Source organism: Hermetia illucens, chromosome 3 (assembly GCF_905115235.1).
Source record: "Hermetia illucens chromosome 3, iHerIll2.2.curated.20191125, whole genome shotgun sequence".
Classification (NCBI taxonomy): Eukaryota; Metazoa; Arthropoda; class Insecta; order Diptera; family Stratiomyidae; genus Hermetia; species Hermetia illucens.
In genome coordinates, this window is record NC_051851.1 from 73,768,512 (window position 1) to 74,021,477 (window position 252,966).

The 252,966-nt window shown below is 39.3% G+C and overlaps 5 protein-coding genes and 1 long non-coding RNA gene across 14 annotated transcripts; 3 read left to right on the top strand and 3 right to left on the bottom strand.

The window, feature by feature from the left end:
* Positions 1–13,645: 13,645 nt before the first annotated feature.
* On the top strand, positions 13,646–71,197 carry LOC119652522 (ABC transporter G family member 23). Its single transcript, XM_038056719.1, has 12 exons — positions 13,646–14,153; positions 43,863–44,021; positions 61,552–61,711; positions 64,033–64,295; positions 64,354–64,447; positions 64,556–64,917; positions 65,166–65,397; positions 65,544–65,721; positions 70,132–70,318; positions 70,389–70,477; positions 70,535–70,711; positions 70,777–71,197. Exons 2-12 carry the CDS (start codon positions 43,912–43,914, stop codon positions 71,073–71,075), a joined length of 2,151 nt encoding a protein of 716 aa, XP_037912647.1. The 5' UTR covers positions 13,646–14,153; positions 43,863–43,911; the 3' UTR covers positions 71,076–71,197.
* Positions 71,198–77,674: 6,477 nt separating this feature from the next.
* On the top strand, positions 77,675–86,540 carry LOC119651716 (serine/arginine repetitive matrix protein 2). The gene is made up of 5 exons (XM_038055438.1): positions 77,675–78,023; positions 78,212–78,891; positions 78,962–80,893; positions 85,202–85,876; positions 86,291–86,540. Exons 1-5 carry the CDS (start codon positions 77,788–77,790, stop codon positions 86,443–86,445), a joined length of 3,678 nt encoding a protein of 1,225 aa, XP_037911366.1. The 5' UTR covers positions 77,675–77,787; the 3' UTR covers positions 86,446–86,540.
* Positions 86,541–98,769: 12,229 nt separating this feature from the next.
* LOC119650718 (mitoferrin) lies at positions 98,770–161,780 on the bottom strand. The gene is made up of 6 exons (XM_038053731.1): positions 161,664–161,780; positions 108,811–108,899; positions 108,627–108,751; positions 100,573–100,808; positions 100,342–100,503; positions 98,770–100,253 (listed from the first exon to the last, which is right to left on the bottom strand). The coding sequence occupies exons 1-6, from the start codon at positions 161,778–161,780 to the stop codon at positions 99,807–99,809; spliced, it is 1,176 nt and encodes a 391-aa protein (XP_037909659.1). The 3' UTR covers positions 98,770–99,806.
* Positions 161,781–168,259: 6,479 nt separating this feature from the next.
* On the top strand, positions 168,260–194,387 carry LOC119650720. Of its 4 annotated transcripts, XR_005249358.1 has the most exons (7): positions 168,260–168,809; positions 169,168–169,252; positions 169,312–169,385; positions 185,304–185,464; positions 185,539–185,756; positions 189,109–189,253; positions 194,030–194,387. It is a non-coding gene; the product is annotated as an uncharacterized LOC119650720 (long non-coding RNA). The 4 variants fall into 4 exon arrangements; XR_005249356.1 differs by lacking the exon at positions 168,260–168,809 and having other exon boundaries at positions 169,142–169,252; XR_005249359.1 differs by lacking the exon at positions 168,260–168,809 and having other exon boundaries at positions 169,142–169,252; positions 185,330–185,464.
* On the bottom strand, positions 176,471–186,713 carry LOC119650719 (sideroflexin-1-3). 4 transcript variants are annotated; one of them, XM_038053735.1, is made up of 8 exons: positions 186,174–186,713; positions 177,860–178,188; positions 177,684–177,801; positions 177,554–177,629; positions 177,416–177,501; positions 177,227–177,354; positions 177,014–177,171; positions 176,862–176,948 (listed from the first exon to the last, which is right to left on the bottom strand). In XM_038053735.1, the coding sequence occupies exons 2-8, from the start codon at positions 178,170–178,172 to the stop codon at positions 176,862–176,864; spliced, it is 966 nt and encodes a 321-aa protein (XP_037909663.1). In that variant the 5' UTR covers positions 178,173–178,188; positions 186,174–186,713. The 4 variants fall into 4 exon arrangements, with proteins under 4 accessions (XP_037909662.1, XP_037909663.1, XP_037909661.1 ...); XM_038053733.1 differs by having other exon boundaries at positions 186,222–186,694; XM_038053736.1 differs by lacking the exon at positions 186,174–186,713 and adding an exon at positions 178,253–178,371.
* Positions 194,388–194,584: 197 nt separating the features above from the next.
* LOC119650717 (probable sodium/potassium/calcium exchanger CG1090) lies at positions 194,585–227,670 on the bottom strand. 3 transcript variants are annotated; one of them, XM_038053730.1, is made up of 8 exons: positions 227,433–227,670; positions 209,392–209,595; positions 209,085–209,334; positions 203,624–203,913; positions 202,807–203,559; positions 202,411–202,666; positions 202,158–202,346; positions 194,585–196,876 (listed from the first exon to the last, which is right to left on the bottom strand). In XM_038053730.1, the coding sequence occupies exons 1-8, from the start codon at positions 227,433–227,435 to the stop codon at positions 196,866–196,868; spliced, it is 1,956 nt and encodes a 651-aa protein (XP_037909658.1). In that variant the 5' UTR covers positions 227,436–227,670; the 3' UTR covers positions 194,585–196,865. The 3 variants fall into 3 exon arrangements, with proteins under 3 accessions (XP_037909658.1, XP_037909656.1, XP_037909657.1); XM_038053728.1 differs by lacking the exon at positions 227,433–227,670 and adding an exon at positions 226,799–227,424; XM_038053729.1 differs by lacking the exons at positions 194,585–196,876; positions 227,433–227,670 and adding an exon at positions 226,799–227,424 and having other exon boundaries at positions 202,147–202,346.
* Positions 227,671–252,966: the final 25,296 nt, after the last annotated feature.

Here is a 252,966-nt window from a genome sequence, read left to right on the forward strand (position 1 = left end):
CCGAAAAATCTGAAAAAAATCTCAGTAGTGCATCTCTACAAAATCTAGGCCTCAAAATATATCCGGTTCCGATATCTGCACAAATAAAGTTAATGATAGTATATTTCCACATTTTAGAAATTTACCCGGCACCCCCCTCATGTTCATTCCAGAAGTACAAAATTTGGCATACGTATAATGAAGAACATAATCCACAATTTGGTCAAGTTTGAAGAAAATCCAACCATTATTAACAAAGTTATAGGGGGTGAAACTTTACAATTTTTTGTGAATTTCGTGCACTCTACAACCTGCATGACGTCATCATGACATATCAATTTGTCAATACCACAACGAAGTAGGTTCGTATGAATTGGGTGGAAAAGAATTATTTTGTTTTAGTTCTTTAATCATTTGTATATGAATATCAATTATTCCAACGAGACATGTGTGTATGTAGGTATATAATATATGCGTGCTAATGAACTTTGCGGGTAGTGCCTAATTCAAATAGATTTAAGAAGTAAATCGGAAATATGGGTGCGATCAATTTATGTACGTGCATATATGTGTACAGTATTCGAAAATAGGCAGTTTGTTTGTTTAGGGTGAGCGTAACATCTACGGCTGTAATATGTACGTATGTCTCGTAATTTTGTAGCTGTATACGGGTAGAAAAACATGCGTTGAAATTTCTTAGATAAGATGAACACAAAACCTTTATACCCGAAGCACGAGCTTCCGGTATTCCGACTTGTTTGATATTAGGAGTCGTTCGGAAATTGTAGTGTAAAACACGTGATGTCACATGTCAGATTTATGTTGATCGTCGTAATAAAGCTCGTATTTATCGGTCCGAATGACTTCGCTAAAAGGACAAGAATTGAAGCCAAGGACGTAAATGTATTTCTTGAAGAAACCTAAGATTTATGGTTTAGGTATAGCAGATTAATGGTCAGTTAAGGTTTTATGACTAAACATCGCATTCTAGTTTTTAAACCAGCCCGTAGCCCAAAATCTATCCAACGAAATTCTTTGAAATTTTCACGACTTATTCACAACATATTTCTACTGTCCGCGAACTAGGATTATTGCGATTCATTCAGTATTTTTTTTTTATTCATTGAAGAAGCCGTAAAAAACACCAAAATTCAAAAAAAAGTTTAACACGGCACTAAAAATTTAGTTTTTAATATTTTTTGATAATTCTAGTTTGCGGACTGTAGTTACGTCTGTACGTTAAAATGCCTTTTACTTTTTTCTTTAAGATGATCGCAGTGCCCTCTAACGTGGCAGCAGAAAAACACCTTGTTTTTGGAGATAGATGTATAAATTGGTATGTATTTCAATAACGAACTATGCGATCGGCCTGGAAAAATTACTATGCACGCTCAAGATATTAATAAAATCACTACTGAAATTACTACGCATGCTCCAGATATTAGTAAATATATGGTGAAAAATTCGTATTTGTATCTTCATCCAGTTTGTTTCTTAATTTAATTCCATGTGTATATACGAGTATCCAATAAATATGATCCTCCCTTTACTTATTGAGAATTCGATTTCAATTAGCTATTTCACAAACGACTCTTTGCCTGAGGCATACATGACATCTGTTGGCCTTTCAATTGCCAAAATTTAGTAGGAGCCCTCGATATCATATAATAAAATGAAGAACGCCTAACTTACAGGTTGACTTTAAAACGTGCATAGTTACTGGAAGAGGCTATGAGTTTGGAACCTGAAACATGCGCTCTCTGTACGCAACTGGTATTCTTAGAGAACTCATGGAATAGGCCTAAAACAATAAGATGAATATCTTAGTGTTCCAGGAAACGAAATTGCTAGACAATAAGCAGAAGAAATTGCTGTAGACGTGCTACAAGATGCTGACGAATATAATTGAGCGACGACTGAGAGAGTATACAGACAACATCATCGGGGAATACCAATGTGGCTTCAGATCCGGACGATCGTCAACGGACCAGATATTCGCAGTTAAGTAGGTGCTTGAAAAGTGAATCAAATGTTCGTCGACTTCTCTGAGTGATACGACAGTGTAAATTGTAATGCTCTATATAGAGTAATGATCAAGCTAACAATCCCTCTGAAGCTACTCCTGCTAATGAAAGCCACAATGATTAACGACGATGGCCAGGTAAAAATCCAAAATGAGCTAACAGAAATCTGTCATATAGTGTCAGGACTTAAGCAAGGGAATGGTCTCGCCCCTACCATATTTAAGGTCTTCTTCTTTTTCTTCAGCTTTCACAGCTGGTTACAACCGGGATCAGCTTGTTGTGATCGGTTTCGCAATTTGGTTCCATCATATGCCTAATCTGGATGCAATCGCGAGACTTTCAAATCCCCATACAGCGTATCAGGCCACCGTTGTTTGGTCGCTTACCATCGATCTCGATGCTCAGACCAATCTTGGCGAGTGAATTCTCGTTAGCACGAATTATGTGACCATACGCCTCCCTCGCAATTTTGCCACGATTGGTGCAACTCCATATTCTCTTTAACTTGCTGTTTGGATAAGTTGTCAGGGAGGTGGTCCCAGTTTATACCAGAGGTACGTTACCGGTAAAATCCGCGCAATTGGTGGCTTACGCAGGCGACATGGATATTTTTGCCCGATCGATGCTTCGTGCGATGGAAATGTTCAAGCAGTTCGAGTCAGTAGCGAGTGAAGTGGGGTTCAGGGTCAATGAATCCGAAACGAAATACATGCCCCAAACTCGAAAGGCGTCTGCTAGTATGCAGATAATTGCAATGAGTGAGCATAATTTCAAACTGGTGGACCAGTTTGTCTACTTAGGAGCCCTACTCTCGAAGGACGGAAACGAAAAAGATATTAATTCGTCCCGTGCTGCTGTATCGAGAACATGGACGTAAACTGTCGCCCAAATGACGGAGGAGCAGATCAATATCTTCGGCAGAAAAGTCCTCTAAAAGTTTTTAGGAGCCGTAAAGGTGAATCAGATATAATCATGATTTATTTGAATTATTTGACGACCTAATAGCAGTGACACTAGTCAAAATCCGGACTCAGTGGACGCAGATTGAAGATTAATTCTAAGATTTTCGAACTGGAGGATGCGGTCTTTGGATCGAAATAATTGGAGGTGTTGCATACGGGAGACCAAGGATCCATTTAGACTGTAGTGTCACGAAGGAAGAAGTAGCAGAAACATGGCAATCTCATCGATGCTCACCGATGGACACCACCGACAGCGTTCACGCTGGTTTGATGAAGAATGTCATCGGGCCAGAAGCGACGATAAAACAAGTCGGCAAGATGATATATTTCTTGTGTGAAGGTTTTGTATATTTCTTGTGTAAGTATATTTGAGTGCAGAACTGTTCCATTTATACGTAGCCAGTAATGTATCTGCATTTCGCATGTGAAACTACTCATTTTAGTTTGATAGTGTTTTAGGTTGCAGTAAATTTACACAGAACGGACAACTTTGACCTACTGTAAATTTAATTTAATAAATGTAATAGTACGATTTTGACGATTTCGAAGATATTATCTTTCATGCTATATCCTATATTACAAATTTTCATGACGTTAGCATAAATTTAATTATATAATTTAATATACTATTATTAACTTAATTTGAGTAGATATCAGTATGAAATTTATTTTGAGGCCTGGAAACCGTATAGAGCCAGCTTCATGATATTTTCCAGATTATTCGGTTAGAATGTATCTGAGAATTGTTCCGTTAAAGAAATGATCACTCTCCTGTCCCCGCACTCCCCGTCGTTCAAAACTAAGGCCGGCTTCGGAAAGCACTAATCAAAACCTTTCATTTGATATCCTACATGACATGACATCTCATAAAAAAAAAGCATTTATGAGGACTCCCTTAGCCTCAACGTAGAAGGATGTAACTTACTGTATGTAATGACGTTCATAGTTTCCATCTTCCCACTAAATTTCCTGTCAATCGGTATAGCCGTTTTTGGGAAATGTGCGTGTGACAGACAGACAGATGGGCGGACAGGCAGATAGACATTGAACCGATTTTTGTTTTACATAAAAACTTAAATAGCGTAAATACATAGATGAAGAGACAGAATTTAAGCTTAACGAAAAGAATCACAACAGCATCCCAGGTCAGAAATTTTGTTGACTTTATTTTATACACGCAGAAAATTTCCTTTATTCAATTTATTATTTATTATATCATAGAAATCGTTGCACTCGCCGAATCCACAACGCGCGGGCCTCATTGTAATACCTTTTGTATAGTATTTGTCAAACAAAAAAAAATCACTTACTCAACTACCCGTCTTACAAACGCTGCACAATAGATACATAGGTGTACGAAACCCTGAATTTAACATTTACTTATTAAGGGGTTATTCTAGTGTTAATTTTTTTCTTTTGCATATTTCGATAGATACTACGTTTGAGAATAACTGTGTAAAATATTATGGTGATATCTACTTTCGCGTTTCGAACGATTCCTCAGAACATGTCTTTTTTGCCCCGCGTTTGGTAGTATAAAGAAAAATCAATAATAATAAACAGAGTTAATCCATTTTTTTACAAACTTATACCATACTTAAGAATACATGGATCTAAAATTCACCGTTAAATGACTATTGAAATGGAGCCTCGTCGACACCTGGGCACATGTTCGAAACACTGAGAGCCAGGTGATTACACATAAAAAGGGAGAATTTGGGGCGTCAAGCAATGGAGTCAAAGTGAACGTTGGCGAACTGCGAGGACTACAACTAACAAAGGCCACTGCTAAAAAAACAGGGACAAGCTAAAGTACGTCTGAGATCAGTATATCAGATGCCAGGAAGGAGACAAGCTTCAGTAGTGCAGGTGCTAAACGATACTTGCGTTACCTGAAAGAATGCCTGAAACCAAAAGGACCCTTAATAAGCCTCACGATAACCCTAAACCATCATCATTGGAGACAAGAAAGCGGAGAGCAGTGGAGCCCACATGAGGAAATGCTACCAAAAAACTTAAACCTGAACCCAAGAGAAGTGAAACTCAGGTGAACTCCTTCTGATCGGGGGAGATGACTGATCTGTGGATACAATCACACCTCAACTATAAATTTGGCAACATACCTGTGCATGTGTTCAGTAAGAAGAAGAAACTGGACGATCTAGAGGTGGTTCTTTTAAGGCTTAGAATGGATAAAGATTTGTAGGAAAATGCCATATACAAGGATAAAAGTGACATTCCCACAATGGATCAAAGCTCTACACACTAACGGAGCCAATGGCTTGCGAAAAACCAAGAGCTTGCATTATTCTTAAAAGTAATTTAAAATATATTTGACTTTGAGAGTTTTCACGGGAGACCTCTTGGCTTTCTAAGCCTCACCGGGGAGGGGGGGGGGGGGGGACTCGAGACCCAGTCGAGGCATCAGGCAACTACATAGGATACCGGATCAAACCGGAGCTAGTCGCTTGATTGGTAAAGCTCTATGAAAGGAAGGCGCTACTACTTTTCCTCGACTGCGATGACTACGCCCACCACGAAGTCTGGGAAAGCAACGACACTAATCGAAGCAGTAAGTTAGAAATAGATAACGTAGGGAACATTCCAAGATTCATGATCAGCACTAGACAAGAGGTACTAGACATAGGGAATATTCTGATAAGCGGGCTGGTTAAGAATTGGAGGGCATCGGATGATCCAGCACAGAATAATCAGATTCGGCAGGGGCAGGGGCAGATCAGGGAAGCAAAATAGAACAGCTTCAGGGAATTCCGTGAAGAGATTGCACAAGCCACAGAAGCAACCAGGTGATACAAAGCTATACCTAAAGGCAGGGCAATATCTTCTCTCTGTCTGTCTGAAGAAAAAATGGATCATTTACCGAGAATGAGGACAGGGTATATCTGCTTCTAGGAACACTTTTCCCGGGGTTCAATGAACAAAAGGCGAAGAAAAAGAAATTAGCAAAAGAGGTATGCTCGGAAGTTCAGGTAAAGTTGGCAGTGGGAACCTTTAAACAACTGAAAGCACCCGTAGTACATATCATCTTCCCAGCACTACCCCAAAGAGGCGTAGAAACCATCTTAGAGTATCTGCTAAGGGCAGTAGCAAGGGCATGGAGGCGTGCAAAAGTGGGTAAAAAGGATCCTTTTCACCCTAAATCTTTGAGACCAATTTTCCTAATATCATTTTTACTCAAAACGGTGGAAAAGGTCATAGGCAACTAACGTTCTAATGCGTAATCTTCTACATCAGTGTCAACACGCTCACCGGGCAGAACAGTCAACCGAAACTGCTCTCTATCAGTTGATGGATGTACTCGTATTACGAGATGTCATAGAAACAAAAGAAACAGCACTGCGTGCGATTTTGGACATCGAAGGAGCGTCCGATAACACATCGCACACACCCAGAGACACAAGGTGCCCTAATCCGCAAGAGAGGGGGAAACACCCTTGCTTTCTGGATGGACAGAATGTTGGTAGACAAATAGAAGTACCGACAGGAGCAAATTCTTTTGTCATGAATACTACTCAAGGTTGTCCACAGGGTAGGGTGCTATCATCCCTTATATATGTATGGTAGTGGATGAACTTCTAGGAGAGCTAATAAACACTGGAATACAAGGCCAGGATTACGCTCACGACATTGTTTGAATCTGTATGGGCAAGTATGTGATATAATTCAAACTGGGTTAAGAGGAAGTAGTGCCTGGTGCAATAAGGCGGGGCTGCATATCAATCCAGCCAAAGCGACCATATTGCCATTCCCTGCGAAGCGTAAGCTTAATTACCTGAAAGTCATTAAGTTACATAACATGTAGATGAAACGAGGAAGAGGATTTACACTCGACCAAAAATTACTCATGTTGGAAACACTTGTCGAAAAGCTACGAGGGCTCTGATGACTTGTAGGCCGATGGTAAGAAATGGTAGGATTGCACTAGGTAGGTATTACTTTGGATATACACTGCAAAGCCTATGATCACCTATGGAGGGGTAATCTGGGCAGAAAGAAATAAAGTCAGCACAACAAAAAGGGGGTTGCACAAACTTCAAAGACTGGCTTGCGTGTGTATCAGTGGAACAATGAAGACATGCCCAACGCCATCCCTAAAGGTCCTTCTTGGATTAACTCGTTTCCATCTGTACATGCAGATGCAGACAAGGAGGGTAACCTTTAGAAAATTCCGAATTATCAATGAGGCAGTATTGCATATTACTCATACCAAGGGATAATAATATAACGACGTTTTACTTCGATAAGAAGTTTGAAACACGTTGGAGTAAGAAGACAAGAGCAGAGCATTGCTATTCTGACCGACAGCCAAATGGCGATTAAGGCACTTATGTCCAACCAGGTGAACTCAAAACTGGTATGAGGTGTGTTCGCGATGTTTCTAGCAAAAAGATTTTAGAAATTGAAACTGAACACCGTCTCCGTCATCAGTAGTGATTTTTTATTCGACATATGTCGACATTTCGGGAACAATCTGCTCCCTTTTCAGTGCCGGGTGTATGAAGTGCTTTGAGTGACCGACTACACTCTGCTCGTACAATAAGGTCTGCATACTCTGGGTTTCAGTCCATATTGAGGCAGCGGACGAACTGGCTAGGAAGGAGGAAAGAACGCCCCTAAATGGACCAGGACCCTTCTGTGGAATCGGAAACGGGTTCGTAGCTATGACATTAAAAAATATATACGAACGGCTGGCGAAACTATACTGGGCTAATCTACCAGGAAGGGAGCAGTCCAGATTGCTTACGGGGGGATACGAAACTAAGCGCACAAAGGTCTGTTTAAACCTCACCAAGAAGAAGCTCCGCATCATAGTGGGAGAGCTTACTAGTCACTGCCGACTCAACAAACCTATAACTGGGGAAATATTTTACAAAGTAGGTTGCCCTCAAAATGGTTAAGAATGAGTATCAGTGTACCATACGCTTAGTGGAGACGGTTACTAGTCACTACTTTTGTACTGCTTCAACTACTTGGCGTCGTTAATCGATTCTGTTGAAACTATACTCCATCGATAATGCTAGTAAGAATATATTCCTCCACCCTAGACCGTTCCAAGCTCGTTTGAGAGTGGATGCGGGAAGAGTCACTAAAATCTGACTGACTGTGTAACATCTAAGTGTTTCAGTGATTAGGTAGGGTAAATTTCACTCGGATAAATACTGTTTACTATGACGATGTAAAGCCGAGATGTTTGAGGCGCCAGCTTTGTGATCTCGCCTTCCTGCCAAATCCTCGGTCATGCTTAGAGTCATGGATGTTGGTACCTGTCTAAAGGGTAGTATATAGTACAAAGGTCCTACTAAAGGCCCGAGTTCTGGAACTATGGTTCCCTCCTTTTTTTTAAAAAAAAACCGTCAGGAAGTCGGTGCCCCACTTAGGTGGTCACTAGGAGGCTTTAGAATGCATACAATCTTCCCTGCTTGTAAACACATCCTTTTCAATCGCGTGTGGATGGTGAGATGTTTATGGTTCTCTGTAACTTCCATCCACTTCTTATTGACGACAAACTGTTCGAGTATAGAATCGGCCATGAGGTCAGATGGGTTTTAAGTGGTCGGTAACGTACATCCAATCATGATCAGCAGTAGATTTAGGGGTTGTCTACTGGATGTGCGAAACATGAGGTTCACAGACATTGTCTTTTAGCGAGATTATCACACATTTCTACGAATCGGAAGAAATAGCGCATGGTGAGAGCACTATGCTCCATTTAGGGAATATTTACACACATACATATTTAAAAACTTTAAACTCTAATATCTGTTTGAAGATTAAAGTGCTCCTCCAGGATGCATCAAAGACCAGATACAAAACAGAAGTGGCAAAACACACACCCGACCCCAAGAAAGGATGAGAGTCTTATTGCTGCTCTCTTTTCCACCAAGGTTAGGAAAGAGAATATGCTCCTTGGCAAGTAGTTGGAAAAGGTAAACCACATAGTTGGGAGCCAACAGCAACGCCACCTTGATGTTGTTTATGCACTATGCGCATACCTTAGTGTTGGATATTTGCGCTAGTCAAATGACTGAGCTGTAATTGTTGCTCAAAATGTGTAAGGTTCAGGTGAAGCCAATAGTGCCGCCAGGAAGAAAGTCTCTACAGAGCACTCAAATGCTTGGAGCTTTCTTTTGCTTTTGTTATAAGCGCTTCACGCCAACTATTTCTTCGACTTTATTGAAAATACTATTTAACTGTGTCGTGTTAAATCCAGGTGATAGTTGAGTGTTTTTCTTTCAAAAGAATATTGTTCTATCGAGGTATGAATAAATGAATAGCTTGTCTGTTTAGTCAATATGCATTCTTAGTGGGGACCTAAATTTCCCCAATGATTCAAAGGGTGTTAATTTTATCGAGGCAGGAGGATTCGGAGCGCAAAGCACGCTCCCCGCTAATAAACTTTCAGGTTGCTCTTTGATGCGTTCCAGGATTATTTAATTTATTATTTTTACAATAACAAGGGAACACACAAATACGTTTCCAATTGTTGCCCTAAAGGCGGGTACTCTTCTTCGGAATCTTGACGGTCATCACTTTTTCACTAACTGCGAAAGATCTGAGATTGCAAGAGTTTTCGATAAGTGAGAGTAGCAATTCAATATAAACGGCAGGAGTTGCAGTAAACAGTTCCGCGGGCAAATGGGCGTCTTTGCTTCATTTGAATGCCTTGGTGTCAAAGATGATTTTACTTTTGCTTGGAGGAGCAGTTCGTATCTGCATTGTACGGGGGCTTGCCATACCATGCACGAGGGATGTTATCAGATATTATTGTTTTTAATGCCCTTTTGTGATGACACTACATACAAGCCGAGCTTCAAGGAGAATTTTTCTATGAACTTTCCAATATTACGACACAGTATTCTTTACTGACGACACAAAGATAGTCTGGGGAGTTGGTACCGGGTTTTTTTTTCCGATATGCACAGCCAAGTCGCCAAGTCAAATAATTCTACCGGAGTTGCTAGTATATTTCAAGCAGAGGCACTGGTGATACTATATGTCTGGGGCACTGATGATACTAGATGTCTGGGGCATGATCGGAACCTCAAGCGTAAGATAATCATCCTGATTGACAACCAAGCGGCCATTAAGGCTTTATACTCAATGGCTTATAATTCAGGCTGGTGGGATAGTGCAGGGATGCGCTAAACAACTTGGGCGCGCCTTTAAAGTCATCCTTCCCCGTGTTTCGGATTATAGGAACATAGGTGGACGTTAATGGGCTGACGGAGCTTCTCTCTTGGCAGCCGCTTGATGGGCGTAATCTTCACTTGACCTTCGACGGTTCAAGTTCAAAGTTGGTCATTTCTTCAATTTTCTGTTAACATGCCTGATAAGAACATCGAAAGGATTCCTACCACCTACAACCTTTTCCATGTTGCGGTATGCAGCTTTGAAATCGTTGCTATTTGCGGCAGTTTGTGCTTCCCTCTCCAACGCAATGATGCGACTCCTTTTGACACAGTGACGGAGATCCAGCGTGCCATGGTCACCTCTTCTCGCTGCTATCCGGTGGCCTCTCAGCCTTTTATGTTCATTCATTTGACGCTACGTTTTCACAGTCAGTTAATTCTTATGATGATGGTGGTCCAGTTTTCATCAATGTTCTCTCTCTCAACGTTCTGTCAGAAACAGTTTCCAAGATTATGAGGGCACACAACCTCAGTTCGACATCGAATTCGCGTCTACTACCGCTAGGCTTGCCAGAATCTAAAAACGTAGTGCCATAAGAGGGAGAGGAGTTTTTTGCAGAGTGCCACAATCTAACTTCGCTTCAATCCAGAATATTCATCCAATATCGTCAGAATTTTCGCTCAAGTTAAAGAAGAGCGTGCACATTATTTGGTTAAGATATTTAATGATAGCAACTTGTTGGTAAACCCTGATATGTGCCTTTTTTAGGCAGTTAGCTGATACGGCAGAGCATGCTGTTGTAAAAGGACTTTTTTGCAAAATTTTGTATCCGCAATATGAAAAATCGAAAAGGGGCAGAAAGTGTGGAAAAGAAGGCGATCTCATTAAAGATTGTATGGGAGATGCACGATGCATGTTGTGGAAAGTAAGTGGACGACAAGTGCAAGTAATGGCAAGTATCCAGCATGTACGATGGAGCTGAATCGCATGGCTAAATGTGATAGATGCAACGTGGTGGTAATTTGCGAACCGACGGTGCTGCTACATCGCTGAAGGATACGCATGGCAAAGTTGCGATTTGGGTATGTAGAAGACAAGACATGGTCAAAATCAATGGCGTCAATATCTACAGCTGTTACTCTCCTCCTAGTGCAACAATAGAAATTTTACCGCGTGTTCCTTAGAGTGTGGACGTCGAGTGATGAATACCAAGTGTCAAATAGCCATCGAAAACTTTCCGTAGCTAAACATTGTACTTGGCAGCGTTGACTGCGTGCCTGCTTTCTGATATGGAGGATTAGGTTTGATAATCGATCTAATCGTAATCCATCGCCAAATTATTATTAGGTAATCTCAATGTTAGGATGATCTTGTTTGCGAGCAGCAAGACTTTACCAAACGGACTGGAAGAAATCGGAACATTAAGAGCTGAATAACGAGATCTTAGTAGTAGTTTCAAGGGGGCATACGTTGAGGTTGCGCAGAAGGTTGTGTTGAACAAGATTTGTGGACAAAAATTACCTCAACTGCTAGCCATTGGCTCTTCTTCAAAATAATTAAAACCCCTTTTACCACAACAAAAGGGAATTTGAGGCCGCAAAATGGTTCGAAATGATCCCCGGGGGTTACCAAGGAGGAATTATCAAAAATCTGCGAACGTATTGTGGATAACAAGACTTCAGAATTGGACGAGACCCCGAACAAAGCAATCAAGTTGCCTGCTAAGATCAGGGGCAAATGGTTTGAAGCTCATTTGAATCGTGCTTGGGGAAGGATTATTTTCCGCTCTACAGAAGTCTGTTTTACTACCGAAGCCCCAAAAACCGCCTAGAGCGCCTGTTCTACGTTCGATTCGATAGCAATTGCTGAGATTCTCGCTCGGGGGCAGTGCCGGTTGATAAGTACTTCGCGATAGTAATTCTAGATATCAGTTCGATCGATTGGCGTTAAACGAGGAACACTTTGTATAAATTGAGTGCCCCTGGTTACTTAGCTCAATTAATCGACAGATGACTAGCCACAAGAATACATTGTGACAGCAGGTGTTCCTCAAGGTTGCGTAGTGGGATCCTCCTGCTGTGGAACATTTTTTATAATTGAGTGCTGGTCCTTCACGTGCTGAAGAAAGCAACGTTGATTGATTTTGGAGGCGGCCTGACGGTGATGGTAGTAGCGAAGCACCTCGAGTGCATGAGACTTTTTGGATTGCCATCAAACCATGGTTACGAATGGTTAAATTGGGCCTAACGAACGAAAAAAAGCTTCCGCCTTATTGCCAATCGCAAGAAAAACAATATTGTAAAAATCTGGATTTGGGGATAGTAATCGATAAAAAGTTGAGTTTTAAGGGGCACTTTGACTACATTTAATACATTTCTAGTAAAAATGAGGGTGGTGAAATCTAACCTAGTATCCTGAACAGAAAAAATGGAAGTTTGGTGTACAGTGCCTGTAGGATAAATAACAGGTAAGGCAGTTTGTGTAATTGCGGAAATGATTCCCATAAAAGACTTTTATTGGAAACCGTAGTAACGGTGAGATGTAGTTGAGGGGTGGGTCGAGCGAGGGCACGGGGGAATGAATTACTACCTGACACAGTTCCTCCTACGAAACATAGTGGTTATAGGATGTATTGGTAACGCTTCGGATTAGATAAATCTCCCGACCGTCCCGAAAACAAAGTAATTATCGGACCCTATAATCTCGTCGAGGAAATGCTGCTTGCATTAATGACGGGATCGAAACAGAGATAGAATGGCATTGCAGCCTCTTTTTGGTTACATACGGCTTGTTGGGGGTATGCTGTCGACTAAGTACTATTCGCATTAGAAAAATTTGGTTCCTCTTGAAGCGATCGGGATTACCATAGTTCGAGGGCTAAGGGACAAAGTGACTTAGTAAATATGGTTTCAGTGAAAATGTATTTGGTTGTGGTGTGTATGAGTAAATGTGAGAAATGTAATATTTATGTAACATACTAAATAATGCTCCAGTGTAGTCGGTAGGAGACATTTCTCGAATCGATAGATTGCTGACCCCTTTGGTCACAAACCAGGCCATAAACTGTGGTTGGGAATGTTCATTGCTAGCATATTGTTGTTTTTAGTAAGGTATCAGAAGATCGTAAGCTTTATGGTTGTGCGGAATCTAAAAAAAAACCTAAAAGTCTGTATTAATCACTAGAAGCAAAAAGTGAGTCATGCGGTCCCTCCAAATCAATCAATTGTCTTCGGAATGCATTCAAAGTTAAGAAGCGCAAATCAATCTAGGCTTGGCATGGTATGCTTTTTACGGTACTTGAGAAATAGGTGGACAACTCTAGTATCTTTTTGCATATGCCTGTAGATACTTTAATGTTATATTGAGGTATATTGCCTACAATATTAGCTGATCAAAACAAAACTCGTACAGGTGGAATGTAATCAAACTACTATGATCGCGGAGCGTGCATATATGCGAGACTTCACATGGCCACCTTAGACTCCGGCGACAATATCTAGCTGAAGCAGCATACGCTCAGTATCTTTTACTAACGGGGAAAAGGCGCAGAGGAAAATTCAATGGAGGTGGTCGAAAAATACGTAACCGACTTGTGAAATGAAGACCACGGCAAACCATTTTCGTATTTCACCTCGGTCAGTACGGTCTCATATTTTCTTCCTTCTCGCTACTCAGATCCACCTTGTTGCAGTTTTGATCGAAAAGAAAAAGTTCAAACAAGAAATGTATCTACGGCAATAGACAATAGTGTGTCGTTATGGCGAAACTTATATTGTGCAATGTTCATATTTTATAACGCATATGTAATAAATCTTTCTTAAAATCAATTAAATTTGTGTTACGTGGAGTTTCTAGTGAACCTTTAGTGAAATTTTAGTGGTTTTTAGTGATTTTTGGAAGAAATTGTAGTAACACTTGAATTGCAGTGAAGGTGAAAAGAGTGGTCGTAATTAGTCTTTTAATTGGGTTGCATAACATAAATTGTTTTAAGACCGAAAAAAAGTTGCAGAAAGGAGGAACTCTTCCGTTTTTTCGGGTGGGTAGAAATATGCAAATTATCCATTAATTTTATAATTAGCCACCACGAGCGGACAATTGTTGTGCAAAGCTATTTTTGAATGTTGTATTGTTTGTGTATGCAAATTTTATTGAGGCAGCTCATTCCTTCGGGGGTACTAAGAGTCAATCAACACATTTTTTTTCGCGATACCAAATATGGGGGTAGTTGCGAATTACATATATGGCGAGCCCGTGACTTTGCATTGGATTGTCCAAATAACAAATTATGAGAAATAATAATGAGGATATTGCCGCTTTGTTACCAGAAATGAAAGATAAAAGAAGCTATCGATGCGACACACGCTCTCAGGAATGGCTACTTTCAATATGTAATTCCTTGAAAAGCTAACTTGGAAACACATTACCCAAAGATACTTTGATTGTTTGCTGATGTTACGTTAATCATCTGCCATTCGATACTTGGGTACGTTAAACTTGCATAACATTTCCATAGAGCTGCCGTGCAAGATGGTTAGATAAACAAATTATTTTCCCGGCAAGCCACCAGCCAATTTCAGGTTGCATGTTGAAGATCCGCGGATGCCGACGTCATCAGAAACAATATCTGATGCGCTCAAATAGAGCTCATATGTGGAAAATCGATATTTGCACGCTATAAACAAAAAGTCGCTATGATAAGTAAACATTTGAGTTGTGAAATGACTGTTGAACAGGAATCCATCACTTTACCTGTGGAAGGTGCCTGAGTTGCATCAGTTCATACTTCCAACGTTTCGGGGGCCTACGCTGGCATGGTGCGTACCCCGAAAAACGTGCGTGCATGCTCAGTAAGCCAACAATGTAATATTATTAAATAATCGTGATTGAAAAATGAATGTATGTATGTAGGTCTGGTAGTGATTCGGAAAAAATATATGTTAACCGTGTTTTGCTTTGTGCTACATTTTTTATTATCTAATTCAGTTACTATTAGTCGTAAAAAATGTTAATTTCTTTGGTAATTATTTCAACATCGAGAGGGAAATATGCAGCGAGGAAGTAAATGGTCAGATAGTCATAAGTCGTTTGTTGGGTTTCTGTTTTCTTAATTTGAACGCAATCTCATGGTTTAATTGAGTATCAGATTGCAGCATTCAAGTGTATTATGTTACCTGAAATTGACTAAATTGAAGCTAGATTCGAGTCGAGATAATTTCGAATTGGCCACTTTGGGAAGATCATGGGAACATCTTCAAGGGACTTATAATACTGTGGTTCTATGACTATTACATTAACGACAAAATAATCATGGTTGGAACCTTGGGGCTCCAATGATTGTGTTCTAGTTTTGCCAATGAAATCTTAACATTGAGCAATCAGAGGAGACAAGGTAATTTCTGTAAATAAATCTCTCTTACACGTATGTATATTTTCTGTTACATACTCCTCCATCGGAATTACCTAGGTCTCCTTATCACTGCCTCTATAGAGCTGTCAGTACAATTTCACTCATATTTCTTACTTTAGAAAAAAAGGCAAAAAGTTGACTGACGGTTTCGTCCAGGGCAGAGGCAACTCATCAGACGCTGCCTCACCTCTGCCCTGGGAGCAGCGTGACCGAAAGTGACGATCGATGGAAAATGCTCCACTTAAATATAATCGCAAACACGTAAAGGGTACGAATTATATTTTAGATTGGCTTGGCAATCACTGTTTCATTAATGAAAGGCTATAACGGGATTTTATTCAGCAAAAATCGTACTTCGAGAATCAGTTAAGAAAAAGATACTCTCAAAAAAGCAGCAATTGATTCCCAAAATACTGTATTTGATGAAAAAATCACTTTGTAACCAAAAATGGAAAAAATTCTTCAATTTTATCCCTTTCATTTCTCCTCTCCTCTTCTACGATTGTTGAAATATCCGTGGGAAAGCATCATTTATGCAGTAAATAAACCGCGTCCAGTGCTACATCATACGGACATCTAGATTAATCCGAATTATGCAACAATCCAAACTATTCGAACAATTTCAATAACAGCAAGGATGCTCTGAGTATTTACGGGGGTTGGTAGTTTTGTCTTTGTGCTTCTTGCAAGCCTTTACTTCAGTCACTCAGCTCTTGATTCCAATATATGTTCATATGTAGTTTCATGCCGCTACTGGAAGTTATTTTTCATAACGCTACTTTAAGTGAGTTGATACTAGGCTGTGATGTTCATAAATTTGGTAGAAACTAAAGACTTCTGAATAAAAGAAAAGACGGGCAAGGACTGCAGGCTCTTTTCCAGTGTGACGGACTGAACAGTTTTTAGATTTAGATTATCATGTTGCGGTGACAATTTATAAGCCTGATTACTTGTTCATTGTAGCAATACTCAAATTCTTCAACTATTGCACTATCAAGTCAACGATGCAGAAATGCAAATGAACACCTAAGAGGTGCTTTCCTATATGTTCGTACATTCCTCACCAATTTACAGGCCAATAAGTTACAGTTCCAAGACAGTAGTGATTATCCTTAAATTTAAGTTGTTGGTTTTTCGCATCTATGTTAAGCTTGTAGATGAGCTTTTTGCTAGCTACATTCCCAAGTAGGGATATTCCAATGTTGTTGATTTTCACTTGTGGATAGTTTGCTCTTTGCAAAGTCAAAGTTTTCTCTACACATTTGACTCATTCATTTCATCTTCCATATGTTTAGATAGATTTATACTTTTCTTAGATTCCATTCTAGTGGAAAGTCAACTATTTCTGTGTCTACAAATGCACTTACGATATTACTTAAATTGCTGTAGTAGTTAGTTTGCCCTGCTTCTTTTTCTTCTTCCTCAGCGTTTGTCCTCTTCAGAAGCGAGGTTGGCGCTGTTTTGCTTTGTCGAAGGCCTGATCTGAATGCAGCCGAGAGGCTTTCAAATCACCATCAAGCGTACTAAATCACCATTGTTTCGGTCTAGCAGAGAAATATACTGTATATATAAAATACAGTAAAAGTTCCAGTATAATCTAATGAGGCTGTTCTGCATGATTATCCTTGCATTCCACAAGGAATCTGCGTTTCGTCGAGTATGACATTGTGAATCGGGTTTAAAGTATCGCTCCATTACATATTATTTAATTAAGTGATAATTTCACGATCCTTTTTGCACACATCCAACGGGATGGATAGACTCCTGCTTCCTCGCCGACTTCATTGCCGCTCGCATCCTTTCATGGTTGTCAGTGTCGGGCGAACCGCATGTGGTCTTAGTTGTGGGCATGTCTGCCGAAGTGGGCTTATTGTTCGGTGCTGTTAATCATTATTAACAATTCAAAAATTCAGTGTGCTATGGAGGCATTACATGCGATTTGCATCATTTAAACGATCCATATTATTGTTTTCTATCAGTGAAGCCTTTTGAGCAACGTTGAACTTCTACGATGTCTAATTTATAATTACAGTCTTCTTCCAGTCTTTAGTTCTTATCCGACGCATACAGCCGAAACATATTTCGTTACCAGCAATAACTTGTCGTCCTTTTGTATTCAATCACTATTGGATTTTGACTTATTTTTACCTTTACCTCTACCTAATGGTAATTTGACCTTTTTAGAAAGGACGTGGGACTTATTAACGCCGAATCTAAGCTCAAACAATAAATCGCTATTTTGAATACCTGCGACCTTTTCTTACCAGCAATGTTAACTACGAGACCACTTGTGTTATAGCTTTTGATGTTGACTGCCTTTTCCTGGCACAGTTTGCTTCCTTTTGTGAGTCAAGCTTAATAGTATTTACGACTGCTTTTGCCGAGTTTGTCCTTTCAATATTGATGGGTTCCAGCCTCCGCTTAGTTTCATTTTTCGCTGTTGGTGATGTTAATATGTGTTAGCGCTTCTCTTATGGCTCCTGATTAGCGACCTTGCTAATAGATAGCTCACGGGAGATCGCAGTACTCTACGATGTTGGCCTAATATGCTTACCTCGAGTTGATTTTTGTAATATTCTATTTTTTGAGTTATTTGCGTATTGTTTAAAGTCCTACCTACAAAAACACTTTTGTTTCCATTTTTCTTTGTATCTGTTTATTCTTCTGTCTGTCACTCTTCTCCACCACCAGATGCATGCATATTTGAGAAGTTCGCGGCATGATTTGATAGCATAACTGTAGATGTCATTTGCAGTGGAAATTTCTCAGCGTTTATCCTGGGACTCATGCTATCCTTTAGTCGCAGTCTCTTACCGGCTGTCTAAATGTCCTTCTACTGGTTTGCATTATAACCTTTGTTTCGTCTACATTCATTGTAAGTTCAGCTTCCTTCACTGTCATCACAAGACCTAGTTAGGTTTCGTTTAACACTAAGAAAAGATCTGTTCAAGCAAGTAGTATCATCAGGCGAGAATGCTGTTGAAGTTTTCTGATTGCACACTCAAGTGCAAAATTGAAAAGCTTGAAGGTTGACCGTCCTCCGTTGCCTCTGTTTGAGTGAAAAATATTTCAGTTAGCGTCACCTGAACACACAAATGACCTTTTTGTTAGTCTTGTCGTTAGCCGCGCCATAGACCACCCCCATGATCTCTTACGTACCCATTGACAAGTCGAATTTCTCAAAATTGCCGAATTGAAAGTTTTCTTCAAAATAAACTCCTTTGGAAGGTACAGGCTTTAGCTAGCATTCATGTTCACTCCTTAGTGGAGTATAGGGCATCCCATTCCCTTGATTCTCCAATGAGACTGTGCTTGAGTTTCATTGTCATCATACTTATCGCCGTGGACACGCTCGCTGTGCCGTGAAGCAAATACAGAACGAACACACACATTTATGATGACTGGGATCCGAACCCAGAGGAATGAAATTGAGAAGCTGACGCTTTACCCCTCAACCCAACCATCGCATCTTAATTAGTTAGTAGCTCAAAGCTCAATTCTTATCTTTCCTCCTTTTTCGTATTGTAAGTTCATCTCGAGGACCTTCTAAGCTAGTATTTTTTCCTTTCGGTTATCTACTTAGCTCCGTATTAAGCCAGATCTAGTCCGGCCTCCGGTTGTTGTGCCGCCAAGTAGCCTAAAGTATCAGATCTTTCATCAGAATTCGTTTTCTGGGTTTCTTCAGAGCGTAATCGTGGTGTTACTGTGACCTGAGATATTTTGCTTCCATTGGTACTTCCTAGGGAATTTTCATGTTCACTGGGTGAGTTTGAAGAAGGGATAATTCGTCCGCTAAAGATTAGTATCTGCAAGCGTAATAAAAGACTAGTGTAAAGTAAAAATCACCTTCTTGAAAATCTTCTTGGAAAACTTTGTTACGGTGTTTGAGGATACAGTCTCCTCTCTTATAATATTACTTCATTTTCAACTGTTGTTGATCCATTGTATCCACAATTTTGATTTCAATTCCCCTAATTTTGTTTGCTTTCGTTTTGTTATTTCATTGTCTCGTTTTCATGCAATCTACTACGGTCAATATTTGAGCCAATGCGTTTTTTCCGTTGTAGGTAATGACGTTATCCCAAACTTGAGAGTGCCGTGGTGAGGCACGATAAAAAGCAGCTAACCAAAAGAGTAGTATAGCCTAGCCTGCAACTATTGATTGTTTTCGTGTACTTTTGATAAACTAATTTTTAGTTTCTGTTTATATAACCACCATAAACCAACTATTTTATCTCCACTCACACATCTGTAAGCAAGTTCTTAGCTTCCTAGACTGTGGGCAATATTAAATAATAGTTAAGCCGTCGCTTTCCTCACCATATACTAGATTTGCTAATATCCCACAAGGATCCGTTTTTTCATGACCATCTTCCTACTTATTACACTGACTACTCCAAACCTCATGCATACGCCCTACTCAGTCAAAATCTTACAATTTGCCGATAACCTCATCATAAAGATCACTAGGAAAGATACAGTAGAGGGAAAAGCTTGCCTAAACGCACATTTAAATGAGCTTTGCATTACGACATACAATTGTCTTTCATGCAAAATGAAAATGACTTTGAAGATAGTATGCAACTTCCAGAAAGTGTCTGTGAAAATTCACACTTTTTCTATCCTTACAATAAACTAGTGGGTAGGTATAAATTCCAGCCTTTCAAACACCTCCCCAAGTCAGGGATGCACCAAAGCGTACGAAAAACCCCTTTAGGTTTCTTTATTTCAAACTTCAGTCCGTCTCCGACAAATAGAAATATTGCTTTTCAAAAGCATCGGATCTTTCGCCATAGTGCCAACATATTCAAAACTACGATAATGAGGAATACGCATGTCATGGAGCATAGGACACCCATACAGTATCTTCCTCCTTTATGTTATTGTTACTTTTTAGGTTTTGTGTGAAAGAAAACCTTATTAGAATCGATTCAATGTTTGTCTTTCCGTGTGTCTGTCACACCCGATTTATTCGGAAACCGCTGAACCTATTGTCCCGAAATTCAGTGAAAACATGTCTACTCTGAGTTCCTTTATATCCCACGGCATCATTTTGCGCTAGATTTAAGGAGGGAGCTCCCCATACATGCGAAAGGGGGTGTTAACTTTGTTCACAGAATATGATAATGTGGAGTATCAAATGAAAATATTTTTCGAAACTGATTTTATTTCTGATACTGAGTGTGAGGGCTTAAGAATTTATCCCACCAAAAGTTTGAAAAAAAATCACAATGGTGTGTCTATTTGAAATCTAGGCCTCAAAATACATCCCATTTCGATGTCATGTTCATATTATCGAAGAGAATTACCTCCGCTCGCGTCGTTTACTCCGCTGGACTAAGAAAATATATACCTTGAACAAAATGCTTCTGGACATAGTTCCTATGCTTCCAATTTTAGTCAGGATAGAAATCTTGAATAATTCTTATAAAAATAACCATGAACACTGGCGTTTCCCTATGAATCTAGTTGTCAGTCACTATCCTAAAGGACAGTACAAACCCTAGATAGCTGCAAAGATATGGGACATATACCTATCAATCCACAGCGGTGTCTGTAACTGTGTAATTCTCTCAAGAAACTTTTCCATTCTTTCTCGTTCCTTGATCACGTAGACTCCTTCCATGGTTTTTCTTAAGACCACCAAGATCATCCCTTCTCCACCATTTGTCCACATAACTAAGTAGAGTTCCCAAAGTGCCAACCTTGGCATTCAGATCACCTATGACATTCACAATGTCACCTCATAAGAGGCATTATGATGCTTCTCAATCTGAATCGGAATCTGTAATCCAAGACCTCCCAGGTATAGAGAGCGTACCTTGTGGCAGCTGTTGGCATCAATTTGACACCAATTTTTATCCACTAATAGTGAGGTTTCCAGTAAGAAGGAGAAGAGTGCTGCTCACTTCGCCTAGGATCAAAATATCCAGCCCATATTACCGGAGTTATCACTCAAGTCAGAGAAAGAGGGCGTTCTGGAGGACTCTATACCATTGTCGAGAAGCGTAGGCACATTCCAGAAACCAATCTTTAACAGTTTTCAATAGCCAAAAGTCCTTATCCGAGGCATTGCTGACATTTCGGTAGCAACAAAGCTTTGAAATTTGCAAATTGCTAGACCACAAATTTTTATCCCTTTTTGTCGCATTTTACGAGAATCAGGATATACATTGAGTATATTCTTAAAATGCAGCTCATTGGACCATTAATATGACGCGAAAAGCTTGCTTGTGTTCTCCTCCGCCGTCGAAAGTAACCGGTATTTACCCGTTGCGTATATTTCCATAGATGCGGAGATAGGATTTGATAGTAGAGCTATCGATGTTACTTACAAATGGCATTCCACCATTATTGTGTTTAGTCCATATTTGAATGCATTAATAGTATTGAATATGCCTTTGTTATGACTGTTGGCTGCTTCGTTCTAAATAGAGCCGGCGGTTTCACCAGAAGCCAAAATACATCTGCAATAGCAAGATGAATACAAAGCCTAGCAAAAACATTTATGACCAAAGCTCAAGATCGAGAGACTGACCCCCAACCAAATAGCGAATTGCAACGTCGTCTTTCCTATGCTATTAGTAATTTGAAAGTGCTGATTCTGTACACTTTCATAAGGTTAAGGTTCTGCGTCAGCATTATTCTATGAGAAAAAGTTTGATGAAAAATTGAACTGAATGATAATGTGATGTTACTAGAACTAGATAGAGTGGAAGTGGAACTCAGACTTAACCCCGTTTTTTTACAGTTCTGCTAGGGGGTGGCATTAGCCAATTGTTCACCACTTTTGGCGCAGGTGTAATGCCCAGCCTGGTGATCCGGGTTTTCTCTCAGAACACCAAAGTACCTTTCCAATTATTATATCTAAATATTACTAACAGCTACATTTATTAAATACTAATATTCAATTTTGACCTTTCATTGTTAATTCATCGTCAATTTGATGTTTCTTTGAGTGACAACTTATTTCGCTCACCCAAGCCGCGGCGCCTCTGTAGATACGCAGCTACGCTCGTGGTCTTTCTTCAATACCTAGAAACATTTTCCCGTGCTTCAATTAATTGTAACACCACCGATGTTTGTATGTCCCTTTTTAGTTGTTAATTCATTGAAGTGGGAAAGTCATTGCTCTCCTATCAAAATACCAAGGAAATTGATAGCAGTTGATTCGTAATTAATCAGATCCATAGAAGTAAGACTGTTTGCACCAAGGAATAAAAGGTAGTTGGATGGCACGAAACTTTAGCCGAATCCCAGTCCACCATTCAAACGTAAAGTCTTCTTCGATTATTTTCCTTATAAATTATTCATAAGAGGAGGTCAAAAAATTATACATGTAAACTCACATATAAGCAGCATATGTTCGAAATTTCTTGGTAACATTTTTATTAACCTTCACCAAAGAAAGAAAGTTTATATGTAGTAATATCTAATTACAGCGCCAACAAATAAGTAACAATCATTTTTGTTAGCTACTTAATTGACCGACAAAAATCTTAAACATTTACTTTTTCGTTGCGACTACTTTGCTACGTCTGCAGTGGATAGCGTGCATTCTGGCCACATACGTACCTATTGACCGAAATAACGATTTTCGCTTGCAAACGATTTTTAAGTTCAAAATTTGCGTTATGAGTGGTGCCATAAATAAACATTATAAATTACTCATATGTGTGTGGCTGGACAAGCAATTTGTGAACCCATAAGATATTATGATAGTTAAGATTGTATAGTTTCGGACATCTTGGCTGCACTTGACTTCGTTTCAGTCTATGCTTTAAGTTTCTAGTATAAAGCCCGCGTAGTTAACTGGCAAAATCTGAAACTAAGTGAGTATTAATGATCTCCGCACAGTTGAAATGACATAGTATTCGCGAGCTTAAGATTGTATCTTTAGGTTTCCAATGCCTAGATATTTTCCAACGCTCTGTTTTTTTCTTTGTGAACAAATGGTTGCCCTTGGACCAGTTTGAGAGGATTTTGTAGTGTGATGCAGTCACTGACCAACCAAGCTTCCGCTATACAAAGTCAATGTTAATTTCAATACCAATTTTCAAATTGCTCTTATGCAACCCAAATTAGGGCTATCTCGATAGGTTTCGAATAAGTGACTTGTAAAAGTAACAAGTGGTTTTGTTTTCATTATCAAGGGAAGTAACCGTTTTCCTATTCCGGACACTCCAAAATACGAATTACATTAACAATAATGGGAGGGATTACTCCCGGGCCGTTTGTGCTTGCCAGTTTTACCGTGATTCATTACTGCCCATAAATATTCTTGGGGTCATGTTTTCCGTTTACTAATTTCTTTGACCGTTCTCTGAAAAAAAAAGAAAATGGAAGCTGTGGTGTTGGATGTTAACTCAACTAATTTTTTCATCCAGAGAACTATCGACATGGGGGCAAATTATTATGGGGCAAATTACGGTTCTATAGCTTATTCCCTTCCTGCTGCTTCCTAGAGCTACATATTGTATCCCGCAAAACTTGGGACTTAACCATTTGCAGAAAAAAAGACTTTCTATCCATCATTTTCAGTTGTTCTCTCTTCTGTGCTCCAGATTTTCATACTCAGTCGGGCATTCAAGGTAAAAAGGGAAGTCATGAACACTGTGCACTTCTACCTCTACACACCCACGTTCCAACTCTTTTATATATATGGTTGCCATTTACCCCTTGGTGGGGTATAGCGCCACAAGTTCGCTACTGTTCTGCTCCAAGTTCCAATGTTCCAAAATGATCTGTAGGGTATTGATGTGGTCAATATAGGAGGATCAGAGCGGAAACCCGCCTGCTCTTTGTTGATCACACTTTCGAAATGTTTTTCGGTGCGTTTCAGGATTATTTTAGCTATTATTTTGCGACGGCATGGAGCACGTAGGTACGCCTTCAATTGTCACACTCAAGACGGGTCCCCTTCTTTGGCATCTTGACGATTGTCCCCTCTTTCCACGCTCTGGGAAAAGTCTCGGATCCCTAAGATTTCCGTACGCGGCGAAGTAGCATATCTGCAGGAACTACAGGCGCAGCGATAATTTAATATGCAGGAAGGCCGAGTAGTCCAGCGACTTTACTCTGTTTAACTGTATTGGTGGCCGAAATAATTTCTCTTTTGCTTGGAAAGACGTTTCTTATGTTACGGTGATTGAACATTTTATCCACAAGGGAGCGGACCTCATCGGATATGATACGGTTAAAAACCGTAGTGAACTGTTCTTTTCACCTCTTCAGTTGTTCTGCACCGTGGATGAGAAGCCGCACTTCTGAAATTATTGCATTCTGCAGCATCATCATATCCCGGCATCCAACAGAAAAGCATTTTTGATGAGGGCCAATGCTTATCGATATTCTCAGGCAGGTCACTTTGTATATTTGCCGCCCGATCAACAAGACAACTCTCTCATTGTCGACCGACAACTGGATCATACAAACTTGGGGGTCGTAGCTCTACGACCCTGCTAGAACTGACGGACGTAGTGAAGATAAGTAGTTGGTAACTTTATTTAAGGCCGATGAAAACGCCTTTCTTGTTACGCATATCCCCAGTGACAAGGGAGATAACTCCTAAATCTACTGCTGAGCGTAAAGTGGTCAATATGATCATTCATACAGCGTGGGCTAGTTGAAACCCAACTAAACTTATGGCAACTTCTGTGCTCGAACAATATGCTACCAATACTATTATGGGGGATAGCAACATTAATAATATACGCGAAGCGACCCATTTTGTCAGCTAACAGTACCTCAGGCTTGCTATGTGGAATATGGCAATCAGTTAGAACTTGCCGGTCCCAATACCTGCTGTAAGCAGAACTATCAAGTACTGCTGCGGCGAGTCGACTTGGTAATGATGTTGTACTCCCATGTTAACCACGCCCCTATCTCCGATGTTCATCCGCTCAACGGCAGAGTTTGGATGATGCATTCGGAATTGGGACATAATTGTTCGTATCCGCTGCTGGACGTTTTCAAGATCGATCTTCGTCCACGGCAATATTCCGAATGCATAAGCCAATCAAGGGATAGCGAATACATTCAATGCGCTTATTTTATTCTTCCCCGAGAGATGCGATTTCAGCACCAGCTTTTTATAAGCTCGAGTGGCGACCACATCGTCCTGAATACCACACATGAACTCCTCCGTCTTAGCAAAGAGACAATTCACGTGTTTACCGTGCATTGCCTTCGACTTCCATTTATTGATCCGCTCTTGGTCCGACTTCACCCCACTCAGAGGACTGAAAGATCATCCGAATCGCCTGCTCTTTTCTGTAAAAATAAGCGCGCAATTATTATTATTAAAGATGTTCGGCGTGAGGCCAGTCACTATCCGAGGCGTTGTTAACGCTTCGGTAGCGGTAAATTTTCGAAATTTGCAGGTTTCTAGCTCATAGGGAAGACCTAAAGTGTACTCTTGAGCCCCAACTTATAAGGCAACATCAATTATTCAACATTCGAATTATCGAAAATTCAAATTACGGAAGTTGGAAGTAGGCAGAAAGGCAGAAAGCGTGTAACATACAACATACAACCACTTCTAATATGATAGTTTACGTTGTCATGAGCTCCGATAAAACTTCATATCCATAATGTAGCTTCAGAACCTAATGGTTGTGGTTCTTCTTCGGTTATGGTTTTCTCGTCTGAAGACTGATTGTCATTAGCGGTCCTTTGTCTTTTCACATCTTCCAAAATATGCGCATCTGAAAGATCTTCTCTTTTTCTCTCCTTATATTGCACGAATCGCATATCCCTAATCCTCTAAAGTTAGCGTTCTATAATTTGATCATTTTGGCCTCATTATAAACGCACAACCCACGAATTTTTAAGCGGAATTGAACTTTTGAACCAAAAATCTCGTGAGAGTCCGATTTTTTGAATTTTTTGCGAAGCTTTTCGTCGAAATCCGATCAAATCAAATTCAAAGTTGAAATATTTTCTAAAATACTTCACATTATCTAAAAAGACTTCGAATTATGCGCGACTGTTTAACAACCTTACTATAGAAACAGCAACAGAAAAGCTGGAATTATTTAAGTTCGAATTATCAAGGCTCCACTATAGTAAATTGTCATTATGCAGAACGGGTAGGAAGTCACCAACTATATTAATATCAGTTATTATCTATATTAGTATCTTGAATTGTGATATCTTTCTCCATGACCAACGAAAAAGAGAATGGAATAAATATTCTCGCATGTTCTCTGAAATTGAAAAAATACAATCCGACGATTCCACTATACAGTAATTTTTGGCTATCTAAGGGACATTGATATGTGGAGTAAGTTTAGATTACGGAACTAGGTAGAATCACAGCTTGATGCAATTAGACCTTTTAAATTAGAAATATTGTATTTCTATCTATCTTTTAAATTAGAAATATTGTTTATATCATTCTATGAAATACTGAATACTTATAATACTTATAATATATAGCTGCCTTCCGAAGGTAGAAGGTGCGCGGATTCCTCGGTGGAGGGGACTGAATATCAAATACAGAACCGCCTCCTTTTCTTTTCCGAATTAGCTGCATATGATCGAAACCACATATGATCCGTGGAGGATATTCACTTTTCGGAATGACTTTTAAATTTTAATTTTCCCATTCGTCTGAGTGAATCCATGCAACTTTTCCTTTCAGACCGCGTTTAATAATGGTTGCCTTCACATGAAAAGATGTCTTTGATACATGCTCCCGCTAGTGCCGCTTGTGAAAACAGCTATACCTAGCCTTAGCAGTGCTCACAGTGTGCCCTCTTGCGTTGGTTATAGTTTTCAGACCTTGAGAATTGCCTGAGCTCCAACAATAAGCTTTCTCTTTCATTGACGTACTGAGAAAGTAGTTTTTTTTCAAAAGGGGCTCCTGTGTTATTAGTGATTATCTAAGTTCCATTTCGTCAATGGATTTGATGTACCTCTCGGAGATCACGACTTGGGCTTTCAGTACTAATGCGTACATTCTCTAGTCTATCTTCAACATATTTCAAAATGAAGTGTTTGGAAGTGTTTCCATGCACTTTACGAAATCAATATAACTGTGGTTCGAAAGCATAATATCAATTGATACTTGACACCGTTATAACGATCACTTCTCCTTTGATCGTATTTGCGAAAATGGATTCAACGACAGAATGAGGATCTACAGTCACCAGTCACTACAAGATCTGCTAATATAGCCCTCTTGTACTCTTAACATATTGGATAGTTCCTATGAATGTTCCTCTAAACACTTCACCACATCAGACAGTCTTCCCCCTTGTCTTGTAGAGACAGTGTACCTCATTTGTTACAGTGAGTCCTTGAGGGTTTTACGTGAGCATCTGTCTGGAAGACTTAATAATACGGTCTTCTTAAGACACGGATTGATTTTGTGACCACAATCAGAGCCTCGCTGAGACAAGCACCAACGGTACCAGTCTATACAAAGTGCATGACTTAGCATTCATACTGGTGGATGCAAGACCTACCTAAATTTTTACCGAACTGATGAGTACGGCACCCGTGTTAAAAGGCAACACCACGCCGAGGCCTGAAGGTCTCTTATTGCTTGAGCATAACTCCCACTAGGGGCCCAACCGCAAACAACCGAGCTGTATTCACATACAACGGGAGTTCACTCGAAGTATGAGAGTCCAGAGGCTATCCCGGTTCCCATGGTACCAGTATACCCCAGGTAAGGTTTCGTGACTAAATTCCCACTTCAGATGCCTTTGGAGCATGCGCCTACTGCATCACGGCCGGCAAGCCAAAGTGAGTAGAGCGTCTCCCGGTGCCACCACTATAGAGGTTTTCCTCGGCCACTTGGTTTTGGTTCAGCCGACAGGGTTGTCGCCCCATCTTCCTCACCGCCACCTCTGAGCACCTCTCATTTGTTACAAGATCTAAGGGAATCATTCTCGCGATGACTGCCTGAATGAATACTGTCCTGTATGCGCTACACATCCTCAGCACGATTGGCCGGTATAACATACCCATTCTTCTCTAGCTTACCATTTCCAATATTAGGCATCACCTTTGCTAGAAATAAACTAGCCTTTGCTGTCTTTTCTCGCGCATAGCGGCACCCAGACCCCTTGAAGCTCAACTTGGCATTGATTAGTACCCCCAACAAATAATGCGCCAGGAGACGAATCTCCTGTGTGTAGACTTCTTGGGTTGAGTTTCATTTGTATCAAACTTATTTAGCCCCATGATTCAACTACCTTCTATGTGCCGCACACCTAGAAAGTCGTCCACTCACTATTTCTGTTTGTACATCATGCATCGTGGATCCCTAATGCAAAATTTTGATAAGATGGCAATCTTCTCCACACTTCCTGTACTTAGTTTAACTGCTGGTTCCTCCCTTGGAAATAATGATTATCTCTGGATGAATCATCTTTTGCTGCCCACCTTTGCCCGTTGCTCGGGTGTATGAAATGCAGATTCTTCCTCTTTTGTCAAAGTTCCCCAGAACTATCGCCGGCTCAGCTTTCTTCTTTTTCTTCTTTGTTTGTTCTTCCTCTTTCTAGTAACGGGTTCACTAATTCCGCCGCTACTCCGTTTGCCCGCATTCTCACTTACCTTTACCACGTGTCGCTTGGTCATTTTTTTCCTCTACTGCTTTAATATAGAACAACTGGATTCTCCTCGATGAAGTCACAGAGTTCATTTTTACGTTCTCCCAGTGAAAGAAACACTGTTCTAATTTGCTGCCTTCTACACTCGTCTTTTGGAACAGCAGCGTTCATGTCAATCCGGGGACTTTCCGTATTCCGGTGTGGACCTCACTATAATGTTTGCATTTTGTATCATTAGATGCCAAAGTAACCAAGTTTCTCACTAGTGAGTTATTGTGATCAATAGATATCGACGGTCGGAGCTCACGAGTGCTAAGTTTCCGAAGCCTTGCAGCGTAAAAAACCTTTCTCCTCCTCCATATTTGGTTTGATTTCTGGTTACCCTTCTCCTGATTTGTACATGTGCATATCTATACCGCATTCCTCGTTCCCTTATCCGCACGAAACGACACGCCAGATAGGAAATTTGCCATTTCGTTGATAAACAATAAATCAACATGCCGGAAGTTGAACCCACAATTTTCACACTAAAAACTCATGAAGTTGACGAGGTGTTGATTTGACTATTGAACACTGAAGTGGCTGCCATTAAAAACCTATACCCGAGTAACGTCGTCAGAGCTTTCTTTGTTGGGATTGTCAGAAGACTGTTTTGGGTTACCCTTAGTTGCATATGCCCCGGACGATCTCTTCTTCATAGCCTTAGTACAACTTCAGGGACATAGTTTCACCCGTTTCCCTACAGTTGCTTTGACTGAAGATGCTTTTTAAGGTTTTGTGTAAAACAAAACCTTATTAAAATCGATTTTCTGTCTGTCTCTCCGTCATACGCATTTTCCTCGGAGATGGTTATAGCGATTCACACAAAATTAGGTAAAAAGGTGGGAACTGTGGACGCATACAGTGAGTTACATAATTCTACATCGAGTTTAAGGGGGAGTTCCCATACCGGCAAAAGGGGGGGGGGTGTAAATTGTTTTTTCATCAAATATAATCATGTGGGATTTCAAAAGGTATCGGTTAGTACTTTCCGAATCCGGTCTTAGTTTTGTCATTTGTTGAAAAGTTGCGGGGGGGGGGGGTCGAAAGTGATCATTTCTTTAATGAACCCATTTTCAAAAACCACCCACCCGAAAAATCAATAGGCTGCCACTATATCTGTCCAAATAAAGTTAATAATAGTATATTACTATAAGTTTTACTAATTGGCGGCATAACCCATCTTAAGTTCATTCTAGCAGCACGAAATGTTGTAAGGGTATAACCTAAAGCATGATCCTACTAAATTTTGTTGAAATCGCACTATTATTAACAAGGCGATTCTTTCCAAATTTAAGACTATGAATGTCAATATCATCCGAAAGTGGATATTATCAAGTGATATAAGCATATATTAAGTGCTAGGTACATATGGAGCAAATGCACACTCAAATGCCTTTATAAAAGAAATACACAAAACCTTTCATACTTGAAGCGTCTTGTTTGAGGTTTCCCGACTTGCTTTCTTCTGAGAGTAGTTGCTTACCCGTGGGTAAGAACCACTGCGATATTGTCACTGAAACGTTCATCAATCTCAGTGGTAGAGAAAATGTTCAGACCAGCTGCCAACAGGTTGAATGGACTTAGTATTAGCGGAAGTGCGTATGTGCATATATTTTAGAGCATATATTCATATGCGAGTCTCCCGCGCCTAAAAACGGGACAAATTGTACCAACTGGTCCTCCAGGTTGGGGGTTGGGTAGGGCTGACAACCCTACACGGAAAACAACCGTTACGAAGCCACAACAGGAGCCTCGGATAGGATGGATATTAAAACGACGGACCCGGCAACGACAAAGGAACAACGATTTGCGCATTTTCTCATGGAACGTGCGCTCCCTGTACAGAGATGAAGCTGATAAGGAGCTAGCCGATACCCTGTCCCAATATAGGGCTGATGTAACAGCGTTGCAAGAGATGCGATGGACAGGGACCGGTTTCCTGGAGAAGAGCCACTACACCATATATTATAGCGGCCATCCAGTAAACCATGTGCTCGGAGTAGGTTTCTTAGTCAGCCAAAAAATGAAACCTGCTGTTATCGGCTTTGAAAGTATAAGCGAACGGCTATGCACTCTGCGCTTGCGAGGCAAGTTTAGAAATATAAGCCTCATAAACGTTCACGCCCCTACAGAGGAGACTGCAGAGTCGGAGAAGGATACCTTCTACGAGGCAGTAGAAAGAACCCTCGAAGCCTGTCCCAGATATGATATCAAAATCATACTTGGGGATTTTAACAGCCAAGTAGGGAAGGAGCCCGTATTCAGGCGATACGTTGGCTCCCATAGCTTACACGAAAAAACAAATGATAACGGACTGCGGACTATTCAATTAGCAGGGTCACACGAAATGGTTGTTGGAAGTACCTGGTTTGCGCGGAAAGCGGTCCACAAACATACGTGGGCCTCTCCAGACGGGACCACTTTCAACCAAATTGACCACGTGTTGATCGAACGCCGCCACCTCTCAGCCTTGATGAATGTCAGAACATATAGGGGGGCCAATATAGACTCGGATCACTATCTCGTTGGCATGGTGCTCCGAGCTCGAATAACAATACCACCTAGAATCCCCGCTGACAATCAGGTGAGAGTGAACACTGAAGCCATCCACAACACAACCCTCCGCGACACCTATAAGAGGGAAATGGATGCCGCAATAACCGCAGTCAATAGAGGACCTGGAGATGAAGCATCAACTAATGATCTTCACAACCACCTGAAGAACGTTATCATGGATACGGCCACAAATATACTTGGCCCCAGCCGCAAAAGGAGTCGGAACGGCTGGTTTGACGATGAATGTAAGCTAGCAACGGAACGGAAGAATGCCGCATACCGAGTAATGTTGCATTCTCAAAGAACGCGGGCACGCGCAGAGACTTATCACGAACTCCGTCGAGCGGAGAAGCGACTTCACAGACGGAAAAAGGAAGCCTGGGAGAACCAACAAGTCTGCGAACTAGAAAAGTACAGGGAGCAACCGCACCAGGCGCGGAAGTTTTACCAACAAGTCAGCAGGATGAAGCCTTATACACCTCGATGCTCATCCTGCCGAGACAAAGAGGGAAATCTGATTTCCGACAGAATGGGCATATTAGAGCGATGGGTTGAGTACTTTGATGAGCTACTGAACAACCAGAACATCGGCGAGTTGGAGGTCCCGCCAACTGAAGACGACGGACAAATACTGCCACCACCAAGTTTAGGAGAAACAGTCCGTGCAATTCATCGGCTAAAAAATCATAAGTCGCCAGGAGCCGATGGAATTACAGCCGAATTGGTTAAATATGGAGGCGACCAGTTACACCAAGTGGTTCATCAACTTGTGCTCAAGGTATGGGACAGCGAATCAATGCCTGACGACTGGCAGCGAGGCATAATCTGTCTCATACATAAAAAGGGAGATATCACACAGTGCAGCAATTATAGAGGTATCACGTTGCTGAGTACCATCTATAAGATATTCTCCACTATCTTGCTAGGCCGGATAGCCCCATACGCCCAGAACATCATTGGCCCATACCAAAGAGGCTTCACTCCAGGCAAATCAGCAACAGATCAGATTTTCTCTCTGCGGCAGGCGATGGAAAAACTGTTGGAATATGGACAACAGTTGCACCATCTTTTCATCGACTTTAAAGCCGCCTATGATAGCATAGCCAGGGTAAAACTGTACACGGCCATGAGGGAATTCGGTATCCCGACGAAATTAATAAGACTGACTAGGCTGACCCTGACCAATGTGCGAGGCCAGATAAAAGCAGCAGGATCACTCTCAAGACCATTTGACATCAACAACGGTCTACGACAAGGGGATGCGCTATCATGCGTCCTCTTTAACCTGGCCCTCGAGAAGGTGATCCGTGATGCTGAGGTGAATGCAAGAGGTACGATCCTCTTCAAGTCCACCCAACTACTGGCCTATGCTGACGATATCGACATCATGGGAAGAACCACCCGAGACGTTCAAACTGCCTTCATCCAGATCGAGCAGGCGGCGCGAGATCTTGGGCTGCACATCAATGAAGGCAAGACAAAATACATGGTGGCAACGTCAGCACCGAAGACGAATCAACCAACAACATCAAACCGCACTGGTCAAACACAAGCACGAACAAGAATAAGGATAGGGGAATACAACTTTGAGACCGTTGACAATTTCTCCTATCTAGGGTAGAAAATCACAACCGATAACAACTACGATGATGAAATCCGCGCACGGTTGTTGTCAGCCAACAGAGCCTACTTCAGCTTACAAAGACTGTTCCGCTCGAAACGTCTCACCATAGGGTCAAAGCTCTTACTGTACAAGACTATGATCTTGCCAGTCCTCATGTATTCCTCGGAAACTTGGGTTCTTAGCAAGAAAAATTGCGAACTCTTGGCCGCGTTCGAGAGAAGAATCCTCCGAAGAATTTTTGGCCCCCTACATGAGGATGGACGATTCCGTAGCCTACACAATGACGAAATCTATGAGCGATACCATGACCGTCCGGTTGTGGATAAAATCCGGCTCAATAGGTTACGGTGGGCGGGTCACTTAATCCGTATGGATGAAGATGATCCCACCCGGAAAGTCTATAAGGGCAATATCTATGGTAGGAAAAGAAGACGAGGCAGACCCTGCCTAAGATGGAGCGATGGCGTGGGCCAGGACGCCAGACAGATTTTAGGGATATCGAATTGGTGGACCTCGGCGCAAAACCGGGATGTCTGGAGTTCCTTATTAAGGCAGGCCTAGACCGGATACCGGTTGTTGCGCCGTTGATGATGATGATGATATATTCATATGTACTTTAATATTATCTCCTTGGCAGTAAAGTGCTCTTACCGCAATCACGTCTTGTGTATTTCGATTGAAGTCTTACGGATACTATATTCGGCTGCAATCTGAGTACATTACCACCTCGGGTCTAGTGCCATTGATTTGTATAAAGTCAGCAATAAGCAACCTCGAAAATATCGACCGAGTCACACAGTCCTCCTTACGATGTATGAATTATTTTGTTCGGAAGCATGGAAGTGCACTTAACATATTCTTTATGGCAAATTACGTTATAGTTTGATTAAAGCGTTTGAATTTGGCACACCAGACCAAAACGACCGATGTTAATAAGCGATGAAGTCCACTCTCAAAGAATGGGCTTCCCTAAACCCACAACATTGTTGGTATTAGCTATGGAAAATCCAAGTAGTTGCATTGCACACCCTCAAAGTTATATCTCTATCTATAAGTACACAGCAAGTCATTGAATCATTGAGAAATATTTAGGTTAGAGTAACCGCTGTTTCAGGGCATAGATCCAAATATTCTTGTCAGAGGGGTATGGTTTGAATAGGATACTACTAATGTCGACATAGAAATAGCAAATACATCTATGTCGATTATCCATCTTCACTTCCGCAGGAGTACATTGGCTAGTGTAGTAAATTTTTGAGGAGATACTCCCCCAACTTTGTATTATTCGGATTTGAAGAATACAAAGAACTCATTTGGAAGTACGGCTAGGGAAGCAGCAAGTTTGGGGAGACTGGAGGTGATAGATAGGATAGAGTTGACTAAAATGCAAACAATTGTAATAATTTAGTTATTCTTCGACTTGGATTTTTTCAAAATTATTATTTCCTAATGAATACAGCAAGGTAAATATTTTTTAATGGATTCTAATGCCTTTGTGATTCCGTAAAACTTTCCTTCCATTCGAAAGACCAATTATTATTTGTTACTATGCCATATTCAGAACAAATTCGGGATCTCGTTAAAATCTATCAGTGTTTCAACATATACTCATTACTAAGTTGCTTAAATTTTAGTTTTGAATAATTTGAAGTTGAAGCCGTCATCTGATCTGGACATCTTTCGAATCCAGATTTACACTTGTTATACAAGCCAGACTGTTAAAATAAGAGTGACTTCATGCAGGCTTTTTCTTAAATTTAAAAACTCAACTATGCGTACCGAAGCCCTTCAAACTAAACTAAAAATAGATTCTTATATAATATTTGCATAAATCTCCTCCTAAATGGGATTCCAGTAAATGAGTAAGCATACATTGTACCCATTCCGTCTGAACTGTCTGAGATACATATGCCAAGCTCCAAGACTTCCAGACCTTAACATTTCCCTACTTTATGAAGAAGACTTTAGGTGCCACGCCAGGTCGGAGTCGCGAGTTTGCATAGCGCGGCTTCAACATAAGACACGTAAGAAATGAGCGCAATGTTTACCAGCTTCGCCGATTACTTAACTTGGCACGGAGCCACGCTATTGTCTTACATAAGATTGTTTCAGGGTTTAGCGTTGTGTTGTGCTTTTTGCTTGATTATTCTTCTTCTCTTGGCTCTGAACTCTCCACAGGTGAAAAGCAAAGCTGTCCATATTTGGGCTATCTTCGGATAAAATTTTTGTTATATTTGGAATTTTAAGGCTGCCCTCCCAACGTCAATGCCATAAATGATTTTAGTTTGTTAAGCGGAATTCACATGTCTCGAGGTTAATTTCTCTTGATTTTCCCCGCTAACTTGGAATTGGGCAAGACAACTAACCGGCATAATGATGGACGAACGAAATGATAAAAAGTTATAATAAATCGTAATTAGTATGTCTTGGTTGCGGTCTTAACGAAATTCAGGTTGTGTTGTAACACAAACTGCACATTTCGTGCCACTCGGATGATGTGTTAATCAACTTTAGCCAGTTTTTATGATTCACTGCAAGTCAAGGTGGATCGAATTCGGTTGCACTGTATCGCGTTGAAACCGCACAATTTGAAATGACATAACTTTCAACTGTTTAGCTTTGAAAAGCAATTAGCAATAAATGGAAGACTAGCGATGACATTCAAGCTATTAAAGCATTAGCTCCAAAACCACGCTTCCCACCAAGACAAATACCAATTGTAAGGACTCCCAAAAACAACATGAAACTGAAACTGAAATTCTTAATTCTTCTTCTTCTCCTTAATTCTTCTTAGTCTATATTACTAGAAAACCGTCTGAGGGTAGAGGTTAGTCATTGAGTGTATGTATTAGCAAATAAGCACAGAAATGGCAAGGACATTGAGGAATGCGTTAGAAAAAATCGATGTAAGTTCATGAAAGATATGTTACTCTTTCCTAAGGAATGTCAGGCGAAGTGAACAAAGCGTTACAAGGAAAACTGAGAAATTATTCTAGTTTCTTTTCATTGAATAAATAGTGCACCTCGTTAGATATAAGATATATGGGACAACATGATATGATATCCTAGATGCGCTATTAGGCGATATGTACTGCCATAATATAAGATTACTTAATGGGGGATATTTGAGTTGATGTTCGGCCGCCTGATGCTATCAAACCGTACACTACTCTTATTTACTTGTCATCTTGGGGATTGCCCATATTCTATTGCGAGTTCCTTTACTTCGAGACCGGTACCTTCGGACATAATAGAGTTGGCAAAATGATACCCAACCTATAGCCTACGAGAGAGGCGTCTTCGATGGTGCATGGTTATCTCATTCGCGCTTACGAGAACTCATTTGTAACATTGCTCTGATCATTGAAGTGGATTGGAAACGATCAAAAAGCCGTCCGAAATACCAATGCCTTGATACGCTAGATGGTGATTGGAGAAACCTTCGACTCCACTCAGATCAGGTCTTTGGCGGAGCAAAATGGCTTAACCGATCAAGAGGAACCGACGCCTTTTCTGAGCGGGACAAAAGCTGAAGAAGAGAAGAAGATCAGTGAGATTTGAACAACGACCTTCCACTTCGGAAGGCTACAACTTCAACCCTTTAACTATAATCTAAATTAGAGAATTTAGGCAAGTTAAACATAGGATATTTTTGTCGATAATAACGAAAATGCATACTTCTAGTGCTTTGCTGGCAAACTGGGTCCCAATTCAATATCATCGTTTTGAAGATTTTGTAATATGGTCGACTCTTGATAATTTGAAGTTCGCGGGATCATGAAAAAATTCGATTTAGCAAGAAAGTCAAATTACTGAGAATCGTAGAAAAGGTAACATTTACATGTAAAAAATATGTATTTAAAAATTGTAAGAATTTTTACATAACTATGTTTTATTTAAAAAGGTCAATGATTTTTGTTTGCTCCAAACTACCGAGGTTTGCGATATCCAAAACTTTCGCCAGAGCAAATGGAGCATCAAATATTTCGGCCCCAACTACCACCTACAAAGAAAAAGATGCACATATGTATGCATACATATTCACTAGGATGTTTTCCTGCAAAGCTACTATACCTAGAGAGAAAATTGACGGAGCTTTTCCTGGGATGTACAGGTTTGCTTCAGCGCTACAAGTTGTAGTTCCCGATATTCATCGTTGTCAGTTTGATCTTCATCACATGCCTGTGGAGTGTTTTCTGAGGCCAGGATCTCAGTATAAGGCAGGACTCCCCATACTGCTATGGCGTCGTCAACTCAAACATAATCTTCAAAAGGAATATTCCCTAATATTAAAAATTTATGTTGGGGGATGCCTTAGAAAAGCGTCTAGGTTTTCCGGTTTTTCCTATGACGAATGACTTCAACTTTTGTGAACCTTCCATGTTCACAGTCAATAAAAGCGTCGACCTTTTCTTACTATGTTTGCCACGATGGCGTTTCTCATGTTTAAAAGTGAATGTTTTATCCGATATATTTGAAAAATAGACCAAATTTTGCAAGGTTTTATAATTTTCGATTAAATGAGTCAATTCTCCACGCCAATCAGAATCCACTCCTGCATCAATGCTTGCGTTTTCGCCACACAATTTATTGAAATAGATACCATTTATATTCTTAAAATTGGTCAGCCACCCCTCACTGCTCATGAAATTGGAAATATTGAGTTCCTTTGCAAATGCCTTTTCTTTTAAAATTAAACCGCCCACAGGAATATTTTCAATTCTACATTACTTCAGCCATGTAACCAAACACTCTTCTAAACGTGGAAACTCGTCTTTGGTGGTCCGCTTTCTTCATCCAATGGCTGCCGCATCTTTTCTTTATTTTTTAAAATGGTGGACAAAGTATTTAAAGTAATCTTAAAATGCCACTTCCGTTTTTTTTCGAACCACTTTTAACCGCCTGGATTGATTGAAAGGCATTTGAATTTTTTTCTTTTCGTTCATATTTTACACACCCGTAGAACATTCTAAAGATACGTCAGTTTATATGTGTCCACAGCATTGCCCGATCTATGCGGTTCATCTTTGCAGTTTCGAAGTTGAGCACAAAAACGAGCGCAAACAACTATAGCAAACCGGGATTTAAATCCCATTTTATTAGAATTGAGAGGCTTAGATTCAACTAACTCGGTTATCATACATACAGTGCGTTGCTTAATCGAATACTGTTACGATCGATTATTGACAACATGTTTGCAGTAAAACATGTTGTATTTCACTTGGAAGATCTTAATAATACACTGCACTTTTGCACTTTATGCAATTTAATACGGTAAGCTAGATGAGCTAGCACTAGAAAAAACCTTTTTTTTAAATATTTTGAAGCATATCGCTTTACTTTTATTACTGCTTTTAAGCATCGGGGCATGGAACAAACTAGATTTGTGCAGAATTCTGGCGAAATATTTTTCCACTCCCATTTAATGGCTTCCTTCAACTCCTCTACGTTTTTAAGGTTTTGTGTTTACACAAATTATTAAAATTAAAGATATTTAAATCACTCAATTGTGGGAAGGTCATTGGGTGGTTGTGCCTGTTTCATTGGTCAACAAAAAACTCTATTTTATTTAGATTCAGTCTGAAACCGTGTTGCATGAGGCGATCATTTCATCTTTGAGTTCAGTTTTCAGCCAGAAAGCGGTTTTGATAAACCCGCCACACTTCAAACTTTATTTTTCGGATCGTGGTAGAACAATTTAACCCAGCTCATTTGTTCTTCTGGTGCTAGTTGTTGTCATGGAGCACACCAGATGAGATCGTGTCGTACATGATCAAACGCCTTCTCTAGATCCAGAAATGCAATGTAAAGCTTGTATTGCATGAGTAGTTCCGCAGTTCTTGACAATTCCGGCTTGATTTATTATTATTTCTTTTTCCATATTGGAACAGTAATGCTTTCCTGCCAGTCAGATGGTGTTCTACCCTCCTCAATAATCCGATTGAAGACCTCACTAAGCCATGAAGCTGGGTCCAGTTCTTTGCTTTCAAGTCCTGTTGCTTTCCCCAACTCCATTCATTTTATTGCTTCTTCGACTTCAGTGGCGCTGACAGATGGAATTGCTCCAAATGTGAGCAGTGCTTGTGGAAGCGGAGGATGAACACTTTATAATAAATATATATGTATGCAATCAATATACATACATACAAACTCCGCCATGCTATTAACATAGTAGGCTGGTCCCAAGCCCAGGTAAAGGAGGAGGGTTTGACGCAACGTACTCTGTACTACCCTCAGTAAAACAAAAATAAAATGCTGAGATCAGGGAAAGAGATAAATAGAGTATAGTTGGAGTTATCCTACTATGCTAAATCCTACCTGATCTCTCTTGGTGACAGGCCCCGCGACAGGTCGACCAAGAAAATGCATAGAATGTCCTTACAAACATGATGATCGGATTGAGTCACAAGCCTCGGAGAAATGCTAGGGCGTTCACCTCAGTCGACGCGGCAGGACGGGCCCCGGTCCTGTCGAGAAATGGGCAAGGGTTCTTGACGCATGGACGGCGTCAGGACGTAAACAAGTTAGTCCGCACACAACGAACAAAACAAATACGTGTCTGCACGCTAAATGTTGGTACCCTAACTGGAAAGACGGAGGAACTCGCAAGAGCCCTTCGGAAAAGGTGCATTGACATCTGCGCTCTGCAAGAAACCCGATGGTCTGGTGCCAAAAGCTGCGACATTGAACGCGAACGCGGTAAAAATGGCTACAAACTTCTCTATTTTGGTAACCCACACACTCAATATGGTGTTGGCATTGCCATCTCAGAGGGTTTGCGTGATGCCATTAAAGAAGTCGAACGATTTGATGATCGGCTGATGAAGCTCACCATTATACCAGCTGATCGCACTATTCACTTCTTCATCGCGTATGCACCACAGACAGGTCGACCTGATGCCGAGAAAGATGCCTTCTGGCAACTTCTCGATGAAAAGACTTATCACGTGCCCGCTGACGATTACATAATCATTGCCGGCGACCTTAATGGTCATGTGGGTGAAAAGGCAGACGGTAACAGGTGCCATGGGGGAAAGGGGTTCGGAGCGCGCAACGAAGGTGGCGAGCGTATAATCGACTTTGCGGACACCCATGACCTTGTACTTATGAATACATGGTTCATCAAACGATTGTCTCATCTTCCCACATTTTATAGTGGGAACAATAAAACGCAAATCGACTATATTCTCATAAGACGTCAACATTTTACCACTGTCACTGATTGCAAAGTCGTTCCCTATGAGACCATCGCACCTCAACATCGGCCGTTGATTGCTGTCCTGCGAATTAAGCCACCGATAAAACGGCGTGAGGAACGCACTGGCCCGCCGCGCATTAAATGGTGGCGATTTGGTGAGAAGAACGAAGAAACGGTCTCACTCATACGATTGCCAACCATTACGAATGTGGAAGAATCATGGAACCAAATGAAAGACACGATCCACAAAGCGGCCTCTGCAACCCTCGGGGTCACCAAGCCGGGTAAGCGGTACATCAACCGAGATACTTGGCTTTGGAATGATGATGTTGAAATTAAGGTCCGTGAAAAGAAACGCCTCTACCACAAATTTCTCGACGATAAAACGCCTGCTAATTGGCAAATTTATAAGAATGCCAACCGGGAAGCAAAGAAAGCGGTCGCTGTCACCCGAGCGAACCATTTCAAAAATCTTTACGATAAACTGGATACTCGAGATGGCGAGAGAGATCTGTATCGACTTGCTAAAAGCCGTAATGAACGCACACAGGATATCGAACACTTCTGTTGTGTTAATGACAAGAACGGTACTTTGCTTACCAACCGTCGAGCCGCAACGGATAGATGGCGAGAATACTTCGAACAGATTTCAACTGAAGAATTTGCTCATCCTCCACTTCCACAATCATTGCCGACATTTGGAGCAGTTCCACCAGTCAGCGCAACTGAAGTCGAGGAGGCAATAAAACAAATGAAATCGGGGAAAGCAACAGGACCTGACGACATCGCATCTGAGCTCTGGAAAGCGAAGAGCTGGGACCCAACACTGTGGCTCAGTGAATTCTTTAACCGGGTTATTCAGGAAGGAAGAACACCATCTGACTGGCAAGAAAGTACCACTGTTGCAATATGGAAAAAGAAAGGTAGCCCAGCAGAATGTTCAAATTACCGTCCGATCCGGTTACTTTCCCATACCATGAAGATTTTTGAACGCATTCTTGACAACCGTATTCGCGAAATCGTTGAAATAACCGTGAATCAAGCCGGATTTGTCACGAACTGCGGAACTACTGACGCAATACACTCTGCGCGGTTACTTATGGAGAAACACCGTGAGAAGCATCGCCCTCTTTACATTGCCTTTCTGGATCTAGAGAAAGCGTTTGACCGTGTACCACACGAACTCATCTGGTATGCTTTATGACAACACTTCGTGCCAGAAGAACTCGTGCGCTGGGTTCAATTGCTCTACCACGATCCGAAAAGTAAAGTTCGAAGTATGGCGGGTGTATCAAAACCGCTTCGTGTCTCTGTTGGTGTTCATCAAGGAAGTGCCCTCTCACCACTCCTCTTTGTCCTTGTTATGGACACCGTCACACGGGATATCCAACGTCCAGCGCCCTACACACTGCTTTATGCAGATGATGTTTTCCTAGCATCTGATAGCAAAAATGATCTCGAGCAACTTGTTCAAAAATGGAATGATCGCCTCATGCAACCTGGATGAAGTGGCGTTCCACAACTGGTGTCCTTTGTGATCGACGTATCAACGAACATCTCAAATCTAAAATTTACTGCAATGTCGTCCGTCCAGTCGCTCTCTATGGTTTTGAGTGTTGGCCGACCATAAAAGGCAATGAACGGCGTCTTGCCGTAATGGAGACGAACATGCTACGTTGGACTAGTGGCGTCACACGTTTAGATCACATCCGAAATGAGGATATCCGCGATCGTTATGGGCTTGCACCGATCGTGGAAAAGTTGCGAGAGAGGCATCTTCGATGGTATGGTCACGCAATTCGTGCAAACGAGAATTCACTTGCCAAGATTGGTCTGAACATCGAAGTCGATGGTAAACGACCAAAAGGCAGACCTAAGCAACGGTGGCTTGATACGCTGGATGGGGATTTGAAAGCCTCGAGATTGCACTCAGATCAGGCATTCGATAGAGCCAAATGGCGAAGCCAATCACAACGAGCCGACCCCACTTGTGAACGGGACAAAGGCTGAAGAAAAAGAAGAAGAAGAATATACATACATACATACATACATGTGTGTGTTAACTGACTATAAACGACAATGAACGGCGTCTCGTGGTAATGGAGACCAAGATGTTACGTTAGATCAGTGGCATAACACTCCACGATCACACCTGATCGATATGGGGTTACACGGATCGTGGGAAAATTGCGAGAGAGACGTCTTTGATAGTTTGGTTACGTAATTCGCGCTAATGACAAGATTGGTCTGAAAATCGAAGTCGATGGGAAATAACCAGAAGGCCAAATCAACGGTGGCTTGATAGGCTTGATGGTAATTTAAAGCGTCGCGACTGCATCCAGATCAGGCCTTTGACAGAATAAAATGGCGCAACCGATTAAGACTAGCCGACATCCCCCACTCCCCTTCTGAACGGGTCAAAAACTGAAGGATAGGAAGACGATAAGCACGTGTCGAGTTTTACCATTTACTTGCCGCCGGCGCTAGATACAAAGCAATTATTCTTATCCGATCTTATTTACAGTAGACTGTCTACACTACGCTTTCGCGTCACTTAATTGTATTACTTCCGACTCTCATCGAAGATGTTCTGCTTTGTCTTTACTAAACTTAAAGAATCATATGATCAGTCCTCTCAATTGGATGTAATCCAATATAAAGAACTTTCCTCTTGCCTTTAAAATAAACATTCAATTGAAGGTGGTGTTAGCTTGCAGTGTTCACTACCATATACCTCTGTCTTCAAAGACACAAGGAAAATTAATTCACTCCATTACAGATTTCGTGTAATGCATTTGGAATTTAAAGATAATTGTTTGTCTCTGTTGTTATGCCGCGACATCAATAACGTTCCTAACTTGGGTGTCACAAGGCAAGTTCATTAACTCGTACCCCACAATTTAGATTATGCATTCGTCTCTAGACTTTTCCAAATCGGCCTTCGTCCAAGCGATCCGCCAATATATTCTGAATGCGCATGCCAATGAAAGGATAGCGAATATATGCATATATTCAGAGCATTTTTTTTTATTCTTTCGTGGTTCCAGTACCAGTTCCTTTTAATTTATCAACTGCAGCATGGGTTCCTTGTTGAACTGCTAGATATTCAGTCTACCTGGGTCATAAATTCTATGCCACCAATGCTATGCTTAAAATAAGTGTTTGATTCAACAGTTAGCCAAACCAAATTACATCCAAATATCACGAATATCATCATATTAGATATTCATTCACACATTTTCAATTATTTACATCTTTTCCATTGTCAAAAGTTTCTTAAACTTTGTTTCATAACAACTATCAAATAATTATTGTTCAACATTCTCATTAATTTCCACGCATCACTTTCATTACAGACCATTTATGCTGACCTAGATTCGAAATATCTCTTTCAAAACCGGCATAATGACTGCAGTTGAAGTACGAAATGGCTACAAATTTTATGGACGTGCAAAAGATCCTAACAAGAAAATTATACTCAATTATTTAAACATGAATGTTGCACACGGATCAATGTGAGTATTGTCAATATTTTTCGTACTTATTTCTAAGTTGTGTTGTATTAACATTCAATATCAATATTGTCTCATATTGTGACAAGTTGAAACTATATGTAGCTCAATAGTGAATGAGAACAGTCGCTAATTAGATGATATAAAACACATAAAAAGATACTATATTCGCAAACAAGTTATCGAACAATAGATGCTGCAAAACGTATTAATCGAGACATCTGTGACATAATATGTAAATTATTTCCATGGCTTAGAAGCACTTTTAAATATTTATTTTATTTAGTTCATATTTTTTGTTTTGTTAATCAAAACAGAAGAGATAGCGAAGGTTGTTCATCACTTAATATGAGATATTACCTTCTTACTTTTTATGCGATTAAGGTTTTGTTAAATAACACACTCCAGGTGATGTCTCGTGTTTCAAAGACTTGAGAGCATGATGCATACAGGCAACACCTTGTAATAAAGCCCTGTATAGTAGTGCAGTTCCCAGACTATAGCAATGAAGGAACTCCTACTAAATTTCACATTAATTTGTTTCACAAGATGAGGAGGCTTAATAAAATAAGATATTGGAATCTTCGGGAGGTTTTGAAGAAATCTTCAGAGATGAACAAACCGGGAAACCGGAAGTAGGAAACTTCAAATGTAAAAAACTTTGTGTTTTCTTATGTGAGGAAGTCTGAATTCACGATTTCATTTATACGTAGTTGAAAATTAATTTTTGCATTTTTCAAGATCTTTTAATCAATATCTCGTTCTAAAAAGTACTATATTGATATAGTCCATTTCCATTAGTATTTGGCTTCTCACTGTGAAGCATTACTTTGCAAATCCATACATATGTAGAAGTTTTTTTTTAAACTCATATCTGGGAAAGTGGGGAAAGTAGTTACTTCATATATGGGTTTTGTACTATATGTCAACTGTTCACGTTGAATATCACATCAGTATCACATTTCTAAGCCACAGAACGAAAATGATAACTTTGCCCAACTACACATAATTTTTTAATAATAGTGTGATTTCCACAGAACTTTCAAGTATTACACCGTATACTATTATATATTCAGCTGCATCATTTCGTAGTCTTAGGATGAACTTATTGGAGCTTTAAGGGGTTTACCTAATTAAATATTTAATTAAAGTGCTTGGTTAAATTTTGTACAAGTGTGCCACAACATAACAAAATTCTTATTAGAAAAAAACAAGTCGGGAAACCTGAAGCTGAACGCTTTAAGTATGAAAGGTTTTGTATATTGCTTACCATACATAAGCACATTTGAGTGGGCATTCCACCCATTTGTACCTAACTCGTAACGTTTATGCATTTAGTTTGTCAGACCATTAACTTTAGTATGACACTAGACACTACCATTCAAAGTCTTAGAATGAAAAAAACTTGCACAAAAGTGACAACTTTGAGCTATTATTGCGAACTCTTGGCCGCGTTCGAGAGAAGAATCCTCCCCTACATGAGGATGGACGATTCCGTAGCCTACACAATGACGAAACCTATGAGCGATACCATGACCGTCCGGTTGTGGATAAAATCCGGCTCAATAGGTTACGGGGGGCGGGTCACTTAAACCGTATGGATAAGGATGATCCCACCCAAAAAGTCTATAAGGGCAATAACTATGGTAGAAAAAGAAGACGAGGCAGACCCTGCCTAAGATGGAGCGACAGCTTTTAGAGATATCGCATTGGTGGACCTCGGCGCAAAACCGGGATGTCTGGAGTTCCTTATTAAGGCAGGCCTAGACCGGATATGGGTTGTTGCGCCGTTGATGATGATGAGTAATAGTATGACTTCCACCAAAGTTAGCAGTATCATGGCCTATAGTATAGCCTATATTACATCAAAAATTCTGAGATAAACTTAGGGGCTTCCCAGTCAATTTCTAAAAAATATACATATTATATAATAAATATAGTAATATACTGTTTCCAGATATTTGGGTTGGGTAGTTTCCGAAAACGGATCATTGAAATAACTGCCCCTTTTCGATAATTTTTTAATGATGATTTGTTTTACACAAATCCTTGAAAACGCATTTCTGTAAAATGGGTCCAGCAAAACAACCCCTCCCACCATATTCCCATAATATTAGTGAACACGGGAAAGCGACAGCTGGAGGCCTCATGTTCAAAGGTTTTCTGTTTTTCTTATCTAAGGACTTTTCGATGTACGTTCCACAATTTGTACTAAATATTGAAAATATACCTTCGTGTATTTCCCAATTCAACGACAGTAAAATTGAACATCCATGTCTACACAACTAAATTACGCCGAAATATATCCGCCGAAATATATCAATGATTTCACTTTGTACGAAAAAAAAAACATTTATATGTATCCATCCAAATCGAATACAACCACGCAATGGCACGTATTTCATATATAGAAAGATCAGAATTGGATATCTATTACCGTACACCAAGAATGCATATACAGAAAATTCAAGCCCCAGCGCATTCTTTGAAATTTTATTCTCACGGAAAATCATTGCGCATCTTCGATCAACATGGGAGTTACGTGACAAAAATTCCGCACATGAGGGCTGGAGTTAGTACCATCTATACGATGCAATGCATTGGTATGCGCCCACATGGTCACGAGCGCATGGCTGCGGGTTGCAGTCGCCCATACGATCGACATCGGCCTGGCTTCGTCTACTCCACCGCCCAATAACAACACCATCCCCTATATGTATCCTTCCTCCACCCATTCACGCAAAACAATAATCTCGCCGCATAAACTACAAAATAAGAGGGGTTTTTCCTGACTTTCCCCTCTATAGCATAAGTCTTAGGATAACTTAGTATTACCTTAATTTAAGTCCAGTAATATACGAAATGTTAGTCTCTAGGAAAAGTTTTATACTGTTAGAGATAAGTTTAGTATTAAGTTTAGCCATAAGCTATGCACAAACCAAATATGATCAATAAATTGAATGTGTTAACAAAAAAGCGGGTTGCAGCGCGAGCTGCTCTCCTAGAAAGTGTGAGGGAAATAAGTTAATGCATCTTTCGCATGAATCCGTTTCCTGCTAGGATAGGATGGGGAAACAAGCACAAGAAACCATGCAAGCAATATCGGCATACCAACACAATACAATACAATACATTAACCACATGGGTTACCGGCCACTTACCTAGGTCGTCCCTATCTGAAAAGTACACAATGAGGTTCCATCCCCCTTGTTCGCTGGATTTGCTCCTCCTGTATATAGTCTTTTTGCCGTGTACTTTGTACATACAGCTGTGGACATAGAAATAGCTGCATAGTAAAATCTTATACAAACCTATCCTTTATTTTCTTTAGAAAAAATCAAATATGTATCCAATTCGTGTGACATAGTGAAAACCTAAAAAAATATTATCATTATTGGTAAATTATGACTATTTGGTAAATTTTGAATGTTTTGCAAAAAATTTTAGGTCTGGACTTCGGGCTGGCCATATTCAATATTTTCTAGTTAGTTTTCAGCTAGCTTTGGCGGATACCTAAGGCCTTTGTGTCGCGGGAATACCGAATTGACTAGCACGGACTGAGAAGCGTATGACTCTATTGTGATTTTTAATTATACGTGCTATTTCTATCTTTTCTTAATAATGTTTGCTTCCTTTGACACCAATAATGGTCCTACGCTATGTCAAGAAAAGGCTCCCTAAACCTTGGCACTGCGACCATCATGTTTAACTGTTTTCTCAAATTCTTCATTGTTTCTGCATTTTTTGATAATCTTATTTCTGATTTGGGGGAAATACGGGGAGGGCTAGAGCCCTAGACCGGATACCGGTTGTTGCGCCGTTGGTGATGATGACGGGGGAGTGAGAACTTAAAATCTGTGCTCCAAAAAGTGAAACTGATCTCGGTTTCGGAACCTATCCAAGCAAAAAATCTGAAAACCGTGATGTATCTACACGAAATCTTTGCTTCAAAATGCATTCCATTCCGATAACTGCTTATACAAAGTTAATGAAAGCATATGACTTTATTTTACAAATTTACCCGGAAACTACCCTTAAATTCATTCTAGAAGTACACAATCACATCAGGATAAGTGATACTATTATATTAGATATAATTCTGAAAAGTTGAAAGTAAATCCAACCATTATTAACAAAGTTATTGAAGGTCAAAATTTGAATTTATATTTTGAATTTTGAGCTAAAAAAGCTGTGTACGAGTCGAAAAAGTGCATAGATAGTTTCTCACATAAGATGAGCGCAAATCCTTCATACCCAAACAGTCGAGTTTCCGGTATTCCGACATTTATTTGGGTCGTTATTTTGCATGACGACTCAAAAAGATCACCTTTACTCTTTCTGACTTTTGCTTGGTTCTAGCGAATGGTGGTTTTTCGAAGCAAAAGCTTGTAATTTTTTTCTACTTTAAGTTTGAGATTGAATCTTAGCATTATACATCATTTTTCGGAAAATCTTCAATGTTTTAGTTGTCTTCATTTGGGTTGTAACTTTCCTGCATACGTCTCATCTAATGTTTCCTTTTGATTGAACAGTGAACTCCTCGACCTATATTAAATATTTAACTGCTTTTCAGCGATACTTAAGTGAAAGGAAAAAACTAACGAAGCCAATAATTTCACACACCTACGCACTGAGATCAACTGCAAATAAATATTTTTCTGTTCAGCGAACTTAGAAACAATCTCGAGAATCTTAGTTACCAACAACTTTACTTTCATAACACTATTTCTTTTACCCTTACGAGAAGTGAAGAATATCGTCATGCTGCTCTCAGGTCAGAGGTGAAGCAGCTTCTGATGAGTTGTCTCTGCTCTAGACAAAACCGCAAGAGGTCTATTTTTGTAAACTTTGGCGCTAGTCAAGAATAGAGGGGTCCGTGGACCAGAAGCCGAGAAAGAAAGTTTCTTTCCAATCGATCCAGGTCGCCATCAAGCATTCCCTCATATCCTTAAACAACATTTTGATCAGTCTTGACCGGCTTAGGCTTAAACTTACTGGGTCGTTTTTGGTATCAATATAATTCGTGCCCATGACGTGTTGCGCATTATATATAAGGGGCAAACAACACCTAGTAATCACCTCGGTTACATCGTATATTTTTGTTTAAAACTGAAGGACTATCATTTTTACTAGTAAGTGTACTATTTCTTTGTTCATAGCTACATGTACATATAAATCTCGAGTAATTGAGGCTAATTTACAAATAACTGGAAAAAAGCTAAAAAGTTAAAAGTAAGACTTTGCCAAATAGCCCTCAACCTTGACCTACTACAACTTTGTTAGCAATAGTAGGATTTCCATCAAATTGTCAAAAACATAATATAACAAGAATGAACTTAAGGAGCATTTGCTGACAAATTTCTAAAATATAGCAATATACCATTACTAACTTAATTTGAGCAAATATCTAAATTCGATGTATTTTGAGGTCAACATTTTATATATATCCTGATTTTTTCAAGATTTTCGGTTGGATAGTTTCTAAGAACGAGACCTATACCGTTTTTTGCACCCTCACTCCTCTATATTTCACTCAATATCACAACTAAGATTCGTTTCGAAAAATACTAATTGAACCGTTTCATTGGTACCCAACGTGACCATACTCTGTGGGAAAAAATTGCATACCACTTACGCATATTCTTTAAACTAAACATAATAAGTTCATTAGTTTCCAAATAAATTGGGGGTGACAGACAGACAGATGGAAATGGCGAAAAATTATGGGCTGGAAAGAGACCGGTGGCCGACTAAGGAGGCCATCGCATTTGTCGAAGAGGGACGGCAGCAGGAGATACTCCAAGAACAGGGAATTGACCCATTCAAGTGAAGTTCCTCAATTCGTTTATCCCCTTCAATGTCAAAGGCGGCAAAACATATAACTGAGGAAAACACGTTAAATGCTAAGGGTAAGGGAATGTTTAAAAATGTAACCCGCCCAGTGCTCGTAGGGAACAGCGTCCTAAGACAGTGGAATTACCTTTCACCTTTACCTTGGAACAAAAATAGTTGAACCGTCAGAATTTATGGAGAACAGGCATAACCAAACTATCAAAAACCTGGTGACAGCCATTAGGGTCCTCTAGAATAGATCGCAGGAGAAGGAAAAAGGGAAAACCGAAACCTGCCTTGCCAACAATGTGATAAACCATCCAAGTGACAACTAACCGTCGGAAAAAAGATTTCCGACCCTGCGTCCCATATCGTTCGACGAGTCGATAATCAAGACAAAATCAGCGGCAAAGTACCTCGGGCTGACTTTTGACTTAAAGATGAGCTTTGTTGAGCAAATCGAAGCAGCAGTGAACAAGGCTGCAGCTGGAGTTTCGGCGTTAAGTATATTAATGGCAAATATTGGAGGTCTTACGTCTAGCAGGTGACGTCTCCTGATGAGTTCGGTTAGATACACTACTGTGATTTTTTTAAGATTTTTCGGTTGGATGGGTTCTGAGAACCTGTTACACTTGTTGAGGATCATATTTTAAACCATCACTCTCCTACGCTTCACCCAATAACAAATATAGGACTAGTTTCGACAAGTAGTAATTGATCCCTTTAATTTGAGACCCGTATGGCCACATTCTCCAAAAGAACATGTTGTACCCTCCATTTACATGTATGCCCCCCCCTTAAACTTAACACAAAATAGGGCCACTTCTTATATGTAAAGGCAGCAACAGACCACATACTCTGACCAATTTTCGTGATAATCGGTCTAGCCGTTTCCGAATAAATCGGAAAATTGAAAACAATTACATTTGAAAATTTGTACACAATTTGTTACAAACAAATTCTAATATGCGGGTTTTATGTTAATAAGATCCTTCAATAATCTAGCTTTGGCAAATCATTTGCCTGATAGCTTTCGAATTTAACTGAGTTTATGATGCAAAGTTTACAGCATGCATGTTTTGGAGGTGGCCCTGAATGCTTTTTGACCCCGTCATTACTATGATGTTTTATAAATGTATTAAGAACATCAGAATTACGTGATTTTTTCCCCCTTTTACCGATTGACCGAACCTCCATATTCACATAATATATAAACAAAAACGCTGTTTTTCCAACTTCGCAGAGAGGCTTACTTCGCCCAAATCTATATATGTAAATCATAGGGATGTGTCTTTTTAAGATAGCAATAACACAATAACAAGAAATTGAAAGCCACTCCACCTCAATGAAATATACAAACCAGACAAAAAACATTAAACAATAATAGGCGTATAATTGTGGAGGCCAATTTAAAAAAAAAACCCTTAACTCTTCAAATCAGCATCGAGTATTTCCTGAAATAATAAAATAATTTTGCTTTACGCTCCAGTAAAATAGTTCATTAAGTACGTTCTTCAAAAAAACACAATTAGTTAAGATATTTTAAAAAATACGACGAATAGTTTTGGCTAGCCGTATGTATTTTGTATATTTGTATTTTGTGGACTAGATTCAAAGGCGGCATTCTAAGTCGGGTAGGATATGCCAAACGGGAGAAGTTCCTTTTGAAAGAAGAGGGATCGGGTGAAATGAGATGATGGCCAGATATTATGGAAGCACGATTGCAGATATCTGAGAAGTGTCTATAGAAACGCAGCTTCTCATCGAAGGTTATACCGAAGTGTTGTATGAAGTTCCAGCCTCGCCACTTCGAGTATAAAGGTTTTGTGCTCATTTTGTGTGAGACACTATATATGCACATTTTTCAACCAATAAACAACTAAAATTCAAAATATTCCTTGATATGTCTACCAACTCCAATTCTGCCTTTCATATATATGATAATGCCGTCATACACGCTTCCAAGTATAATAAATTCAAGCGAAATCCAAAACTTTTACCTTCTATAACTTTTTTAATAACAGGTGAATTGCCTTCAAACTTTCAGAATTATGTCTAACATCATCACTTATACCCAGTATCAGAAATAAGATCATTTTCGAAAAATACTAATTGAAACCTTTCATTTGATACCACACATGACAATATTAGGCGAAAAAGGCGGGCGATTTCGCATATATATGGGGAGCCCCTTGGAACTCAACAGAAAATGATCCAACTAGTTGCATCTGTAGCGGTTCACAAACCACATACTCTTGTGGTTTATTCGTTTATATTTAATTATGTTAAAAAATGTCTATTGTTTATTTTAATTTAATTTAATTTTTTGCTACTTTTTATAATCATCATCATCAACGGCGCAACAATCGGTATCCGGTCCTGGCCTGCCTTAATAAGGAACTGCAGACATCCCGGTTTTGCGCCGAGGTCCACCAATTCGATATCCCTAAAAGCTGTCTGGCGTCCTTACCTATGCCATCGTTCCATCTTAGGCAGGGTCTGCCTCGTCTTCTTCTTCTACCATAGATATTGCCCTTATAGACTTTCCGGGCGGGATCATCCTCATCCATACGGATTAAGTGACCCGCCCATCGTAACCTATTGAACCGGATTTTATCCACAACCGAACGGTCATGGTATCGCTCATAGATTTCGTCATTGTGTAGGCTACGGAATCGTCCATCCTCATGTAGGGGGCCAAAAATTCTTCGGAAGATTCTTCTCTCGAACGCGGCCAAGAGTTCGCAATTTTTCTTGCTAAGAACCCAAGTACATGAGGACTGGCAAGATCATAGTCTTGTCCAGTAAGAGCTTTGACTCTATGGTGCGTTTCGAGCGGAACAGTCTTTGTAAGCTGAAATAGGCTCTGTTGGCTGACAACAACCGTGCGCGAATTTCATCATCATAGCTGTTATCGGTTGTGATTTTCGACCCTAGATAGGAGAATTTGTCAACGGTCTCAAAGTTGTATTTTCCTATCTTCATTTTTCCTATTCGACCAGGGCGGTTTGATACTGTTGGTTGATTCGTCTTCGGTGCTGGCGTTGCCACCATATATTTTGTCTTGCCTTCATTGATGTGCAGCCGAAGATCTCGCGCCGCCTGCTCGATCTGGATGAAGACAGTTTGTACGTCTCGGGTGGTTCTTCCCATGATACTATAATGCCAAATTAAAATAATTCTATGCGAGGAGTCTTTCTTCTCATCAGCTCGTTTCTGTACTCAACCTGGCTTGGTAAGTCAAAACGGACGCGTTGCGCACCTCTCGCTCTGATTGCGTTTTCTTGCTGAACAAAGGGCTTTATTCGAGCCAATGAGATCCGTTTAATCGTGCCCCCAACGTTTAAGCATATCAAGGATGTTCTAATTAGGACATGCGTACAGGATTCGAGATCCCCGTGCACGCGAGCGGAGGTCTTTACATGGTTGGCGGCCTGCCCACCGCGCGAACCTATCGCTGATTGTGAGGCAATACATGAAACCGTGCGAGTCTCGCGAAGGGCCAATGATGTTGAAGGGGATTGTGTGGAAACGCTTAGTGAAACAAGGAACAGCTTCACCTCTCTCCTCACATGCTTTGTAGTTTTGCACTTCTGACATGCGATGCACTGTCTGGCCTATGAATGCCTGGGTACGCCAGATAGTGGCCGGCGTAAAATACTTCCTTTCAGAAATTGGCCTGAATATATGGTCTTGGTCCCTTGTCTGAAGTCTCGCAGTATATACTGGATATTGAGCTGAAGAAAGGAAACTCCCTAAATGCGTATTTGGAGTTGGTCCTCAAGCTCTGAAGCACTGCGTTGTCTTTCTGCACCTCCGCGATTGTCAGAAAACCGACGGTGGCGGGGATCTTGACCTCTCTAACACATGACAAAGCGTCAGCAACCACGTTATCTTTTCCAGACACGTGTTGAATGTCGGAAGTGAACTGGCTGATAAAGCTCAAGTGCCGAAGTTCGCGAGGGTACCATTTGTCGGTTTTTTTTTCAAAGCAAAAAATGAGTAGCTTATGGTCCGGGAATAATTGCAAGATTCGCGGCTAATAACTCATCATAGGTGCTGTAGTTCCGTTGAGCGGGATTCAGCTGGTTGAAGAAGCTCAACGGCTGCCAGATTTGGTTCACTTTTTGGTGAGGAGCAGCACCTACGGCAATGTCTGAAGCATCGACGATTACGTGCATCTTGTTGAGGGAATGCCAGAAGTATAGCATTCACCAGCCTTTGCTTGTGGTCTTAAACGCCTGAAAAGATCAGAAGGGAGTCTTTGGTTTTCGGCCCAGACAAGAAGGCGTTAAGGATCGATTGATGGTCAGCGGCTTTGAGCAAGAAACGGCGATAGAAGTTTAACATGTCTAAGAACCGTTTTTGAAACAGGAAGCTCGAAATCGCTTTCGCCTTGACTGGATCCGGTTGAACGCCTTCAACCGTAATCAGGTGGCTAAGGAATCTCACCTGCGATTGCAGCGTTACGAAGTAGATCGGTCTCAAAGACATGTTGAAAAATTCACTTGAGGTGTTCTAAATGCTTGGACTCAGAGGAAGACGCGACCAGAAAATCATTCAAATATACGAAACAGAAGTGGAAGTTTTGCAGCACAGAGTGAATGAATCTCTGAATGGTTTGCGCCGTGATTCACAGTCCAAAAGTCATCCTAATGAACTCGAAGAGTCCGAAAGGTGTGCATATTGCCATTTTCGGAATACTTCGGAAACTACAGGGATCTGATGGTATTCCTTGACTAGGTCCAAGTTCGAAAAAATACGGCAGTTTGCGATAGAATGGGCAATATCATGAATGAGTGGGATGGGGCATCGATCTGGAATTGCCTGAGCATTTAGACGTCTGTAGTAACAAGGTATCCACTCCCCGTTGGATTTAGGGAGTATGTGAAGTGCTGTCTGCTGAAGGTTTGCAAATGCCCTGCTTAAGAAGTTGTTCGAACTCTTTTCGTCCAACTGTGAGCTTCTGCGGTGGTAATGGTCGCACCTTACAAAAAAAATGGGGAGCTAATAGTATTGATGTGATATTGAACATCATGCTTAATGGACTCGGAGAGCTACTCTCGGTAGTAATGCTGCGATATTTTTGAAGAAGTGCGCGTGGGCCGGCAACGTCTTCAAAAACGATGGAAGGAGTGATGAGTGAGCAGGATGAGATTTCTCCTGATAACCTAAGGGAAGTTGTGGGGTCAATGAGGCATCTATTATATATATCCACTAGCAATCCATAGTGGCACAGGAAATCTGCGTCTAATATGGGTGTGCTGATATCCGCGATAATGAAGCGTCAAGAAAACGCTCGTCGGATTCCTAAACTCAAGTCTACCTGCTTGTAGCCATATGTGCGGATCGACAAAGAATTTGTTCCCGCGAGTTTCAATGATTGCGGTATAAAATTATGATGATGACCGAAACTCCAGAGCCTTTATCGACCAGGTAGTTGCGCCGGTTCAAGTGGTCATTGATTGTCAGATGACGTGGTGCTGCATTTTGGGTAGCAGCCGCCATAACTCCCAGCAAACCTGATTTTTTTTATGAGAAATTACAAGGATTGGTACATTTGTTAGCCTTTTCAGCGAACCGGTACTTGCCGACGCTCCCGACGGCCTACTAACCGATCACTAATTTCGGGAGGCGGATCTGGACCTTGATCCAGTCCAATTCAGAAACAGTGGCTGTTAATATTGCACCTTTTGCAGCTGAGCCACCTGATTTGAGTTGTCGCGAGACGCCTCACCAACCATGGGTCGCACGTGGACCTCATAGACGTTGTCCGTGGTGGCTGCTAACGTATCCAGAGCTACTCTTTTAGCCGAGTATAAGAGCCGTCCTCGAGAACGTCGGAGACAAGCTTGACCGTCTCCTGGTTTTGCCCGACCAGCGCGTAATTGAAACGAACGGTATCCGCTATGACGCGGCCAAAGTGATTTGGGCGCCGAGTTGGAGGAACCATTCTGCCGGGTTCCTACGCTAAAACGATGGCACTCGTATGGCCACGGTAGTTACCGAGGGACCTGACTCTATTCCGGAGTACATCGTTTAGCCGAAGTGAACAACCCAGAAGAGAAAGAGCAGACAAGTGGAACGAGCACAGAAACAAGCAGAAAGAACAGAGGAGAAGAAAAACGATCCTGTGCCGTCTATTGCAGCGTTCTCTTTTTACTTTACACAGAGAATAATAATAATTTAACCAATTCAATAATATATAAATAATAAAGGAGAAAGGAGAAAAAATGTAGGTTGTTGCTAAGAATTTCTGTTGTTGAAGGTGGCTGGTATTGCTGTTGTGGTGGTGATGGATTTTGATGTTGCTAGATGATGGTGACGGCCAACAGGATATCAGTTCCTGAGCCAATAACTCCTAAGAAATCAGATAGCACACCGATTACAAACCATCGAAATCAGCTACAATATCCATCGATGAGCTCGCTCGACTACTCAAACACCTTGTCCGCTCCTGTGTACAGGTGGGCGGTACACAACAGTTCCTTCTCTATTCACAAATAAATTATGGGAATCCGCCACGGATTGGCTAGCAACGGAACGATGCAAGCATGCAATGCAACTTCTTCCCCAAATTTTGCATTGCTTTTGATTGACCACTAATTGAATTTTGCCGGTATCAAGCTGAATTTGCGCCGATCCACAGATGATCGCCACTTACTTTGGAACTGCTGGTGAATTTCCTTGAAGCCTGGCGACGACGACGTTCTGTCGTCGATAACAAAGCGTCGTGCTGCTTTTTTACGGGGTCAACAATTGTGGTTTATTCGTTTATATTTAATTTATTCAAACATTTCAATTTTTTATTTTAATTATTTACTTTTAATCAATTTATTTATTATTACTACTTTTTATAATTCCAAATTAAAATAATTCTATGCGAGGAGTCTTCCTCCTCCTCTGCTCGTTTCTGTACTCGAACTAACTTGACACCGAAAAACAATTTTCGCTGTGAAAAATCGTTTTTCGATGTTATGGCCACTGCGATTAGCACTTGCTTACGTCCGACAGGCAAGTTTCTCATTTCGCCACATTCTCACCAAATTTCGTGACGATAGCTCCAGCCTCCAGCCATTTAGGAGTAAATCTCGTGTAACAGATGGACACACAGACGGACGGACAGATATTGAACCGATTTGAAGACCTTGAATCACAAAGATTAACAAAGTCAAATGTCATTTGTAATAAAGTTGAGGTACTCAACTAAGGAAGAGGTAAGGAGGGGTATTGCACTCAGCCGGAGGACGGAGACCCGATAAAGTTCCTAATGAAAACTTTCGTCGGTATACTAAACAGATAAACATGGACATGTCGATGAGAAGGCGGGAATGGCAGTAGATAGATCACACATCACGAGGATGGTATCATGTATAAGGGCGACTTGGAAAGAATGATGTGGCTAGTAGAAATATGTGCACGAACTGAAGGGCTTTATAATTTTGAGCATATGGTATATTTAGCATTTAGTCTTCCGAAATATCATTAGATTTGTCCTCGATAATATAAAGTGCACTTCGCTAAAGGTTGGAATAAATATATACAACAATATTTGCAACATATTGAACACTTTTCTCTTAGCCTTATACCTTAATGATCCCATGTGACTGGCTAACATTTATGAAGATCTAAGATAATAGTTTATTTTATGTATTCACGGAACTAATGAATTTTCTTTTTAATATCTTTTCATGATTTAATATCACTTGGGTACACGCAATGTCATAAATCTTCAAGAAATGTCTAATATCAGAAAATTGTTGAAAAGTACTATGGCATTATTTCCTTTTTATTGACTAATAAATATGAAGAATGTAATCATTTTAAATGAGTTCTCATATTACAGTTTTTATCACATCCCATGCACATTCTTATAGCCTGTTTATGTAAGCAGATTCTGTGACCCTTGGCCAATTTGCTTATAAATTTCTTTATTTTAACAAAGTAATAATATTTCTCCGATTTTCCTATTACACAGTTATTAATTATCATATTCTGGATATACATACACTACTCCTTATTGCAAAGATAAACCCTAAAGACAGTAAAATAGTTATCGTTCCTGCTGATTTTAGTTTTTTCAAATAATTACAACTTGCTTTTTGTAGGAGGAGAAGTTTCGTTTTTATTACCCAAAGGCAATGTCATGCCTGGTTAAGAAAATTGTTCGAAGTTCGAAAAATATCTACGCCTGTCAAGAAATAGTTGGAAAGAAATATCAATGCATTACGTAATATATGCCCGCCATTGTCGCCTTTTCGTTGGAAAGTGGACGTACATTTCAGTCACTGTAACCTAATGCTGTATAAAGCAAATTCAAAAATAGATATTTGCAGATTTCCGAACAGACCATTGCTATTATAGCCAGTAGAATGTGCTTAACGAAGACCTGAGCGCTGAAACTGCAGTTCCCCCTTTAAAAGAAGAAAAAGCCGGAGTCTGTGCCGAAATATAGCTGGTTTTGTATCTTTACCGTTGGAACTTCAAATTCAGATAACGTTTTGCACAGTACCGAACGATCGATACTGTCGTATGCCTGTTTAAAGTCGGCGGAAATTGGATAGATGATCAACTTTATATTTCCAGCGTTTCTGCAGTATCCATCTCATTGATAATTTCTTATCGATAATGGGCTTTCCACTCTGAAATCCTCCCTAATTTTCACTAGCAATATTTTTTGAGGATGGTTTGAGCCTTTTTTCGATTTTTTGTTGAGTTTTAATACTGAAGTTTAGTCACTCCTATACTCCTTGCTTTGAGTAGCTACAGAGGTATTCTATCTGCTCTTTTATATTGCGTATATTCGCAAACACGTCCTTCATCCACGGTCTTAGGACTCCCTGAATCCTTCAACAAAAGATTTGCTTCGGCCAAGGTTAGGCCTATAAGGGCAATATCTATGGTAGAAAAAGAAGCCGAGGCAAACCAGCTTTTAGAAATATCGGATTGGTGGACCTCGGCGAAAAACTGGGGTGTCTGGAATTCCTTATTAAGGCAGGCTTAGACCGGATTTCGGTTGTTGCGGCGTTGATGACGATGAAAGTTAGGCCTAAACAACGCGGTTTTCACTAATTCATAATTCTCGGCACACTTTCCAGGTAGAATATTTGCTATTATATAAAGTTAGCTAAGCTTGGACGATAATGAACATCTAATTAGATCAAAGACAATACGATATCAAATTAATTTAGAAAATTTCTAGAAGTGCGCAATAAAACAGAAGCTTATATAAAGCCAAGGAAATCAAAGAGATCGTCGCATCATCATCAGAAAGTTTTCAGAAGCATTTGTAATTATATTATTTATATAAAAACCACCACTGTGGGGCTGTTGTTTGCCAAACGTTGAAAATACATTATATACCATTACTATTAGTGGATTAATTGCTAGTTAATTAGTCTTACATGATGACGTAGTCTTGACTTTGCCGTTGACTTTTTTTTTACTGAGGCATTCGTCCTTTTTTAAGGTTTTGTGTAAACACAAAACCTTATTAAAATCGGTTTATCGTCTGTCTGTCTGTCTGTCTGTCCGTCTGTCTGTCTGTCTGTCTGTCTGTCCGTCACACGCATTTTTCTCGGAAACGGTTACAGCGATTGACACCCAATTTGGTAAAAAGGTGGGAACTGTGAACGCTCACGCATACAGTGAGTTATATCCTCTTACGCCGAATTTAAGGGGGGGTCCCCATACATGCAAAAGGGGGGTGTAATTTTTTTTTTCATCAAATATAGTCAAGTGGGGTATCAAATTAAAGGTATCGGTTAGTACTTTTCGAAAACGGTCTTAGTTTTGACATTTGTTGGAAAGATGGGGAGTGCGGTGAGTCGAAAGTGATCATTTCTTTGACGGACCCATTCTCAGAAACTACTCAACCGGATAGCTGAGTGGTTAGAGCGCAAAGCTGTCGTATGGAAAATCTTACTGGTAGCAGTGGAATTTGTATCGTCATTTGATACCATTTGATTCAGTTGTGAATGAGTACCTGAGTCAAATCGCGCAATGCTGACCACATTGCCTCCTATAGGGTAATGTAATCCTATAGTGTACTGCTACGGTCTTGAATGAAGTGCTCCAACATACTTCAAGGTCCTGATCCAATATGGATTGTTGCGCCAACGGTTATTATTATTATTACTCAACCGAAAAATCTAGAAAAAAAATCAAGAGGTTGCCACTATATGGTGCCTAGACTCCGAAATACCCTCCAGAGGGAAATCTGTTCAAATAAAGTTAATACTATTTTTAGTAAATGACTGTAAAACCACCAAGTTCATTCTAGCACCACGACAGTGTAGGGTATAACATAGAGCATGATCCTACTAAGTTTGTTGGAAATTACACTATTATTAACATTATAATAGGTCAAAATTGTCGCTTCTGTGCAAATTCAAGATGTTGAATGTCAGTACCACGCGAAAGTGGTGGATATTCTTACATAATATATGCATATATTACGTGCTAGATACTAATGGGACACATGTCCACTGAAATGCTTTATAAAAGAAATACACAAAACCTTTCATACCTGAGGTGTTAGATGTGATTTGATTCTAATGGGAGTCAGCTTTCCGATTTGTCTTATTTAAATTTCAACCTTTCGCATTGGCGCAGACGGTCTTTTGTGGACTGTTATTTAAATTGTATTTTCTTTCTTTGTTAACCTTTTTGCTATACACATCCCTAAGATTATAAATTCGATAGAGGCAATTTTTTGGCCCTTAAGGGTATGTGCATTCTTTTTATCAATGTTAAATTTTACCTTTCTGTTTTTATTTATTAATTTCATCTCCAACTAGGTAAGACTATGGCCCATTTTCATTTCAATCGTAGGAAGAATATCCTTCGGAATCTTAGTTAGAGCAAAAGAGAAAAAATCCTTGCCCGGGGTGAAAATTATCCACCACCATTAGTGTTGTACCAAAACCGTCTTCACTCTGGGTAGCTTTCAACAAAAGGAACCAGATAACTATGAATATTAGTCGTTATGGACTCTCAATTTGGTTTCAGCGCATTGAATTTGATGCATTTCTAACATTCACACATTTTCAGCCAAGCCGATATCTAACTTTATGGTTTCAATAGAGACATCGCTTCCCATGAAGGGAAGGGCTAATCTGAAGATTTTCCAAGCGATCAATTACCCAGAGCAATTATTATTTGTTTCAGCTCTTTCCCCACAATGTATGGGACAGTATAAGGATAGCTCGCCTGAACTTTTGCTAGTCTTAGGTACCAACAGAAACTTCTACTAATTTCACTATGTTTGGAAGATCTCCTGCGCAGTTTAGACTCAGTACAACTAAGCAAACGTACCCAACCATATCTTTACCGCGAGCCTACAGGATTGGGTTCGTGTTCTGTAACCAAAAGTTTGTTTTCCCATATTCTGTTGCGTCCCTTACTTCGCTATACAATTAACTTGAAATTTATGTAGGTTTCTTTATTGATATATTCTTTCTTCTAAAGCAGTCCTACCTCCCCCTGGACAAGTTTTCAGTTTGATGGTGACCCTAACGAAGGTTATTCACTTCGCACCAATGGTTAGAAAAGTCCATTCAGTCCAGTCATTCAATATTAAAGTTCTAGTCATAGTATAATCTATATTAACTACAAAATGTGTTCAAAGATAATTATAAGTATTTTTAATTGTAACAAGTTGCATCAAAAAACTAACCAAAATCATTTTCTTTTCTTCTAGTTATGGGTTACTTGGAGCATCTGGCTGTGGTAAAACAACACTTCTATCATGTCTCGTAGGACAGCGTCAATTAAGCAGCGGTCAAATTCGTGTGCTAGGCATGAAACCTGGAAATCCTGGGAGTGGTGTACCTGGACCCAGAATAGGATATATGCCACAAGTATGTATAGTAAATTTCAAAGTAACATGTTTGAGCCTTTATATAGAAAAGTTCCGCTAAACGCTACTATCAACTCATCCTGAAAATGTGTCGTGTTAGCCTTGAAATCTTTTTGCAATCATTACTATATTTTACAATCAACTTCGCTGAAATCTTTCCATAACGCACTTACTTATCCCTTTTATTTGATATTCCACGTTCCCTCCTCCCTCTCCTGGGGTCTGTAAACCGAGCACCACTAGTTTTTAGGAGAGGACATAGAGAGGCATATCTAAAACAAAGAGCATCGAATTTGCAATAAAGGAAAAGTCTGCATTGTGTGGGTTGTCTGACATCTCATAGACCAGATCCCTTTGAAGAGATGATTTTTCGAAAGCATGCTGAAATTTTACTGATTAATCTGAACGATGTAGAAATTGTGGCTCACACGTTGGGGAGTGTTACAAGAGCCGTGCATTCTATGTGATGAAAAGGATAAGGATAATACATGAACCCCATGTTAATTTTAGCAATGATGTATATGGGTAGCTGTTTTGATAGCCACGCAGGAATGCATGAGGCAGTTGGTAAGTGGTTTCGAATAGTCAAAAATAGGTTGCACGTATGTCTATCGTCTATCTCAGATAGCCTGGTCTCGAATGCAACAGGACGGACATCAAAGGTCGTTTCAAATGACTTAAATGCCTAATCCAAACCGTCGTATAAGCAATTTTTTTAGTGACATTTTATGAGAAAAAAAAGTTCTAAAATTATAATTGTGTGTATTTTATAAGCTGTACTTATATAGCTCACGAAAAAATGTTGTCATGCTTAGAAATGGTGATCCAAGGAAGATTTGCTCCCCGCCATGTAGGACCGTCAAACAATTTTGTTTTGTATATTTGCTCCGGATAAGAGGAGGTAACAAGTCAACATAGACTGCAGGATCTGCAATAAAACATTTTGCGAGAAAACAGCCAAACCTGGCTGCTTACTCCGTTTGAGGGCATTGATGGTAGAGATGGCGGCCCAATACGGATCCATATTCTCAGATGGACTATTGAATAATTCTTTCACTGTCAAAAGAAGGCGGGATAATGCAAGCGGCCAGTATTAAACTTGCGAATTCAAAGCTCTACTAGTCTTTGACAAACAACGGGCGCAACAAGGAAATGAAGGCAAAACACCATCAGCTGGTGGTCTTGTTTAAGGGCGATTTTAGTACTCTTATTGATGTGCACATACAGGAGATAACCCCTAAGTCTCCTGGTGGTCGTAGTGTGTTCGATCTGATTGCTCATACGCTGCCGATCGGTTGCACCCAACTACTTTGTGCCAAGCATTGTGCTCGAACAATATGCTGTCAATAATGATACGGCGAAAGCTGCAGAAATCCACAAATCTTTCACTGATACCGTTAGAGTCACGAAAATCCTGTCTATCTATCATACATCCGAAAAATACGTTGCCAGAGCCAACCATGGCATTCAGATTACTCTCACGGTTGCAATATCACCTTTAAGGAACTTCTCCTGGACTGCATTCAGTTGCTCATTGAAAAATCCTTCCTGTGTTTCCATTGGAGCGTGGAATTGCATAATTGTGATACTCCTTACCTTGAACAAAAATTCCGCAGTCAGAGGAAACCGGCTTGCAGGTTGCGTTTGCCATAAGCATTAACTCCACGTCGTTTTGACGCTTGCATCCGGCAGAGTACCCAGAGTACAATAGCACCATGGTGCAAGAAGGAAGTGATGTTCAGAATCACACCATGGAACCTCACTTAACCCTAGAATGTCCAGCTTGTAGCGGTGGAACTCTCGTTAAATTTGGAGAAAATGAGCATTCTGGGGTCCCTTAATACTGTTTGCCGATGTCTTTACACATATTCCAAAGTTTCACTAGCAAGAAAAAGGATCGAAATTTGGAAGTTGCTAATCTAAAGATGACTATCCCTTTGAATCGTTCCTTATGGTAAGCGAATATTTTGTGTGAATTCTTAATTCCCAACTCAAAAGGGAGCCAAGCTCCCAGTAGGCCAAAATATGCGCTAAATTAATAGTGGGCACTTGTGAAAAACAGACTGTATGCGCACCCCATACTCCACAAAGGCGTCAATGGGAGACATATAACAAATCCTGTTGGTAGTTGCTAAGTAAATTTTTGAAGGTTTCTTCCTTTTCTTCCTTCTCTTCTGTTAATTCCAAAGCAAACAGATGTTTAAGAAAGATAGGTTCAGCGATTTTACTCCCGCACTATTTCATTCAAGTTCTCATTCAAAGAGATATTAAATCAAAAGGGGACACATGATAAATCTTAATTTCTACTCATTAATTTTTCAGGAAATCGCTCTTGTGGAAGAAATGACTGTAAAAGAGACAATTTTCTACTTTGGTCGTATATATGGGCTAGATGATGACGAGGTTCAAGACAGATATAAAATACTGCGAGACCTTCTTGAACTACCTCCTTCAGGCCAACTAGTTCGTAAATGCAGTGGTGGGCAGAAGAGACGAGTTTCGTTTGCCTGTGCAATGGTACATGAACCGGAGCTTCTTATCCTGGATGAACCCACGGTTGGATTGGATCCCATACTTAGAGAAAAGTTGAATATTCTCACTCAAAGAGCAAACTGAATGTGATTAAAATCCTTCATTTTTCAGAATTTGGCAGTTTTTAATCGAAAAAACAAAGAATAGTAAATTGGCTGTGATCATAACAACACATTATATTGAGGAGGCTCGGCAAGCAGATTGTGTAAGTTTGAAAGAAACGTTTTTTGTTAGTAATACCAACGTGTAAGAAGTTATTAGGATTATTTAGTTGTGTACCACATTTACGGAACGACCCAAATCATTTTTCTAGATCGGTCTGATGAGAAATGGCATTTTACTTGCTGAAGACACTCCAACAAATATCATGATCCGATTTGAAAGTAACTCCATTGAAGATGCTTTTCTTCTTTTGAGTCAACGGCAGGGAACATCAGAGGAGGCTGATCGTAGGACATTCATCAGAGAAAAACTGTCAGCAATTGCTTCACCTGACCTAAAGGAAAAAAATGATGACGTCATCATCCCTGAGATAGAAAGAAAGGACTCTATTAGGAGGAGCAAGTGCTCACAGGATCGAAAAGTCGAACTACGAAATAAAATCTTTTTCACATCGAAAAGTCGAATGAAAGCTTTACTAACGAAAAACTTGGTCCAATTAACGAGGCAACCATCGTAAGTTTTGGTTATACGGGACACATGTTGCGTTGTTATTCTGTTCTTTGGATAACCTATTATTTTTCATTCCTATTCAAATCGCAAATCCAATTGCATTTATTCCTCTTCATATTTAATTACACATTGTTGTTGAGTTTTAACCTCGATGGTAACTACCCGTATTCAAAAAGGAATGGAGTAACAACAACGCAGAGTCGCCCATGAAGTCCAATCAAAATATCAATTAATTGAATTTCTTTCAACAGTGGCATTATCTTTATGTTTTTATTTCCTATTCTGCAACTATCATGTTTCTACCTAGCCATTGGTAACGATCCAAAAGATTTGAATTTGGGTGTAGTCAATTACGAAATTGACGACCCCAAATATTGCTTTAATGAATCTCTAGTCACTGCTTTGAGCGCTGAGGATACGTGTAATTTCCATAAAATCTCGTGTCGATATATAAATGGTTTCGATTCAACACTTGCGAAAAAGGTGAGTCAATGTTGCGAACTTTTTGGCCATAATTAACTAATTTATATTTACAAGAAATATCTTGAATGTGCTATAGCCAATCTGGCAGTTGGTTAGCATTCCATTTCCGGAATGTTTATTGAGAATACAATTTCAACTCGTTGTAGGTCTATTACAAAACAACCGAGGAAGCTCTCTTAGCGGCGAAACGAACGGATGTTATTGGTTATATTGAATTTGCAAGGAATTTCTCTGAATCAATGCAAAGAATAATCGATGATGGTCGCTTCACAGATGAGGAGTCGTTTATGAGTAGTGAGCTGAAAGTTCGAATTGATATGTCGAGTAAGTATTTTTAGGATTTTACCAAAAACCTTTGTATGTAAGTCACTACCATTAGACGTTGTTGCATCACGCAGTTCGTTTGAGAATACGCCGGAAAACTTCGGAAACCGTTTTATTTACTAATTTCAATCTTTTGAATATCTCAGCAACCTAAGAACTTCATCCTGATTTCATCCTTTAGAAGTGACGCGACGCTAGCCTGGGCTTGCAGTACTCGAAAGTTTCAGGTCGTCCACTTCGTTACTCTCCTCAAATTCTTCATATGTTGGCATACGCCATCGTATCATCAACGGCAAGACCTACTTCCTTGTTTCTTACCATATGTAGATATTATTCAATCACGATATCACTTATAGATTTCGTCGTTATATGGGCGTCAAAATAATCCATTTTTACATGGGAGACCCACGATTTTGTGGAGGATGTTCCCAAAGGCGACTTAATGATCCCAGTTTCGTTTACTTCCGTTGACTTACTGATCCAATCTTCCAAAGATGTGTGGCATGGTCTTCTGCTATCAAAGCTTTAATAGAGAGATGCATTTTGAGCGGAAGGATTTTGATAGTTAGGCTTTGTTGACTACTGAAAACCGAACGTAGATTTCTTTGATCATGTTGTTATCGGCTGCGGATTTTTTACCCCAGATAGGAGCATGATTTAACTTGTGCGAAGCTATATCTTCTTATCTGCGTATTGGTGACAGATCCCATAATAGGCCGACTAAGAAAATGCATCCAATGTCGTTAAAAAAAAGCGATCGCCTTGTGCCATAGGCCTCAAAGAAATGCTAGGGCGTTCACTTCGGTCGATGCAGCAAGCCCCGGTCAGGACGTAAGTAAGTTGGTTTGAGCAAAACAAATACTTCTCTACACGCTAAATATTGACACCCTCACTGGAAAGACCGAGGAACTCGCAAGAGCTCTTCGGAAAAGACGCATTGATATCTGCGCTCTATTAGAAAAGCTAATAGACATAGAACGAGAACGCGGTAAAAATGGCTGTAAATTTTTCTATTTTGGTAGCCCATACACTCAATACGGTATTGGCACTGCCATCTCAGAGAGTCTCCGTAATTCCACTAAAGAAGTCAAACGATTTGAGAACTGGCTAATGAAGCTCCCCATTATATCAGTTGATCAAACTATTCACTTCTTCGTCGCGTACGCACCACAGACAGGACGACCCGATGCCGAGGAAGCTATCGTCTGGCAACTTCTCGATGCCCTGTAACGTAACTGCTGATGACTATATCATCATTGCAGGCAACTTTAATGGCCATGCGAGTTAAAAAGCAGACAGGAACAGGTGTCATGAAGGAAATGGGTTTGGAGCGCGCAATGAGGGTGGTGAGCGTATAATCAATTTTGCGAACACTCATGACCTTGCACCTGTAAATACATGGCTCATCAGACGATTGTCTCATATTCCTACATTTTATAGTGAGAATAGTAAAACGCAAATCGACTATATTCCCATAAGACGCCGACATTTTACCAAAGTCATTGACTGCAAAGCCGCCCCTATGAAACCATTGCACCTCAACATCGGTCATTGATTGCTATCGTGTGAATCAACGACAAATTTTTAATGTGACCTCATAAATGCGCTTTCCTTTCCACATGCCAATCTTCTGTTGGACTCGATTCAGATTCGATATGGGATTCTCAATTCTCTGCTTTTGAAGTTCAAAGGGAAAAAATACAAATTGCCATAACGGTAGCGTGATGTAATTGGCTTGACATCGCATCGCGTGACAGATAATAGTTTGTTGCGTCATTTGCAATATGGCGGGGCTTTTCGTTTTCGGGCTGCTGCTTTTGAATGTAATTGATTTGAATGGATTCGTTTTATTATCATAGAACTGCGGAAGGCACTATTTGCGTTGCAAGAACTAATTATTAATGTCACTTGGATTAGTTCCGTAGCTTCCATTCATAAAGAATAAATTTAAGTCAGAGGTATGTGTACTCTTAGTGGCATTTAATTTTATGAATTTCATAACATAAAATATAGGAAGATGCATACGCTAATTGCAGAAACTTGAAGATTATGTGCAATGGTGCGATTTTATGCGACTTATGTGCATATTTTATGTTATGAAAATCATACATAGAAATACATTGCCATGCCTATCACATGCACAGCATTGGCGATGGTGATAATAATAAAACTGAGGCACGGTCTCATTGAAAATCAAAATAGGAAAAAATAAAAACATGAAACAAGTCGAGAGCTGGACGTTTCGAGTGTAAAAGTTTTGTGTTCATCTTGAGTGAAAACAAAAAATAAAATATTCCTTGATATAGTTACTTGCAAACTTCAACTCCGCCATTCATATGAGTTCATTTACGACGATGACGTCATACACGTCTTAGAGTACGATAAATTCACGTCGAATACATAATTTTGACCCTCTATAACTGTATGGTTAATAATAATTGGATTTTTCTCAAACTTTCCCAAATTGTGTATTATATTATTACCAAATTTTGTACTTCTAGGATGAACTTAAAGGTTTTTTTGTTTGGGGTAAATTTCTAAGATATACTATATTTACTTCAATTGAGCAGATATCGAAATGGGGTGTATTTTGAGGTCCAGATTTCGTATAGATGTACGATTCTGATTTTTTTTTCAGATTTTTCGGTTGGATAGTTTTTGAGGACGAGACCTGTTACACTTTTTGGGGCATACATTTTGAACCCTCACTCCCCTACCTTTCACCCAGTATCAAAAATAAGATCAGTTTCGAAAAGTACTAATCGAGTCCTTTTATTTGACAGACTATATTCTGTTAAAGAGAACTTTGCATCCCCCTTTCGCATTTATAGGGAATCCTCCCTTAAAACCACTGCAAAATGATGCCACTCATTGCATGTAAAGAAGTTCACAGATTACACGTTCACAGTCGTACACCGCCAGACATTGAATCGATTGAAATGTTTCACAAAAACCTTAAAAAGAGACAATACTTCACTAAAGAATGAGCGTATAACTAACTAGCATTGAATCTTCATTATTTGGTCTTGGGCTTCTGGTAATGTAGGAGAGGATAGAGATTTGCAAGTTCTGTTTATGTTTTAGATAAGAAAAACTAGTGGTGTTGCAAATGTAGATGACCTGTTTAACTGTTTTTCAACTGGGAATGCAAATGCAAATTCAGACAGACATATCCTTTTTAAAGGGTTAAATACAACGGAATGTGACGATAGTTGACCTTTGAAAAGCTGGAATCCAGTACTCTTTCGGAAGTTGGTATTGCATACTATGAAGATTTTTGTACGCATTCTTGGCAATCAAATTTTGTGATATAAGTTTTATTACCGTGAACCAAGCCAGGTTTATGAGGAATTTTGGAACTACTGAAACAATACACGCTGCGCTATTTGTCATGTAGGAACCCCGTGAAGAGCATCGCCTTCTTGGATCTAGAAAAAGGCGTGCCACTTAAGCTCATTTGAGATTCACTGCGACTACACTTACTTTCTACTGCCACACGGGATTAACCTCCAGGGTGTTACATACTGCTTTATGCCAATGATAGTTTCGTAACGTCTCACAAAAACTCGGTTTCGATGAAACAGGCACTATCACTATCACTGAACCTGCCGGAATATAATGATTTAAGTATAATCTCTCCGATCGATGCTCTCTGCCAACGGTGAACTGCGTCGTGAAATTCGTATAGCAATGGCATCAGCGGAACCCTGAATGAAATAACTGGCGAACTCTGCAACTGATGCATCAATGGATATCTCGAATTCAAAATAAAACTTTGAATTGTTCAGTCTGCTTTAAAAAAATGTGTACCGCATTGTGGTAATGGAGACGCTAAGTCAGTGACATAACATCTATGGATCATGTCCCACATAAGGCGGTCCATATAAGGTCGCATCCGTCGTGGAGAAATTACGAGAAAGGTGGCCTCGACGGTATGATCATGTAATCCGCACTAACGAAAACGATAGGAAGCGTTTGAAGTAGGAAAAAAAAATTAGTTTATAAAAGTTTAGGGTCCTTCTTTGCGCAACTTGGGTGAATGGTTTCCGAATTGCTTGAGTGTATTGATCAAACCGTGTGAATTATGATTTCATTCGAAATCCATCGATTTTTGACCGAGACCGAAAACAAAGGATGCCGAGTGCAAAATTCAAATTAATGTACTGCAAAGCGCGGATGTATTGTTGTAGGCTTATCACTTGTAGAACACTAAGTGTGATGAAACCAAATTTAGTCTCATCAAAAGTTGAACGGCCAAAAAAGCAATACAAAAGAGGATAAGATGTAGATTACCTACGCTCCGCAAATACCTAACAAAATATCCGCAATATGAAAAAATTCTTTAAACTAAATTAAGCTAGTACAAATTATTTATATTTATTTACAAACTATTTAAAATCTTTTCTATAGATCAACAGATCGCCTTTTTCGTGGAACGTCGATTGCGGGAGGTCTACCAACAATTCATTGAAGGCTTGATGGTGGATTGTAAGCTACCTAAAAATTTGGGCAACATACCAGTTCAATTCCGAGATCCTATTTTCGGCTCGTTCCATGAGGAGTACAGGGAATTCATTGCACCAGGAGTTGTCATGACGTAAAACATAATCAAATACAAGAAAAACTTCCAAACCTCTAATAAAATTTACCTTTATCTCTTCGTACAGAATTATTTTCTTCTTAGCTACCCTTATAACGGCCGCAGTTTTTATAACAGAACGATCAGATGGAATCTGGGACCGGACTTTAGTAGCAGGTTAGTAAGAAACTATCAATTCCTGGAATTCTTTGCTGACTTATCCTTTTGATTCAGGTATTTCGACTTTTGAAATGTTGGTGGCACACATCTTTCTACAATCAGGGATCATGTTCTTTCAATGTTTGGAAGTTATATTCTACATAGCTCTTGTTTTCGACGTTACAAACCACGGTGATAACCTCTCCGTTATTATTCTTCTTACGTTAACTGGATTTTCAGGAATGCTTTTTGGTAAGTTCCATCATGTCCAGAACCCAAAAATTACCTCTTTTATACACGCTCATATTATTCCGCAGGTCTTTTAATATCTGTCTACTGTAAGACCCATACTATGGCGAATTTCGTAGCAACCGGGGCTTTCTATCCAATGATCATGTTATGTGGACTCCTGTGGCCCATTGAAGGAATGCCAGGAATCTTACGCGATGTAGCTTTACTATTCCCATTCACAATACCCACAGTATCAGTGCGAAATATTCTCTCGAAAGGATGGTCCATCACAAACTACCAAGTGTACAATGGTTTCTTGATAATGTTATTGTGGATAACGTTATTGTTTATATGTTGTATAATCGGTTTGAGGCGAAAAGGTTAAATTTGATTGTATTATACCTAACGATAGCTTTTAGTAGATTTAGACTAAGAGGGTATTATAATTTATACGTTTTTATGTTGTGATCTTTTATTGTTTTAATATAAAAGAACTATCAAAAATTATTCGTTGTTTTTCACTCGGTAGCAACATCATCAGGTTCGTATACTACAAAATCCTTTGCCCCCATCGCTGAATAGAAGCAGTGCAATTAAAGAAACGGAAAGGGGTTTCTAAAAAGATAGGAAAAATATTGAATGCCAAGCTCTATACCTCTTGCAGAAAAAGTGGGTAAGTAAAAGTAACCGTAGTATCGAGTTATTAAGCACAGAAGGAACATCGTACTGTCCCTAGGGACGTCTATTCATGCGCCGTTGCCAGGCTTTTGTGAGCCCCTCCTTCTTCTCAGACGCTGGAGATTTTTCTCTGGTGAATATTCACGGCGCATATCAAGTGGGCTTGTGTGACATGGGGTCAAGCGTTTTTTCTTGACCGTGGAAGGCTATGTAAAGTTAGTAATCTTTCTCAAGATATTTTTTCCTGAACAACCAAATTGAACCACAGTTAGTGACAAATCTCACTCGGTAGATAGTAATTTAAACGCTATCGCGAATGCATTTATCAAATTCATAATGGAGCAGGTGCGATTGACGAATGTGAATTCGAATCAATAGTGCTCGACTCTAGCAATCTCTCGTGAGTTTGCAGAACTAAGTTGCAATATCGGCAGGCCCTGCCGTTTTCCCTGACTTCATTCATTTGGCAGCCTATTCAGCTTCTGTGACGTTGATAGATGGAATTGCTCCGAACGTTCGTAGTGCATGCGAAAAAATGGATGCAGAAACTCCTCCGTTCTTCCCGAAGTATTTCCTAATATCTATCTGTCAGGGCTCGCCGGTCAGTAAGCAAGTTAACTTTTTTTGGCATTAACACAGACGAAATGACAATATTCTCGTTCCGTTGTTCCCTTGTGTTTCGAGTAGTGGATACAAATCTTAGTGGCCGACAAAAATTCCCAGTTGAAATAATTAAATAAATTTTCAGCCGTAAGCATAAGTGATTATGTTTTAACGGATTGTTTAAAGTATTCCCTAATATACTAATTTAAGGCTTCTCTCCTTCCCAAAATCAGCCCTACTTAGCACCTTTTGGCTATTCGTCTAGGTTTCTTTTATGTCTTCAGTGGAGATCTTCTGACGGGTTGGAGTTCTTCTACATGCACTGCCTTATATGAAGAGTTTTCTCTCCCCTCGTCAAAGAAACAGTTTGTTGTATTTCACAAAAGTTTACTTGTCCATTCCATTCGCCTCTTCCTGCTCATATGTAGTTAAAGTAGGCCTCCACCACACAAAATCACTTTCCGTATGCCTCATGGCTGTATGACTGGCCTTAATGAGTTGTGAACATAGATTCGTGGAGGTGGTCAATAAACCAACCTGAATTGACTTTGTCATCCATGTTGCAAGACAACTGAGGTGATCCAATCAATGTCTATGCACTGGGTTCCAATCCCGGCTGTTATGGTTATTTATCTTCTCCTTTGTAAAAGTCTAATTGAAAATAAAATGAAGACAAATAAATAATGATAACACTCAAAAGACTATTACACAAATGTATCGACTAAAGCAGAACTAAAGCTTTTAGAAGTATCCATTCACACGCACTTACTTCGACCTACATTGGCTTGACATGGTTTCAGCAGTTAGAGTAGTGGTAGTATTTTTCGCCCTGTCGAAAAGGCGGAAATTAATCTTACTACCAAGAAACCTTTAACCAGCTGGCATACCTACTTTGCATCGTTCTATCTATTTTAAAAGTTTTGTGTAAAACATTCACGCAAAAGAGGTGCACATTTTTTTCACCGAATATAGTCATGTGGGGTATCAAATAGAAAGACTCGCTGATTAGTTTTCCTAACTAGCGTTAGCTCTGACGTTTGATGCAAAAGGGCGGAGTGCGTGGGCTGAAAGTCATCATTTCATTCACGGGCCCATTCTCAGAATCACGAGGCCTAGGGCCTCAAAATACCCTTCATACCGATAACAGCCTTAATAAGGTTAATAAGAGTGTGATATCATATTTATTATAAGTATACTTTTTCAATTGCCCAGGAACACCCCTTAGGTTTATTTTAGAATCATTAGCGGTAATGATATACTATAGAGCATATTCTAAGATTGGTGGAAATCGCACTGTTACTAACAATAATAATAATCGTTGGCACAACAATCCATATTGGATCAGGGCCTTGAAGTGTGTTAGAGCACTTCATTCAAGACCGTAACGGTACACTACAGAGCACTGTAGGAGGCAATGTGGTCAGCATTACGCTCGCCCGAGATTATTACCCTGATTTGACTCAGGTACTCATTCACAGCTGAGTCGACTGATATCCGACGTCAAATCACGATACAAATCCCACTGCCGCCAGCGAGATTTGAACCGCGACCTTCCGTACGACAGCCTTGTGCTCTAACCACTCAGCTATCCGGACACTGTTACTAACAAACTTATGATAAATCAAAGTCATCATTTTTGTGTAAATTTATTACATTCTATCATAGAAAAAATGTTGGCGAGGGTGATATATTCGTCAAGCCAATTCTACGGTCGTTGCGATAGCGAAAGTCGTGAATCCAGCTCGGGATGCAATGGTCTTCAGCAAGTCCTGTTTGGTGGCTGGCTGAGAACATTAAATTCGGCCAACTAGAATTGGGACCACCATTCCAACATGAAATCATCATTATGAATGGTCAAACCAAACCTGGCAGAGGAAAGGTCCGAGCCGATCTTCATCATCAATCGCAGGAAAAGAATTAATTATAATACACGATTATCTCCAACTCAATAATTAAATACTTGGGAACGATGATCGATGCTAGGCTTAATTTCAAAATCAACTTGGATTATGTACGGGAAAACTTACATTTTGCAGGGAAAAGGCAGCAAGGACTAGCTCATATTTAGTAAGGCTAATATTAACAAGTAGGAAATCTCACCTTGCTATATGAGGCTCTTATCTGGACGGAAGTATTGCCCAGCGTTTTGAACCACACATATTTCCTAACTCACTACATTCACACAAAAAATCTGAACAAAGCCGTCCAACCTTATGCTGATTTTTTGTTTTGAGAAATAAGAACGTTGAATATTAAGAACGTTATGAATATTACACACAACTCCACAATTTGATCGAGGAGATACTGAAATCCAACCAGAAAAGGATCACAATAAACGCCACTATAGTGGTGATACCAAAAAAGCTCCAAGAACAGGATGGGGACGACTACAATGAATGTTCCGGTCTACACCAGCAAGTCCCTTCTCCACTTGGCGGAATCGCGATAAATCGATGCATGTGCCAGCGCTTTTTGAGAATGCTGCATTGCCCGGTATGCACGATTCTTCCGTCCTTCAGGACATTTGATAGCTGCGATTATTGCTTGCCCTTGTAGGGCAAATTTATTATGGATCCCTCGTTGTTTATTTTTACCTCATTTTCAAAGGGCATTTGAACATACCTTTTAAGTTCCTATTGTTTTTCTTTTCTGGCTGATGTTCGTTTTACAATGGAAATTTTATAAGCTTGATTCGTCTTTGCAATGGTTTCCTTACAATCATTATAAAACGCAAAGTTCAAAAATGAATTCGTCCTTCTTTTCATTTTTTAACTTTGGGTGTTAACATAAAAAGAGGAGTCCGTGGACCATAAAGAGTGGGAGAAAGTTGCTCTCCATTTGGCCCGGTACGACATTAAATGGATGCGAGCTTAGGATTCCTCAATTCCCAAAAAGAAATTGTCTAGCTCCGGCCAAGCTTTGGTCCGAACTATGGACGGATTTACACTGAATATAATTCGTATTCTTGTTGTCTTTTACCAATTATAAAAAGGAGCGTACAACACCTGCGAGCCGCTTGGGTCACGCTGCTCCCAGGTACGAAACCGTAGCCGTCTTCGACCCTCTCAAATACATTAGAGATTCAAAAAAGTTAACTTGTTTGTTTTTAAGGCTTGTCAACTGTTACGCCAATATAACTTTCCTGGTTGCTTTTGAGGTTCGAATATTCCAAATTGAAATTAAATTTTGAAAGTTCAAATTCGAATCTTCGAACTTCTGCCATGGAAGGGAAATATATCGGTGTGGTGCCCTGTTTACTTTGCCGCGCTACATGGCTTGGGAATTGAAAAGAAGAGAGGAAGAAGGTTGTGAAGTACAGTGTGTACCGGGACGTTGGAGTTTTTCACATCGAAACTTGTAAAGATGGAAGTCGTTTTTCGCCCGGAAAAAAGATCAGAATTCATTTAAATGTGTAAAGTGGATTTCAAGTTTTATGAGTGCTTGAAAAGGCACCCGTTTACAATTGGCGAACATTTTTCGCGAAGTGAAAAACGTAAGTCTATCGTTTGAGAGGATGACGGACATTTTATATTATAGTAACGAAGAGACATCAAAACGTGCAAAAAGTTGCCAAACAATTCGGAGAATTGGTCGATACGGACCGAATTGCAGGCGTTCCTTCTTACAAAAATCGAAGAAGGTGGTAGCTGGGCAAGATGAGGAGGCTGCAATGTTAGCGGAGACAATCTCATACATCGAGTCCACCGCGACTTTAACCACTTTCAACAGGGAAAGCACCATTTTGACGACAATGTCCAAGTTACCCGAACGTTTAATGAAAAAACTTGAATATTTCGAGTAACGAATTTTACACTAACTGTAAGGTAATCATTACGGAATCGGAAGTTATTTAGAGAAGTAATTTAGAGTGTAATAGAGGGAATTTTAACATGTTAGCTTTCAGGACACATTCTGTCTATCCGGCTGTTCCTGCGGATTTTCGGCGTAAATTTATTAATAATTAATTCTAGTTGTGTAGTTTATTATGATAATCATTCTTGTATATCTAAGAATTTAAGCTTAATTTCCGCGAAAGAATGGGACTTTGTTCCTTATATATTTTATTTTCCTATTGTCCCGAAAGACGTACTTTTAGCTCCTTTTGAATTGAAATCATCGGTGGTATTTTAACTTTTAACTTTTTGGAGTTTCTTATGTTAGTCGAACCCCAGTTTACTTTGTGAGTGTCAACTTTTGTGAATCTCTACTGTATTAAATGAAGGATTAAAATGTAGACATCGAAAAAGAGATCGGACTCATAATCAAAACCGGTCTAAACAAAAAATTTGAAAAAGAAATCAGTGGTATGACTTCACACTAAGAGGGTCCTCAAAATTCTAGGCTCAAGCCCGGAACCTAGAACGATGCGGTCTAGGTATAGGTGATGAGCATATGATCTGATCTATTATGCATTTTAATTGGAGAACGAATTATGAACATAATGTAAAAGTTAATTACCATCAGCTCAGCAAGAGCGAAATAAGGAAGACCAGGATTTGTATCTCATGAAGCTACTACAGGACAACTGGGTTTCTGATATCCGCTCGAAGAAAGCCTTGTGTAATTTTTTTCTTCAAATGCGGCCTCGTGTGACGTCTAATAAAAAAAAACCTTGATGAGTACCTTCTGCCGAAGGTATTATATATTCAATATTGAAAAGAAAGAAAGGGGAATGAAGGATCAAAATGTATATACTTACGAGATAAGACTCATGCTCAAAAATTATCTAAACAGAACTTCTGAAAAAGATGCACTAAATCTGAGAAAAGGCATCTATATAAAGTCTAAGCATTAAAATACAAACCATATAGTTCTTTGCTCAGATAATACTGGATATCTTTGTATGATAAATTTAGTGGAAACCCCTGTTACATTATGAGTATATCATTTTGCAGAAGCACCAACTATAATGTAAGTTATAATACTGAATTTCATACAAAACCTATTATAAAAAAAACATGTTGCGGTAGGTTAAAACTATGCTTTCGTGCAGTACCGTCAGAATCAATGTAGACAGCATTGAGATCGTCCGAGATTATTCCCTTGATTTGACTCAAGTACTCATTCACAGCTGAGTCGACTGGGTACTCGCCGCCAGATCACGATACAAATTCCATTACCACCAGAAAGATTTGAACGGCGACCTTCCCTAAGACAGCCTTGTTCTCTAACCACTAAGCTATCCAGACACAAAAGTACCAAATATAAAATAAGCAAATAGTCAATTTGTTTATTGAAAAGTGAATTGAACAAAATCTTAATAAGTATTATAAAACAAGTTGATTTGCTTATATTATATAATTTACTGTTACAGAATTCTGAGTTTTCTGTGGCTCCATTAATTAATCCTTTCTATGTAATATGTCGCTTTAAATTAACGATCTAAAAATTGTTTTGGCACTTAAGCACAATAATGATGGAATGAATGAAAAGAAATTGAAAAATTTGGATAAAAGGAACTATTGCCGTCATCCGTATGCAGTTGCAAGAGAAAAATTCGCTAGACAAACGAGAAATCCCTTTCATGAATCAACCGATGTTGCAAAGTAGTTTTGTAAAAAAATTCTAACATTCATATTCTTGTTTAACGAATCTCTTTATATATTTTCTAGCAGTTTGAACTGCAATAAAAGGGAAACTTAATTTCACTATGGTAACGCTGTCTCCTTGACATTTACAAATGACAACTACGTAAAAAGTCAATTGCTGATTACAGACCAAACGTCAGTTTGGTCGTGCAGATGCCGTGCATTACGAAGTAAATAACTTTCAGTTTGCAATCTTTTAGTAGTGAATTTCATCGGAAATTTCGCGAAATGCACGCCGGCGTCGATCTTATACTCGTTGACAAAATTGTCAATGAGGTAAAATCACAGGGAGTTTTTGACCAGTTCCGGAAAGATTCAATGGCCGACGTTGATACCAAGCCCGCCTACCAGAACCTACGGCAGCGTGTGGAAACATCGGTTGGGAAATTCCTTGCGGATCAAAAGTGGAAAAGTGATTTGAACAAATTCCAGTTACGGGAAAAATTGAGGAAATACATTGTGGAGTAAGTGGTTTTATGCTTATCAAATAACAACGCAATTAGTGCAACCCCTAGTGTGGGAGGGGAGCCTTTCGTCCTTATTTGAGATTAAACAATTCACTTTGCTTTTCAAAACGCAGCAGCATTATGCTAAAACGAGTGAATTAGAGAGTGAAGCAAGTTTCGCTAACTTTTTTCGTCCCTTATTGCAGAGCTGGATTTCTGGACACCGGCGTAGAGCGGATTGTCGACCAAGTAGTAAACCCGAAAATCTCGACAGTCTTCCAGCCAAAGATCGAAGATATCGCCTACAAGTACTTAGGCATCGAGAAACCGCATACCTCACCGCAAACACAGTGCCTAAATGGCAGCCTTGACATCAAAACTGATTTGTTACCTACAGACTTGGAGGCAGTCAGTCCTGATTCGGATAAGACAAAGTCCGAGTCAAAGGAGGACATCTTCAATGAATCAAACGAAGACAAAAACGAGGAGTTTGAGTCACCTCCATTTGAACCAATCGAAAGCGTTGTGGTGTCGACTTCCCTAAAAAAGGACGACAGTGACAACTCGCATTTGTCTGGAATCAGTGGACTCACTTCACAAGACTCCGTTTCGAGCGAACACAAAGCGGAAAGTCCCGTCGCAAAATTCGCTGTGAGTGCAGATACGCAGCCTGAGTCGGAACTTTCAGAAGTTTCAAGCAACAGCAGGCTCTCGATTGTCACGAACGAAGATAACAGCCAGAATGAGAAGCCAATGGTGAAGAAACCCGCGGATGTCGATATCTCCGAGGAAGCTCAAATGCCTAAGTTCAGCGAGAACTCGGAAGAGGCAAACACACAGCATGATTTGCATTTCGATATAAAACGAGAGGACATCAAATTTGAAGGTGAGGTTACATGTTTTCTGTGTAGATTATAACCGGAATCCTCGAAATCCGCTCGTTGATTGATTTACAGGTACCGAACGGAAGGTTGACGGCAACTTATTCAGTTTCTCTCATCGTGACGTAATGGACATTAAACGTGAGGACGATCAACTCGAACTTGACATCAAATCTGAATGTAAAATTGATCCCCATTTTAAATCGGAGGAAGCATGTGCTAAATCCCAGCACGATTCGCAAATTAAAACCGAAGACGCATTGGGCGATTCCATTTCAACCAAGCATTCCTTAACGAACGAAGATGACAAGCGCGGATCTGCTGCGGTAGATATGAGCCTTTCGGAAAACGACTCATCTGGCGGTTCGAATTCAACGGGCTCCAGATCGAGGAACAAGCATTCGTTGGACTTGCATTCTAATGGAAGTCGAAGCGGATCATTTCGGCCCAGGCCACCATCTCCACCTAACGATTGTATGCTGCAAAAACCACCTTCACCAAACTATTATATGCTGCCGGCTCCACCACCACCGCCGACTCCCCCTCCACCTCCTCCGCCAGGGGATGATTTATATATGCATCCTCCATTGCCGCCATCAGAGCCTCAACTGTCATCTAAACCACCGTCTCCTCCTCGTATGCCACCGCTCCCATCAACACCACCTCCTCCACCGGGAGAGGAACCTCCATTACCCGGTATACCACTACGAAAGCAATCTCCCCCAAATATACAGCCGGCTTCACCACCGCTTCCTCCTCCAAAAGAAGAATATCCGATAATGAGACATCAGCCGTCCTCGCCTGAAAGAACGTATCAGCATGATTCGAAGGCGCTTGCTTCGTTTTCTAGTAAGGGGGCCGCAATGGTGAGAACACCTCCGTCTTCTCCGCCAGAAACAACTGGCACCAAGGAATTCGACTATACATCACCTGAACAGAAAAGTAATTCAGCATCAGGGCCATTCTCCTCGACCCCTTTATCTCCATCTCTCCAACAAAGAACTGGCTCCCCCAAACATTTTCGTTATGAACGAGAATCTGACATTCGATCGAAATACGAGGCTGCCGCAACTCCGAGCAAATCCGGATTACACCGACCTCCGTCACCGAAATACAAACCTCCTTCTCCACCGTCTCCTCCGAGGCAGAAGATTGGTTCTCCACAATATACGCAGAGGTATGATTACCGCCCTCCTTCTCCAAAGCAGCAACATTCTGCATCGCCCAATCAGCTTTCTCAGTTAGAGGACGTGTCGTCTCCATTGAATGAGGACTACGCTAACTCACCTTCACCGCCGCCATATGAAGAGCTTCGTCCTAACTCACCTACATCCTTCGATCTGAAGTCAATTTCATCCAAAGAGACAAGTTTCTCGCTCTCTGAAACATCTCAGAACGAAACTATGTCTAAGCCACCATCTCCATTCTCTCCGAAAGACAAAGTCAATTCTTCAAAAGATCAGGAGGCAACAAAACAATCAGCGTCACCACAAAGCAAGTCGAAGACAGACCAACCTTTAAAGCCCCCATCCACCCCACCGCAATCTAAATCCAGCTCAAAGAGCGAAAATCGAAGTTCGAAAAGTTCCAGTCATCACTCCCATCATCATAAATCATCCAAATCGTCGAAAGACGACAAAAGTTCCAGTAAAAGTCATTCCCATAGATCTTCTAGTTCGTCATCTCGCAATCACACTTCGTCATCATCTCATCGATCAGCAGATGAAAAAAAACGTTCCAGTTCATCTTCATCGTCAAGCAAGCACAAATCGAAATCTGATAGTCGTGATAAGGAGCGAGATAAGGATAAGAATCGGAAAAAGGACGACCATTCTTCCGCGCGACACAAAGAACGTAGAAGGAAGTCAACGGATTCTAACGATGGAGACAGTCATAGGCATGGCTCGAAACATGGAAGCAGTCGTCACGGACATGAAAGATCATCTCACAGTACAACTAAAGAGTCAACTTCTAATTCAAATTCATCAGGAAATTTTTCATCGAACAGTGAGTAATCACTTTTTATTTAGTTTTTATATTTTAAAAGCTCGCTTAATGTTTTTCTGAATTTTCTCATATCGGGGAAGGGCAAACTTTTATTTTTATCTCTATTTCTCATCCTTTATACAGTTCCGCTTGGGAGATTTTTAATTCCCAGTCCTGACATTTTTTTATTCGATTGTCAATCTCCTCGCTCTCTAATTTCCGCTACTAAAACGGTTACTGATATCAGAAGGGCAAGGAGAACGAAATCTAGCCGGATCCCTCCTCCACCCTACAACCAAAGATCTCTTTGAGGTCCCTAAAGAGTTGTTTATCTAGTCCTTACAGCCTGAATTTAGCTAGAACCAAGCAATCGTAAAAGAAGTGCCTACGGGTTTCCCCTTCCTCTCCACAACTTCGACAATACAAATTGTAGACTGGCAGCATGATTCCCTTTAGGCCAGTGTCTCGGGTAAAATGCCATGATCCCGTACGTGGTTGCACGAGTCTGACCCAAAACTCTCGCTAGTTTTCATGTAGATGGGACAGATTCTCCTTGATAAAGTGAGGGGCTATCAAAGAGTGCGATTGAATTCCACCGTTCCCAGTCACCAAAAGGCGCGTCTCTTCACTGCTCCGCTTGGAGAATATCTGTACTGAGTACTAGGCCTTAATGACAATTTGGCTTCGGCCAGGTTGACTATGTTACAATTCGTCGGATTATGTCCCAGTCATTAAATGGTCCCCAGTATTGCCAGTATCTCCGCTTAGAATACATTGGCGTAACCTAGCAGATCATACAACTGGGCGGCAAACAATACTGTGTCGTAACCTCGCGACACATCATAAATCTCGACTGGTGTGTGGCGTAGTCTGTTGATAATGCCCATAGTTCCCGTGGTACTTCATCTAAGATGTTTTTTTGTTCTAAGAGTTTTGTTGTTCAGCATCCTTGCTCACTGAGTCTGAACTCACTGCGCAATACAGGGTATTTAATATGAAGGTCCAAGGGGAGGAGGTATAGTAGTTCATTAGGGCATCAGTCTGCCAAGACTGCAGAGCCCCAGTAACACCTGTAAATATGGTTGAATTTATGCGAAGTCCAAATCTTGCAGCTCACAGACACACCTTTCCCAATGCGTATTTTATAATGTTGATAATGGAGGGAAAGATTATCACTATCAATCAAAGCGCTGGAGAGGTGGTGCCACAATGGCGTATCTCTCTGCTCATAGCTCTTTTCAATCGGCCATCTCCGAGATCAGATTTGATTATCTTAAGCATCTTAGCATGGATACTAGCCATTGCATATGACCTCCTTGATGGCTTTAGTGCTCCCGTTGTTGAATAGTCTGTCTATATTCAGAAAGTAATGCTGCTTGTAGTGTAGCAACTGTTCAAGACTGCTAATTATCTCGTGAAGAGCGGTCCTTGCGGTTTTGCCTTCAAGATAGTCACGCTTAGATTTGGAGAGGGCGACCGGTCCACCGCCGTCATTATCCAGGACTCGCTTTAGAGTCTCCAACACTAAATAGGCGAGGCTGATTGGCCAAAAGTCCTTCGCGGACTCATAGCTGCGCCTGCGCACTTTTGATCTGAAAACTACACCTCGTGTTCCTTGGATTGAAACACATGCTGAACGAATTACAGCTCGATTATACCATCTAAAGAACAATAAAAAATTTGAAATTAAATCTAGAAGCTGAAGGTCGGCTAATTTTAATTAATCGATTAAGTCGTCCAGACAGGTTAAAGCCTCAAGGACTTAACTGTGCAATTTGACGCTATTCCTTCTTTGATTTTTGGTGCTGGCATTGGCTACACGAACGTCATTTTGCCTTCATTAATGTGCAGCATGCGACCCCGCGTCTTTTCCCGCACACCCATCTAGGTAAAGACGTATATCTCGGGTTGTTCTTCCTATAATGTCAATTGCGGCAGGAGGGTGGACTTGCAAAGGATGGGGCCCAACGCATTTACGTCAGCATTGCGAACCACTTTTTCCAGGGGCAGATCAAAAAGGATTGGACATTCTCTTAGAACGTTGTTGATAGTGCTGCTTTTATCTGACCTCGCACTTTGGTTAGGGCCAGCCTAGTCAATCCAATTTGTTTGTGATATTGAATTCTCCCATAGTTTTACCCCGACTAAGCTACCACATATGGTACTAAGCAATAGTGTTGTCGGAAGCGGAGAAATTATGATACCAGAAATACTAAATGATAAGGTAGGTATCAGTGGCCGCTCCGAATTAGCGCTTTGGTGCGCCGTTTTGATGCCACAAACTCCTAAGACCGTGACTGTTGTTATGGGAGCAGAGTCCAGCCGGCTCGGATCTTCAGAGCCAGCCCTTAACATTCCCTTCCTGCTCCGCAGCTTCGGCAATGCGAGTTGTAGGGTATGCCGAGCCTAGCGGCATGGTCCCCTATGGGGTAGTGCCCCGTGCAGATCGCCGTAATCTTGAATGCATTTGCACGCGTCTGGCACAGGAGCTCTCGTGATCAGGCTATGTTATAAGCGGGCCAAATTCTCCTTGATTTGGCACAGCTTGTAAGCCTTCGTTATCTCAGGCCCGCGGCTGCTAGGTAGTGCGAGTAGACTCCGCCCCCGACAGCCACCAGCGGAACATCGACTGTATTCGCCAAGGGACTGCCAAGAGCAGAGCCTTGCCTGGCCAATCCGTCAGTCCGCTCATTCCCCTCTATGTTCCTATGCCCGGAAACCCAGAGGAGAGTGACCTTGAGCGTGCCGCCCAAATGGTTGAGCGCGTTCTCTGCACTGCCCCACCAGCCGGGAAGATGTCGTCGTTGAGTACAAGGCCTTGATGGCCGCTTGGCTGTCGGTCAGAATGGCTATGTTACGCTTGGGGCTCGAATCACGCTCCAGCCAATGACAGACTTCCAATATCGCCAGTACTTCTGCCTGGAATACACTGGCGAAAGCTGGGAGACCATACGACTTGGATACACCGTGTGTATTCGAGAAAATACTAAATGGTACTTTTATATGAGCGTAGACAGATAATGGCTCGTTGCCAGTCATCAGGCATTGATTCATTCTCCCACACTTTGAACATCAGTTGATGAACCACATGGTCAAGTTGCCGCCTCCATATTTGGATTGTTTTTTTTCATGGTTAAGGGTGCCGAAATTTTTCATCTTCATTTGACGGGACCTCCAACTTGCCGATATTTTGGTTGTTGATCAACTAATCAAAGTGATCAATCCATCGCTCCAATATACCCATACCCCCTTTGTCTCGGCTGGATGAGCATCGAGGTTTATAAGGCACCTGGTGCAGTTGCTATGTATACTTCCCGAGTTCAGTCCTGTTGGTTTTCCCAAGCTTAATTTTTCTGTCTGTGAACTCGTTTCTCTACTTGACGGAGTTCGTGATAGGTCTCTGAGCGTGCCTGCGTTATTTGAGATTGCAGAATTATCCGGTATACAGCATTCTTCCGTTCCGCAGCTAGCTTACATTCATCAAGGCTGAGAGGTGGGGGCATTCGATTAACACGTGGTCAATTTAGTTGAAGAGGTCCACGTTTGTTCTGTCTCGCAAACACAGAGTGCTTAGTTGTTTGCTTATGTAGCCAATAACAGCAGGTTTCATTTTGCGGCTGACATGCTTTACTGGTGTAATGGCTCTTATCCAGAAAAGCTATTAATGTCCCGCGCATCTCTTCTAACGGTGTGACATCAGGCTTATATTGGGACAGAGTATCGACTAGTTGCTTGGCAGTTCGTTTTCGTTGCCGGGCCCACATTTGCAGAATGCGTCCACACCGAGACCCCTTTCGTGACTTCGTATCCTTGGCTTTCCGTATAGGGTTGTCAGCAGTGGCCAACCCCCAACCCGGAGGACCAGTTGATACAACTTTTCCCGTTTCGCCGTGGTACTTATACTACCTTTGACTGCCATAACTTTCAAAAACTTTCTTATTTTAATCAGCTCGTGTATTTTTATATATTACAATGATCGAAACTCGACCCCTCTCACTGATGTGGTATTAGTTTCATATTTAGATGAACTCTATGCCATATAAGCGATTCTCCTGCCAAGTGCCCTTTTCAAGTGCGTGACGATGGGTTTTCTAAACCACTGCCACTTAAAACATATTAGCAGTTCGCCCTTGAAATTTTATTACGTTATTCTACATGCTATAAGCTATATTTACACTAGGATAGCTCCTTAACTTTTTACAGTGCCCCTCGCTCCATCTGATGGTCGAAGCGCAGCGGTGACAGAGCTGTAATTCCCACAATTTTGCTATAGACACTCTGTAGGTTTTATTCAATAAAACTATTTTAATCATTTTTTTCGATTTCTAGGTAATTCCTGCAACGATCCTGCTCAAGGTCACTCCTCAGCGATATCTCGTTCTAAAACAAGCAAAGACTCACATCGTAGTTCTGGCAAAGATGAAGATTTGAGATTTTTCATAATTTCTGAAGAAGAAAGACGAAATACAGAAGCTCTATTATCTAAATTAAACGCCACAATTGGAACCAATTCAACTCCAGCATATTTACTGGACTGCGATGAAGACGTGCAAGACGCAGTCAAACATCTAACCGAAAATGTGATCAATGTCCAAGACGACAAGTCTATTCGCGACGTTTCCAAGTACACAGTTACTTACCTCAATTCCGATTTGTCTACCCCGAAGCCAGCTCAAATGTATTTTCAAGACAAAATCATGAAAACATCCAATGGCAAATGGCCAATAATGAACAATGTCTCACGCAAACGCAAAGCTAACAGTCCTTCTAGGACGGTTTATAAAATGCTGACTCCATCGAATGATAAGCGGCGTAATGAAACTTGTCTCATTATTGACTGCATCGAGTATGATAAGCCTCACAAGATGTCCTGCCTTACCGAAGACCGCGTCAACGTCTCGCCAACTTCTTCGGATATAAGCGTTAGTTCCAAGGAAAATGAATGTATTGATACGAAAATGAAGAACATATCGCAGAATACCAAGAATGGAAAAATGATTAAAGGTATGTGTGAATATGAAAGATATAGGCAGATAAAATATCAAAATTTTGAATAAAGTGTTGTAGTTTTCCACCCTTATTAAGTAACAGCTGCAAGAAAAGTAGCAATCAACAGTGTCCGGATAGTTCAAGTGGTTAGAACGCTGGGCTATCGTAGCGGAAGGTCGTGGTTCAAATCTTATTGGCGGCAAAAGGATTTGTTATCGTGACTGGATGTCGGATACTAGCCGACTTAGCCCTGAGTCAAATCAGGCTAATAATCTCGGGCGTGCGCAGTGCTGACCACATTGCCTCCTACAGTGTATTGTAGTGTTTCGTTATGGTCTTGAATGAAGTGCTCTAGCACACTTCAAGGCCCTGATCCAATTAGATTGTTGCGCCAGCGATTATTATTATAATGTTTTTTTTATTTTACAGCTGAAGGTATTGTAAGGATTGAAAAATCTAACAACAATAATGGATTCAAAATAAAAAATCAACGATACTCAAGCGAAGATTTATATAAACCGAGACCGTTACTAAGTCAACGTCCAAGAAGGCGAGAACTTCTGGGAGATGCAGATCCTGCATAATCACCGATTTACTAAGAAACAATAGTAGCGTTATCAATAGCTGTAGATGTTACCTTAGATACACCTATTTTTAATAAACTGATAGATTTACCACACATATATGCGCTTTTATTATCAGTAATGTCAGTAATGATGGATGGTTAGAGCACTAGGCTGTCTCAATGGAAGGTCGCTGTTAAAATCTCACTGATGGCATAGTGATTTGTATCGTGGCTGGGTGTCAAATGCTAATTAACTTAGCTTTGGATAAGTACCCAGTCAAATCAGGGTAACAATCCCGGGAGAACAGAATGCTATCCGCATTGGTCTCTAGTTTCCCGTTGCGGTTTTGAAATTAAGGCCTTTAACACGCTCCAAGCCCTAGATCAAAACTGGCCATTTGATTTGTAATGACGAATGTAACGAATCATCATCGCAACTTATCTTCAAGTTATTGGGTTATCATTTAACATAGTTATGTGGGGTTTGCGCTGTTAATCCGGTGGGCGACATCTACTTCAGTGCCACACTATCTAAATAGACAAATTGTTCATGGCATTTCATGCTGTGTCCATCAATGAAAAGAGGAAGAGTATGAACCTATTAGATTAGATTGATAACAAATCTGAGTTTTGTTAATATATCTATCTTAACTCCGATTTACCTTAAAGCCATCAATTCATTTATTTATTGTTTATATTATATTTATTGTTTCCGGGTGGCTTAGTGGTTAAAACGCTGGGTTGTCAAAGCGGAAGATCGCGGTTTAATTTTCTTTGATGGCAGAAGAATTTTTGTTATGACGGGATGTCGGATACCAGTCGACTCAGTTGTGAATGATAATCTGAGTCAAATCAGGGTAATAATTACGGGCGAGGGCAATGCTGTCCACATTGCCTCCTACAGTGTACTACATGATGGTCTTGAACGAAGTGTTCTAACAAGCTTCAACGCCCTGATACTATTAGATTGTTCATCTCCAAAATATGATGGTTGTGATCATTTGGGATATAGCGAATCAACTAAAGACAGGATTATCATCAGTAGTAAAAATGTACTCAGAACTTTTCCGGAAGCTCACCATCAATTGTTCTGCTTTGATCCATTCATCTGGAAATTATGACTTTATCAGTAAAGAACTCGTTATACATATTTTCTTAACGTAATGAACTAATATAAGGGAGCAAATGCCAACTTGTAACCACTTCGGTCAGGATGCTCTTAGGGAAGAGGTGAGACACCGTCTGACGATTTGCCTCTACCCTGGACGAAACCGCAAGTCATATGTTCTACAACTACTGGCCCAAGGATGAGGGTTCCGTGAACCACAACTGGTCCGGTCCGCCATTAAGTGGATAGTGGACTTAGAAATCCCTCGATTCTCAAACAAAATTTTAGTTTAGCTTCGGCCGGCTTAGGCCCGAATTTTGCAAGGCGGTTTTGTCTCCATTATAATTTATACACATGTCGTGTTTTTTAATTAATATGAGGGAGCAAATGTCAACTTGTAACCACTTCGGTCAGGCTCCTCCCAGGGCAGATGTGAGGCAGCGTCTGATTAGTTGCCTCTGCCCTGGACGAAACCGCAAGTCATTTATAGACCTTTTCACCTCAATTATGGAAAATAAACCATCCTGTAGAATTTCTTTACATTTGGACTCAGTTGCATGACTATCCACCATCATTATTTTTCCACTTTCGTGTCCTGTTAGGCATCCACAGACCATGACATACGGGGAATATTTTATGGTTGGTGTCGTGTTTTGCTCACTATGAGGAAACATCGCACAGTAGACTCATTTCTCTTTAATTTTGAGCTTTATCTAGACCGATAAAGATACCACTTAAGTGGTTGCCATTCACCCCTTGGTGGAGTTGAGCGCATCAGCCACACCTACGCGCCATCGTTCGCGGTTACCTGAAATGTCCTTTAGCACCCACAACTTCCCAAGCCGCCCACACTCCTACTGCTCTGCGCCAAGTGCCCTAGGGGTGACCCACTTGTCGGCCACCTTTGGGGTGTGGATTCCACTGCATGATGTAGCGCGCAACGCAATTGTCGCCCCTCCTTAATGTGTGATCTATCCACCGCCACTTTCGTCTTCCGAGCGTTGTGCGTACGAGTGGCAGACCTGTCCGCCGACCAAGTTCTTCGTTTGTGATAGTGTCAGGCCAAGGTACTCTGATGATATGACGCAGAAAGATATTGCCGAAAGCTAGGAACTTTTGGGTAACAGTGGATTTCACTTTCCGTTTGCTACTCGCATATAGCAACACAGAAAGAACACTAGCATAGAACAGTATGAACTTGATCTTGGTGCTGAGATAACTGCATTTCCAGATTTTAGACAGTGCCGCGAAAGCGGATCTAGCGTTGTTATTGTGTCGAGCAACCTGCAGTTCTGTGCCACCGTCGCACACTCTAAGAAAATCACAATCTGGTGGGTTTTTGATTTTTTTTGGTCCGGAATCCATAAGTTTGTTTGAGTTATAATTAATGTTTACAAATACATTATGTAAGTATATTATTCATTCGGGCAGGGGTAGCATTAGGCATTAGGCTAGCAAGATTTTTCTCGTGGAAAATTTCCGATAGTATCCATTAATTTTTTTTCTGGGCGCTTAGGTGTCTTCAGATAATTAGCTAATTAGAAGAATACACGACGACATCACATCTTTCGCATGAAACAGAACTTAATGCAAACTTAAAGGTATACTGTATCAAGAATATTCTTGAAGGTATATGTAGTTTCATGGTATCTTTCGTGTAAAGATGAAAAGCATTTGAATCAATCATAAACCTGGATTCGAGGGTTTTTCAAATTATATGGGATGGGTGTACCGAGAACTTGCCTCAAAATTAAACCAGGCTTATTCATCTCCAATGGATTTGCTCAATATGTATAACAACTTTATGGAGAACATGATCTACATAACCCTTTAAAAAGGGGGGCCGGATCATTCCATGGTATAGTATTCCCTTTTTCAGCATTTGAATAGATACCATCGCCTATTGAGAAATTGATTTTCTTTTTCGGTTATATGAAGGTAACCAATATTTAACCAGTTTGTTTGCCTTTTGACGAATTATATTGTATTATTATATGGATGAATTAGGTAGAGTGGACTAAAAAGTAACCTTAGGGAATTGTTTGACGCTGACTCAGACATTTGTTTGACTAATCTTTGTCTGATGCGTGGGGCAGACAGATATTTATTTGATGCAGAAAAATAATTTACTTGCAACAGACATTTGCCTATCTGATATCTTCTGCCGACAGACACGACATTTGCCTAGCAGAAGCACAGATGTTTATCTGAAACAGTAATTTATACGGGAGAGGCATTTGTCTGACATTGATACAGATATTTGTCTGTCTGATGTATGAAACATACACAGACAGCCGTCTGTTGTTGATGTAGCAGGAGGCATTTCCCCACGCCAAACATAAGTTAATAATAGTGTTTACAATATGTATAGCTTGCAAATACACTAGGCAATATTGTATCGGGTCGTGACATTTCCAATGGGTGTTACCCAATCTGTCGTGTCGTATGGTTCCCGGTGGGTGTTAACAAAACTATCCTACAAGGAACGTGACGGCTTTGAGAAGGAAATCTCTTCGGTTCAGATATTCAAAGCCAGTTCGTAGCGTACCCGAATGAAAGCAGCCTACCTTCTCCCACACACTTTACAATCAGAGATTTCCTTCTTTCCTACAAGAAAATTTGAAGTCTGCATAATTAAGTTAATCATTTTTAAGGTTTTGTGTAAGACAAAACCTTATTAAAATCGATTCAAGGCCTGTCTGTATGTCACACGCACTTTTCTCCAAAACGGTTAAACCGATCCAAACGAAATTTGGTGGACAGATGGGAACTATGAAATCCCACCCATACAGTGAGTGACATAAATTTAGGTGGAGTTTAAAGGGGGCTCCCCATACATGCAAAGGGCGGATTCAAAAAAATATTTCACCGGACATAGTTGTGTAGGGTATCAAATGAGGTCAAGGTCTCGATTTGTATTTTCCGAAACTGACATTAGTTTTGGTGTGAATTAAAAAGTGCGTGAGTAAGAAGTCACAATGTATGCACTTAAAGTGAGACAGGACTCATTTTCGGAAACTACCCAACTCAAAAATCCGAAAAAAATCACGGTGGTGCGGTTAGGTGAAATCTAGGCCTCAAAATATGTCCCATTCCGATATCTGTTCAAATAGCTTACTAATAGCATATTACTAACTTTTAGAAATTTACTGAAAAATCCCCCTTAAATTCATCCTAGGACTTCCAAATATTTAAATCGCTCAGTTCTAGCAATGTCAGTAACCTGCCCAGAACTGAGCGATTTAAATATCTCGGGTCAATGCTATCAGCCAATGGAGAACTACGTTATGCTCCTCACATAAGAAAACACAAAACCTTTTATACCTGAAGCGTCAAGCTTCCGGTTTCCCGACTTGTTTTTCTTAAAATGAAATTATTAGACATTCTGACCCAGTATTCAATTCAAAGCAGTTGCATCTTGCATCAGATAAGACTATCCGAAATAACTCTCTGCAAGACAGGATTCATTTGGATTTGTTAGGAGTAAGAATTGGAAATTATTTGGTGCTTCCCATCTTTAAAAGAAATCATATAATAATCTATAAAAAATGCCATCTTTTTGAGCTTTTGTAAATAATTTTTACAGTTTGTTTTTCAATATTGTATCCTCATCTAACAGCCAATAGTCCTGCCTGGCTTTACCACGAAATCTAAAATTAAATCTCGAAACTGAATGAATCTAGTAAATACTATCGGTTTCTAGGAAAGTAGGTTATATATTTAAAAAAAAAAAGAATGCAAAGATGATATTCTAATGAATACTGTTGAACATATTTGAGACCAGTAAATGTGAAATTCTTTATTTTCCTTTTTTAAATTTCCATAATTTTTACATCTTGCATATAATACAAATTTTACATTTCCAGATCGTACTTTCTTAAAACTCTTCAAAGAACTTATTTACATGGGTACCATGTACGCTCATCCTACATATTGACTTGGATGTCCTTCTGAATATATGTTTGTAATGTAAGAGTGACAGGAAGCTTGTTTTCATAATACCAACGGAAAAGTAAAAGTCTACCTATTCTGAAACTGTCAATTAACCAACGAATACTTTTGTACTTAGGTATATAAAATTAACTCTTAGTGGTATAAAATTTTAGCTCTGAACTATTTAGCAATATAATCTCGTAAATGGAAATAATTTACTTCTGAATACAATTTTCAACAGTTGATAATCAAGTACAGGAAGTAGAGCGGAAACATTTGCATGTAAATTATGAGAACATAAGTTTATAATCTTACAGAATAATACCAGGCACTTTTCAAAACCTTGAAGGTGATCAATTATGTAGTACGAGTAAGTATAAATTTATTGTCAAACGAAATTCTCGTTCTTTATTAATTCTTATAAATTTGAAGTTAAAATACAATTGACTTGAACATTTCAATTTTGTTCTATTGGAAAATGAAATGAGAAAAGGATTTTGTTGCAACTAGAAGATTTATTAAGGAAGCGATAAGAGTAGTGTATTATCTTGTTATTTTGTATATGATGATCTCCTATATTTTGAGCAATATGAGTTGATATTTATCTAGCAACAGTCAAATAAGTCTCAAATCTTGATGGAAAAAATATAGTTTTAATCGGCCAAATAATCACATAATTAATTAGCTAAATGTGTTCACAAAAACGGACTATGTAATTCGCGTTACAGTTGTAAGAATAATGCGTGATATATTTGACTTTGGTTGTGTACCTCATAGCATATAGGTTCAATACATCCCCTATTTGCTCCAGTCAATTGATGCTCGATACGCATATACCAGAGAAGTCCATCCAACCGCATCACAATATCCAATTCAGGTTTAGATTGTTAAGAAAAAAAGTCGAATGAAGTTAACATTGATGACCACTGCAATGATATTGGGAACTGGTTTTCTTACTCCTTCCTTTCTTCCATAACGCGTGCTTTAATAGGTGTTTGAAGGCCGATGACATTCCTTTACGTTATCACCATGTTATGCAGCCTTTTGAACTATGAGATAAACTCATAATCTTTCTAAATTTCGAAATGGGTTTCAAATAATGCAATTTTCAGTTGAAAAACATCGGCAACCTACTGCAGCTATAAACGTTCCATTATGACACAGTTATTACGCTTGTGATTTTTTGCTATCCAGAACACTCACCGGCGTATTTACATAGTATGTTGTAACACTTTGTAGTGCATTTGAGATTGAAATTGGCATAAATTCAGTGAATTTTCGAGTGGATATTTATTGAGCAAAAGTATATTTTTGATCGCACTGTTGTTATCCTGCCGATTCTCTACAAGGAACAATTTTAGAAAAAAAAGTCGACGAAGACAAATATTGTGCCATTTCTTCCTATCGTGGTCTGAGCTTTAAAGTTCTGCGGGAGTTCCAAGCGCACAGGCGGCGGCCAAATATTACTAGCGTTCTAGTTTTGCTACAAATATTGTGCGTGAAAAATGTTCTTTCTTAGATCAACTTCTGATGAAAAAGCACTGCTTTTGAGGAGCCTGGTGGCTTCCAAGAAACCACCATGTGCCCCCAGTTAACAGAAAGTGAGAAGATAAAAGAGATACTGTTTTTGCCGAATTACATAAACGTGAGAGACGATTGATTCTTTATTTTCGTATGTCAATAGCTTCAGTGAATTGTATAGTTTAATGTTAGATGATATACAAAAGTAAGATGCCAACTGGAGAAAGGCGATTCCTGCAATATAAATACTGACAGGGGGAATCTAGGGAGAATTCTTGCAGGTCTTGCTTAATTCTTTTATTTCTATCTCTAAGGAATTCCTCCGTAACCCATGTGACGGTCTTCCTCAAACCATATATTAGTGTCTGGGTATACGAGGAGTTCCTGTGTAAACCATGTAGCTTAGCGGGGAACGCGCGCTGTTTTCCTGTGAATAAAACGTTAGAATGCAAGAGTTCTCATTAACCTTCGGTTAAATGCATTGCTACATAGGGAAGCACATAGTACAAAGACCGCAGAACGCTTTCTGTGTGCGCCGGCTCTTAATCAATTTCATAAGCGCGTAAGACGGAATTCGACTGAAAAGTATCGAAGAACGTATGATGTACTTTTCACTGATGAAAAAAAATAATTTACATAAGCCTGGTGACTTTCAATTCCACTGTCATAGCAAACAACTTCAATATGAGATTAGAATATATCGGCCATCAGGTAAGGGCTGTGTTATAATTTGAGCTGGATTTGCGTTTAACGACAAAAGTGGGTTGGGTTTCAACATAAGAGAATTTGGGAAAGTATTGCGAACTTCTGGAGATCTTGATGATTGAACGCACAGAAAAATTATGAGGCAATGAGTTTTCTCGAAAAACATCCAAAAATCTACGCAGTGCAGACCTTGGCCTAATTAGATAATATGTGGAAACACAATAAAAAAGGTGTGGGATCTCATACTGGAAGACGAACTTGAAAAGTTCGTTAACCTTGCGGTCAAGCGCATAATTAAAAAAATTATCCTTTAGGAAAATTCTTACAATGTCAAATTAACGCTGTGGGTAGTAATTCTTCTTAAAAAAAAACAAAAGAATTTTCGGAACCGCCTGTAGTGAGATGTTAACAGAAATCTAATAAAATGGTTTGCATATCAAAGGAGCCGTCGCAGAGCAAACTTTGCGCTGGAAAGTCGAACAATTTGCTTTACTAAATAATAATAAAGAATTTAGGGAGTTAGGTTGTCCTATTCAGCAGTTTCCTGGCACTTGGAAAGGTAAAGAAGTATTTGATCACTTCTGCACTTTTCCAACTTATTGCAAGCGCTCGAAAACTGCCGAAACTGCTTCGTGAATATTGGCCAAAAAATTAAATGATTTACAGTATGAGGCCGTCATTTACCGTATTCGACCGACCTCCTGCCACTATCTCTTTTTTAAACATTTGTAACACTCTTTAGCGCAAAAACAATTTAGCAATGATGCAGCAGTCAAAATTGCATCCGAGAAATATCTTCATCCTATAAAATTCAACTTCTACGAAACTGTCATGTTCATGTATCTCGTTGGGGGAAGTGTCGCGAATCCCACTAGCTTATTTTGTCTAATAAAACTGATTTCCATGTTGTTTCAATTGGCTAAAATGTTACTGCCTAATCCAATAGTTTATCTACCACAATCTTATACAGAGGAATCCCGATAATTCATATTTTCGCCTAGTTCGTACAAATTTGCCGATCCCGAGAGACAATTTTCTTTATTTTGGACTCCCGATAATTGGTAATTCTGATAGTTCGTACCAAATCGTGAGTTTCTTGAGCATATCAATTATCGGGATTCTACTGCAGTAGAATCAAATTGCAAGACCTCAATCTGTTTGAGGACATTGATTTCGATCTTGTATTGACTGAAATTCCAATAGATATTGACACACTAGAAGTACAATCAGCAGGATAAGGCCTTTAAAGTCAATACAAATCGTGACAAGATTTTTGAAAATAATCGAGCTCAAGGAAGGTTGTACCTTAGAAGTAATCTCTTATGATAAATGGCTATCTGCAAAATCAAAAACTAAAATAACTATTAAAAGAATAGTTGTGCAATTAAAGGAAAGAATCCTTTTCAATTTTCTTTATTCTTGGAAACTACCTAATCAAAAATATGAAAAACTTTAATGTGATTCATATATAATAAATCTAGGCCTCAAAACATGTTCCATTCCGAAATCTGCTCAAATAAATTTACAGTATATTACCGACTTTTTGAAATTAACTGGAAAGCCTCCCCCCTCCGTCTTCTAATTTCATCCTAGGATTACCAAAACTTGCAGCAGCAAAGAGAACAATATCACTGCTAACTTTCGTGGAAAGTTATAGCAATTCAGACTTATCAATTCATTGCATCTTAAGCCATGCAAATAAGATCCTGGCGTCATAATTAACGAACATGATTCGACATTCGAGTGAAATATTAAATTTCCATTTCTGAAGAATCTACTTCTCCCCAGCCTTCATTTTGTACCTGTTCCAGGTAAACTTTTCACGTATGCTAATAATGTTGAGCTCCTAGTGTGAAGCATATGAAGTTGACTATTATCAATATAGTACTTTCCGGATCAAATTATTTGCATAAATGGCTCTTTTAAAAATAAAGGACATTTGAAGTTTCAACTATGTACACGCGGAACTGTCATGCATTTATCGTTTTTCACATAGGGATAAACAAAACCAAGAAGACTATACACAGGAGGTGAAACTGCCTAGGCAAGCCTTCACGTAGAAAATATAACGTCCGGTGGGAGTGGCTTTTTAGCAGGATCGCAGTTGCGTTCTGCGCATCATCATTGATATTAATTCCCGTTTGTGTGGTGGTGTTAGTGCATCTGGCCGGGTTTGATATAGAAATTTTCCAGTTTGGTGCCAAAATCAATCGTAGAAGGCGGCGGACGATCCGAATAATATTGCAATGACATTTTATAAATTTCCTATTATATGTATGTATGTATGTATGTATTGATTGTTTGTAGCTGCTTGCTAGTTACAGGGATTCGTACACACAGAAGCGCTATAAAAACACAACTCACAAAACATTGACAGTTGTGCAGAACGTACTGCGATCTTGACTCAGCCTCAAACCAGATGATTCATTTTTTTCCTTGCACAAAACCTTTTATACCTGAAATGTCTCGCTTCCGGTTTCCCGACTTGCTTGATATTACAATTTGTATCGAAAGGCAGACGTTATGGCACTATGGTGGCCTTTGTTTCTCCTTTCCTGTATTGCCTTTTATGATTTCAGATGCCCTATAAGCAGTTACGAACGAAAAGATTCGCTCATTTTCAGAAAACGTAAGTTGGATAGTTATTGAAGTGCACCACTTATTGTAACGATAAAGCTGCATTGATTCCATTAATATGCTCAAAAAACACCTTTTGTCATTTTTGAATCGCGATATATCCTTGCATTGCACTTTTCAGCAATTTTTTAAAATATGTATGCCTCTTGTTCGTTCATCTGTGGAATATGGTATAGAGCCCCCAAATAGCCTATTTCGCATTATTTTTTCCTTTGTCTATAAGAATCTGATGCGGGGTACTGGTATTATTATTATTCAAAGATATTTCTCTAGTAATACAAAGGAATGTTATGCTCGGTGTAGGACCGTAGAGAGAAAATCTAAACCCTAGGTGAAAATTATTTGGAAATTGTTAGCCTTTTAAAAAAAATCAACTTTGTTAGGTTTTACTTGTGCATACGGACCCTCATTCATAACCACATGTGGATAATGTTGATAATATCTTGGATTACTCCTTGTGAAATGACAGTATCTGCCTTTCGCCGCGATTGTGTATAGTTCACGGACCCCATTTATCACATCGACGCCCGCTCTTGACCTAACTTGACCTCTCCATTCGGAAACAGTTTCAGATGCTAAATCAGCGTAAATATTTTAAATTCTACTCTAAAAAATTCAAATTTCACAAGAACCACGGCCTGATAACTATTCTCAAGACTGCATTTTGGTCATGAAGTGCTTGAGAGGCGAAAATCAAGAAATTTTTTTTCCCAGATGAACCCACTTTCAATTGAATGAAGATGTCAACAGGTAGAATTGCAGGTAGTGCTGTAACATCAACAAGAAACTGATGCACGAAAAATAATTATGTATGAATACGTCCAAGGATGAAATTATCAAGGAGTAATTATCGTTGGTCTACATTTTCTTGTAAATTAAACGAGCTATGATATTTCATTACTGCGAATACACATCAATGCACTAAGATGCCCTACGATTGTTTGTCCCGTCATTACAGGGTTCTAAGCTTAAAAATCGGATCATAGATGTATTGCACCTCCAAAAGGTTTACAGCAATAATTCGTAAAATTTTTGTTAAGGAAATAATAGTCAAAATATGGTATTACCTGGCCAATTCGCAGCCTGGACTTGTACCCAATAGAATTCTTGCCATCAGCCCAATATTAAATAAGTATTTCCAAGAAAATATGCGTTATGGAATACAAAACATTTCACCACACGCTTGCCGGTCGGTCTTGAAATACTATTTTCAGTCAAAGTTAGTCTCAAAATAAGCAAAGGTCACACTTAAATAATGTCACAGTGAAAAAATGAAATTCCAGTTTGCAAAAAAGGTTCTCTACTCACAAATATTTTTAAGGTTTTGTGTACGTGTACGTGCAAAAGGGGGGTGTAAATATTTTTTTTATCAAATGTAGTCATGTGGGGTATCAAATTAAAAGTTTCGATTAGTACTTTTCAAAGCCGGTCTTCGTTTTGACATTTGTTGGAAAAGTGCGGGAGGTTGAAAGTGATCATTTCTTCAAGGGAGCCATTCTCAGAACAAAAAGAGACTGAAATTTAATGAAAAGTAATTCGTAATCAGTGTGTGACGACTACTATGCAGTCTGAGCAGCAAAACACAAACATTAAAAAAGAAGGAAGAGTATGGGGAAGTGTACAAAGATCCTTAAGTGCACAGAATGGTAATTTCTGCATACCTTCATCATTTACACTACGATTGCCGATGATTTAGAACTCAGATTCAATTCCCATACACCTTATCAATTGGGGATTTGCCGGTACACATTTGATTACATCTTCTTACTTTTGTACTATTTTATTCGATTTCATTGACCAATTCCTAGGGAGTTATAAATAAAAATATTTATTAATTGATAAGTAATGCAGTAATATGAAAAAAACTTCCAGTATAAAGACTCCTGGAAGCTAATTGAAGTTATTTAATCAATCATAATCAATTCCTCCACTCGATATTGTATTCAGCTACCAACGGAAAATTCTCGAAATCGGAAGGCATCAAAGAGTATGCAGCGAAATATATCGGAAGATTTACATTCAGTAAATAGAAACATATAATTATGTGTTGAGTCTTAACAATGGTTTCGAACTCTATAATATATTCAATCGGAAATTATGAAATGAATTAAGAATTATTCATTTACTGAAGATGATGTGATGCTTCTATTATGGAATGGATCCACAGTACACCCGTAAGAGTTCACATTTAAAGTGAGTGGAAGTGGAAACTTGATATGACATGACAACTAGATAATCAAATTATACATTACAGCCGAAAACTATTACGTTGCTAAATAGCTTCTCTACTCCATCCAAATATCCTTCGGGATCAATTTACAATCCTAATCCTCGAATACCAAAGGGGCTTAACTGTTTTTTTTCGATTTTGAAAGCACTCCACATTATTTAAATACTAATCTCATACAAAGCCCTTATCAACTGAATAATACACTTTTATTCACTTGATTAAATCTATTTATGTGATCTTGTTCTTGTTTATATTCCTTCTTTAATACAATTTAAAAGTTCTTCTTTCATTTTCTTGTGTAAAAATATATATAGTATCATATAATTATTTCACCTGTCCAGTAGGCTTTCTCTAATGACTTGATTTCGGATGCCTCCTCATCTCTCCCAACGCATCCTTTTCACTTTTTTCTTTTCATATGAAAATAAAATCATAAAAGGAAGTAATAAAATCTCTACAGAAAATAACACTTGGTTGATTTTTTATTATCATAGTACAACTAACATATAATATAACAACATTGTTAAACGAATAACTAAACATTTTTGCTTCTTTCAATTTTCCTCAAAATGTTCTCTTCTCTCGATAAAATACAACAATTTATGGATTTGGACAAATATCCTTTGACTGATACATGTACGAGTGTGAAGTGGAAGGAAAGAATGTTACCGTCAATGCGATCGTGTGCAAAATGTATCCATACACAGAATTCAATTCGTTTGACGATCAATAAATCAAAGAATCGCTTAGTCAACGGCGTAATCAAAAGTACTGAGAATGGGCAGTATCCAATAGTTACGTGCAAGAAGATATTTTTGTGCTTGTCCAAGCTCAGCTTGACAAGATCTTTTATTGTGTTTCTCCCTCATTATCACATTCATTCATTACGTGGGCACAAAATTGGAAGTTCAATGCTGGCTTATTTGATTCAAGGACTTTTCAATTAGGTCGAAATAACTTAAAAATGTTCTGTTGATATTCAAGACATCATTTTAATTTTGCAAAGGATGGATTCTACGACTTTGGCTATCCTAATTTCTAATTCGTTAAAACGAAAAGTTTAAATATTTGTAAATACAGCGATTTTGTTGAAACTTCACCGAGTTGGCATTGAATTCGTCAAAGTGTGACCTCTGTCCATCACATGAATATCCAACATGCACTCAAAATACAGTTGATAAAAGAAATATTGTTCAAATCCACATTGCATTACACTGAATGCATATAAATATACAATTCAATGCTTTTAGGGACTACTAAAACCTCGATCGTAATTTCGCTTAACATCGTTGTGCACTGTATTTAAATTTAATGCATTGATTCCCGACACTGCACTGAGTTCACAGACAGCTTTGATGGGGGCTGCTTCCCGCACACCACTGGGGATCTCTGCTTGAGTTTCGGCTGCTTTTAGGTTGCTTGCTGGCAAAACGTATCTTACACCACTTATTCTATTATTGTTAATCATATCATCGCTACGCAATTTCTCCACGGATAATGCTGACTTGGTGTCTTTGGGCTGTAATGAGCTTATCCCGGATATTGAAGATTTATAATCTTCGTTACTCCTACCGCAAAGTGTGAATTTGAAGAATTCGTAGGTTGACCAGCAAATCGCTGTTGCAGGCATTGCATATAGTACCCGAGCACCTAAGCCTTTGAAGAATCCTAATGGTCCAGCCATCCTGTAAATCTATATTTCGAAGAAACACAATGGTCAATTCTCTTTTTTCACTTGAACAAATTTATGCCAAATAATGGGTAGCCACTATTCAATTTACCTGTCTTATTGCTTCCGACATGCCCCGTGTAAAACCTGTTTCCTGAGTATTTAGCAATGTTTTCACCACATCCAGTGGTGTAGTGAATGCAGAAGCAGTCGCGCCCGCTGCAGCACCAGCCATCATATGCACCAGTGGGTCATATTTCCTTTCTTTATTCAACTAGATCCGAAAAATCGAAAGATTCGTTTATATTTACTCCTGTGAAAAAACGACGAAAATTGAACTTACCATATTTTGGAAAAATTCATAGGTTGTAAAGTGAATTGCCTGGTACGGCAGATTCATGATCAACTGTGTAGAGTATGAGCGATAGAAAGCCGCAAAGCCTTCATTCCTATAGATTCCTCGTGTACATTGTAAAACTGACCTATATGATGAGTTGTACATCTGCAATCGCTGTTTTATCACTTCAGCTGGATTCGATATGGCATCGTGTATGAGAGTAGCAGCAACTGCTGACACAACTGAAATTTAATAATATTCGTATAATATTAAGTCAGGACTATTATAAAATGAAGAACATCTAGTAAATAGGCCTCGAAGTTTTGATAAACGTAAGTTCATTATTGCTGTCATATGCGTCTGGGAGGTGATTTTTGATAATCGCATAGTAGGAAAGTGGTGTGTGAAAGGATGAAAACTCACGGGGCAGATCTCTTATGAACGATCATAAACAAAAAGAGTTGTTACTTTAAATTTACTTGTTTGCTCTTAAAATATTATAATAAGCTTTGCCATATATAACATGTCATTCAGTAGGGCATTCAATCCCCTCCGTTATTGATAATTTCATGGTATCTCAACTGACAAATTTCGACTAATTTTCCCACATAGTCCGGTGTAACTAATCGCCATATTCTTTACAGCCGACAAATGATATCGTTTGTTGTTTTAAAATTTCTCTAAATTGAGATCTGTTCACTGAGATGACCAGCGTTTCTACTGATTTTTTTCGTTTCCCATTACGCAAATAGTTGACTACGATGTCAACAACTAGAATATGTACTAACTTCTGCAAGCGTTTTGCAGTTGTTCACTTTCATTTCGTTTTATTCTCCTCCCATTTACTACTTGCGGTCAAAGGGTAGTATAGGTCCCAGGGCGAAACGTGGATTGTACCCACGCTGCAGCATAAAACCTGGGGAACGTCTGCTGAACCAACACCAATAGCTTTACTATCAAACCCTATCTCCACCTCCACGTGGTGATCGCTGGGAGTTCTTTCTTTATGAAAAACTGCCGACGGACAAGAATGAAGGCGAGTCTCCCGCGCCTAAAAACGAGATAAAACGTATCAACTGGTCCTCCAGGTTCGATTTGGGTAGGGCTGACAACCCTACACGGAAAACCAATGTTACGAAGCCACAACAGGAACCTCGAACAGGATGGATTTCAAAACGACGAACCCGGCAACGACAACGGATAAACGATTAGCGCATTTTCTCATGGAACGTGCGCTCCCTGTACAGACCGAATCTTGCTGAGCAGCTAGTCCCCATATAAGGCTGATGTAACAGCGTTGCAAGAGATGCGATGGTCAGGGACCGGTTTCCTGGAGAAGAGCCACTACACCATATATTATAGCGGCCATCCAGTAAGCCATGTGCTCGAAGTAGGTTTCTTAGTCAGTCAAAAAATGAAACCTGTTGTTATTGGCTTTGAAAATATAAACGAAATATAAGCAAATTTAGAAATATAAGCCTCAGAAAGTTCACGCCCCTACAGAGGAGACTGCAGAGTCGGAGAAGGATACCTTCTGCGAGGCAGTTGAGCGGACCCTCGAAGCCTGTCCCAAGTATGATATCAAAATCATACTTGGAGATTCCAACAGTCAAGTAGGGACGGAGCCCGTATTCAAGCGGTACGTCGGCTCCCATAGCTTACATGGGGATACCAATGATAACGGACTGCGGATTATTCAGTTAGCAGTATCGCACGATGCCGCAATAACCAGTCAGCAGAGATCCTGGAGATGAAGCATCAACAACTGATCTGAACCACCTGAAGAACGTTATCATTGATACGGCCACAAACATACTTGGCCCCAGCCGCAAAAAAAGTTGGAACGGCTGGTTTGACGATGAATGTAAGCTAGCTACGGAACGGAAGAATGCCGCATACCGAGTAATGTTGCATTCTCAAAGAACGCGGGCACGCGCGGAGACTTATCACGAACTCCGGCGAGCGGAGAAGCACAGACGGAAAAAGGTAGCCTGGGAGAATCAACAAGTCTGTGAACTAGAAAAGTACAGGGAGCAACCGCACCAGGCGCGGAAGTTTTACCAACAAATCAGCAGGATGAAGCCTTATAAACATCGATGCTCATCCTGCCGAGACAAAGAGGGAAATCTGATTTCCGGCTGAATGGACATATTGGAGCAATGGGTTAAGTATTTTGATGAGCTACTGAACAACCAGAACATCGGTGAGTTGGAGGTCCCGCCAACTGAAAACGACGGACAAATACTGCCACCACCAAGTATAGAAAAAAACAGTCAGTGCAGTTCATCGGCTTAAAAATCATAAGTCGCCAGGAGCTGATGGAATTACAGCCGAGACGGCCAAACCAACCAAGTGGTTCATCAAATTGTGCTCAAGGTGTGGGACAGCAAATCAATGCCTGACGATGGACAAAGAGGCATTATGTGTCTCATACATAAAAAGGGAGATATCACACAGTGCAGCAATTATAGAGGTATCACGTTGCTGAGTACCATCTATAAGATATTCTCCGCTATGTTGCTAGGCCGGATAGCCCCATACGCCCAGAACATCATTGGCCCATACCAAAGACGCTTCACTCCGGGCAAATCAGCAACATATCAGATTTTCTCTCTGTGGCAAACGATGGAAAAACTGTTGGAATATGGACACCAGTTGCACCATCTATTCATCGACTCTAACACGTGTACGACTGTACGCGGCCATGAGAGAATTCGGTATCCCGACGAAATTGATAAGACTGACTAGGCTGACCCTGAACAATGTGCGAGGCCAAATAAAAGCAGCAGGATCACTCTCAAGACCATTCGATATCAACAACGGTCTACGAAAAGGGGATGCCCTATCATGCGTCCTCTTTAACCTGGCCCTCGAGAATGTGATCCGTGATGCTGAGGTAAATGCAAGAGATACGATCCTCTTTAAATCCACCCAACTGCTGGTCTATGCTGACGATATCGACATCATGGGAAAAACGACCCGAGACGTACAAACTGCCTTCATCCAAATTGAGCAGGCGGCGCGAAATCTTGGGCTGCACATCAATGAAGGTAAGACAAAATATATGGTGGCAACATCAGCACCGAAAACCAACCAACCAACAACATTAAATCGCACTGGTCAAACGGGAAGAATAAAGATAGGCGACTACAACTTTGAGAAAATTGATAATTTCTCCTATCTAGGGTCGAAAGTCATAACCAATAACAGCTACGATGATGAAATCCGTGCACAGAGCCTATTTCAGCTTACAAAAACTGTTTCGCTCGAAACGTCTCACCATAGGCTCAAAGCTCTTACTGTACAAGACAATGATCTTGCCAATCCTCATGTATTCCTCGGAGACTTGGGTTCTTAGTAAGAAGATTTGCCGCGTTCGAGAAAAGAATCCTCCGAATAATTCCATAGTCTACATAACGACGAAATCTATGAGCGATATCATGACCGTCAGGTTGTGGATAAAATCCGGCTCAATAGGCTACGATGGGCGGGTCACTTAATCCGTATGGATGAGGATCATCCAGCCCGGAAAGTCAATAAGGGCTCTATGCTAGAAAAAGAAGACGAGGCAGACCTTCAGTGCAGATAGCGAGTGGGTGGGGCAGCAGCGAATTTCTGTTCCACTACAGCAAATATTGTAGATACAATTAACAAGGGCAATTAATCTAGACCAATTAATGTTATCATTATTCGATGTCTGATAGTGAATGAGTATACATGAAAATTAAATTCGTCAATGTAATTTTAATCTATATTGCGAATAAATTAGCATTAAGCTTCAAAAGATATTTTCAGAACGATTTAACATAAACAAAACAACAGTGAAACTGGTGAAAAACCGACCGGGAAACAATCCCCGCTAAAAGTATTAAGCATTGGCAACGTCAGCAGACGTGTCAAGAGCAAAATTCAGAAAATTAACTGCAACTATGCCATTTTCAATGACACGCCCGTAGTTGGAATTCTGCACACACTCAAGCAGAAACTTTCCGTCCTATGCAGTCGATTGCGACGATATGACAAAATTCACTCCAGACGTCTTCAGAATGCAACGTGTGCGAGGAACCAGCGTAGTTTTTTTTTTAGATCACTCAACAAATCGCAACATCGATGATGCTAGCAAAAGAATATTAGGGTGCATGTTGATTATTAACCGCCCAGCACGCTGAGTGGATGGCATGAATTTTGCGAAAGTAAATGAAGGGGAGGTGCGATGAGCCATAATTAGCTCGAAGAGTTGGAGAGGCCCTGGTCTGGTTCGGGTGCAGAATTTCTGGTATAAAAAGTTCACCAGTGTATAAGGTCGGTTGATACATAGCATAGACCAGGTCATTAGTTGACCTGAGGAATTCCCACGATTTGCCACTGCGGGGATTACCTACCTTGTCCCACAAAATGACAAGGGGCAAGACCCCGAAGACACAAGACCGATCAGTTGCTTACCAAGCAAAATTCATAACTTCCATTATTAGCGAAAGAGTTACTGTGCACCTTGAGACCAAGAACATTCTGTCCGAGGACAAAGGCAAGCGGGTTGGATCAAGGAGTTGCAAAGAGCAACTCATTGTCGGCTCGGTAGTTGGAGGATAGGTAACTAGAGGCCAAAGAAATCTCTTTCGTTGCCATATCGATTACGCCAATGCTTTGGACATGTCTGACGTCTTTACGGCATTGATCCCAAACTCATAAAGTTTTTGGCGACAGTCATGGAAAGGTGGCATATTATCTCGTCAGTGCGTTCATCTGAGCGTACTTGCATCTCATAGCCCAACCGCATATGAAGAGGCATCTTTCATGCATATTCGTTGAGTCCTGTTTGGTTTTGTGTGGCGTTGAACCTCCTTTCATAGTCACTAAATGATGCTAGAGCGTATGGTTTCGCAATAAAATATGGCCTACGTTCTAAGTTTGAGCTGATGCACTTCATGTACTTAAATGACATCAAGTTGTATGTTGGTACTGATAACTATCTTAGAAGTCTGTTGCGAATAGTAGACATGTTCAGCGTTGATATTCGGATGGAGATTGGATTAGACAAGTGCCGAATCCAAGCCACGCGCAAAGGTCATCATGAGCTTCACGGGCATAACATTGGCAACCTCCACCTCCAAGCTACGACCGAGGCAAACTTTTACAAATACCTAACAATTCTGGTGAACTTGGTGATCTAAAAAAAAACATTGCTGTCCAAATTCGGTGACGCGTGATGCTGGTGCTGAAATTGCATCTCTCAGGGAAGAATGAAATAAGCGCACTAAATATTATATATTCGGTATCCCTTCAATGGCATATGGATTCAGAATATTGTCGTGGAAGACATGGCGCCACTGATCAGAAAATCAAAAAATTAAGATATCACCAATCACATTCACGGAGCTACACGAGACAATATTCGCGTTACTACACAAGTAAGTTGAAAGTTTAAAAAATTAAATCTAAAATTGATCATTCCTGTATTTAACAATCAAATAATATCTCTACAGAGCTAATCGACTATTTTCTGTCATTTTCGAACATTTCCAGCCTGGAACTACTATATTAACGCCAGTGTCCCCAAATCTCTTTATAAATGCTAGTAGACGGGGTTGGCAGGGGCATAGAGATGCTAAGTCGAAATTCAGGTGGAAGCAAATAAACGCACTAACCCATGAGATCATCAGGAATAGCCGATGAATATGATGTTGAGTGAATTAATATGAAATAACAAATAACTTCGTTATCCTACCAAGCCAAAGGAGCTAAGAGATATAATTGATGTAAGTCAAAATTCTCGACTGAATTTAATATGTCTCTTTTCTCTTCCGTGGCATAACAACCGTTGACGGTATATAGGTTAAAGACGACGGCAATTTTGGGTCAAGTTCCATCTGCATGAAGCTGCTCTTAGACAATAGTCAACTTGGATGACCATTTTTAGCTACTCAACTGACTTATTCATTATAGGATGTAATAATACTCTCCTGTCTTAATCCATTGGCAGAACAAAGTGAAACCAAGACGGACGAAACGATAGTGCGAAAAACAACTCACACGGTGGCAAGAGAATGTAAACAATAGCGCAAGTTTTAACTGGATAAACCGAGGGACAGTGAGGTATCAATTCAATCGGAAATTTATGAAAAATTGTGATAATGCTTTATATATTTAGTCTTCGAAATGATATTACAAGTCAGTATCTGCTCGTATAAGGTTTTCTATTATCTAGAATTCAAATAATACTCGTGAAAGCAGCGTCTAGTCTCATTTTTAAGGTTTTGTGGGGTATCAAATTAAAGGTCTCGATTAGTACTTTTCAAAGCCGATCTTAGTTTTGACATTCGTTGGAAGGGTGGGGAGCGCGGGGGGTTGAAAGTGATCACTTCTTTAAGGGGGCCATTCTCAGAAACTACCAAACCGAAAAATCTGAAAAAAAATCAGGAGGCTGCCACTATATGGTGCTTGGGCTCCGCAATACCTTCCATGCCGATATCTGTTTGTATAAAGTTAATAATAGTATATTACTACAATTTTGTGTAGTTGGTTGGAAACCCCCCTTAAGTTCATCTTAGTACCATGCAATTTTGCAGTGATATAGGCTATAATATAGAGCATGATCTTACCAAGTTTGGTGGAAATCGCGCTATTACTAACAAAGTTATAATACCTCAAATTTGTTGCTTCTTTGAAAATTGAAGACTATGAATGTCAACATCACCCGAAAGTGGATACTCTCACATAATATATGAATATATCACGTGCTACGTACTAAGAAATACACAAAACCTTTCGTACCTGAAGCGTCCAGCTTCCGGTTTCCCGACTTGTTATAACTTAAAAATAAAAAAGATGAGTCTTATATTTTTCGTTTTTTCGTGACGTTTCAATGATAAATGGGTCTTTTTTAAGGTTTTGTGTAAAATAAAATACATTTGGCGTTTGTCGCACGCGGTCCTTTCAAAATCATTTATTGGTGGGAGTTCTGGAACTATGGACCCCCGCGCATGAGGTAAATCGTATCTTTTTAAGTTAAGAGGTTTGGTATACACACAAAGGTGGGTACAAAAATCTTTATTTCCAAATGTAGCCATTTAGAGTATCAAATGAAAAGTATCGTCACAAATTTTAGTTCTGACGTTCATTGCAAATGAGTAGGACAGAAGAAAGGGATTAACAAGTGCCCACTTAAAACTCCAGGCGATACTATTCAAATTGTTGTTGTTTTGTTTGAGGAAGGCCTAAGTTATGTAACAAAAGAAAAAGCTCGCAAGTCAATTAAGCGATTAATTGATTAGAAGTAATCACTTCTTGGCATAAGATTAAAAGAGAGCGAGAGAGGAATTTCTCATTATATAATATTGTTTTCAATTTCTCTCTTTAGTAACGAAGCTAGAAATCTCTTGAATGATTCGAATTCGTTAGATATTGTAAGATATTTTAGTTCATAAATAAATTCAATTGCACAAAAGGATTAATATCATTTCATCCTGAGGTTAATCTAACGATCACTCTCTTTGGTTTTGGTTTGATTTCCGCAAAAATAGTTGAATGTACAAATAATGAGGAAATATATAATACATATTAAACGATGAAAAACTATATGAGACGAAATTGGTATGTACTCTTTAAAAAGAAATTCCGAGGGTATATTTTCAGCTTAAACTTCGTAGGTAGTCAAAATTATCCATGTTCATTTTTACTGGAATGTTTCTGTATTATAGAAATAGCGAGATAAGGTCGACTTTTCACCCAATATACTTTACCAATTGAGCAATCATGACTTTATTCGAACACATTGAGCAAAGAATTACTTTGTTTTCGCGACTAGTGAATACTAAATATAGAAATGTTGTAATATTTATCTTATCTCGCAGAAAACAAGATGATGGTCGCATTTTTCGTCGGGAAACAGACAGAAGGGTATTTCATAAGAACTCACTCTCATGAACAAAACAATCAATCTAGACAGGAAAGTCATAAGTACGTGACTAGAACGTGTTATTTATCGTACATGAGCAAACATGTATAATCTAAATATGTACGTAAGGGTCGATTAACGCAATTAATGTATGACTTTTACTTACTGTAATTGATTTGATTGTGTTTTGTAAATTTTGCCAAGGATTCCTTTGTGAATTCATATGCTCCAAAATATAAAGCATGTGCTGGTCCAGCTCCCGCAATAACAGCCGATACACCACGTATAGGTCTTTATTGAAGAAATAAATAAGTTTATAAAATATATAGAAATGGTTGTAAGATAATTACCTTAATAGGCCCTCTGTCTTTATCATATTCCTAAGTGTATAGGAAATACCGTAGCCTGATGTCCGTGGTGATAAACTTTGCATCCTGGTCTGGAATTAGAAAATAAAGATTTTAAATACGATTAGGAATACGGTCGATGTTTTAGATTTGAAAAAAAGACTGCAAGCTTTTTAGATACCTCCATTCATAATTGTTCTGAACAAAGAAAATTTTCTCACACACTGAATTTCCTTCAATGTACACGATTAATTCAAGAAAGCCTCTACCCTAAGAACACTTGACGCTTTTAATGCTCCAATTCGCCATTATATCTTATAGGCGGATCAAAAATTCATTTTCTAAGATTAACCCATTTCAGTCAGAAGAAATATATGTCATTAAGAGAAATTTATTTAATTACATGATCATATCGAATTCAAGCAATGGAAACCGAAATTATCCAAACCAGGGTATAATCGCCGAATTTCGAACATTTTCATTTGTAGAACTGGCAGTTACTACTTTCTTGCAAAGAACATGACAAAATGAAAACGAACGTTTTCATGGCGAATGAGGAAGCGAATCACTATCCATTTTTTTGGAAAAATTGTCTTTAGGATCTAATAATTTAATTTGGAATTTTTTTGGATATGAGATGAAACTACAAGTGAAGGGATGTGACTTCATCAAAATGGGCGTTCTCCCACATGTGTTCGGCATATCTGTATTCGTAAATACGCATACGAATAAATTCGTACGATGATTTACTACGAATACAAATATATCCGTATTCAAATTCGAATAAGTGAATATTTTCGTATTTATACAAGTGAATACGAATACGGCTGTGAATACATTTGTCTAATGCAGATGCAGACATTTGTCTGCCTAATGTGTGGGGCAGACACAACCATTTACCTGACAAAGCACAAAAGAAGAAAAATATGTATTTGCTTTCAAGTGCTTTCTCTTCATTAAGTCCGACTCCTCCTACGCACAACAAGATCAGATGTTCATTAGGGCGCTAATATTCGCTACCTTTTCGGAAAAAAATACGTACTTTCATTTGGCAATATTAATCCAACAGAATTCGTATTGACACTCGCAAATACGAACACGTTTGTATTCAGTTTTGAACGTAAGAATACAGCCGATTGGTATTCACAAATACGAAAATATTCACTTATTCGAATACGAATATTTTCGTATTCATAGAAAGTCATCGTTCAAATTGATTCGTATTTACAAATACAAATATGCCTAATAATAGATTGGCAATTGGGTTGCATAGCCGGGATCTGCGACCTCTCCGTAAGGGAGGAACTAGTTTCAGTACTGTTTTTTTTTTGTGGGAGACAATTTCTACCAAATTTAGTCTTGCTGCTCCCATAAGAGATAATGAAACCGGAAGGACACCACAATCAGAGCTCCGCCATGACTAGCACAGCAATACTGGTTTATACTGAGCGTATGTTCAGCATTCATACCAGTAGATGCGAGGCCTATCCAACACCTCTACCGCAACCAAAGGCTACGGGGCCCGAGTTGTACGCCGCAATTTCACACTTCAGACCACAAGGATCGAGAGCATATGCTCCAGGAGAATCCCGGTTCCCACGGTACCAGATATCCTCCGGTGAGGCTTCGTGACAAGCACCATTTCAGATAACCCCCTTGCAAACTCGGCTCGGATCGCCCTCCTCAAGTACGTGGGCACATGGCACTTTCCAATCATTGGTGCACGATATTATCAGGTAATGAACAAAGAAGCCGAATAAATCCGCAACAGTTAACTCAAAAATTCCAGAGCAAACTAGCTGAAAGACACCTACTAGTTGATATCAGAAAACCTGATGAGCTGAGATATATTCTTCGCTGTTTTATTTAAGGTATTGGAATTGCTTCACTCTAATTCGTTTGAAAGAGGCCTAATATGAGGTAAGATAGCAATTACTAATATAGTTACTAAAAACCTAAAAATTCTATCGGTAAGATTGGACTGCTAAAAAGTATTCCTTTTTGGCATATGTTAATTTGGTACCCGCTTCGCTACTAGCTATTCAAGTAGGGCAACGAAGATCCAATTTGACTTCATGTAAGACTTTATTCCCAACTCAAAACAAAGTCTTGAGCTATAACATTAAAGAACCAAATTTCGTATCGATTTTCGATGTATCTTGTAACTGTAACTTGAAACATTTCTCCTACCTTTCTTTCAAGGAAAATGAATTCAAAATGTTCAATTAAGTTATTATATAAACGAATATCTTCGAAGTATGGCTTAAACTTTGCATGCTACGAATTTTATAAAATGCACTCATTCCAAATAATTACTTTTTCTCGTGAAAAAATATTAACCACAATGAAACATTATCTACGTTGATGATATTATCTATCTAAACCACTGCATAGATAATGTATTGAATTCAGAACGGCAAAAATTTATAGAAGCTAATGTGCTAATAAATTTCGTATTACGTGAACGAGGGGTCATTTTTTACTGTAAGAAAATATCAGTCATCATTCTAATTGCTGGTCATTACAATCAATTAACTCTTGCGATTAGGTGAGGACTTCACGCAAGGAAAAATATAACCAATATTGAAAGTAACTTTGTTGCCATACTGTGTACGAAGGAAAAGTATTGAAAATGCTCAGAACTTTTTGAATTTAGTTTCAATCAGAAAATTAGAATCATTTCTTCCTTCTATTGGAATATTAGCTACGAAAAATTACTTTTTGTTGTAGCAGGTGTTGTAGCAGGTGACACGGGGAAAAGAGGTTTGGAGCCCACAATGAGAGTTTCGAACCTATAGTCAATTTTGCGGACACCCATGAACTCGTACTTGTGAATACATGGTTCATCAAACAATTGTCCCATCTTCCTACATTTTATAGTGGGAACAGTAAAACGCAAATCAACTATATCTTCATAGGGCGCCGGCATTTTTAGCATACCGTCACTGACTGAAAAGCCGTTCCCCATGAGACCATTGCGTCTCAACATCGGTCGTTGATTGCTGTCTTATAAATCAAGCCACCGATAAATCAGTATGAAGAACGCATAAGCCCGTCGCAAATCAAATGGTGGCGATTTTGTAAGAAAAAGGAAGAAATCATCTAACTCGCGAGTACCAACCATTACCACTGTTGATCAATCGTGATACCAAGTTAAAACGGATAGTTGAGTGCTTAGAGCACAAGGCTATCGTACGCAAGGTCGCGGTTCAAATCTCACTAGTGGCAGTGACGTCGGATACCAGTCGACTCAGCTATGAATGCCAAATCAGGGTAATAATCTTCGGCGAGCTGATCACAAGGTACTGTAATCCTGTAGTGTACAATTACGGGCTTGAATGAAGTGCTCTAACACAACGATTATTATTGAGTTAGATCCAGCAACTCTCGGGGTTACCAAACCAGGTAAACGATTTATCAAAGCCGATACTTGGTTTTGAAATGGCGATGTCCAAATGAAATTCCGTGAAAAGAAACGCCTCTACCACAAGTTTCTCGACGATAAGACGCTGGCAAATTTGCAAATTTACCAGAATCTCAATCGGGAAGCAAAGAAGGCGGTTGTTGTTACATGAGCGGTCCATTACAAACATCTTTACGATAAATTGGACACTCGGGTCGACGAGAGACAGAACAGATTTCAACGGAATTCGTTCATCTTCCACTTCCACAAGCACTGCCGGCACTTGGAGCAATTTCACCTGGTACTGGTGCTCTGAGGCGACGGCGAGGAAGTTGGGGCAGCAGCCCTGTCGTCCAGACCAAAACAAAGTGGCACTGTACTCACTGTAATTTGCTGGCTGTGATCCAATAGGGGAATGATCCAAAGGCCTAACTAGAGCGATCGGTCCCGGATCTGCACTGGGATCCATTTGCAGTGGCAATAGGTCATGAAACCTTACGAGGGGTATACTAGTACTATGCGAACCGTGATAGCCCTCTGAATTCACAAGTCTTGGGAGAATTCCTGGCTTATGTGCGTTCAGCTCGGTTACAGCGATTTTCGGACTCCAAGTGGAAGTTCCATGGGGATTGTAGTTACGCGAAAAGAGACCTTCGGGCCTCAAACGTAGCGTTGCCTTTCAACACTGGTGCCCTACTCCTTAGTTCGGTGCCTTTACATTGCATTTCTGGATCTGGTATGCTCTGCGGCAACAACTAACACCAGAAGAATTTGCCGTTTCTCACGGAGAAACACCATGAGAAGCATGCCCTTTACATTGCATTTCTGGATCTGGTTTGCTCTGCGGCAACAACTAATACCAGAAGAATTTAAGTGCTGGGTTAAATTGCTCTACCACGATCTGGAAAGTAAAGTTCGAATATCAAAATCGCTTCTTGTCTCCTTCGGTGTTCATCAAAGGAGCGTCCTCTCACCATTCCTTTTTGTTCTTGTTGTGGACACCGTCACACTGGACTTCCGACATACAGCGCAAGAAAGAGAAAGAATTGGCATGTAGTTAAAAATGTATAGTAATGGATTAATCTAAAATCTCAAAACCATCTGAAGCATAATCAAAAATAAAAAAAAAGATTGGTCACGCCAGGAACTATACGAAATAGATACGATAATACGACCATCTAGCGCCCGTACTGACCTAATTTAAGTTCTATTATTGTGTATGGTTGCTATTGATTCCCCTCCAAATTTAAGCGCTATGGTATAGTAATATTATAATAGTATATCTGCTTGGGTGCATATTTTCTAGTCTTCAGCAAGTTTGTATCAAATTTTGCGAGACGAAAATATGATTTCCATGGCTGAATCTGGTCGAACATTCACTAAGCAAGTTATTACTCGAGAGGTGGGTACATGACTAGGACGCGAAATCCAGATATCAGGCGACGAATTTTCAATCCAAAAGACTTTCCGAATCCATACTTACTCTGGACGAAACGGTAGTTGACGTTTCTAAAAATTTAGTGCATTCTTCTTTAGCTAATAAGCTTCTTTTAGCTAATATCGGCTGTAGATTCCATTCTGAGGCCTAGTTTAAAAGGGAAGCACTATAAGAGCTCGTAAAGATATTAAAGTTAACCTCCTGTGTAATTTGCTCCCTTCTTCAGTACAACTGCTACCGACTTTAAATATACCTGAAGCGGTTTAATATTCATGTAGTTGGTTCGAGCAAGGAATCGGCACTAATACAAAGATTACGGAGCAAACAGCCGAATCAAACGGTTTCTACCGGATTACATGCAATGACTACACAAAAGCGAATATCGGATAAACGAAGCGACTTATCAACACACGATTCAATGAACGCATAAGAGAAGCATTTAAAGGTCATTCGAGCAGTCCATATAGCCAACAAAAAACATAGCGTCGACATCGGTACCCTGCTACGACAATTAGTGCTTCCTGTTCATTCCTTCGTGGAGTGTAGGGCATCCGCACAATCAGATTGTTCTTCAATTTTGTTATCATCACACTTCACGCTGTCCAAGTGATAAGTTCACAAGAGTGAGACAAACACCAGACGAACACAGACACCCATGGCGACTGCGATTCGAACCAAGAGTAGCGAGATTGGGAGGCTGTCGCTCTACCCCCTCAACCATCGGCCCCTACGAAGGAAGAACACTCTAGACTCCTACGAACGTTTAGGTACTACAGGAAGACCTTGTCAAACTACTGATCAGAAAATTGCCCATCAAGGTTAGTTAGGGATCTAGTAGGCAGACCACAATGATAGTTTAAGCATTTGTAGTTAGGGAGTAAGTAATTAATAGTAAATGATTTTAGCAATAATAAGACCTTAGAAATAGTCTAAGGAGTCAGTAGTCGTGGCATTGACAAAGGAAACAAGTCGCTGCCGAAATGAATGTATTTACGCAAAAAATAAAATTAATTGTAGTACGAGAGCACTGGTTTTTTATTAAAACTAAACTACAAGAGATCAAAACAATTATAGAGAGATATTTCGGTTATAAGTGTTCTATAATAAATTGAATAGTTTTCATTATATAAATTGACGAATAATGGGCTGAAGTACCAAAGTAGCGAGCACTTGTCGATTACGACTTCTGAATGATTTAAAAATTCAACCCATTTCGGCTTGTTTGATAGCTCTGCCCTCGTGGTTAATAATAGTCAACTTGGATTATAATTTTGAACATCTCAAACTCCTGGATTGGTTACAAATGTGCACATAAAATCAAGTTTTCCATACAATATGTGTACGTTCGACCTTCTAAACAAAAGTCAAATCTAAACCGGCCGCAGAAGTGAATCCAATTCAGCTATACCTGCATTAGAAAGAATCAACCAGTGCTCAGAGTCTTAAAAAAAATGAAAATCAGCAATCTCAAGCGGATGGGAGTTAGTAGGAAGCCCAAACGAAATAGAATTACAGCCAACGAAAAAAAATTATTCTTAGTAAGTTTGGAACGGTACGATTTAGAAATTACGGAGGGCAATATTGAATGCAACGTTCAATATGAATGTTTGGCCATGAGTTACAGTTTTAACTTTGAGCTATAAACGACTATCCTCTACCTCGACGGGCTTTTTAATTCAAACTAAAAGGCAGAAACATAATGATCGCCTAAGTGGTTTTAGTTTCCCATTTTATTCTAATCCATTGCGTTGGTAATACATAAGGCCTTATCTTCCGAATTTCTGCCATCAAACTACTTAGAACTAGCGTTAGAATTTAACAATATCGAAAAAAAATCCAAAGAAATGAGTGTTTTGCAAGTCTAATATTTTTGAAAGCCTCAAGCTATTTCTTCAAATTCGTAATTTCTCCAGAAGATAAAACAACTATTTTTCAATTTGAAAATCTACACAACTAAGCACGATATTTCGGTTCTGATTTGTTTGTGAAGTAGAAGAAGAAGTAAGAATTTGAAATAATAAACCAGTAAGCAGTGGAACAGCTAAAGAGTGAAACGAAAATGGCAGACAAACCATACCAACCACCAAACTATGGATCAAAAGTCCATAACATTGTAAGTGCAATGAACTTCAAATTCAAGATAAATAATATTGCATAAATATATTTCCAATTCATTTCGATAATTTATAAATACCCCTTGGTTTCCTACAATTGCATTTTATCTCCGTTCACCGGCATCTATTAGTAATGAAACCCTGTCAAATGTATTTAGTGAATGACTTGCAAAATCCATTCGCCACTTTTTACGATACGCCATCTAATCTGGATGAAGTGGAAGTCGACCATAGAGATAAAAAGTTAAATTTGCACACTCATGCAAGTTTTGCAAGTTTTACTCATATTAATTGATAACATCTCATTTTCTTATTTGAATATTTATTTCGATTCAGATTCTGGAAACAAGATATTGGAATCTGAATAAACGAAGATTATGTTTACATTATCATATTTCGAAATATTCAAAAGAAGGCCTGAAATTAATTTAATATTTAAGAGGAATTAAAATGACTTGCGAATTTGAAATGCGGACCTATATAGACGGGTTTGTGGTACTAAAATCCAGTGAATGATGGATTATAAGAGAAAAATATGCAATAATAACCAGCAGCAAGGATGACAAATTGGTCACCTCAAAGCTACCTAACTTACAAGTAGTTGAGGACAAAGCTAAACTTGCCAGGAGATCTTAACAAAATTTGAAATATAAAAACAAAGAACGGAAGTCGACAGCGCATAAGTGTATTTCACGCCCCAAAATGGGACGATTTCATATGTACTTGTCTAAATCGCCTATTCAATGGCTTCCCGCCTACGGTGTTCGCAGGCTTAAGCGAATCTGAAAACATTCTCCAGAGGCAGAGTGTGCAGATTCTTTATTGAAAAAAACCTTGCCAAGGTGTCTTAGTCTGAAATCTGAGGATGCCGGGCATCTGCATAAAAAGTGCAGGGCCGTCTCCTCCTCCTTCTCACAGTGGCTGGACATAGTCGAAACCACTACCCCAGTCTTTTGCATATGATTTAAGGAGCAGTGTCCCGTTAAAAACCCTACTAGGTTTCCATGTCCCACTTCTTAAGGGACAACAAAAATGCCGCTCTAGTGGCCCTAGGCTCTTTCATAAGAATTTTCGATTTTCGACATTCTTCTGCTGCCAATGAAATGGCATATATCTCCGCCTGCAATATGGTCGTCATTTTTCCGAGGGGTCGAGCCAGTTCTATAATCGGATTCTCCGAGAACACCCCTGCGCCCGATCCACCCTCCATGACTGACCCGTCGGTGAAGATTATTAAGTTTGTAATCTGAAAAGACTCATGGCCATTTGTCGACCATTCTTCTCTTTCTGTGATTACAACAGTATATGTCTTTTCAAAGGCGAATCTGGAAACCATATGATCGGTCGACATTACCGCTACCGAATGTTTTTCAAGGAATTTCCAGATAGACCGTGTGATTGGCCGCATTTCCACGCCCCAATGGTATCGAGCCTATATGCGTCGTTGGCTGCTTTCCGTTTCACCTCCAAGTGCATGGGGAGAAAATTTAGGATAGCTTCAAGTGCTGCAGTTGGCGTAGTACTCATTACTCCAGTAATACTTAGGCAATCAAGTCTTTGAATCTGCGTTAGCAGCTTCCTGCTGTTAGTAAAGTTCAGTCTTGGCCACCAGACGATGCATGCATACATCAAAATTGGTTTCATTATGGATGTATCATCATCATCAACGGCACAACAACCGGTATCCGGTCTAGGCCTGCCTTAATAAGGAACTCCAGACATCCCGGTTTTGCGCCGAGGTCCGCCAATTCGATATCCCTAAAAGCTGTCTGGCGTCCTGGCCTACGCCATCGCTCCATCTTAGGCAGGGTCTGTCTCGTCTTCTTTTTCTACCATAGATATTGCCCTTATAGACTTTCCGGGTGGGATCATCCTCATCCCTACGGATTAAGTGACCCGCCCCCCGTAACCTATTTAGCCGGATTTTATCCACAAACGGACGGTCATGGTATCGCTCATAGATTTCGTCATTGTGTAGGCTACGGAATCGTCCATCCTCATGTAGGGGGCCAAAAATTCTTCGGAAGATTCTTCTCTCGAACGCGGCTAAGAGTTCGCAATTTTTCTTGCTAAGAACCCAAGTTTCCGAGGAATACATGAGGACTGGCAAGATCATTGTCTTGTACAGTAAGAGCTTTGACCCTATGATGAGACGCTTCAAGCGGAACAGTTTTTGTAAGCTGAAATAGGCTTTGTTGGCTGACACAACCGTACGCGGATTTCATTATCGTAGCTGTTATCGGTTGTGATTTTCGACCCTAGATAGGAGAAATTGTCAACGGTTTCAAAGTTGTATTCTCCTATCCTTATTCTTTCCGTTTGACCAGTGCGGTTTGATGTTGTTGGTTGGTTCGTCTTCGGTGCTGACGTTGCCACCATATATTTTGTCTTGCCTTCATTGATGTGCAGCCCAAGCATTTTTCAAGTTGGGCGAGCAACTAGCGTTTTCAATTTTGAAACGATCATTTCTAAATTTTTAACTGCGCGTAGTTAAGCGTCAACGTACCAATCTCGTTGTCGTCATGGATGTTTGTTTCCTTCTTTATGCTGTCCCGAATCTGTAAACTCATTACTTGTGCATCATTAAATGTGATGATAGAGAAACTGAGGCAGTATCATCATTCAAAAGAATGGAAAAAAATAGAAATAACATGTCGGGAAACCGGAAGCTGCACGCTTCAGATGTGAAAGGTCTTGAACGGTGCGAAGGCCGAGATTGTCAAGACGTTATATTTCATGATGTCGACGTTGTACTCCGGGTTCGAATCCTGACTATTGTCATGTACAATCGTGCTGAGTGCTGGAAATACAGTCCCCCTTAAAAAATTAAAGGTGCACTTCTTATATAAAAACATTATATTATGTCAGGATATTCCGTAATACTGATATTCAGACTTAGAATCTGCACTGAAGCGACAATTTAAACCTTCTATAACTTTGTTAGTAATAGTGCGATTTACACCAAACTTGGTAGGATCACGCTTTATATTATAGCCTATATCACTATTATGATGCTAGAATGAACTTAAGGGCGATTTTACAGTCAATTATTAAAAATTATAATAAAGGCTTATATATTTAGCGGTATTTCGGAGTCGAGGGACCGAATAGTGGCAGCTTCGTGATTTTTTCAGTTTTTTAGGTTGGGAATGTTCTGATAATGTGTCCGTGAAAGAAGTGACCACTTTACATTTGTTTATTTATTCCATTTATTATTTTTATTTTAATTTACAAGATTCAGTTCTGTCCTCGTGTTTCACAAAAGTTAACTTCAGGGGACCTTTTTGAGTTCATTAGAAATTCCAACAACAACAATACAAGCAAGTAGCAGGAAAGCAGTATTTATACTTTGCATCACCAAAATTAGGACAAATTTTGTCAAAGAAATAGCATGATATGAAATACACTTTACCTTGTACCTTCTCTAATTATTAAAATCAGCCAATATTTAATATTTTATTATGGAAAAGCTGAACAATTTTAAGAACGATATTTTTTTTTGTACCTCAAACCATTAGGAATGGTTGGAACATATTGTCCAGGAATTCAGAGTTACATATGTAGCCCCAACCGAGAGTCGCATCCTGTAAATATGGATACCCGGGTTAAGGTATCAAATGAAAATTTATGACTAGAACTTAATTTAACATTTTTCAACTTAAGAAACAACTAAATCGAAAAATGTACAGCGCCAGGCTTGCGCACGAAAGGTCACAGTTCAAACCTCAGTGGTAAAAGTGGGATTTGTATCATAACTGGATAGCAATCGATATTGTACCGTCACGGCCTTGAATGAAGTGTTCTAATACGATTCAATGTCCAAAACCAATTGCATTGTTGCGCCAGCGATTATTATTATTTCACTTCTAAAGTTAAAGTTAAGTTTTAATATCTTTATACTTAACGCTAAGCAAGTGATGAGCAAATATAACAGCAAAACATGGCTATAGGCACAATTCGAACTAATATTGAGAAGCTGATGCTCAGTCTCGACCTGGATATCAAATTAATGGTGCAACTCTGCCGTTAATCAAATTTTCCTTTTTTTTTAAGAATTCAATGTACTGCACCAAATGTTCTTTGTAGAATGCCATCTAACAAATGTATGATAAAGAGTCGCACGTGGCTCAATTGACATCTGATTGGATGTTTGATCCGTTAGCCTATTTCCAATCCGATCGAGATAATTCATATTTTTTTCACTTTATTTGAAGGCTTGCTTGTTATCGGTGATGTTCTTCATGTTGCCTGGGTTGGAGGCGTCAAATACTGCGAATAAGCAGATGACATCTGTTTACTCTGTCAACAGTCATGGACCTTGGATAGAACTCCTATTCCATGAAAGCCTGGGGGTAGGTACAAAACTTTGCGGCGTAGAAAAGTGGAGGAGGATTGGGAACTTTCCGGGGAATCGTGCTAGCAGTTCGAGCATAACGGTCTAAGGTAAAAGGATGCCACTAATTGTTATTAACCTGGACCTAGAAAAGGGGATCCGTGATGCTGATGTAAATGCGATAGGCACCATCCTCTTCAAGTTCATCCAACTATTGGCCTATGCTGATAATATTGACATTACGGGAAAAACAACCCGAAGTGTACTATCGACCTTTATCCATCGAGAAGGCAGCACGAAGTCTTGAACTTTTAATGAAAACAACAAGATACATGGTGACAACGTCAGCACCAAAAACAAAAGAAGCAAAAGCAGCAAATAGCATTGGTCAAATCAGAGCAGAAAATAGAAAAATACAGCTCTGAGACCGTTGATAATTTTTCCCATTTAAGGTTGAAAATGGCAATCAATAATAACTACGACGATAAAACTGAGCACGGTTGTTGGCAGCCAATAGAGCTTATTGCAGCTTACAAAAACTGTTCCGCTCTCACTGTACAATACATGATCTTGCCAGTTCTCATGTATTCTTCGGAAACTTGGATTCTTAGAAAGGAAAATTGCGAGTTCTTGGTCGCGTTCGAGAAGAATATTCCGAAAAATGTTTGGTCCCTACATAAAGATGTACGATTTTATAGCCGCTAGAACAAGAAAATTTATGAGCGATACCATGGCCATCTGGTTGCAGGCTTAATCAGTTCAATAGGTTGCGGTGGTCGGGACATTTAATCCGTATGGAAGAGGATGACTCAGCCCGGAGAGTCTATAAGGGCAATATCGAAGTGGTGGATCTCGGTGCAAAGCCCGGACTTAATTAATATATTTAGTGTCTACAATACAACTGGTGCGGCGTGGTCATTTCCCTCCCGTGACACAACTGGTGCGGTGTTAATAAATTATATTTCTATCACTTGGTTTGGCATTAAATTCTAATCTGTTTACAGACTGATTAAATCAAAGTAATCGTAAAGAATTTTAAGAGAGGGTAGAGGTTTCGACGTAGCATTTATGTGATATCAGTTATTGTACATTTCTATATTTTTTAAGGTGGGTCACTAGCGAAAACGCTGATTATGATGTGAATGTGTTAAATGATAATATTACCTTGTGCGAAATAAATGGAAGGAAATGGAAATTGTCCATATTCTAGTAGTACCATAGAGTGTTTAGGGTCACGGGAGCTTTTGCAATACCATTCTTTTTCTACAGGAACGAAAGATCTAAGTGGAAATTTCCTCCATTTGCAAGTAGCGTCTAATGTATATGCATTTATCATGTCAAACTAATTATTCTATCGATGGTTATATTGATATTTAGTGTTTTGGATTGCAGTAACTTTACACAAAGTAGCGAATAGCAGCTTTTCCACATTAGATACTCTAAATAACGAACACAAATTTCCGGATTTTCAATTTAGTTTAAATAAATTAAATTAAATTAAATTAAACATAGGTTTCTAGTCCTTTGTTAGCATTGTATAGACCTATTTCATTTTATTACTTTATTTAGACTAAATTTGTGCGAAAAAATTGCAATATTATACGATACAAGCTTCAAGCTGAATAAGGGTACAAAAGCCGGAAAAGTTATTTCAAAACATTTGCGCGAAACAAATGGTGCAAGTTATATTCATAATATAGAATACCCATGTGAGTTGAAATTTGTTTAACAGGATCCGCTTTGCATACTGAAGGAACTAATGCATTGCGTAGATGTCATAGTTTCTTGAAAACGTCTTTGTTTTATATGGAGTTGAATTGCTTATTGATAATCCAATAAATGCGGATGTCTGAATATTTAAGAAACGCACTGCTCTATTTAAATAAACAACTCGGGGAAATATGTTTCAATTGTGTCTTTAGATCTGTTCAGTGCCATTTTCCTTAGATTAAATGGCGAATGGAAACAATTTCAATTTTCAGCCAAGGTCTAGAACGTAATGGTACAAAATATAATACATAAAGCTGCAATTTTATTATCTCGAAAACCGGTTTTCCGAACGAAACTACGTTCCTTCCCTCAGAAATTGTGACTGTATAACGTGAGAAGTTACACTTACCTATTGTTTTTTTTTGTCCTAGACGTCTCTCACAAAATTATGTTACAAAACAACAAACGAGAGGCTACTGTATCAACGGTATTTGAGCACATAACAATCAGTATGGAGGATATTTTGAGCTATGTAAACCATATAGGGGCAACTTCGTATTTTTTCAGATTATTCAGTTTGGTAGTTTCTGAGAATGGCCCTGGCATATAAGTGACCAATTTCCAGGTTAATCCACTTCCTCCCTTCACAACTAATGTCAAAACTTATGCCGGTTATGGGAAGTACTAATCGAAATTTGTCATTTGTAAACCCACAGGATTATATTAGGTGACAAAAAAAATTGTACACCTCTTTTACATACGAAAATGAGACCCTCCCCCCTTAAACTCAATATAGAATGATGTTACTCACCGCATACATGGGCGTTCACAGTTCCAACTTTCCGACCAAGTTTTGCGTCACTAGATATAGCCGTTTCTGAGAAAAGTCCGTGTGACAGAGAGACAATGAATCGACTTTCATAAGGTTTTGTTTCACACAAAACCATGAAAATTAAAAACTTTCCGAAAATATGTTTCAAAATTTAGTGCGTATTTTTTCGAGAAACGGTTTTAGAAATGCCATTAATTTGTTTTTTTATTTTATTTTTCGCTTAAATTAATAATTCTAAATAAAAATTATTATTCCTTGAGATGATGATAGCCTTTAATATTAGGTGGCTTTCTCGAAGCCAAGGTCTGAATCCCATCGAGCACTCCTAAGAAGAATTCGTCCTGTAGCCGGTTCTAAAATATCGAAATTGACGAATGAATACTTTAATAACTTTTGTAAAATCCATGTTGAGATAGGATTTCACACTAAATGATTTCTGTTCTTAATTTGATTTTATTTCATAACAAGCCCCTTTTGTAAAGTTTTCCCAATTTGTTGATCCTCAATGAAATTTTGGAAAAAAATATGTTTAGTTTAAAGAAGTAAATTTTCGAAAGTTAAGCAATAGCCGTTGTCTAATTTTATACCCCTAACAGGTTATATAGCTCTATTAGTATACTTTTATTGCCACCATATTCTTTCCTATACTGTTTTGTGTACAATCGGATGAGATTGGCGAAAATACACGTACATGAAATGCCGAAATACCCCAATTGTCATTAACTGGTAAATATACCATGATTTAGTTGAATGGAGTTGATCATTAGTTTTGCGAATTTAGCTACCAAGTAATAAATTTGGACACCACACACCCCTTGAATTAGCTTTGAGTGCACCAATGTATCATAGATAAAGATAGGTTTAATAGTTTGTTCTAAACTATGAATGACGATGTAATGTTTCTTCAGCTGTGAATTCTGTGGTGTTCTTATTCGTCATGAGTGCTGCGATTTATCTATTAAGGCAATTCCTGTATGGCAAATTTTTATTCCTGGACACATGTTTTGCTGTACATACATAGCTAATAAATACACTGAGGTACAACGGATAGAATTTCAAAACCGTTAAATTTTCAAATGATGCAATTAAAGAAGAAAGCTGGACATTCAGTTAAAGATCAGATGAAAAGAATTGCGCATAAAAGACATATTCAAGATGGGTTCTAAAGACATACGACTTTTTCAAACTAGTAAAATCAAGTGTGTTAACTGTGCTGTAAGGATACATATTCTTTAGTGGCGCTCTACCAAAATTCTATCGCCTTTGGAGCATTGAAGCTGAGTTATTGTGTTGCAATTGACAGCATATTTGCGGCACTGGTGACTGACGTTGTAATTATTGCGTTTTAAAAGATTAGAAAATTGAATGTATTGATAACGATTATTATGTATATTTGTTAAGAATAAGGCCAAGGGAATTTCCACTTTTAAACAATTCAGTGAGCAACTTTTTATTTGCATTCAAAAAATAAAATGTATTTATATCTATTCCAATGGCAGATAATACACGAGAAAACTGGTGTTGAGTAGCTTTGGGCAGGTAGAACTGCTATGGCATGATAACATTGCACAGTTGCGAAGCAAGATTAGAAGCTTTCAACAGTCAAAGGAAAGATTTTCGTTTCGTTCAACTGCGGATATTAGGTAACCAGCATCTAGTGCATATTCTATGAATATATAATATCAACTGCAAAAGTACATTTTCTCTTCAAGATATATCATAGCATGCTGTTTAAGGAATTTATTTTCCAGCTTTGAGCAAAATAAGCCTCAGCATTTTGGTATTAGTTATCTATTCTAAAATCACTAATACTCTATAATTAAATATCCTGATAAAAATATATGGAATGTTTTTTCAGCAAACTATTATGATATCAAAGTTTGATTAAATTCCAACCCCCTTCCGTCTTTATTTCCTTCGGCTCAAGATAAAATTTGTCAAAATTTATACCTTCAATAAATCATTGGGATAATTAGTGACGCCAAAACTATTTTTCACTTACATAAACCGTTTTTCATAGAATAAGTTTTAACAAAAAAAGTGTGCCACTGTGGGAGTAATTCAGATACATATAAAAGTGAAAAAATATTCACTCTCCATGCGGCAAAATAACAGTTTTTATTTAGCACTCAGCATTTAACGTATTATAATGGAGCAAAATTAAAATAAACACTCGTTTTTGAGAGTCAGACGGTATTGTCAAGCAAACAGATTGAAATCAAAATATTAAAACGTGATGTGCCGCACAAGTATTGTTAATCAGATACTGAATAAACAATTGACCTAGATAAGAACCACTTGAATTTTTATCTTATCAGCAACAGTAGTGCATTGGTAATGTTGGCAAGGTTGATAAATTTGCAAATATAAATTATTGTGACGGATGACCAGGCCTCCTAATGAAATGCAAATATGCTTCAAGCAGTTACACCATTTGTGAAAAGTAGGAGAAATGGCAAGTCATCAACTACTGATAACAACGTACGTGGCAAATCTAGCGTTTTTAGAGATTAAAAAGGAAATTTCGTTGTAAGACCACATGCAATGATAATCTTATCGCATAAGAACCTTTGCATCTTGAAACTTAATTTCAGTCTGACATCTTATCTAAATTAATAAGTGTACTATACTTCTTTATTGGATTTATTCATTCTTTTATATATTTATATATATTTTGAAAGTAGAGTATGTTGGGAGTATACTGTAAAAATGTTAGGCCGAAATTCTAAATATTTACGAAGTTTCAGCAAATAGAAGAGCATGCTCCATGTTGACGTACCTACAAAATAAAAATTTCAAACGCGTTTCTCTAAAAACCACATTTTTTCAATTGGCGAGAAACAGAACTAAAATTCTGTTGATCCGTTCAGTTTGAAATATTTACATATCAGTAGTTCTGGTCCGAACCACCATTATGTAGTTTCGTTAATAATTTCTTATTTTTATTCTTCATTTTCTGTGAAAAATAAGTCCAATTTTTTAAGGTTTTACTTTTCAAGTTCGCCCTTTTAATGTATAGTAGGATATATAGCCTACTATATATTACATATTGAAAGAGATTTGTCCATTTTGCACTGCTCCAGTTTAGCCAAGTGGTTGATTTTGATTAAAAAGGACAATGCAAGATCACATCATTGGTGACTCGGAAAAACCTAAAAGAACTTTGTCGGGAAGTTTTGAACCATCCATAGTAAAGTCGTGAGATTGCACCGCCAGACTACTACTTATTCTGTTCTCTTCGATACTCTCAAAAGGCAAATAAGTCCGAAAATGAGAGTTTGTTGCGTCAGTTATGATTATTTCCGTATTTGCGCACAGCTGATATTGACATTATATGATACTTGGTGCGCAATAAATTCACAGGCAAGGGACAATTCTGACATATTATAGCTTTCATAGTAATTGCAGCATTTTCTTCTCAATATCGTGGTTTATGTTTTTGTGAAATTTTGTAGTGTTAGGAAGTATTGAAGGGAAGTTTCCCAATAAATTTCAACAATCTTATATATAAAAATCAATTGCTGTTCGTTAGCCTCGCTAAAATTCGAGAACGGCTGAACGGATTTATCTTATCTTGGTTTTGAAATGTCCGTGGAGGTCTAGGGAAGGTTTAAAAGGTGAGAAAAATGCGAATAATTGCCGGTAAAACCCTAATAACAGCACTTTTCTTCTTCCCATATAAACGTTTTTTTCTAAATAAAATTTAGAGTCAATTTGAACTTTATTGATATTCAATAAAGTTCAATCACTCACTGTGTTCATCGGACCTCATATTACAGCTATGAAACGGACAAATTTTTTAACGCAACTAGAAATATTTGACAACCAAGTGACAATCTTTTATTTCTAAAAAGACAAAAGACATCAAATGTTTCACAGCTCAGAACATGTTGTATTGGAAAATAGAATTTCTGTTTTTAGTATTTTTGTTTCTCACCGTTTAAACCTTCTCTGAATTTCCATAAATATTTCAAGACCAAACTAGACTACCGAGACCTAGACTAGATATTTAGTTTTGTTACAAATTAAATTTCTGAACTCAACGATAATATTTGACATTAGATTTGACAACCAACTAATATGTCAATCCATCCTGTTGCACTTTAGAACACGGACAGAAGTATTACGATATTGCGTTACGATATCTATGAGTGCGCGAGAACTTTCGTCACTTTGGCGATCCTTGGTGATAGTGACATTCCAGGCAATGTGCTCTTTTTTTAAGGTTTTGTGTAAACACAAAACCTTATTAAAATTGGTTTACTGTCTGTCTACCTGTCTGTCCGTCTGTGTGTCTGTCCGTCACACGCATTTTTCTCGGAGACGGTTATAGCGATTGACACCAAGTTTGGTAGACAGGTGGGAACTGTGAACGCTCACGCATACAATGAATTACATCCTTTTACGTCGAATTTAAGGTGGGGGGGGGGGGGGGGGGGGGGGGTCCCCATACATGCAAAAGGGGGCTGTACATTTTTTTTTCATCAAATATAGTCATGTGGGGTATCGATTAGTACTTTTCAAAGCCAATCTTAGTTTTGACATTCGTTGGAAGGGTGGGGAGCGCGGGGGGTTGAAAGTGATCACTTCTTTAAGGGGGCCATTCTCAGAAACTACCAAACCGAAAAATCTGAAAAAAAAATCAGGAGGCTGCCACTATATGGTGCCTGGGCTCCGAAATACCTTCCATGCCGATATCTGTTTAAATAAAATTAATAATAGTATATTACTACCATTTTTTGTAATTGGTTAGAAACCTCATCCTACTACCATGAAATTTTGCAGCGATATAGGCTGTAATATAGATCTTACCAAGTTTGGTGGAAATTTCACTATTACTAACAAAGTTATAATACCTCAAATTTGTTGCTTCTTTGAAAATTGAAGACTATGAATGTCAATATCACCCGAAAGTGGATACTCTCTCATAATATGTGGATATATTACGTGCTACGTACTAAGAAATACACAAAACCTTTCGTACCTGAAGCGTCCAGCTTCCGGTTTCCCGACTTGTTTGATATTTTGTGATTGTGACACTTTACTACTACGTGAGAAGACGACTTAGGTCGTCGCAGTCAATCAAATGTGCGAAGAGCTACCTCACGTGCTAACCGCACTGATGACCAGAGAGAGATAGATCAAGAAAATAGTCGTATTGCTATGTCAGAATTGCGTTATTTATTGAGTGATAATGAAGTAGATAGGTTTAGAATGCAACAATGAGTTCGTGCACATCAAACACAACAACAGCAATCACGACATAATGAAATTGATCGAATCCGCAGACGGAATGCTTCACAATATTAAATACGGATTCGTTTTGTTTGTTTTAAAATTATTTTATACAAAAGTTTAGGTCTTTTATTTATCGATTGAGGCAGTACGAAGTCTGTCGCGTCAGCTAGTATAATAATATATTACTATTACTTTTATTTGAGGAGATATTGAAATAGGGTGAATTTTGAAGCTTAGATTTTATATAAAGGCATCATCATACTTTTTGTAGACCTTATTAAAACCGGTTCAATGTCTGTCTGTCACAAGGGGCCTTTCTCAGAAGCTGAAGCTGCCTCTGTACCGTGTCCAGGCTCGAAAATAGTCCCATATAGATATCTATTCAAATTAAGTTAATAATAGTATATTACTATTTTTGGAAAATTGGCTAGAAACCCTTTTAAGGGGGTCATCCCGTGTGTGGGCCGTTTTTTGCCTTTTTTTAGAATTTTTTTTGTGAAGAACTGGATAAAGATATAAATACGAATTTTTCACCATAAATTTATTAATATCTTGAGCAGTAATTTTTCCACCCAGATCTCATAGTTGGTTATTGAAATACAGGGCAATTTATACACTTATCTCCAAAAAAGGTGTTTTTCTGCCACCACGCTGTGATCATATTAAAGAAAAAAAGTAAACGGCATTTTAACGTTCAAACTTAACTACAGTCTGCAAACTAGGGTTATTAAAAAATATTAAAAGCTAAATTTTTGGTGCGGTGTTAATTTTTTTTTTTGTAAATTTTGGTGTTTTTCACGACTTCTTCAATGAATAAAAAAAACTACTGAACAAATCGCAATTATCCTAGTTTGCGGACCGTAAAAATATGTTCTGAATAAGTCCTGAAAATTTCAAAGAATTTCGTTGGATAGATTTTGGGTTATGGTGGCAGCCGATTTTCAACATGCAGTTTCGAGAAAAACGCATTTAAAAAGTAGAATGCGATTTTTAACCATAAAACCTTAACTGACCATTAATCTGCTATACCTAATCCAAAAACCTTAGGTTTCTTCAAGAAAAACATGTTCAGCCTTGGCTTCAATTTTTGTTCTTTTAGGTCAGTCAACATTCAAGTTCATCGCAATAGATATAGCGTTTTCGAGAAAACTGTGTGCCAGACAGTAAACTGATTTTAATAAGGTAGTCTACCATAGTGTACGTAGGGTATAATCGTGGTCCAGACGATAGAGGCAACCATACAGAAAAAAAAGCTTCAAATTTTTGGTTTTGGATTTATGCTTTCCACCACCCACCTACCTTTTTCTAGCAGAGCCCACTTTGATCGGAGAAACAAATACAAACTACTAATAAATTCGTTAATTAAAAGATTTCCCAAAATTTAAGACGCATCAAAATGTTTAAATTTTTTATTTCAGATTACTGCCAATTGAGACGTGCTTCCTATCAGTCACCCACCTTTCTTTAGAGGAGCCAACTTTCACTTTTACGGGGACATGCAATCAATTATTAAAGACCACATAATAACAGAGAAAAAAATCGAAAAAATTACATTTTTTATTGCCAAAAAAAAATCTATAAAAAGGTTAAAATATCGAACGTCACAAAGGAAAATCCGTTCTAAATAATGTTGTTTATAATCCAGGGCCAAAGAATATATTGAATGTCTGAAATAATAAGAACTAACAAGTTGTTAGCACTGATGAAGGCAACAAGTGGTTCCCGAAATATCGGTATTTGCAAGAATAAATATCTCATCAGATAATTAATTGTTGGAAACACCGCATAATTTCACTCAGTTATATTGAATGGTCGGTTTCATTGTCAAACATTTTATTTTTTTTTTTTGTTTTTTATCTTCTTCTGTAACGTAAAGCCTTTCTTACGTGTTTTTCGATAGAATTCAAAGTTATTTTTTGTTACTTCAAGCAAACAAAATTAATTGAAATATTGTCCACTTTGATCGATGACCTACCACTATCATGTGAGCCGAGTCACAGTTACTCTTTCATTGAACTTCTGTGGTTTTCGATAAAAAAAAATCCAGCACACTTTTCAAAGTTACCTTTCAATTATTTTTTTTTTAGGTTTTTGTGTAAAACCCTAACCTTATTAAAATCATTTTACTGTCTGTCATATACTTTTCTCGAAAACGCTAACCCTATTGCGATGAACTTGAATCAACAAATGTATGTACTCTGTGAAATCCTACGCAGCCAATGGTGTGTTTTTGTGTGGAGCCAAAAAGGGTGATCCCATGCAAGCGAAGAGGGGGTGTAATTTTTTCCCCCAAATATACTGATGTGGAGTATTTAAATGAAATATTTCTGAAAAAAAGAAACAAGTCGAAATTCTGAACTCAACGCTTCAGGTATGAAATATTTATCTCTTATGTAAGCGTATTTGAATGCCGAGCTATACCATTTGTAAGTTGCCCATAACGTACTCGTATAAGTATATTTAACATGTCAGATTAATCAATTTGGTGTGATATTGATATTTAGTATTTTGGGTTGCAGTAAACTTACACGAAAGAGACAACTTCGAGATACTGTAACTTTATCAGTAATAGTACGATTTTGATCAAACTTGGAATATCATGCTAGTCTATATTTCTGTAAATTTCTATGATTCTAGGATGAACTTAAGGGTTTCTAGCCAATTTCTCGAAAACAGTAATATACTATTATTAACTTAATTTGAGTAGATATTGATATGGGACTATTTTCAAGCCTGGACACAGTACACTACATGTGTAGGTGTTCACAGCTTCCACTTTCCCACCAAATCTTGTGTCAATCGAAATGGTCGTTTCTGAGAAAGACGTGTGTAACAGACAGACATTGAATCGATTTTAATAAGGTCTTGTTGTACAATCGTTAAAAAGTATGATGATTCCTGTATCTAAAATCTAAGCTTCAAAATACACCCCATTTCGACATCTTAAGATAGCATATATTACTATATTGTTAAAATTTACTAGGAACCCTCCCTTCAATTCTTCCTAGCATTACACAATTTAACAAAAGCATAAACCACGACATTGAGAGGAGGATCCCGCAATTACTAACAAAGCTATAATATGTTAGAATTGTCCTTTGCGTATGAATTTATTGCATACTAAGACATTATATAATGTCAATATCATATTAAAGTGAATAATTTGACATATTAAATTTATGTACAATATGATTGACTAGTTGAAGCAACAAGCTTCCATTTTTGGACCTGTTTGGCTTTAGAGAGTGTCGAAAAGAACAGAATAAGTGGTAGTCTGGTGGAGCAATCTCAGAAATTTCCTATGGATGGATCAGAACTTCCCGGCAAAGTTCTTTTAGATTTTTCCGAGTCACCAAAGATTAATATGTCCTTGCATTGTTCTTCTTAATCATATCGTCTATCTCTTTAGCTGCGGCTAGTAGAGATTAGAATCAACCACTTTTCTAAACTGGAGTAGTGCAAAAATGGCAATTCTCTTTCAATCCCGGCAGTAGCAGAACATCATCTTCTCGTCCATCAATCATGCTTTCATTTGACGTTATTATACTTGATCCATTTTCAGTAGTGAAAATTCATTTCAGCAATTGCCGGTTTTTGAATTGCTTCAGAAGTTTCTTTCACGTGATATATCCATTTTAAAATTTCAAAAGTTTTTATTAACTTTGGAAAAATGACACATTTTCTCCCATGAAAGGTCCTTCCAATAAGTATTCATTCGTTACTCTAAAAATTTCTCAATTTTCTCCTAACCTAATACTATCGCAACAGAATACCTTTGCCTTGCAAAGTTTTTGTAGTACTTAAAGAAAAATCTTCCATCTACTGCATCCAACAACATAAAGCCGAAATTTGTACCAACGACCAGCGTCTTATCATTTCACTCCAATCAAATTACTCATCGCTCAATTGAAAAGCCAGCAAGAATCAGCAAACCAGAACGGACTCTCTGATTACTTATTGGTGAGGGCGAAATTTTGGTTTCCTTTAATCAGAAACCATTACACGAAACAGAGCAACTAAAAAGGAACAATAGTTTTATGAAAGGCTTAAGCGTAGCGTACCTGTAGAAGATAACAGCGAGGATTTTACCTTAAAAAGCTGTTCAAGGATTTTATATAATGGGTCCTCAGTAAATATCAACTGCTTACCAATATTATTCAAACGTAGAACGTGAAGCAATATAACAATTCCTACGTGAATTTGATGCACCTGGAAAACTGATGCGCAAGTGGATAATATAAGAAACAGGAGCCTATGTAAGATGCTGAATGAATTAAAACAATTTTTCCAACTACGAAATTTAGACACAAATAAAAAGCTCATCAATACGGCGTGTTGACGTATGGGAATTACAAGGACAAAATCCAGCATCGAATAGCGATGGCAAACTATATGTTGATAGCAAGCAGAATCGCCTTTCTGGACAAAAATGCATGGCAAGTTTCACTAATATTAATTTCTGCCAAGTAAAAAGCAGATTTTTGGTATGAAAAATAAAAAGAAAGCAAATCATAAAGGAATTAAATAAATTAAATAATATTTCTTTAAGTCCGAAATGGAAGCGAACAACCAGCAAATAGATTACGAAAATCTGTGAAAAATTAAACACTTTCAAAGAAATGTATCTCTCCCATCTGAATCTGATGTGAGTCTCATCGTCAACAGGCGTTACCATGGGTTTAACAATCTTCTAAGCCTAAAGTTTCGAGGAAGAGTTAAAGTCACAAACACTCGTTATCAGTCAGTCATAGAAACAACGCCTTGATCTCAAAAGAAAATATTCGCAATGGACTGTCGAGGATCGGGAAAAGGGGTTGTGGTCCGACGAGTCCAAAATCTACCGCTTAAGACCGAATGGTCGCGGAGATATCATAAGGGTATGAGTATGTATAATGCTCACAGGTGTAGGAACACATTACAGAACTCATTTCGAGGCTGCAAATTGATATTTTGAGAACCGAACTTCCGGCATCTCCGGAAAAGTTAAACGTGAGTACTTATGACATTGTCTTCCATCAAGTAAATCATCCTAAGCATATTGCCAAATTAACAAAAGCAAAGTTTATAATAATATTACAATTCTCGAATGGCCCATACGATCTCCACACTTCAACCCTATAGAACACCCACAGGGAGTCCTAAAGAGGACCCATACTGGAGAGGCGGGAAGTAAGGGAGAACTGTGGGCAAGTTTACCCTGCATGGCACGACATTCCCGAAAATGTGTGTAGGGATCTTGTTGATAATATTTCAACAAAAATTTAGGCTGCATTGGACACCAACATGAATACAGAAATAAATATTGATTGCAAGTTCCCAAATGGTTAAAGTAACAAAACTGATCATGCAAGGGTAGTGAAAATGAAAAGAAATGCAGTATAATTTAATTGATGTTTATGTTTAAAGAAATCAATAAAGAAAACCTATGTACCAAAAACCTTTGCCGAAACATTTACCTCTGTCAATGTTGCATAAATGAAACGGGATCGATTTTGGGAGTAACTGTACAAGGAATACTAAAATATTTTTAATGAATTTTAATTTGATGTGGCATAAAATGGCTTAATTAAATGGCATAACATGTTGTTCAATGAATTGTGTCTTGGCGCTTCATAGTTCGAATTACTAGGTACATAGCGTTCTCTAGTTTAATATTTTAAGGCACAACTTTGTTAATGAAAACAAGTAAGGAAATAGGAACCTAGACACTTCATGTATGGAAGGTTTTGTGTATTTGTTATAAATTTGAGTGAACATTTGTCTCATTTGTACTTAGCTTGTAATGTCAATGCATTAGGTAAGTTAGACTATTCACTTAAGTGAGATCCTGACATTCAGAGTCTTAGATTAAAGTAAATTTTTCACAAAAGCGACAATTTTGACCTATTATAACTTTATTAGCAATAATGGGACTTTCACCAAAAGCAGTAGTATCATGCGCCATATCATTTATTACTGCAAATATACTATGATTATTTGAGCATATATCGATTTGGAGGATATATTCAGCTTCATGATTTTTTCCTAATTTTTCGGTTAAATCATTTTCTAGCCCCGCACTTCCCCTCTTGCATCAGCTATTAGAAGTGGCGCTAACTTTATTATTATTAACTTTATTTGATCATACAGGGTGCGGCAGAATAACTTCCTGTTTTCAAAACTCAATAAAAACTATTGTATGCATCGGAAAATATTTATTTATTTTTTATAATGTAGGTACATGTCTAAAGTTTTTATTTACATTGTTTTGAAGATCAAATCTGTTAGGTGACGTCCCCCATTCTCCATACATTGCGTGAACCGATTTCTGGCGTTTGTCATGACTCTTGTTAGCATAGCAGGTGTTATGTTGGCAATTTCTTCTTGGATGTTGGTCTTCAAATCTTGTAGGGTTCTTGGACGGTTCACATAAACACTAGATTTCAAAAAACCCCATAGAAAAAAATCACAAAGGGACAGATCGGGAGAGCGTGTCGGCCATTCCAAATCGCCTCTAATTGAGATAAGGCGCTTTGGAAAGTGTTCCCTTAAAACAGCCATCGATGCTCTTGAAATGTGTGCTGTAGCACCGTCTTGTTGGAACCAAGTGTCCCCCAAATCCAAATTTTCTAGCCGTGGGAAAAAAAAATTCTGTAGCATGTCTACATACCGGTTCGATTTCACTGTCATTGTAACCTCATTTTCCTCAAAAAACCAGGGACCAATAATTCCAGCTGAGGAAATTGCACACCACACTGTGACTTTGGGTGAATGCAAAGGCTTTTGATGCAATTCTCGAGGGTTGGTGTCAGCCCAGTAGCGCATGTTTTGTTTGTTAACCGACCCACACAAATGAAAATGGGCTTCATCGCTAAAAAAAACAATAGCACCCTCGGGAACGACATCAAGAAGAAGCTCACACGCGTTCATCCGAGAATTGAAGTCACGTTCTGAAAGTTCCTGCACTATCACCATCTTATAGGGATGAAAATGAAGATCATCACGAAGAATTCTTCTCACAGAACGATCAGATAGTCCAAGGGCAGATGCGTGTTTGCGCGCAGAACGCCGTGGCGATCGCAACATTGACGCTCTCACTGCTTCAATGTTCTCAGGTGATCTAACGGGCCGAGGGACTCCAGTTCTTCCTTTTGTCGCACTTGCAGTTTGTCTGAATGTAGTGACCCATGTAACAATTGATTTGCGGTCTGGAACGGGAGCCAACGGGGCTAAATTAAAGCGATTTCGAAATGCACGCTGTGTTGCAATAACCGAACATCCGCTTGAAAAGTAAACCTCAACGGCAAAGGCACGCTCCTCACTATTCCAACGCATGATGGCGACTGAACCGTGTCGGGACAAAACTTTACAGTATCCCCTCTTGAACGAGACCACTAGCGCTCCGCTATGACATCAACTGAGTGGCGCGCATTTTAAAAAAGGAAGTTATGCTGCCGCACCCTGTATATCGGTATTGAGTATATTTTGAAGCCTAGGCACCATATAGTGGCAGTCTTTTTCGGATGGATAGTTTCTGAGAATGGGTCTGTGAAAGAAAGGAGAATCACTTTCACTTTCCCACACTCCCCACCTTCCCAACAAATATCAAAACTAAAACCGGCTCCTGAAAGTACTAACCGAGACGTTTCATTTGATATCTCCATAGGACTATATTTGGTGAAAACAAGTCGGGAAACCGGAAGCTGGGCGCTTCAGGTATGAAAGGTTTTGTTTGCTTTTTCTCTGAGTATATTTGAGTGTAGAGCTATCGCATTTGTACGTAGCTTGTTATGTATATGTATTTAACATGCCCGACTACCCACTTTATTGTGATATTGATATTTAGTTGCAGTAAATTTACACGGTAAAGTCAACTTTGAGCTACTGTAACTTTGTTACTAATAGTATGATTTTGATCAAACTTGGGGATAATATGCTTCACATTATATTTTATACTGTTACATACATTTTATAACTCTAGGATAAACTTAAGGAGGGTTTTACTCAATTTCCCCAAAAATATGGTAATATACTATTTTTAACTTAATTTGAATGGATATCGATGGTGACCTTATGGTGGTTCCGCAGGGCAGGGTGGGAGTCGGGGGTGGTTTTAGTGGGTAAGAATTCCACACGCTGGTGTGTCCAGACCAGTGTCTTTTGAAGATTTCCACCTCCTCAAAACAAAAGACGGACAAACAGACAGACAGACATTGAACCGATTTTAACAAGGTTTTGTTTTGCAAACAAAACCTTAAAAATATACGTGTCATTCAACAGTTTACAAAGTGAAGAATCCGCCAGCTATACCAAGTAAACTCACGGAGACAAAAGTTACTATTTTGGAAAGGAAGATGAAATGCTAGCTAAATATTGGTGCACTTAAATTTTTTACGATCCTTCCGGAACAGTATGGATAACATGTGTATGAAAAAATAATAACATGGTCGCTTAAACCTAGGAGGTATCTTGTCTCTGGGAAACAATATATGCTAATAAGCAGCACAAAGCACCCCATCCGGTAACATGTGATTTTGAATAAGACGGATTGATCCCACCTACACAAGAAAACTTATTTTTACTTATTCTTTCTTCTATACTACAAAATATTATTAAAAATAAAAAGAGACATACACAATCACAATTTGCTTGTCGTTGTTACATTTCAGAAATATTCTCCCCTATTTTCATGAAGTATCCCCTTCTTTTTGTCCCAGAGTAAAATTTTGTTTTTTCTTTCATGCGAGGATTTTTTGATCATATTTTGCTAAGCGAAGAAATTTTATAAGGATTAAATGCTACCTTCATTATTCTAACATAATGGTATTTTTCCGCAGTTTTTTTCCACTTCTTTATCGCTAATTTTCTGGCTTATATATCATGAATTATAATGCAGATGTCCCGATGTTCATGTTGGTCACTGTATGTATATAAAATCTTCAGAATCATTAATATAAAATATAATATATACACATATACTTTTCCCAGTGCAAATATGGTATGATGGTTATATTAGGATCCAAAGGTTCTAGATCATATGCACATATTGCCCCCATACCAGTTTTTTTATTATTACATAATGATGAGAGCCGAGTTACCACTCTTATCAATTGACTTTAGGTTTTTAATAATTTATTTATGTTAATATCTGTAATAACATCATGAGCGCGTGTTAATTTCCAAAACAAATAAGTGGTAATTTTTGATAAAGAATGAACTACCTTTTATATTGAGGCGAAATAATTTCGAGGAATACCATTTAAGACAATTAAAGATAATTTTGGGTCAGGCGAAAGTGCAAACTTTGTGTTCATTTGCTAGATGACAATATCGGGTAATATTCATTGACAGAAAAGAAAATATATTTGCCCATTTTTTCCTCAATTCCCGGATACTTTTTTTTAATTCCATTTGAAGATATGTGGTGATGAAAATCGACGAATACGTCATTAACTTGGAGATATTGAATTTTCTCGATGTATTTATTTATTACTATTTATTTTCAGTTTTACGGGTAATAATTTTTTATACAATTTTGCGTGCAATAATTTTCTTTCTGGGAAACAGTGATTAGGTTATTATTTTAATTTCTGCAGAACAGTTACAATTTATTTTTGGGTAATTATCAATGGCTTTTGTATAATATAACATTCTTCCCTTGACTTTACTTTTTGTAGAAATTAAATAATTGGAAAAAATATTATTGAATAAGGACATTCGATGAAAACGATCGCCACTAAGTGCTATGCATTTATTTTGCTCGCATCTAAAATCAAAAAGCAACTTCCAATTCACGTTATAAGTTCGAAAGTAGAATTTCTGAAATTGTTCTGATATTTGATTGATCTGGATCCTATTAATTATCGATGTTGGGTGTTTAAATCTAAGTCCTTTCATGTCTCTCTAAAACACTTTCATTTTAAGTGAGACTGTTTAGAAAATACTTTCATGTTGCGCATATTGCATAAAAAATATAGATAAAAATGCACTTTCTTCGAAGGAAAAATGCACACAAATACGTTTAATTTTGTACCCATTTGAGTGTATTTTATTACCCCATATATAGTATATATTTTTAAAATACACCAAAGTGCAATTCTACTTTTACAATATGAGGTTTCTAGCGCTCATATAATAAGGGTCAATTTACATAAATATTTTCTTAGAGTGTACTTAATAACTTTATCGGATTGGGACGGTTTTGAAGTGAATTAGTGTCACCATTATTTTTTTTTGTTGGTACGTATTATCTAAGAATGGGTCCTTAAATTATCTATAGACATTTTAAGTCTCCTCCCCTCCCCGGATATTCCTACACTTTACAACTAACGTCATATGTTATTTTTATAAAAATTAGCTAAACATCTAATTATTTTGTTTTCCCCAACATTTCAACAAAGTACCTCGGCCTCTTCAGTGGAACCCTTGCCAGGGGGTCAATAATGTGAACGATTTCCAAATCATTTGCTTAAGACAGACGCTTAAGATAGACAGTGAACCGATTTTAATAAAGTTTTCTTATACATAAAATCTTAAAATCTAAATCCACAGTTGGACAATCACGAAATGATTCTATATTCATGAAGAAAATTTCCTTTTCGTTTCGTCTTGAATCTTCAGAAAACATTGTATATATGTATGTACATTATGCTAAATCGAATGAGAGTGAGATAAAAATTCATAAAACTCATCATAACCTTCAACATTTATTATTAGAACTGGAAAAAGGTTCTCTGATGATTGCTTTCCATTACTGTTCTAGTTTCTTAGTATTTATTTGAATAATAAAAGCAGCTGATCGATTTTATTTCAGCTTTAGGTAGTAATCAATAACAGCCTTTCAGAATGAATTTCTAACTATCCAAGTGAATAGGAGGAGAGAGTAAGTCACTTTCAGTTTTCAAAATAACTAACGCATCTAGCAACTCGAGGGTAGTTTACAGAAATATTCTAAGAATTCATTTCACTATTAAGTGAAATATTTTCAGCAATTAGTTTATTCATGTATAATCCACATCGTTGGAGCAATAATGCAGATATTGAAGCTCAAACGCAAAAGCTAAAATTATCACAGCAAAGATTTGTATAAATATATGAACGATGCCGCCTAGATGCATTTGCATTATTGAGTTATTGAGTAATTTTCGTTTAATTGAATTTGAATCCAAATAATCCCCGAATAGCCAGTTCGCTTTACAAGCAACAAAATTTAAATAAAAATTACCGGGAAATGAACCACATATAAAGATAGTACGGAAATGCATTACTGGATGGTCTTTTTTTTAAATTCGAGATACAGTATAGGTAAGCAGAGCTTGGAATTAATAAAAAAAGCCCTGGTTTTCTTTAAGAACGTGAAACTTGAGCAAGAATTCGAATGCCGAAAACAGTTTTCGACGATGTGAGAAACAATGTACAGTTGTGAAATACATGCAATGAACTGGGCATTCCTTTCAAACTTCGTGAGATCTAGTATGAATAAAACGGCCCCCTTCAGAATGTCCAATATAACACTATAGAACGCACAGAAATAGTCCTATCGAATTTAATGAAAGAGTGCCAAATTCCAATGACAAACGATAATACAATCAAAGAATTACTTCTAAACAATTCGTTAAAGTCATTAGTATCCAAAGTGAAAAAAAAATCCTACAGAATCACACAAAATGTTAAAATGTTTCGAATTTTTATTTCAACTGCCACACGAAATGTTTTGCCAACTTACGTTTGCGGCCATAGACACGTACATTCCAGCTTCCAACATACCACCAAAAAATCTCCGACTCTTATACCCTATAAACTTATAATAGAATGCCCACCCTATGAACTTACATTACATGATTCATACGATTCAGGATACTGTCCGTCTAGGATTCTTAAGTTGGCCATTCAAGGGCAGGCAGATTTGTCAGTCACGCTTGAACAATGCGCACTCCATCCGGCCACCTGTAGTGCAGAAAATACCATCCACTTACCGCCAAACCGGATAATTCTGGCCATGAAAGGCCTTTGAGACGCGAATCAGCGGTATTTTTGTCTTCAAGCATTTATAATAAAAATTTTTACCAAACTGGCACTCCAGTCGCATCCCATCCACATTCCAGCCGCCGGTTAACTTCGGACTGTTCAAGCGTAACTGGCAAACCGAACTGATCGTGAATGGCGATTTTTAATCGAGTTAACTGAGTTTCAGTCAACCCCTGAACTCCTGAACTCGTTTTCTGACTTCAAATGCCGATTTGTTCATATGTATCCCTTTGCAACCTTCTATCTACTGAAGGCTTGTTTAATTGAACACCGACAAAAAAATAAAACAAAAATAATGCAGGTACCGTGAAACGGTAAATACAAACATGCATATGCATATCCCCGTATGATGTGTGCATATGTTCATCTATCTCTGCTGCAAAGTTAACCGATAATCACATTCTAATAAATTGTTTACCAAAAAGGTCGCTATTTAAGGCCGATGAATCTCGAAATCAAGTTTCTTAAACACATCGCTACCATATACGTAGAGATAAGGTCAGAAAGCGGGTTGGAGATTCTTTGACGATGTGCTATAGATCATTGTTTATCGATATTTTTAAAAATAAGTGGCAATTGGAATTCCAATTCATTTGCGACAATCCATGATGTACTGCTCCAAACCGGATCCTGCCAAATTACTTATTCGGTTCTATTGTTGGATCCGCCGTTAGAAAGCGATTTGGGAAATTTCATAAGAAAAATATCCTGTTTTAAAATAAACCTTCTACTGACATCCTATGTAAAGTATTAGACAAAAACTTCCAAAATTTAAAAAAATACACCTGTCTGAATTTGTGCTGCGCCCTTAAAAAAATAAAGTAAAATCGCATTCACCGAAAACCAATGATAATATTTTAAATACGCCGAATCAAAACAAAGATTTTGACTCCCAATTAGTACTACCTAATTTTATCTAATGGGAGCGGATTTCACTAGCCTTAGTTATTATTGTGATTGATTTTCTATTTCATGCATGAATGATAACCCAAATAACAGGCCCCGGCAAATTGTTAGAAAACAAACTGTTTGCGATAAATAATTATACTTCTCTTTTAATAAATACTTCTTTTGTTTGTTTCATTGATTGAACCACCGATAATTAACCTCTGAGAGTTATCCTTTTCATTAGCTTCTAGAAACGAACGACTTCAACGATTTACCAGAAAGCAAACGAATTGTACAAACTTCCATTATTTAATAAATAATCAAAACCCCCTCAATTTACGTGAGTAGTACTATAAAATCAATATTCATAAAATACTAATCAAGGGAATTTCTCATTGTCAGAGGCCCTTTTTTAATAACAGACCTATTCATTCAGAAGTCCTTACGTTTGTCTACCTATGCGAAACAACAGGTCATTTCTTTTCATAGTTTCAAGTTTTAATGTGAATGCAATGGATCTAATAATTTTTCAATTTACCTACGACATCTATCCTAATATTGTAACATGTATCTCAAAACACATTACAATGCATGAATGATTTGCTTTTTATATAATAATAACAAGTAAAGACGTAGTATATGATTTCTGAGAAATGTATTTCTGTCAATACCTATTTTATACCACAGAAATTCATACTTGAGTTAAAGTGTTTGCCAACGTACGGTTGTGCTTTGAAAGTCACATATAATACCGAACATCCGTACACCAATATATATATATACTCAATTCAAGTTTCCTCCACCTACTTTATGCACTTTACTCATGTGAATAATTGTATTTTTAAGTTGCAGTAATCAGGAAAGAGACTCTCTGGTGATCATGCACTCGCTTGAGTATGAAGACTCATCTCGACGCACATTTGTTAATTCTTTTAGTCCGAATGGCAGTTCTTTCCACATTGAGATGGCAGATAAATTGAATTGCTCATTCGTATGAAATACCCGCCTTCTAATGCAATTGCATCAAGCCTATATGAAATTTCCGTTAGTATTGTATGTACTAGATTCGATTTTACGGAAAAACCCACTAATTTTGATTGGCATTATTATCTATTGTCGCTCCTATTTTTTTTAATCTTTCAATATCAAATGAGTGTGCATAGTTGCAATAATGTGTTTAATAATTCTTAAAGAAATCCAAATACTCAGAGAGGAATATAAAATTCGCTGTAAAATCTCTGAAAGTGCCGCTGACTCTACGTTACAAATTCGAAGCTTTTGCATATTCAAACTGACACTTAATCAAGGAATCTGCTGTCTTTCCTGTAGATTTTAGGTAAATCTTGTATAGTCCCAATGGATAATCTCATTTCTGTGTTGATTATTAAAGTTAGTATTCGATCACAATCTTCGAAGTTTGTACCGTATTTACTAATTCCTATCTACTAAACATACTTTCTATAACAAGGATCATGATCGCTCTAGAGGGCATTCAAAAAGCCGTAATTACAATTGAAACTTCGAGTAAAAATCATGACTCTCGGAATTAACGTAAATATTTAAGGGACAAATGGATGCTAAAGTTCGTTTACCAGACTTTTACTATTACAAAGATGAGGGACTCATCACCTCCCAAACTCCCAATAACATTTCGAATATATTCAACGCAAACCAACTCGCTCCAAACATATTTTTGAACTTCAAATGCCTCGTGTCTGAGTCATCTCATTGAGTTTAACGGAGTACAAGCGTTATGAGAACGCGTCAAAGCCGTTCAGAACTTCAACAGACATGGCATTGTTTTAAAATTTCGTGAAATTTTTGGGAATGATGACATTTCTCGAAGAAGTATAAGCAACTCTGGTTTACTCTACCCGTGTAATTTTCGCCTTGGGCCCTGTTTTTCCGCATAATTTTCATCCCTGGCCCGGATTTTCTCTCTACGGGCCTGAGAGTGACGCATTATACGACCTGAACTCGCTATTAAACAGGAAAAAACCTGAAGAGGAAGAAAAAAAAGACAAGTAATACATCAAACCTAGTATTTCCAGGTGGAGTAGAAGGCATCCATACAGATTATGTTTCAGTTGACGCTCACCCGCTCAGAGCCTAGAAGCGTATTAAAGCATTTCATTGTGCTCGCCCGAGATTATTACCGTTACTCGACTCAGGTACTTGATCACAGGTAAGTCGACTGATATCCGAAATGCAGTCACGATATAAATCTCTCTACCACCAATGAGATTTAAACCACCACCTTCCGCAGCGACAGACCAACGCTCTAACCTCTGAGCCGTCCGGACTTGCACCCTTATACTTCAAAAAAATAAATAATAATAATCGTTGTGGAACAATTCAATTTGCACCTAGAGCCCATAGCGTATTCGTTTCGATACACTAAGAGGCATTGGATAACGCTGGTTTAATGTATAAATATATCTATCTGAATTAACTACACGCAAACTTCGTTAGCACGTATATATACCTACATATGTCCATGGAATAATTAATATTGATATACAGATGACGTAAAAACCTAAAATAAAATGTTTCTTTGTGACCCCCTAATCATGTGAGCTGACTTTGTTGTGGTATCGGCAAATTGATATGAAATGATGACGTCATACACGTTGTAGAATGCACAAAGTTCACAAAAAAAGGCATAACTTTGTAAATAATAGTTGGATTTTCTTTAAACTTGATCAAATTGTGCCTTATATCGTCCTTTATATAAATGCAACTTGAGGGGGGTATCCGACCAAATTTCTAAAATATGCTAATAATATACTATTATTAACTTTATTTATGCAGATATCGGAACGGCATACATTTTGGGGCCTAGATTTCGTTTAGATACACTACGGCGATTTTTTTCAGATTTTAAACTTAACACAAAATGGCGCCACTTACTGTATGTAAAAGGAACATCAGACCACACATTCTCACCAATTTTCGTGACAATCGATCCAGCCGTTTCCGAATAAATCGGGTGTGACAGACAGACCTATGGGAATTTGCCAGATCTCCCATCAGACGCGACCCCAGGTGGCGAATAGAGGCATACCTATTGATGTGTAAATATGTGTCCATGCACTTTTCTTTTCTGACTGTGCATGGGCTAGTGGTTGCTCATCTCTAGTGTGTGAACCAAAATGGCTGTGGGAAGAACACCCAGAAAATAAAACCAATATGAACGAATTGAGAAGGAGTAAAGTTACAGTGCAGGGGCTTGGAACCCCAGTATCGGCCACTTTTGGGAGTGAGTGACAACTTGGTCACGTGGCATCTAATCCTACAAGTGTTTTAGATTTGGAGAAGGAAGTGTTCAAACGAAGCATGACACTGCCAAGAACACCAATTGCAAAGGCAAAGAATGATGGGCTAAAAGGAGATAGCTGGCCAAAAAAGGCGATTTCGACACCCATCGGATCTGATCAAGAGGTACTCCATCAGCACCAAATAGATCCATTCAGGAGAAGCTCGTCAATTTTACTATCTCCTCCAATACCAAAGCCAGCAAAAGAGAAAGCTCACAGGAGCTCAACAATTGAAAAAGGTGAAAGAGTCAGTAAAAGGAGTAATCTGGCCAAGACTCACCAAGAACAAAGCCCCGAACCAGAGGAACTACCTTTTATGCAGCTTAGAACTAAAATAGTTGAGCTGTCCGAATTCATCAAGGACAAGCACAACGTGCACCAAGCCATTGAGAATATGGTGAGAGCCATCAAGGTGCTTTACACCGCAGGAAGAAGAAAGTAAGCCTAAGGGAAAGCCGGACATCCCAGCCCCAACAGTGTCACGGCCGACCCAAATGACACCAAAGCACACGGTCATCGACCTGCGATCAAGTACGTGGAAGAAAGGAGGAACCTAGAGGGAACTCTGAGTGAAGTACTATCACCGGGAAATTTTGTCCGGAGAATGGTAGCTTGCCAGGAGTACTGGGATTCGATCAATTCCATGATCGCAGTAATCCAGGATAAACTGCGAAAAGTAGCACCTAAAAATAAAAAAGTCGCACTAGAAATTCAAGCTCCGAGAAAAGTCTAGTTTTTTTAGGTAAAATGTGATAAGTCGGCAACATTCAAAGTAGAGAGGATCTAAAAAAGTTTGACTTTTATAACAAATCACGCAGTCAGCTTTCCTTATGCAATCTGGCTATGATCCAGTCAGTGGATGGCAAATTGTTGAGTTCAACCCCATACATAGCTACAAGCCATTACAGAGTAAGTGCTTCGGATCAATGATTTCACGCCATCGGCGTATTCTGTTTGAAACATCATGACATTGCTGGCATCAAAATTTTTATTAAAAGTTTTGCCTATACGTCATACACAACCTTAAGCCCCCTTAAGACTCTCCAAAACTTCCAAGTTTGTATCGTTTTGTTTTAGAAACTGATTTAAACAGTATATTTTCAATGTGTTAAGCACAATAGAAAAGTCAGTGAAGTCAAGAGAGTGGGAAGTACCGAAGTACCAAAGTACAAGGACGAAAACTTTATTCACGTTTTTTTTTCAAAACATGTTTTTTTTCTGCACTATCGAATGTGGCTTAAAAGTTAATTAAGCTATCAACTTAAAATTCTGCACAGATATTGTTTGTATGTACATACCTAAAAGTTTGTTTTAATTGTTATTAACAAGATTGTTTTTAACAATTTGTTTATAAAAAAAAGTGTATTTTTTTCTTTTTGTTTTCGTTTTTTCGTTAAAAATAAGTACATACAAAACGGAATAATGGGCCACAGCGCAAATTAAAGGAGCCAAGTTTGAATAGCTACGGTGTCGTCATTTTGTTTCTCAAAAAAAATTGTGTATTTACATTTGAACATCAATGTCAATATGTAATTTCATTCAAATCAATAAATGCTTTCAGTTTTTTTGGAAAAAATTCTGGAAAATCCCGTTGTCTGGAGGGTTTCTTCCCCCTTAAGTGTTTACTTTGAAAAAGCAAACGTGCATGTCTACACCAATTGCTAGCTTTCGGTGAATCACGCGATGTTACTTCTTGGAAACAGAATTATTCTGATTGCAAGCCAAAAGTTGTTGTATAGGTCGACAAATCAACAACTAATGACGATCTGGCTCAGTAAAATTCAATTTTTAATTGCCATGCCCATCCGAATTCACTTCTCAACAGAAAAATTGAGGAAAACATTTATAAAAATGCACTTTTTCCTCCACATGAGACTATATGTATGTAAATAACGTAGTTGAAGGGAAATAATTAAGCATCGAAAATGCAATATCACTGTCGAACGGTTTCAGAAAGTGGTATGATGTTCATGATATAAAATCCCTCATTCTGGTTTCACTGACATGCAGCTTCAATTGCGTGGCATAACAGTCGACATATGTTCTCAGTTCAAGGTTTTGTCTATGATAGATACCGCGCATGTCTGTTCCAGAATAAATGCGGAATCTTGCGTTAGAAGTTAACAAAAACAATTCAGAGAATTTTGTGCCACTTTTCGCAATGAAGAACTAGAAGTGAAAACGCAGAAAAATGGATATACACATCATCCCTGTGACGCGGGCAGTTGGGTGTTGCTTTCAGGCTTTCTTTAGGTTGGTCAAACATAGGTCCGGTTGAGCGGCAAGAGGGTTTCTGGGTGGTTTAGACTATATAAATGTATTAAAATAGTGTATGTTTCCTGTTCAATTCCTTGTGGTGTATGAGTCATCCACATAGGCTCTTTTTACTTTGTTATTTTTTCTCCTATTATATTTTCATTAAGGCTTTGTTTCATTTTTATCATCATCCACTTAATGCTGTACAAATAATAAGCCTACAATAGTGAGGCACCACAAAGCCCAACACAAACATTCATGACGAATCTGAATTTGAACCCGCACCATCAAGATCGAGAGACTAACACTCATCCAAATGGGCAACCACATCGTCGAATTTGAATTTGAATGAACTAAAAAATCATTTACTTATTTTCTCGCATTTTTGAACTAGAAAAGAGGAAATAATAAATTAAAAAATTTAGTGAAATGTAAAAAAAATTACAGCTTCATTCAGAAGAGATACCGTGGCTACCAGCTTAGTTGATAAAGTATCTGTTTTTAAATTTACATCAGTGTAATATCGAAACTAAGAGATTTATGGACAAATTTTAAACGCAGGTGGATATTCGACAAATGAGCTTCGAATAAGGGGAATTCCAAAAATTGTTGTTTACGGCATAAAAGACCTATGTTCTAGGTAGATTACCGAATTTCAGCTAACAACTCTTTGTTAGTCCTCTTCAGTGTCAAAAAAATTTCGTTTGTCGCGCACTTCAGAGTTATTTTTTGTTTTTCGAGTGTTTTTTTTTTGATATTTTAGTATTCACGATTCCAAAATTACTCAAAACGTGTGATGTTATATAATTTTGGAACCCTAAGTAAAACTATTGTTAAGTTTTCTCGTCGTCGAGCAGCAAGAACTGGTAATTCACCGTTTGAAAAAAGGACAGAGTGTCCGCAAAAAGGCTGAAATTGTCAATTTAAGGGCCTCGACAGTCCAGCACATAGTTGAGCGTTTTGTACATAAAAATTTATTGGAAAATAAGGCCTTTGGCAGGGTCCAAATAAATAATGATTCTACGGCTTAAAACACCGTAATTTTTGCGGACGAATCAAAGTTTAGTGTGTTAGAGCACTTCATTCAAGACCGTAATGCCACACTACAGTACACTGTAAGAGCATTGCTATCGCTCGAAATTATTACCCTGATTTGACTCAGGTACTCATTCACAGCTGAGTCGACTGGTATTAAACGTCCAATCACGATACAAATTTCACTGCCACCAGTGAGATTTAAACCGCAACTTTCGTACGACAACCTGACAATCTGAACAAAAAGAACCTTAAAATAACTGTAAAGCATGGGAATGGTCATGTTATAGTTTGGGCTTGAATGTGCGCAGCCGGAATTGGTAGCCTAGGTTTTATTGGAACAATGGACTAAATATATTATCTCGATATACTAAAAAAAATTACTGCAAAGTGCCGGAAAACTGAGCGTATAGGTAGGTTCCCGCTTCTACCAAGATAATGATTCGAAGCACGGAAATGTGCAAACTTGGCTGATTTGGAACTTTTTTGAAATAATTAAAACTTGCTTATGCTTTTTGCTAGTAGTATTTGTTAACCCTGCAAATACCAATATTTCATAAACCCCTTGTTCTCTTCACTAGTGCTAAAAGTCCTCTAGTCAGACAACTTTCAAAGTTCTCAAGACTTATAGCACTGATGAAGAGAACTAGTGGTTCGCGAAATATAGGTGTTTGCAAGGTTAAGAAAGCAAAAGGAAGTCTTAATTATTTGAAATAATAAACTAGGAACACAGCGATATTACACTTAAATGATTTGGAATTATTTAATGTTATACTTTTGTGGTTTTCACGTTTTCTAGCTCTTACACAGTTCTGTTTTGAAAAATTAAATCAATAATGAAATTTGTCAGACTCTTAGTTTTTAAAAAGCTTTTAATCTCCCTCATTTAATACTCTCATAAATATATTTATGTGTAATGCCATATTGGAAACAAACTTCTTGCATGTGCAAATAAACTGAAGGGAAAAATGGTATACGAAAACGTGTCATTTGGAAGTCTATGAAAGCGGGCATTTCATTTGGAATTCCCCGCTAACTGCATTGTATTTTGTCTGTCTACTGCTTGCATAAAACAGTGCGTTCAATGACATGAATGGTCAGTAGCTAAAAAATTACTTCTAGTTTATTTGCGGTTGGAAAATCATTTCGCAAATCCAAACCTCTTTTCCGGATTTTCTTCTCAATTTTTGATAACAACTCATTAAATTTTTCAGGAAGAATTCTATAATCCTATTTTTTTCTATATCTGTCTCTTCTATTAATATAAGCATTAATCCAGATACTTCCTAGGAAAACAAAGTAGAAACAAAAGTGTATTGAAAACCAACTGACATGTGTATAACAACTTCCCGAATCGTAGGTGAGAAATATGCAATTTCGGATCCACATTGGTTTGCAGGCTATTGACATATACCTGTCATTAATATGCAAGCTGGTGGAATGTGCATTCCCCACTGAGAGTTGGCAATAACCACACCCATCTTCCCGAATAGAATAGGAGAGTCTGCGATCAAAGGCTAGTATGTGGACTTCCAGATACCTTTGATGGAATGGCCTTACTTCGAACAGCGCACGAGGAAAAAATCCATGCTGAAATATTATGGAAAAAGAAAGAGTTGAATGGAATGCATAAACCACTCGAAAATTCAACTTTTCCATCAGTTCTTCAACTTCAAAATAAAAACCGAGGCGGAACTATTGACTCAGCCACCAAACATTCATTAGACGCCTATGACGAAGAATGACAATTTTCTGTCTGCTCTTGTGAATTTCTTCCCATACAAAAAGCCCCAAGTATAAATGATGATAACCATTTCGATAAAAGATCATTCAAAATAGACTAACGAAAGTCTATAAAAGTCCCCGACTCCATACCCTGAAAAATGCATACTATCCCATCGTCACGTCGGAACAACTGATTAAATTTAAAAACACAGAAAATGCATTGTAAAACAGCGACCATTACGCAGATAAAGAACCATCGGCAGAATTTTGTCTACAATTCCAAAATAACAGATTTCAGATAATGAATTTATTCACAATTGAAATATTAATCTCTAGACATTAAGATATGCAGTGAATTCATTATTTATTGTCTGGAACATCAATACCACATCAAGCAAATCTGAGTAGGCAAAGCAAGTGCTAATCTAATAACTGATATGATTCAATTAGATTCAGAAATGATTCATATATAGAAACATATAATATATACAGATGTGTATGCAATAGCCTTGCGGGCTCAGTGCACACAGTTCAACAACCGATTAGCATAATTCATAAGTCGGTAAGAACCTATCTAACAGCTCAACAGTAGAGCACTAAAGCATTACTTAAACAATATAAACGAGTAAATCAACTTGAAAAATTATTCTACAAATTTGGACCGCCTAAAATAATCGACAACTCGTATGAAGTCGTGTCGTTAAGGCATAATTTAAATTTAAACAATTTAAATGTATAATTCTAAGCTCCATGACCTATTCTACTACTTATTGAGTTCGTACGTATGATTGTTATCATAAAAACTCATAAGTTCATTTTAATATCACTTTATTGCTAAAAAAGGGGTCGTATAGAAATATTCCCAGTTTTCTTCATTTTATACTCTTCATTGGGAATCTCCGGTTCGTGGAAGCCTATCTTATCATTACTTTGGATCCGTCTATACACGATATTGAATTGACCTTGCGTTCGTCTCTCTTTTCACTATTATAATATAATTAACTCGCTTTAAACTACAATGGCATGGCAGCTTGTGTATTCATACAAGGGATTTCCATAAATATATGGAAACACAATACTCCTAGACTGTTTAATAATCTTGAACAATGACTTGCGACCAGAATGCCAATTGCTACACCGTGAATTGGTCATGTAAAAGTAGATATAGAAAAAGATTGTCAAGCACGCATACAATTAGAATATCTAGTTCTACGCCAGCAAATAATTATACGATTCAAGCTTGAACGATTTTCAATTTTTGAGTAGAAGAACTTGAATATTTATCATCTTCAGGTTCCACGTAAGCACACTAATAGTAGCCACTGGCTAACCATTGCGTAATGTTGTGTGCAACAAGTGGTATGAAAAAAGAACCTGATTATTGTGCGGACCTCTGCAATTGAAATGGATTAATTCAAAAGAAATGTGTACCGGAAAAGTCTGCCACGTGTGAAGAATGACTATAAGTTTATGAGTTTTCTAATGGAATTGCTTATATAATAGCGAAGAGCTAGCTTTGAGGAGGAACACGAAACAAAACTAAATTGGGCAAGCTTCTAAGGTAACTGAAATATCGTCTTCAGTAACAACTCCAACCAGATTCAGAAAGAATCCAAAAGACGTTGCCTCGAAGCCTGAAGATCAACGCGAACTTGTCTGCGATGTGAAATTTTATCTCGCTTTCTTCCGCCGCAGTCGTTAATTTGCGCTTTAGTGAAGTTCAGCTGTATGATAAATATTGGATTTTAGGTTCCAAGATTTTTTTGATTTCACTACTTCATCTAATTGAAGATTCTATAGCTTTATATGGCTTTGGTAGTTTCGAAATTTCTTTCTTAATCCCTCTCCCTCCTCTTTCAAAAGGGACAACCGCAAATAGACAGCCCGGGATTATACTTTTGAGAAATTCCGATTTAAGTATATGCCGCCAAAAGATCCCAATCCAAGGAAGAACCAAATTAAAACCGAATCGTATAGACTAAATTTGGCACCTCCCCATTAGGGTCAAGTTTTTTGAAAGGCTAGTGCTAAAGAGACTTAGCAAATCATTTTAGATCGAAATTTTATACCAGTTCGACGATTCGGTTTTAGTGATACATTATTCCACAACAGATGCGCGAAATTGCAAATATGAGTAAACATTTATTAAAAAGCAAACGTGTAATAAGACGTGGCGTATTGTTTGCTCCAATTGTGGAGGGATCTAATAAAAGATTTTCTCGAGATTCTCAAATCTTACCTATCTGAGCGACTAAAGTGAAATGCATAAAAACATTCTGACTGCTTCCAGTATGCCGCTGTGTTGCTTTAATATGTGAGTAATAAAGGGAGTGTGAACGCCACTACAATGGAATCTCGATAATTCGTACATCGATTATTCGTACTTCCGGCGAATTCGTACAAATTTGACAGTCCCCAGAATTAATTTTCTTTATTTTACAATTCCAATAATTGGTAATATCGATGTTTCGTCCCAAATCATCAGTCCCTTGACCATATGAATTACCGGGATTCTACTGTATTACTCGAAATGCATGTCTGAATGAATAAGAACTTCGTCGACGTACGAGACAGATACTCGTAGAGATTTTAATGAGTAGGCGGGAGCGGCAGTGGATAGGTTAGGAGAAAACGACAACTCCATTGCATGTTATGCAATATGAGAGAACCCAATATGTTAGGATAGCCGGTGAGTAGAAAATCTCGGAAAATTATGGAGTAAGTTAAAGCATGATACTAAGACCCGCTAGAGATGACAAGTATGTATGGTTCACGCACTATGCCCCATATAAGGGTATATGGCAACCATGAGTAAACCGCAAGGCATATTTATTTTTTCTAGATAGGAGGGTTTACATAATAGACAAGTTGCTGCTAGCGTCAGCTGCCCGGACAAAAAGTAGGCGTTAGCTAGAATGTAAAAATGAAATTGATTCGACCTTAAGGTTTGAAGAGTCACTCAAGATTTCCAGATGCCCAGACCATTTTCAAAGTGAACCCTACAAGGATCTTTGCAATGATGTATGAATCACGGATTAGACTGATGGAGCCGCACCATGAACGATCGATGGCCAAAACCATAAGATTACAATAGGCATGGCAGGCTGCATATATAAAAGAAGCTGCTACATCCCTCCAAATCTTACTCATGGCTTTGACAGGGTGCTCTCCAACGCCGTGGTTGCTCATGTTTAACTAAATCTCCAAAGAAGCGCAATTCGCTAGATTTTGCGCAGCTGGACATGGTACTGTTCGTTAGCCATAATATAAATATAAAGGGGTACTTTTATGAAAATTATCCCCGCAACAACAACTTGTAGTTTTCTTCCAACTAGGAAGGAGCGAGGGTTTAGAAAATTTCTGTTGAATTATGTTTAAATCACGTATCCGCACAGGGAGCTCTTTCTACAAAACAAAGCATTCCCAGCAGACAACCCAAATTCTGGTGAAATAGTGAACTGTGTAGCCTTTACTTGGATCACCAACGAGCAAAAGACGGTAGTTAAGACTTATTAGGAAAGAAAAAACAGGCATTGAAGTAGCGTAATGAAATCTGAAGTTAAGTAAAATATTGAAGGATTTGGTGCGGTGCATATGAGGAATCACGTACTACTGCCTTAATAAGGGATCGTGACGGCCATAAGAGACTTAGGAAGTATTAGTAGTATCGCCAGAAATCAAAGACGAGCTAGCGGAAATTTTTAGTAGGATGTAAGGAAAGTTTCAGATCAGGAAAAAAGCCTAATAAGTCTTTTAAGCTCGCCGTAAATACAAGACCGCAGTTGATAACCTGGGAGCTTTCTAGATTGGCTGTCAGATTTCCTTGAAGGGATCTGAGAAACGTATCAAATTCCACCAACTGGAAACTAATTGAAAATCCTCCCACGACGACTTACATTGCCAGTTATATTGTAGCTGTTGCTAAGAGCTATCCGGAGAAAGACGCCCCTTGTACGATACTGATCATGGATTTAAAGAGTATGTTGGCTCCGCAAATATTCCGCAGGGCTCTGTAATGCACCCACTATTATGGAACATCATATATTAAAACCGCTTTGTGTCTCTGTTGGTGCACAGCATCTCACCACTCCTCTTTGTTCTTGTTATGGACAATGTCACACGGGACTTCCAACGTCCAGCGCCCTTATACACTGCTTTATACAGATGAGGTTTCCGGTGGTTTGATATGCTGGATGACCATTTAAAAGCCTCACGATTATTTCCAAATCAGGCATTTGATAGAACCAAGTAGCGAAACCGATCACGACGAGCCGATCCCGCTTGTGAACGGGACAAAGGCTGAACAAAAAGAAGAAGATTTATCTACGGAATAAAGACACACAACGAAATATCTGGAGTGAAAAAGAGATTCTCCCAAAATCTTCCCCCGGACCCCGATTATCTTTCTACGAGAAATAATTCTTACAAAAATGAAAATAAAACTGCAAAAAGTTGGTGATTATATAATTAAATGAACAAGAGCACGAAACATCAAATTTAATGAATCTAAATCTATAACATTAACTCCACCAGCAACAAGTGAATCCCGAATCCAGAAGAATGAAACTGGTGCTAAATTCATAGTCTAAACAAGTTGGAAACTGGAATTCGGTGCTTCAGTTACGGAAAGGGAGTTCTCAGTAAATATAGAAATCGACAAGAGCATAAATTTGAATACCGAGATATGCAGATTCTAGATTTTCCGGTTTGGTAGTTTCCGAGAATGAGTCTATTTTTACTGTTGTAGAAATCCTTGTTACACTCACTCGATATTGAAATTTGGAGTAGTACTAACAGTGCTTCGGTGGGTTACCCTTAAACTCAAGATCATGTAACTCGCTGTATGAAAAGGGTTTGTTGGGGATTTCGTTGTTGAGGGTAAGGAATGAGAATCCCCAAATTTAAACTAGAAAAATAGAGACTTTACTCGACGAATGCAAACCGAATCCTATTTCCAACGCCAACACAATGATTCGAAAATATGAATACTACCAAAATCAATAAATCTAGACACTGAGAGATAGAAAATCCTAAAGATTCTGAGTGGATAAGCGGGGCATCTAATTTCAACATTCTTGCGAACATAAAAGGGAAAACTGAGGTCAGTTGGAATCTGTATAGGTAGCCTTATAATTCATTGGAAAAGGTAAATTTAATACAAAATTGTGGCGATAAAAACCGCGAAGATTTTTTTTAGAAAAAAAAATTTTTTGTTTAGAAGAAAAATATCAGCTATACTAAAAATATACAAGCTAAATTCCATGAGGACTAAAATAGCCACTTTGACACACACTGATCTCGGACACTGTGGTTTCGAAATAAAGCTTTTCAAATATATTACTTTTGCAATCTCAAAGGTTAATGAACTTAAAATCAAATAACTCCATAACGTTTGTGATGACAGGAGACTGGAATCTCCCACATTTGCAGGTTTTCACGTTATATTGCTGCATGATCTTCGATGGAGATTTTATGTTCTAGAATGCCAATGAGAGAAATGGAGTAGAATTGAATGAAGTATAAATTTTGCTCACATTACAATATTTGAGGACTGGACAATGGACCAAGTGTGAATTTTATTCGATCGTGAGTGCAAATATTCCACAGCGCCAATAATAGTATCAAAGACCACCAAAAAACATTCAAATCTTGCTTTTGACAACATAACAAAAATGTCCTATTCAAAAAAACAAGACAAGAGTTACACTACAAATTGTATCTTTTGGAACAACAAGGCTAACTTTCATTGAATTCATAAATGAGCGCTACTGGGATGCACAAACACGCAATCCATTATTGAAATACACAACTGCTTGGTGTGCCCTATCGTACTGAATATTTTTGTAAAGTGCCAACAACTAAGTGATAAGAGTGAAAGTTATAGATACATGGTCACAGATTATTTTTTAAGAAATTTGCCAGCACATCCATTTTATGATTTCCGCAATATTGGACTGGTCCGCTTGCCAACCGAACCTCCACAAATTGGTTGCATGTGCATTTTCCGTGAAAGCTTATCAGCCACTGATGGCGTGCGTTAGAAGAAGAAATTGATTTATTATTTGCTTCTGCGCGACGCCATTTACAATATTACTTTCTATATATCAGGAATCAGTTTTTAAGGGAAACTTGGAAGTAAGTAAAGTTTCGAACGCAAACTTAGGCCTAGAATTCATGAAAAGAAATGAAATTAGAATTAGTACAAAGGTTACAGAAAGATTTGATGTTACTTACAGTGGCGATGAACGCAAGGTTGATTGGTCAGGGAAAGCAACTTTTATAATACGCTAGAGAACATCTGCAGAAATTTAGGGTGAAATAATACAGTTGCTCTCAGGTCATTTCAGTGCGAAAACGAGAAGGATCCGTTTGCATTAAACGTAGCCAATTGTACCATCTAACATCCAATAACGGCATGTCATCTTGTAGGTGATGTAGGAAACGCGATTGCAGTTCTCCATATGGAGGATTCCAGGCGGTGATATGGTGATCCAAATAGAACATGTGGTTTTTAACAAGCGAAATCATTTGTGGTGTACGTATAAACCGATTAGCAACAAATTATGATGATGACCATTACAAAGTGACAGTACCGCTACGCCAGCGGGTCTATAATATACCATTAATTAAAGGTACTTGAAAAATTAAATGCAATACGGAGGAGGTGTCGAATCCAGCAGTAATCGAATAGCTCCACAACGGCGGACCGAGTTATTCAATGAACTACTTAACTTGCTACGAAAGGAAGTACACAGAGAAACAAGCACGAAACCAAGGAAGTAATCCACGAAAGTATATGAAAACGTGGTAGTTTGAAAAAAAACAAAGCACCTGGGGAAGACTGATTTCCAGATCTATTCCAGGAACGATATTCCTTACTCTCAAACCCACATGATAAGTTGTCGAAAATCATTAATAATAAAGAAACTGTGTGGAAACTTACTTTCCCTGATTATCAGCGTAAATTTCAGCTTGGAAATAAATGAAAACAAAACAACAAATTTTTGCTTTACGACAATCCATGAAGAAATGCAAACATAATGTTGATCTCAACATACTATTTACTGCCTTGAAATAATGAATTTGATAATGTGTGAAGAACAGTGATATTGACGGCGGTAGAAAAATTTGTATTTATATCGTCTGTTGACTCCTTTTCATCACAGTTAATTTTATGCTAGTGATAAGGCTACAGCAGCGGGACAACAAAAAAAGTACAAACATCCATGACGATAGCAATCCGATCTCGTTTAACGAGGTCAAGAGACTGACGAAAAAATTGGATAACCCAAAAATTGAAACGTTTCACTATGATAACCTTGAAAAACATTTGGACAAAGGTCGTCATTTAAAATTAGGTATCGAAAACGTTTACTATGGCGACGCTTATCAGCGGCAGCAATTTATCACACACACATGTATACTGTACGCATACTTTAAAAGCACCGAGGAAAATAACAAAATCGAACTATACAAGGATTTCATTAGAAAGATGAAATCACAGATGATGTAGATACATTATCATAATTTTTCACCATGATTTTTTGTTTAGACGATTCTAGATACTGAATACATACAGGCTGAAAAAAAGTACAGACTACTTTTCAGTTTGAAAGGATAAGTTTCCACAAAAAAATTGCTAAGTGTAATTTTTTTACCTCCTCCTAGACCAAACTTTTAACATCGTTAGTCCTTCCAACCAACATAAAATAATGCAAGTGATTCTGATTTCAAAAAATAAGAGAGGGTTGCTTGACATCAGAGTGGTAAGAAATAAAATCAACCCTAATCAGGCAATACCAAAAAAAACAAAGTTCTGATCATAAGGAATACAATCTTACTTTGGTTGAAGGCAAGTATTTACCAAGCATAAGCACGATATGTATCCGTGAAAATAAAAACAAGTCGGAAACCGAAAACTCATCACCTCAGGCATGGAAGATTTTATGGATTTTTTATGTAAGAATATTTGGATACTAAACGTTTACATTCCATACAAAACTAGTCGTGTATATGAATTCATATTGCATGTACATTCTATGTCTTTATTAACAATCGTATAATTACCACTAAACTTCCCATGACGCTCTTGATCTATATAACTGCAAAATTATCTATTTCTAATATGCATAATATTCACTTATTGATTTTATATGGGCAGATATCGAGATGGAGAAGATTTTGGTTCCCAGATCTTCTCTAGGGTCATTATTATGTTTTTTCAAATTTTGTGGTTAATTTCTGAGAATGGCCCCTTAACTTAAAAGACCTTTTTCTAACAATAAAAATGTAATCAAGTCTATTCTACAACAAGTAAAATAAGGTGTAGGATCATTTATTAAAACAAAATCGCGCAAAACACGCTCTCATAACGTGCCGGTGTCCGACAGAGTATTACATTCCAGTCTAGATTAGAAGTGAAGGCATTATATAAGCAATTATAGGCACTATAGTGGAGGCTTCCTACAAGTGAGATTATGATCACGATGAATGATCTGAATATCATAGGCATACGATAGAGAGGTATGGTCTTGTTAACCATAACAACCGCGAAATTTGTTGATTTCTGCAACTTTCACCCCTCTCGTAATCTGCGCAACACTTTTCAAGAAGGGGCTACCTCAAAGAAAGGGGTAGGGGAGATGGTTAATCGGCACTGCGCATCTAAACAGATCAATCAACCACGATCAGTTACAAATCGAAGAATATTGGTACATAACAAAAAGGCTACTGTCATCAACCTTGAAAAGGACCATCATCTGATAGTCACTTACATTTGCTTGCGTGTCGCTACTACTTCCCCTCACACAGAAAGAGAGAAACAGAGCCCGACAGATCATAGCACTCTTCCTATTTGAATGGACAGAACATCGAGGTCGTCAGTTGATGTAAGATTGATGTCGCGCGACATTTTATAATAATAATAATCGTTGGCGCGACAACTCCATTGGATATGAACCTTTAAGCTTGCTAGAGCACTTCATTCAAGACCGTAACGGTACACTGTAGGAGACTACATCCCCCCCCCCCCTCCCGCTCGTAATTATGTGGGCATTTTTTTTTCCTAAATTTAATTTTGTGTGAACATAGTTAAAAATTCAATTGCACTGCATTTTTTAAAGAGCCAATTACCCAAGTAATTTGATCTGGAAAGGACTGTATTGATAATAGTCAACCTCACACGCTTCACACTTACATTTTAATACATTACATTTACATTTTATCAGCAAATGTGAAGAAGTTCATCATCATCAACGGCGCAACAACCGGTATCCAGTCTAGGATTGCCTTAATAAGGAACTCCTGACATCCCGGTTTTGCGCCGAGGTCCACCGATTCGATATCCCTAGACGCTGTCTGACGTCCTGGCCTACGCCATCGCTCCATCTTAGGCAGGGTCTGCCTCGTCTTCTTTTTCTAAGATAGATATTGCACTTATAGACTTTCCGGCCTGGATCATCCTCATCCATACGGATTAAGTGACCCGCCCCCCGTAACCTATTGAGCCGGATTTTATCCACAACCTGACGGTCATGGTATCGCTCATAGATTTCGTCGTTACATAGGCTACGGAATCGTCCATCCTCATGTAGGGGACCAAAAATTCTTCGGAGGATGCTTCTCTCGATCGCGGCCAAGAGTTCGCAATTCTTCTTGCTAAGAACCCAAGTCTCCAAGGAATACATGAGGACTGGCAAGATCATTGTCTTGTACAGTAAGAGCTTTGACCCTATGGTGAGACGTTTTGAGCGGAACAATTTTTGTAAGTTGAAATAGGCTCTGTTGGCTGACAACAACCGTGCGCGCATTTGTCGTTGTCGTTGTGATTTTCGACCCTAGATAGGAGAAATTATCAACGGTCTCAAAGTTGTATTCTCCTATCCTCATTCTTCCTGTTTGACCAGTGCGGTTTGATGTTATTGGTTGGTTGGCTTTCGATGCTGACGTTGCTACCATATACTTTGTCTTGCCATAATTGATATGCAGCCCAAGATCTCGCCCCGATTGCCGCCTGCTCGATCTGGATGAAGGCAGTTTGTACCTCTGGGGTGGTTCTTCCCATGATGTCGATATCGTCAGCATAGGCCAGTAGTTGGGTGAACTTGAAGAGGATCGTACCTCTTGCATTTATCTCAGCATCACGGATCACTTTCTCGAGGGCCAGGTTAAAGAGGACGCATGATGGGGCATCCCGTTGTCGTAGACCGTTGTTGATGTCGAATGGTCTTGAGAGTGATCCTGCTGCTTTTATCTGGCCTCGCACATTGGTCATGGGCAGCCTAGTCAGTCTTATCAATTTCATCGGGATACCGAATTCTCTCATGGCCGTGTACAGTTTTACCCTGGCTATGTTATCATAGGCGGCTTTAAAATCGATGAATAGATGGTGCAACTGTTGTCCATATTCCAACAGTTTTTCCATCGCTTGCCGCAGAGAGAAAATGTGATCTGCTGCTGATTTGCCTGGAGTGAAGAAGTTCACCTAAAACTTAAGGTGCAGTAAATTCGTGGGCTGATAAGTTTCAACCGCTATAACTTTGACACTACGGCCCGGATTTCTATGAAACTTTACAGTGTTATGCCCCATACTATTCTCTATGTTTCAAAAATGTGGTACTCCTGCGATGAACGAGTTTACTTGAGCAGATATCGGAATGGTACATATTTTCAGGCTTACATTTCATATAGGCGATTTTTAAATTAGGCAATTTCCAAAAATGAATCCTGTCTAACTTTAAGTTTGCATATTTTAACCCTCCACTCACCCAATCTACATTGAAACTACAATCTGCTTCTAAAAGAACTTATTGAGACCTTTAATTCGACATTAGATTTACAGCCCCATTAAACTCAACATAAATTTATGCCCCTGTGTTGGGATTTTATAGTTCCAATTCTTCGCCAAATTTTAAGTTTCAATCGGTGCAGCTGTCATGGAGAAAAGTACATGTGACCGATAGACAGACTGTAAACCGATTTTAATAAAGTTGTTTTACATAAAACCTCAAAAAGTGGTAAAGCGCACAGTGATTTAAATGGTTTTCAAATATTCAGTGATGTTTTTTCCGGAGGTATATATAATATTTAATTAGCAAAGCTAATCTGAAAAATCAGGAACGCAGGGTAATAAACGGATCGGCAGAAGAGAAGACTATTAACAAGGATAATATACATCCTACGGTGTAATATTGTACAATAGATCCGCTAAGATCTCACAAGTATCAAAGAAAACTAAAAGACAGTAAATAAACTGATGAAACTTAATTTCGTGCAAAACTTTGTAACAAGTAAACAACAATTACGATAACCAAACACTTATCTCGAATCTGGAAATATAAATAGGTAAAACCCATATAGAATGCCTTAAATGAGAGCCACTATTGGAAAATAAGTCAAATTTTGTGTTTTCTAACTCAATATCTCTCTGCAATTCTGCCAACCCGATTATGATGGTATCTCCCAAAACCTACTAACCTGTGACTAAACTTAAGCATTGATGGTAACCAAACTATTCTGGTGTGACCTTCACACTGGTGGGAGTCACATCACACTTTAATCAGCTGGTTTGCCATCTCAAATTCATTTAGATTCATATAATGTTGCGCTTGTATGTCATGTTAGAATGTCAACAAGTCTACTGTAGCGTATAGAAGATATTCAATTGTATTTAATATTTTAATCAAAATAAAAACAATATTTAGCAAGGTTGGGCTGGAGTAAATAATTCATCTGATGGACATAGTATATGCATACTTAAATTGGGTGAATTAAGTGCAAAAGCACCCAAAATCACTGGCTCGCAACAACTTATTAAAGACTGCGCTGCCGTGGGAGCAACTATCAGTGCCGGACAACAAATCGCTATCTGTTGCCGGCTCTAGGCAATGAATCCCAGTTTGTGCTGGCAAACGTTTGATAACGTTGTTTTATCGCATTCAAATTTGTTGCTTGATTCATAGCGCAAAGATCAACGCCACAAACACACTTCGCAGTCATGTGCGACCACTATCAGCGGAGATCGACCTAGCACCGGTTTTTGCCTCAATTCAGGTAATGATGGACTATTTCGATATTTTGTAAGCACATCATGATGTAGCGAATTTTCTAACATTATCTGAAAACACATATTCCCTGTCGCTTCACAGCGCTCTAGTGAATCGAATCGTAGTCCGCCTTATCGATGCCGACCTACAACTGTCCGCCCGCCCGCTCACCCACCTCTGCAAGATGTAAACAAAGTAACCGCACGCTATACAATTTCCAATGCAAATAACATGACCCATCCGCACATATAATTTACTATAATTTCCGTTTCAATTAAAACGTCCACAGTGACTTGTTTCTTCCAAGACAGCAACGCAGAGTCACAATTTTCCTTCAGATACTTTTTGCACAGTATCCACTGAACATTACATCACTGGCATGAGAGATTGAGGTTATGTCACACTCTATTGCCCCGGGGCTTGCTGCACTGGTTTTCTGATCGGAATGCGTGCAGTTGCGAGGCCGTTGGGGCCCGCAGTTTAGAAAACACTTTCCTCGCAAACATCTAATACTCACCTTCACAGAATCCAGCGGGTACATTACACAATGCTCCAGGACCCCGGCAATCGCGCCCGCTGTCATATTGGTCGCGGCACTCGTCGTCGGCAGCATCTCATAGTCGTCAAAATTCATAATAACAATTGCGTGGAATCACTCGGCCGCGATCCTTTTCAGCACGTCGAGGTGGATGGGTTCCTCTTTGCCTACGACGCTGTTCCGGCCGTTTACGTTTACGAGTCGCTTCCTGCCTGCTCAACCAGCTCACGCAATACCGTCAGCAGCCGACTGCCAAGAACTTGCCAAAAATAAATGCTTTCGCGGCGCGAGATGGGATGCAAGGTGTTGGGAGCTTCAGCGAACTCGACTGACCCACTATCGACACCGACTGACTGACTGACTCTGACCGATACTTGCCGCCCGACTGCAAGACGACTATCGCGATGAACAGGTACCTACCCGCCTACCGTTTCGTAACTACAAATTTCAAGTTGCCAATCTGTTTACAAACTACAACCCGCAATTTCAACCGAATTCCAGAAAATTAGAAAAGATCTGACAGTCGACGCTCGATTGCTGTCGCCCTTGCACCCTGACTAGGCCCTGAAATTCCCCGGAACAGCCGTTGTCGTGCCGACTCCCAGCACCAGGCCAACCGCTGCCGTGTAAACACCCAAAAACAATTCACAAATTACAATCGTCCGCTAAACTTTCCCGGCTTGCTAGTGGGAATTCGACACTGAATCCGCAAGATATTCCGTCGACGTACTCCTCGAGCCACTGACTGTCAAATCGGTGGGGACAATTTATCGAAAAAGCCTCGGAGCTCGACTAAATGGGAATGACAAAATATGAAATATGCGAAATTTAGACCGGAGCGAAGCTAACGTGAATCTAAGCTACACGCGCATCACAGACTCGATTTCGTTAACGAAAAAATTTGATTCTTTTTGCAAAACTCTCCGCATGCGACCGTCAAACGCACACACGACCCGTAGAGAAATCCACATGAATTTCAAGCATGAACTTGGTCGGCTCGAATGAGAAAGTTATCAACTGTCATCTGGGCGCTCTCCGATTGGATCGAGTTTGCACGAGGGCAACGAGAGCGCGTTTTCGCACGACGTTTCCGCACCTGCTGGGAGTTTGGTTTGGAGAAGAGAGAGAAATGTCGGTATTTCGCTGAAGCGCCCGGTGCGCCAACGGAATACATGAGAACTATTAGTGCAAAATAGTGCGCTTGGAAGTAGCATGCATTTCCTTAAAGCTGAATATTTCTGGTCACCGAAACTGATATTTGGTTGATTCGTAAGTAGAAGAGTAAATGAATTCAGAGTTTTGAAGCCGTACCCAGTAATAGATACTAATGAATAGTAGAGAGGATAAGGTGGATGAACAGATTCGTAATTCTCTGCATTCTTTGACGGTTTTATGTTCCAAATAACCATGGCGCCTGGCATATATTGCAGGCGCAATGCAGCAAATGGGGTAATCCTCTAATTCGTTTCAATTTATAATGAGTGACATTTAAATTATGACCACGTGAAAATGAATATGAAATCCACTTCTATCTTAGTAAAGCGTGCCCACATTTCTAATAACGTTAGGTCTGTGCTCAAATATCCATTTTTTCTGAGTTATCACAATCTTGGAAGATTCTTAATCTCAAACTCCACCAAGTACTTTCGAAAAAAGGAATATTAACCCTCCACTGCATGAATTATGATTTGTGAAAACAAAAAAACACAAAAGTGAGGCCATTTATGGCATCGTATGCATCTAGCACTACAAATGAAAAATTATCGTTTGATCACGAAATTTCAGCACCGAATTACTAGAATTAAATGTGATAAGCCAAGAACATCTCAGAAATCTTTTGATAAAAGGTTGCATCTCTAGTCTTCAAGATACAGCAAGACTTTCTGATTGTGAAAGTGCATGCTATCCATGTCTTTGAACCTATCGACTAAGGAGCATCACAATTGTAAAATGCTACACTCCAACAGAGGCTTTTGATATAGTGGAGAAGGATGCTTCCTACAAGCAATTCAGAGGAGGCTTCTAAAGGTTGCATTGCGATCGTGATGGGTGATCTGAATGCCATGGTGGGGATCTGACAACACCTTACTCGGACACGTGATGGGGAAGCATGGTCTTAGTGATCGTAACGGTAATAGTTGGAGGTTCGTGACTGTCTGTAACTTCCACCGCTATTGGTATCACACTGTTCGAGCGCAGAGCCTGCCATAAGTTCAGTTGGTACGGTGGTCATACCTACGGTAGAACATATAACCTGGGAAACGCCTGCCGCTGGGAGCTCATTCTTAACGAAAAGCTGCAGACGGAAAATGATGAAAGCGAGTCTCCCGCTCTAAAAATGGGAGAAATTGTATCAACTGCTCTTTCAAGTTGGGGGTTGGGTATGGCTGACAACCCTACACGAAAAACCAACATTACGAAGCCACAGAAGGAGCGTCGATCAGGATGGACTTTACAGCGACCTACCTGGCAACGACAACGGAAAAACGATTTGCACATTTTCTCATGGAACGTGCGCTCCCTGTACAGAGCTGGAGCTACCAAGCAGCTGGCCGATACCCTGCCCCAATATAGGGCTGGTGTAACAGCGTTGCAGGAAATGCGTTGGATAGGGAGAAGAGCCACTACACCATATATTATAGTGGTCATCCAGTAAACCATGTGCTCGGAGTAGGTTTCTTCATCATCAACGGCGAACAACCGGTATCCAGTCTAGGCCTGCCTTAATAAGAAACTCCAGACATCCCAGTATTGCGCCGAGGTCCACCAATTCAATATCCCTTAAAGCTGTCTGGCGTCCTGGCCTACGCCATCGTTCTACCTCAGGCAGGGTATGCCTCGTCTTCTTTTTCTACCATAGATATTGCCCTTATAGACTTTCCGGGTGGGATCATCCTCATCCATATGGATTAAGTGACCCGCCCACCGTAACCTATTCAGCCGGATTTTATCCACCACCCGACGGTCATGGTATCGCTCACAGATTTTGTCGTTATGTAGGCTACGGAATCGTCCATTCTCATGTAGAAGGTCAAAAATTCTTCTGAGAATTCTTCTCTCGAACGCGGCCAAGAGTTCGCAATTTTTTTTGCTAAGAACCCAAGTTTCCGAGGAATACATGAGGACTGGCAAGATCATTGTCTTGTACAGTAAGAGCTTTAACCCTTTCGTGAGACGTTTCGAGCGGAACAGTTGTAGTAAGCTGAAATAGGCTCTGTTGGCAGCCAAAAACCTTGCGAGGATTTCATCGTCGTAGTTGTTATCGGTTGTGATTTTCGACCCTACATAGGAGAAATTATCAACGGTCTCAAAGTTGTAGTCTCCTTTCTTTATTCTTCCCGTTTGACCAGTGCGGTTTGATGTTGTTGGTACGTTTTTGGTGCTGACGTTGCCACCATATCTTTTGTTTTGCCTTCATTGATGTGCAGCCCAAGATCTCGCCTCGATTGCCGCCTGCTCGATCTGGATGAAAGCAGTTTGTACGTCTCGTGTCGTTCTTCCCATGATGTCGATATCGTCAGCATAGGCCAGTATTTGGGTGGACCTAAAGAGGATCGTACCCCTTGCATTTACCTCAGCATCATGGAACACTTTCTCGAGGGACAGGTTAAAGAGGACGCATGATAGGACATCCCATTTTCGTAGACCGTTGTCGATGTCGAATGATCTTGTTAGTGATCCTGCTGCTTTGATCTGGCCTCACACATTGGTCAGGGTCAGCCTAGTCAGTCTTATCAATTTCATCGGGATACCGAATTCTCTTATGGCAGTGTACAGTTTTACCCTGGCAGTGCTATCATAGGCGGCTTTAAAATCGATGAATATATGGTGTAACTGATGTCCATATTCCAATAATTTTTCCATCGCTTGCCGCAGAGAGAAAATCTGATCTGTTGCTAATTTGTCTGTAATGAAGCCTCTTTGGTATGGACCAATGATGTTCTAGGCGTATGCGGCTATCCGGCCTAGCAAGATAGCGGACAGTATTTTATAGATGGCACTCAGCAACGTGATACCTCTATAATTGCTGTATTGCGTGATATCTTCCTTTTTATGTATGGGACAGATAATGCCTCTATGCCAGTCATCAGCTGCCCCACACTTTGAGTACAAGCTGGTGAATCAGTACATCAGTACCCTAGGGATAATTTTGGAACAGTGCGCAGAATTTAGATCTTCGCTGCACCTGCTCTTCATCGATTTCGAGAAAGCTTTCGATAGTGTGAACAGAGAGTGTATCTGGAGTGCTCTACGCAGGAGGGACATTCCAGAGAAACGAATAGCTATTATCAGAGTAACAAAGCAAAAGTAGCAAAATGTCACGTGCTGCACCCAAATAAAATCTTTGAGGATTTTGCGGTAAAAAGCAGAGTCCGCCAGGGTTGCAGCTTGTCACCGATATTATTTCTTCATATAATCGGTTGTGTTCTTCATGCTGCCTTGCCCGGTGGACATGGAGGAGTTCAATGGACAATGACATCGGTGTTTGAACACCTCGACTACTTTAATAACATCTGTTTGCCCTCTCGCCGGGTTATGGAGCTTGGCCAAATGGCTCTTGATTTGGAAAGAGAGGCAAGTAGATTTGGAGCATCGAAAGCATCGATCAAAATTGGCATACCTAGGAACCGTTGTTTCTGCCTACGGTGGCGCCGAACTGGATGTTGCCGACGAATTGACAGCGCTGCCCCGTCTAAAATTTGGAAATGTAGTTATTTATCACTAAGATCAAGTTGAGACTGTTATCTGCTAGTGTCCTTTCGGTGTTGTTAATGGGAGTAGCACATGGGGAATGAACTCCACTGTTACCCAAAACTCCAAGCTTTCATCAATACCTGTCTGCATTATGTCATCGGAGTGCACTGGCGTGACACTATCTTGAACGAAGAGGCCTGCCACTCATAGGTACTGTGATCGGAAGAGGGAGGTGGCAGAACAGTAGAGGAGGAGTGTGAGCGTCTTGAGAAGTCGTGAGGGGGGGGGGGGGGGCTAAAGAACATTTTAGGTAACCGCGAGCGATGGTGCGTAGATGTGGGTGACACGCTCTACCCCGCCAATGGCTTAATGGCAACCACATATATATAAAGGGAAGTTAAAATTCCGCCATGTATGTAAATAACATAGTCATGCTGATCCCAAGCCCAGGTAAAGGAGGAGGGTTTGAGGCAACGTATTCAGTACAATTCTCAGTAAAAGAACCAGCGATCGAGGAAAATGAAAAAAAAGTAGAAGCTCAGCTTAGTTGGTATATAACTGTGTATAACTTCGCCATACCGCATCCTACCTGATCACACCCCTTAATCAAGGGGGTCTAAATCAATTGACTTGTTCCTTCAGGTTGGAGGTTTGGAGCAATAAAGCAAACATCATACACCAACAGCCTTCGAAGGATTGATACGACAGAAACGAACGCGCAAACGAATAAACGACAGATCGTATCCTGGAATTTTAGATCACTAAACAACTCTGGTGCTGTCAAAGACCTACTTCAGGTTAGTAAGTACAAGGTCAGTATTCTAGCAGTCCAGGAAAGGAATTGGAGTGTTTGCGATGAAGCCGACATAAGGCCGCACACAATCTTCAAAAGTAGGAAGGTATCAGCAAAACGTGAGTTTGAAATTGTCGACTGGCTACACAGTCTGATTCAAACCATGCAAATTGCAGGGAGTTGTATATATGCAATGAATGCTCTTAGGTTAGCACCAGCCACCACCACCAGAGCCCCTTTACCTTTAAAGTAGGTAGGGTCGTCCGGTTTCTAGTTCCTCCCATTATAGGTGTTACTGTACTGCCCTTTCTGGTGCTGTAGACATTAAGTACAGGCTTTGAACTAAAGTGGAGGGCATAGCTACCAAAGATTTCTCCGTGGGTCAACATGAATCACTCTAGCCGTCTCTTGCTTAGGTGTTGATAGGTTCGAGACACTTTACCTACTCGCATCATATCAGGGTCCTTGGGATCGGATAGGATCCCAATATCGAAGCTTAATTCCTAAAGTACCTCTTGTGACCCTTTCCTCTCAAGTTCGATTATTTCCTGGGCGCATTCATCTATATCCTTGCTGCAGACGTTCTTAGAAACCATATGCTTGGTTCAAGTATCTTATTCTCTAAAGCACCTGCAATAGTAAGCACCAATTTATTCGAGTTATCTCACACCTATCGGTGACGGGCTGGTTGTCTATCTGATTCGAAACAATAATTCAATGGAAACATTGGAAAGTATGTACAAACCGAAATGCATATGATCTGTCTGGAAAGAAGAATCACATTTTTTCTGAATACATGCATACATATGTATATTGAGAAATACAATAGCTCTAGGAAGTAGTATTTCCAATTATGAGCAATTCCGAGAAGCTAGTTCTCCAAGGTTACTGTTATTGAAGAAAGCACGAAAGCGTTAATTCCACAAATGTTCAGGATCCAGTTTCGAGTTCGTGGTCCGCGCACTCACTTTTGGATTTTTTCTCTACTTGGAAATTTCGTCGGGAGTATTTATTCGTGCACTTTTCGATTGAATTGGAAGTTCATCGAGAAATAATATTCGTGAGTTGAGATATATCCGTTCCGTTTAATTCAGCTGTGAAAGAAATCGTTTTTTTTTTTTGTAATCTCAATTTGCATCTCTAATATGTGTAATGAATTACCTACTCCTAAACATGAATTATCGCCGCTCCTTTTTATGAAAGTGTAAGAAGTAAGTTTCCACTATTAGGACATGATGATGATACCAAAGAGTTCACTGAAGCGATGCTATCGACAACGGATTTCATCTGAAATTCAATTGAATATTGCAAAAAACCAAGTCCCAAGCAACGTGCACATATGCGCGACAATTTTTTGTTGTGTTTATTCTGGTGAGCCGGTACTCGATGCACTGCGGTTGGGTTTTTGTTTCGATTTGAGTCTGGCTGCACTTATTTTTGGCCGAGAGTTCCCCTTCTCCCCAATGATAGTGTGGTTTGAGTGCTCTGTCGATGAGATAGATGGAAATTAGGAACTGGTGTGATCTTATATTGTTTTCAAGTGAAGTGCAATTATTTTATTATTTCCATCAAATCCTTTTTCAATAATTCCAAAAAATCCAACCAGGATAATAGTGTTCATAGAAAAATTAACTCGGGTGCGTTTTCCTTTTGAATTTTTCTATATAATTTCATTTACTTTCATTTTAAACGGTTTGATATGGCAGAGAGTAGTGCTATCTATATATAAGATTTCTAGGTACACACTTGCAATGATACCCTATTGTGTGATAATCGTCGGTATCACATGCTAATAACATTTGAAGATCCCTATTGAAAGGAGCGGAGTATTTCCTACTCCTCCTTACATCCCTTAACAAATCTCCCATGTTTCGTTACTTCTATACATGTTTGCTGTTCTTCATAAAGAAAAACGGCATTATATAATCGATTTCCTTTCAACTACTTAATTATTTTTATTTTGCCTACAAATAAATATATTTTACGACTTATAAGTGGCTCTCAGTACTGTTACATTGGTGCCAAAGGGAAATTGTACGACATGGTAACACATAAACTATAGCAACCGCAAGAAAAACAGGTAATAAAGTGGTTATAGCAACAATTTTGATAAATTATAGTTCTTTAAACTGCTTGCAGGTTTACAAAGCACTTTTAAATTAATACGCCGGAAGTCAGTCGCCTCCTAGCCATACATTACGATGCACTTCGAGGTATCTAGTTTTATGTTAATTCTCAATAAACAGTAAAAAAATTATAGGAGCTTATATTTAGCTATATCTAATTTAATTTTATTTCAGTGATTGGTTTGCCGTTTCTGTATTTTGGTTTATATTTGTATAATCGTTTTATACACCGACCATCATTTTTTAAGCAGCTTATCAATTACAAAAACTGCGCATGCACTGGAAGAAATTATTTACTAAGTTTTAAAGTAAAGTACCTAAACATAAATCATCATCATCATCATCAACAGCGCAACAACCGATGTCCGGTCTAGCCCTGCCTTAATAAGGAACTCCAGACATCCCGGTTTTGCGCCGAGGTCCACCAATTCGATATCCCTAAAAGCTGTCTGGCGTCCTGACTTACGCCATCGCTCCATCTTAGGCAGGGTCTGCCTCGTCTTCTTTTTCTACCATAGATATTGCCCTTATAGACTTTCCGGGCCGCATCATCCTCATTCATACGGATTAAGTGACCCGCCCACCGTAACCTATTGAGCCGGATTTTATCCACAACTTGACGATCATGGTATCGCTCTTAGATCGTTGTATCGGCTACGGAATCGTAGGCTATGGAATCGTCCATCTTCATGTTAGGGGTCAAGAATTCTTCGGAGGATTCTTCTTTCGAAGGCGCCAAGAGTTCGCAATTCTTTTTGCTAAAAACCCAAGTGTCCGAGGACTGGCAAGACCATAGTCTTGTACAGTAAGAGCTTTGACCCTATGGTGCGACGTTTCGAGCGGAACAGTTTTTGTAAGCTGAAATAGGCTCTGTTGGCTACCGTGCGCGGGTTTCATTATCGTATCTGTTATCGGTTGTGTTTTTCGACCCTAGAGAGGAAAAATTATCAATCGTCTCAAGGCTGTAGTCTCCTATCTTTATTGTTCTCGTTTGACTAGTTCGGTTTGATGTTGTTGGTTGGTTGGTTCGGTGTTGACGTTGCCACCATATATTTTGTCTTGCCTTCATTGATGTGCAGCCCAAGATCTCGCGTGGCCTGCTCGATCTGGTTGAAGCAGTTTGTACATCTCGGGTGGTTCTTCCCATGATGTCAATATCGTCAGCATAGGTCAGTATTTGGGTGGACTTAAAGAGGACCGTAGCTTTTGCATTTACCTCAGCATCAAGGATCACTTTCTCCAGGGCCAGGTTAAAGGGGACGCATGATAGGGCATCCCCTTGTCGTAGACCGTTGTCGATGTCGAATGGTCTTGAGAGTGATCCTGCTGCTTTTATCTGGCCTCGCACATTGGTCAGGGTCAACCTAGTCAGTCTTATCAATTTCGTCGGGATACCGAATTCTCTCATGGCCATGTACAGTTTTACCCTGGCTGAGGGAGAAAATCTGATTTGTTGCTGATTTGCCTGGAGTGAAGCCTCTTTGATGTTCTGGGCGTATGGGGCTATCCGGTCTAGCAAGATAGCGGAGAATATCTTGTAGATGGTACTCAGCAACGTGATACTTCTATAATTGCTACACTGTGTGATATCTCCCTTTTTATGTATGAGACAGATAATGCCTCTTTGCCAGTCGTCAGGCATTGATTCGCTGTCCCACACCTTGAGCACAAGTTGATGAACAACTTGGTGTAATTGGTCGTCTCCAAATTTAAGTATGATTTTTAAGCCGGTGAATTGCACGGATTGTTTCTCCTATACTTGGTGGTGGCAGTATTTGTCCGTCGTCTTCAGTTGGTGGGACCTCCAACTCGTCGATGTTCTGAATTTTCAGTACCTCACCAAAGTACTCAATCCATCGCTCCAATATACCCATTCTGTCGGAAATCAGATTTCCCTCTTTGTCTCGGCAGGATGAGCATCAAGGTGTATATGGCTTCATTCCGCTGACTTGTTAGTAAAACCTCCGCGCCTGGTGCAGTTGCTCCCTGTACTTTTCGAGTTTACAGACTTTTTGGTTCTCCCAGGCTTCCTTTTTCCGTCTGTGAAGTCGCTTCTCCACTCGACGGAGTTCGCGATAAGTCTCTGCGCGTGCCCGCGTTCTTTGAAAATGCTTTCTTCCGTTCCGTAGCTAGCTTACATTCATCGTCAAACCAGCCGTTCCAACTTTTTTTGCGGCTGTGGAAAGGATCTTTGATAACGTTCTTCAGGTGGTTGTGAAGATCATTTGTTGATGCTTCATCTCCTGACATTCATCAAGGCTGAGAGGTACCGACGTTCAATCAGCACATGGTCAATTTGGTTGAAAGTGGTCCCGTCTGGAGAGGCCCACATATGTTTGTGGACCGCTTTCCGCGCAAACCAGCTACTTCCAACAACCGTTTCGGGGCATTTGGTATTAAGTATTCTCCCAGAACTGTATGTAGGTTTCATCACACTCTGCACAGAGAGTGCAGACAGTGCCCGTAGATGTTCACAACTTCCCCAGGTGATAATTTATACTGCCTAGAAAGAGAGAGTAATTTATGTTCTAGTGTATTTTCAAAATATTTGATTTCTGTTTCTCGTTTCACCTCCATGCCATGTAACCAGGTACTAGTAACTGTTAGTTCAGCTTGGATTTTATCACATAGGGTGTCCTCATATTTGCCCTAGAGATTAAACAATGCCGTCAGTGTAACCCCGCACTTATATTACAGTAGTTGTTAGCTCTTCTATGAGCTCATCCACTACCATACTACTACTACCCCATAAGCGATGATACTACCCCGCCTTGTGGACAACCTTGAGTAGTATTCATGACAATAGAATTTGCACCTGCCGATACTTTGTATTTGTCTCTTCTCTAACATTGTGGTCATCAAGAAAGAAAGGGGGTTTCTCCATCCCATGGGGAGTAGGGCATCTTGTAACTCTGTGTGGGTTGTGTTATCGAATGCTCTTTCGATGTCCAAAAGCGCACACAGTGCAATTTCTTTGTTTTTATGGCATTCCCTTCTGATACAGCGGGGCTTCGTTTGACCGTCATGCCTGCTAATCGTGTTGAAACTGATTTAGAGGATTACGCCATAGAACTTTCGTTCGTTGTTGGGGTATCAGGCAGAATGTTGTTGGCCTCCACTGTGGAGTAGGTCCCCGGGTAACGAGTTGTGAGAAGTTGATATGCTCTATTCTCCTCATTTTCTATAAATGTCCCATCTTTTTCAGGCAGACAGAAAATATTGCTCTATCTTTGGTTATAGTTTTGTATACCCTTGTTACTTCTGTGGTTTGTTCGATCCCCTCACAGAATCCCCTGAAGCTGTTCCGTTTTGCTTCTTTGATCGCGTTGCGATACACAGTCAGTGCATTTTTGCATCTCGCCCAGTCTCCGGTTCGTTTTGCCCGGTTGAAGAGCTTTCGCACTTCTGTTCTCACTCTGGCTAGGTTCCTGTTCCACCAGGGTACATCCCTTGATGACTTAATTGTCTTATGTGTTAATGACGACTTTGTTGAGGTCTTCCATCACTGTTTCCAACTCCGGTTTGCTCCTGATATCACCACCCCTTTGTAAGTGAGCTATGCTGTTGTTCAGGTGCGTTGCATAGGAGTCCTAATTTGTTCTCCTGGGATTAATCCTAACTTATTTTACTGCTGCGATAAGCATTCACGTTGATTGCGCTTTAGTCTCTGCGTTTTTACCAGTCAGGAATATAGAAAAGAGAAAAAACATAGCTTTTCAGATCAGTGTTCACTATTTGGCAAAATCTAAGGAATATGGGCAATGAGAATGTTTTTCAGTGAGGCTGAGAACGTGCTCTTAAAGAAGTTTAGTTAGTTAGCTCGTCAGTACGTGTTTTTACTCCTTCAGTGCATCTTGAGATCCGACATTCGAATGCCATGCGCCGTTCCCTTCGTTGAGCACATGATTTACGTAGGGGCCCTATAACATAATTGGTCGTATGAGGGATTGCTAGAAAATCAGTTTGAGTTGATGCTAAGATTTATTTTCTTCCCAAAAAGATAGGAAAAGATACTCAATGTTGAACTCCCGAGGTTACTGGCAATATATCTGAAATTTCATTCCCACGCTAACCAAAAAGTGCCTATCTGCAAAGAAGCTGATCACCAGGCTATTCTTCGGGAAAGAACACGCGTTTTCTATTCATTTATGTATATATACGCAAGTCTGGTTACCTATACTGAGTCGAAAGACTTTTCTAAGTCATGTGTTCACGATGTCGTGAGAGTGGCTAAGAGCATGCTGTGTTCCATGTTTAAATTGGAATCCAAACTGCTGGTTAGCAATAATATTTTGAGGTCATAGTATTTTTCCAGCCCAAATGTCCACGATCTTTCAAACATTTTCCAAGTTTGATACAAAGCTTTCTGGTTCGTGACACAAATACTTTTCCCTATAGCAATTACTTTGCCCACTTTCCAGGTTGAGGGAAAATAATTATTTGTTCAATTATTAAAAACTGCAAAGAGAAACTTATTGACGCTGTGGGAAAGATTCTGAGAACGAAGTTAGAAATTCCATCATTCCAAGCTGACTCCTTGCCATTTAAAATTTTTGCTGAGAGTTGAGAATTGAATGATTTTTATCGAATTCCCGGACTTAGTTATAGGATGCTCAGGAGAGAAGATGGAGATTCTGTGGGAGCTTACGGAAATGAAATCTTTGACTGTTAATTCAACAATGGAAATCACAGCCGGTTTGCTTCGAGAAGGCCCGGGTTTAACATAACACGTAATGACATTCCGTGCTCCCTAGAAACTTGATTTGCTCCTCTGTGCCTTCTTGATTTGCCAGTTTGCGGGTGAATTCTTTTTTACTAAATTTCGCCATCATTTCTTGAGTTATTATAATCAGACAAATAATCCAGAAGAGCAATGCTTTATAATCAGCATTGGCTTTATATTCGTTTATATGGAAAATTAGCTTGAAGTTTCAGGCTGCTCTTCAAGTTTAACAGAGAGAGATTCATTTAAAGAGCAGATATATTGTCAATTTCGCCGAATCCATTATTGAAACCATTCAAAGCTTTCCGAAGAAATCATGCAAGGGGCTACCAAGTATGTCCGACCACTTTGCAATTGACCTTAAATTGTTCTCATCTTAACATCTTGCAAAAACAAGTAATGACTACAATCTACCAATTTGATCTCACAGTCTTTGCATTGTATCTGTACAATCTCTCTGAACTTTATCTTCGAGGAAAGTAATACTCTGGAAACAGAATCCAATATGGACCTTCTTCACTTTCGGCAAACTGACTCCCCGTTCTCGATGAGTTCGTTCCAAAATTTTCTCCCCTAGCCCTGCCACCCGAGAAAGAGAACAAAAAAACCGTTCTTTAACTCGGGTTCTCCGCACAACGGCAAAAAGTCTAGGTTGTATTTTCAGATATACAAGAAATGCACTGTATAGTGGGGCATAGCGCGTCAATCATGCCTGCGCCCAATCGTATACGGTCCGCTAAAGTGCGCTCCGTCCAGGACTTGCGAAACGTTTACACTCCTGCTCTGCTGTTCTGCGTCAACTGCTCCTGGTGCGATCCAGTCGTGAGCCATTTTAGAAGAGTGGATTCTACTGCATGGCGTAGTCACCAATGGGATCGACAGCCATCTTTAATGTGTGACTTACCCATTACCTGTGCGCCGACCATTAGAACGAATAGTATCAGACCAGCGTACCCTAATGGCACAGAGGTCACTTTCCATGTGCTATTTCATATAGAAGCACAGAAAAAATATTTGCACAGAATAGTCTCAACTTGACCTTGCTGTTCAAATAACTGCATTTCCAGATTTTAGACAAGGCAGCGAAAGTGTATCTAGCTCTATTAATGCGTCGAGCAACATCTAAATCGGTTCCGGCGTCGGTAGAAACCAAGCTTTCTAGAGATAAGAATTGATCGACGAATTCGATGCTTTACCCGTTAATGCAGAAAGGCAGAGTACGATGGCCTACCAGACTGAGAACTTTGGTTTTATTCCTGTTTATCTTCAGTCCGACTCTACTCTATCTCCATATTCAAACATATTTGGGCAAGCTCCATGACCCGGTGAGAGAGCAAACAAATGTTATCAGTGTAGTCGAGGTGTTTGAGGAAAGATATCATAGTTCATTAACCTCCCCCACGTCTTCCAGACAAGGCTACATGGTGAACGTCACCCATAATAAGAAAAAATAATTTCGGTGACAATGCAACCCAGGCGGACACCGCTTTGGACCTCAAATTTCTCTGAGATTTTTTTTCAACTGAGTAATTCCGAGAAGCGACCTTTTGCTAACGCCATGTAATAGAAGAAGGGAAGCTGTGAATAACCAAATGGATTTCTTAAAATGCTGAGATCAGGGAAAGAAATAAATATAGTATAGTTGGAGTTATTCTACTATACTAAATCCTACCTGATCTCTCTTGGTGACAGGTCTCGCGACAGGTCGGCCAAGAAAATGCATACAATGTCGTTACAAAGATGATGATCGGATTGAGTTTGAGGATATCCGCAAGCGTTATGGGGTTGCACCGTTCCTGGAGAAGTTGCGAGAGAGGCGTCTTCGATGGTATGGTCACGCAATTCGTGCTAACAAGAATTTACTTGCCAAGATTGGTCTGAACATCGAAGTCGATGGTAAACGACCAAAAGCCAGGCCTAAACAACGGTGGCTTGATACGCTGGATGGGGATTTAAAAGCCTCGAGATTGCACCCAGATCAGGCATTCGATAGAGCCAAATGACGAAACCGATCACGTGGAATCGACCCCGCTTGTGAACGGGACAAAGGCTGAAGAAAAAGAAGAAGAATCACCGCTATTTAAGACGATAAAGAGACAAGGATGATTCGCGTGTGTGAAATCGGCGGGTACTACAAAACTCGAAAGGAAACAATTTTATGAAAAATGTAAATTTCTTCTCATGAACGTTGCCGATTTCCAAATCCTGTGATTCATCTTATTCTCGTAGGTGAATTCTGATAGGTTCAAAAGATATTAGCTGTCCTTATGGACTGTCTAACAAAGTGCATGCGCCCAGCCACTTCTGGGAAACAATTTCACAGTAGTTTCTAGGAATGTGAAGCAAAGCTTTGCCTTGAAAATGTTCAAGGCCTCTTAACACACTTAGCATACTGTATCATATACTGATTTCCTGTAACAGAAACTACTGTTGTGCTCTTTTCACTGCAACATTTTACATAAGCATATATATTTTTCTCTCTTTATTCAAGTAAAACACTAATAGTAATATAATGTTGAGTCCTCAATCAAAGTATGCTATCGTCCTTGAGTTATTTTCTTTGTTTTCGAATAATCACATTAAGTTCTAATTAGTCATTATAAGTGATGTAATGCTCGCTATAAATGAACACTTCTAAAACATTTGCGAATTGTAATGTATTTAAATGCGTAAAATAATCTTTTGTAGACAGAAAAGTTCCTAACAAAATACAGTACAAAAATTGACTAAATCCTTTAATGAAAAATACATTTATTGTCACTGCCAATGTGATTCCCAAGTTTTATTTTGACTAATTATGCTTAATCTTTTTCTAAAAACGACATTACAGCAATTTCCATTTACAATCCCTTGTTGAAATAAACAACCTCTAAATCTGGGTTCTTTTTGTGTATTTCTTCTTGAACAGATTTCTCTAGGCTTGATACCTACAATCGACAAATAACGTTATTTAATCAATTAATTCATTTGAATTTTGAATTCAGATGTTTACCTTAATTGACGCTCGTTGACTAAAGCATGCACAACCCAATGGTGTAGCAAAAATCAAAACGAAACCGCAAAATAGAGTTTGGATTGGTGCATTGGCCATGGGGTATCGTTTTAAAACTCCTCGTTTTGATAAATACTCCATGAGCATTGGAGTGAGTACTGGATAGAATCAATATTTAAATAACCCTCACATATAAGTATGTAAGAATATTACCCATTCCAGGCATTGCCATTGCAATTCGACTGGCTACGACGGCACTGATTCCAGTGGCAGCAGCTTTACGGGACTGCCCTACCACGTTATTTTTTTCGTCTAGTAGGACGACTCCATTTTGTAACTCCCTAGAAATAGGATATTTTTTTGAGTATTTTTGATTTATTCTAGAAATGGTTCTTTACTAACTGCATTCTCATCATCGGAATGTTTATGCAATTCGCAGCGGCAACAGCTGCCAGAGGTACCAGCCTCCCAATGAAAGGATTCAAATTCTAAAACGAAAGCTAAAAAATATTTGTTGGTGTGCAAAGGGTTAGAAGTTACCTTAACAAGACTATTGAGTGACAAAGCAGTAGCTAAAGCACCACCAGTAGCCAAACAATATGAGGTAATTAACTGGCTGAAAAGTAAAATATTTTGTTAATGATGAATATTTACAATATTTATGTTTTACTTTTGAGATATGGGCGAAGATCCCGATCGATTTGTATAATTCACAACCGCATTGAATGTCTGATTGATCCACTGCCAGAATACAACTGCTGGTGTCGTTTTGTAGAATGATAACATGCCTGGAACAGATGCAATTATATGGGTGTTTCCTTATGATACAAGATGACTAAGACTCACATCCTGTGATTAGAGTGTTCATCGGGACTTGTGCAGACATCCGCCCAACAATCAATGACTTTTCACCAGTTTCCGGATGGAAAGCTGAGTCGTACAGGTATTTAGCCTGCCATACATCATCAATTGATTTACATTCAGGAACAGGTTTTCCAGCTCTATAATTCAAGACTATCCGCTTAGCTCGCTCCAAGTCTTCATTTGAGGCTAACAAGTTTAAAGGATTGGTTACTAAGAAGAAATGTTTAGCACGACTTATATACGTGCTCTGATCAAATTTAGGTTTATCGATATCAACTTTTGGTAAATCGGCCATTTTGTGATTTATTTCCCTGAAATATAAATGAAAATAGTAATGAGCACATTGAAGAAATCTTTTGGGAATAATTGTTAAACTTGCAACATTCATATAATTGCAAGGGAACAGAAACTTCTTTTGTTTTTTTCCTATTTGTAGGACCAGAAGCAAACGTATTTGTTCTGGCAATAAAATATTTAGATGCTAGATAAACTCAATACAACAATCTGAACATTTAAAGTGTGCAAACAATTGGTTTGAACCATTAAGTGGCCACTAACTCACTTGATAAGGAAATTATGGCTGATAAGCCAGTTTTCCAATTCTAGTTGCCACCAAGCAGCGATGCTCTGTTAATGATTTTTAAATCTCCTACCCCAATAAATATTTGACGATAAAACCGCCTGAATACCCAGAGTAAATTCTGCATGTTCAATGTTTTTAATTTGTGTAGCTTATCTTGACTAATATACGAGTAAATTCATTTAGACTTTGATGGAAAATTAATCTTCAAATCGAATGAAGTATTCATATACATATGTATATATTTGTTTCTTCTTTAAGTACATAAAGGGCAATACTCTTAGATAATTGATATGTTTGAGCGAGCAGTGTAAAACAAGCCCTTTCAAATTCAGCAGAAGTTTTCATCTAAAAGTATTACAAATCATCAAGAAGTAATTCTCCGATGTAATTAGTTGATTTGTGGAAACCTCGAGTGTTCATGGATTTATTCGAGCATTTCAAACAGCGCGTGTTCTAGTTTCACGATGGATGAATTCGTTTAAAACTTATAAAAACTGCTTCATGTTTTTTATGGGAAGGTCGGAAGGAAACTGTACCGTAGGGTTGTAGTGGTGTGAAGAAACACTAAATGGATTGATTTACTCCGTAGAATTATATTAATTCGTCATTTTAGTGAAGTATTCCCCTGTAACGCTAATTTTAGATACGTACTGATGACAAACAATAGTCTGCGACCTTTCCATCTGTCTAAATTGGAAAGTTGAATGTTTCGATATGGTGTAGAAAATATTTCAAGCCCCGTTCGATTTATCCCGACGGTCTCTTGATATGAGGCAATGTCTTTACGCAGCGAGGCAGGTCTTAATTTGAGTTCAGACGTTCTTTTTTTGAAAATTCTGTTTAAACATTTTCTAGAAGTCCACTAGGTATAATAATAATTGCGGCGAAATGAAGGGTTGTAAAGGCATTTTCGCCTAACAAAGATTTTGCGCTAGTAGGGCAATATCAATGAAGAGGTAGAGAGAAGAGAATGTGAATGTGAATACACAGTCCAAGCAAATATCAATCTCGATTAGACCCAAAATTATTTCCACAGATGAATCGTCTTTATAGCTAATTATACCGGTGAAATGCAAGCGACGTAAAGAAGGTAAAAGATTCCCCGACGAATATCCTGCGAAGATCGATGCCTATGGATGTTCATTGATAAAGCCTTTGGGGAATTGGGCACACTTCATCCAAGACCGTAAGGGTATACTACAGGACTACAGTACCCTGTAGGATACAATGATTTGACTCAGGTACTCATTCATAGCTGAGTCGACTGTAACCGGACATCCAATTACGATCCATATCCCTCTACCACCAGAGTGACCTTTCGCCTTAATAGTCTAGCGCTTCAAAACCTGCTTTTTCTATTCACTAGTGTTATTTATTGGTCTTGCAAATACCGATATTTCGGGAACCACTTGTTCGCTTTATCAATGCTAACACAACTTGTTAGCACTTGTAAGACTTCTTGTTATCGGTATTTGCAAGACCAAAAAGTAACACTGGCGAATAAAAAAAGTTTTTCAAAGGATTGTATTTTGTGCAGAAGGGACATTCCAGAAAAATTAATAGCTATTAACAGAGCGAATATGATGCCGCAAAATGTCACGTGTTGCATTGAGGTAAAATTTGAGAGGAACTGAAGGAGTAAAGCGGAGTCCGCTAGATGTCAGGCGATGACGGCTTAACGGTTTCTTACCAGGGCAGAGGGAAATCGTCCCTGGTAAAAAACCGTAAAGCCGTCGTCGCCTATTTTTTAAAGTTTGGGTGTTAAGCCCTATGCGAGGGGTCCGTGGACCAAAAAAAGAAAGAGTAAGTTGCTCTCCATTTGGTCCGGTCCGGCATTAAGTTGATGCGGACTTAGAACCCCACAATTCTCAAAAAAAAAATATTTGTCCGCTAGATATTATTCATGCTGCCTTCGACTATGCTAATCATAACTGTTTACTCATCGAATCGTGGAATTTGACCAAATGGCTTCGGATTTGGAAAGAGAAGCAAGTAGAGTCGGACTGAAGAATTAGCACCAACAAGACCAAGGTTCTCAATCTCACAGATTATCGCGCTCTGCACAACGGGTAGAGCAACAAAGGCATTGATTGATCGAAGCGCGGTTTCTGGCACCGAAATGTGTGTCGTCCGACGCAATAACAGCGCTACCCCCGCTTTCACTGCGTTGCCTAAAATCTGGAATGCAGCTACTTTAATATCAAGATCAAATCGTGATCGTTCTGTTTGTTTCTTCTGTGTTGTTATATGGGAGTAGTATATAAAACCCCCTCCCCCTCCGATCAGAAGGTGAAAATGGCAACGCGTAGATCACATATTATTGAGTTCTAAGATGGCTAACGAGTGGGACGTCCTAAGAGCATTTGGCACAGTACAGTAGAAGAGGAATGGGGGTGTGTCAGGAATTCATGCATTTCACCGAACCATGAACGATGGTTGATGCGCTATGCTCCACGAAGGGGTGAATAACAACCATATAAATATATGAAATTCTCTCGTTCGAGCTTAGCGGCATTGGATTTGTTGAAAACATTAAACAGGTGGATATGGTACACAATTATCGAGTTTGCTGCAAGAGTCTTTCTTCCGCAGACTTATGTCTTTTTAAGGTTTTGTGTAAAACAAGACCTTATTAAAATCGATTCAATGTCTGTCTGTCTGTCACACGAACTTTTCTCCAAAACGGCTAAACAGATCCGAACGAAATATGGTGGACACGCATACAGCGAGTGGCATAAATTTAGGTGGAGTTTAGAGGGGGCTCCCCATACATGCAAAGGGGGATTCAACAAATTTTTTCATCAGATATAGTCGTGTAGCGTATCAAAAGAAAGGTCTCGATTTGTACGAAATTAACATTAGTTTTGACGTGAATTGCAAAGTGCATAAGTAAGGAATCAAAATCTACGCACTTAAAGTGAGACAGGACTCAGCATAGTTTCCTTGAATTCTCAAAATTTTTTTTTCAGCCGATTATTGCCACCAATCTGATTTGCTATATTTTATTTGAAGTCTTTTTGGGAGATTTTCCTGTCATTCCAACAACGCAAACCGAACTTTGGGATTATAAAATACTAAAAGCCGAAAAAGCAACATAATGCATTTGTAGTGCCAATTGAAGTACAAACACATCAAATCGGGATGTGAAATGAAGTGTGGGATACGATTTGCATTTTACTGAAAATGCACAGTCTGAAAATGCCCGTTCTGTTAATGCATCTGAAATTTGTATACACTCTTAAAAAAAATATCAATCTAGAGTACTAAAGTGTGTTTAGACAGGAAATAGAGGGACGCAAAATGTCTCTATCGATTTTCGGTTGCTTGTTTCCGTAATAATATTGAGTCATACCAGCTGTGAAAGTCGTATCGGCCAAAATCCCGTTAGAGGTGTAGTGATTTCAAAATAAAATGATACCGATGCTCTTTGCTTCAATCCTTCGAAATAATAGATAGAGCCTCTTGTGAGACGTCGTGGTGCCTAGACATTGTATTGTATTATTTGCGTGGCCATTAAAAAATTATAGGGGTTTTTTTATTGAAAAAAGAATCATTAAAGGTTCAATTTCAATCCTAATGGATGATTTGTCAAGTAAAATCTCTCTAATAGTACTTTGCTATGAATTGTTTCAGTTTATAAGTTTTCTTTTGACGTGCGCAATGAGATAGGTACAGGGATTAGACCCGTAAGAATGCTCTTATAAGGTGATTGTGCATCATCGCTTTTCTTTTGAATTCTGTGGCATTAGCAGAGGAGAAGTATTAGATACATATTTACAGTAAGATGGGTTTTCTATTGTCAGGGTTGAAAATGAACAGACTTGTAGAAAGTTTAATCGAGAAATAGGACAGGTAGATTTTCAGTCTGGAAGCTCTTGCACTGCTTGTAGTATTGAAGCGCCTGCCTGGATGATGAAGATCTACTTTCGTAGTTCCAAGTTCCTGTTAATTAGTATATATTATATACCTATTATTAGAGCAGCGTATGGCACGGAAGATCCGTTCGGGTTAGTTTAAAGTAAAAAGTGAACAAATTCAATCAAAATTATTAAACGATACTCTTTGGTTGAGGAGAATCTTGAATGAGCCAAATTCTTATCTGTTGGGACTAGTTCCTTGGATATTACCGAGGAAGAAATAAATAGGTTATTGAACATTGAGCTGTAGAAGTGCGATGTTATAGGAGGCAAAGAATGGGGACAGAGAAACCAGGATCAAAATGTGTGATGGTAGATTAAACTAAAAACTAAGTAATGAAAAATAGGGAAGAAAACAAAGGACTAATCTCGTTCACGAAAGCTGAATTTCGTGAGATGGAAAACAGAGACAAAAAATTATGATTGTTTCCATGAACTTGACCGAATGATACAAATTAATCGCATATAGATCAAGTTTTGCGTCAGCAACTGAATGGTACAAAAATCTATTTATAGGGCAATGAACATGGTTATTATGAATTACTATTATTGATAATGTAAGAGATAACGGTGCCCAAATAATGATTCTTCTTCATGAATTACAAAATACCTACTAAGATTATCATATACAAATCTGTTAAAAGAAGCTTCCTTCTAAGCATTGACTAGTTTTGTCCAATTGCCAACTTAGAAAACTTACTAGTTTATTAGTAAACTTTAGCGAATAAATCAAACGAAGTTACCCATCATTGGCTGCTTATAAAATCATTCTGCTGCTGCGTTTCTTAAAGTAATGAAATGTCTTCTGTAAAAACGGATCGTCAAGCAGAGTTTGAAACAGACAATCAACCGCTTACTATTTTCTATATTAGGATTTACCTTTCGATTACGACATTTGGGAGCAGGTACAGCATGGAATCTCGAATGAACTTGAATACGAGTATTTCGCGCATTTGGACATGAAGTTGATTGTACAACAGGCGGATTTCTTGCTCATAGAAAATAACGCTTGTTAAAATCTGAAAGAACTCCAGATCGGGTCGGAGAGACACGGACCACGATAAGGGAATTCGGATTATGGAATTAGAAGCTCGCATTAAAGAACGAGGTTTGGTGTTGGTTGGAGTCATCATTGCAACATGGCCGGTACCTCTTCTCTCCAGGGTCTTATGGTACGCACAATTGTAGTGGTCATGCATTTCGCATATGCGGTTAGTTGGGAGTTCTCTTTCTCCTATAGAAAATGGTTTTTTTCACAACATTTGGAACCATGATTCGAATCCACGGAGCGAATATGCTCGTGTAGAGCATCACCCGGGTTAATCATCAGTCAATACGAGTGAGCCTTCGAGAGGCAGTCTCTAACCTGCCCACCTTGAACCCATAAAATGAAGAGTTAATCACTATTATTAACCATGTTTAATACAATAATAGAGTACAAGGCTGCCGTACGGAAGGTTGAGGTTCAAATCTCACTGGTGACAGTGGAATTTGTATCATGATTTGACGTCGGATACCAGTCGACTCAGCAGTGACTGAGCACCTGAGTCAAATCAGGGTAATAATCTCAGGCAAGCGCAATGCTGCGCACATTGCTTCCTATAGGGTACTGTAATCCTGTAGTGCACCGTTACGGTCTTGAATGAAGTGCTCTAACACACTTCAAGACCCTGATCCTCCAATTGGATGGTTGCGCCAACGATTATTATTATTATGTTTAATATTAATATATGGTGGCTTCGTTTGTGTTAATTATATAGGTCTTAGCAGGTGGACCTTGTTGCTTATTTAGAAGAGATTTTATCTAATATCCCTCCTAAAGAAACCCATCACTTATCAAAAAGAAACCGAAGAAAAACCGCAAACTTATTAAATATTAAAAGCTTTTTCATTTCGTTGCTTATTTAATAAATTTATTAACAGTTGAACAACACCATGCATATCACTGAACACCAAACAAATATCACACACGCGTTTATTTTTATTTTTACAAGTCGGAATCCGGAAGCTGGGCGCTTCAGGTATGAAGGGTTTTGACGAATTTTTGGGTACATGATGATTGCATTTATATATAACTCGTAGTGTATATATATATGTTGAATATACCCGATATTCAATTCGATGTGGAACTGACATTTTATTTCTTAGGGAGTAGTAACTTGATGGGAAATAGGCAAATTTGACCTTGTTAATAACAGTAGGGTTTCCGTCAACTTCAACGTCAGAAAACTGCTTCATATTAAAGTTTATATTATTACAAAACTTTACGGATCTAGCATGAAATTAAAGTTGCTTTGCAAATAAATAATAAAATACTATTCAGTTTCTTTGATCGGATATCGCAATGGGGAGTATTTCGAAGCCAGACTTGACGTTTGGGTAATTTTTGAGAACGGGCCCTTGAAATAATTAGCCCTTCCCGGACCTCCGCACTCCCCCCTGTTGCAACTAATGTCAAAACTAACACTTGGTTCGGAAAGTTCTAATTGAGACCTTTCATTCGATAGTCCATTTGGTGAAAAAAAAATTGCACTCTTCTTCTATGGGTATGGGGACACCCCCTCCCCCTTAAGTTCAACATGCAGCAATGTTATCCATTGCATGCGTGTGGGTTTATAGTTCCAATCCTTCTGGCAAATTTCGCATCAATAGCGGTGATCGTTTCTAAGAAAAGTGCGTTTGACAGACCGACAAACAAACAGTAAACCGATTTTAATAAGGTTTTCTTGAAAACAGAAAACCTGAATATCGCTATCTTTTCTGAATGCTCTATTGGTATTACTTTCAATATATTTTAATGTTCCATTTAATGTTTTTCAAATATGATATTTGAAAAGATAAATTAGATTGGGTTGCAACTCAACTCATCTGCAAAACATTAGTTTTCCTTTTTTATTTTTTTCTGTTATGGTTTTGTCCGTTTTAGAAACTACATGCTGACGCCTATTTTAGGGCACGGAATCCTAGTTCTGCATGAAGGTGATGGTGGATTAAAGGTTTTGTAAGGAGATATATGAAATCTGAAACAGTGGATAAAACGTAAAGGAACCGGTTATTGCTACCTTACAAAGGGTGTGCTTCGAATAGGTAACATTTACATTTTTTCGCATTTGTGTTTCCTCATTTCACTGTTTGGTCTTTCAATATTCCTTTTTTAGCAGATTCATAAAAAAGCAATGCTTCGTCTCTCATTTTCGAGGAATGATTTGGACCGGACTCTGTTCAGGATTGTCTTTGGGATCATTCTAAGTCTTGCATAATATCAGCAATGATAATCGTTTTGTTATTCATTCATAAGATATTTATAAGCGTAAAAACATAATTTTTTTACGACTATTATCCAACCTGCACGACAACGAAAATGTCCTCAAATACGCCGGTAAATTCGCATATAGATTCACATACACATATATCAAAGCATGATAGCCTAGCAACAATCAGTGTTTCTTCCTACGATTGACGAACTCAAATCACCCCGATTTATTTGTACAACACAAAAAATGATTCAAAAGAAACCACAGGATCTAGAAGCCCGGGATATGCCTGCATGAGAACGATTAGTAAACTGTTGACCAAATATAGTTACATATGTATATATATCAGGTGATCCGTAAAATACAAAAAAAAACTATTGTTGGACTATATCAGTTTGCGAATAATTCGGCAAATTTGTTACATAATACTTTGACCACAAAAAGATTACAACCGTCGGAGATTTGCGCGATATGTTTGTAAATCACAAATAAGATGGAATATTCTTCATTGAACGCCCTACGAGAAAAGATTTTATACGAACCGGGAAGCGAGGGCAAAAATCAATGCCTGGCAGAATATCCAATCATACCTGTATTCAGATCGTCTGCAATTAAGATACAATTGTATTGCGGCACTGTAGAGCAGAAGGTCTTGATTTCCGTTGACCCCTGGGGCAAGTTGAATGAGAAAGCTTGACGTCCCTTGCTTGATATCACACTTTAATCGATTACTGGCAGTGTTTCAAGTGAATGCTAGGCGCAAACAGACAGTTCACTTTATTCAGACCGAGTTCTGGATGTCTCCCCCCTCGGCTCGGAGCCGCACTTCGGCCTACAAGTGTTTCTCTTTTTGCTCATGCCTCCAGTTGAGAACCAGCTGATTATGACATTTTAATATGGTTTCTGAACGACCGCACTAGTTTTCTACACAGCTGATAAGGGAAATCTTTTGGAGAGAAATTCGGGGAATGCGCGGTCGTGGCCTCGAAGCAAACAAGTTGAATTTGCTTGTTTGCACTGCCGCGTTTAGCTCATTTGAGTAATTAATTGAATCATATAATTCGGAACTTTTACTATGAATGTCTACCTGGACAAAACGAAATTTGACTGAAAGTTAAATTACAGATTTGATTAGAATCAGAAACCAGAAGTCCTGAATGTCAATATTTTAAGCGTTCGTAGCTACTGTGTGGACGTTTGGAAATAATTTCATTGTAGTTTTTACTGCTCCCAGAAATATGCCAAGAACGATTATCAGTGCTGCTGCTCACATTACAGAAGTTAGCCACATTTATGCTATAGAGGATCCTTCCAATGCCTATTTTGTATATCTTGCTTGTTCTCAAAATGCAATTTTGGTTAGATTTTGTTTCTCAGTAGAATCTTACTTCCAAACATCGTCACTTATTTATAGTCCAGTCACTGAAGCTTTCAACTTCCAAATTATTTCAATCGAAACCGATTCATATGAAACATAGGGTGGGAGTAGAGGGTAGCATAAGAAACAAAGTTATATAGCGCCGATGTGCGCTTTGTCCAGGAGATGTGGCACCCTCTCTCCAGGGTGGATTTTTTAAGGTTTTGTTTGCAGAACAAAACCTTATTAAAATCGGTTCAATGTCTGTCTGTCACAAGCACTTTTCTCAGAAACGGCTATACCGATTAGCACGAAATTTGGTGAGAAAATGGGAACTGTAGACCCCAGACATACAGTGAGTGATATCCTTCTACGTTGAGATTTAGGAGGGGTCCCCTTACATGTAAAAGGGGGGTGTACATTTTTTTTTCACCGAATATAGTCATGTGGGGTATCAAATGAAAGGTCTCGATTAGTACTTTTCGAAGCCAGTCTTAGTTTTGAGATTTATTTGAAAGGCGGGGAGTGGGAGGGGTGGACAGTGATGATTTTCTTAACGGACCCATTCTCAAAAACTACCCAATCGAAAAATCTGAAAAAAATAATGAAGCTGCCTCTATATGGCGCGCAGCCCTCAAAATACTCTCCATATCGATATCCGTTCAAATTAAGTAATAATAGTGTATTACCATATTTTTGGGGAAATTGAGTAAAACTCCCCTTAAGTGTATCCCAGAGTTATAAAAGTGGTAGTAGTATAAAATATAATATGAAGCATATTATCCCCAAGTTTGATCAAAATCATACTATTAGTAACAAAGTTACAATAGCTCAAAGTTGACTTTACCGTGTAAATTTACTGCAACTGAATACCAATATCACACTAAAGTTGGTAGTCAGACATGCTAAATGCATATACATAACAGCAACGTACAAATGGGATAGTTCAACACTTAAATATACTCACAGAAGAAGCAAACAACACCTTTCATACCTCAAGCTCCCAGTTTCCGGTTTCCCGACTTGTTTCCAAATAACCGAAGAAGTTGATTAAACTGCCAATTCTAAGCAAGTTTTCAATCCAAAAACAATTGAAACGGATGAAAGTAGTTTTAGTGTTTCTGCGAAAAAATGAAAAATGCAAGAGAAAATTTTAGTTTATGAAGAGCGCATGAGAGCATACGAGAAGTCTGGAAAACACCAACTCGAATTAGAAGTTGCCGAAGGTGCGGAAGGTTTATTTTATGGCCCTGGAATAGATGACTCGATGTAAGTTGAAACAAAAATTTTTTACTGTGTGTAAAGTGCTTTTAAAACTGTAAAAGCGTTTTTCTCAAAACTATGTTTTCGAAGTCATTGTGCACAATTTTTCGAAAACAACATAACCGATCAGTCTCAAATTTTAGCACAAGCTTCTTAGATATTGAAGTAATAAAAACTTGTGGTTTCTTTTTCTTGTTTGCACTGATGAAGGGAACAAGTGGTTCCCGAAATATCGGTATTTGCAAGAATAAATACCCACACCAACGAAAAAGAAACAACAAGTTTTTATTACTTCAATTAATTAATCGTTGGAAACACCGCATAATTTCACTCTGATTCTTAGATATATTTTTTTAATAATTAATCGAAGGTTTTTTGTCTGTGATACTTTTTTTTCTAATCAACAATTTAAAGACAACATTTTTGTCAAATATCAATTTTTGGATTTGAGAGGCCGCCATTTTGTTTAAAAATCTTATATTGCTTATTAATAACAATAATCGTTGGCACAACAATCCATATTGGATTAGGGCCTTGAAGTGTGTTAGAGCACTTCATTCAAGATCATAACGGTACACTACAGAACACTGTAGGAGGCAATGTGATCAGCATTACGCTCGCCCGAGATTATTACCCTGCTTTGACTCAGGGACTCATTCACAGCTGAGTCGACTGGTATCCGACGTCAAATCACGATACAAATCCCACTGCCGCCAGCGAGATTTGAACCTCGACCTTCCGTACGACAGCCTTGTGCTCTAACCACTTAGCTATCCGGACCCATATTGCTTATTCCTTTGACTAATTACAAGATTATAAAGCACTTTAACTAAATATGTTTGCTTTTATTATTTCAGATGATCCAGTCCAGAGATATCGTGTACACCGCAACACGTCTTTTTTTAGTGGAGCTCCCGGAGATCTCTTTCAAAATAATTTTATTTACTACCTACCTATTTAACAAGGTTTTGATTTTATGGATTTTTTTTATCAAAAATGCAGGTAATTACAGTCTTTTTGTTCATAGCTTCATTATTGCTTATCCTAATGACTTTTGTCATACCTTATTTTCAAGTGCTTCAAAAAAGTGTTAAGTTAACTTCCATGAAAAATTCCTGGTTTTGCATTATTTGACCTTGAAGGTATTAATTGTTTGTATAGTCATTACGAATTTACGTTTGACGAGCAATAGGTCAGTCCGTAATGCATCTACAAAAAAGAAAAAGGTTCATTCTTTTTGTTATTAAATATGCTTTGTGTCAGCTTAATATTATTTTACGTAAAACGCATAGTTTTTAAGTTATTTGCGAAAAACCGTATAAAAACATGCACATTTTCAATGAAAAAACGACATATTTGAACATGAATAACTCTCAAGCTACTTCTTGTACAAACAATTTTCATAAAGTATTTTTTGTTTAGAATTGACCATTTATTGATATATTGATATTTATTTCGAAAAAAAAATTCCGCCCCCAAAAGGGGGTTGCGCTCTCATTTTTTTGTCTTCCAATTATAGGACAAATTGGCACTGTGGAAAGATTCGGCGTCCGGATTTCATAGCGAAGTAATTTAATAGTGGCTCCTTAACAAATGATGGTCCTTAGAAGGGCTTTGTAAAGATTCAGCTTATTTCTGCCGCATAGACCTCCTCTCCTGTGAAGAAGATAGTAGGTGCTGCTAATTTCTTCGCCCGCTTTACTACTAGTGAGTTCAAGGTGTGGGTTTAATGTCAGGAGTTCATGAAAATTATTTCCTAACTACTGCATTGATCGTAAACTCACTGTTGTGACACCGATATTAAGCTTCAGTGCTTACTTTTTTTGGTAAATAGGTGTTGGGCCACGGAATCTAGACTGTCTCCGAAAATTGCAGATTGGCGTTTTGGCTTCATTGGTTTTTATGCACCAATGGTACAGTGGAATCTCGATAACTCGTATCTCGATTATTTGTATTTCTGCCTAATTCGTACAAATTTGCCGATCTCCGAAGTTAATTTTTTTATACTGTACGTACCAAACCGTCAGTTTCTTTACCGTAAAAATTGTCGGGATTCTACTGCATTTGCAAGAACTACCATGTAGTTCTCGAGCGCTTTAGATGCTTTGACGTGGCGAAGGCTCGAAGAGAATATATATGTGTCGTCCGCAAATTGGGTCAAATCTGTGCTGCTCTCACGGATCCGGACGTCAGCCGTGCAAATATTGTAATGTATATGGATTCCTGCGGTTCTGCCAAAGTTATCGGCATGATATCGGAGTATTCATTTCTCACACTGACATAACATTTTTTATCTTGTCAGAAGCTTCCAGCAGGTCTATTCATCGGGATGAGAGATTCATTCCTTTCAACCATACGGAATGCAGGTAGTTTTTTTAAATTTAGTGTACGTGCTACTGTTGATTCTGACGTTAGGCCTACTACTTATGTAGTTTTTATTGTTTATTCATGAACCCAAACTAGTGATGGGGAATAATATTTTTGAGATTACAATGCCGACCCATCCCACATTTCATACTTTCTCGAAAGACTTATTCAAGTTAGATAATAGGGAGATGGGTCTCAAGTTTTATGGCCCGTTGGAATTGCCTTTCTTCCTTATATGATCTTCCAGCTGCTGGAGAGAAGCCTTTGTTAATGCAAAGAGAAACTTTATTGCGACCTTGAATTTAATGACGAAGTTAAGAATTTCGTCTGGCCCATTAAGTTTTGTGATAAGTTCCATGAATTGACATAAGCTCAGGAAGCTTGTCAGGTCAGACGGGTTGTTGGTGGTATTCAGAATCTGCATGAAACAATTTATACCTTTGACTGAGCGCTTTGATTTTCTGGACGATACAGTCCTCGCTAATTGTCTGCTTGGATGACATACGGAGCATTTCTCCCTCCCTTATGTCCGGATAGCTGAGTGGTTAGAGCACAAGCCTATCGAACGGAAGGTTGCGGTTCTCTCACTGGTGGCAGTGGAATTTGTATCGTGATTTGACGTCGGATACTAGTCGACTCAGCTGTGAATGAGTACCTGAGTCAAACCATGGTAATAATCTCGGGCGAGCGCAACACTGACCACATTGCCTTCTATAGGGTACTGTAATCCTGTAGTGTACCGTTACGGTTTTAAATGAAGTGCTCTAATACACTTCAAGGCTCTGATTCAATATGGATTGTTGCGCCAACGATTATTATTATTTTTCCCTCACTTGTTCTGCGCCGCTTTGAACCGCTTATTCTCTATAATAACACAAGTTTCATCCAAAAAAGGATATGACAAAGCACAATAAAACTTAGTTTTGATCACGTGATGCGTGAGCACATGCACCTAATAAACTCTGGTCGCGTCGCTGTGTCGGGCGGGCAATTTCTTAACAGAAATTAGATGAACTTCTTGGTCAACTGCTTCGAGCTGATGAGCAATGCAATGATGAATTGAAGGGAATGAATCATACAAAAATAATTACAGTAAGTACGCATGTCTGAACTGGGTGATATTATATGAGTCCTCTCTCGAAGGTGCAGAATCGTTTACAATAAGTGAAAATTTATTGCAGATACGAAAGCATGCTTTGAGCACTTGTAGTACCCCTTTAGTGTAGATGGCCGTGGAAGGAATTTGTAGCATGGATTTCTTGCTTAGCTGTACAAAACCTTTACCAGCCTCTTTGTGGAAGCCAAATTGATATTAAGGTTATATGATCCCAAAAAGGATCAAAAGTAAGAATAAGACAATTGAAGAGCATTCGCTTCCTCTTTTTAAAATTTTATATAAAACAAAGTCTTATTAAAATAGATTCAATTTCTGCCTATCTATGTGCCATAGCGGTTTTACTCGGAAACAGTTGAACTTATTGTCACGAAATTTGGTAGGACGGGATGGTTTGTAAATCCCTTTAACGTTAATTTCTGTTGAATTTAAGCGTGAGCTTCTCATACATGCGAAAGAAATGTGCAAATTTTATTTGTGTTCTGTGTTCCAAAAAGGGAAAGGTCTCGTTTTCAAAACCGAACCGAAAAATCTGAACAAAAAAACAAACAAACTGATGCACCTATATAAAATCTAGGTCTTAAAATTAATCCCATTCAGATATCTGTTCAATTGGTACTTTACTATATTCTAGAAATTTGTCAAAAAACCCCCTAAATTTCAACATCGAAGTACAATCCGCGTTTTTTGCGAGGCAGAAAAATTCAGCGTAGCAAAATCCAATATTAAACGCACAGTACCGATCGATGCTTTAGTTTAGCCGAAAACCACGACAGGCTGCTAAAAGATTCAATATTCTTGATCGAGAAAGACCAACTAACTTATATTGGAAATTTCAAAACCCACTAGCACGTGGCCCGAGTGAAGAAAATAAAAAACCGTTAACTAACGGTAAAGCAGTACTCACCTCATCGAAAACCACAGATGATGTGACTTGCATAAGAGGAAGTAGTATTATATTATGTTGTATTTCCATCATTTTACAATTCAAATCACTCGCATCGTTATTCAATTGATATTGTCACTCATCTTCCCGTAAGCTTCATAATACTTTTTGACAAAGTGAGGATGATCCGATTCTTCGGAAGATTACTTCGTTTCATCAGAAACGGTTACTCTTATTGATACGACCTGTCAATCCCCTCACATGCAGTGAATAGCATAGTTCCACGTTGAGTTTCAGGGGGATGGGCTGCAAAAGGATGGTGTACATTTTTTTCACCGAATATAGTAATGTGGGGTATCATATGAAAGGGTTCAATTAGTACTTTCCGAAGCTGACACTCGTTGCAAAGGGGAGGAGTGCGGGGTTCCGAAAAGCGTCAGTTGCTTCAAGGACCTTGTTTAGGATATGGGGGATCCTACGTCCACATCCACATGATGTTGGATCGGGCATTCAAAAAACAAAAAGGACTAACGGTCCAGGGTAGAGGCAACTTTTCAGACGCTGCGTTAGTCCTTTTTGTTTTTTTGAAGGACCTGTTCTCAGTAACACCCAACTCAAATATCTGAAAAGAAATAGTATGGTCCATACACATGGTATCTATGCCTCAAAATACTCTAAGTATATTTTTATAAACTGACTGGGAACATTCCTTAAGCTTATCATCAATAATATAGGCTATACTATGGAGCATGATACTACCAAGTTTCGCGGAAATCCTCCCACTCTCCTATCACTAACAAAGTTATAATAGGTCAGAATTGTGCATATTTCTTGCATTCTAAGACTTTGAATGCCAGTATCACACTAAAGTGAATGGTCTGATAAACTAAATGCATAAACATTACGAGCTAGGTACAAATGGGACAAATGCGCATTCAGATATGCTTATATAAGCAACACATAAAACCTTTCAACCTTTTCCGACTTGTTTGCAGCTGTTTTCGGTGAGCTTGCTAATATTATTGAACTTCTAGTGCGAAGCGTATGAAGTTCACTAATATCAATTCCGTACTTTCCAAATAAAGTTATTTGCGTAAATGGCTCGTCACATATGGAAACATAAACCCTTTCATTCCTGAAGCTTCTAGCTTCCGATTTCCCGACTTGTTCATAGTTCGATTGAGTGCCTCCATGACATGAGGAATGTCTTGCCAATTCCATCGCCCGCGTTTTTAAAAAAAACCATCATTTCCATCATCAATTGTTTTCTTTAACGTACCATACCCTTTCTTCTGTTGGGGTTTAGCAGCAGTACATTGGTTCGAACTGAAAATTTCAATGGATTTCGATCATATTCAAATTCACGTTCCAATTCTCGATTGAAAGCCTGGTTATGTACATCCCTTTTCAGGTTAATATCGGGATTCCCTGAACTGACACTAATTCGATGTAAAATGACTATCAGACATGTTAATTCAACGAACGAATCCGCCTGGAAAATAAAACACGCAGATTAGAACCATTGATTGGATTGTTTGTCGATGAACGTACAATGACAGCGACATAACCAATATGCATTTCATCAAATTTCTTTAAAATCACTCTTTGGTGATAAATTATAAAAAAAAATATTAGAAAAAAACCCGACGATTTGCAGAATTAGTGGTTCATTTTTAATAAATTCGACTCCAATAGATAGCTTCAACAAATAAATGGATGCACCAGGATTATTCCGAAGAAACATAACCGCCTTTATGTGGTACTGACCAAAAAATGGTTTTGGAATCCATCAGATTAGTAAAATCAGGGAAAAGATAAAAAACGTTTGTTTTAGCTTCGGATTCACCGATTTATAGTTGGCCTAAAGCTCGTAAAGAAATGCAGCATATCGCAGAAAAACACTTTGCATTCAGGAAAACAAATGGCATTTTATTATATAATAATGATGAACAATACATTCAACAAATACTTTTATTTTAATTTATTGTAAACAGGATTTGCTTTTGTTGTTATTTAAAGTTGAAGAAGTGGGAAGGAAAAGTTGTATAGCTTCCGAAATCATAGTAGTAACATTTATGGAAGTTGTTTATATTTTTTTTTTTTAATTTTTTGTTATTCAATTCATAATTATTATATTTCAATCGTTATAAATTCTGATCTTCTATTTTTACTGGTTCAATTACAATATATTAATTTAGTTTATGCTTTTATTCAGCAAAATCGAATCGAATCAACATGTTCAAATAAATTTATTTTTTTTTTCTCGTTTAAAGTTTAGAGCCTAAGATACGAGTACTAAGATGCAATTTATATAGTTTTTAGCTTCAAGTTAGATATACTTAATTTAACTAATTCGAACAGTTCGAAATGAAATGTGTAGAACAAATGAGTTAAAAAAATAAATATGTTCTCTACCTTTTCTCACTAAAATCGAATATATAGCAACTATTTTATCTTTAATAACGTATTCAATCCTATTTGTCACTAAGGTGGAACATTGATAACTTAAACTTTTTATTTATACATAATCAATTTCTTCTCATAACTAATTCAGGGTATTGTCATCAACATTGGGGCTTCCTTACATTTCTCCTTTTACTAAACTAAAAGTATTTACCTTCGAATGTTATTTTTCTTGTGGTTTGGTTGTTCTCTTCTAATATTTAAATGTTTTTGTCAGGTAGAAATTGTTACTAATTAGTCGTTGATGTTTGTTTCTTCCAAGCAGACTTACGATTTATCCTTTTTATTTTTTTGGTTGCATAATCAACAAAAAATTGTTTTTTTTCTTTGGGGTTGCTTCTTTAATGTATGTAGTTTTATCGTATATTATTTACGTTTATAGTAGGCATTATTTGGTTATGTGCTGTGACTATTTGTTCAGTGTTTCGTTTCGTGATATTTCTACTTGTGTAATGTAACTATCCAACTTCTACCGATTTCTCGGTAAAACTATTAACATGATGGACAACAGAATATTGTGGGTAAGTGAAACAAGTTCTATTGTTTCCCATGATCACTTTCTGCAATGCGCTATTTTATGATCCTTTTTACTCTGTCCCGAATTCAATTAGACTAAACAATTAACAGCTCTTAGTGTTAGAATACCATAAATTACATAATTTAAAATTTTATCCAACTAATCTACACCTGGTTCCTGTAGCTACAGCATTACTAGTTATCTTTTATATTAATTCACATTATATATATTTATTCGCAGTTTTTATTGTATTGATTGCGTGTGTATATATAATTGATACTCAATAATTGAACGTTAGGTCAACTGGAATACACTCACATGTATTCCATTTTTACTTGTTTCTTTTTGTAATTAACACATTAATAATATACAAACTACACTGTTTATCTTATTTCACATATAAATACCGGTTTATGATCTATATAAAATTCTTGTTATCTTTTTTCAATAATATCAAGCATTAATTGAACGATAATTACTCTTTTTAAAAATCACTAATTGAACTAATCTGATGATTTATTGTTTTCTTTTGATCACTCCAGAAATAATTGCAACGAGAATACTTCATATTTGTGATAACGCCCCGAGGCGTCAAGGAAGTCTAAAATATTTTCTTTTTCTCCAAGTCTTGCTTGTTAAAATCATAATACACCATGCTTTTACGTTTATCAATAATTTTTCAATCGTACTATAACTATTTAACTATCCTTGCTACTTTCAATAACTTTCCATCTTCCTTCTTTTTTGTGTCTGTATATACTCATAAGATGTTGCTTTTGCCAAAGCATTGTCCTTACTTATAACTTTAATAATATTAGATTACTTCGCTGTTCACTTTACATTTTCAATGTGTTTTTATATTTATGGGTGTCTTTATATGTTTGCATAACATCATTTTATATTATTTATAATAATATTAACAAATGCTATTATCAAGCGATGCTTGGATGAACTGTGTACATGATGAACTTAACTTATTTATTCTTACAACGAAAATATCACAAAATGTTTACAAATTAGGTAATAAAGTTCGTTATTATGGAAATGAATGTTACTTTTCAGTGGGGCTTATTTTTTGTTTCTATATTATAACGTAGATGTCTGCACTCCCTTCGGAATGTACTTATAAAATAAAATTTGTTTAAGCTGAACAAAATTGACTAAAAAACGATTATGGTGATTTCCAACGACAGTGATGATAAAACCTGCTGCTGTTCGGTGTTGCTATGGACGATGATGCCAGTTGAAACCTTTTCATTTCTTTTACTTAATATGAGCCTGTAAGAAAGAAAATATGGATAAGTGGCAGTTCATCTCTTGTAAGAATTTCAATCTTATTCACAACTTCCAGTAATTTGTATTAATTTGAAGTGTTAAAATACTGGTATTGGTTCAATTGGTTTTGCCGATTCTATCGTCCAAAGTAATAAAAACTTTAGAAAAAGCTCAGCTCTTCAAGTAAGGTTCTACCTGACACACCCTTGCTGTGGCACCCGGCAGTCAGGGCTGACGAGCAAGTGGGTAAAGAGGGTGGATATAAATTTTAATAGTTAGTTTTCGCCTTGGATTAGTTCCATACCGAACACAAGTTTTCTCGCTATGTTGCCAGGGTCACGCCACTTACCGTTCCAAACGATTAAGACCCATTTTTGCAATTCATGTAGTAAGGATGCGATCTGTTAAATCCAATATAACCAGAATCATACTTCGCTTCGGATGCTACAAAGTACGCAATTTTTTGCCAGAACAATTTATCTTCAGAGTGTCAAATTCGTTAGCAGAGTTTACCTAGATGATCCACATTAAAAAAGCTTCGATTAACCTACCTCCGTTAGTCTTTTCGGAATATCAGAGAAACATCGTACGACAGTGAGATGCTCTTTTATCTGAACGGCTCAATAGGTTACGGTGGGCGGGTCACTTCGTATGGATGAGGATGATCCAGCCCGGAAAGTTTATAAGGGCAATATCTATGGTAGAAAGAGAAGACGAGGCAGACCCTGTCTGAGATGGAGCGATGGCGTTGGTCAGAACGCCAGACAGCTTTTAGGGATATCGAATTGGTGGACCTCGGCGCAAAAGGCAAGCCTAGACCGGATACCGGTTATTGCGCCGTTGATGATGATGATGAATGCGCGACAAAACTGATGGTAAAATCTAGTTTGTGAGGTATGGGATGAGGATTTCCGGTCCTTCATATATACGTATTTTCCACGCGATTACGGTAAAAACAGAACCATCTTCTATAATATTTGTCCCTCTTCATTAAGGACATCGCGGTGAGAAGAGTAAGCTTAAGTTACCTCCTCAATTGAACCGGATGGTCGGGGCGTATGGGGAGGTAGCTTATATTAACTATTAGCACATGCTCACAGAGTGTTTGATTTGATTGATTGATTACAAGGCAAGGATCTCTTTTCGCGTCTTGATACCTCATTAATACAACAAATTTACTTCGCTTTGGGACTTTGAGATTTGTTGACATATATGACAATTCTTACATAGACTGGGAACCACGGTCATGGGAAAAAGCTCTGGGGTGAAAATGATGCGGGCTGTCCTCCAATTTCAAAATTAGTTTACCGTTGTTAAGTTTCTATTCCTACCCTCGCGCAAAACGCGGACCTGCGCTGAATCTTCCAATTCATCTCCACTCCCTCGACGGTGCAGTAACTTTACATTTATATCGTTGAACAGAAGTATTTGGAAGTTATGGGCGCTTGATGATAGATCTCTTAAATGTATCCGAGTCTTCAGAGAAACTTCAACAAACTTGCCTACCACACTTGTTAAAACGATGGGAATCGGCCCAGAAGGAGTATTCTGTTGGTCGGTGGCTATTCTGCTAAAACTTGTTGCCCCTGTGAGATTAAGAGTTCTGATGCAAAAATCAGGTGAACAATAGTTCGCAGAAACTTCGGATGTGCTTGTCTACCGCAACGTCTTCCAACAAGGACTCGCACTTCGTATTTCAAACTTCATCTTGCCAGCCTAAAAGCAAATGAAGTCATTAAGCACTTGTGCGGAGAATCGTCCCCTTTCCCTTCTTCCTCTTTTTCCTCACAATGCAAACAATTGGTACTACTTTTAATTCTTGACTTCGAAGAGTTTCCCGAACGTGACTTAACACTGATTTATGCTTGCTAAGGTTTACAACTCTGTGACATTTAATTCAGCGTTGGTCACATGTGGATAAATTTGTTTTATCACTATATGGTGTTTGTTTTACCACTATCTGGTGGCCAATATTTTGAAAGTGGAAGCGTCCCCACGGTTGCTTGGACGAAATATGCATTACTTCTCCCCAGGTCTTCCTGAGAAACCGACACTACTCTACTGTTCTGCAGAATGTGTATCTAGGACGACCCACTCGTCGGCCACTATTCTACAGTGGTTTCCATTGCATTGCATAGCAAGTAATGTATTAAAGTGCGACCTATCCCTTCCGGCCTCTTATTGACACATCTACCGGTACCTGGCCCGTACTCCATTCAGCTCAGTGCTTAAGATTTTTTCAAGCAAGAGCACCCTGATGACGCGGCGGAAACAGGTGTTGGCGAAGGCTTGGTACCTTTGAGTAACAGTGGCGGTTACTTTCCAAGTGCTGATCCCCTATAACACCGCAGACAGAAAATTGGCTCAGAAGAACCTCAACATGATGTTGATGCAGGTATCTGCAAAGACAAAGCAGCGAATGCGGATCTAGCCCTGTTAATGGGTCGGTAAACATCAAGATCGGTGCCACACAAGTTAATCGACAACCTCGATGTTCTGCCCATTGATGCAGAGTATGATATCTCGTCAATCTGGGAACTTGGTTTTGTTCGTGTTTATCTTTATAACTTGCTGTACATTTCTTGTCGGGAAGAAATTAAGCGAGATAATAACCTGTCTGTAAAACTCAACGTCATTAAAGAAGAATTGAATTGGAAAGTCAAGAGTTTATTGAAGAAAGGCAAGTGAGCCGATCAAGTTAAATCATTTGTACGAAACCTTACCCTTGGGCGATCAATAACTCTCCCATCTATTAAGTCGACATATTTTTTTCTATAGAAAACAGTCTTAAGAATCATCCTTCAATGTTTCAAGCTGAAACTCGCGTTGGTTTTTTTTTGAATTTTTGTTTGTAAAGGCAAGTTGGGAAATTTCATGCAAGTCAATAACTAACAAGCACATTCATTCATATGAATTGTATTTATGACATCAGGTTTTCCGGATACTTTTTGAGATTGCTTGACCATTTATTATTCGATTTGCTTGCTTCTTTTTTTGTTTTATTCTTTTGTCTTTAAAAAACTGCATTTAAACTTAACCAGTAAGTGTGCTGGTTAAATTCAGGAAAAATTGCGGGAATGGCGATTAGTTTTATTCAGCCACTGAAGCACAACGTTCAACACCACATTGGCAATACTCAGCGTCCAATATTTTCGAATGTATGACCTTTAACACCTGAAAAATTTGCTGTCGCGAAGACAAAATTTGTGATTTTACGGCACTATTTCGTTTTTACACTTCGCCTTTCACCAGAATATACAGTGACTATCTTGCGAAGACAAGCATAGCTTAAATGCTCAGACTTACGGAAGGTTACGTTACCACTTCCCATCCACGATTTTGCGCATAAATTAACAAATTGCCAAATACTTTTCACCTTAGATCTAGCTAAGACGTATGATCAAATCGAACTCTTCGGACTGTTCAAAGCACCCCAAACTTTTCAGGAATGTCTATAGTGTGAGACCTATATTTCTTTTTTAATTGTTTGGATGTTGCTCTGGTCGTTTCTTGCTCAGAGTCTATAGTTTTACAATATTTAGAAAATATTTTTCAATGTCTCTTCAATTTAGATCTTCTTTCGATTTTTTTTTCAGATAGTTTATCCAGAATTTCTCAAGATAGATATCCTTAGAATGTTAATTTTTCAGCAATTGCAGATGCCCATGGGGAAGTAACACCTTTGACGGACATTCCCGCACAATCTATGCGGAAGTTTTATGTCGACAATAAATATGTTTCGAAGTTTCAGCTGAAACAATCACTGCGGAAAGACACGTTTGCTCGACTCATTTTGGAGGAGCTAAGCAAATTCCTAGTTTTAAACGGCATAGAACAACAGCATATGGCAAACAGTACAGAATGCTGAAGGTTGCTTTTATGGCCCATAATCCGTCTTGCGCCAGAGTCCTACAATTAGTATTGCTAGGGGCCCGAACAGTGCTTCGCGAAGAGTTGGCTACTAACACCGCTAAATTGGTGTATGAGGGAACTTGATGCTGCCCAGTGGTTTTATAATTAGAATCAAGATGTCGATATATTCTTCGGGGATAGTGCGTTCACTTGAGGCCGCATTGTCTAAACTGCAGTGTCCTGACGTCGATAGTGTTGTCAATTCCAGAGAGCTGGAGACGCGTTGGTAGTTTTGTTAAGAACTGACGCGTCAAGGTAATTTGTGAAGTATGCGAAATGCGCCATTGTTGACTTGCTTAGATGCGTTTCCCCTCCACCGTTCTGTGTCATGTGCTCCCCTCGTCAGCCATCTTCAGATTGCATGACATGACCTATCCTATGCCACTTCTTCCTTCTCATCAACACGACCGCCAGTAATTAGCCTGTTTTCGGATAGCAGTGACATTTTCAGGTTTTCGACAAAACAACGAAGGCAGATTGCTGTTAATTCACCGAGTGACATCAAATTCGGTGCCCCCGTCGGCAGGAACGACGTCGCTGAGATAACAAATTGATCAACGCCTTCGATGTTTTACCCATTAATGCAGATAGGATGAATGCGAAGACCCATCAGACTGAGAACCTTAGTTTTATTGGTATTTATTCTCTGTTTGATTCTACTTCCTTTTTCTCAAAATCGAGAGCCACTTGGCCAATGGTCATGGGGAGATAGCAAGTAGATGTCATGAGCGTAGTTGAAGTTTTTGAGGAAAGATGTCATAATCCATTGAAGCGCTCCACGTCCTCCCGACAAGACCGCATACATGTTCTTTCGTGATGTGGCATACGATTCTGAATTCATTGCTATCTGCAGCAGCTACTGCTTCCCTGACCAGCGTAATAATAAGTTTCATTTTGTCACGGTGTAAACCTCTCTAGACTCCACGGGGTTTCGTACGGTATTGAAGCTCGAGTTCGTGCGTAACCCTGGGTTATTGCAATGTTCCTCATTTTGGACTGGAATGTGAAATTTGGTGTCCTGATCGAAAGTATCTAACTTCGCTTAAGCCCAGAATGTATGGCTTATAACGCTGGAGCACACGCTCAAGTTGGAGAAAACGAGTCTAACACACTGAAGATCCTCCATACCGTTGTCGACGAGCATACCCACATTCCAAGAACGAGCTCGTGTCTTGATACGATAGCTGTTATTAGTTAGCCTTAGATTTAGAGACAGGGAGATTTACATTTACAAGAGGAGGAAAAAAATTGTACAAACCCAAAATATCGGAAGGAACAAGGGCAAGTAATTAACGAGTCCATTGATTTTCGAACTTACGGTAGGAAAAGCTTCCATGATTTTCTAGGGGGCGAACACATATTCAAAACTTACTTGAGCACTCTGGTGGATTGAGCTGTCCGAATACATTTAATTCGTACAATGATGCAAGTGTGATGAATAACAAGTACCATAGCATTAGTATAATTCCCAATCGTCTATCTAATTTCCATCCATTCAAATGGGTGGATAATAAAAGAAAGATAACAGTTGATAGAAGTGATAGTGTAGAGTAAGCAAGGCCTGAAAGAGGTACAAAAGTAGACGCTGTATGCTCTGAGTTTACATTAGCTCATTTACGAATTACCTTTAGAAATAACATTAACATGAGATCCAGGTGCAATAATAGCCGTCTGAATAAACCATGGCAAGCCAAGACACACTAGAATATCGAAGACATTTGAGCCGACTGCATTCGATACAGCCATATCACCATAGCCTTCTTTAATTACTGCAATTGAACTCAGAGCGTCTGGTACTGAAACACCGGCTGCAACAAATGTTAAGCCCATCACCGTGTCTGGAATTCCGAGCGTTGACCCAATGATTGTTATCATCCACACCTGCGATAGAGAATAGTGAGAGTGAGTTAGCCGACAAATCCATAAGTTAATTTTTACAAAGAAAAGTTATTTCGAAAGATCTCTCTGCGGTTTATGCCAAATTTATTTAGTCGTTCTGAATACAAGAGCAAAATGCTTACCATAAAATATGAATAGAATGATATCCAAATCATCGAAACCAGGAAGGTGAATGGATACCAATTCCGATATTTCTCAGTGCGGCAATCCGGCATAGTTAACCGGCACATGTAGTGAATAGGATAAACTACGGCCCAAGAAATTTGTGCTGGCAAACCTCCATCCACAGGTTTCTCAAGAGGATTTGTGGGCTCCTGCGCTTTTGGATCTTTGGACTTGTAGTATCCCGGTTGGGCTGACTGTGGAGCCACTTGTGGCTTTTGAGAAGTGTTGTCGGGTTGATCAGCAGCTGGGCTGATAGCTTTTTCTTCTTGCGCTGCATTGTATCCGTAATTTTGTTGTCCTTGGCTCTGATTCCATCCAGTATTCTGCGCACTATAATCATTTCCCCATGAATCGGCAGCCGGTGCCGTTTGTACAGGATTGGCTGGCGCATCGTCCCAGGCAGCATTTGGATCCCAACTTGCGTTTGGATCGATATATGCTTGATATTCATTAGTTTGATCATATTGTTGTCCGGTTTGTTGTTGTTGCCCTTGTGGATCTTGTGAGAGGCTTGTAACGGCCTGACTGTCTTGTCCTTGGGTGTAAGTGCTGTCTGGAATATTTTTATAAGTAACGAGAGCAGATTGTTCTTCTTTAGAAGGAAGTTTGATTGGAAGATTGAGAGAAAGTGCCCATTTTTCTAGAGGTGCGTTAAAGTGTAATGTTATGCAGTATATTACGTAGAAGACAAGCATGACTACAGATTCTGGCTGCAAATTCAAAACGATTGCATGATTAGTTTTAGTAATTAAGATTAATGAGGATTGCACTCACCCATGAGATAACATCATTGCAAATGATAATTAGCATGACTAAAATCGATAACGCGTAGAAGAAACAGTCCCGTACCAAAGGCCACCAATTTAATTGGCAAACGGTTCCTGAACACAAAGCGCACACTGATATAACAAACATTATGTTAAAAACCGCTGATCCGATGACCCCACTAATGCCAATATCATCTTTCGCAAAGAAGACACCAATTATCACGGTCGCTAGCTCGGGAGCTGAACTACCAGCAGCCATGAAGGTCGCTCCGGCAACGTCGGGAGATAATTTGAGTTCTGTAAAAAGGGAATAAATTATTAAGATTCTATTCAGTTAAAAAACCATACTAAAGTAGTATACAAGTAAATTATGTTGAAATAGGTAAGCTATTACGGAAAAGAGAACAAGTAATGTTCGAGCACCAGCTCAAAGAGGTAAGATATGAATGGCCGCCCGAAAAATAGCAGCAAAGAAGAAAGTTCGGTAAATCGAAAAACGACGTCCTAAAGAATACTATAAGACAGCAGTTAATGATAGGAAGAATACACTAAATACAGAAGAAATTAAATTAAATTTGTATTTTTGAGATAGCGGCAAACCGTTTACAATAAAAAAATATTCTCTGGCAATTGTGGGCCGACTTCAAAGATGGCAAAGAACCGTGGTTTGTAGGGATCTCTGAGAGAACTGGTTGGCAGAGACTGTAAAAAAGATTGGGTGCGGATATGGAGAGGAGACCGATGGTGGCTGCTGGAATTGAGCTATTAAGAGCATTGCTAGTATCGTACTCGTAGATAACTAATATCCTTACTTAACTTCCTTGTTAAGTATGTTGTATTGTGCAATGCAAATAGACTTTTATAATCAGGTTACTGGGAAGCGAGCCTCTGGTTATAGCAATATCTTGGAACTGCTACCAAGAGGATTTTGACCATCTTTAATAGACTACGTTACACGTGAGCTAGGCTTCAGGAGAAATGTTTCTAAGACCAGCAATATACTGCAAGATTATGACATCGTATTTTCCATCAACGGATTATAAATAAGCTTTGGAACGCGATACACAAAATATATGTGAATCGTCTTCCAAAGTTTGCCAGCGTTTCCTAGGTAGAGATACCGGAGATGCAGGAAGCCTGCCCATAAGAATAAAGGGTGATCGCACTACCAAGTGAAATATAGCTATTTTGACTGCTTGTCGAGCCACCATTAAACCTCTAGAGTCAGCGGGTCAGCGCGGCGATGCCTCTCATCTCTCGGTTCCCTGACACAGGAATATAGAAGCGAAGACGAGCCGAAAGCATAGTAGCCACTTGTGTACCTCGATGTTGATAAGTTGGGAATTATTCAAATAAGTGGCTAAATGATTTATCGTAAACGAATGCTACTTGAAACTCGTGGTTCCCAGAAATCCTGTTGCTATTGGCTCCAACCTGTAGTATATAACGACAGCCGCCCACGATTGCCTGGTTGTTGATAACATCCGGCTTGATAGATTGCGGTAGCCTGATCACTTAATCTGTATGACGGAAGACGTAGCAGACCCTGCCTGAGATGGAGCAATAGCGTAGGCCAGAACGCCAGACTGCTTTTAGGAATACTGAATTCACGGAATTCGGCGCGAAACCTAGATGTCTGGAGTTCCTTGCTAAGGCAATGATAGACCGGATACCGGTTGTTAAGCCGCTGATGAAGATTGGCTGCAACAAATTTTTTATTGTCCCTAATTTGTGCTCTAATATCACATTTGGATCCAATATTCTTGTTGGCCTAGTTGTTTGTGGAAATAAATCTGTCGATGTTGCAACGGCGTGGTTTTCCATGTTGTTTTCCAGTTTTTCGGTAATATGCGGCATACCCTCTGTCAGTGCTGACTATGTAAACGCTACAAGAACGCCATATGTACTTCCCTAATTCCATCTTAGAAAATTTCATCTACAGCATCATTGCATCACGTAACACGGTACTAAATGGCACGCAAGGAGTCATATCGGTAGGCCAATCTGTACAATCTGTGCACTACATGGCGGTTCATTAGAGTACACGCCGGTACATTAGAGTAATGTGAGTTTCCCTAATTACCAACAAAGGTGATGTAGTTATCCCTGATGAGGTGAAAGTGTACTACGTCTACAGCTTGTAGTAAATTTCGTTTAATTTAGTGGAAATCGCCTATTCAACGACCTCCCGTCTAGCACGTTCGTAGGTTTCTGCGAATCTTAAAGCATTCTGTAGAGGCTAAAGGTGCGCATATTCTTCGTTTAAGAAAACCTTACCGAGGTATCTTCCTCTGAGATCGCCCCTTCCGTGAAGATGATTAGGTCTGTAATACTAAAATGCTCGTAGTTATTTATCGACCGTCATTCTTTTTTGGTGATTACGACGGAATTAGTCTTTTCAAAGATGAATTTGGAAAACGGCAGGCATCAAAGTCACCTGTGTTTGCCAAGGATTTTCCTGATGAACACATGACCGCACGCAACACGCAACAATGGTATCCAACCTATATGCTGCTCTGTTTCACCCCCAAATGAATGGGGGACACATTTGGGATAACTTCGATTACTGTGGTCGGCCTAGTATCCATTGCTCCAATAATACTTAGGCAACCTAGCCTTTGAATATACCGTCAGCAGCTTCCAGATGTTACGAGATTCAATCTTGGCCACCACGCAATGCATGGATACATTAAAATGAACTTTATCCAATGAATCTGCAATGGTGAAAGTCCCCAGGTCTTACCAATTGCAGTTTTACAGCATCAGGACGATCTGTAGAATCTCTGATTTTATTCCTGGATATGGTGTTTTTCTGTTAGCTCCTAAATTCTTGACTTTTTGTACCAGTTGATTCCCGCCATTGATGGGTGGGTAGCTTATAGCTCCCCACCTAATGTTCGTAGTGAACATAACTAGTCCAGTACTAAACTTGGCGATAATTATGATTGCTAAATTGCCCGCAAATGCTTGTGCAAAGACCATAACAGAGAAGAGAAAACCCTTCTCTAAGACATCCTGCCTCAAAGCACTTTTATCGGACTAGTGTGTGGATTTTTTCTACATTCAAACATGTGAAGGATCCATTCCATACTGTCTTGCCGCTTTACAAATCGTCGCAAATCAGGCATAATTGAAGGCACCTTCGATGTCCATGAACGCATATTGTTTTTTGGACATCACCTTCTCAACTTTTGCCGTGAGCTCCTGAAGTGTGCACTCCCTAGATGGTCACCTAGGAATGTATGTATCCCTTATGAACCGGTATGCTAGGCTTCCCAATGCTTTTAGTAGTAGTAGACTTTTTTTGTGTTCATACAGGTAAGTTTCCCTTGTTTGGGAATAAATATTCCCTCCACATCGCGACTATTAAATGGAATATAAATATGTACCAGCCATGTACGCTGTGTACTCCGAGTATTTAGACCCTAAGAATCCATTGTCTCTATTACTAGAGCAGGAGTAATGCTATCCGGTCCGGCAGACTTGTATTTATGGAACGAGTTAAATACCCATTTTACTCACTCCAGTGATATAACTTTGAGATTTTGGATGCTGCATGAGAAATGCACTTCAATCAAATGGTTTGACATTTCTTCATTGCTTTCTGTATACCTTAAGCTCTGTAATCGTCGATAACCCAGCTGTTGACTACGTTCTTTGACAAGGATCCACTTCAACTCCCTCTTTGCAACGTCTCCAAGATATTATAATTTTAGCCCGCCTTAGAGCTTACTGTGAATCTTTATACCGACTCCAATCAGACGTTGAATTAGACTTTAGAGCTCCGTGAGAGTATCCTTGTTATGATGTCGACGGCCTATCCCCTAACCACGTTAAAGAAACTGAGTTCATTACCTAAATTGAGGGGCTACAATTCAGTTCCTACCAGATACTCTAACAGTCACGATCCTTTCGCGTTCATGTTGGAATTACCATAGCATGCTGCTATTACCTCCATGCCTTTACTTTTGGAATACTCGATAGCTTCCCAGTGGAATTTGATAAATACCATCTGCATCTCAAGGAAATTAAGCAGAACGTCAAAAAATCACCTTATCTCCCTGTTGACTTTTTATGGTTAGTGTGGCCGCTGTGGTGCCGCCATCTCATAGGTGGTTAATCGACATAGTCTGGAGATCTTTTGAAACCACCATGCGAGAGCTGGGTCTGGCACTTACATTAGCACACAACAGCTCAACATGTCGGAAGTTTGAGCCTCGGATTTCGTCACCAATAACCTATGTTCTTGTATGAAGTGCAGCGAGTGTACTATCAATAAATTACTTGATTGAAGAAAATTTCTGATAAGAAGCTATTGTCGGAGATATAACATCCCTTCATGGTAATTCCAGACCATACTTATTTGTATCAAAAACAGAAAACTGGTCTAAGAAAGGTTGATGCATGCAAAAGGGACTAGTGAGAAATAATTGGGTCGATTTTCCATTTCTGGATTACACAGGTTCTGCAGTAATTAAATTTTATTTAAGACCAGGCATTCTTCTAAAATTGTCCTGTTTTGATCGAGACATATAAGCATGACTTTTTCTCAAACGGATATTTATTCAGGTTTCAAGATTCGACGAACTCCTTCCTGGCAGCCGTGTAACGTAAAGGATAATCTTCCAGCTTGTTAGAAAAATCATTGATTATTCTAGCATATTGTAGGATAATGCTTACAAGAAATTAAAATGAGTTGAAGTTTGAAGGATTTCATTATCAGGCAAATGACCAAGAAGCTTCGCATTCACAGAAGATACAATTGCAATTCTTATTGCATAATACTTAAAGATAGTTGAGGTTAATTGTTTAAGTTTGAAGTGTATTAGTAGCTATCTACAGGAGTATGCAGATCTGCCCTAAATAAATAAATAAAATAAGTGTCTATTCCTGAGTAACGATACGCACTTGTTATTACTTGATTGATATTCAAATTAAGAGGGGTAACGCACATTATAAAGGAAGGGAAAACGTGAACAAAAAACATCTACAATTAGCATCCGAGAAACCTAAGAAGCAATAGAAAAAGTCCGGCAACTGCTTTGGAGTATCCAGGTAACGTCTAGCTTGCAATAGGATAGGAAATGTTCGTCATCTGGAGCCCTCATTTAAACACCAAACTTTTTAGATTAAAAATGGTATGCCTGGCCAAATTTGGAAGAAAGTTTTCTCTAGTTTGGCTGCATGTTTATGACTTCATCGTAAATTTTACTAAAAAAAGTAGAAATTTGACTGAAAAGATGTTCATGGCTAAGGGAAAAAAATGTTTGTATATTTTTCGGTTATACAACCCGCAGTAACACAAAAAGGTAGAACCAAGTGAAAAGCCTAGTAATTTATCATTTAGTTATCCAATATAATATCATATCGAATGAAGAGTTTCCGTGGGATAGTCTTCGTCATTGAAAGAGAGAACAGCGATTTATGTTATAAAATTATAATAACTTTATGTATGACAAAATACTAACCTTCACAAATCCGATCCAAACTAGATACGAAATAGTCATCGCAAACTATGGCCAACCCCAGGAATGTGAAAATTGCAACAGTTACATGAATAACTAGACCACCATGCCGACGTGCATATGGTCCCATGAGAGGACGTGGAAACTGCTCAATCGCCGGAGGTGTACAATTCTGTCTTTTCGGTCGCCATGTAGGATGAACGTAGGGTACTTCTCGTTCTTCAGTGGGTTTCGTAGAAGTTTCTGTACTCCCCTTAAAAATAAAAAGATGTTAGACCTTTAAAGTTGTTTAAAATAGTGAAATAGTTACTGTAGTTGCAGGTTCTGTGGTTTTTCCTTCATTTTGGAGAATAGTAGGACTAGTCGATGTTTCTTCCTTGGCGCCTAGGACATCTGCTTCTGTTTCTGTTGCTGGCGTTGTGACCTTCGCTGAATATACTGTGATGCAGTAATATATCAGAAACAGAAAGCCCATATTCCATAGTCGGGCACGTCGTGACCTCCTCCTTATCGCCTAAAGTAAGTGAAATGAATTTGGTTAAGTTTTTACTCGGTTCGCATCATCTTAAATTCAAATAAACTCGAATGCAATTATATACGCCATTAAAAACACATCGAATGCACTCTTCGGTTCACTTAATCGCATTGTTTTGATTAATGTAATCTACACGCACCTTGCGGACTCAAAGACACAACGTCTTTAGATTGATAAGTTCAATCTTCATGTTTTCTTCGTTGTAAGGAAAGTGAATATCAAATTTCGTTTGCAATAACAAACAAGTAGCATGAAGCGAAAGCATGTCTGCTGAGAACCATTCAAAACAACTAATTTATCGCGATGCCCTGCATTGCAGAGAACTCGAACTTGTTGCCAGTTACGAATTCTAACCTTCAGGTCGCTGGCATGGATTCTTCCCAATAATATTATTCAATTAATCATCAATTGAAGAATTCCTCTTATCAGATTATGTATCAATGAATGTATTGATGCGATGCGACATTGTAATGAGCTAGTTGTAAATATATATATGCCTTGTTAATTGTAAGAAAGTATAACACATTTAGAGGGGTAAATATGCATAAGTACCAAAAGATGAAATTATTTATGTATTGAAAGTTACATTTTGTATTTGTATTTCATACATAACGTAATTACATTCAACCATAAAGCTATAATTCGGCACTAATTCTGCCAAAGGCGAATCTATCTTTAACTTGTATGTATCGGATCGGTATGTTGGCCGAGTGGCTCGAACTTTAGCCTCTCGATCTCATTTCACCGAGGCACAATTCCGGTCGCGATGGGTATTTGTGTTCGTCTTTGTTCTGTCTCGCTACTGTAGGCTTATCACTTGATAACATTAAGTGTGATCCGGTCTAGTAAATCGGTATAGCACAGGCAATTTTGATCTATTCAAACTTTGTTAATAATAGTAGGATCTCTACCAAACTTTCCAATATGATGTTTCATATTGTGATGTACTTTTGTGCTAGAAGTCCTAGCATGAACTTAAATGGTGTTTCCAAAAAAAATATACTATTATTAACTTTATTTGAGCAGATATCGGTAAGGAAGGTATTTTGAGGCCTAGATCTAAGAAACTATCATGATTGTTGACTTCTTTGAACCTTTGATTCACAAACCACAACCACCAAACTTCATGATAATATTATAGATTCAGCCGTTTCGGAGTAAATTGTGTGTAAGAGGAAGATATTGAATCGAAACTAAAAACTTAAAAAAAAGGCTATGGATCCCCTTTACAACACAAAGGAGTGAAAAGTAGATATACGTGCTAATGATATTGGCGGGTAGTGTCTAATTCAGATATATTTGTACATTAAACCCGCGGTATTCAATACACGTACTATATATGTACATATGTATGCTTTTGTGCACGAAGTAAAAATATGGGTACGATCAATTTATTTAGGTGCATGTATACATTATTCGGTAGTAGGCAGATTGTTTGTTTAAGGTGAGGACTACAACCCAAAAAATTTCTATTATATGTTCTTTAAGTACATTATCTTATGAGTATTCTCACCAAATTTTATAATGATCGGAGCATTAGGTCCGAAGTTATAGCTTTTTATAACGCATTACCAAGCTGCTCCAGAGTAATTGTGCATACACTGCCAATCATTCATTGCCGTATATACTGCTTACTGCCGTATATACTGCTTACTGCTTAGTTACAGTCACAAGAGAAACTATAATAGCCTGTAGTCAACATCAAATCGATGTTGTTGTTGTCTGCACAAGGAATACTTTTTGGACATGGAACCGACGACTCGGTCTAAATGAATAAATCAATTTTTAAACTGAATAATACAAACTTGAAACTTTAAACGCGACTTTTTCAGAATCGTATTTTTGTAAAAGTGCCTTTGCGGTAAACACGATTACTAAAAAACTACTAGTCGAACCAACCATTCCTAAGAAAACACTCTTGGAAAATATAGATGTAAATCTGCCATTTTGAATTTTTTTTTTGAAAAACATTTTACAGATATCTCACAATATGTTTTAATTGATGCTGCTGCTTTTTAACAAAAATTTACAAAGTTGTCGAAAAAATATCCTTATATCACCCGCTGCAACTGTATATCACCCCTTAAGAAAACTTCCTCCGTATTTTTTACTTTATAATTTCGTGGGAGCGCTGGGATCACGATCTGAAAAGTAAAGTTCGAAGTATGGCGGGAGTATCAAAACCGCTCCGTGTGTCTGTTGGTGTTCATCAAGGAAGCGCCCTATATACTGCGTTATGCAGATAATGTTTTCCTAGCGTTTAATAGCAAAAATGATCTCAAGTAACTTGTCCAAAAATGGAATGATCGCCTCATGCAACGCGGTCTCAGATTGAATCTAAACAAAACTGAATTTTTGATGACCGATCCCCATGAAACAAGCATAATCACTATCAGCGGCAGTGATCTGCCAAGAACTGAGCGATTTAAATACCTCGGGTCAACGCTATCAGCCAATGGAGAACTGCGTTATAAAATTGCTTCACGCATTAACGCAATCTGGATGAAGTGGCGTTCCACAATTGGTGTTCTTTGTGATCGACGTATCAACGAACATCTCAAATCTAAAATTTACCGCAATGTCGTCCGTCTTGTCGCTTCCTATGGTTCTGAGTATTGGCTGACTATAAAAGACAATGAGCGGCGTCTTGCGAAAATGGGGACGAAGATGTTGATTTGGACTAGTGGCGTGACTCGCCTTGTGCAGATTATCCGCGACCGATATGGTGTTGTACCGATTATGGAAAAATTGCGAGAGAGGCATCGTCGATGGTATAGTCACGTAATTCGTGCTAATGAGAATTCACTTGCCTGGATTATTCGGAACATCAAAGTGTATCGAGGAGGTAAGCGACCAAAAGAAAGGCCGAAACAATGATGGCTTGATACGCTGGATGTAGATTTGAAAGCCTCGGAATTGTATCCAGATCAGGCATTCGATAGAGCCAAATGGCGAAACCGATCACGACGAGCCTTCCCCCCTTGTGAACGGGACAAAGGCTGAAGAAAAAGAAGAAGAATTTCGTGGGAGCGTTTGATACCTGACGCAATTAAAACTATTACTATACTCAAACCCGTACATGCAATCAATGAAACACTTTATTTTCGGAAATGTATTGTCGCTGTTAATCTTCCAAGCTAACTAATGCCTTCTGAAATTCCTCTTTGTTCGCAAGTATTTTAAATGGACGTTGCTTTCCTTTTCTGAAAAATGCAGGACTATAAACACAACCAGTAAGGGTATGGAATCCTGGTAAAGCTCTGGAAAGTTGCTTACATTACAACATTACAATCTGAACTCAGTTAAGATATAACACAAATAATTTTGGTGTCAGTTGTACAAGTGACAACGAATAAAATTTAGCAACACAATTTTGTTTAATTCCAGCTTGTTCAGGACCATAAATACCATACTATCAGGCCTTTCTCAACGAACGTTAGTAGGCTTTAATTGACGAAGAGTAGCGACAATCAAAAACCATGTATGCACATATAAAGCATTCGAATTCGTAAGAATTTGTATTTTTTTTGGAAATGTTACCCAACAGCTTTGGTACATTTTTAAGTTTAAGGAAATAACTAACGAAAAAATTTATATCTGGCATTTATAAAATAATGTACAATAATATTATCCGATCCATTTGAATTTGAGCTCAAAGCTTCAGGGTGGATATCAACTGGAAATAAGTACGCATTCTTGCCGTTTGAAGACTCACTGTTGCCATCAAAGTTAAAGGTATCATGTTGGATAGCGGAGATTCGAAAGGCAATTTTCAATTCGGAAGTCTTGATTTTATACAATTTATCCAACTATCTATTATTCCACCTGGACCAAGCCTATGATCTGGAAAAATGGTGACCCAGACTGAATGAAAAAAAAAAGAATAAAAGTGGCGAGAGTAGAGTAGTTTTTTTTAGAATGGTTTGCGGTGGACACGATACTCCGTAACAATTCAACCGAAATCAGAATTTTAAAAAAATATACCGTTTTGTTTAGTGGCTGAACGAAGGATTTGTCGAAATACGTACTATTAAAAAAATGGCGGCAATTTTACCAAAATGTTCACTTTTTTAAAATTTCGATTATTTTGCTTACAAAAATATCTTTTTACAAGAATTGAAAATCCTTCATTCATCGACTAACTATTCATTATCATCAACGGCGCAACAACCGGTATCCGGTCTAGGTCTGCCTTAATAAGGAACTCCAGACACCCTGGTTTTGCGCCGAGGTCCACCAATTCGATATCCCTAAAAGCTGCCTGGCGTCCTGATCTACGCCATCGCTCCATCTCAGGCAGGGTCTGCCTCGTTTTCTTTTTCTACCATAGATATTACCCTTATAGACTTTTTGGGCTGGATCATCCTCATCCATACGGATTAAGTGACCCGCCCACCGTAACCTATTGAGCCGGATTTTATCCACAACCGGACGGTCATGGTATCGCTCATAGATTTCGTCATTGTGTAGGCTACGGAATCGTCCATCCTCATGTAGGGGGCCAAAAATTCTTCGGAGTATTCTTCTCTCGAACGCGGCCAAGAGTTCGTAGTTTTTTTTGCTAAGTACCCAAGTCTCCGAGGAATACATAAGGATTGGCAAGATCATAGTCTTGTACAGTAAGAGCTTTGACTCTATGGTGAGACGTTTCGAGCGAAACAGATTTTGTAAGCTGAAATAGGCTCTGTTGGCTGCCAACAACCGGATTTCATCGTCATAGCTGTTATCGGTGGTGATTTTCGATTCCAGATAGGAGAAATTTTCAACAGTAGTCTCCTATCTTCATTGTTTTAGTTTGACCAATGCGATTCGATGTTGTTCGTTCTTTTGGTTTTAGCGCTGACGTTACCACCATGTACTTCATCTTGCCTTCATTAATGTGCAGCCCAAGATCTCACCCCGGTTGCCGCCTGCTGGATCTGGATGAAGGTAGATTATACATCTCGGATTGTTCTTTCCATGATGTCAATATCGTCAGCGTAGGTCAGTAATTGGGTGGACATGAAGGGGATGGTGCCTCTCGCATTTACATCGGTATCGCGAATCATTTTCTCCAGGGCCAGGTTGAAGAGGACGCATGATGGGGCATCCCCTTGATGTTGAATGGTCTCGAGAGTAGCTCTGCTGCTTTTATCTGGCCTCGCACATTGGTCAGGGTCAGCGTAGTCAGTGTTATCAATTTCGTTGGGATACCGGGTTCTCTCATGGCCGTGTACAGTTTTACCCTGGCTATGCTATCATAGGTGGTTATAAAGATGGTGCAACAATGTCTATATTCCAACAGTTTTTCCATCGCTTGCCGTAGAGAGAAAATCTGATCTGTTGCTGATTTGCCTAGAGTGAAGCCTCTTTGGTATGGGCCGATGCTGTTCTGAGCGTATGGGGCTATCTATAATTGCTGCACTGCGTAATATCTCCCTTTTTATGTATGAGACAGATAATACGTCGTTGCCAGTCGTCAGGCATTGATTCGCAGTCCCATACTTTGAGCATCAGTTGATGAACCACTTGATGTAATTGGTCGCCTCCATATTTAACCAATTCGGTTGTAATTCCATCCGCTCCTGGCGACTTATGGTGTTTAAGCCGATGAATTGCACGGACTGTTTCTTCTATACTTGGTGGTGACAGTGTTTGTCCGTCGTTTTCAGTTGGCGGGACCTCCAACGCGCTGATATTTTGGTTATTGAGTAGTTCATCAAAATACTCAACCCATTGCTCCAATATGCCCAAATCAGATTTCCCTCTTTGTCTCGGCAGCATGAACATCGAGGTGTATAAGGCTTCATCCTGCTGACTTGTTAGCAAAACTTCCGCATCTGGTGCGGTTGCTCCCTGTACTTTTCTAGTTCACAGAATTGTTGCTTCTCTCAGGCTTTTTTTCGTCTATGAAGTCGCTTCTCTGCTCGACGGAGTTCGTGATAAGTCTCTGCGCGTGCCCGCGTTTTTGAGAATGCAACATTACATTCTTCCGTTTCGTTGCTAGCTTACATTCATCGTCAAACCAGCCGTTCCGACTTTTCTTGCGGCTGGGGCCAAGTATCGTTGTGGCCGTATCAATGATAACGTTCTTCAGGTGATTGTGAAGATCATTTGTTGATGCTTCATCTCCAGGATCTCTGTTGACTGCGGTTATTGCGGCATCCATTTCTCCCTTATAGGTGTTGCGGAGGGCTGTGTTGCGAGTGGCTTCAGTATTCAGTCTCACCTGATTGTCAGAGGGGATTGTAGGTGATGTCGCAATTCGAGCTTGGAGCACCATGCTAACGAGATAGTGATCCGAGTCTATATTGGCCCCCCTATATGTTCTGACACTCATCAAGGCTGAGAGGTGGCGGCGTTCAATCAGCACATGGTCAATTTGGTTGAAAGTGGTCTCATCTGGAGAGGCCTACGTATGTTTGTGGACCGCTTTGCGCGCAACCCAGGTACTTCCAAAAATCGTTTCGTGCGATACTGCTAACTGAATAATCCGCAGTCCGTTATCATTGGTATCCCTATGTAAGCTATGGGAGCCGACGTACCGCTTGAATACGAGCTCCGTCCCTACTTGACTGTTGGAATCTCCAAGTATGATTTTGATATCATATTTGGGACAGGCTTCGAGGGTCCGCTCAACTGCCTCGTAGAAGGTATCCTTCTCCGACGCTGCAGTCTCCTCTGTAGGGGCATGAACGTTTATAAGGTTTATATTTCTAAACTTGCCTCGCAAACGCAGAGTGCATAACCTTTCGCTTATATTTACAAAGCCGATAACAGCAGATTTCATTTTTTGGCTGACTAAGAAACCTACTCCGAGCGCATGGTTTACTGGATGGCCGCTATAATATATGGTGTAGTGGCTCTTCTCCAGGAAACCGGTCCCTGTCCAGCGCATCTCTTGCAACGCTGTTACATCAGCCTTGTATTAGGACAGGGTATCGGCTAGCTGCTCAGCAGCATTCCGTCTGTACAAGGAGCGCACGTTCCATGAGAAAATGCGCAAATCGTTAATCTGTTGTCGTTGCCGGGTTCGTCGTTGTAAAATCCATCCTCTCCGAGGCTCCTTCATTTTATCCCGTTTTTAGGCACAGGAGACTCGCCTTCATCCTTCTCCGTCTGCAGGTTTTCATAAAGAAAGAACTCCCAGCGATCACCACGTGGAGGTGGAGATAGAGTTTGGTAGTAGAGTTGTTGGTGTTGGTTGGGTGGGTACCAATCCACTTTTCGCCCTGGGATCTATACTACCCTTTTAGCGCTGACTAACTATTACATATCATAATAAATAAGTGGAAAAAATTTGGCGTTGATTAGAATAGTAGTTTTAGTAACCTCGTCCACGGCAAAGACACTTTGCACGATTCTAAGCTAACCGCGTTTAAAGTTTCAAGTCGAGTTGTCGATTCCAGGGTTATAAACTATTCCATCTGTAGATTCCAAAACATGGATTCGATGCCGTTATAGCTTCTCTGGTGGCTGCAACTCTGGTGGCGGTGAAGACCCAAAAGTCTATGCACAACTACGGTGGAGCAGTAAACAACCCCTTAAAAGTGAATACCTTCTAAATTGCTTTCTGGCTTGATTTCTGCTGAATTTTTATCATAAATTTTTTTTTTAATAGTGAAAACCAACTCGCCAGAATTAACGATAGATCTACCTGCAGAAATTGTCCATTCAGCCCTTGCAGCTTTTGCAAAGATGGTTTTGTCACTTATTATTACATTCTGGGAATTTGATATTTTTCCTAGGGGGTGGAACAGGGGCGTGATCGTTGAGATTCCAATGAAGGGCGGGAGAGGAGCTTGCTTCTGGCTGCCGCTAAGATAAAATATCCCAAAAGGCGCATTTCTGTTTTGGAACCTCAACGTGCAGAGTTTAGACCCCGCCCTGACTGTTCTTTATCGATTCCAAAATGGCTTGCGACAGCGTCAACAGGAAGTGCATCTGGAGTATCTCTGTCCTTATAATTACTAAAAGTTAACTTTAGGAGATCTTCCATTTTGATTTTCAAAGGAAACGGTGTCTAACGCGATTTTTCGTTTAATATCGTTCAACCAAATCGGACCGCTTTTGGACGAGGCATAGGGAAATGAAATGACATCAAATTTACTTTAATGGCGATGAGGTTTTTGCTTCTTAAATATCTTAAATATCACTTCCTTCCACTACTAAATACATATATAATATATAATTATATGCGTTACTTTTTGTGCCCAGAAAAACAATAAATATGTCATTTTGTGTATAAATTCACTCGCACACCGAGACGAAATCAACAACTTTTTGCACTTCATATCAAATTGGAAAGTATGGTTTCAGCCAGAATTGCAAAGCGAATAGTTGGCAGACAAACCAGTACATCATCTATTAAATGTAGTGGTTACAATAGTAGGGGATTCGTACGCTTGGTTTTTCCACAAAATGACTTTTTCCGCAAATTAAAAGAGTTTTTGTGGGAGTTTAGGAAGCATATTGACTCATGATTGCTCATCAATAAAGATGGAAGAAGCTAAGCTAAAGTAAAGTTTTCCACATTTAGGATATTTATATTATTCCGAATAAGGAGAATGAGTAAAGGGTCACGTTCTTGTTGGCCTATTGTAATATTGTGTGGAAAAGGTCTTTTCATCGATTCAATTTTGTCAACATGTTTTCAAAAATATTTTCTTATTTAAATGTGACTCATACTTCACAATAGATAAGAAATTGCCTCAAAAAGCATCACACTTGTCTTATGGCCGCTACGTCCCGTCCAGCAAAACAAACTGAATGTGACTCATGCAATTTCCTTCCTTTCCTATGGTGAAGTCGCACCAAATTTCCAGGGAAAAGGATCAATGAATACATTTCATTTATGTGGGGGCGTCAAAGGAAATGACATAAGTAATCAAAATGATTATGAAATGTACACGGTTACTTTTCTAAACTTCATGTAAGGGCAATTACAGGAATTGATTGATGACGAAAGTATATTCGGTTCTCGATAAGTGGAGGTGATTAGCCTGTAACGAATGATGGCTAGAAGTTTTTAATATATATAGAACTTGGCCTTAATGATGAAGCCGGGAAAGCCATTAGGCTATGGTGAAATATAGAACTCCAGTGGAAGTGGGCAGGAGGACTTGCCTTTGAAGAATGATATTGTTAGCTCTCAGAGTAATGGATAGAAGGAAAACATATATCGTTCTCAAGAAAATTGTTCTAAAAATAATCCCGTTTAAATTTGACAAACCTTTTTATATGCCTTTGTAGGCTCTGACAAAAAATGTACAGAAATCAAAAAACAATGCTGAACTAGGATGAAATTGGAAATTGGCATATAAAGGTCTCAGTAAGAAAAGAAAGAAGGAAGCAACTGACAATAACTACAAAAACTTGTGATTTTGCGATCTATAAATAATGGAGCTCTGGGAATTCGGGCAAAATGGCTCTCCTAATGATAATGTAATCCAGCAACAACTAGATCAGTCCCTGAGCGACAAATACATATTAGTGACAATACCGTTGCCAATGCTAAAACTTCGTGAAAGGTCCGGAAATTTCTAATTTATTCATCGCATTCCTTTCTGCCATGATTTCGGTCAAAATCGACCGTTTTAAGGTTTTGTGTGAACTGTCTGTCTGTCACACCCGATTTATTCGGAAACGGCTAGACCGATTGTCACGAAAATTGGTGAGAGTATGTAATCTGGTGTTCCCTTTACATGCAGTAAGTGGCGCCATCCTATGTTAAGTTTAAGAGGGTGGTCCCCATACATATGAATGGAGGGTGCACATTTTTTTTTCACAGAATGTAGCCATGTGGGGTACCAAATGAAAGGTCTCAATTAGTACTTTTCGAAACTGGTTCAATATTTGATATTGGGTGAAACATAGGGGAGTGAGAGCTTAAAATATGACCCCCAAAAAGTGTAACAGGCCTCGTTCTCAGAACCTATCCAACCGAAAAATCTGAAAAAAATCACAGTAGTGCATCTCTACACAGTTTGGTCAAGTTTGAAGAAAATCCAACTATTATTGACAAAGTTATAAAGTTAACTTTACAGTTTTTTCTGAATTTCGTGCACTCTACAACCTGCATGACGTCTTCATCACATATCAATTCGTCAATACCACAACGAAATGAGTTCTTATGAATTGGGTCCCAAAGAATTATTTTGTTTTGGTTTTTTAAGGTTTTGTTTGTAAAACGAAACCTTATTAAAATCGGTTCAATGTCTGTCTGTCTGTCACAGGCACTTTTCTCAGAAACGGCTATACCGATTGACACGAAATTTGGTGAGAAGGTGGGACCTGCAGACCCCCAGACATGAAGTGGGTGACATTCTCCTACGTTGAGACTTAGGGGGGTCCCCATACATGTAAAAGGGGGGTGTACAATTTTTTTTTTCACCAAATATAGTCATGTGGGGTATCAAATGAAAGGTCTCGATTAGTACTTTTCGAAGCCGGTCTTAGTTTTGAGATTTGGTGCCAAATGCGTTAGCAACTTAATGAATGTGCTGCATATTAGCATATAATTGCATTAAATCAAATAAGTATACTCTCATGGCGAGCCGTTTCTAATGAGATAATCTGATACTTTATTTTAGATTATCCGTTGAGGCTTAGATTTCATACTGGAGGAACATTTGCGATTTTCAAATTTTTCGGTTAGATAATCATAGAAAACAAGACCTGTTGCACTTTTTGGTTACGTGGATTTTGAGCTCTATTTCCTTTGCATGTTCGACGATATTAGAAGTTAGGTGAGATTTGAAAATTACTCATTGAGTCCTTTTATTTGATACCTGACTCTATTCTGGGAAAAAAAACTTACATCGCCTTTCATATGCATGGGGTCTCCCTCTTCAAAAACAACAGAAAAAGAATGATTCCACTGACGGACTGTGCACAAAAGAAGCTCCGATCTGCACGCAGTTTTCATGTACAATCAAGATTTTAGGTTGGCAAAGTTCGCTCCACGTCGGCAAGGTTCGTTATGATGACAGATTATGCCATTTGCATGCGGCGCTTCTCGTTTTCGGCTGTTACTTTTAAATATAATTAATTTAAATAAAATTCGTTTTGAGAACAGCGGAAGGCACTATTTGCGTTGCAAGTGCTAATTATTAATGCCACTTGCATTAGCCCTGTCGCTTTCATTCATAAAAATTGAATCTAAACAGGAGGGGAGGGGGGGGGGGGGTTCAAAGTACTTGAAGCTGTTGCCTAAAATTTCTCAGATTTGCTCTCTATCTTCGACTTTTTATTCGACTGATTTTCTTATGGGTGTAGCTGCTGCTGTTAAGAAGTATAAAGTGGCAAATACCGATCCAAAAGCATGAATTCAGGTGGCCCCAACCTTGTCAATGAAAACTTCTGGAAATATTTCAAGGTAAATTATCGTTTTCGAGAGTGAGCCAAATGCAACATTAGTACGATTCAATTTTAGATAATTTTGAAACTTGTTAAGGATAACCGTTCCATTCGGGTTTGCTTGTTGACCTCATAAAGTTACAAGCTGCTATCGTGCTATTATAGAATGCAAACGAGGGCTAACGCGCCAGCTGACAGGTTTAGGGTAAAACCTTGAGAGTCTGTTGAAGGGCAATTGCGTGTGCCATGAGAAAAGCATTGCGGAGAGCCCCGCATATGTTCATTGTACCTCCTATAAGTGGATAAAATACGCCAAGCAGCTCTATGAGAGATTGTTGTCAATTTTTAGTTATATACTTTAATTCCCGTCAAACCTTTCTTTCTTCTAAATTCTGTAACAAGTATTTTAGGTGAAATAGGAAAAAGTAAGGCTATTACATTTAATTCGTAGATGGAGTAAATCCTTAGTTTGAAACGCTGTAACCCTGCCAAGGATGAGCCCAACATTGGTTGAAAAAGGAAGAAAGTTACTACATATAGTCGGCAAATATCTGATAGTGTCAATGAGTGGATTGGTGACAATTGACAATTGATTCAAGATAATAATAAAATTATTGAAAAATTTGACAAAGTTTTGGAAAAGAACGTCTTACGCACCGCATATGCAGCGATCAAATGATTTAGGCAAGACTATATTCCTCGAACCAACCTTCGTTAACATGTGGAAGAGAAAATTCTCAGACTACAGAAAATTCGCTTTCGTCTTATTAATTTGCAGAGTGCAGAGGGTTTACCGGAACTATGCCTACGGATATGGTACAGAACTCTTGGTACAAAAAAGTTCACCAATATATATGGTCGATTGGCACATAGCATAAACTAGGTCGTTAGTCGGCCGGAGGAATTTCCATACTTCCTCACTGCAGGGATTACCTACCTTATCCCTAAAAAGGACACGGTGCCGGACTCCGCAGACACAACACCGATTACTTGTTTACCAACCCCCTACAAATTCATAACGTTCATTATTAGTGGAAAGGTCGATGGGTACACTTCGAGACCAATAACATTCTGTCCGAGGAGCAGAAGGGCTGCAGAGTTTGGTCAAGGGCTGGCAAAGACAACTATCGACTCGGTAGTTGTCATAGAAGCAACTAAAAGCCAAAGAAATCTCTTTAGTTGCTATATCGATTACGCCAACGCTTTTGAGTGCGCCTCGCACACCATCGATGTCCTACATCTGTATCACATTGATCCCAAACTAATAAAGTTCTTGGAGACAGTCATGGAGGGGTGGCATACCACCTTATTAGTAGATTCATCTGAGAGTACCAACACCCCAGAGCCTCTCCGTATACGGAGAGGTATCTTCCAAGGGGATTCGGTGGTTTTGCATGAAACTAAACTCCTGCTCGATGCTGCGGGGTGTTTTTGACGGCCACCACCAGTGCTTTTATCTTTTAAGAAGGTAGGAAATGTTTGCCACTTAGTGCTAGTATTAGGTACAATCCGGCATCCGCTGAGATTGTGATCATTGGGAATATAAATGAGATTAACGTTTTTGTAAATAGTAGAAACTGGAAAGCCAGCGAGGGTTGGCTATAATGGATAACGCATGCCGGCTTATTTCTTCTACTTCTGTCCTTGCCTACACCTATGCTGAACCCTGTTGAAAAGATTTTCTTCGAAATAAAATTGTAATCAAGAGCCTAATTTAATCAGGAATTACAGGTGTGTCACCATTAGATTCCTCAAATTTTTATATGGATATGATGATGCAATTTCCGAATACGGTGACTAAAAATGAATTGCACTAGGATTTGTTAGAAAGTTTTAAAAATGTAGAGATAAAATTAAATTTTTGAATTCGGAAAAGCATTGTTTGACATTTGACATTTGACAGATCACAAATTCGACTCGGCAGATCATTGAATTGGCTCGAAAAATAGATAATTTGTTTTGAAATATAGTTCTTTTCATTTGTTATAGCGTTGCTAAGGAGTTAATTTCATTCATTAAGCGTTGATTTTATTTGCAAGAGCGTTAATTTGATATATTTAAACGATAACTTAATTTGATGAATAGTGAATTTGTCTTGCAAATGGTAAATATATATGGTTGACGGCCCAGTAATTAAATTACCACGGGGTTGAATCCCGGTTCGTAATAGACGTTCGTGTTCGTCCTTGTGTTGCCTTGCTGCTCTGGGCTTATTGCCTGCATAACACCAAGTGTGCTAACAGTGAATCTGGAATGATCTCACTGAAAACTATGTCTGTGGGGATCCTCTATAATCGTGTCTAATATTGGAGGGATTGGACTGGAGAATCAGGCACAAAGCGAAGTTGTATGAAATTTTTAACGATTCAGCTACATCCGTTCTAGTCATATTTCGCAAGCTGTAGTAGGCAAGTCAAGTGGAGCATAAGGACGACGCAACAATCCCCAAGTGTACGGGTAAATCTCGAGGCACACCTTCCAAGAAAAACCACGAAAAAATATGGGAAGATACGAAGCTGCTAAAGACAAGCAGTGTGGGTATGAACCAAGTTTCATGAACTCATAGACATTATTTGGTCTGACAAAACTATGACGAAATATTGTCACGAAAGCGTCATTTGTCATTTTTGCGGAAACTATAATATAAAGGGTTCTCGGTGTTGTATATATGCTATAAAGTGCTGTCAAAAATAATGGAAAGGTCCGAATCTTTCCCAAAAATATTGTTGCCAAATACCAGGAAGAATTTCAACATGGAAAGTCAACGATTGATCAAATATTTTCAGTAAAACGGAGACTGGGAATATGACGTTGATGTCTATCAAATTTCCATTAACTTGAAACAGGCATAAGCTAGGGTCAATCGTTTGGTAGCGTACACAATACTCTTTGAATTTGAAATTCCAGCCAAACGGATTAGATTCATCAGAATAACAATGAGTTAGTTTAGCGCTCAAGTAAAGAGAGAACACCAATTAACAAGATGTTTCGACACAGACTTTGGATTACAGCTGACCTCAACACTATATCACATGACTCTGGAGAATATGATAAGATACCAGTGGATCTAAATGGTACACTGCTTTACAAATCATTGCACATAGTAGCTTATGCAGATGATATAAATATCTTGGTGCCACAGAAATAGACCCTGGTGGGGCGTGACGAAATAAAATAAACGAAGAGAAGACTAAATTCAGGAAACAACCAGAAGAAAGACGGATATCAGACAGAACACGGTTTAAAACTCGACAATTTTGTGTACTTAACAAGTCGACAGATTGGTGTACTTAAGCATAATTCTCACAAAGGACAACAACAAAATGAACGAGATTAACGAAACTTCTGCAGGAAAACAAAGTTCACAATATATAAAAAATTTATTCCATTTGTCCCAGACCAGAGAACAACAAATCAATGTTTTCGAACGTCGAGCCTTCAGGAGAATCTTTGGTGTGGTAAAGGTGCGCGGCAGATGGCCAATGAGATATAAGACAACAGCGAGTTGTGCCTATTATACAACGAACTAGAAGCTGCTATCCATATTCGAAAGCTCTAGTGGGCAAGCCATAAAGAGCGTATGGACGTCTGAAGGATATCCAGGCGCCTACTTAAAGGCGAGGTGGAAGCCATCAAGAGAATCCCGAAACTGACTGGAGGACCTAGTGGAAACGGAAACTTTGGAAAGCCAAGGACCGTCATTTGGGCGTCATAGAAGAGTATGGTGAAGACCAGGATTCGATTTGGTCTGTGGCGCCATTGATGACGAAATCCTATACATACTGCAACTGGGTGCGGCAGTGTCCCCCTCAGATTTTCACATTCATCCATAAAACAAATCGGAATGCGAGGAGCTGGACACCTCGGGTATAAAGGTTGTGTGAGAAGCTTTTTATGCACGTTTTTCCACTCATACACAGCTAAACATTCAAAATATTCCTGGATATGTGTCCAATCTTCAACTCCGTCGTACATATGAGTTCACTTTATATGAAGATGACGTTATATGTCTTAGGGTGCAATATGCACTTGAAAAGCAAAAATTCGACCTTCTATAACTTTGTTAATAAATATTATTACTTATACTGATCCAAATTTTATACCCCTAGAATGATCTTAAGGGGGTTTTAGGGCCAATTTCTAAAATATAGTAATATGCTATTATTAACTTTATTTGAGCAGATATCGGAAAAGGATGTATCTCGAAGCCTAAATTTTGGACAGATACGTTTTTCAGTTGGATACTTTTTGGGGCACATATTTTCACTCCTTACTCCTCTATGTTCCACCCAATATCGGAGTTAAGATCATTTTCGTAAAGTATTAATTGAGCCCTTCCATTATTAATTAATTATTAATAATTATATTCTGTAAAAAAAAAATTGTTCCCCCTTTCGCACCCCATTAAACCTAACATAAAATGATGCAACTCGTTGCTCATGTAGCGGCTCACATACCACATATTCTTACCAAATTTCGTGACGATAACTCCAGCAGTTTCGAAGTAAATCTCATGTGGCAGACGGGCAGATAGACAGACAGATATTGAACCGATTTTAATAAGATTTTGTTTCACACAAAACCTCAAAAAGGTTTGCTTTTGGGAATTTATAGTAGATGGTTTACGAGCGTATTGCGGAAGAAACTACTCCTAAATGATAGCAGAAATACTGGATAGGGAGAGCCTACCCATAATTATGACGTCCGACGTCTAAAAGTAACTGATCCGAAAAGAATTACGAAGATGCACAAAGATGAGTCCATGTCTGCATTCAAGGCGAGCTTCTAATGTAACGCTTCCAAATATTGAACCTGGACGGAAGATCTGGTCTCATTATGCGAGCGCATCGATGGAGATGTAGTATGACGTATGATGTAATGTTTTCAGATGGGCAGGGAGGGTGGATTTAACGGACACGTGTGCGGTTTTAGTGTATTGAAGTTTTTCTTTTCTATACAATTTGCAAAGTAGATTTAATGTGAAAAAGCACAACTAAATAAAATAAAGAAGTGTCCTTTCATACCCTAGGTAGCATTTTCACTGGAAATTCAAAAGATACAGCGCTTATTCTCATTAAGGCAATTTTTCTTGGTATAAAATAATGCGTGGGTCTCCCTTTTAATTAATAATATTTCACATTTTAGCCCACAGTGCAGAGTTATTTACGATTTGTAATATATATTCAGAATTGCACGTCTCAATTTAAAAGCGGGTTGTGTTTGAGGACGTCTAATGCGTACATTCGAAAGAACCCCTATTTGAAATTGTTTCGGTGGAAATAAATCGTTTTCCCACACAACCATCTTTCAGGTCAATATCGACTCTACTCGAATTGCATTCAGATTGATCTCCTAAAGATTCTCGAATCGATTGGTCTCCTCCGGTTACTGCTACCAATTTGCCAAATTCTGCTCGTTTGTCTCTTTGTCCTCCAGATGCCTTCCAGCGGCTTTGGGCAAATCGAGGTCAGACTCGAGTCGAAGTCCTACATCCGAGCAGCTACCGCGCCGTTTAAAGATTGCAATCTCGGATTTCACGGCCGTAAAAATCTGTTCCAAGTTCTCTGCACACAATGGCAGTTGGGAAAAGCTGGATTACGGGAAAAAGTGAGTCAGCAGAAAGTTCCTGGCTTCAGAAATTCGTTACTGTGGACGAGACCGATGCGGACCATTTCGAAACCTTTGACCGCGCCACCGACCGAGTCAGCAATAACTGCTTCCTACGTGTATCGGCTGGGACGGGAAATGCCAATGGGGTCGCTCTTAATCAATTACGTAGCTACGCATATTTGTGTACATTTGCTCCGCAGTCCTGCTAAAAATAAGTTAAGTGAAAACATCTCACCATCACGGATGACTCGCAGGCCTGCTAATAACCCACTATTCTCGTTTCCTCGCCCGGAAGCAGGGTCGTCGCTGAGTAGACAGTCTGTAATTAGTTCTTCCTTGCCACAGTGTTTTCCCTCAGATTCCCTTCATTCATTTCCACATTTCACTCTACGTTCCGTCCGCGCTGCTCACGATATCGATTTACGATTTTGTGGTTTAATATCTAATTTTGGCCATTTATTCCGACATCGTCGCCGACTAGCAATGCACCCGACAGTGGCCGTACAACCCTTTTCACCAATTACTCCAGAATTTAAATCACTTCCGAAAATCCGACAGAAATTATTGCACGGAGAGAAGAAATTTGCACGTCAATTATTCCAAGGCAAAAATACATATAAATTCAGAAACGGATTTTCCGAGGGGTTGTGCGAGAGGCAGGGTCGATTGTGAATATTCTCTCCCTCGGACACCTCGGATTCGAACCGGGCGAATGTCGGACGCCCCTTCGACGACTGGGGTTGGTCCTGGCTGCGAAACGGAAATTATTTGCACTTTCTACACTTGCATCACCACCGCAACGGGCAAGAAACGGGAAGCAAACGCAACTGCAGCAAAATTGAACCAGATTAGCAACTTTAGGAAATTACCATTGCGAGGATTCGCCGAGGACGAAGACTGGAGGAAACGTTGAGAGAAAGAAGTGAAAACCGACGACACGACGACGATGACTGGCTTGACTGCGGAAGGAAAGTCGAGGCCCAAGACGACGGTCGACAGCAGAGCACAGCACTGAAGGGGATCCCTGCTCGCAACCAGTAGCCACCGTAGTTCCACAGCTCCTCGACGCCCCCGTCCGCTCCCTCAGAGCACTTCCATCTCGACTGTTTGGCGACAAAACGTACACATGAATGATCCACACATTGTGCGAAGCTCCCCACGAAGAGTGGGCAGCAATGTGGTGTGGAGTGAGGCGCCAGCCGTTGTAGTACGCGTCACGAGCTTATAAAATGGATTGGGAGCCGTTAACTTGCGTGGGGGCCAACGGAAGAATATTCGCCGGTTGACCGGCGCACTCGGAGTAGAGTTTGGGTTAAGGGTTGTTAGGGGCAGTTGTGAATAAATCTTCGCTGTTTTTGTGCACTGGATTAGGAACGGTTTGAGTATAAGATTCAATTGGTTTGTGCATGAGCCGTGCTATGAACTGTTATACTGACGAATTGGTACGATTGTATTGCACTTTTTGTACAATAGTATGCCAATACGACTGTTTAGTGCAAAAACAGTGATCTTCCTCTTAAAGGATTCGATTCTTCTCTGCATTTGAGGGACAGGAGAAAACTTAAAAACTAATCTAATGTGAAATTAATGAACAACGCTTTGTTTGTTGCTTCATGTGTTAGTTTAAATGGAAAGTTTTGAGAAGAAAATGGTTTAGTAAAAACAGCATTTACATATTTTCAAAAAATGTCGGCAAATTTCTAAAATTGAATTTTTTATGACAAACATAACAACTCTTAAGTGCAAGGATATTCTAACTGATGTCTACGAAGTTTTCTCTCCTCGACACGGTTTACAACAGATAGCGTTGGACTACAAATATACAGTAAGCCAAATTGTAATCCGGACATCGTACGAAATACATGTGTTCAGAAAGGGGGTAAAAGGAGTTGTAAGTATTTTGTTTCTTTTACGAAAACATAACGTAACCCATGGATCATTAAGTCCCAAGGCCAACACACATCACGCCGCGACTGCTACATTGGATCGATTGGTTGACGCAGTTAAGCAGAAAAGACCTTAAATGGCAAAGAATAAAACCCGATTTCACCAGAATAATGCGCCAAATCCAGAGCCGATGAAAACGGTGGGAAAATTGCACGATTTATTATTCGAATTGCTCCCACACCCCCTATATTCACCAGATCTGGTCCATCTGACTTCTGCTTGTTCACAGATCTCATGAGGAAGCTCCAGGGAAAGAGATTCGGCTCCGATGGTGAACTGAGGCCTACTTTCAGGATAAAGTGTTTTATAAGATAGGCATCGAAAGTTTAAAAAAACACTGGAATGGGTGTATCGCCACGGAAGGCAACTGTCTTGGTAAATAAAGTCGAATTTTACGAAAAAGAATGCATTTTTATTATAATAGTTAGTCTCGGAACTTAATGCCCCATGGGTCATGGTGAATAGCAAAAGAAATTATATTTTCGTATGCGAAATTGAAATCCGGCTAGTGCTAAAAAATCGTAATAATGACATTAAAAACTCCTAAAGTGATCAGCTGGAGACTTTTAACATCATAAACATCCTTCACTGGGTAGTGGCTTTGATTTGATCAAACGTTGGACACATTCGGCTGGATTTTTTCTCTATTATTCGAGAAGACGTTCCATCAAGTATTTCTATTCGAAATGGGATCTTCGCGAAGCCTGCCGTTGTCATAATCCAGTACTCAGTAATATTGCAGGCCGAGGAGTGTGGAGAGGTTTTGAGTAGCTTCGGACAATTCAACACTACCATGCATGCAATATATTTTGAATGTTTGACCAATATCCAATTTTATACGAAAATAGAGTTTCTTTTGTTGATCGCCTTCAGCATTGCATTGTTTCAAACAGACTGTACACTACGTTTTTGTAAAAGAAACAAAACACATAGAATTCCTTTTATCCCTTTTCTGAATACTTATGTATTTCATACGACGTTGCCCGAATTTAAATTCTAAAATGAAAAAAAAAAGAAAAACGAATTTAAATAGAACAACAAAAAATGGTTTTTGAATACTACATTGAAAAGTTCTGTTTAAATTCTAAAGGCATATTGCCATGGAATACGACGTGATCTCAAATTCGTGTTATGCTCACGAAAAGAAAGTTTACATAATTACTTTTAGCGTCCAATATCCAGGATTGCGGACGCAACGGGAATGGAAAAATAAAATTAATTTGCCCTTAAACTTTGAAAAATCTGTCAGGATTTACATTTTTAGACCAATTCTCAAGTAAAACCTATAGGGGCTTTTGTAAATAATGGCGACAGGCGAACCATGCAGGTTATATATGTATATATAATATCACGAAAATCATATCACTTCAAAAGGTAATGTCACATGATCATCCCTGAGATCAATTCAAACATTACCACATTTTACAACATCACCTAACATCACCGTATTACCCAAAATCACCACATTACCTAACGGCATCCCATCGACTGTCTTGGAATGTAATATTACAAACATTACCAAACACCACCGTTCTTGGTAGTATACGTGGGTTTGAGTTTAAGTAATTGACTTGTAATGTTATTGCTTAGTAATGAATCTTGGCTGCTAATTGATGTATGTATGGCATTATTCTACGTAATATTTCCTGGTACAAGCAGCCGAGGCGACTATCGATTGCCGCCACCAACTATAAGTTGCGAGTCTATTCCCACGGCTGGTTTAATTGTGAAAAGATGATTCTGATTTTGTGCCTGATAGATAAATTTATAATTATGCCAAGTAAGGATAACTTCAGTGGAATCATGCTGCTTCACAAAAAACATGATCTTTTTTTCCAACTTTTGGTTGCTTCCTTGGTCCATGATGGTCAACAGTTAGCCAAGTTGAAGAAAAATTATCAAAGTGCTGTAAAATTGCTCATTGGATTGGCCTCGCTGGAAACTTCTGGATGAAGTCATCGAAATTTCCAATGGAAGAGTGAATACTTTTTCGCATAGTTAAAAACTACATCCAGATGATAACTGCAACGTAGCTGAAATTGTTCTTCTTAAACCAGTATTTTCGATTGTTTCGTGTTCACTTTTCCATTTTAAAGAGACGTTCGCTTTAACGAGCGTCTCTTTGAACTCCTGTTAAGTCAGCGTAATGTTCCGCTTCTCCTTAAACTTTATTGGCAGAATTCGTAAGAAGTCTCACTCATAAATTTTTAAGAACATTACATGAAGGAGTGTCGTTCTCGCTCGATTCAATGTTGCTCGTGGTTTCGTTCCGCTACGGCACTCTGTCTAAGTTCGTTTTTAGTTATTGTTTTTGTAAAGATATGTCTCGCAAGATCTTCTGCGTTCTATTATTGCCGTAGCAGTAAGAGTGGATCCTTGTGGCGGCGGACCCAGAGGTTTGGTTTTTTTTCGAATTGAAGGCCCAGTTCGCGTTGGTGAGAGTCCTATGGACGCCACTAGATTCAACCACGTTCACATGGGTCTAAAGATAGCAAAGCTAAATCACTTACTGACGGATCTGACGCTGGGCGGCCGCACTGTTGCGGGAAGTGAAGCAATTGGGTGGGGACAAGGTTGGTACGAAGTTTTTGAAATCTTTAGGGCTTTAACGACGGCCGGAGGGCATTCAACCCGTACTAGCATGTGCGGACCTCAGTGCCACACCTCTAGGGCACTGGCTGTTACAGCCGACAAATTACACGAGGTGCATGTGCGCTCTATGATCGCGGAGGCATCTAACGAGGCGTTGGGGTGGCTGAAATGGCAGCACTCGCTGCCAATATGGCCACCTTGACAGCGTCAGTGAAAGCTATGCATTCTAGTAAGCCTACTAGAATGCGTTCGATATTCACCTCACAAAATTTGTGGATAGCAGATGTGCAGAAAAAGCTGCTAAATGTAAATGCCCATGCACGTTTACCGTGACGCAATCAATAATCTAGGTTCGCTGGGGACGTGGCGACATCTACTTGAAGCGCAGCATCCCTTCGCTTAATAGTTTACGACCCCCTTATCGGCGCGAAAGTATCGGTCCTCCCCGTCACCTGATCTACCAATCTGATTTTTCAACATTTAAAATTTGCAGCGGCAAACCTTACACCCATAAATACTCAAGGCTACATAGATTTGAGTCTTGGCTTGCGCAGGCTCTTTTCATTGCTTCATTCTAGCAGACGTTAATATCTCCATATTGGGCGCAGACAGGCAGGTGGGAAAACTTTCAATCTGCCAGAACAACATTCTTTCAATTTATTTTGATGACGTTGCCGATCCTTATATTCGCGGACTTCTCCAGACCATAAACCATTCTTCTCATTCAAGGCTTAGCTGTAGCTGTAGCTTCCGCCTTTTAGTTCACAATTATGTTGCGCAAACCTTACAGCGATTCATCTATTCTGATTTGCAAAACTTGGGCACCTACTCCTTCACCGAGTCGGACCATTTGGTACATGACGAGTACATTTTCCAATGCTTTCCATGGTTTAGTTCTCATCGATGAAAAATGCAGATTCCTCTAACCGCAGGTGAAATTTCTAGATCATTTCATTACTCTTGACAGCGTGCAGCGAGCTTTCCGCTGTCTAAGATGGCAAAGACTTGAGAAGGTTTTTAGACATGGTAAACTACTACCATCGTTTCCTGCCAAAAGTCGCTCACCACTACCCTTCCCTTAACGACTTCCTGCCTAGTTTGTAACCACCAAGCAGCAGCTAGTAGACGCTACAATTTTGTCATTTCTTCAACAGTTTGCATCCCTGGCTGTGTTCATCGAAGCGTCAGGCATTGCGGTAGGGGCTGATCTTCACCAGAAGGTGAACCAAAATTGGCAGCCATTGAGTTTCTTCTCGAAACAGTTCAATCTCGCTCAATGGAACTACCCAATCTACGATCGTAAGCTAGTCGCGTATCTCTGTATCAATTACTTCCGTGTTTTCCTTAAAGGTAGACTGTTCGCCTTATTCGCGGACCATGAAATAAGGTGTATCGCATGCCAGAGGTTTAAGGTTACTAGGCATGTTAGAAAATTAGTGTATTCCCTAGGTCAACAAAGCGCCCACCTTACATCACGACATTGTAGGCCTTTTGTGAAACTTGCACGGTCACAAGCATTGCCTCACGATTATTGGCCGGTTTACACAGTAGCCTGAGGCAATCCCTCTAAAGAACATTATAGCACAACCATGTACTCGATCGAGATTGGATTTCGCGGGTTGGTGTTCCACCCATAATAATCACAGACCAGGAAATGCAGTCCGAAACGGCTCTTTTCTCGGAGCTCGAAAAGTCCTTCGATTTCAAACGTTTTCGACCAACTGCATTCCACCCGCAGTTCAATGGTGGAGGTCCGCCATCTCGTCACGTGCAGCCAGTAGTCAAGACATCCAGGAAACTCGAAGTCTGCACTACTTGGTGAGGACTGACGCCACCCGGCGGCCACTGCAACCACCATACGAGGGGTTTCGAGCGTGGAGAGCACTTGTTCAGACTGGATGATGGAGGCAAGCGTAAAACGGTCTCTTTAGGCTGATTGAAGCCTTTCTTCTAGGGAGCAGACGTCATTAGGTGGAAGAGTGAGCACCCTGTGCGTTTTGACATCCGCTAGTCAGCCTCTGTGGACAAGCAGCCACGCCACGGGTTTTTTCGCCGAAATCCCTTGGTGTGTGCAGAATGCTGCGTCGGAGCGAGATTCGATTTTAAGTAGTCGTTGACCACGGAGCATGTTTTCCAATTTTTTAATTCCGATTCGGATGGAAATTTAGATTTAAAAGAAAGAAGAAATCTTGGGAATCCAGAGAGTGGAAAAAGGGGATGATGGTTAAGATTTCAAAGAAGGTTACCCTTTTTGAGTGTTAGAATTGGAGGGTTATCTGTGTGTTCCCTTTCATCGCAAAGATAATAGCTAAAATAATCCCGAACTTCTCGAAAGCTTGATTAACAGTGAGTAGGTTGGTTTCCGCTCCAGATCTTCCTGCATTGACCACATTAACCCCTAACCTCATTTGCGAACAGTGCGTCCGTTAAGATATTCGCTGCTCTTTATTGATTTCGAGAAAGCTTTCGACATTGTGAACAAGGAGTGTATGTGGCGTGATTTACACAGGAGTGGCATTCCGGAATTACTAACAGCAATGAAAGTCTTGGGGGTTTAACATGAGTACTTGCCGCGAAGGCAAAATCCCATAGTTTTCTTCGGACACGGATTGATTTGTAGATCACAATCAGAATTCCGCCATGACAGGCACAGCGGTGCTGGTTTATACTGAGTGAAAGCTGAACATTCATACCAGTGGATGCGGGACTTATCTAACACCTGTGCCGCAACTATGAGTACGGCGTTCAAGTTGCATACCGTAATTTCACGGTTTACTCTCCCGCCTGGTCATGGATTTTGCTGAAATGGCTCTAGATTTGGAAAAAGAGACAATTGAAGTTTAACTGAAGATAAACATCAACAAAACCAAGGGTCCCAGTCTGATGGGTCATTACTCGCTCCATATTTGCATTAATGGATGGAGCACCGGACGATGGTTTCTGTCGACGAAGACAACGAACTGGATGTTGCCTGGTGCATTAATTTCACTAGATACGCTTTCACTGCAAATGCAGTTATGCCAACACCAAGGTCAGATGAGACTGTTCTGTGTTACTATATAGGAGTAGCACATGGAATGAGAACACCACTGTCATTCGAAAGTTTCATGCCTTCGTGAACACCTGTTTGCGTCTATCGCCATCGAAATACTCTGGCTTTATACTATTTCAAATGAAAAACTTGGTAACATAGGCCCAACACTCGTACGCGATGTGATTGGAAGGCGGAAGTGGCAATGGATAAGATACACAAAGAGCGGCGACAATTGCATTGCTGGATGCGCCATGCAGTGCAACCCACACTTCCAAGATATTCGCAAGTGGGCCGCCACCAGAACACTTGACACGGAACAGTAGAGAAGGAGTGCGGGCATCTCGTGAAATCGTGGAAGAAGCTGAATCACAATTCAGTAAACCGTGGACGATCGTGTGTAGGTCTAATTGACGCGCTAGATATAGATATGTACACATAAATTGGGTTTTTTGTTATTCAAACAATACGGTAAAGTCAATGCAGATAACCTTTAGAGCGATCATTCGGTGCGTAAATTCTTGGTAATGGAATCTTATAGTGTTAATGAAACCAACTCAATAAATCGAAAAAGTAAGCGGGTTGCTACGAAATCCACTAGCAAACTCCTGCATTTGTTAGACTTGATGGAACCAGACAGAAGGATTGCCATAATTCATGAGTGCACGTCAGTTCGAAGGAAACTATTTCCTGGTCGAGACATTGGACAGTAATTTTTGACCACTGTAGTCACTTTTTTTGCATAATACAAGGTTCCTTCGATATCGCTGGAAAGATACCTTGGGACAAGCGTTTACTAAAAATAGTAATAAGAGGACAAATAGTGGTATGTTTTTAAGAAGATATTTCAAAGGTTGTCGAGAAGACAAGCGCCATTAACCTCAATACTGTCGAGAAGAAATTCGAGAACGGACGAGTTTAGAAAAGATAAGTAAGATATACCATGATCATCAACAGCGATAAAACAACTGGTATACGGTCTAGATTTGCCTCAGTAAGAAACTCTCAACATCCCGGTTTTGCACTGGCCTGGCGCCCTGGCATACAGTGTCACTGCATCCAAGGCTGGGTGACTTATGTTCATTTGAGTTGGCAGAGATGTCTTATAATCACAGAGTTTGGGGATATTTACCTCACTGGAATACCACGATCGGTGCAACTCCATATCGATCGCGGATAACTTCATTTTGGATGTGATCAAGGCCTGTTTCGCCACTAGTCCAACGCAACATATTTGTCTCCATTACCGCGAAATGGCGTTCACTGTCTTTTTTATTCAACCAACACTCAGAACCATAGAAGGCGACAGGGCGCACTATATTGTGGTGAATTTGGATATGAGAAGTTCATGGATATGTCGATTACAAAGAACACCAGTTGTGGAACGCCACTTCATCCAGGTTGTGTTAATACGTGAAGGAATTTTCTCTACTGGCTGGTAGCATTGATCCAAAATATATAAATCGCTCAGTTCTAGGATGATTATTGCCACTGATAGCGATAGTGCCTGTTTCACGGGGATCGTTCATCAAAAATTCAGTTGTATTATGATTTAATCTGAAACGGTGTTGCATTGGGTGATCATTCCATTTTGGAGTTGTTGCTCGAGATCATTTTTGCTATTAAATGCTAGGAAACCATCATCTGCATAAAGCAGTGTATATGGCGCTGGACATTGGACCTTCCGTGTGAAGTGTCCATAATAGGAGTACAGAGGAATGGTGAGATGATTTCCGACAGAGACACGAAGGGGTTCTAATACATCCGCCACACTTCGAATTTTTCTTTTCGGATCGAGGTAAAGCAATTTATCCCACCGCACGAGTTCCTCTGGCACTATGTAGGTGTTGTAGAATATACCAGATGAGTTCGTGTGTCACACGGTCAAACGCTTTCTCTAGATCCAGAAATGCAATGTAAAGAGAACGATGTTCCTCATGGTCTTTCTTCAGTTTCTCAGTTCCTGACAAACCTAGCTTGATTTACGGTTATTTGAACGATTCCGCGGATACGGTTGTCGCTGCGACACTTTCTTGCCAGTTAGATGGTGTTCTATCTTCCAGAATAGCCCGATTGAAGAATTTACTGAGCCAGTGTTGGGTCCCAGTTCTTCGTTTTCCAAAGCTCAGATGCGATATCGTCAGGTCCGTTCGTTCTTCCCGATTTCGTTTTATTGCTTCCAAATGTCGGCAATGTTTGTGTGCAAAGTCGAGAGTGAAAAAATTCTTCAGTTGAAATCTGCTCGAAATATTCTGGCCAACTATCCGTCGCGGCTCGTCGGTCTGCTAGCAGAGTACCGTTTTCGTCATTAACGCAACAGAAGTGTTCGATATTCTGCATGCGGCGGGGTCGGCTTTTGACAAGTCGGTACAGATCTCTCTCGCCATCCTAAGTGACTAGTTTATTGTAAAGATCTTTGTAATTGACCGGTCGGATGACAACGATCACTTTCTTTACTTAGCCGTTGGCATTTTTGTAACTTTGCCAATTGGGCAGTGTTTTATCATCGAGAAATTTGTGGTAGAAGCGTTTCTTTCCATGGACCTTCATTTCAACATCGTCACTCCAAAGCTAGGTATCTCAATTGATAAACCACTTACTTGGCTGGGTCGCCAGAAGGCACCTTTCTCGGCGTCAGGTCGGCCTGTCTGTGGTGCTTATGCGGTGAAGAAGTGAATAGTGCGATCAGCTGATATAATGGTAAGCTTCATCAGCTGTCGTTCGACTTCTTTAATGGCATCACGGAAACTCTCTGAGATGGCAATGCCAACACCGTATTGAGTGTATGGGCTACCAAAATAGCGTTCGCGTTTTCATCGGGTTTCCTGTAGAGCGCAGATATGCCCCTTTCCGAAGGGCTCTTACGAGTTCCTCCGTTTTTCCAGTCAGGGTGCCAATATTTAGAGTGCTGATACGTATTTATTTTGCTCGGACCAACTTGCTTACATCCTGACTCCGTCCATGCATCAAGAACCCTTGACTGTTTTTCGACAGAACGAAGGCTTGCCCTGCCGTGTCGACTGAGGCGGTCGCCCTAGCATCTCTCCGAGGCTCACTATTACTCAATTTGACCATTTTGTTTTTAACGACATTGGATGGCTTTTTTAAGGTCGGCCTGTCGCGGGATCTGTCACCAAGAGAGATCAGGTAGAATTTAACGTAGTGGAATAACTTCAACTAAACTTTGTTTATCTCTTTCCCTGATCTCAGCATTTTATTTTTATTTTACTGAGGATAGTACAAAGTACGTTGCCTCAAATACTCCTCCTTTGTCTGGGCTTAGGACCAGCATGCCTTGTAACTAACATGGTGGAGTTTATTTATAATTCATTTATTTGTGCTGGGCAAATTCACATTGTTCCAAAAATATCGGTACTTGCGAGAAAAAATATTTTATTAACAGAGTAAGCCGCATCACGTCCTTATATATTTAAATTTCTTGATCGCTTGAAACATCGGAAAATAAATTTTATCAGACTTTACCATAACTTAATGTTTCTTTAAGTGTCTGGTTTTGGAACGTTCCGGCAAGCGGGAAAATCCCCGACTTCTTTATCTCTAATCTGTAAAAGCCATCGCTAACTCGGTAAGGTAATTGAGTCATTGAAATGTTTTCAACAGCATCAATCCACTATTGCATCGGTTAGCCAACCAACTATTGCATCCGGTATCCTACCCCTATCTTCTGGGGTGAAAAAACGTGTTTTCGTCATTGAGAATAGTGTTTCTACCCCAATCGCTTTCAACAAGCCTTACTTGTGGAAAATAGGATTACATCGAATAAAGAATTATAAATTATAAATATTTATATTTTTTTGTTACATTTATGCAGATTTGTGAATACAAATAATTCAAAAGAGTTTCGTCTTTGACATTGTTAAATCAACAAAGCAAATGTGTATATTATAAAGGACTTATTTCAGAAAGAGTTCATCATAAACTAGGAAAAGAGCATCTAAGTTCTCTACATAAATAAATAGTACGGATACTGGTATGTATAGATTCGTTAGTTTTTTTCAAGGATATGTTGGTCAAATCTAATATTTTTCCTTTCAACATTTTAATAAATCCACAACTCCCATAGAACCGGTGTTCATCAAATGGTACAAAAAAGTCCTTGGCTCAAAACCACGTTATTAATCTTTTAAAATGCTGCCAATACCGTCCACAACTATCCGCATTACAAGAATGAGGAGAACAAATAGTTCCGCCCTCATTGTCCACGAGATGATTGCAAGAAATGCATAAATCAAATTGTCAATAGGTGCCGAAAGTTGAGACCCTTTATTGTTCGCAATCTTCAATTGTTTGTATGCATTTCGGCATATGCCTCGTCGCTTGCAGGTAAACAAAATTTTCTCGGTTATCACCTTTTATTTTCATTGAAGGATTTAAGCAATCGTTATCATGAATAACATCCACCAGTGGCCCGGCATTTCCCTCCTTCCAAACAACTTGACTTTGACACAACCTATCATCCCTGCGGAATGGATCTGCTTCAATTTAGTAGCAGCAGATCTGCATCGTCAAAAGGATTCAATGCTTTTTTTGCACCGATTTGGGTGCGAAGAAGTACATGCTAATCCGCAAAGTGTGTCCTTATTTTGAATGCTTGTTATTCAAGTTAAATTGAAAAGATTGATCTCTCTCCGGGTGACATGCGTCGCAATTTCTATTCTACCGTATTAGGAAGAAGTTGGTCAAATGAGGCATATCAGTGAACTCCTGGGGGTCACTCGAAATCCAAAATAAGGTGTGTAAATCCATTCACTTGGAATTTGCATAGTAAACACTGAAAAGAGATTACACGGATTTTCGTCTGTAGATTATTTACTAATCGGATCGGTTTTGTAAATCGGATGGACTGATTTAGTTTTCGAGGCACAGGTCGTACACGTTAAGTGGTTTTTATTTAAACGAAGTTCATTCAATGCTTTCACAGATCGGTTCCATTCATCAAAGATTGAAGAAAATCAGTTGCGGGTTTCAAGATGGCTTCGGAATTGTATCATTTTTTGCATACGGGTACGTTCCTGAATATTTGTTCAACAAATCAAAAGCCACATAATCACTCGTTAAAAACATGTTTTAGCTTGGCTAAGAATTCCAACGATACAGACTAAAGATTCCGAAAAACAAGTGAGGATAGTAAGATCTCCCTTTTGCTTCCCATATGCCGCTATATTACTATACTTCAGGAAGCTTTCTGCTGCAAGCGTAAAGGATTAATTATGGCATTATTTATTTCTATATCGACTTATCCTCAGGTTTGGGATAGCGAATCAATGTCTGATGATTGGTGACGAGGCATTATCTATTTCATGTATAAGAAAGGAAATACCACTCAAAGTAGAAATTGTAGAGGTGTTATGTTACTCGGTACCATCTATAAGATAGTCTCCGTCATTTCGCTAGGCCAGATATGGAGCAAAATAGGATTCAGTTAAATTCTGTTTTCATTGGTTCTAAAGCGGCCTATGCTAGTATGTATGTATAGCGAGGCCAAATAAAAATAGTTGGATCACTTTCGAGACTATTCATCATTACTAATTGCCTAGGACAGGGCGCTGCTTTGTCATGCATCCTTTTTAATCAGGCATTAGAAAAATATTCACCGATATAGTGAGTACCAGGCGACCTCTTCTTGCCCACCCAACTACTCATCATCAACGGCACAACAACCGGTATCCTATCTAGGCCTGCCTTAATAAGAAACTCCAGACATCCCGGTTTTGCGCCGAAGTCCACCAATTCGATATCCCTAAAAGCTGTCAGGCGTGCTGACCTACCCCATCGCTCCATCTCAGGCAGGGTTTGCCTTGTCTTCTTTTTCTACCATAGATATTGCCCTTATATATAGTTTCCGGGCTGGATCATCCTCATCCATACGGATTAAGTGACCCGCCCAACGTAACCTATTGAGCCGGATTTTATCCACTACCTGACCTGGTATCGCTCATAGATTTCGTCGTTATGTAGGCTACGGAATCGTCCATTCTCATGTAGGGGGCCAAAAATTCTTCGGAGAATTCTTCTTTCGAACGCGGCCAAGAGTTCTCAATTCTTCTTGCTAAGAAGCCAAGCCTCCGAGAAATACATGAGGACTGGCAAGATCATTATCTTGTAAAGTAAGAGCTTGTCGTATACCGTTGTTGATGTCGAATGGTCTTGAGAGTGATCCTGCTGCTTTTATCTGGCCTCGCACATTGGTCAAGGTCAGCCTAGTTAGTCTTATTAATTTCGTCGTGATACCGAATTCTCTCATGGCCGTGTACAGTTTTACCCTGGCTATGTTATCATAGGCGGCTTTGAAGTCGATGAATAGATGGTGTAACTGGTGTCCATATTCCAATAGTTTTTCCATCGCTTGCCGCAGAGAGAAAATCTGATCTGTTGCTGATTTGCCTGGAATGAAGCCTCTTTGGTATGGGCCAATGATGTTCTGGGCGAATGGGGCTATCCGGCCTAGCAAGATAGCGGAGAATATCTTATAGATGGTACTCAGCAACGTGATACCTCTATAATTGCTGCACTGTGTGATATCTCCCTTTTTATGTATGAGACAGATAATACCTCGTTGCCAATCGTCAGGCATTGATTCGCTGTCTCATACCTTGAGCACAAGTTGATGAACCACTTGGTGTAACTGGTCGCCTCCATATTTAACCAATTCGGCTGTAAGATCAATATCTTATACTTGTTGGTAAAACTTCCGCGCCTGGTGCGGTTGCTCCTTGTACCTTTCTAGTTCACAGATCTGTTGGTTCCCCAGGCTTCCTTTTTCCGTGTGTGAAGTCGCTTCTCCGCTCGACGGAGTTCGTGATAAGTCCCTGCGCGTGCCCGCGTTCTTTGAGAATGCAACATTACTCGGTATGTGGCATTCTTCCGTTCCGTTGCTAGCTATTCATACACATTCATCGTCAAACCAGCCGTTCCGACTCCTTTTGCGGCTGGGACCAAGTATGTTCGTGGCCGTATCAATGATAACGTTCTTCAGGTGGTTGTGAAGATCAGTCCGTTATCATTCGTTTTTTCGTATAAGCTATGGGAGCCAGCGTATCCCCTGAATACGGGCTCCATCCCTACTTGGCTGTTAAAATCCCCAAGTATGATTTTGATATCATATCTGGGACAGGCTTCGAGGGTTCGTTCTACTGCCTCGTAGAAGGTATCCTTCTCCGACTCTGCAGTCTCCTCTGTAGGGGCGTGAACATTAATGAGGCTTATATTTCTAAATTTGCCTCGCAAGCGCAGAGTGCATAGCCGTTCGCTTATGTTTTCAAAGCCGATAACAGCAGGTTTCATTTTTTGGCTGACTAAGAAACCTACTCCGAGCACATGGTTTACTGGATGGCCTCTATAATATATGGTGTAACGGCTCTTTTCCAAGAAACCGGTCCCTGTCCAACACATCTCCTGTAACGCAACTACTGGCCTATCGAATTAATGAGAAGAACATCCTGAGATGTATATATAAATTGTCTTCATACAAATCAAAAAAGCAGTGCGAGGTTTTGAGTTAACCTCCCGCTGCCTTTATGATTTTGCTAATGAAAGCAAGACAAAGTATATGTTGGCAACGCCAGCACTAAAAGCAAAAGCATCTAATATCACCGGTCAATCGAAAACAATAAACATGGGAAATTACAACTCTGAAGTTATTTAAAATTTCTCTAGGATCGAAAATCACAACTGATAATAGTTACGATGATGAAATGATGTTAGCTAAGGGGTTTATTTTAGCTGCCAGAACTGTTTCGCTTAAAACATCTCATGATAGGATCAAAGCTTCTATTGTACAAAGCAATGATCTTGTTATTCCTCATGTATTCCTCGGAGGCTTAGGTTTCCAGCAAGGATTGCGAAGTCTTATTTGCGTTCGAGAGGAGAATCCTCCAAAGAATTTTTGGTCTCCTACAGGAGAAAGGACGATTCTGCAGTATTCAAAACGAGGAAAGCTATGAGCGGTTGTTTTGAATAAAATCCTGTTCAATAGACTGCGATGAGCGAGTCATATAATCTATTATGTACAGGCGAAGATTATCCAACCCAGAAAGTCTACAGGAGTAATATCTATGGTAGAAAAAGAGAAGGTGACAGATACTGCCTTACGAGTAGATGGAGCGATGGCGTAAATCGGGCCAGCTGCAAAATATATCGATTTGGTGGACTTTGACGAAAAACCGGACCGTTTTGAGTTCCTTACTAAGGTAGGTCTAGGTTGGACACTAGTTGTTCCGTTGTTGATGTTGATCATGATTTATTATTATTTGTATATAGTTTGGAATTTGGTTTCGGGCAAGACCTTGACTACAAAGGACAACACATATTCGGCAACTACACAATAGCATACTGAAATGCACGAACAGGAAAACCCGATACAGAGTATAATTTCCGATCTTTAATACTAAAATATTTTAAGACATAGCCAGTTCATTGGAAATGCTATAGAATTTTTTTAAGGTTAGGTTCTTTTAAGGGGGGTGCCGCACACACCCACACAATAGACTTGCATTAGTTTAGTTTAGTTAGTGGGCATTAGTTTCAGAAAAGTTCCAAAACCCATTTTTTTATTATCTGTATTTTAAATTTAAGCCAAATTCAAACACACTGCATAGTTCGCGCGTGTTGTGTGACGTCACAAGTCAAGTCAAGAAACTTCAATATACCAACAACTGAAAGCCAAAATCCGCCGACTTTGCAGACAAGTTTATGTTGTGAGGATCATTTCAATGTGAGTAAACATTTTATAAACTTAAACTTAAGTCTTAATTAACAATATATAGCTGAATTTTGTGTCAACTTTAGTCATTTATAGGGTTTCGTGTAAAACAAAACCTTATTAAAATCGATTCACTGTCTATCTGCAGACGCACTTTTCTCCAAAACGACTGAACTGATCCGAACGAAATTGAGTGGACATATGGAAACTATGAAATACCATGCATACAGTGAGTCATATACATTTATGTTGAGTTTAAAGGGGGCTCCCCATACACGCAAAGGGGAGAGTGTTAAATTTTTTTTCAACGAATATAGTCATGCGGTTTATCAAATGGAAGGTCTCGATTAATACTTTCTGAAACTGATATTATTTTTGACGTTATTTTTAAACTTTAATGTCCGCCATTCATCATCATCAACGGCGCAACAACCAGTATCGGGTCTAGGCCTGCCTTAATAAGGAACTCCAAACATCCGGGTTTTTCGTCCTATCCCTAAAAGCTGTCTGGCTCCATCGTTCCATTTCAGGCAGGGTTTGCCTCGTCTTCTTTTTCTACCATAGATATTGCCCTTATATACTTTCCGGGCTGGATCATCCTCCTCCATACGGATTAAGTGACCCGGCCATCGTAACCTGTTGAGCCGGATTTTATCCACAACCCTGTCATGTTATCGCTCATAGATTTCGTCGTTATGTAGACTACGAAATCGTCCATCCTCATGTAGGGGCCCAAAAATTTTTCAGAGGATTCTTCTCTCGAACGCGGCCAAGAGTTCGCAATTTTTCTTACTAAGAACCCAAGTCTCCGAGGAATACATGAGGACTGGCAAGATCATTGTCCTGTATAGTAAGAGCTTTGACCCTATGGTAAGACGTTTTGAGCGGAACAGTTTTTGTGAGCTGAAATAGGCTTTGTTGGCTGACAACAACCGTGCGCGGATTTCATCGTCGTAGCTATTATCGGTTGTAATTTTCGACCCTAGAAGAGAAGACGGTCTCAAAGTTGCAGTCTCCTACCTTTATTCTTCCTGTTTGACCAGTGCGGTTTGATGTTGTTCGCCATTAAGGGGGAAAAATGTGCACACTTCAATTAAAACAGGACTCATTTTCGGAATCTGCCTAACCCAGAAATCTGAAAAAAATCAGAGTGGTGGATTTATGTGAAATCTAGGCCTATTCCGATATTTGCTCAAACAAACTTACTAATAGTATATTACCAACTTTTAGAAATTGACTGAAAACCCCCTTAAGTTCAGCCTAGGAGTACTAAGCAATGAGCATCGCACATACGCAGGCAAGTTTCATGGGAATCTGGCTATTAGCGTCACAGTTACAGCAATTCAAACTTATCAATTTCGCGTGAACTTACCGCATCTTAAGCCATGCAAATAAAATGCTGACTTAACGAGAGTAATTGACATTTGAGTGAAATATTAAAATTCCATTCATGAGGAGTCTATTTTTCCCCAACCTTTTTTATCCCAGAAACGGTTACTCCTATTGATACGAGCAGCCGACGAAATTTGATAGAAAGGTGGGACCTGCGACAATACACACAGTTCTATGTTGAATTTGGGAGGGGTGTAAATTTTTTTTCACCGAGTATAGTCATTTGGGGTATCAGATGAAAGGACTCGGTTAGTGCCTGCCGAAACCGATATTAGTTTTGACATTAGTTATAAATTGGAATCTATACATATGGGGCTGAGGAAGCTCTAAGTGAAAGCATAAGGTTGGCTAAATGCTCATTATATAGACACTTTTGAGAAGAGACCAATTCTCTCGAAGCGACCGGGAATCGAAAGCAGATCCTTGTTAAAGAATGTAGGTAGCATAAGGATAACCTAGGTTTATAGACCGGGAAATATACAGAACGCAATGAGGGAACGGAAAACCATCTGCTTGAAGCATAATTTTGAACCAACATTCAAAGCTCAGAGCCGAGAGCAATACACTGTAGTTTGGTCTGCCAGTGTCCTTTGAGCGTGTAAAATGAAAATTTGATACGTTCGAGAGATATATGCGGGCCTGAATGGCGTCAACCCTACCCAAGTAAAAGTGGAAATATATGCCCTGGATTTACATGTTTGGAATATAGGTATACCACACATTCTTGGACATGTTTGTATTCCAATTGTCTGGAGTGATGTAATGGTGATGTTTTTTTCGCAAAGCAGGGAAAACAATATACACGAACGAAGCCTTCCGATTCCTGTGTGGCCTCTTTGTTAAAAGCAGTGTCTAGAGAAATCCACTCTGCTAACCTCAGGTGCTGGGCACCTTGCTATGAGTCTTTCTACAATCTAGCTACAATAATTAAAGGAAAATTTACGGACGCAGTATGTGACAGGATGACAATACAACTCTGCAAGTAATGAACAGTAACGGGACTCAGAATGAGTGCTAGGAAGGTTGGAGTAGTTATGTTTACTAGGAACGTTATTTGGAGCATTGATAAGGCCTTTAGGAGGGCATTTCGACACCAAGCTAACGTTGAAAATTCAATGCTGCAAGAATGTGATAGTTAAGATCTCAGAACTTTCAGCACAATGTGTTTACTAGATGTACACATCGATATCAAAGCCCATTTTGATGTATGTGTGTTTCATCTGGTGGTTGAGGCTGAACTTTGCTATAGCATGAAGCTGCTGGTACAAATGCAGACGATCCCTTGCTGATGTATTACTGGAGCGATGAGAACTACGCCGTTCGCCGCACTCCCTCTTTCCATCGGTTTAGAGATGAAATGGAAAGCAGCAAGCGATGCATATAGACTACCATTGGCATGCAGAAAGACAACGTATCGGTCATACGCCTATATAGGAATCCCCTGGGCAAACATCAGATGCCTCTGATGTCTGCTGATCATATAGTTTGCACACTCCCTTGGAAAAGTGATGATCATATTCTAAGACTATTTGAGAAGAACGCTTGCGAGAAAAATTAACAGGTCAAGGAGCGTTATCAGCACTTAATGGCAACACCAAAGTAAGCCAATTGGTGTGAAGCTGCCAATTACTACTGGATTCTAGGGCAGTCGACATTGCTGGCAACGAGGAAAACACTTTCAGATTCGAAAAAGGCTACGAAAGTTGCAGATTGGAGTTAGTTGAATTAGCGATGTTAGGTGTAGTGCAATGCTTGGAACTGCAGCTTGTCCCATTTCTTACGCTAACCGAACCTCATCATCGAAGTTAAAATAGATTATTATCGAATCAAACAGCATAATAAAATAAATTCACAGAAATGAAACGTGACTTTGATAGAGCATACTTCGGTCCTTCAAACTGAACTGGTAACTTTCGTATAAAGGTAATAAATTTCATCTTCCACTAAAATTCAATATTTAAAGTCACCCAGACTTCGAACTTCTTATTCGTATTGGAATTGACATGATATGATCATTAAAAACCCATAAAATCCTATGCTAATGCACCAAAAACAGTAAAAATGAAACCATTGAATTTCCTTAGCAGTTTTTATTGTCAGCATTACAAGTATGTGGAACTAAAAGCGTTAGTCACACCATATCCCAAAATAATTACAATATTCCTTCGATTCAAATGGAATGGCATTCGCTTTATGCTTGTCATAATTTTCGATATACAATTCGTCATGTTAGCACCTCTAGACATCGTGGCGACTCCCATTCTCAAGAAGAAAAGGACACAATCGTCATCAACTTGAAATTTCTTTCACGCAGTTTAAACACATCGCATCCTACATAACATGCGGTTCCTTTACGACATTCACCGTTCCAAGTTCTCAAAGTGTCTTCCTCTAATAAAAGTGAGACAACATACACAGATGTGTCCTTTAAGGATTGCCACTTAAAACCGTTTTTGAGGTTTGTTCTATTCAGTAAGATTTCACCGATATTCACGATGTCCTTTTGTCCTTTGCGCTGACTTTACATCCCCTTTGTCGAGACGAAAAATTAAATACCGAACGCACTTTTGGTTGCACGAACAATGGACTCAGAAGGGTGGAAATCATTGAAATTTATTATTGAAGCTATAAATGTGCATACAAAGAGAAATTGCCGAGATGGGTTCTGGTTAAAAATGAGTATGGTCGAGGATGGTGCTGCTTGCAGAGGGAAGTTTCCGCGTCCTCTGATATCGAACGTGTAATCGAGAAACATCCGAGGACGAAAAGGGGCGTTGAAAGGGTAGCGCAAATCACGGCCATGGTTAAATTACAAAGCAGCGGGGCTTAGTAGTGGGTTCGGAGGATATCGTATGTCACTGGTCCTGGTGCCTGTTTAAATGGCGATGAAAATTGAATTTGGGGAAGATTCAAGTTTCAGAAGAAATTATTCCTAATCCTTAGCTAAAAACTTTGATAATTATGTTGGTGACTTTGAATTTTTTCCCGAATTTTTGGATTTGGTCCTTGAACATGAGGGTAACATGGAAACCGCAACCACTAACCAATCAGTTCATAGTTTCATCGAATAAGTATATAATTGGATTTATTTAATGTAAAAGCGAAGGTCACACAAATACAAATAAAATTCAACTTACCTCATGAATTCATTCTCCTTCTACCTTATTTGGCCTCATTTTAGACTGGCTGTCCCTCACTAAATTGTCACCATTTAATAGGAAATCTTTTCTTCCAGATTTTTCTTTTAATTTCGTAAGGTGAAAAATAGCTGATCGAATTTTTGCGATATGCCGCCAAAGAAAGTAAATGAATGCTGCCGACACAGCGAAAATGTCTCTGAAGTAGCCGCCCTGGGCCCAGATACAAATGCACCGACACCATAGTCCAAAGCCCATTGAAATGGCGAAACAATTGCGAAAACGCTAAAAAAGGAAAACCCACAAACTAACTTATGTCCTCCCCAGCAACAATAGAAACAACAATGAACTGAAAAAGGATGTCAAGGAAGGTGTCGACAGATCAACAGGACACCTGATTTTATTCTTGACTTTTGATGAATAGCAAAAGAAGCTATAAAGACTAGTATGTGAACATTACGATTCTGTGACAGGGAAAAGGATAATTTTACGGCTATCATAAAGTTGAAATGTCGATTCATTCGAAGGGACGTGCAGAATTTATTATTGCATTACAATTACTTGGAATTCGGATAATTTTTCACTTGATCTCTCCTTCTTTCTTCAGGAGTTTGGGATAAAATAGTCAGCTTTGGCTCATATACTATATTCGAGAACCTCATTCAGCAGCTTGTGATATGATACATGTTTCTTAACTATATCGGACCCGTAACTGATATCGTCATTGTTAGCAATGATCAATTCCATTTGTTCCATGGTCAAATGTGCAGATCTTAATTGCTTTTGAGTTACCTATTCCTGTTAATTACAAAAAAAAATACAGGCTCCCTTCTCTTATATCCTTCTGTTGAGTTGATATGTGGCTCTCCAGGTGCCAAACCTCTCCTCTACCAAGACCGTTAGTGGGTGGTGGTAGTCACACCCTGTACAAGGTGGCGCTACTATTAACAAAACGTTACGGATCTAAACTGCGAGGTCGAAAAACACCTCCACCTAGGGTGTTACGAAATTGGATAGTTTGCAGTCGGTATTTGAACGGAGCCTCACTGATACTTGGCCGCCCCAATGAGTAAACTTAACCTTACCGTACTATGCGGACCACTGGCACGCGGACCTCCTAACCCCCATATTCGTGGGAACTATATGAGTACTACAGCAAAAAAAATCAAGAAATCAAAAAAGAACCATGTAGGACCCCGTACCGCACACAAGCTGGCCCACTAGGCCAGCCGGCCCTTGGCTATGCTAATGCGGCGAAGAGCATTTAACTGGCCATACTGCGAAATTATTTCTGGAGTATTTGTGAGGAGCAGGAAACAGTTAAGGGCCTCATCGTCATAGAGATGTGTAAGGGATGAAATAAAGAGCTTGTGTTAATCGATATACGATTTCGTCCAGTTCTCATGCCAGTAGATTACGCAACGTAAGATAAGGTGGCTTGGCTTAGCACTATAGTCCCTAAATTGCAAGGATAGAAGAGAACGACGAACTGTCGACAGGTATTGGGGATGATATACCAGGGGCACATATGGTGACGATTCACCTTCCGATTGGAACACGGAAGCTTCTACGCCCCTCATCACTCAAAACAGAATCTCTAAACTCAGTTATGCAGAGTTTTTAAAAGCAAGATGAAGGTCAAAGGTAAGTCTTCACGATCTGGGTAGATGACCGATACCGGTAATTAAACGTCGTAACTGCCTCATGTACAGGGAGAAACAATGGAATGGAATCGGAGGACACATCGGGTGAAAAGCCTATCGAGGTCCCCGGAGGAATTGCGGAGGACATAGAGACGCAAAGGACTAGATAGAGCAGGGTAGGGGACCTAGTCCCCACAGAAGAAGAAACGCTGGACGTCCTAGGGCTCAGAATGATACTCCGACATTCGAGACGAGCTTCAAGCACTAACGGAGAAACGTTGGCAAGGACCAAAATTGCCTAGGGAAATCTCCAACATCTACAGTCATTGCCAGGGCAAGTTTCAAGGACAACATTGGCTGGCTCAAGAACCCTCGGTGTATCGGGAGTATATTCGCAGTCTACAAGGAGAAAGCATGCAGGTAATTCGGGATTCCTCCTGTGAAAAACCAAGAGCTTACATCACTCTCAAGCGAAACTTGAAATATATATATATCTTATATAGTTTCTAACTGGAGATTCCGTGGCTGTTCAAGTTTCACTGGAAGCCGGGGAAAGAGCTCAAGAGGCAGTCTTGGGATCAGGATACTTCCCAGTAGACGACACGCGGATACCACCGGAATTAGTCGTTAGACTGGCAAAGTTTCGCGGAAGGAAGACGCTACCACGTTTCTTCGGCTGCGATGCCAACGCCCGTCATCAAACCCGGAGAAACTCTGAAGAGGTGAGTGCCTTCTTGAATTCATCCTTAGTAATAAGCTGAAAATACATAATGTAGTAAAAACGCCAACATTTGTGACGAGCACGAGGCAAAAGGTACTAAACATGACTCTAGGGAACACTCTCATGACCCGCTTGGTCAATAATTGGAAGGTGTCAGATGAATAAAAGTATGAAATGAAATAGAAGTACAGACAAGTACGAATTGTATTGTCATGAGCACTACTCAAGGTAGTCCACCAGGTCACAGGTAGATACTAGACAGCTACCACACTCACGGCGTGTTTTTTCTAATTTAGAAAACTTAAAATATTAAGTTTCAGAAATAATACGCCATACAGTTGTTTTGCCCGGACTGTCAAAAACTGTTGTTCTAATCTTGTCAACCGAGTTATGGGAATTCGAAGCCTCGCACAAAATAAACTGCTATTCTGCATTAGAAAGTATACACTCGTCTTTTAATATTTTTTTTAATAATTTGGAGTATTTTTAATGAAATTATAAATAAGTCTTCTGCTTCATTCAATCCTTTTCGATATTTCAGCCACAGAAAGATCACAATTTCTGCAGCTTTTTATTTTCAATTGTACTTCATTAGATCAAGCTTTGCCACTATCCATTATTATTTCAAATCAATAAAATGTATTTAAGATCCTGAAACCAATTAATAATTATCATCATATTCTGCCCACATACACCGCATATGTAAAGCTTAAACTGAAATGTGCTATTCTAGTGAAAGAAAAAATGTGCTCGTTTTAAAAAACGAGTCAGTTGAAAAAAATCGGCGAAAAAGGTAACGGTAAATTCCCCGAGTACAATTTTTTCCTCAGATATATCACATAAGAAGCCAAATAAAAAATCCAAAACAAGAAATACAAGAAAGTCATAAGAATGCTGATATATAAACATATAATAATGGGAAATCTGAGTGTATTATTCAAGCAAAACGCAGTGTATGTGACAGAACCCAAACTAGACTACGAATCACTAGCAACTTGTGCAGGAAGGTGGGGCTGCGGGTAAACCTTATGGAGCGATAATCTGGGCGGGCAGAACGGAACTCACCACAACAGCCACATGGACCTCCATCCAATTTTCTCAGAGAATCTAATTTGGCCGACTCATTTAAGGACTCTGCGCAGCCTCGAAGTTTCTCCTTCGCTGTCCCACTATAAGTTCTGGAAGTTTAAACAGCAATAGAAATGCCTTTACAAGCACGATTCAGAAGTTGTCGAATTGATTTCTTGAGTTTTTGCATCAAGGACCCGTCTTACCGGTTTTGTCTCTGGAAATTGGACAAGCCTCTTTAAAGCACTGTGTGATTCATAGTTTCCATTTGATCTTCTATCGCCACACAAATCCTTAGTCGCCTAGAGAACAGCACTTTGTTGGCAGAAATTTCATTGAATTTTGCCCAATTCATTTTCCTTAGATTTCGCCATGGCATTATGTTATATTTTCTCCGCACTGCAATTGTCACACTAAATTGTAAGCAACGATGATTTGAGGGGGAGACTTCATCTAGCACCCCCGAGCCTCTAATCAATTCTAACAACTTCGAAGTGCAGATTGTTAGATCAATTATTCTTCTTCCTGGCCTCACGAATATAGGGAGGCACCCTACGTTCGTAATAAAATCAAATAATTTCTTCTCTCTAGGAATGTATGCTGCTGTCCTAATAAATATGCTGAGCATTCGCATCAGAACTTATTAAAAGTTCAAGGTCACTTGATCCTGCATAAACTATCAAATCACTTAGTTCCTGCTGCTGGAGGACACAAGGATTCATAGAGTAAGTAAACGGAGGCGACTATGACGTTTCTCCTCTTGCTATTAACCTGGTATTGTAAGTTGACCGCAGCTAGGCTCTGAGCACAACAGTCTTAGCGTAGTTGCCTCTAACAATTTTAATATCAGGAAGCAAGCTTTCGGATTCAAGGATCTCTCATCGAAGAATATCCTAGCCGCTTTACTGATAGCATATAGATATTTTGTTTAAACAAATCCATGGCGCTTGTACCAGCCAGCCTCTCCGTCAGTAGATTAGAAGTGACTTTGGTATGCCGCAAGTAAATTTAACTAACCTTTATGTTTGTAGACATAAGTTCAGTCTAATATGAAAACGGCCGTTAACTGGAGAAAATCCTGCATTTTCCTCCCACATTCATGCCGAAATTTCCGTTTTCTTGCCTCCGGGGTCTCCGGATATTGCCACACTTGGTGCTGCAGGTCCTAAGAAGTTTCGCCTTGTTTCACAATACCTTCCACTGTCGTCGGTTGTAGGCTGCAGGCAGGGACCGGTTGCGTTCACATCGCCAGCTTCTCTTTCTTCCACTTTTCCGCTGATAGAGGCGGAAGAGAACTTTCTGGCAACATTTACCCTGTAGTTGACTTTCGTTTGCGGCTAAAGTTTCCTTCTCCCGGGCCTTCTTCTTCTATTTTCTGAAAGAATTAGGTTGCAGTGCCATCTACAAATCGACTGTAGTCAGGGCTGCAGTTATTGTACTTTCCTTTCCGGCTGACCGTAACGTAAATACTGAGTGCTGGCTTTTCTTTGAAATGGAGTCATGTAATCCACATATTTTTTCATGTGGAACAGCCTACAAAATCGATACTCCGGCCGCAACTATCTTAAAGTCACGGGTGGATTCGAAGTCTGTGACTCCTTTCCACTTGGAGAGTTAAAATCGGTTGTTTCTATCTTCGTATGTTGGACTCCCTTAGTATAGTAGTTCAACAGGCTGTTAAACAATCTTTTTTTCCGATTTTTTTCCTTTTGTATAGATAGATAATCTGTAAAATATCGTCTTGATATCTACTTTCGTTTTGATTCATTGAGCGGTTCCCATATAGAAGAAATAGTAATACTGTATTACTATTAATCCCAATAATTCGTATCGTCAAGGGACTGATGATTTGGTTCGAATTACCGATATTTCCACAGGCGGGAGTACAAAATAGAAAAAGTTCGAGAAAGGATTACATACATCATCATCTACGGCGGAACAACTGATATCCCGTCTAGGCCTGCCTAAATAAGGAACTCCAGACACCCCGGTTTAGCGATAGGGCATCCCCTTATCTTAGACCGTTGTTGATGTTGAATGATCTCGAGAGGGATCCTGGTGCTTTTATCTGGCCTCGCAATTTGGTCATGGTCAACCTAGTCAGTCTTATCAATTTCGTCGGGATACCGAATTCTCTCATGGCCGTGTAC

What these genes read in the sequence shown, in the direction of transcription:
- LOC119652522 (XM_038056719.1), top strand. Translation starts at nt 43,912, where the DNA reads ATGACTGCAGTTGAAGTACGAAATGGCTACAAATTTTATGGACGTGCA. An exon ending in GCACCAGGAGTTGTCATGAC is followed by an intron (nt 70,319 to 70,388) that starts GTAAAACATAAT and finishes CTCTTCGTACAG; the next exon opens with AATTATTTTCTTCTTAGCTA. An exon ending in ATTTTCAGGAATGCTTTTTG is followed by an intron (nt 70,712 to 70,776) that starts GTAAGTTCCATC and finishes ATTATTCCGCAG; the next exon opens with GTCTTTTAATATCTGTCTAC.
- LOC119650718 (XM_038053731.1), bottom strand. Translation starts at nt 161,780, where the DNA reads ATGAATTTTGACGACTATGAGATGCTGCCGACGACGAGTGCCGCGACC. An exon ending in ACACAATCAAATCAATTACA is followed by an intron (nt 100,809 to 108,626) that starts GTAAGTAAAAGT and finishes ATTAAATTTCAG; the next exon opens with TTGTGTCAGCAGTTGCTGCT. An exon ending in TGTCGGAAGCAATAAGACAG is followed by an intron (nt 100,254 to 100,341) that starts GTAAATTGAATA and finishes TTCGAAATATAG; the next exon opens with ATTTACAGGATGGCTGGACC.
- LOC119650717 (XM_038053730.1), bottom strand. An exon ending in GCAATGATGTTATCTCATGG is followed by an intron (nt 203,560 to 203,623) that starts GTGAGTGCAATC and finishes TTGAATTTGCAG; the next exon opens with CCAGAATCTGTAGTCATGCT. An exon ending in TGTTAATGTTATTTCTAAAG is followed by an intron (nt 202,347 to 202,410) that starts GTAATTCGTAAA and finishes TACCTCTTTCAG; the next exon opens with GCCTTGCTTACTCTACACTA.
- LOC119650719 (XM_038053734.1), bottom strand. Translation starts at nt 178,172, where the DNA reads ATGGCCGATTTACCAAAAGTTGATATCGATAAACCTAAATTTGATCAG. An exon ending in TCTTCGCCCATATCTCAAAA is followed by an intron (nt 177,630 to 177,683) that starts GTAAAACATAAA and finishes TTTACTTTTCAG; the next exon opens with CCAGTTAATTACCTCATATT. An exon ending in AATGGCAATGCCTGGAATGG is followed by an intron (nt 177,172 to 177,226) that starts GTAATATTCTTA and finishes GATTCTATCCAG; the next exon opens with TACTCACTCCAATGCTCATG.
- LOC119651716 (XM_038055438.1), top strand. Translation starts at nt 77,788, where the DNA reads ATGCACGCCGGCGTCGATCTTATACTCGTTGACAAAATTGTCAATGAG. An exon ending in TTGAGGAAATACATTGTGGA is followed by an intron (nt 78,024 to 78,211) that starts GTAAGTGGTTTT and finishes CCCTTATTGCAG; the next exon opens with AGCTGGATTTCTGGACACCG. An exon ending in GAATGGAAAAATGATTAAAG is followed by an intron (nt 85,877 to 86,290) that starts GTATGTGTGAAT and finishes TTTATTTTACAG; the next exon opens with CTGAAGGTATTGTAAGGATT.